The sequence below is a fragment of the Tenrec ecaudatus genome, chromosome 12 (genome assembly GCF_050624435.1).
Source record: "Tenrec ecaudatus isolate mTenEca1 chromosome 12, mTenEca1.hap1, whole genome shotgun sequence".
NCBI lineage: Eukaryota > Metazoa > Chordata > Mammalia > Afrosoricida > Tenrecidae > Tenrec > Tenrec ecaudatus.
In genome coordinates, this window is record NC_134541.1 from 37,017,163 (window position 1) to 37,290,652 (window position 273,490).

Sequence of the window (273,490 nt, forward strand, 5' to 3'; positions counted from 1 at the left end):
TAGGCAGAATTTCTTTTTCTTAAAAAAAAATCATTTTATTGGGGGCTCTTACAGCTTTTATAATATTCCATACATCAATTGTATCAAGGATATTTGTACATATGTTGCTATAATCATTTCCAAAATATTTTCTACCTGAGCCCTTGGTATAAGCACCTGTTGTGTCCCCTCCCTCCCCCACCCTCATGAATCTTGATCAATTATATATTGCTGTTATTATTTCATATCTTACAGTGTACGTTGTCTCCCTTCACCCACATTCCTGTTATTCAACACCTTTTTTTTGGGGGGGGGAGGCTATATATTCAACTTTGTGATGGATTCTCCCTTTCTCCCCCTTCCCCCTCCGCTGCCATCCCCTTACCCTTGTGATATCACTACTCCCACTACTGTTCGTGAGGGGTTTATCTGTCCAGGATTCCATGTGAGGAGAACTCTTATCTGTACCAATGTGTGTTCACTGTTGTAGCCAGATTTGTAAGGTAGAAGTGGGTTATGGCAGTGGGTGGGGGAGTGGCATTCAGGAACTAGAGTGATGTGTGACTTGTCAGCGCTATACTGCACCTTGGTTGAATCATCCCTTCCTTATATCCCTTCTGTAGGGGGATGTCCAATTGTCTACAGATGGGCTTTGGGTCTCCACTCCAACTCCCCTCATTTGCATCGATATAGTTGTCTGTTTTGGATCTTTTGATACCTGATACCTGATCCCATGGACACCTCATGATCACACAGGCTGGTGTGCTTCTTCCATGTGGGCTTATGTGCTCCCCTGAGGCACCATTTCTTGACTCAATAATTCTGAACCAGGGATGCCTGCTGAAACAGCCCACACCAGTGGTGGGCATGGCCCAGAAAGGCAGGCTGGGGAGCCCTTTTCTAACTCTACTCCTCTTAGACTAAGGATACGAAAAAGAAGCTCAAGGTCATCCTCCTTATAGAGAAGCACAGAGTAGAAGGGCTGATATCAAGGAGCTGCCAGGTGGTTGCCTAGCAAGAGAATGCCTCAACCAGAGAGGGGCCTGAGGCAGAGAAGCTTAAGGAGGCGGAGGGAGACATGACTGTCTGTGACCAAGACCGGGTCTTCAGTGGCAGAAAGGGTCCAGGTGAAGTGATGCCGCACTCACACACCATCTCAGTGGAGCCCACCACCCCTGAGGGTCACCCTAGCTGAGGCAGCCTGAGGCAGTTCTCCCAGGAGGTCAATCACAGAAGCAGGTCAGAGCCTCATCTCCTTCTGTGCACCAACAGCAAAGAACGAGCCTGGGAAGAGAAGAAGCAGGGAATTCTGGGACACAGATTCACAGCACAGTGGTTACACATTCATCTGCGATCCACACAACCAGCAGTTCCAAACCACCAGGCGCTCCGAGGGAGAAAGATGGCATTCTACTCCTATGATCCAGTTTTGGAAACTCACAGGGGAAGTTCGACCCTGTCCTACAGGGTCACTATGAGTCATCATTGATTCGATGGCAGTGAGTTTTGTGTTTGAGTGTGAAGAGATATATCTTTTTCGATCATCTTCTGTGTTCATCTGCTATTCTGGTGTTGATAGGTGCTGTTGGGTTGATTTGTCAACACAGAGCTAGTGCATGCATTACTGCCCATGTGGGTTCATACCCTGGAACAGTAGAGCCAATTCACTAACTCCAAGTTAGGGGGCAGGGGGATGGGTGGGGGTGGGGCGGGGATGGTTTACTGGAAGGTTTACTAGAATTAGCACTTTGGGGAGTCGCATACAGATTAACTCAGGTTTCAGGAGAACCAGCAGAAACAATTGTAGATCCTGGAAAAGCAAACAGATTAAGGTTCTGTGAAACTTCACCCGCATCTCAGGATGTCTCTGTTAACTGACCTGATAGCAGGACCTGGTTTTTCAATCACTAACAGACAAATAAGAGAAGACTCTCAGAGTTCTCTGACCCTTCCAATGGACATCTGCATCCAGCCTGTTTGCCTCTGAGCAATGTAGGGAGTTATAAACTTCCCACAGAGACTGCTTCAGTAACTGAGGCTAAATGCATGAAGTCTCTTGGGCGACACGGGTGACAGGGTAGAACTGTCCCATGGGGTTTTCTAGGTTGGAATCTTTACAGATTCAGATCACCATGTAGAGCGGTTGGGTGGGTTCAAATAGACACCATTTCAAAGCTCAACAGCCAAATGCTTCGCCAGAGCTCCTTCATAGCTTGCTAGTATGCAACACATTATTTAAGCTGGTTTGAGCGAATAGAGGGGCTTTATTATACTTCTGTGAGCCCTGCGAATTATGCCAACACAGGCGTAATACAACCAAGAAGAGAGGAGGTATGACACAGGAGCCCAGGAAGCCATCTCTCAACTCTGCTTCTCTTTGCCCAGAGTCCCATCTTGGCTGCTTCTCCTGTCCACATGGCACACTCTGACCCTGCAGAGCTCCTCCCCCGTGAGAGCTGTTTCCTGCAGACATTGACCCACAGCCTTACTGCTCCAAGAGGTCATCCTGTTGGGAGAGAGTCTGGTTGGCAGACACAATTGGGGTTCAGTGCCAAGTCTGAGTCCTGTCAGGAAGGACCAGATGCTAGTAATGGCATAAGCTGACCAGAAGACAAACGTACGAATGGAAGTAGTTATTTGAAACATGATCGCAGGCAGCTCCAGTAGCGGGCAAGGGAGAGAGCAAGGAGGGAAGAAAGGCAAATGTCTATGTTAGTGAAGAGTGGATTCCTGGGGCCCCCTCCCACTGGGGACCTGTGGGGGAGTGTCAGAGAGGGAACCCCAGTTGTTATCCACCAGCTCCCACCTGTCATTGGTTGATATGGTAATTTCCCAGCACTTCCCAGAGCTAAAGAGTCCTGGTGGTGTGTGTGTGTGTGTGTGTGTGTGTGTGTGTGTGTGTGTGTGGCGTTACACACAGGGTTGCTAACAACAAAGTTAGTGATTCAAACCCACCAGCTGCTCTGAGGGAGAAGGGTTAGGCAGTTCTGCTTTCATACAAATTTAAGGCTCAAACACACTAAGGGACAGTCTGCTCTGTCCTCGAGGGTCCCAACGAGTCAGACTCAACTTGTCAGCAGAGAGTTCCATCTGATTATTTTGGGTTCTCTGAGTTAGCCCAGCTCTAGGTCACATGTACTTTTATCAAGAAGCAGTCGTGTGAATGATCAGAGCCATAGGACTAGGGTCCAGGACGGTTAGCATCTGCTACAGATATCATGAAGGGAGGGTGGAAAGAAGGACTTCTACCCCTCTGGCTTAAATCTCCACTAAGTTAGCCACTTACAGAAATTAAATGTGGCATCTGGAGAGAGGACACGGGTGTAGACAGAAAGGAATCCAGGCCTGCTGTCATTGAAGCGCTAAATACACCAGTGAAATTTAAGAGCAGGAAATCTGCTCTGGGAGTGATCGGAGGTGAAGGGGGAGGAAATGGAATTGGGGAGTGATCCGAGGTGAGGGGGAGGAAATGGAATTGGGGAGTGATCGGAGGTGAGGGGGGGAAATGGAATTGCTTTTGTAGTTACACCCTTTTGGTAGTTACGTAATCTGGCGTCAACTTTCAAAGGGGTGGAGTTGAGCCTGTCAATCAGGTGTCAGCTTGATGACTTCATTTGGAGGTGCCAAGGAGATAAATAGCTCACTGGAGGCCAGATACACACAGACTCTCTCTGCTTTGTCTTTCTGCTGACAAGACATATAGATAAATGGAACTATGATAGAGCCCTGGAGCTGGAGGAGCCATGTGGAGACCCCTGCCAGTGCTGAGATGCTTCCCTGCCACTGGATCCACAAGACTTTCTACCCACTGGCCTGTTATCTTCCTATATTTGACATCACTGCGTGTGTTGTGTGAATCTGAAATGGAATTTAGACTGGTATCAGACAGATGGACTAATATCTGACTTATGGACTTGAACTGGACTGGGATGCTTTCTTAATATACAAGTAGTCTTTGATATAAAGTTCTCTCTTACACATGCATGTCAATGAATTTGTTTCTCTAGTCCACCCAGACTAACACAATACTACTTTTGTTAGAAAGCATTAAAAATGTGAAAACCGGTGGTTTGGAGCAATAAAGATTTTTTCTTTCTTTCTGACAACATTGTCACAGAGATGTTTATGCTGTAATTGGACTTGAGAATGGCTTCCCCACCCCCACCCCATATGTCCGTGTCTTTTGCTTCAGTGGTTTCAGTCATACAGTTCTCAAGCAACCCCAGGAGCTCAGTTAGTGTGGCGTCCCCTTTGAACACAATGGAAACTTTGTGCTCAGTGCCTGGAGCGGGACAACACAACAAATGAGACCCGTGAGAATTCAGGGATCTGGCAAAGTTCCAGATGACATTTGAGGCTTAAGTGCTCCAGCAGGGCCTGTGACAGAGGAAGGGGTGGGGGTGGGGGGCGGGTGGTGAGCCCAGGGTCTGAGCTACCCATTTATAACATGAGGAGCAAGCAGAAATGTATGTGGGTGAAGGAGTCTGGTGGGAGCAAAGGCATCTGCAGACAAATGGGCCCACTTATGCTCCTCTGGGCCTTCTCCTCACCTCCAAATGGACATAGATTCTACCAATTGCTTGGAAATGACTTTGACATGGATTGAATTGTGTGTGGAAATGACTTTGACATGGATTGAATTGTGTGTGGTTATCCTCCATTTATGATTGGATATAATTACCTTCCATTTTATATTTTACCTCTTAACCACTATATGGTAATGAGGAGGAAGGGTTTAGAGTACAGTTTGCATCACCACCTTACAAGAAAGCATGAATGAAGTCCTACTCTTACTCCAATCTCAGCCTTCTTTAAGTCATGTTTAATCTTACAAAAGACAAAAGGAGAGAGAAGGAGGCAGAGAGGACAAGGTCCACACGACTTCCAAGAAAGAAGAGCTGGTGGTGGAGTGTGTCCTTTGATCCCCAGGTGCCCGTGGGGGAAACCTCCCTGAGCTAGGGGAAGATGGGTGCCAAAATAGACGGAGATCTCTGAGGAACACTGGCCCTACAGGTGAATGGCAGCAGACAAGGACATTCCCTGAGCCAGCACTCTGAATTTGAACTTCCAGTCTCCTAAATTGCAAGAGAATAAGTTTTTTTGTTGTTAAAGTCTTTCACTCGGGATACTTCTGTGATAGAAGCACCAGAGGGCTAAGACAATCGCCTTTACCCTTCCACAGCCTCGATTGGTAAGGACTCCGAGCTCTCACTGGTTCTACATATATTCATTACTGGACACTCCCGAGTGTCCTAGAGAATTTCACCAAACACGATAAGATGGTTTCAAAAGTGGAGAGTGAGAAAAACTCAGCCCAAGAAGCTAACAATGGAAACTGCTGAATATGTATTTATTAAAATCAAATGCTTCTTAAGTCAAAAGATGCCAACAACAAATTTAAAAGATGAGCAGCAGTCTGAGGAAGAATATTTACCATATGTAGCAGGAAAATAATTTTAATGATGTGTTTGTTCTACAAATAAATAAGAAAAAGACAAGCCAATTTCTCTCTTTTTCACTGCCATTGAGTTGATGCCAGCTCATCGTGACCCCATGGGACAGGGTAAAATTGCCCCATGAGTTTCTGAGACTGTATTTTTTTATGGGAATACAAAGTCAAGTCTTCCTTCCACGGAGGAGCTGGTGGTTTTGAACAGTTGACCTTATGGTTAGTAGCCCAACTCGTAACCCTATGCAATGAGGGCTCCTCAACAATCCAATATAAAGATAATAATACCATGTTAAAGTAGAAAATAAGATGTCTTATAAACATATAAGATCTGAATCTTAGCAAAAACCAAGCAAATAGAGGTTACAACCACTAATGAAATATTATCCTTTGTCTATTAGTAAGAAACGTTTTAAATATTGGAAAGACCCAGAGTGTAGGAGGGTGTATATGTGATTTATGACTTTTTAGGCTGATAGTTGAGTTGGCAGAGCCCTTTCTGGAAAGAATCTAGAGCTCTAGGTCAGCAGTTTAAGCATGTATACCCCTTTGACCCAGTTTTTCCAACTTTAGCTATCTATTTTAGAGAACTAGCTACCCATGTGTATCAAGGGTCACGCACAAGAAGGGGCCATGAATCACAAAACAGAAGCAGCACAAATGATTAAGTAAACCATGATCACTCGGTTCTGCTGGAAACCAGGCAGCACCTACAGATGCAGGAAGATCTATATGAGATGACAAGAGCCCTGGTGGCACTGTGGGATAGACCTGAGCTGCTCACCACATGGTCAGAAGCCCAAACCCACCGTCCTTGCCTTAGGACAGAGTGGAGGCTGGCTGCTCCTATCTGGACTGACAGTCTGAAAAACCCTATATAGGGTCTTTATAAGTAGAAATTGACTTGATGGCGGTGAAGATTTCTTTTGGTGTACACACACCCACACAGTAACAGAATCCATGGGTGGTACAGATGGTTCCCTGGCTTGATGAATAGAAATGATGGCTGGGGGTTCATGGTCACATCGAGGTACCACAGAAAAAAGGCCTGGTGAACCAGTCCTGAAAAACCAGCCACAGAAAACCCTATGGATCCCAATTCTATGTTGACATACATGGAGCCACCATGAGTTTTACTCATTCCGTGGCAACATCTTTTCTTTACTTTCTTTCTCTTTCTCTTCCTCCTCCTCCTCCTCCTCCTCCTCCTCTTCTCCTCTTTAACTGCAGTGACATGGGAAGATCTGGAATGTCAGGGCTCCACAAATAGAGGTAACTAGTGAAGGTCCTGCCCCTTCCAGGCTCAGGGATGCCATGCAATCTCTCTGTGCTTCAGTTACCCCGTCTGTAGGCTGGGAGAAATAATACTAAGAGCCTCCCTGTTGTTGTTTTTATTTTTTTATGAGAATGAACTGCATCAATACATGTAAAGCAGGTTGAATTTTACCTATCTCATAGAAAGTGAGTTATGAATATTGTGTTCATCTGGGTACATTAGAGAAACAAATCCACAGAAACTCATATGTATAAGAGAGAGTTTTATATAAAGAGTAAGCGCACATCAAGAAAACATTCCAACCCAGTGCTGCCCAAGCCCCCAAGTCCAACATTAACCCATATGTCTGACGCCAATCCACAAAGTCTTCTTCCATCTCACAAAACACACACTATGATGCCGCCTGCAGGAGGAAAGCTGAATCAGTGAATGCGTAAGCAGCACTGGCCGGGGTCTCCACACAGCTGCTCCAGCACCCAGGGCTGCATCGGGGTAGGTCCATGCAGCTTCTCCTTCATGGGATGTCTTGCAGGAAGTGAGCCTTGCCAGCTGAAGCAGGGAACTGGCTCAGGCAGCTGCACCCTGGTCCGACCATCACAAAGCAAGAGACCGGAGAGCTAGAAAGGTGAGACTCACCAAGCCATTTATCTCTCCACCCTTCAATTAACCCCACATGTGTTATTGGCCAGGTTGGCATAATAAACTTCTTTTAACTAACTCAAATATCAACTCTTATGATCTTGTTCTTATGTGGGGTGGGGGGTGGGGGTGGAGGGTGGGAGCAAGTTAGATACCAAGCATGGTATCATAATTTTAATGTTAAATAGGTATGTGCAGACTAAGACAGCGTAGAGGTAAAGGCCTGGGGAGCTATGTCCGAAAATGGTCCAGTGAAAACCTCGTGAATCACTGCAAATGAACCCTCAAGATTGGAAGGTACTCCAAATACAAAGTGGTTAAGAATGGTCGTGAACATGGACGATGCTTTGTTCTGCTGTGCACAGAGGCTCAATCAATGCAACTAACAAACAACAACAGATGAGGAGGGTAAGTCTACACGCATTGCTATAAGTCATATAAATCTTTATTAAACAAAAATACCAAAATGTGAAGCCATTATTTCCTGACATATCCTCCACCCAGGTCTGTACTCTTTTAAAGGCAGTGTTTCCATCTCTTTAACCCTTTGCAAATGAATTTTGTGCTTAAGATTGTGGTGATGATTGTACAACTCTTTCTTTTTCTTTTTCAGCTTTTTAATATGATTGAAAGATTCAATTGTATAATATCTGGGCTCTGTGCCAATAAATCTGCTTTTTAAAGAAATAACTTTTTGCTCTTTGATTTTGCACAATGTCAAAATGGCAGTTGTCATCTTTGAGAAAATCAACTTTTATTTTTAAGATTCTTCGAGTTTACAGAAGTAAGAGAAGTCTGAAGGGTCAAGGTCAGGGCTGTAGCGTAGAGGGTGCAAGGTTTTTGAACCAAGTTCTCAAAGAACAAGCCTCGCTGCCCTCAAAGAATGAGCACAGCCATGCATTATCCTGATGGGGAAAGTCCTTAGTGCAACTGTCCTGACCCTTCCCAATGTTCTGAAAACTCCTTCATAGCAAGCTTCTCCAATTATTCTTAGTCCTTTGGCAACTAAAAAAAATCAAGATTGTTGTTGCTAGGTGTCATTGAGATGGTTCTGACCCATGGAGACTTTGTGCACAACAGAACAAAACACTCCCCGATCCTGTACCAGCTTCACAATTGTTCCTTTGCTCGAGTCCATTGTTACTGCCATGGTGTCAATCCATCCTCTTGAGAGTCTTCCTCCATTCCAATGCCCTTCGACTTCACCAAACATGATGTCCTTTTCCAGGGACTGCTCTCTCCTGGCATGTCCAAATATGTAAGAGGCAGTCTCACCATCCTTGCCTCTAAGAAGCACTCTGGCCCTCCTTCTTCTAAGACAGATCAGTTTGTCTTTTTGTCCATATTACTTTTAATATTCTTCACTTAAAACATAATTCAAATGCATTGATTTGTCTTCGATTTTCTTTATTCAATGTCCAACTTTCACTTGCATGTGAGGCTACTGAAAGTACCATGGCCTGGGTCAGGTGCATCTTAGTTCTCAAAGTAACATCCTTGCTTTTCAAGAGTCTAAAGAGGTCTTCGAAGCAGATTTACCTAATGCAACAAATCTTTTGATATTTTCCCTGCTGTTTCCATGAGCATTGATTGTAAGCAAAATCCTTGACAACGGAATCTTTTCTCATATATCATGAGGATTTTGGTTTTCTTTTCATTGAATTTTAATACACACCGAAGACTGTGATCCTTGAGCTACACCAGCAGGTGCTTCAAACCGTCACTTTCAGCAAGCGAAGTTGTGTCATCTGCATATTGTGTGTTGTTAATAAGCTTTCCTCCCATCTTGATGCCACATTCTTCTTCATGAAATGCTCTAGAATTCCCATTCTTTTAAAAAAATTCCCATTCTTCTCAAGGCTATCTATAGTTTGTCATGATCTCTGCAGCTGAATACCTTGGCATAGTCAATAAAACAAAAGTAAATGTCTGTGGTAGTTAGAAATTTTATGTCTACTAGGCCCTCCTGTCTACATATGGAGTCCGACCTATCAATCAGGTCATGGCCTGATGGTGCTTCCTTAGGGGTGTGGCTCTCTCATAAGGAGGAACCCTTTCTCTCTTTCCCCCTGCACCTTTCTGCTTGATGGTAACCTTGAGACCCTCCAGAGCCCTGCCATTCTTCCACTGGCCTTGGCTCCATAAGACTCTGTGCCGACCAGGCTGTGGTCCCCCTTCACTTTGGATCATTACATGTGGCTGTGTGAGTCTGCAGAGAGACTTATGACTTCGTATTTGACTTATGGATTTGAGTTGGACTAGGCTAGGATGCTTTCTTGATATACAATTACTTGTTGATATAAAGGTCTTTCTTGTACATATATGAGTGTCGCTGGATTTGTATCCCTAGCCAACCTGGTCTAATACAACATCTTTCTCATGTTCTCTGATTTCAGGCAAGAGCCATGTAAACATCAACAATGATCTCCCTTGTTCTATGTCATTACTCTTTGGAATTCCCCCAAAGAGCTACCATAACCCTCTGAGTTGACCTTTGTGCCTTAAATTGAACTGGCCCAGCAGATCCCATCAGAAACTACTGATTTTATTTTATTTTTTTGGTGACATCCTAATGAGACTAAGACAAGTCTATGCTGAGAGCATTTCTCTGCAGCCACCCACTGATCGCAGACACATGTTTCAACACATTTTGTTTGGACTAAATCTGTGCACGTATTCACTAGAACACGAACAGCAATACTTCTTGACTTACCCTGACATATGTTTACAGAATGATTCAGAACACCCATCTCAGGGTGTAATTCCGATGCTTTTTTGTGTCTGTTTTGGCTTCACAGGCAACTTCCTAGCAACATGGAAACAATTGAGTTCAAACTTGGGTTAACAAGAAGAATTTGTAGAAACAGGAACTACAGATCAAGTGTCGATGTCTTCCAGAATTGGTGAGGGAAATTTTTGTTTCTTTCCCAAAGGTGTCCCCATCGAAATTGCAGCTCTGCACTTGCCCACAACTTTCAAACAAAGATGGTGGAACTATCTCTCCCAGTTGTGTTGAATTGTTCTCATGTCTTTGGAACAAATATTGGAGCACAAGGAGTCTGGAGTGAAGGTGAATTTTTCCTAAAAGTCAATTTACCCGGGGTTTCCCTTGACCGCCTTAAGCTATCCTGAATGGTAGCTTGATACATTAGTGCCTGAAACCAAAAGGCATTTGCTCTGGGCAGTCTGTGGCCTGCAGTTACAAGCCTCACTCCAAACGTTAGCTTGGATACTTTCCACACATTCTCAGCACTGAAACTCAAAGGTGATCAGGACAAATTCCAGGGAGACAGGGTGAAGGAGTGGTCCTGATCAATATTCCTGATAAATTCAAGATGGCAGGATGAGGTAGTTTGCCCAGGGGAAAGATGGATGGGCGGATTGGAGTAGATACCCAAAGAAGTAAGGAGTTTGCTCTAAGTGTGTCCTCCTCAGAACTAAACTGAACTCATTCCCATTGAGTCGAACCTGACTCATAGTCACTTTATAGGACAGGGCAGAGCTACCCCAGTGGATTTCTGAGATTGTAACTCTGTACTGGAGTAGGAAGTCCTGCCTCTACATCCCCCGCAAGGAGCAGCTGGTAGTTTTGAAGTTCTGACCTTGTGGTCAGAAGACCAACTTGTAGCTATTGTGCCACCAGGCTCCTCAGGCATGTGGAGACAGAGCAAGGGTCAGTTCTGTTATTCTCCTCCATCCTGGCCTTTTGGGTGAATTTTTAAAAACATCCTGACTGTCATTATCATAAAAGCCATATCAATGATTTTCAGAAAAACAATTCTTAGTACCTCGCTTATCTATAGATTCAAATTTCCTTCTATATGCCGTTGGTCTTGTATTGTGCTTCTCACAGGGCAGACATAGCTTTGACGGCTCGTCAGTTCATTTCCAACCTCAGGTTTGCTCTTTCCTGCATAGACCAAATAAAATGTGCCTTCCTCACTGTTATAACTTGGTGATACTTTCCCCCTAGGACAGTGGGGAAACATTTCACCTTCTCAAACTCATTATTAACAATAGTTCTTTCACATAGTCTGACCTGTCTCCTGAACACAGGTGATCATGAGCAAGCTCAGGGGGATCTTTCCCCACATAAACATGTGCACCAGTCAGAACCTGGGAAGCACATTCAAATGCAGGTGAACGAGGGCAGTGTCATTAAGGTTCTATTTGCAACCATGCAGGCTGGGAGAGGGGAACTCAGCAAAGAACAATGAGGTACCTTGGAGCAATTACCATCCCTATTTTGGGAGAGGCAAGAGGAGGCAGAAGCTAGGGACCCCAGAAAAACCTGCAACCCTGGGAGTGGGCTATCTAGCCAGTCAACAGGGCAGCTCTAGCAAGGTAGGGAGTGGGGAAGGAGTTGATTCCTGACCTCAGTCTTCAGATCTTGCTGGTGCTACTTATTGCATGAACCCCAGGAAAGCCAAGAGACGGGAGCTCATTGATGAGTCCATGGAACGTCCTAGACCAAAGCAGGGTAGATGAGCTTGGGGGAATGGGAAATGTTACTGTTGTTCACTGCCCATCAAATCATCCTCCTTGGCCCCTCTCCCCATTCATGGAGATCTCATATACAATGGACCCAAACCATGTGCTCTACGAGGTTTCTATCAACTGATTTGGGGGAGTAGATTGCCAGGCCTTTCTCTCTAGTCCATCTTATTCTGGAAGTTCCATTCTAACTTGCACAGCCTCATAGCTTCATGCCTTCACTGATAGGCCCTCTCTAACTATGAGGGTCCTGCCTCCCTCCTGTAAGGATCTTTGTGAATACTTTGGACCTACACAGATAATAGAGAATAATCTCTCCATCTCAAGGCCCTTCATTGAATCTCATTTGAAAAATACCTGTTGTTATATAAAGAAACATAGCCCCAGGTTCCAGAGAACAGGAGGTGGACAGCTTCTCAGGGCCCATTATTTTGTCTACCGCAAAAGGTTACTGTATTTTACGTGGACTTTTGAAAGTTGGTCTTCTAATCCGCCATGATGTTTGGTGATAGTTATCCAGACTGGGAAATGTAGCACTGATTCATTCAGTCCTTTTGACTGTAATTTACTAGTAGTATTTCTCTGTTTGCAGAGCTCTTCGTTGATCCATTTTGTTGCTGATGGGCATTTAGGTTGAGTCCCACTTTCACTCTCCACAAAGCTGCAGGGAACAGAGCTGACCACACATGCAAGGACTTTGCTTAGATATGCCCCTAGAAGTGTGTCCCAGATGAGATTATGTACACACCAACTTTACAAAGCATTGCAACATTGCTCCCTACTAAAATTATTCCAATGTAAGATGGCCTGATTTCTGATTCCATGCCATTCCCGCATTTGCATTGAAAACATTTGCCAATCCTGTGACTACAAAATGTACTTCATTGTTGTTTTAATTTGCATGTATTTCCCTGCTCAGATGTACCCTATCCTTCCCTATGGCTTATAATCTCCAACCAAACCAAAAGCCAAACTCACTGCCATTCAGCCTATTCTGACCCAGGAGCCCTAGTGGTTACCCACTGGGCTGCTGACTTCAAGATTCCCCCAGTCGAAAATCACCAGCCATTCCGCAGGAGAAAGACTTCTACTGCTGTAGACAGTTACCGTCTTGGAAACTCAGGGGCAGTTTTACCCTGTCCTATATGGTCACTGTGATGATAATCTCCAACAGGGGCATTGGAATCACGACAAACCAATTTTCATCACAAAACCCATTGTGTTAGACAGGGTTCTCTAGAGAAACACAACAGGACACTTATAATTTCACACACACACACACACACACACACACACACACACACACCACGAAGGAATATAACAGCTAACATCTAATTAGTCACAGTTCATGTACTAGAAGTCCTTCAACTCACAAGGGCTGGTGGGTCCAAGGTCAAGGGAGCAGACATCTGAGTCTTCATAGAGCAATGCAGGCAGTCCGACCACAGGCAGCAAACAGCAGGGTAGGTCACCAACAGTCAGCCAGCGGCAAGATCCGACAGTCCCAAGCTCAAGTAATGTATGCACTAGCAGCATGGTGAAGCAGGTCTTGAAGGAACCTCAAGTTCTAGCGCCATGATCCATGGGTTGGGTGTCCCATGGGTAGAGGAACTCACAAGTTAAGGCAGAGAACTAGCTAAGGCAACTGCATGCTGGTGCAATCACCAGAGAGCAAGAGAGAGAGGTGGGGCTTGCAGATCCATCTATCTCTTTGCCCTCCGATCAAACTGTAAACCCACATAAACCTACCTATCACACCCATGGTAATGCTACTGATGTTCAGGGCTTTAGCCTTAAAGGATGGACCTCCAGCTCATTTCTCACACCTGTGCTCTTCTAAGGTTGTGTGTAAAGATGCCTCCAAGGAAACAGCTGTGGCTTGGTTCAAACCCTTTACTAATGGCAGGTCGTAGTCCCACCCTAATCCTGTCCATTGCTATAGTAGAGAACTCCTTTCACAATGAAATTATAGCCACAAGCATATAGAATCCAGAATAGAACCCAAACCAAACCAACATCAATGTTGGTCAACTCACAAAGACCCTATAAGACAAGGTAGACCTGCCCCCTGTGAGTTTCCGAGACTGTAACTCTTTATGGGACTAGAAAGCCCCATGTTTCTCATGGTGGTTTCAACCTGCTGACCTTGTTGTTACAGAACATTAATGGCTTATGGCTCATATCCAAGGCTTCAAATTGGTTGAAAGTGGTCCAGTCATGGCTGACAAGTGAAACTGGAACATACCACAATTTTAAAAATTTGAGTGAAATGGAACAATAATCAAGATGAGAAAAATTCCAGGTCAGAGCCCTGGAATGGGAGACTTGAAAACCATGTAGTGAGCCCTCTCAAGAGCTTGATGTAGGACTTCACACTGGCAGGGCTGTGGAGATGGATACACATCTAATAAAGTTTGGTCACTGGCCATCTTTTGAGTGAGCCACTTACTTCAGACGGTGTTGATCAAGAGCTCTGGTTGCCATATAACAGCTAGACTACCCTGATTTTTGAGATGGAGATTAAGTTGCTTGCAGGGCCTCAATCGGTCATTTTCTCTGTTCTTATTGTCCTGGCTGGCCCTCATTTTACAAAGTTGAATCCATTCCAACATGACTGTACTGGAAAGAGCTGGTTCAAAACCTGGTTTGATCAAACAACCTGGCACCCTAGCCTAGCAAACCTGACATAAAATGAACAATCCCAGGTGTTTTTGTGCAAATTCTCTGAAAAAGTACCACCATCTGAGTGGACCAATGACAAAATTTACACTCACTTTGGATGGATGAATGGTAAAAAGTGTGTACTGCCCTTCCTATTTATACCCGGAATTAAGATCACATGTGTTGGCACTGAATTGAACTGAGGTTTCTCAGTTGCGACCAAAGAATCCGGCTCAACATCATGTGCTGCTTGTTACAAATGTTTTCCTGGAAATAATCCATTAACATGAACAAGGCTTTCTAAAGCCATCAACTGGGACTTCATAACCCTACTGCTTGAGGTTTGCGGTAGTTCAAAACATGCCAGTCCTCCATGTTCACAAGTTAGGTCTCTCCTGATCCTTCATACCTGGACCAAGCACGATGGTTGTCTCCCACAGTTCCACTCACCCCAGGCCTTCTCCTGATGCCAGAGCCAACTTCACCCAAACATGTGAGAGGCTAGACTGCTTCGGAATGACCCCCACCCTGGGAGTTTGTTGGTGTTGTTGGGTACCATCGAGTTGGTTCCAACCCATAGGGAACAAATCCCTGCCCGCCCTGCGCATCCACACAACTGTTCCTATGCCTGAGTCCATTGCTGCAGCCGGGGCGTCAATCCATCTTGCTGAGGGCCGTCCCCTCTTTGCTGGCCCTCTACTTTACCCAGCATGATGTCCTTCTTCAGGGACTGGTCTCTCCTGACAACATGTCCAAAGCATGTAAGATGAAGGCTCTCCATTCTTGTCCCGAAGGATCATTCCAGGCATACTTCTTCCAAGACAGACCTGTTTATCCTTGGAGCAGTCCATGGGTACTTTCAGTCTTCTTCGCCAGCATCACAGTTCAGGTGCATCAGTTCTGCTTCAGCCTTTCTTAGTTGATATCCAACTTCCATATGTCTATGAAGTAATGGAAAATACCATGGCTTGGGCCAGGTGTACCTTAGTTCTCAAAGTTACATGGTGGCTCCCTCTCTCCTCTGGGAAGGTGGGGACCCTTGGATGTGCATTCTATACTGGCTCCCAGAACTCCTGGCAGGACAAGCCTCCATTCTCTCACTGGTAATTCCTTTGACAACATACCTTGCTCGGCTGCCTTCACTTTCCTGACGGATGATTCTCCTCACCTATTAGTGTCTCCTGGGATCACCTGCCTCACAAACTACTTGCACTTGAGTCCTTGCTTCAGAGTCTGCTCCTTGGACAAGATACATGAAGGCGAGACGTGAGCATATGGCCATGCCACGGAGTACCTTGTCTCAGGCTAACCACTCTGGACTTCAGTGTCTGTCTCGAAAGGGGGGATGGTCAGTTTGCCTAAAGAACTTTTTACCCTTGATAGAATGTTGGAGAAACTGAGTGGGTAACGTGATTATTATAAAGTTTTGGAAAATACCAAAAAAGGACAGAAGATTTCAAATATCAAAATGATGTAAAATCCAGAGACTCAGAGATACTTCCTTTGAAAGCAGATGGTGAATTGTGGTCTCTCAACCCCTAACCTCCTCTGCCTCGACCCTGGCTGTGCAGGACCGTGACGAGGACTTCTGCAAGGATTCGGTTGCTATGTAGAAGCAGCTCAATTGTTTGCTAAATTGTTTGTACCACACAAAGAGGAAATGTGACCACTGGACACTTATGTAACAGAATGTGATTGGATACTCAATGTAAACAGAGCGGTCTTTACCAAGAAGCGGAAATTGGTTGCCAATTAGTGCAAGTTCAAGTTTGGGGGTTTGGGGAAACTTAAGAAGTTACAGAATTCGTAGAGGAAATTAGGAAATGAAAATCTACAGCCTCAGCATGAAGTTTCTCTCGATGACTGGGTTGTTTTTCTTGAGCTGTTAGGAAGTGAGGGGCCTGCACAGGATGAATCCAATGAAAAAGATTGGTTTCTGATTAATCGGAGGACCTGGACTGTGAAGCTGAGGTTGGAGCTGGGCTTTTGCTGTTGGCCTTACTTTTTCTTTAGTGTCCTTTGGGTGAAAGTGGAGAGAGCGGATTAGTCAACAATCCATATACATTTTCTTTTTTACTTTGGCTGCAGCCCCTCAACGTAGCAGCACTCTTTCTACTTCCTCCTGGGTTTTGTTTCCATCCTCCTTCCCTGTCCCCTCCTGCCGGCTGAGCTCTGTTTTGGGGCAAATGCTGCCCTTTTTGTTTCAGGTGGTAATTGTGCTGAGGAAGAGTTTCTCCCTGAAACGATTATTATTTACTATCTGTTAGGTGCCAGCGAGTTCACACCACCCAGTCCCGTGTCATCCTCAGAATTGTTATTTTGGAGTGCATTCTAGCATCTGCTGTGTCCATCCAGCTTGTTGAGGGTCTTCTTGCGGACCTTTCCCAAGTATGAAATCCTTTCCCAGGGACTGGTCTCTCCTGCTAACATGCCTGAAGTGTGGGACACGAAATCTCCTCATCCTGATTCTCAGGAGCATTCCAGCTGCATTTCCTTCAAGACCAATTTGTTTGTTTATCTTGTAGTCTACAATATTTTCTTTCTTTAAAAAAAATAGTTTAAATGTACTGAAAGGGTTATGTAAACTTTTCATCAGTTTAGGATATTTTCTTTTTTTTTTTAAATTAACTTCATTATATTTCGGTATAGCACATAGTCACAGCAAGCATCTATTTGTCCTTATATCCCCAAAGCTGCTTATTTTCCAACTTCAGAATTTTAAATGTAACTTTAATTAGTATTTTATTGTTGACATTTGTTCCTCATTCCACGTCATCTTCAGCCAAGCTCTGAGCACTTACAATTCTCTGACTAATTGTTGGGAGCTTAGTCAGCAGCATCTGGAAAACGGGTGGCGGAAGAGTTTGCTGCAACACCTGTAGTAACTGCTGTGACTGCCCACACACAGCAATTGCATTTGTCAGATGGTCCACACCCTTCTCGTAATCACCTTGAGCTAGTAACTCTCCACCAAGCTGAATCTCTTAAAGGAAGAATTTCTGAACAGCTTCAGCATCTTTAAGATCTGGTAACTTGGAAAGCCCAGCTCTCTCCTTGGCAAGCTTCTGTTTCTTTCTTCGCTCTCGCAGCCTGTTCTTGAAATTGGGGTCACTCCGTCTCTTGCGGTCGAAGTAAATGCAGTACCCGATGAAAAGGGCCCCGCATACACCGGCGACGATGGCGCTGTTCCGCCCCACCATGTTTCTCCTTAGCTTGGGAGTGTTGCCTGCGGGGGAGTAGCGGGGAATAGGAGGCCTGAAGGAGCCATGGAGCGGGGAAACCTTCGCTCAAACGGATCCAGCTCAAACCCTGCTCCCGGCCGGTGAGGGACAGCACCCAGTTTAGGATATTTTCATTACTCTTATACCCATTATTACTAGCTCCCCATTACCCCCCCAGCCTCCCTTGCCATAACCCTCAGGAACTATTAATCCAGTTACTGTCTCTATAGATTTACTTATCTTAAATTTCATATAATGAAAATCATACCCAAAATTCCAGCAACAACAAAATAAAACTGAAAAATCTCAATCCAAGTGAAAGCAGAAGGTAATAACAACTGGAATAATTTTCAAAGGGGTCAAAGGGAAAACAAATGATATGTTAAATTTTAACCTAATAGTATCTGCAATAATCCACTTTTCAGTGCACTCTGCGGGCAAGGCTATTTAATCCCTAGTCGATGCTTTGAGGAGTTCGACAGGGGTTTAATCCAAGTAGGAGCTCTGCAAATGGATTTTACTCTTTCCCTGCCATCCAGACTTCTGCAAAGTGAGAGCTCAGAATTTAAGATCTAATACAATTCCTCCTCTGATCTTGGATTATATTACTTACGCTCTTTGAATCAAATGAGCTAGTGTTTTCCTTCTCAGTGGATTTAAGCTCACATGTCACCAGATGATGACTGCCGCCATACTTTCAATATTGTTCTCCAACACCATAATTCAAATGCATCAGTTCTTCTCCAGTTTTCTTACACAGTGTCCAGTTTTCAGATGCATAGGAATTGGTGAATTAAAAAAAATTGCTATGTAAACTTTAAAAATGTAATACAAATTTATATTTATAGTGTTGGAGCAGGACAGGACACTCTGATACACAAAATCCACATTCTTCTCTTTAGGGCCTCAGAGGTGGATGTGGCTGATTGAATTTGGGCTGGCCTTATGACTTGCTGTCACTGAAAATATGAGGGAAGAAGTGATGCTATGACAGGGCTGAGTCTAGACTCAGAAGTCCTCGCAGCTTCTGCCTTCTGCCTCTTGACATATGCCTTATATTGTGGAAGGAAACATGACCAGACCATCGAGTGATGAGAGACAACAGAGAAGGCTAGAGGTCCACCAAGAGCCAGTTAGACCAGCCTCTAATATTCATGGGGGTCTGTAGGGACAATTGTACGGTTATGATATACAAAGATCATAGTAAAGTCATGGAAGATAGGAGAGTAAAATAAAGGAGTCAAATACATCTATGGTACCATGCTCACCTCTGGGATGGCCATGATCCCTCAGCATCCAGGTCCCCGCAGAGAGCCGGAGGACTGGGAGGGAGGAGAGAGTGCCTCCTCTTTTATTTCTGACCAAGGCTTATATATCCTTAGGGGTGTGATATATAGGCTTTGGTCTGTATATCTTTTATTTCTGACCAAAGCCTATATATCGTTAGGGGAATGATATATAGGCGGTAAGCACATACATCACAGAAAGGCGGCACAATAGACATATGAGTGACAGGAAGGGGATGAGTTAGAGGTGTACATGTAATAGGACAGGGAGGGACTAGGGATACATACACATGTGACAAGATGGCTAGACCTTAGACTCAAGATGCCAGCCTAACCTTGGTCATCCTTGAGTGGGCTCAACCTTGTCTCTAGGCTCTCCTTCAAGGAAACAATCCACAACCCTTATCAGAAGGGAGTGGGCCCTACTTATGGTGGTACAGACTTTACAGTCTGATTGCTCTAGATGACTGATAACCTTTAGGAAGGATAACCTCTAAGCAGCTTGCATTGACCTCCAAGTGTACAGTCATTTACCATGTGTAGCAAGCAGTGTCTTAGGTTTGGCATACATTTGGGGGAGACAACCTGGGGAGAAATCTTATTGTAACCCACAAGCCAGCATCAAGGTTCTACTTGAAAATAAGGGGTTTCTTTTGCTACATCTATGGATGCTATCCCAGGGTAGGGAGAGTCTTCAGTCTACTCAGTTAGGAGTTACAAAATGAACAGAATAGACACAGACATGGGTGGGGGAAGGGGGGCAGACACTAGGGAGCCCCCAGGAACTCGTGGTACTGCTAATAACGGACCTACTCACCACAGTCACACTCTGGATTTCTAGCCTCTTGAAATGGGAGGCAAGAAATGTCTGTTCTTTAAAGGCATCCACCGCTGGCGCTTCTGTGATGGCAGCATGCACTGACAAAGGCGGGAGGAAGAGCCAGGTGAGCTGAAGAGATTGGGGGAGGCTTCCCAGAGGAGGTCCTTGAGTCTGGTGTTGAAGGAGCTATGTGTTAGGCCAGGTTCCCACTGGGACAGACCCTGCGACAAGGTTTCCAGTGCAGGTCGTTGTTCTGAGGGGTGCTCACTGGAACCAGCAGTAGGGAAATGGGAAAGCGAGGCAGGGAAAGGAAAGGCATCAATAAAATGAATCAAGCAATGTATCTTTGTAGACCACTGGAGATTGATCCTTCTCGAGATCCTGACAAACATCAAAGAACCTGACTCCAAGCTGCCGTAATTGAGGGACAAGGGAGCCAAGAGTCCTTATGCCCCGACTCTAATCATAATTGGGTGAGAAGTTCTGCTAGGGACATTAATTCTGTGGTGCTTGTGGCCCACTGCGTGTGTGCAGGGCAGGTGCCAACAGCTTCAGAAAGCGCTGCACCAAAAAGCGGCAGGTGCTGGCAGTTGGTCATCTGGCAGATGGGTACTGAACCAGTGAAGGTCAAAAGGACATGGGTGGATATACCTATCACACCTGCTACAAGAGGTGCGGATTTATCAGATAAAGACCAGAGAATGTGTTCCAGGAGAAGTCACAAAATAGTATGCAAAAGAATGGATGAAGAGGTTAGTGGGGTCAGACAAACCGGGGTTTGCTTCCTGCACACACCTACTCGATAGTTGCGTCTGTATGGGGAAGTGACCTGACTGCTCTGCGCCTTCTCTGTGCAATTACATATGGTACAGATGACACTGGGCTGTCACAAGGTTTTAATTAGGTGATGTTTCAAAAGGATGCACCGGGCCTGACCTCAATAGTGATAGATGCTCGTGTTGTGGTGGTGCTGCTGGTCAAACTAGCGCTGTACCCATCGCGCGGGTGGATGGGATTAGACCCAAACACAGTGCACGGAGGACAGAGGGCTAGCAACCAAGAAGGCACAGGAGACCAGAAAGGTGAGGAACAGCTCATGACGTACCTTTTTAGACTGTGTTTAAAATTTTGGACTCACTCTAAAAAGGAAATATCGAGGCCCATGGATCCCAAGGAATCTATGGATAAGAATAACATGGAAGAGACTTAGAAACTTGGATAGAAAAAGGATCATCTATTTCACTAACTTCTATCTGAAATTGAATTTTTCTTCAATGAGGAATCTGGATAATAAGCTACAATGATGTTTGCAAGACTTATGGTTTTCTTGCTAGTAAAAAAAAGTATCATACAAATGTATATCCAGATCGAGGCTCTCTCAAACATATCGTTTATACTCATGATATGTTGTTAGTTGCTGTTAGTTACCCTTGAATTAACCTTGAGCTCGTGGTAAAATTACATGCTACAAAGTTAATTTGCTCCAAAATCTTTTAGAGTGAAACCTTAATGGAAACCTTTTTTTACAGAGTCACCAGATGGTTTTGAACCAACGACCTAAAGGGTAATAGATGATTACAAACGGCATGCTTCACTAAGGCTCCTATTTGTATACAGCCCCAGACAGCCCACTGCCAGCAAGTGGATCTGGACTTATACAAACCCCAGATAGGCAACATTGTCCAGACTGTAGAGCTTTATCATGGGAGCTGATGGGCTCATCTTTCTCCTGCAAAATGGCTAGTGGGTTTGAACTGCCAACCTTGAGGTTAGCAGTCCAACGTTTGCAGGCCAGGGCTCACTTGTAGTTTAGTATCAAGTTTTTTAATCTGTTATATTTTGATATTTAATGAGTTAAAAAAGTATTTTTATGATATATCAAACATATGATTTAAAAAAATATTTTGACAAGTGCATTTCAACATCGTTGGTGCTTTTTTGGTTGTCGTTGGTACTGTGTTTATGAATTTAAGGCATAATTCTAAGAAAGAGGCTTAGGAACATCCCCAGACAACTAGCAGAGCCCATGGGAGAAAAAAGTTAACAAACTATAATCCTCTTTTACAGCTGCAGCTACAGTTGCAACTGTCGGAAACAGTTGTAGCCCTGGTCTGATTTACAGCACATGCACCTGAAGCTTACAATAGTTTCCACAGCTAACGTTTCTGAGCAGAGGAGTCACATGACCAGATTTGTGCAGTGGAGTGATAAGGATAAGTTCCCCTTCCACCCTACCCCCTGTCCACAGCTGTGGCTCCCTGGGCACTGAGACTTCCCGTGAGCAAGAGCCAGCCTTGCTTGGGCACAGGTCTAGCTATGTGGGGAGGAGTCCATGTGTGGGTGGGGAAAGCTCCCCAGGGGTTTCTGCTCCTGTTCCCGCCACCAGGCCCTTCTCGTGTCCTCAGGATTCAACACTGCCAAAGCAAAAACATCGACGCCCAGCGCTCTGGGTGGAGGAGCACGAAGGAAGTGCTCACTGAGAGCTCTTATTGACAAACAGGATGGAGCAGACCTTATTTCAATCAGGGATCATGTTCACCATGAGTCTGCTGACTCAAAGGTGAACGTAAGTTCCGGTGAGACTTACCCAGAGAGACTCCACATGCAAGCTTCAGAGGTAGACTTTGCTCGGCCATTCACAACGCTTCCTCCTGCAACCTGAAGGCCCCCTGTCACAGTCTACTTCGCAATGAGGCAAAGGCCCTGGAAATACAGGACTGTGAGGTAAATAACTCCCAGGCTCCAAAAATTAAAAAAAACCAAACTCACTACCATTGCATTGATGGCAACGCATAGTGACTCCATAGGACAGGGCAGAACCCTGCCCCTGTCGTTTTCTGAGATGGTAACTCTCTAAGGGAGTAGAAAGTCTCATTTTTCTCCCAAGAGCACTAGTAGATTCGAACGACCAACCTTGTGAATTGCAGCCCAACAAGTAACCATTACACCACCTTGCCTCCTACCCCCATGCTAGGCTTTTAAAAAAATCCCGCCCTCCAGGCTCATCCCTTCCGTTGCACAATTGATGGACCAATGTAATCAGAAGGTCACGAAAGGACCCAAAGGGTCCTCCCTAGGTCATGTGCCCATTCTTGAATGAATCACTAAGGACCAGGTGATGAAATCCTGAGTCACATTTCTACCCTTGAGGGTAAAGGTGTGGCCTAAACAGCCTCATCAAATCACATGGAGTGCATTAGTTTAGTAGCACTGCTATAAAAATTCACCACAAACTTAGTGAAACAAGAGATCTTTGTTATCTTACAGTCCTGCAATCAGAAGTCTGAAACGGGTCCCACTGGGCCAAAATCAAAGTGTCTGCTGGGCTGCATTTCAGAAACGTCTCTCTGGAGGAGCCATTTCCTTGTCTTTTTTAACTTCTAGAGAGCACTTGTATTTCTCAGCTTGTGAACTTCTTCCGTCTTCACAACCTGCGGTGCTGTCCTGAGTCGCTCCCATCTTGCCCTCTCCCTCCTTCTCCTTCTTCCCACCCCTTCTCCCATGTATCAGGACCCTGGTGATTTCACGGGGCCTGTGCAGATAATCCAGGATAATCTCGCTATCTCACAGTCTATTAACCCTCTTAACGCCATTGGAAACCTCAGGTCCCCTTTGCCGTGTAATCTAACATATTCATAGGTCCCAGGGATTAGGAACATGGATATCTTTGGGGTACCATCACTCTGCCTACAAGATAGAGCACACATGACTTCAATGACATGGGAGAAAAGTGGCTGCCCAAAGGAAGAAATGCAAGACCAAAGGGATGCCCATGACCATCGCCCAAGATTTGAGGGTATGTGCAGCCCATCTAGGTTCCCCTCATCTATAGGTCATCTTAAGCATTTGCAGCAAAGCTTTGGGATATGTCATGCTACATCCCTCAATCCACTTGGCTTCAGTGTGCCTTTGGCAGAGGGTGCTGTGCACTTGGCTAGCATCCCACACAACGAAAACGTCATTCTATTGTGCTTGCTATAAGACAGTGGAAGGTTGCTTAATGAAACACAGGTGCAACCTGAAAGTGCACCGAAGTGAACAGCCCCAGAGTGATCTTTTTTTTGTTTGTTTTCATTCATTTTTTTTATTATCACAGTTGGACCTTTTAAGAAACATATACCAATAGATATACCATTATTGAGTAAAAATCTATCCTAGTTTTTGTGATGCATACATGTGAGAAACTATTTTGCTTCTAGTCTCCAAGACTTTAACTACGAGTTTATCAAAAAGGTAGCTCTGATCTCTGGGATCCTGAGCCTTGAGGTTTTGAATGTTTTGATTATAAAACAATTTTAAGTGGACCAACTTAGTTCCCAGCTGTTTTCCCTCCAGGAGTGGGCTAATCATTTTGAAGTTACTGACTCTGTTACAAGAATATCCCAGTCCTTTAGGTTTGAGATATACTTTGTCTTTGGAAAACTTGGTTAAAAAAAAGTATATATATTTTTTTACAATAAAGAGACATTGGGGAATGGGGTGGGGCATGGAAAAAAAGGATACATTGACTGGCACATACTCAATATTACTTATAACAGAGTATAATGTCTATCTGCGTGCTGTGTTCACTGTCTTGTATCTAGTCACTATTCTAAATACGGACACAGGTGCCACTTCTGGATCAATCCCATCCAAGTACAGTCAAAGACTACAATCGACTCCTTAACACGACTCTTGGTATCTGAGATTTTGATTAAAAGTAAAAAAAGGTGCGTGAACAAATACACACACTCAAACATGGTTACAATTTCCAGAAGTAAACTGCAGAGGGGGCTTTGAGAAGATGTTTAAAGCTATGGCTTTGGTGAGCACCCGAGTGGTCACAAGAAGGCAGTTGCAAGAGGAGCTTCTGCAGCTTCGAAGGAGAATTCTCTGAAGGGGGGGGGGGTGCGTTTTCTCGACTAAGCTAAATAAACCCCCCAAGGTTTTCAGCAGCTGAGTGCAGGAACCCAACCCCGAGAACAGCTCCATCTTCACATCCGCTTGAGAAGGGTGACCGCGCCAGTAGGCCCACGGTGCTAAACGCTCTCAAAGCCTTTGGTGGTATGATACTGGTAAGAAGAAAATCAATGCACAAACCACATAACACCATTAAAATTGGGACACTAAAAAAAGCATCGTTTCCTTAACACAAGGTGTTGGAAACACAGAACCAGGCAACCTTTATTCTTTTTTCTCATCTTCAGGTACGGGCTCTGTTGGGGGCTCCTCCACGGTCACGCTGTTGCTCTCCGAGCCGGTGTTACTGTCACTGGTCCCCTCCTCTGCCAGGCTGTCAACGCCCTCCTGCCAGCTCTCCTTGTCCTCGGGCCACGAGCCTGCCTCCCCATTCTGCTGGCCTTCTGGGGGCTCCCCAGAGTGATCTTTAATTCATGTGGGAAATAGTCTTAAGTGTGTTCCTCCATCAGAATACACTTCCTGGCCGCCCACAGTGCCTCTCTCTCCTCATTAACAAACCTTTGCACTTGCCTCACTCTCTGACTCCTGCTTCGTAGAATCTGCCCCCAAATAAATTCCACGTCCTTCTCTCACGCTTTGCTTTTGACAGAGCCCAACTAAGCCACTGCTGTGTTGTGCAGTGAGTGATGTTGTTCTCTGCAGAGTAGACTCCGGTCAGGACAAACCAGTACAGCTTGTTTACAGCTTCTGTTCCAGTGGGTTGGCACACATTAGATTGCCTGGTGCATTTGCTACATAGGTCATCTCCCTCTCCAGCTAAGGAGGTTTATCAATTTTATGTCATAACTGACCTTCCCTGACATTTCCTTCTTGGCTGGCCAGAAAGTTCTAGCTCCACACATGTGGATAGAAATATAAATATGTTGATCCTAGTGGCCCTGTGCCCAAAGGTCTGTTTTCCTAAAAAGGAGAGAAAAGATTGTCTGAGGTCATCTTAGTTTTTCAGCTTAAGGTCATCTTTTCCCACCCTTTCAGTTCATTCAAGATTGCATCCTGGTTAGCTAGTATTTTTGATAGCAAAAACACCATCTGTGAACTTAGAGACTGCCTTATGCATCGTCACTGGATTCCACACAGCATTGCTTCACATCCAGGGACTCACTTAACAGCAAGTAAACTGGACAAATAGGCTCATGGAATTCACTGGTCTTCTTATGTTCCCCATCACCCTAAAGCAAACAGAATCAACACGCCAGCTCAGCGGCCAGGCTGTGCAGGGCTGGGCAATACTCTGCAGGAGATTGGATATGCTCTAAGCTTGCATTCAATATATGGTGCTGTTTCACCCAGAGCCAGAATTCCTGGGGCCAGGAACCAAGGGGTATAAATAGGAATAGCAGCGGTAATTATTAACTCAAACGATTCATTCACAAAATGTTTGCTTCCTATTCATTGACCTGATGCTCTTAGAGTCTAGAGGTCTAAGTTCCAAAGAGAGGAATGCTTCCACCTAGAGAAACAACATAGGTGCCATGAACCTGGAAGAGACGTGTGCCACCTGACATCAATATACTCTCAAGCATAACTGAAATATATGCAGCAGAAGACACACTAGATGATTCAGATCTCCTAAAAAATTAGAGACTTATGTGCCTCAAAAGACTTTATCACGAGAGCACAAAGGGCACCCAGAGATGGGAAAAAATGGAAGCGACATATTGGATAAGGGAGTAATCTTAGAACTTATAGAAAATGTAAACATCTCAACACACATAAAAGACAAAAAATCCAATTAAAAAACAGGCAGAGGATATGGACAGATGCTTCACTATAGAAGACATGCAGGCAACCGATGAACACATGATGAAAACTTGTGATCATTAGCCATTCAAGAGATGGACATCAAAACAACAATGAGATGTGGCCGCACCCAACATGAATAGCAAACTTAGTGAACAAACAAGCAGTGGCAAATGCCATCAAGGTTTCAAAGAGAAGTGGATGCTTCATACCTTGTTGGTGGGGCTGTCAGATGGTACGACCAATGTGGAAAGCTCTTCCTCCAAAATTTGGGAAGAGAAATATCCCAGGACCCAGGAACCCTCTCCTTGGTATAGACCCTAAAGAAACAAGAGCCACAAGGACAACAATAAAATAGATATAGGCACACCCACCTTCATTGCAGCACTATTCACAAGAGCAAAAAGGTGGAAACAACCTAAATGCTCACCAATAAAAGTAGCTACATACATTTTGAGATACATACACAATGGGATACTAAGCAACGTGAAAGAATCACAGTGAATCTGTCAGACATCTCATAATATGGATGAACGTGGGGCACATTATGTTGAATGAAATTAGTCAACCACACAAGGACAAGTCTTGGATGGGATCACTATCATAAAACGTCAAGAAAAGGTTTTCACACTAAAAGAAAAATGCTTCATTGGTTATCAGGGATGAGAAGAGACATCACTGGCTAGAGGTTAGATGTGTGTCCTTTTTCTGAAAGGGGAAGGCAATATATAAGAAGAAGGAGCCTGGCAAAAAATGATGGAAGCAGGGGAAGCCACTGAGAGGTTGTAAGAGTTAAGAAGACCCGCACACTGAGGCAAGTACTGTTATGCACACAATCCTGTAAGAGTGATCATCAACCAGTAAATGTGTGGGTACATACTCAGGCTGAACAGGTGTGGGAGGGATAGGGAGTACAACCACTGTGGGGGGGCGGGGAGAGAGAGAGAGAGAGAGAGAGAGAGAGAGAGAGAGAGAGAGAGAGAGAGGTTTGACAGAGCATATTTGTGTGTGTGTATTCTTTTTCTGCAAATATAGCCATGCTTTTTTGTAGAAGCAACTTAGAACCTTTTTTGTTGTGTGTCTTCAAGTCAATTCCAACTCATAGCAACACTGAAGGACAGTGTAGACCTGCCCCAGAGGGTTTGGAAGGCTGCAGTATTTATGGCTCACCCCTCGTCTGTCAGTTTATCATACTGTGGTGGCTTTCATGTTGCGGTGGTGCTAGGAGCCATGTCATTGGTGTTTTCAATACCAGCGGAGTTACTCACAGTGAACAGGTCTCAGCTGAGCTTCCAGACTACGCAAAGGCTATTAAGAAGGAATAGAATGCTCACTCCTGAGGATTTAGCCATTGAAAACCATGAATAGCAAGAGAACATTGTCAGATATAGTGCCAGAAGATGAGCCCCTCTGGTCAGAAGGCACACAACATATGACTGAGGAAGAGCTGCCTCCTCAAACTAGACTCGACCATAAAGACACGGATGGAGTAAAGCCCTGGGGCACCTTCATTTGCTGCTGGGGCACAATTTTAAATGAGAAGGGAAAGCTGCAAACATCTAGTAATGATTGAAACTTGGAATATACTAAGTGTGAATCTAGGAAAATTGGAAGTGGACTGGCTAAAGGTTAGTATCACAGGCATTAGTGAGCTGAAATGGACTAGTGTGGGTCATTTTGAATCAGACAGTGATATGGATTACTACGCCAGATTGAAAAAGTAAAGATGAATGGCTTTACATTCATTGTCAAAAAGAATATTTTAAGATTGATCTTGAAGTACAATGCCATCTGTGATAGGATAATGCCTATCAGCATACAAAGAAATCCTGTGGATACAACTATTAAAGCTAGTGATGAAGAAATGAAAGAATTTTACCAATGTCTTCATTCTGAAATTGATTAAACATTCAATCAAGATGCACAGATAATGCTTAGCCATTGGAATGCAAAAGTTTAAGAGAAAGATGAAGGAACAGTATTTGGAAATACGGCCTTAGTGATAGAAACAAAAATGTAGACCTCATGACTGAATTTTGAAAGACTGTCTTACAAAAATACCTTTTGCAACAGCACAAAAGGCTTTCAAAACACACGTATACTCCTCCATATGGAATACACAGAAATCAAACTGACTGCATCAGTGGGAAGATAGAATGGAGAAGCTCAATATTGGCAGCTAAAACAAGGTGAAAGTTCCACGGTAGAATGGCCGTCAATTGCACATATGTAACTCCAGGCTGACGCTGAGGAAAACTTTTAAAAAAGCATGTTACAACAAGTTCACAGGAGTCTAAATCCAATCTTGAGCATATCCCACCTGCATTTTTAGACACTCACATGAACAGATTTGACGCATGGAACATTAATGATTGAAGATCTGATAAATTGTGGGATATGATCAAGAACATCATACATGACGAAAGCAACAGGTCATCCAACAGACAGGGTAGAAGGAAAAGATCAAAGCAGGTGTCAAAAGAGACTACTCTTAACCCTAGAGTGGCCAAGGCAAATGAGAGAGAGGATGAGGTGAAAGAGCTGAGCGGGACGCTTCAAAGGCAGCTGGAGCAGACAAAGCATGAGAAAGAAATGTGCAAAGACCTAGATTTAGAAAATCAAAAAGGGAGAACATTCTCCCAAGAGAATCCACAAAATAAGCATCTCAAACTAAAAGAGCTCAAGAAAAATTCAAACCTCAAGTTGCAATATTGAAACATTGTATGAGTAAACTATTGAACAATGTACCACAGAAGCATGAAAAGAAGATCGAAAGAATGCACAGTCACGGTACCAAAAAGCACAAGTTTACATTGCATCATCTTAAGAGGTAGCATATGAGCAAGAACCAATGAGACTGGAGGAAGAATTCCAAGTTGAACTAAAGGCATTAGCCAAAAACAAGGTTCCAGGAATTGATAAAATCAATCGAAATGTTGTAACAAGCAGAGAAAACACAGGAAGCACTCACTCATCTATGCCAAAATTTTTGAAAGACAGTGAATTGGCCAATTGATCGGATGAGATCCATATTTGTACACATTCCAAACAAAGGTAACCCAACAGAAGCACAAATTATCATTGCAGCCTTCAGTATGGATTGCAATTCAATGTAAAAAAGAACAAAATCCTCACAACTGGACCGATAGGTAACAACATTCAAAAATGGTTGAAGTTATCAAGGATTTTGTCTTGCTTGGATCCAAGACAGATTTTTTTCTCCTTATAGCAGTCCATGAGATAATCCAAACACATCAATTCCTCAGTCTTCCTTATTCAACGTCTAACTTTTTTTTTCTTTTGAAAATACTTTTACTGAGAGCTCTTACATCTCTTATCACATTCCATATATTCATCCAGTGTGTCAAACCTTTGCACATATGTCCCCATCATCATTTTCAAAGCATTCTCTTCCCACTTGAGCCCCTGATATCAGTTCCCCATTTCTTCCCCCATCCTCCCCTGCCTACCTGTCCTCACTAACCCTTGATAAGTTATAGATTATTATTTTCATATCTTACATTATCCTTCACTCTTACCCTATTTTCTGCTATTCATTCTCCTGGGAGGGGATTATATTTTGATCCTTGTGATTGATTCCCCCTTGCTCCCTCAACTGTCCCCTAATCCTCCTGGTATCTCTACTCTCCTTGTTGTCCCCGAGGAGCTTATCTATCCTGGATTCCCTGTGTTGCGGACTCTTACCTGTCACAGTGTGCATGTTCTGGTCCAATCAACTTGTAAGGCAGAATTGAGATCATGACAGTGAGGGGAAGGAAGCACCAAAGAGCTAGAGAAAAGTTGTGTGTTTTATTGGTGCTATATTACACCCTGACTGGCTCATCTCTTTCCTGTAACCCCTCTGTGAGGGATGTCCAATTGTCTACAGAGACCATTGGGTCTCCACTCAATGCCCCATCCCCCTATTCACACTGGGTATGGTTTTGTTCTGGCTCTTAGATGCCTGATACCTATCCCTTCGACACCTCATGACCACACAGGCTGATGTGCTTCTTCCATGTGGGTTTTGTTGTTTCTGAGCTAAATGGCTGCTTGTTTACCTTCAAGCCTTTAAGACCTGAGATGCTATATCTTTTGATAGCCAGGCACCATCAGCTCTCTTCACCACAATTGCTTATGTACCCATTTTGTCTTCAGCAATCGTGTCAGGAAGGTGAGCATCACAGAATGCCAGATTGTTAGAACAAAGTGTTCTTGTGTTGAAGGAGTACTTGAGTCAGGCCCACTGTTCATCTGCAACCTTAATTTTTAACATATAGATATAAGTACCTAGTTCTATTCCCCTATATTATATATATATTTACATATGTACATGCCTGTATTTAGACCTCTATAAATGTCCTTTGCCTCCTGGTTCTTTCCTCTATTTCCTTTTATTTTCCTCTTGTCCCACTATCATGTTCGGCCTTCATTCAGGTTTTGTAATTCCTTGCTGCTACATTGCCCTTGAGTAAGCCCCACTAGGCATCCTATGACCTTCTTTCCATTGATTTTAGTTCACTTATTGATCCCTTGTCCCTGGGTTGGTTTCCCACTACCCACCCTCCTTTCTCCCACCTCCCCTACTCCCGTATCCCCCAAGAACCATTGGTCCCATTCTTTTCATCTCTGAATTATTTATCCCACCTATCTTATCTCGATAGATATGCAGATACATTAATAAGTGCAAAAACCAGGCAAAGTCAAATAAAACAACAAAGGAAGTCAAAACCAGCAAAACAGTAACAACAAAAACCAAAATAACAATAACAAAAAGAAAGCCACTGACAAAAATGAAATGCCTATAAATAGTTCAAGGTCTGCTTGTTGGTCTTTATGAGCGTTTTCCAGTCAAGTCTGATGGGGTGGTACATTGTGTCTCCAAAATCTTCAATGTCTAACTTTCGTATGCACGTGAGGCAGTTGAAAATATCATGACTTGGGTCTGGTGCACCTTATTCCTCAAAATAATAGCCTGGCTTTTTAACCCTCCAAAGAGGTCTTGTGCAGCAGATTTACCCATTGCAACTCATCTTTTGATCTCTTGACTGCTGCTTCCATGAACATTGATTGTGATTCCAAGCAAGACAAAATCCTTGAGAAATTCAGTCTTTTCTCCATTGATCATGATGCTACCTATTGAACTATTGGACCAGTTGTGAGGAGTTTGGTCTCTTTTACATTGAGTCATAATCCATAGTAATGGCTGCAATCCTTGATAATGAGCAAATGTTTCAAGTCTTTCTCACTTTTCACAGCATTGTTTCCTTATGTTTTTTTAAATTTCAAGATAATCCCTGACATAGTAATATTTTCTCATCCTCACTCACCCTCATTCCACTGTTCCTAAGTCCCATGCGTTCATGGGCCTGTTTGTTTTGTTGTTGTTGTTGGTTCTGTTCTCCTCTCCTAAGTGTTTTAGAGTGTGTTGTCACTGCCTGAGCATGTTTTGCCTGTGAAATGGACCAGAACATAATGGCAATGCCATTGGACTGTGGGAGGTGACTTATTTTGTGCAGGTTATAGTAGGTAAAGACATTGCCATGCTCACTTTGGCAGCACATATACTAAAATTGGAACGATACAGAGAAGATTAGCATGGCCCCTATGCAAGGATGACACGCAAATTCGTGAAGTGTTCCATATTTAAAAAAAAAGAAGACATTGCCATATTTTCTCCAGGTATGCAACCGTGCGCAAGAAATGCATATTGAAGTGTTCGGTGATGACAAAGCACATGGGTGGTGGAGTGGTTTTAGGAGGGCTGTCTGGGCCACAGAGTCCTGGGAAAAGAGGGAGAATATGACATAAGTGGGCTAGCCTTTCACAGCTTTGCCTAAATTTGTACTCAGAAGTGATTGCTGAGCTCATTTGGCCTCTTTGCTGGGCTCTCAACTACAACCTGGAGTCATTGAACACTGATGAGCTATAGATTTTATGTATTTTTGTGACAATCAACTGTCATCCATCCCTATGTGTCCAATGCCTCCTGTGTCTGGAACTGCCTGGGATTTGGAGAAGCCAAGGCAACTAAGACAAGAGGCTTGCCCTGAAGGAGTGTTGCAGTCTGAAAGGGAAGATTGGTAAAGAGACAGTCAACTGATGCAAACTTCAAGAGCCCAGGACCAAGAGACAAACCTTTCTCTCCCTCTGCGTATCACTGATCATCTAACCCCCAAAGTCTTGGCTAAACAACTTTCCGGTAAATAAATAATCTTTCTTTCTTTGGTAAAATGTAACCCCATTTGCCTCTTTCCTCTTATGTTTAGCACTCATCAGAAATAACTAGAAGACAAAGAGGGAAAGATAGAGAACCCGGGGAAAAGATGAACCAGCCAGGGTGCAGTGTAGCAATGATGAAACATATAACTTTCCTCTACTTCTTAAATACTCCCTCTCCCCCCACCCCCACTATCATGATCCCAATTCTACCTTACAAATCTGGCTAGACCAGAGGATGTACACTGGTACAGATAGGAACTGGAAACACAGGGAATTCAGGGCAGATGACCCCTTCAGGACCAGTGGTGAGAGTGGCAATAACTGGAGGGTGAAGGGAAGGTGGGGAAGAGACGGGGAACCGATTACAAGGATCGACATATAACCTCCTCCCTGAGGGACGAACAACAGAAAAGTAGGTGAAGGGAAACGTTGGACAATGGAAGTTATGACAAAATAATAATAATTTATAAATGATTAAGGGTTCATGAGGGAGAGGGGCGGGGAGGCAAGGGAAAAGTGAGGAGCTGATAATAAGGACTCAAGTAGAAAGCAAATGTTTTCAGAATGATGATGGCAACAAATGGACAAAAGTCCTTGACACAATGGATGGGTGGATGGATTGTGATAAGAATTGTACAAGCTCCCAATAAAATTATTTTTTTAAAAGACAGAGAGCCATGATAGCGCACTGATCTATAATTTTGTTGAGATTCGTTCTGCAAACTCTTAGACTTTTCCATGAAAAGAAAAACCCTCCTTGTGATAGTCACGGCATTTGTACAAGGACATTCACGTCAGCACAGCCACGAGCCTGGAGTATCGGGAGACCTGTCCTGCTGCAGCCGCCTTCAGGAATGGAGAGCTTCCTGCTCTGGCAACCCAAAGCCTGAGCGTGGTCACCTTAGTAGAACTAAGATGAGGGATTCCAGGAATGCGGCACCACTGGAGTTTTGTTATTTCAAGCTGGAAACTTTATCCCTAGGACTCATGGGAGTAGGATTTTCGCCTAGGCTGCAACGTTGACAGGGAAAATGCCCCAGAGGCTTCCTCAGGAGGGGTAAGTGGCTGTACTCAGCCAGAGCAAACAACAAGGATAAAAAGTATCCATTTGTCATCATAAGAATGAAAGAGGCGAAAGTCATTTTGTGCTCCATCTGTTTCACGTGGAACTTCATTGTTTCTTTGTCAGAAAGAGGAAACTTCTGCCACCAGATGCTTTTCTAGAAAACTGCTGGTTGTTCACATTAGAAAGCTGGGATGATAGGACTAAATCCAAGCATGGTCTCCGTTAGTGAAAAAGGATTCCTGGTGGCACAGTGGGTTTCACATTGGTCTGCTAACTTTAAAGTTAGCCGTTCTAATCTCCCAAGTACGCCGAGGGAGAGAGATTGCTCCATAAATATTACAGCTTCCTGCCCCCAGGAGAATTCACTTCAGAGGACAGCACTGAATCTGCAGCTCTGGGAGAGGGACATGTCTGATTGGAGCACATGGGAGCGAATGAAGGGAGAGGAAGAGAGAGTGGAGCGCATCCTGGCCCACCAAGCCTTGAGGAGCATATCCCTGCTCAGAGCAGCCAATCCACAGAGAAGACCATATGGCCGGCCCCACTATGAGACATGACATCCCTCACTGACCCATAGCCCTACAGGGGACAACACTGGAGACACAGTGTGGGAATTCCGCCTGATCTGATCCCGCCACGCAGAGGCAAAACACTAAGGGCATGGAACACAACAGCAAGGGGAACAGAGCAACAAAGTCCCCAGGGAATACCAAAAATAGACTTTGGGACCAGGGCTTAGTGCCCCATCAGACTTGACCAGTAAACAAGCAGTCCTTGAACTAACTGCAAGCTTTTTTTTCCTGTTGTTGTGTTTTGTTTTGTGCTTTTTTTCCATTGGCTTGTTAGTGTTGTTCTTTTGTTGTTTGGTTTTGCTCTGTTTTGTTTTTGTGCATGTTATTATCTCCACAGCTCTGTCTAAATAAGATAGGCTGGTTGAACAATCTGGAGGAGAAAACAACGGGACCAACAGTTCCAGGGTGACATGGGAGAGGAGAAAGTGGGGGTAAAGAAAGTGGTGTTAACAAACCCAGGGACAAGGGAACAACAAGTTATCCACTTCGGTGGTAAGGAGGGTGTAGGAGGCCTGGTAGGGCGTGACTGAGGGTAATGTAACTGAGAGGAATTACTGAAACCCAAATGAAGGTGGAGCATGCTAGTGGGACAAGAGGAAAGTAAAAGGAAATAGAGCAACGAGCTAGGAGGCAAAGGGCATTTATAGAGGTCTAAATAAAGGCATGTCCATATGTAAATATATTTATATGCAAGGATGTGGAAATAGATCTATCTGCATATATGTATACATTTAGTATTAAGGTAGCAGATGGAGATTGGGCCTCCACTCAAGTACTCCCTCAATGCAAGAATACTTTGTTCTATTAAACTATCATTTCATGATACTCACCTTCCCAACACAATCGCTGAAAACACAGCAGGTACATAAGCAAATGTGGTGAAGAAAGCTGATGGTGCCCAGCTATCAAAAGATATAGCATCTGGGGTCTTAAAGGCTTGACGGTAAACGAGTGACCATGTAGCTCAGAAGCAACAAAGCCCACATGGAAGAACACACTAGCCTGTGTGATCATGAGGTGTTGAAGGGATCAGGTATCAGGCATCATCAGAACAAAAAATCATATCATTGTGAATAAGGGGAAGTGCAGAGTGGAGACCCAAAGCCCATTTGTAGGCCACTGGAAATCCCCTTACAAAAGAGTTGCGGGAAGGAGACAAACCAGTCAGTGCAGTGTAGCAATGATGAAACATACAACTTTCCTCTAGTTCCTAAATGCTTCTTTCCCGCCCCCGCCCCCCCACCCGCACCACTATCATGATCCCAATTTTACCTTACAAATCTGGCTATACCAGAGGATGTACACTGATACAGATAGGAACTGGAAACTTTACAAATCTGGCTATACCAGAGGATGTACACTGATACAGATAGGAACTGGAAACGCAGGGAATCCAGGGTGGATGATACCTTCAGCACCAGTGGTGAGAGTGGTGATACCAGGAGGGTGGAGGGAGGGTGGGGTGGAAAGGGGGAATCTATTATAAGGATCTACATATAACCTCCTCCCTGGGGGACGGACAACAGAAAAGTGGGTGAAGGGAGATGTCAGACAGTGTAAGATATGACAAAATAAAAATTTATAAATTATCAAGGGCTCATGAGGGAGGGGGAGCGGGGAGGCATGGAGAGCAAATGTTATGAGAATGATAAAGGCAATGAAAGTGCAAATGTGCTTTACACAATTGATGTATGTATGGATTGTGATCAGAGTTGTATGAGCTCCCAATAAAATGATTTTAAAAGAAAGAAAGAAATGCATAAACTAAATATTTACAGCCACAGAAAGTCAAGGGTGTAGTTCTACTCTGTTGATTGGGTCCCTCTGAGTCAGAATTAACTCCATGGTGAGCTTGAGCTATCTTTAAGTGATAGAAGTCATTCAATGTAACAAAACAGGTTCAATTCATGCAGTAGCTATAATTGTTGTAATGATTAAAAGGTTTACCTTGCTTAGGGTTGGTCTCAGAGAAATAGAATATGTGTTGCTGGTTTCAGGTGTTACCAGAGCAAGCTGCCAATGGAAGGTTCTTTCCTTGCACAGTAAGAATAGAAAGCACGGAGCCAAGCTCACCATGCAAGCAAAAAGCTTTATGAGAGAGCCGTACCTTGTAAGGGGGGATGTGGAAAAGGTTCATTGGACCAAGAAGCATCTTTCAAGGAAAGACATGGAGGGACCTAAGGCAGACCATGTCTCAATGAACAAGGGAAAAAGAGAAATTTTATGGGAGTTTTAAAATTATGTTTATTCATGAAAAGAGGTGGAGAATTCCAGGAACAGAGCCCATTCATGTGGGGATGTGGTAACTGGGTACATGTGCATCAGGCGTTCAAAAGGGAATTGTGTAACAAAGACTTCTGGTGGAGTATCATCACTTTTTATGGTAGCATGCACCAGGTAGCCAGTTGACATCCATCTGATGTCAGATGAATCTACCAGAAAGATGTTTACTTGTGTTTAATATGGTTTGGGGTTCAGTTTATATGCCTTCTCTGAACAGTCCTCAATAAATGACTGTTACACACTCCAATTTCCTCACCCTGTAGTTTGAAAAACTCTTGATTGTGTATTTATACAATTTCCCTGGAGAAATTAAATAACATGCCCAATAACTCCACAACTAGTAAGGGCAGAGTCAGGACTTGAACCGAGATCTGACTAGAAAGCTCATGCTCTTTTAATAGCTCTTGGCTATTTCTCTTAGTTAGCCTGCTGTTCATTACTCCTGGAGGAGACTATTGGCTCAAGATGTTGTCAAGATAGAACCTGCCTGCTTTCAAGCTCCAGATTTATAACAAGAGAGAATCCCCAAAAGGTAGTTGGAAGCTATAATTTAGTCTTCTGGGATGCACTCTGACAGTGTGAAGTAGCCTAGAAGCATTGTGAATTTCAGTGGCCATAGCCTATTGAAGCTCACTGTGCCACCTTTGGTACCACAGGCTCATGGGGCAGGTGGAAGTGGTTGGATTTCTGTCATTTTATATTCACTTCCAATTTAGTTATCAGACATGGCAACAAGGGATGCCCTTGCAAAGTGATGTACACACCAAAAACTCGCAGACACACCCTTTATTGATACAAATGGATGGGGTCTATGGAAATGTTTTAAATGCTTGGCTGCTATCTGAAGGTTGCAGCTTTGACTCCACCCAGATGAGCCTACAAAGAAAGACTTGGTGATCCATATTTGAAAACCTACGGAACATGGCCACAGGTGGGTTACCAGGAGTTGGAATCATCTCAACAACAACTGGTGCTGAGGGTAGGATACATTAGGATACCAGTCCACAACCAAGGCAGGCTGTAGGAGGTGCTTCCCCTAGAGTGTGGCTCTGCTAGAATGTGGTTTGCAACCCATAAAGTAAAAGTACCTACACTATTGAAGAAGGAGGAGAATTTTTGATGGTTTCTGTCCCTTTGTGACTCTTTTTACTCTTGTATAGGAACTCTGGCGGGGTAGCAGCTGTGCATCGACTGGCTAACCACAAGGTCTGTAGTTAGAAACCGCCAGATGCTCTGCAGGAGAAAGATGGAGCTTTCTTCTCCAATGAAGAGAGATATCTCAGCAAGGGAACAATAAGAGATCTAAAATTGATGGCGAGGAGAGCGTAGAATGCCTGGTGGGGTATGATCAAGCACAATGCAGCTAAGAGAAAGTATTGAGTGCTGAATGAACATAATAGTGGGATAGTGGGACAGGAGGAGAGTATAACAAAATAGAGGAAAGAACCAGAAGGCAAAAGACATTTATAGAGGTATAAATATAGGCATCCACATATGTAAAAATATTTATAACTATAGGAATAGAGGTTTATGTACATACACTGAATTGTTTAGTATTGGGCTAGCATATGGGCACTGGTTCTCTACTAAATTACTCCCTAAATTCAAGAACATTTTGTTCTGTTAAGCTAGCATTCTGTGAAGCTCACCTTCCTGCCACGACCGCTGAAGTCAAATGGGTGCATGAGTAAGAGTGGTGAAGAAAACTGATGGCGCCAGGCTATTAAAAGATATAGCATCTGGGGTCTTAAAGGCTTAAAGGTAAACAAGCGGCCATCTAGCACGGAAGCAGCAAAGCCCACTTGGAAGAAGCACACCAGCCTGTGTAATCATGAGGTGTCAGTGGGATCAGGTATCAGGCAGCAGAAGAACCAGAACAAATAAATATATTGATGCAAATGAGGGGGGTTGGAGTGGAAACCCAAAGCCCATCTGTAGACAATTGGACATTCCCTCACAGAAGGGTCACAGGGAAGGGATGAGTCAGCCAGGGTGCTGATGAAACATACAACATTCCTCTAGTTCTTTAATGCCCCCTCACCCCGATCATGACCGCAACTCAACCTTATAAATGAGGCTAGACTAGAGCATGTACACTGGAGCTCTCAGCACACAGAATCCAGGATAGATAACTCCCTCAGGAACACTGGAGGGAGGATCAATACCATGAGGGTAGGGGGAAGGCAGTGGGGAGGGTGGGGGAGGACAGAAACAGGGAAATGACTACAATGAGTATGTCCCTACCCACCCACCCAGGGGGATGAGCAACTGAAAGGTGGGTGAAGGGAGACAGCAGATGGTGCAAGATATGAAAATAATTTATGATTTATCAAGGGTTCATGAGGGTGGGGGGGGGAGCAAAACAAGAGGAGATATTACTATGGGCTCAAGCAGAAAGAAAATGTTTTGAAAATGATGGCAACATATGTACAAATGTGATTGATGCATGAATTGTTATAAGAGCTATAAGAGCCCCCAAATAAATGATTTATTAATTTTTAAAAGAGAGAGAGAGACATAGTCTTGGAAACTTACAGCGGCAGTTCTATACTGTCCTATAGGGTCGCTCTGAGTCGGCATTGACTCGATGGCAGTGACTTTGGGTTTTTTTGTTTTGTTTTCTCGGAGCACTGAGTTTGCTAAAGGTTAGCGAGAGCCCATCATCCATTTTGAATCTCCAGTGGGTTACATCTCCTTTGAATTGTTTCTGACCATCACCCAGCAGTGTGAATACCTTTGCCCTCATGCAGAGTATTAGACAGTAGATTATGACCACTGCCCTCAACAGCCAGCAAGGGTCAGTCTTTCCCTCAGAGACTTATTTAAGGAGATCCTTGGGGGAACTTCAGGATACTAGAGTCTCACATAGATATGGGGCACATCTTGAATGCCTTGATCAGAAGACCCTGAACCAACCTTGGGAGCTCTTCCGCCTAACATAACCCATCCATGGTCCTCCTCCCACTTCTACAGTCCCACCTGTACCTGTGACGTGTTGTTCTGCAACCAGTCATGCCTCTGTGGCACTTTCCTTTGCCCTCCTATGTCTTATTCAAGCCATCAGTTTCTTGTCAACTTTTGGATGCCATCATGACCACCTGCTAATGGTCTCCCTCTTCCAAATGATGCCTCTTTGTCTTGTCATTGTACTGTTTAAGACTTAATAAACTTTTTCCATAACTTAAATATTAGTTTTAGGGACACTTTTGTTCCTTATAACACTCTTAAAACTTTTTTTCAAGAAAGAAAAGCTTGTTAGTTAGTTCAAGGATCATTTGTTGGCCTTTAGGAGTGTTTTCCAGTCCAGTCTGTTAAGGCATCACACCCTGGCCCCAAAGTCCACCTTCACCATTCCCTGGGGACCTTGCCGCTCCATTCCCTTGCTGTTCCACTGCACTCCCCCAGTGCTTTGCCTCGGTGTGGTGGGATCAGGTCAGGCGCAATTCCCACACTGTGTCTCCGGTGCTGTTGCCCGCAGCGCCATGGGTCAGTGAGGGGCATCATGTCTCATAGTGGGGCTGGCCATGTGGTCCTCTCTGTGGACTGGTTGCTCTAATTGGGATCATCGTCCTCAAGGCCTGGTGGGCCAGGATGTGCTCCACTCTCTCCAACTCCCCCTTCATCTGCTCCCGTGTGCTCCGATCAGATATGTCCCTCTCCCGGAGCTGCAGAATCTATGTCGTCCTTTGAAACAAATTCTTCTGGGGGGCCTTCTAACACTCTTTAGGACTGGTTTTTCCTCTGTTGTCCTTTATTATTATTATGCATGATAAATAGATAATGTATTTATATGTAACAAAATGTTAGGTATTACAGTGTTCTTCCCACCCACCCCAATATTCTTTATATGTACAGTTGAATGACATCATCCTGTTACACCTCCTCCTTACCCATTCCCCAATTTTTCTATCACCCTTTTGGGCTAATATCGTCATTTGAAATTGATTTTATCTCAAATAGTTACACGATCAGCAAAATCCCTTACCTTGTAGAGTTTATGTGTTTATTCTGTATTCAAACCAGTTAGTCTCTGGAGAAATCAAACACCCTGAGAAATAGAGTGCTACATTAGCATTCAGAAAACATGAATAAGAGAGAAACAATGGTCATGTCCAGAATGCCAAACACCTGCCAGTTCATAGAAGTGTACCTGGCACACCCTTCGAGGCCCTGGCAGCCTCATGGATGCCACTCAGTTGGAATCCTGGCTTGTTGCTGAGTCTGGTGTCAAACCTTAGGTGATCTGCTTAACTTCTCTCTGGATCGGTTACCTTATCAGTGAAACAATGATGAGATTACAGTACTCTGTCTGTGCCCCTGCTGGGAGCCTGCACAAGGGACCACAGAGGGGCATTCTTTGGTTAGTTCCCAGCTAGTACTGAACTATCTTGAGAAGCCTAAACTACAGCAGGACTTCAGATGTGAATGCATATTGGCTGTTCTCATGTTGTCAGGTTGTCATCCTTAAATTCTGTGTCTTCTATTATTGACTTAGGACTCACAGACTCTAAATAATCCACAATAATTTGATAATATATTGTATTATGTGGGGCAGGGTGGATCAAAGGAAGAAAACATGCCTTCCATGTAGAAGACTTCGGATTGATTCCTAGTTAATGTAGCATACACAGTCAGTGGAGATTGGCTGAGTAGGTTTCAGTGAAGCTTCCAGACTAAGATGGACTAGGAAGAAAGGCTTATTGGTCTACTTCCAAAAAGCAACCATTAAGAACCATACGAATCTGCAACAAGTCACAGGGATGGAGCCAGACTGGGTAGCATTTCATTCCATTATGCATGGAGTCTCTGATTGGATGGTGGTAGTTAACAACAGTGCATACTGCTATGTTTGCACAGAATTTGTTACAAAGTTGTGATTTGGACACATCTGATTTAGAGTATGGTAGAATCCGTTTCCTTGTTGACAGTCTGCCCAATTACTGGAGAAGTAAAGCAATTGTCTGTGTTAACAGACAAACCCAAGTCATCCAAGGTTAACCTAAAATAGAACAGCCAAGTAAAGTGATCAGCATGGAACAAAGACTGCCTCAGAGAGGGGAGGACACAGAAAATGATACCTCTGGCGGATAACCTTGCAGAGACTTCCAGGAATGAGCAGGCTCAGAAGTGCCACTGATAGCTGGGGTGTCTGCTCGCCCCGCAGGCCCTGCTCCTCCTCGGTTCTCTCCTGCTGTTATGGGTCACTAAAGATAGAATCTGTTATAGCATTTAATCCCTTTAATGAATTAGAGAGAACAATCTACAGACTATAGAATGTGGCCTCAATAAAGAATTGGCAGATGGAGACAAGGAATCTGATCTCAGAGTAGGTACCCACGGTCACTTTGTCCTGGGGGATGAACTCCTTTCTTGGTGTTTTATCAGCGGTTTATCACTGATGATACCTTCCCCCCTGAACTTCTGTTTAATTTAGGGTTTTTTTTAATCCTATATTTTCTTCCTATTGGTTGTGGTGTTAGGTGCCACCAAGTTGGGCCCAACTCATGGAGAGCCTATGCACAATAGAGCTCAATGCCTACTAGTCTTTCAGCATCTCCACACTCACCTGTGATTGGCATTGTTATTATCCACAGGGTATTCATCGGGTGGTTTTCAGAAGTAGACCACCAGGGCTTTCTTTATTGTGCATCTTAGTCTGGAAGCTTCTACTGAAAGTGGACAAGCAATACAATTCTCCTCTGACAGTGTGTGAGTTGCATTAGCTGGGCATCAAACTTGGGTGTCCCGCATGGAAGGTGAGAATTCTACCACGGAGCCACAAATGCCACCTACTATGCTAATCAGAATGTTAAAGTTGACCAGAGAAATATAGCAGTCTGTGTTCAAGACCCACTGCTCGTCTCTCAGTGTGTGGTACTGTGGATGGACACATGGCTTTAACAATGGGCTGCAATGCGACACCAACTGTAAGGATGTTTCCTTCCGTTGTGCCGAGAAGCCCTGTGAGTCGCTACTGGCTCCACAGCACCTAGCAAGGAAACTCACATGTTAGAGACGGGGCCTTCACTTTTGGAAAAATGCCTAAGGGTATCAAACATTGAAATTTCCTTTTTGATTTGTCTACATGTTCTCTATTTTATTCCCCTGGGTTCTAATATCCATGGCATTGATAACACAGAACTCACAGGCAGAACTCATGGTTGAAGGGCTTATTTTATTTAAAATAATTTAAAAATCATTTTATTTGGGGCTCATACAACTCTTATAAAATCCATCCATCCATCCATTGTGTAAAGCACATTTGTACATTTGTTGCCATCATAATTCTCAAAACATTTTCTTTCTACTTGAGCCTTTGGTATCAGCTTCTCATTTTTCCTCTCCCTGCCCTCCCTCCCTCATGAACCCTTGATAATTTATAAATTATTATTACTTTGTCATATCTTACACTGTCCAATGTCTCCCTTCACCCATTTTTCTGTTGTCCATCCCCCAGGGAGAGGGTTATATGTTGATCCTTGTGATCAGCTTCCCCTTTCTCCCCCCACCTTCCCCTTCCCCTCCTGGTGTCGCTACTCCCATTATTAGTCCTGAGGGGTCTGTCTGTCCTGGATTCCCTGTGTTTCCAGTTCTTATCTGTACCAGTGTACAACTTCTGATCTAGCTAGATTTGTAAGGTAGAATTGGGATCACATTAGTGGGGGATAGGGGGAAGAAGCATTTAAGAACTAGAGGAAAGTTGTATGTTTCATCATTGCTATACTGCACCCTGACTGGCTCATCTCCTCCCTTCGACCCTTCTGTAAGGGGATGTCCAGTTGCCTAGAGATGGGCTTTGGGTCTTTACTCCATACTGTCACTCATTTACATTGATATGATTTTTTGTTTTGGGTTTTTGACACCTAATAACTAATCCCATAGACACCTCATGATCACACAGGCCAGTGTGCTTTTTCCATGTGGGCTTTGTTGCTTCTTAGCTAGATGACCTCTTGTTTATCTTCAAGCCTTTAAGACTCCAGATCCTATAGCTTTTGATAGCTGGGCACCATCAGCTTTCTTCACCATATTTGCTTATGTACCCGATTTGTCTGGTTGAAGAGTTTAGTAGGGAAGTGAACACGTTGCAAGGCCAGTGGGAAATGGTCAGGGTTGAGGTGCTTATCCAGATGTGACACACATTCTTCCCGGGCTGCTAATAAATTCCTAAAGAGGCATATCACCCCTCTGTTAGGTATTTCAGCTGAAGCTCTAGAGGATCAACAAGTGCAGCTCCCTGCATTAAGTGCCCAGAGGCACCCCACTCCAGTAACCCTCAGCCAGTAGGCATGCAGATCCACTTCCATGGGTCAACCAGCCCAACTTCCCCATCTAAGTGCCCAAAGGGACCCCACTTGGCAAGCCAGCCTCCTGCACAAAAACATCAGCTTTACTGGCTCTGTGGGTTTCAAAGTCCGTCATTCTGTTCCCTGCTCTGGCTCCTGGCTCTGCTGCTGTTCCTCTGATGCTATAACTGTCTTCTGGATCTGGAAGGTTCATTGTGCAAGGATCATGGGTCCAGAAGGCACGATCACACACACACACACACACACACACACATCTGATTCATTTGTGATGGAAAGTTGGGTTGTTTCTACCATTTTGCTCTTATAAATTAGGCTAGATTGAACCTAGGTGCACATCTATCTGTTCGAGCCCCTGCTTTCAGTCTTTTGGATATAGACCATGAGCCCAGGGTACTTTCTGATGCAGCATCAGTAACTACAAAAACATCCGAAAGCAAAATCTGAGACATATAGTTGGAAATTCATTCTTTTTTTCTTAGTTCCAACCCCACTCCCATCTAGTCAATTCCAACCCATAATGAGTCTATAGGACAGGGTAGAACTGCCACTTCAGGTTTCAGGGATTTTAAATCTTTACTGGGATAGACAGCTTCATCTTTCTCCAACAGAGTGGGCTGGTGGATTCAAACCACTGACCTTGTGATTAGCAGCCAAGTGCATTGCCCACTATGCCACCAGAGCGCCTTTCTTACATCACTCTTAATGCCTATAAGTCTGCCAGAAAAGCACCTGATGATTTGGTTATCTATAAAAACAAGTGCGAGGAACTTTGACAAACATTACATCATATATATATGTCCCCAGAGATAACCAAGGGCCAAGGATCAGCCAAAGAGTCATTCCTGGCAGAGCTTCAGCAAATTGTGTGCCAGTAGGCAGGTGCCCTGAGTTCAGCCCTGAACAAAGGGTCAGGGAAGGATGAGCCATTCAAGGACATTGCGTCACAATTCAGCAAGAAATGTTCTTTGGTCCCTGCCAAGCTTTCAGTCGCATAAAAGTACTTGGAAAAAAGGAAGGATCTAGTTTTGATTAATCCCAAGCAAGGCCTTCCTGGACTGTTGAAATGTGGTGGTGGGTGGGATGGGAGGGAAGGGCAATTGCCTGTTTGGGGCAACTCAAAATGGTCATTATCCACAGACATGGAAATATCATGCTGTAGAGGGAATTATTTCTTAGTGGTATTTCTTTTTTTTTTTTCTTAGTGGTATTTCTTAGCTTAGGTCTTCCTGAATTTTTAATCCATGAATGGCTCCCTGGTAGCACAGCTGTTAAAGCACTAACACAGTTGCTAACTAAAAAGTTGATGGTTCATAACCTGCCAGTCACTCTGCATAAGAAAGATGCGACAGCCAGCTTCCGGAAAGAGATACAGTGTTGGGGACCCTCTGGGGACAGTTCTGCTCAATCCTGTGACCTTGCAGAGTACCAATCAACTTGAAGTCAGTGGGTTTGCTTTGTTTTTAATAATCTTTTTATTGTAAATTAGGTCGGGCTTTACATTTCAGATCATCAACTTTGCATTCAAAAATCCAAACCACTAATCAAACCCTCCAGTAGACCACCCCCATCCCACTCCCTGAACCCCTCTCCCCTCCCATGGACCTTCATCCTCCATTTCACTCAAGTCAATGCCCATGACAATTGGGACCATTTTTCTCTTCCTTCTTCCCCCTTTGTTTAGTTTAGTTTGAATCAATAAATATTACATACCGTAAAGCTGAAATGTTTTTATAATCTGTGAAATTTATATATATAAATTATATATATATATATATATATATATATATATATATATATATATATATATATATATATATATATATATATATATATATATATATATAACTCCCCCCTTCTTACTATCAGGAAGCAGAGTCTAATTTCCCTGTTCCAGAAACTGGAATGCTCATGTGCTTACTTGACCCTCAGGAATGCAATGGAAATGATAAACCATAGTTTCCAAGGCTGGACACAAAGAGCTTTAATATGCCTGGGAGCCCAGATTCACCATGAAGTAGCCAAGCTATGCTGCTGGAGAGAAAGGCTCAGTAGAGAGAACTTGGAGTATGAACTGCCATGGGAAGAGAAAGGGAAATTGATACCAGAAACCTGGTATCAATTCCCTGCGTTAGAGGATCTCAGAAGATTTCCACCATCCATGATTTTTCCGTTGTGTTTTGTTTCTTAATCATTTTATTGGGGGCTCCACAGCTCTTATAATATTCTATACATTGATTGTATCGAGCATATTTGTACATATATTGCCATCATCATTTTCTAAATATTTACTTTCTATCAGTTGTGTTTTCAAATGAAGTCAAGTATTAATAAAAGTTTATGAAAACCAATCAGTCATCATCAAGCAACACATACAAGCTAGACTTGGCTTTCTTAAGCTAGCCATAAAAAAGGAAACCATGCCCATTGCCATCATGTCAATTCAGACTAATCACAACCGTATATGAAAGAGTAGAACTGCTCCCAGTGGGTTTTCTAAGGCAACTTATCTGGATAGAGGAAGACTGACACATTGTTCGCCTGCATGATGGCTCAAGGGCTCAAACCATAGACCTTTTCGTTAGCAGCCGAGCACGTCACTACTATGCCACCAGGCTTCCTCATAAATAGGATAAACACCTTATACACAAAAATAAACATTCACGAGGCATGAGTAAGTAAGTTCTCTGCTTCACATTCCTTGAAAGAATTTCAAAGAACACAGGTCAAGTTAAATATTTACACAAAAGAATGAGCAAAGTCCTTTATGACAGCAGGTGGAGTACTTAATTAATAACACATCACTTAGTTTATTTTTAGGTAGATTAAATCTGTCTCTCCCCTAATGCCCAGCTCATTCATCATCCCTCCTTATCATCCCTTCCATGCAGAAAACCCACACAAATATTTGTTGAATGAATGAATAACTAACTCCCTTCATCCTAGCACGTACTTGACAACGAAACAATTCCATGAAATCTAAGTACATAGGTATTTTTTAAGGGTGGGCCAAGGGTCCAAGGAGGATTTGAATTAGCAAAATAGATTGGAAACCATCTCTGATGGGTGGGGAAACCTCAGAGAAGCAAAGTGGATGATACATCCTCCCCCCATGGTCTGGCATTGCAACCTCCCCTGAGGTCTTGTCTGGTTCTGCCCACCCTCCATCCATGTCACCTCCTGAGAAGGGGGTTGTTGTCCTGCTTCATTAGCCATATTTTACAAAAAGAAGTATAATAAAACTATGCTTTTAACTTGGATTTGTGAAGACATTTCTGGGTTCTTTGAGGTTTCCTAAAACCAATAGAGCATTGAGCTCCGGCTGCATGAATGGGATGGAAAAAGTGAGTCTCATTAAAGAAAGGCCAACCCTGGATTAGATTAATGAGGATGAGACCTTTGTTCATCTTAAGAAACAATCTGGGGGAAAGTGGCCAGATTCAATGCTTCTGTCAGGATTGCTGTGTTTAGAGGCCATAATATCTGCATTCTTTCAACAGTGATACATAACTTTACATATGTCATTCTTATCCTTGAAAACAACCACTCTAAACCTAGAGGCATTAAACAATAACCACTTTTATTATGATCTGGGTCAGAGATAAGAAAGGCAGTGGGCACAGTTTGCTCTGGGCCTCAGCCGAGAAGACTCAAACCAAAGACTTGACAGTTTAGGACTGAAATCATCTGTAGAATTGCTTACATGAGGCAGTTGGCTGAGGACCCAGCTTGACTCTTGGCTGAGACAATGACATATGGCCTCTCCATACGGTTGCTACTGACATATGGTCTCTCCATGTGGCTGCGTAAGACTCTTACCATCAAAATGACTGGGTTCCCAGAATGAATAACCTAAAAGAATTCAGAGAACTGTTATATGCAATGATCTAACGTTGGAAGTCACATACATCCAACCTAGTCACAAACTCACCCAGTTTCTAGGGATGGGAGCTTAGAGTGTCAAAGTCACATCATATGAAGAGAGGTCTACACTCCCTTCCTTGACTGGGTGAGTTTGTGACTATGTTGGACGTATGTGACTTCCAAGGTTAAGTCATAGTATATAACACGGTTCTCTGCATGTAGGGTTACTATAGGAACAGACTCGATGGTAGTGGAGTATACATATTTTGTGATCCCGGAGTTGAGAAGATCATTTGCCTTTGACAATTAACCTCACAATTGTGAGGACCAGGAGGTGCTCTGTTCTGTGGTATATAGGTTTACCAACTCGGCCCTCAACAACGACAACCACAACTAACCTAAAGGTTGGCAGTTTGAACCACCAGGGACACCACCAAAGAAGACCTGGTGATCTGCTTTCATAAGTCATACAGTCAGAGAAAAACCTTAGGAAGCATAGTTCTACTCAGGAACATCGGATGTTGTTGACTCTATGGCACTCGTTTAGGGTTATTTTGTTGTTGCTTATACATACTTTGAAGAGAATGGGTCCTCCTTGAACCTTGAGAACATATGGAATCTTGATCACATAAATAGTAGTCTGGAGTAAAACTAAAATCGACCAAACCAAGTATCAATGAAGCACGAAGTCCTTCTAAACCAGGCGTCCTCAAACTATGGCCTGCGGGCCACATGCGGCCCACCAAGGACAGTTATCTGGCTTGCCAGGTGTTTTTGCCCCATTTGTTTTTTTACTTCAAAATAAGATGTGTGCAGTGTGCATAGGAATTTTTTCATAGTTTTTTTAAAACTATACTCCAGTGAACTGGTCCCCTGTTTAAAAAGTTTGAGGATCCCTGTTCTAGACTGTAACAACCCTAAATAACAAGGGAATCCTTGAGTGTATGTAGCTAATTCTTAGTATCCATTTTTACCTCCCAGGCCTTTTTTAAAAGGTGTTTTTAATTGTGATAAGAGCTGTAAGAGCCCTCAATAAAATGATGAAACATTTAAACTATTTAGAATCACTCTTATCAGTTAGTCCAAAGAGGTCTCTATTTCAACGGTTTTTTTTGCAGTGGCACCTAACTCTGTCCACATCCAAGGTCAATCTCCCAAAGTCAAGAATCTCGGGAGAATTGCTGGGAGCTGTTGCTCTTCTACCCCACTGCCAGTGGTAGAGCTTAGATCCTTCCTTGAACACTATGGGGGCATCATGGGTGCAGTAGGGTAGTGTTCCTACCCTAGAATAATAGAGACCCTCTTTATTATTTAGTTTGTGATGCTCATAAATTATGGTGTCATGGGAGTACCCTAAGAACAAGGTGGTAGACAGACCAATGACCTCACCCAAATAATCCATGTGCTTATCCCCAGAACCGTACACAGAAAAGGGGACTTTGCAGTTGATAATCAAGTAGAAGATCCTGAGGTGGGGAAGTTATCCTGAATTATTGGGGTGAGGCAAATGTAATGACAAAAGTCTTTAAAAGAGATTAGCAAGCAGGCCAGAGCTAGAGAAGAGAAATGATGACAGTGCTGGTTGAAAGGGAGAGAAGGTTGAAAGAGCACCAAAGCATGCAGAGGGCCTCTCAATGCTGGAGTCTCCTAGATGGCTGCTGATGGATCCCGGCCCTGCCAACCTAATTTAGACTTCTGGCCTCCAGAATTTTAAGATAATAAATTGATGTTGTTTTGATGCTAAGTTTGTGGTAATCTGTTAGAGCAACAACAAAAAAATACTTACATATAAACAATTTATTTCTTGTTATTTGTTGCAGAATTTATATGAGCCTTTTGGTGGAAGCAATGTGGGAAGAATGATTTCTACAAATCTGTAGGTGGAGACTGGATCAATGTGATAGGGCTTTCACTTAAGTCCTAGACAGTGACTTCTGGAGGCAGCACAAGGAGATAGGAAGAAGAGCAAGAGTGAAGATCACTGTTCCAATTTCAGTTTTCCTGATGACTCATATAAAGGACCCTTGATGAGGAGTGGATTCAATACTGGGCTGCTAACGGCAAGGTTAGCAGTTCAAACCTGTCAGGGGAATCAGCCCTTAACAAATCATCAAGGGTCCAGTAGGCGCAATTGTACAGCGATAATAAGTAAAGATTATAGAAAAGTCAAAGAGAACAAGAGAGATAGGAGAGAGAGTAAAGTAAAATGAAGGAGTCAGATACATTTCATAGTAGCCTGCTCACCACAGCTCCTCTTGGTGGTACACATGGAGATGGGAGACAAGAGGGCAGGAGAGAGAGCAATTTATTGCTAGACAAGGCTTATATATCTTTAGGGGCGTGCATGTCCCCTAATTACAGGTAAAGACGTACATCACAGGAAGGGGTTGTACAATAGGCAGTACAAGCAGTAGGAGGGGGATATACAATGGGCATAAGCGTAACAGGAAGGGGATGAGCTAGGGGTGTACACATGACAGGAAGGGGAGGGATCAGGGGTATACATGTGACAATAAAGGCAGACCGCAGATTCATGGTGGTGGTGACCTAACCTTGGTCCCCCTTAAGTGGCCTTGACCTCCCTGGGGTTTCCTTCAGGGAAACAGCCTACTACTATCCTTATTAGAGGGGAGTGAGCCATAGTTAGGGTGGGACAGACTGTACAGTCAGATTGCTCTAGATGGCTGATAGTCCTTCGGGAGAATAATTTCTGACTTACTTTTGTTGACCTCCAAGTGTATAGTCATTCGCCATGTGTATCAAGTAGCTAAGTTTAGCATATATTTGGGGGAAACAACTTGGGAGAAATCTTTCTGTTTCCCTCAAAATCCACGAGGAGTAAGGTAAGTCTGTCTGCTTCCATAAAGATTTACAGTCTTGGATGTCCTAAGGCACAGTTCCACTTAGTCCCATAGGATCACTAATTCAGAATCAACTTGACCACCATGTGGCTAATTACTCACACAGGGTGTAGCTCTTCGTGTAGGGCATGGTCACGTTCGTGCGGCGTAACATAAACATTCCGCATCCAATGCTTGAGCTGTCATGTTTCTTATGGCAGCCTGGATCCAGTTTATGCAAATCTCAACGTGCCAGTCATTTGCCCAAGACTTTGTTGATATTTCTGACCTCTGGCTGCATAAGTAACAGATTGGTCAAGTCTTGTGAATAACGATTTTGAAACTGGGCATGCCTCAATGCTGTCACACTTACAACAACAACAAAAATGGCATGCCCCCTCCCCCGCCGCAATCTTTGTTAGTGTCTGTAAATAACACGGTTCCACTGAGAAATCCGTGAGTCACGCCTTCCTTTTGCTCCTTTACAATTGTCTCAGAGCGTAAACGCTGAGCGCCAGCTGTGCAGGAGGCCGTGGTTTTCAGTGAGAGCCCTAAAGCCACTTTGAGTCTCCACATAGATTCAACCTCTACGCCTGGGGGTGCCCTTGGGAAAATAAGGACACTGTGGCCCCTTGGTCATGATTCATACCCTGATCAAGTTGGTCAGAGGGCCCTGAACCTATCCTGTAAACTTTTCTAATCTGCAGCGATATGTATGTATGCATGCATGTATGCATAGGTATATATATATATAATTCCAGCAACTGTGATGAATTGATCTACCGCCAATCATGATTTTGTGACACTTTCCTTGGTTCCCCGTGTCCTATTTCAGTAGCCACATGCCTGTGAATCCATAGACGCGATTATGTCCTCAGGTTGATAATCTGCCTCTCTTGGAGGAGTCACCTTGGTTCTGTTCAGCATTTAATAAATGGTTCTCTGTAGAACATGTGTGGATTAGGGGTTTCCTTTGCCCCTAAAACAAGACTCGCTCACTGCTCTTCCCTATTCTACTTGGTCTCCTGGAAGACTGACCTAATAAGAATTCACTCAGCTCCCTTGGCCTCTGGCTTGACAACTGGGCAAATAGAAAGCATCAGAGAGGGTGAGGTGGGTGCTCATATTTTTGATTCTCACTTTGCTCCTAGGGGAACTCAATCGGAGACAGCCCCGTATCTGGGAACTCTCCAGACTGCACGGTCTCTTTCAGGTTGCTTGTATGATGCACTGCAGACTAAACCAAACCTGACCTGACCCAAGCGGCGTCTGTCAGAGTCAATCTCCCTGAAATCACCTCCTGGGACAGAGAAGATGTAAGTCTCTTCTTGCTGGCTATGGGATCTCATAGGTGAGGAGTTTCGGTGTGTAGTTAGTTTGTGCCATGTGGGAGGAGAGGCAGAAAGTCAGTCTGGGGAGAAAAAAGGAGAGGAAGAAGAAGAGATGAGAATGGAGGGGGGATGGGTAAATACTAGTGATAAAGAATGGCTTCCTATTCCAGAGCCCCACACTTCCTGAAGTCCTGCATCCCCCTCCTGGTCTGTGAAATATGAAAAACAAAACAAAACAAAAGCACTTCATTGGTATATTAAATGCCCCCTTTTCTCTCATTAACTGGAAGGACTTCTAATACAGACTTATAAAGAGTCCATTAGTCCAGAAGGGCTTCATAAAAATGTCACTCATGTTCAGGGAGCCGCTGAGTTCTGCTCCATAACACTCTTCCGAGGACTTCCGCCTCACAGCCCTGACATGTGAAGAGAAATTACCTCCCCACAGGTGAATGAGCAAGACCTCAACTTCTCTCTGACGTCACAGAACCTGTTCTGAAGACCTGGCTGGCACAAGGTAATTGTGGTCCAAGACGACTTGATATGGGACCATTTATTCCCTAATTACCACAGCGGGAGCCCTGTAAGCTCACCAACTGCTTTAGATTTAGAGATATGGCAGGAGAAGTAGGAGGGAGTTGGGGAAATTGAAATCACAAGCTCAGGAATACAGTGTGATGCCAACTCTGTAAGCTCTCTGACTCCTGCTTGCTGCTGGCCAGCCTTCTGAAATCCTCAGTCGCCCCATCTTTGTTCCTGGGCCACCTGAAAGCGCGGGTGTAAAAGACATCGTGATGCCAGTCTGCGGAATAGCATTTTCAAAAATATCTTCTTTTGACCACCCTGCAGCAGTTTGTGCACATCATTATTGAGCTAGTTGTTCCTTTGGTTAAGGTATTATTTCCCAGAACATTGCTGCTAAACGCATAAAATATTAAATCTCTTACTGTTGAGTCAGAACTGCAATCGACTCAGTGGCAACCCTGTTTGATACAGATTCGAATAGCTTCATAAAGCTTTCTAGGTTCTATGCTTCTTTACAGAAGCCAAACACCAGGACTGTCTTCCACGGTGCCACTGAACCCAAACCCACTGCCATCCAGTCAGTTCTGAATTAAGGAGACCGTAATGACTCAAGACTACAAATCTTAACAGGAGCAGACAGCCCCATCTTTCTCCATGGAGTGACTGGTGAGTTTCAACTGTCAAGCTTTCAGTGTGCTGTGCAACCCTCACCAGACAAGGCCACCAGGGCTCCGCACAGGCGGGGGTGGAGCTATGGGGAGTCAAACCACCAACCTTTAGGTTAGCAGCTGATGGAAAACCAATGGACTCACCAGGGACGACTCAAAGCACAATTGTATGACTGTTGTTTGGGGTCATCGGGTCCCAACAGAAGGAAACACCACCTGGTCTGTAACAGTGCACACAATCATTTCTGTCCTTGAGCCCATTGTTGCAGCCACGGTGTCAATCCATCTCGTTGAGGGCCTTCCCTGCCTTTGCTGGTCCCTCTGTTTTCCCAAACATGATGTCCTTCCTCAGGGACTGGTCTCTCCTGACAACATGTCCAAAGAATGTAAGATGAAGTCTCACCATCCTTGCCTCTAAGGAACATTTTTAGATGTACTTCTTCCAAGACACGCCAGTTTGTCCTTTTAGCAATCCATGGTACTTTCAAAATTCTTCTCCAGCATTACAATTCATACGCATCTCTTCTTCTTTGGTCTTCTTTATGCAGTGTCCAACTTTCACATACATTGAAGCCATTGAAAACACTATGGCTTGGGTCAGATGGACTTTAACCCTCAAACGAACATCCTTGTTTTTCAATACTCTAAAGAGGTTTTGTGTAGCAGATATACTGAAATGCAGCTTGTCTTTTAATCTCTTGACTGCTGTTTCCATGAGCATGGATGTGAATCCAATCAAGACAGAATCCTTGACACGTTAAATTTTTATTTCTCCATTTATCATGATGTTGCCTATTGATCCAGTTGTGAGGCTCTGGTCTTCCTTGTATTGAGTTGTAATTCACATTGAAGGCTGCAATCCTTGATCTTCATTAGCAGGTGACTCAAGCCTTCTTCACTTTCAGCAAGCAAGCTTGTGTCATCTGCATATCGCAGATCGTTAATAAGCCTTCCTTCAATTCTGATGCCACATGTGCTCTGCCCAAACCAACATTCAAACAGAATGTATGCTACCGAAACCAGATCAAAATCACAAACCTCACTGCTGTGGAGCTGATTCCTCTCATAGTGCCCCTCTAGCACAAAGTAGAACTGTCCCTGTGGGTTTCTGAGACTGTAACTCTTTACAGGCCCAGAAAGCCTCATTTTCCTCTGAAGGAGTGGGTGATTGTTTCGATATGTAATCCACCACACCACCAGGTCTATAGGAAAACAAAAGAGAAACGAGAAGCAAAGTTCAATTTATTGACCTCTGCCCCTCGGGGGCGTAGGGAGAAGGCGTGGAACAGCTCAGTGACTCTAGGCTCCCTCCCGTAGACTCTCACAGTTGCTTCCAACCTACATGGATATCCATCCACATAGACCTTTTCCGCCGAGGTCCTATCACCTCCCAAAGGTTCTTTTATGGACTGGGCCAGGGATCTACCACCTCTTCTTAGTAGGAAGGTAGTGGTGGTTGGAGTGGGGAAATCAAAGCTCATCTCTACCTTATGTTGAAAAAATAAGATTGTCCTTTCTGGAATAATGTGCTATAACCCCCCCCCACCCCCGATGGACGAGCCCTTCTAAACAAAAAGCCTCCACTTGTTTGCCCCACCCTAGAATGCAGACTGGATGCCTTGAATTTATGCAACTTTTTTGGATCATGGGAGAGAAGGCATGCACTGCAAATGGCAGAGGAACAATATGGAAAGTGTCTCTAGTCCAGATGACATGGAGCCAGTATATCAGTCCTGAACCAGCTGCCACTGGACTTTGTGCCCATGAAGAGAATTTTTGTTTTGTTTTGTTAAAGCAAATTTTATGTCATATACCCATTGCCATTGAATCAATTCTGACTTATCTCAATTCTATAGGACAGAGTAGAACTGATCCATGGGGTTTCTGAGACTCCTTGTAGGAGCGGACAGCCTCATCTTTCTATCACAGAGCAGTTAGTGGGTTTTAACTAGTGATCTTACAGTGAGCAGTCCAACATTTAACCCCCTGTTCCATCAGTGTACCTTGTGCTGTCTACAGCTGAAGCTGGTTCTTAATCAATACTCCTTGCTCTCTTACAGAGCCCCACTTACATGGCATATTCTGTCAATTCTCGATGGCTATGCTTCAACTTCCTGGTTTAGATTCCTCTGAGGCATTTTTGTGGGAAAGAATAGGCTTTCTACTCCCATAAAGAGTGGCAGAAACCGATGTAGCATTTCAACGCTGTCATGCAGGGTCACTATAAGCCAAAACTGACTCAGTGACGGGAGAGAGAAAGTTTCATTAGGAATTTTATATATATATATATATATGCCTGATCTTGTGTCAGCTTGACTTAGTCAAATCTCTGATGAAAGACTTATTATATTTCACCTTCAAGCCATGTCTACATGTTTTATTTTGGATTAAATTACAGTGGTTGTTGATTTTTTTGTCATTGAATTGATTCTGACTCATGATGTCATGTGTGCAGAATCATGTGTTCATAAATGGTCATTTCCCCAAATCTCTGTCAATTAATTTAGTATCGCTTTGCTTTCCCAGTGCTAATAATATCCATTATATAGCATACTATTGGTGATTCATTTCTTGATTATTGATTGAATACCTTCTATGGGCTTTAAAGTCATAGACACCAGACTACTACTCACTGCCAACAAGCTGGTTTCAACTCATTCTGACCCTCTAGAGAGAAAAACCAGTGAGGCCTGCCACCCTCCATCAAGAACTCGACAGTCAGTGAAAGAGAGAGATAAGAAAGCACCTACCAAAATGAAAATATGAAAGAAGCAGCTACTTTAAGAAAAATTATTTTATTAGGGGCTCATACAACTCTTATCACAATCCATACATACATCAATTGCGTAAAGCACATTTATACATTCATTGCCCTCATCATTCTCAAAACATTTGCTCTCCACTTAAGTCCCTGGCATCAGCTCCTCGTTTTTCTCTTCCCTCCCCACTGCCCCTCCCTCATGACCCCTGATAATTTATAAATTATTATTTTGTCATATCTTACACTGTCTGACGTCTCTCTTCACCCACTTTCCTGTTGTCCATCCTCCAGGCAGGAGGTTATATATAGATGCTTGTAATTGGTTTCCCATTTCTACTCCACCTTCATTCTACCCTCCTGGTATCGCCACTCTCACCACTGGTCCTGAAGGGTTCATCTGTCCTGGATTCCCTGTGTTTCCAGTTCCTATCTGTACCAGTGTACATCCTCTGGTCCAGCCAGATTTGTAAGGTAGAATTGGGATCACGATAGTGGGTGGAGGGAGCATTTAGGAACTAGAGAAAGTTGTATGTTTCATGGTTGCTACACTGTACCCTGTGTGGCTCATCTTCTCCCCGCAACCCTTCTGTAAGGGGATGTCCAGTTGCCTACAGATGGGCTTTTCTCCACTCCCCACTCCCCCTCATTCCCAATGATATGATTTTTTTTGTTCTGAGGAGAGGCAGCTACAATCTTGACATTAGAGGGAAACCAATAGCATTTAAAATCTCATTCTTAACTCATCACTGTGGTCCATAAAGAAGCGGGGGACACAGAGGGCCACTGTGCAACACAAGGGTCACCTTAAGCACTCAATGGCAATGGGCTTATGGATTGCTAGATGCTGAGTGAAGAGTGAAATGCAGCGGGTAGAGTTGAGAGTGAGAAGCATGGGAGCGATCAGTTGGCCACGTCAAGATGGTGTAGGGAATTAGGTACCCCTCCTACCTACAGTCTGTATAACTTCCACTGAAATGACTGAATGGAACTGTGTAAATGAGGCATTTTTGTCCCCCCCCCATGGGTATGGAATATGTTGATAATAATTTAAATAAGATACATGGCCCCCTTGTAGTGCTGTATGGAACTTGGATGTGCAGCTTAATTGGTTTTGCCATCCTGCCAGGCTTGAAACAAGCCATTTTAGAGACTGAAAGGGAGACGTCTGAGCCATCAAGAAGAAGAGATGGGAATAGAATGTGTCTTTTGGGTCCAGGATCCCTCATCCTAGATCCAGGAGACACAGAGAGAGTTGTAACGCCAAAGACAGGAGACGATGAGAAGAGGCATTGCAGAAATGGTTATGGGAGACCTAGGAGACATAGCAGGAGATGGTATGGTGGACAGGATGTTCCTGGCCTACAGAGCTAGAAAACTGTGTGCTTTCACACAGAAGTTTCCCTAGCAGAGTGGGGTGCTTTCAAGCACTCAATGGAGATCATTTTGCTGATCCGAAGAGGTAGAGCTGAGTGCCTTCAGGCCAAGACTTGCTGATAGAATGGAGTGTTTCTGGGGAATTATCAAGAGAGCTAAAAGAGCTTTGTAACAATTGTCTGAGTGGGGAAAAGGCATGACTGAGATGCTGCAGGGCTTAGAGCCAGAGAGAGGCCTGCCTATGGTCACAGCTGAGAAGAAAATGTACTTACAGAAGAACTGTATCCTGAGTTGTTTGTGATCCTGAATTGTAACTTGTTACTTCTCTAATAAATCCCATATTCATTGAGTATTATCTGTGAGTTCTTTGTGGCCATAGCAGTGAATCACCAGATTTAGCAGAGAATTACAGGGTGCCGTGGAAAGGCTGGTTGGTGTGAGACTTGGTAAAGGCTGGAGAGAAGAAGTATAGTTGACCTCCTTCTCATAGGAATCACCTGATGCTTATTGTGATTCTTTCTCCTCGTTGTGAAGTTAGAGAAGGCCAGATAATGCCCCTGCAGTGTTACTTTTACAGTCAGAAATCCAGCCATGAGTTGTGAGGCTGGAAAGAAGCAGACTGATAGGAGTCTTTAGGGCCTGATAAATGGTTCAGTCTTGAGATATGAGGAAGGAGATATATCAAAGATGACACTCTGGTTTCTTGCGTTCTTCACTTGAGAGACAATGGTATATTTCCATGAAACAGGAAGACCAGCTAAATTTAGAAGTAGGGAAATAGGTCTTTCACAAATCTAGTTTTGGATGTCTTACATTTGAGATGTCTTTGGAATATCCAAATGGCAATGCCATAAAGAGGATTTGATAGATGGGTCCTGATTCACTGAGAAATAAAGGCTGAGTGGGAGATGTGTATCTGTGAGTTTTTGTGCATTGATTAGACCTTAAGCTGCAGACTAGAATGAGATTACCTAGAAAGGGTTTGTAGAGAGGGCTTAGGATCACCAATGCTGATTAATGAGGTCGAATACTAGGAGCCTGCAGAGGAAGGTGGGAAAGGAAGAGGAAAGGAGGAGATGGTAGCCAACCAGGAGAAGATTTCAAACCAAGACTGTTCAACAAAGTCAGATAAATCAAAAACCAAACTCACTGCCATTGAGTCAATGTTGACTCACAGCGACCCTATAGGACAAGGTCGAACTATTCCTTGTGTGTTTCTTTCTTTCTTTTTTAAAAAAATTATTTTATTGGGGGCTCATACTGCTCAGCACAACCATCCATCCATCCATTGTATCAAGCACATTTGTACATTTGTTGCCACTATCATTCTCAAAACATTTTCTACTTGAGCTCTTGATATCAGCTCCTCATTTCCCATCTCCCTTCCCACTCCCCCTTCCTCATGAACCCTTGATAATTTATAAATTTTTATTTTGTTATATCTTACACTGTCCGACGTCTCCCTTCACCCACTTTTCTGTTGTCCATCCCCCAGGGAGGAGGTTATATGTAGATCCTTATAATCAGTTCCCCCTTTCCACCCCACCCTCCCTCCACCCTCCTGGTAATGCCTCTTTCACCACTGGTCTTGAAGGGATCATCCGCCCTGGATTCCCTGTGTTTCTAGTTCCTATCTGTACCAGTGTACAACCTCTGGTCTAGCCAGATTTGTAAGGTAGAATTGGGATCATGATAGTTGGGGGGAGGAAGCATTTAAGAACTAGAGATGTACAGATGTGCTTTACACAATTGATGTATGTATGGATTGTGATAAGAGTTGTATGAGCCCCTAATAAAATGTTAAAAAAATAACTAGAGGAAAGCTGTATGTTTCATCGTTGCTACCTACGATCCTTCTGTAAGGGGATATCAGAAGATAACCCCATCTATCTCCCACTGAGCTGGTGGCCTGTGACTTAGAACTGCTGAGCTTGGATATTGCAGCCCAAGTAATAACTAGTGTGCCACCAGGGCTCCTCATTACAGGACATAGAAATCCCTGCCTTTCTCCTACAGAGCAGCTGGTGGTTTCCGACTGCTGACCTTGAGGTTAGCAGTCCAGAGCGTAACCACTGTGCCACCAGAGCGCCTAACAAAGTCAGATACTAATGGCTAGTCAAGTAAGAGAAGGATTGAAAACCGCCATGGAGTTGGTGGTGAATTGACGGAGGAATCATTGTGTCCCATGAGTGACTTTTCTCTGGCAATCTCAGAGAACTCCTTGATTTGACTTTTCATTTTCTTCTCAGAGAAACCCGTTCTTTCTAATTTGACGCTATCATCATGGGAACTATTTTTCCTACAGGCCCAAATGGAGGGAGGAAAGGAAGGAGTGGCCAAAAAATGTAACTGGAAATATTATGCTTACTCGATTAATTTCATCAAGTGAACCAGGGATGGGCAAAGTCAGATAGAAAGGCAGAGAAATTCAGGAAGTTTGGAGCAGTCTGAGGGAACGCTGCGAAGAACTTGCTCGTCAGTGTGATTCGGAGCAGTGCGCTTTCACGGCTCAGGGTAATAAGCTGGGTGAGCTCAAAGGCATCTCTGACGCCCACTGACCATGGGCACAGTAGATGCAGAAAAGTTTCGCAATTTGCTAGTTTTTTTCCCTCTCATAAATAACCCAAAGTAATTAAAGTGTGTAGTGCTTATTTGAGCAGCTAATCAATATTCAAGCAAGGAGAGTTGTACCAGAAAAAAAGGGAAGGAAATCAAGTGAATGAACAATTGTCTGGTTTTCACATGAAGGATTGAAAGCTATGTTCCTTTTTGGAGATAAGTGAACATCAGGTTACTGGGTGGTCTCTTTGCCTGGCCACTTAACAATCATGTTCATAAATACATGTCATTTGGAAGTTTTAAAATATATCCCCTCGTCACTAATTAATGTGGCTAGCCAGATCATTAGGCAAAAATGAATGTTATGGTTACTTGGAGGCAGACCACATCAACTTATCAAATGGAGGATGACTACATTGCTACATTAAAGAACTGCCAAATTTCATCATCACATAACTTCAAAACCACTGAGAATCATGGCCCTGCCAAATAAACACATAACCTTCAGCATCACTGCCAGTGTTTCTCTTGTGAAGCAAGGCCTACAAGGTCAAGGTGAAAAATAATCAGATAGACTTTTTGCTACTTTTGTGAAGTGTCAGTGTGAAATGTCAGATTACAAGATAGTTGATACATGAGGAGTAGATATAATGAAAACACCTTAATTACGCAGGAAATTCTAAAGGTTTGGAGTTATCTCTGTCTGTCGAGAAGCAAGGGAAATCATTTAATGTTAAATTGTCTGCATAAGATATATTTTAAACAAGCTTATGATCAACAAGAGTATTTGCTGGGTGGCACATGTGGTTAAACCCTTGACTAATAGCCAAAAGGTTAGAGGTTCAAACCCCTCAAAAGCACCTTAGGAGATGGGCCAGATGATCTGCGTGGGCAACTAGCAACAAGTGGTCTAGATGCCGTTGCCACAAAGGGGGCTCCATGTGGCCTGGTGGTCACTATGTCTCTATGTTGTTCTTTTTTCTATGCTTGGGTGCCTTTCACAGGGCGCAGCGACCTTTGCGAATGCCCCTATGTTAAGTTGCCTTTTTCTGAACAGCCCTTCATTTCCTCCCTCCATTTGAATCCATAGAAAAATAGTCCCCATGATGATAGAGTCAAATTAAAAAGAACTGCTTTCTCTGAAAAAACAGTCAAAAGTCAAATCAATGAGTTCTCAGAGCCATTTATCAAGTTCTGCTCCTCAGTTCTTCTCTTGGAACGCCTTCTTTGCCTGTTTGATCCAAGGATTATGAACAATACAATCCAAATCTGAAGTAGGGAATAGTATCATAGCTTAAATTGTGAACCCCCACTGTGCAGAAGGCTATGAATGACAGTGGAAAGCCACCATCCATTTGCAGAGTCCAAACATGGATTAAACCTTCATGGAATTCCCTCTGACCATAGACTAGGTGTGATAGTCTGGGTAGACTAGAGACACAAAACCATAGACACTCATATGTATATAAGAAAGAGTTTTATATATAAGAGCAATTGAATATTGAAAAAACATTCTAGCCCAGTGTAGGTCAAGTCTATAAGTCCGATATTAAAAAGAAAGTCCGATATTAGCCCATATGTCTGATACCAATCTTTAAATTCCTCTTCAGACTCACAAAACACAGGCAATGATGCTAAATGCAGGAAGCTCAAAGGCCAGTGGATAGAAAGTCTTGTGGATCCAGTGGCAGTAGAAAGATCTCAGCAGTGGCAGGGGTCTCCCCACGCCTCTTTCTGCTCCAGGGCTCAAGCACAGTTCCATGTGTCTCCAGAAATGTCTCACAGGGAGTGAGCATGTGTCCCACCTCCAGTGAGCTATTTATCTCCTTAGGACCTCCAACTGAAGTCATCAAGCTACGAACTGATTGACAGGCTAAACTCCACCCCATTCACTCGTAAGTCTCAAATTCACAACAGATTATGTAACTACCACACCAGGGATGTGAATAACCTTGTTATCATGCAGAGTGCAGCGGGAAGCAGATTATTGCAGATGCAATTAGGTTAAAAATTAACACTTTGCCAAGTGATCTCCCCTTTGAACCATTATTTAATTTGGTCTAGTTTTCAATATTTTTCTGCTTTTATATTGAAGTCTTACTCTCTTTTACTTTAGCAATGTTGTTTTTTTTCCCTATGGTTTTCTGTATATGAAATCCAGGATAAGGAGAGCTATAGAGACAGTGACTGTATTGATCATTTCTTAGGGGAAATGGGAAACCGATAACAATGAGTATAAGAAAGAGGAAATGTGCTAACATTGATTGTGGAGGTGACTGTACAACTCTTTAATATGATTGAACTGACTCCGAGGAATCCCCCCAAAGAGATTCCAGATTCAGAGGACAGGGCTTGGCACCTCATCAGACTCAATCAACAAACATACATAAGGGTCAGCAGACAGACCTGGAACTATTTATAGGCTCTTTGCTTCTTCATTTTCATGTCTATTTATATAAGATAAGCAATGTAAACAATCCTGAGGAGAAAACAACTAGACAGACAGTTCCCGGGGGACAGTGGAAAGTGGGAGGTGGGGGAAAGGGAGGTGAGAGCCAACAAATCCTGGGACAAGGGAACAACAAGAGATCTAAAATCCATGGTGAGGAGGGTGTAGAATGTCTGGTGGGGTTCGATCAAGGGCAATGTAGTCTAGAATAATTATTGAGAGCTGAATGAAGGTCAACATGATAGTGGGACAGGAGGAAAGTAAAAGGAAATACAGGAAAGAATTGGAGGCAAAAGACAGTTATATAGGTATAAATATAGGTATGTAAATATGTAAATATATTAATACATAATGATAGGGATAGAGGCCTATGTACATTTATTTAGATGTTAAGTATTAAAGTAGCAGACAAACATTGGAACTCTACTCAAGTCCTCCCTCCATGCAAGAACACATTGTTCTAATAACCTGGCATTCTTTGATGCTTACCTTCCTGACACAATTGCTGAAGACAAAATGAGTGCATAAGCAAATATGGTGATGAAAGCTGATGGTGCCCAGCTATTAAAAGATATAGCATCTGGGGTCTTAAATGCTTGAAGTTAAACAAGCAGCCATCTAGCAAGGAAGCAATAAAGCCCACATGGAAGAAGCACATCAGCCTGTGTGATCATGAGGCGGCAATAGGATCAGTTCCCAAGCAGCAGAAAACCCAAAGCAATCATACCAACGTGAACAAATGGGGTTGGAGTAGAGACCTAAAGCCCATCTGTAGACAATGGGACATCTCTCACAGAAAGGTCACAAGGAAGGGAAAAGTCAGTCAGAGTGCAGTATAGCACAGATGAAACACACACTGCTCTAACACTGCCATCACTATCATAGCTGCTCTGGGGGTGGGAGGGGGCTATTTGTGTGTGTGTGTGTGTGTGTGTGTGTGTGTGTAACTGTCCTGGATTCCATGTGTCGAGAGCTCTTACCCACATGATAATGAATGTGAGGATGATGCAGGGTCAGGCAGTGTCTCCTTCTGTGGTGCACGTGGTGTCTGTGAGCCAGAGCGGATTCAATGACATCTAACAACAGCAGCAAAGGCAGTGCAGTTCTCATCTCTCCAAACAAGAAAAAGGGAGAGGTTCTTAAGGGAACTTAGGCAGGAATCACAATATGTTTATTCATGAAATGCGGGGGGAAATCCGGGAATTGAGCCTACGCAGGTGGGGTTGTGGTAATTGTGTGTGCACACAACTTGGGTACTGCAACAAAGATTTCTGGGTGGGGTACCATCACTTATTATGGGTGCTGTGCTTGTACCAGGCAGCTGGCTTCTCAGGTTTCAGTCCTCTGTCCCAGTGTTCTTTGTTCTTGGGCTCAACTTGAGGGCACCTGTGTTTGGTATACACTTGCTCCTGTGTCCAGTCTGAGTTGGTCAAATGCTTGAGTGCGGCAGGGAAGGGAGTAGATCTAAAAAACACACTATTTTGGCAAGAAGGGATGAAATTGATAATGATATAGAGCTATTATAATATGTCCCAAGTTTAAATTTAATTTGGTGCAGAGTGTGATTGAATCCACAGGTGCAGTTCTGGGAAAATCCTTCAAAATTATCCCAACTTGGCATGTAGGGGTTGATGAACCCAATCTCTTTCCTACCTCATCTCATTAAGTAGTAGCCCCCCACCCACCCACTTCAACTTATGTGAGAGGCTGGCTGTGCCCTTTGGAATATGAAAAACATGGGACTCATTAGCTGGTCCTGGGAAGTTTGTTAATTTCAGTTCAGCTGGAAGGACTCTTTGATAATATTTATAACCGAATGGTATCAGCGGACATTTAGGTAAGCACTTTTATCTTTCAGCGAAAAGGGAGTGAACAATATCAATCACTTTGATAACCACAGGACAGTACGTTCACACATTGCTCCCTGCCTTTTGGTGCTTGGCAAGGGGTTTTATTGGCTCCTTTATTATAGACACAGAAACTGCAGGAGACAGCCTGGCCTCTGCTGCTGACTCTGGACATGTTACCACAAATATAATGTTCACTCTGTCTCCCAGACCATCCACAACAAAGATGGGGCCAATTTAAGATAATAATCCCAATGCTGGGGAGGTCCTCTCACTTTCCACATCAATCAGTTTGTGGCATTTGAGCTTTATAATTACGCATTTCGTTTGATTTATGCTTTGTCAGTGAGTTGACTTGTCTCAGCCATGTCAAAGGGAGGAAATTAATAATAGACATCTTTACTTTGATATTGAGGTGTTCCTCCCGGCATCACCAAACAATTATGGTAAAGAAATTCCTGGCAAAAAATGCATCCCAATGTCAGCTTTTCTTTCACCCACAGTTGCAAGTCCTTTCGCTCCTGTTAGAACCTAGACTTACTAAGTTTTAGTTTCAAAGGATGGTTGCCTCGAGGTCCAGAGGCCACCTACCAGTTGATCTCAGGTCCAGGTTAAAGCAATCAAGTTAAGATTAGCAAAGGAGAAAATAAAATAAGATAAGCAAATGGTTGCTCTTCCATGCTTCTCCCTCTGTATCATTATAAATGCACCCTAGTGGCATAGTGATTACCTGTTGGGCTGCTAACTGCAAGTTCAGCAACTAGAAACCACCAGCCACTCTGAGGGAGAAGAGAATGTCAAGGCATTCTAACTCCCAATAAAGAGCTAGTCTCAGAAACTCACAGCCACAGTGAGTCAGCATCAACCAGATGCAGTGAGTTTGAGAGCTCAGATCTTTTTATATAGGAGCCCTGGTGGCACCGTAGGCAGGTGTTGGGCTACTAACTGCAATGTCAGCAGTTTGAAACTACCAGCTGCTCTGCAGTGACCTGTAAAGAGTCACATTATGGAAAGCTCACTAGGGCCGTGGTTCTCAACCTGTGGGTCGAGACCCCTTTGGGGGTTGAACGACCCTTTCACAGGGCTTGCCTGATTCATAACAGTAGCAAAATGACAGTGATGAACTCACCAGCCACTCCTCAGAGAAAGCAGAGACTGTCTCCTCCCAGAAAGATTTCACTCTAGGTAACTGTGGCTGGGTTGACAAGAGAAACCACTTTAGTGACACTCAGACATGTGTAAGAAAGATCTTTATATCAAGAAGTAAGTATCTCAAGAAAACATCCCAGCCCAATCCAGCCCAGTCCAACTCAAGTCCACAAGTCCGATACTAATCCAGAAGTCCCTTTTCAGACTCATGCAGTCACATGCAATGATGCAGAATGCAGGGAGATCACAGGCCGGTGATTGCAAAGTCGTGTGGATCCAAGGTCAGTGGAAACATGGCAAGGCTTTGGCAGCTCTCAGGATTGCCAGCAAGCAGGAAAGTCAAGGCAGAGAGGGGGTGGGGATGGGGAGAGAGGTTCCCTGAACCCTCCTTATGAGAAGGTCATGCCCACAAGGAGGTCCCATCAGGCTGTGACCTGATTGACAGGCTGGATACAGTGTTAGTCCCTTTATGTGTGTGGCAAAGTAGAGCCTGTTTGTTATTTTAAGCCTTTGTTAGCTGGGATTTTCACACAATAGCCTCATCAGGATTCCTTCATCACTTTGAGTGCTAAATTGGATATTATATTCTGAGGATGCCTTTATTTTATGTTTTATGGTGAGAGCAGTTTGCTGAGTGATCTATCAAGTTAACTACTCAGAATTTTCCTCAAACAACTTATTAAGTAAATCAATACTGTGTGGTAGCTAGCTTCCTGATTGACCCTGCACGAGCTTCCCCTCCTGTGTAGCCGCCCTGAGGCCCTCCATCCAGCTTGCTGCGAACAGAGCAGAGGAAGCAATAGTGTGTGACTTGGCAGCTTCCTTCTAGCTGACTTAGATGGCTGATTCTAGGGGGCGGGGAGGGGTGCCAGAGCCAGGCCACTGCTTGTTATCATATGGCCTATGAGCAAAGAATTAAAAAAATATTTTTAATAACTGGTAAAAAGAAAGAGGGGGCGAGACAGGAAGAATATGTTAGAGAGACTAGATGTGGCCCACATGATCTCAATCATGTACTCTCTGTCCCTTCAAAGAAAAACTGTCTGAGCCACTGAGGGGAATGAGGGGCCCAGTCCGTTTGCTGTGAGGCATGAAACAGACCTGTGGAGAGGCCCCTATCAGAGGACCAAGACCCCCTTCTGAGACTCCGCGCCAATGCACCAGCCAGCAGTGAGCCACCTTGGAAGCAGTCTCCAAAAGCAGCCAGCCTTCAGAGCGTTTCACCCTCAGCCACCTTTTTTGAGAGACTCTGAGCCATAACTGCTTAGCCAGGCCACTCCCAAATAACTAAAACACAGAGCCCATGAAGAGGTAGATAGTCAGTGTATATTGCTTTAAGTCTCTAAGTTTGAGGTCATTTGGTATGTTGCCATAGTAAATGTTCCCGAGTAAAATATTCATCTCCTTCCTGTAATACAGGAGCCCTGTTGGTGCAGTGGGGACGTGTTGGGCAGCAGTTCAAAGACACCATAGGCCCAAGGGAGAAAGACGGGGCTTTCTGCACCCATAAACAGTCACAGTCTCGGAAACCCACAGAAGGTTGCTCTGAGTCAGCATCGACTCGATGGCAGTGAGCTTGGGTTTTGTGAGTCTCCTTTCCTATGCTTTGGAGGTAGGCAACCTATGAGCACATTCAAATCTTCATTATGACATTGAACCTGTGGATTTCTTCACTTCCCGGTTGAGCACCCTGTGTTGGAGGACTTCCCTGAAGTCTCAAGATAGTACATTCCGAAGGATGTGCTAAGAATCTGATTATTTAGTATTCAGCAGTAAAACACATTCCTTGGGCTGAAGCTTCCCTAAATTGTATTTACTCTCTGCTCACACACGCTTCCATTGTATCTGGCATTGTTCAAATCATCCATTTGGGAGGCGTGTGTATTCCTCCATCAAAGAGAGAGAGAGAGAGAGAGAGAGAGAGAGAGAGAGAGAGAGAGAGAGAGAGAGTGGGTGTGGTGTCACCAGCCTTTACTATTTCCCTACCATTGTGCTAGTACTGATTTTTAAACCATAAAATCCAAGCTTATGTTAATTATGAGAGATTGAAATTATAACCAATCATGACGACTGACATATAACCGCACCTGAACACCCCACCACCACCACCACCCCTTCCAGGGGGGGATGAACAATAGAAACCATGGGAAAGGGAAACAGTGGTCAGTGTGTAAGATATGAAAATAATAATAATTTATAATTTACCAAGGGGCCACGAGGGGTGAGGGGAGAGAGGGGACGAAGAAAGAGGAGTTGACACCAAGGGCTCAATAGAAGATATTGATATAGAAGATATAGAAAATAAGGATGGCAATATATGTACAAATGTGCTTGATATAATTGATGTATGGATTGTTACAAAAACTGCAAGAGCCTCAATAAAATGTTTAAAAATAAATAAATAAAAGTTTGTTGAAAAAAAAACTTAAGAGAGAACCTGTGTTCAAGTGATGAATATTCTGGCAAATACAGTACACTTCCCCCTTTCTCCCCACCTTGTGGATCAGTCTAGTGCTGGGAATTTACAGTTGACCTGATATTTACTCTTCATTATCAACTCATTGGTTAATTCTGGCCTTAAAATACTGTATGAAGAAAAGCAATAAGATAGCTTGATGCTCATTAGTTACTTAACCTTTGAGCTTTCATTAACTTTTTCTTTTATTTTTCTTAAAGCCAAATCTCTAGAGTGGAGATTAATTAGATCAGGTTTCAGAATGACAGAGAGAGAAGGTAATTGCAAATTTTAGCATCCCCCTTTGAAAGAGTTATTTTGGTCTTTCACCTAAGTTGACTTCTTTCAGCTGCAAGAGATTAGGCTGAAGTCTCAGTCTTAGATAATAACAAAAAAGTTAACCACCAAGTAGAACAGCCTCATTAAATTATGACATAGCACAAGTCATATAGTCATTATATAACCAAAGGCCAAATAGTAGAGAATGTAAGGGAATTCATGCTTCAATTTGAGAATGCACCAAATGCTTTATTTTGCTGGGACACCGATATGTAGATCTCAATTATTTACTGTTTTGTCTTGATGATGAATATGTTTTCAATTAGTTTCATTTTGTTTACCAAGCAACTAAATGTGGCAAGAAAGGATAGTCAGATGTATGCTATATGGCCAGGAAAATTAGTCTAAGTTGTAAAAATTTGTTTCAATGTCTAGAAGCGAACCATAGAAAGGCAACAGAAAATGAAAGAGTCTGTATCAAAACTTGTTTTTCAAGCAAGGGCTGCTGATTGTAAAAGATTCAGAGGGCTGTTTTACTGATAATAGGTCACAAGTGAGTCAAAATTTTGAGACATCTTGGAGGATATATGGGTGTGTGGGGTGGAGGTGAAGGATGACGGAATCTAGGGAGAGATAACTGTACTCTGCGATGAACTTTGGAATACAGGGATGAAAAACAATCGATGTGATCCTTTCTCTTAAAGCACACCGTCTAGTTAGGAAAAAGAACAGGGCATATTAACTTAGAACCAGGTCCTGAAATGGCTGATGTTCAAGCCATTCTTTTTGGTACAGTGATTCTGTATAGTCCTTTCATCTTCTTGCTATGCATCCTCCATCAGCCAGCATTTTGCCCATGAAGTCATTCAATATTGTAACCCAAAGCCTGCATCTTCTCCTTAGCATTTTCCGTTTGAGAAATGTCAAGTCTGCCCTTCCCCTTTGCTTTTGTAAGCCCAGGTTGTATAGCACTTGACCGTCTTCTCAAGCCACCCTTTAAAGTTTTCTGTTCCGCTCTTCAGCATCATTTCTCCCTCTAGCTTTAGCCATTCTACATTTAAGAGAAATGTTTCAGTCTCTTCTTACATCCATCCTCCACCCCCACCCACCCCCAACCTTTTTTTTTTTTAATTTCCTGGTCCTGGCATTTACTTTTTTCATGCATGATGTCTGACATAATTCCACAACTCATCTAGTCTTTTGTCATTAGCATTCAGTACACCCAAACTATTCTTGGGACGGCCTCTAAATTCATGTGGGAATCACTCAAGACTGAAGTTTGCCTCTTGTGGACTTATATATGAAGAATTTCAGCTTCTCTTTGTACTTGTATATGAAGAATTGACATTCTATTTTGTAGTCAGCCTTTGACTTTATTCTACCTGATAATATTGAGCTTCTCCGCTGCTTCTTTATACAGATAGAATTGGTGATAGTTACATAATCTGGTGTCAACTTGAGACTATTAAGAGTGAAGGGGTAGGGTTTAGTCTGTCAATCAGGTCGCAGCTTGATGACTTCATTTTGGAGGCGCAACAGAGAAAAATAGCTCACTGGAAGCCATACGCTCTCTCTGTGAGGCATTCCTGTTGGCAAGCCAGATGAAGCTACGCTGATGCAGCCAGAGGCCTGGAGCTGGAGGAGCCACGTGGAGATCCACAGTAGTGCTGAGATGCTTCCCTCACCACTAGACCCACAAGACTTTCCACCCACGGGCCTGTGATCTTCCTGCATTCAGTGGTGTAGGTGTTGCACGAGTCTAAAGAGGAATTTATAGACTGATATTGGACATATTGGATCTATGGACTTGACCTGGACTGGGCTGGGATATGTTCTTAATATACAATTGCTCCTTGATGTAAAGTTCTCTTTTACATACATATGAGTGTCCCTGGATTCGTTTCTCTAGTCAACTTGGACTAACAAAGAATCAATTTGATTCCTTGTATTCCATGTAGTAAGTTCTGTATGTATAGTCTTCATTGATGCTATTTCAAAAGGATAGCTACAATGAATAAATCCTGGTGTTTGCGAAGTCTATCATGTGATCTCCCGCATAATTTCTATTACCAAATGATACGTTTCACTTAACAATCTTTTTTTATTCTCACATTCCAATCACCAGCAATTATCAAGCATATTGATAGATGAAGGAGAAAGATGGAGTTTTCTATTTCTGTAGAGAATTACAGTTCTGTCCTGCCCCATGAGTCTTAATAGACCCAGGGGTTGTGAGTGAGAGCATTATTGATTGTACATTTGATTGAACATGGAAGAATTCCAAGATGCACTGAAGGCATTTTGGAAAACACTATAGGAATTAAGGAAATACCAGTTGACTCAAGGCACCTAACAACAATAACCATCAGTAACTAAAGGAATATGAACATTCCTTAGAAGGGCAACCAATTCCTATTTTAAAAATCAGAGAAAGTTACCTAGAGGGCAAATTCATTACAGGGAAAACTGAAGGACAATCATGACCCAAGAAGAAAAGAAAGGATTGTCTATTGTGAATGGAAAGGAGTCCTGTTGGCATCGCGCTTATGCATTGGGCTACTAACCCTAAGGTCAGCAATTCAAAACCACCAGTCACTCTGTGGAAGAAAGGTGTGGCTTTCTACTCCTGTTAACAGTTATAGTTTTGGAAACCCACAAGGCAGTTCTAGCCTGTCTAATAGGGTCACTAAAGGTCAAAATCAGCTCAATGGTAGCGAGAATTTGAGTGAATTGTGAGTGGAGGAAACTGTATAGGAAAAGCAGAGGTAAGAGAGAATAAGCATAGAGTATTTTTTATGAAAAATAATTGTCAATGTGGAGGTTAGGGGATAGTGATGAGGGATGTTTTAGGAACCCTCTAACAAGTTTGAGTTTCAGTTCGAAGGCAAAGGGGTGGTGTGATCAAATGTTCAGTTTTTCAAAGATCACTTTGGTTGGAAGGGAGATGGGTGGGCAATTGACAAGCTGTTGTCATCCAGGTGGCAGATATTGGTGGGCTGTGGGAAGTGGCAGCGAGGATGAAGCTACAGAGTAGTCACTAGAAGTTTAAGAGAGAGGAGCAAACGGAGAGGATAGGATGGACATTGTAGATGGGAGCAAGGGGTTTGTTCTTTTGGCTTTGAACATTTGGCTTTAACGAGTAAATGTACCAACTTCCTTTGACAGGAAACAATGGAGTAGCACAAGGCTGGTTGGGAGGTAGGAGAAGATGCTTAGTGCCATTTAGGGGCAGGTTGAGTTCAAGGTGTCTGAAGGATATGTTGATGGGATCTCAGGAGAGGTCTTGGCACAGAGGTTTGGGAACCTCTAGTTCAGATCCAAAACCAAACTCACTGCCATGGAGTCAATGCTGACTCATAGCAATGACACCCCCCCCGCCCCCGCCCCCACCTGTGGGTTTCTGAGACTGTAACTGTTTATAGGAGTAGAAAGCCCAGTCTCTCTCTCCCATTAGTGTAGCAGTAGTGCCAACCGTGGATTTGAGACCGAACCTAATAGCCCCCCACACAGAAGGGAAAGAAGAGAAATAGGATTCTGCATCAGTTGTCAGAGAGAAAAGAGGAAAACGGGGAGACCGTAGCATGGGAATCAAAGGAGAGAGATTTCAGAGCGAAGGCGTGATCAACAACGTTGAATCCCGTTAAAGTCGGTGAAAGCACAGACACTCAAAGTGAGGGGCATCCTACCTGACTTCATCTCTTAACACAGGCCAACATGAAGAACAAAGAATGACTCAACATGGTTCCAGATTAAATGCGACTAATGGGACAAAACAGCTGGAGATGGGATTTTCTTTTGCTATAAATTTTATCATTTTAAAAGTTGCATAACAATTCAAAAAATTATTTTAGTGAGTTTGTCACGTTCCCATAAACAATATTAAGGAATATAACTTAATGTCATTCAGGTCTTACATAATTACAATTGATTATGTAAGTTATGGAAGAGTGAGATGGGTTGCTGGTTTTGTTCGCTGCTTTCAGTTCCATTCTAATTTCCAGCAAGCTTATGTACAATAGAATGCAATGCTGCCTGGGCCTGTACCGTGCTCAGATCCTGCCTGTCTGTGTTTGAGCCCACTGTTACAGCCAGGGTGAGACTCTGCCTTGTCTCTCTGTCTCTTTCTCCCCCAATCTTCTACCTTGCCAGCATAACATTTTCCTCCAGGAACTGGTCCCTCTTACTAAAATGCCGAAAGTATGAGGTGAGTCTTCCCAAACTTCTTCCTTAGGAGCAATCTGGTTGTACTTCTTCCAAGACAGATTTGTTCATTACTTGGATAGTCTGTGGTCTATTAATGAGCTATACTAAATTCTTAAGGGCCCTGGTGGTGCAGTGGGTTTCTCACTGGTCTGCTCTCTGGATGAACCCACAGGCCTCTCTGTGTTAGAAGGACAAGGCTTCTGCTCCTGTAAAGATTTATACCCTTCAACCCCCTCGGGGCAGTTCTGATATACTTGATGGCAGTGATTTTTTTAGTATAATAGATTTCTCTCTCTCTCTCTCTCTCTCTCTTTCTCTCTCTCCCTTTCTCTTTCTCTCTCTCCCCTTGAATCCATGCTGACTCATAGTGACCCTGTAGGACAGGGTAGGTAGAACTGCCCTTGTGATACCGGAATAGAAAGTTCCTTCTTTCTTCCAACAAATTAATAAACTATTGTAAATGAAAATATGTTAAAAGCCAAAACTATGTCTTTTATTAATGCTATCCTAACAGAAACATCTCAAGTGGCTGGCTTTAACAAACTGAAATCTATTTTCTCACAGTTTAGGAGCCTAGAAGTCTGAGTTCAGAGCTCTAAGGGAAACCATTCTCCTTTGTCAGATCTGGAAGAAGACCCTTGAGTCCTCAGCTTCTGCGTCCTGGTTCTCTGGAGATCTCCATATGGAGTGGTATCTGTTTGCATCTTTTTCAGGAGCCCTGGTGATGCTACGGGTTAAGCATTTTGAGGCTAACCACCACCACCAGCAGCTACTCGACAGGAGACTGATGAGGCTGTTTGTTACCGTGTAGATCTACAGTCTCAGAAACCCTAAAGGGCAGTTCTTCTCCATCCTAAGAGTAGGAATTGACTGGATGTGAATATTTTTCTCTCTCTGATTAACTGCTTTGCTAATCTCTTTTTTATATCTCAATAGCGATTGCTCAAACTACCTGGTACACTACTCCTGCTTCATTAACATAGCAAAGACAGCCTACTTCCAAATGGGATTATAATAACAGGCATAGATGTTAGGATTTACAACACATTTTTTGGGGGGGTGGAGTGGGGGATAACTCAAACCCTAACAATTACCAGTGCTACAAACTGCAAAAGGAAATTTACCGTTGCTGTGCCAAGTTTGCCTGAAGGTGAAGGAACATGCTTCACTTCTAATTTTATTTTTAAATTTGTTTTCATAAGGTCACAGAATCTCCCGTGTGGTCTTAAACTCACAGACGCTGACATGGTAAACCAAATCTCAGTGGATTCCGACTCACAGTGGCTCTGCAGGTCATGGTAGAGTTGCCCCTTGGGGAGTGGCTGGTAGGTTCAAACCGCGGACCCTTTGGTTAACAGCTCAGCACTCTAGCCACTGCACCACCAGGGCTCCTTATCTCAAGTGCAGCTGTCCTAATCTTTAGGACATTTTGAGTGTTTTAATATGCAGACATTTTAATTTTTCACATTTTCAATATTTTTAGTGTTCCCATAGCATTGATCAATCACACACACATCAGCAAACTGCCTCAAGAACAGAGGTTCTCAACCTGTGGGTGGCGACCCCCGTGGAGGTGGAACAACCCTGTCACAGGAGTTGCCGAAGACCATCAGAAAACACATAAATATTTCACAATAAATAATTGCATGCCGTTTTGTGATTAATCACTAAGTTTTGTTTAATTTGTAACAATGAAAATAAACATCCTTCATATGTATTTACATGACGATTCATAACAGTAGCAAAATTACAGTGATGTAGTAGCAACGAAAATAATTTTATGGCTGGGGGGTCACCACCACATGAGGAACTGTATGAAAGGGTCGCGGCATCGGGAAGGTGGAGAACCACGGCTCTAGAAACAATGCCCTCAGTCAAGATGGCGGCGGCAGCCTTCCACTGCCCTACGTGCCCTTAGCAAAGATGGTTCCAGTGACTTCCCTGCACACCTGACGTTTCCCAGAGCAAAGACCACGCCATCACTTCCGGCTTCCGGGCCGCTGCTGCTACCGGTGGTGAGTGCAAATGGGGCAGGTCTACACCTTTCTCCGCCAGATTTTCCGCTCGACCCAGTAGCACCGGGGACAAGGCGGGGCTGTGGGTCGTTCCAGGGCGTCCCGTCATTCTTTGACAACGTGGAGGTTTGGGCGGCTTGCCCTGACACCCCCTGTCATTCTTATCCCTCAAACCGTGGTCTTGGCAGCCTGTTTGGGGCAATGTTTGCAGGCCTGGGGACTGGATGGACTACAACTCCTGTTTTAAAAATAGCTTTCCCAAAAGATATTTACATAGCATATAATTAACCATGTAAAGTGTATAATTCAGTGACATTCATCATCCATGACCATTAATACTGTGCAGTCACTCCCTTAACCCCACTAGCACCCGCTCCTCCCTCAACTCCCTGGCAACCAGTAGTCCGCCTCCATGGGATGGCTTTCCTTGGACCTTTTATACAAATGGTAGCCCACGACGCTGGGCTGTTAATCCAACGATGTTCATGGGGAAAAGATGCGTCACTGCCATTGAGTAGAAATAGGGGCAGAGCTGCCCGGAGGGGTTCTGAGACTGACTCTTTACAAGAGTAGAAAGCCTCCTCTTCGTTCTGGGGAGTGGCCGGTGGTTTCCAACCGCTGACCTTGCAGTTAGCAAGCAGCCCAAGGCATAACCACTATGCTGCCAGGGCTCCTCCTTGGAAAATGCCGTGAGCAGCTCATATAAGATGATCAACTAGATGGCAACAGGTTTCTTTAACTTAGCATTTTTCTATTGTAGTATATATAAATTTATTTGTCCATTTACTAGTACATTTTTTGGTTATTGAGAAAGATTCCATTTTACAGAGATGCCATGTTTTATGTATCGGTCGATGGGCATTTGGATTTTTTCTGCTTGTGGCTAGTATAAATGATGCTGCTGTGAACACTCTGGTTCAACTTTTGTCTGTTCATAATATTTGCTTCTTTGAGGTGCAGAAGTAAAATTGCTAGATCATGTGGGAATTCTGTGTTTTGCATTTTGAGGAGCTGTCAGCTTGCTCCCACAGTGACTGCACCACCAGCAGAAATGGGTGGGGATTCCAGTTTTCCCACACCCTCATCTAAGGTTGTTACTGTCTTTGCTTTTGGTGATGGCCATGCTAGTGGTAATGAAGTGTTACCTTATTGTGATTTCCTTAACAACTAACACTGCTAAGTGTCTTTTCATGTACTTGTTGAACATTTGTGTTTCTTTTTTGGAGAACTGTCTACTTAGATACTTTACATTTTAAAATTATGTTATTTTTCTTTATTAATAAGTTCTAATAGTTCTTTATTTTTTATTCTGTATACAGGTCATTTATCAGTCATATGATTTGCAAATATTTTCTCTCAGCCTGTAGCTCTTTTCACTGTTTGGTGGTATTATTTATAACACAGAAGTTTTTATTTTTGATGAATCCACTTTATTTTGTTGTTGTTGCATGTGCTTTTTCTGTTGTACCCAAGAAGTCATTGCCAAACCCATGCTACTAAGTTTTATCACTATATTTTCTTTGAAGACTTTTATGATTTTAGTTCTTAAACTCATATATTTGACCCATTTTGACTTAATTTTTGTTTATCATATGAGATGAGGGTCCAACTTTACTCTTCTGATTGAGATATTCAATCATTTTCAGACCACTTGTTAAAAGGACTACTCTTGCCCCATGGAATGTTTTGACACCTTTGTGGAAAATTAACCAACCATGAACATGAGGGCTTATTTCTCAACTCTTAATTCTATTCCAATTAAGACTGCTAAAAGTAAAACTAATCCGTCTTGAGAGAAGTATGGCCTAAGTGTCCCTTAAAGGCTAGGATGCTGAGACTTCATTTTACATACTTTGGACATGTTGTCAGGAGAAACCCGTTCCTGGGGAAGGATACCGTGTTTGGTAAAGCAGACGGGTAGCAAAGGAGAGGAAGACCCTTTAGGAGATGGATGGTTGAAACAATAGGAACAATTGTGAGGTTGGCACCAGACCAGCTTGTGTTTCCTTCTGCTGTTCATAAGGTTGCTGTGGTCAGAAATGACTCAATGGCATCTAACAACAACAACATCTATTGCTCCTTATGTTTGTGCCACATAGTCCTGGTTATTGTAGCTTGATAATAAGTTTTGAAATTGGGATGTGTGAGTCCTTCAACTTTGTTATTTTTCAAAAATGTTTTGCCTATTCTGGGCCCCTTGCATTTCCTTAAGATTAAAAAAAATCAATTTTATAATATCCATAAAAAAGGCAACTGGAATTTTGCTAAGAATCGCCTTGATCTGTAGATCAAGTTCATGCATATTAATAATTTTAAATCTTCCATCTATGAGCAGGAGCTATTTTTGTATTTATTTAGGGCCTCTTTAATTTCTTTTAGTAGTGTTATATAGTTTGCAAAACATAAATCTTGTACTTATTTTGTTAAATTTATTTCCAAGCATTTTATTCTTTTTGATACAATTCTGTAAGAAATTGGTTTCTTAATTTTATTTTCAGATGGTCCATTACTGTGTGTATATATAAATATATTTGATCTTAAAAATATAAAATTGGGGAGGGAGGGGGGAAATGAGGAGCTGATACCAAGGGCTCAAGTAGAAAGCAAATGTTTTGAGAATGATGGTGGCAACAAATGTGCTTGACACAATGGATGTATGTATGGATTGTGATAAAGAGTTGTACAAGCCCCAAATAAAATTATTAAATTAAAATATATATAATTGATTTTATATTCTGCAACCTTGCTGAATTCATTTATTGGTTCTAGTCTTTTTTGTGGTACTGAATTCTTCAAATATTTCAGATTCTCAGAGTATTTACTTATTATTCTCAGATTCTTCACCAAATACAAGTGTCAAAAAGATACAACCTTGATACATACGTTTTCTTGTTTTAAACCATGCATATTCCCTTGTGGTTGAATGTCTGTCTCTTGGATTATGGTACAGGATTGTGCAGTGTTTTGTTTTGTGGTACATCGGGTTGCTTATGCATTGGCACTGACTACACAGCACCTAACATCCACAACAATCTGGATTATGAACAGTTCTTCATGAGCTCTCACTCATGCTCACTGCCATCAAGTCAATGCCAACTCATAATGAGACCCTATAGGACAGGGTAGAACTGCCCCCGTAAGTTTCTGAGACTGTAACTCTTCACAGAAGTAGAAAGCTTCCTCTTTCTCCTGAAGAGCAGCTGGTGGTTTCAAACAGCTGACCTTGTAGTTAGCAAGCCAACACATAGCTACTACACAACCAGGGCTCATCTCTATATGAGCAAGTGTTCTGAAATTCCCTATATATTTTTTAATGTTATCAATATTTGTTATGATTCATACAGTAGAGTGCCATTGCATAGTTAATGAAACACCCGGAACCATCGTTCTGGAATTCTCTGCTTTTAGCTAAGATCCAGCTAGCATCAACAAGGCTATCCCTTTGCCCATATCCTTTACTTTATTTGCGTGTGAGATTAACTATATTGTTTGATAATTTCCACATTCAGGTGGATTGATTCTTTGACATGGGTGATCTCAGACATGGATCTCTTCAGTTAACTCGACCATATAACTGTTTCCCAAAGTTCTTTGGACCGGTGAATGCTTCCAGCTTTGTAACTGTTTACTGAAACATCGGAATTGGCATCTATCAATTCCTAGAGATTTTTTTGTTTTTACCTTCGGTGCACTTTGGCTTGGCTCCAGTATCATTAGTTCTCGATCATACGCTGTCGTGTGAAATGATTGAATGTCCTCCAATTCTTTTTGATACAGTGATTGCATGATCCTACCATATTCTTTTGATATTTCCTGTGGTGCTCAATATTTTGTCCATAGAACCATTCATTATTTTAGCCCAGGACTTGCATTCCCCGCCCCCCCTAGTTCTTACAGCTTGAGAAATACCTTTTGGTTTTGTAACTCCAGTATTATTTTTACAATAATATTCTACTTTGTCTTCCTAAGCTACTCCTTGTAAACTTCTCATCTCTTTTACTTCAGCATTTCTTCCTTTAACTTTATCAAATCTATATTTCATTATCAAGATTTAGAGTTTCTTCTAACATACTTTTTTTCTTCTCCCCCCTTTTCTGTGCCCTGGCAGCGTGGTGGGTTATGTGTTGGACTCCTCACCACAAGGTCAGCTGTTCAAACCACCAGCTACTCTGAGGGGAAAAGATGCTTCTTGCTCCCATAAAGATTTACATTCTCAGAAACCCACAGGGGCAGTTCCACTCTGTTCTTTAGAGTCCATAAGTGTTTGAAGAGACTGATGGCCATGAGGGTTTTTTTGTTTGCTTGGTCTTTTAAATGTATTTTTGCTTTCTTCATGTATGATGTACTTGATGACATCCTTCGACTCATCTGATTTGGGGTCATTAGTGCTCAATGTGTCCAATCTATTCTTGGGATGGTCTCTGAATTCAAGTAGGATGTACTCAAGTTTGTACTCTATCTCTTGTGGACTTATAACTTTCTTCAACTTCAACTTGAACTTCAACATGAGCAATTGATGTTCTTTAAGCAGCATACAGACTGGATGATGACACAACTTTGTATGCTGAAAGTGAAGAGGACTTGAGAAGCACTTACTGATGAAGATAAAAGACTGCCTTCACTGTGGATTACAACTTAACATTTAAAAAAAAGAGTCCTCAACTAGACTATAAATAATCTCATGCTAAATGGGGAAAATATTGAAATTGTCAATTATTTCATTTTACTTGGATGCATAATAACTGTTATAGAAACAGTCAAGAAATCAGATAATGTATTGTGCTGGGCAAATCTGTTGCACCGACTTCTTTAAAGTGTTAAAATGCAAAGATGTCACCTTGTGGTTAAGGTCCTCCTGACCCAAGCTATGGAATTTCATTAGTCTCAGAGGCATGTGATGCTAGACAGTAAATAAAGAAGATATATTTCAATCGTAGTGCAGAATATTGAATATACTGTGGGCTGCAAAACAACAAGCAAGTCTGTCTCAGAGGAAGTACAGCTAGAAGGTTCCTTAGAAGTCAGCATGGCAACACTTCATGTCACATACCTTGGACCCATCAGGAAAAGGTAGTCCAGTCCCGGGAAAAGAACATCCTGCTTGATAGAGAGTCAGTGAAAAAGAGGAAGATTCTCAAAGGGATGAATTGACACCATGGCTGCAACAAGGGCAGGCACACAGCCCTGGCTGTGAGGATGGCATCACATTGGTCTGTGTTTCAGCCCTGGTACACAGTGTTGTTATGAGTTAGGGCCAACTTGATGTTACCCAACAACAATGGTGCTTTCAGTGGGTTATGTAGAATGTTCTATGTTCCAGATTAATGTCATCTACAAATAGAAATCGTTCTACATTTTTTTTCTAATCCAGGTGCCTTTGATTTTCTTGCCTAATTTCCCTGCCTAGGAGTCTTGCATGGCATAGTGAGTAGTTGAGTTGCTATCTATAAGATCAGCAATTTGAAAACAAATCGCCCTTTGAGAAAACAATGAAGCTTTCCACTCCCCTAAAGACTTATAGTTCTACAACAATGAGTAAGAGAAGAAAATGTTCTGAAACAGATTGTGGTAATGATTGCACAAATATTTTTTAATCATTTTATTGAGGGCGCATACAGCTCTTATCACAATCCATCCATCCATCCATTGGGTCAAGCACATTTGTTGCCATCATCATTCTCAAAACATTTGCTTTCTACATGAGGCCTTGGTGTCAGCTCCTCATTTTCCACCTCCCTCCCTGTTCCCTCCAACAAATCTTAATAGGAGAGAACAATTAAATTGTATGATGTGTGAAGTGTGTGCCAATAAAACCATTGAGGAAAAAAAGAGATTTGTGATTCTAGAACCCACAATTGGTAGTGGTACTCTACCCTGTAGGGTCATTGTGAGCTGGAATTGACTGGATGGCCGTGAAGTGGGGTTTTGTTGTGTTTTCAATTTCCCTGTCGAAAGTCTCCAGTACAATGATCAACGGTAGTGGTGACAGTGAATGTCCTTATCTTAGTTCTGAGTTTAGGAAACATTCGGTGATTTATCACTATGTGACCATGGCTGTAAGTTTTGTGTAATGCTTTCTGAGGTTGAGGAAGTTCCCTTCCTTTTCTGGTTTGTTGAGTGTTTTGATCCTGGAAGTGCTTAACTTTGTCAAATGCTCCGCTCCCTCTCACCACACCCCCGCCCAATTTATCATGGCTTTTTGCCTTTAGTCTATTAATGTAATGTGTATCAGATCATGTAGTTTTGGTCTTTAATCTGTTAATGTAATGCCTATGGGTTAGGCAAAAAGCATTGCTACAGAAATCACAGAAACCTTGATTAAGCAAAACCCTCATAGTGCGAAGCTAGTGTTTTCTTTGCATATCCTCCTATACACTTCTGAAGATTGCGTTTCGGTCTCTCTGTTCACCAGAGAATTATGTACTCTTTGATTTACACCACATCCAAATTATCTTTGAGGGACTTCATTTGTTCCTTTTAAATGTGCTTTGAGTTCGGAGGGCAAAAAAGAAGTCTAAAGGGCTCAGAGCAAAGCTATAGGGGGATAGGGTTGTGGGTTGTATTTCCCAACAGAACTCTTATAGCACCATCCTGGTACTTTCAAAGAATGAGCAGGTGCACTGTCATAATGGAAAGGGGCAGGAGCCTGGCTGTGCTGTGATGGATCCTTTCTATATGACCTTTTCACCATGGTCTTGTCATTCCCATCAAATTGGGATTATGCAAACAAGGTGCTTGTAGCCTATCAGAGGGAGTAGATAGCATGCTAATAAGGGATATGGCACCCTTTGGGGGTGGCATCATTGCCAATAAAGTGTATGGAACCCTAAGGAAGGGGTTGCTCAGTTTTGACATCATACTAGGCAAAAAGTGAGCCGCCTCAAAGATTTAATGAGACACTTCACCAGCACCACCAAGAAGAGATGGGAACTGAGTGTGTCCTTTGGATTCAGGGCCCCTTCACTAAAAAGTACTTAAACCAGAAACAGATAGAAATATGATATGGAGAAATCAAGAGATGAAACAATGGCAGGAGAGGCAGCACAACCAGAGGACCCATACGAGACAGCGTAGTGGGCTTTCTGACCTAAGGAGAGAGAAGCCTGGGTGTCTTTACACAGGAAGCTTATTGGCAGAATGTAGCATCTCGGGGCACTTGGTGAAGGTTTGTTTACTAATCCACGGAGCTACAGAGCTGAGTGCCTTCAGGCTGAGCTCATGGATGGAATGGGGTTCCTTTGAGCAGGTAACCTACAGGCCTAAAGAACATTGTAACAGTTGCCCAACAGGATAGAAGCTGGATCAGCCCCAGAGGACCAAGGAAAGGGCTGTATATGGGTTTGACTAAGAAGCTGTCCTGACCAAAGAACTGTGTCCCAATCCTGAATTGTAACCTGTTACTTCCAGTGTTAGCCTGTGTTCTCTAGAGAAGCAAACCAGAGATACATGCCCATACATATGAAGAAAGAAATTTGTATCAAGAAAGGAGCTTACACAGTTGTAGAAGTGGGTAAGTTTAGTTGAGTTCAAGTCCAAAGGTCAGATATGAATTGAAGGTTTTTCCTGGCTCTCCTAGTTGCCAGGACTGCCAAACCAGGAAGTAAGAAGATAAACCAAGAAGCAGGAAGACCATGGATGGCAGATCCAGAGGCGAATGAGGCCAAGATCGGCAGATCAAATGACATGTTCTGATGACGTCTAGGATCGGCAGGCAATATGGCAGGCCATTGATTCAAGTCCAACGAACCAGAGGGTGAAGTGCCAGGTATAGTGTACAAACCAGCAAAAAATGAAGAAGCTCTCCACAGCACCTACTTATGTGTGAAGTAGGCCAGAGCCCTGAGGAAACATTGACAGGACTGTGACTTGAGTCAAGGGTTACTCCCCACCCTAATCTCCCCTCAACTGCTTGACTGCTCAAAGCAGACTCCATCATGGAGTTGCTTACATTATATTGGATCGCAGCATGGGGAAGACCACACCTGCCAAACTACTGAGAATCCTGATGCCACCAAGATGACACAACACCTAACCATCACACTTCCCTAATAAACCCCAAGATGGTGAGTATTGTGTGTGAGCTCTGTGTGGCCATGGCAACTAACTGTTTAACCCAGTTGGGAGGGCCAGTGGGTGTCAGAAATGGGTGTCAAGAGGTATGCTTGATCATCTCTTCATAAGAATCAGCCTTGGGCTGAGGCTGATGGCAATTCTTCCTCACCCTTCCTGTGATTAGAGGAGGACGGATACCACCGTGCTATTTTCACAGAGACTCGGGCGCACTTTGCTAGATAAAGCGACAGCTGCCCTGTTGTGAGGAGCACAGAGGGTGTGGTCCTTACGTGTTGGGCTGAGAGCCACAAAGTTGGCAGTTCGAGACCACCAGCCTCTCTGAAGGAGAAAGATGGAGAGGGAACTTGTAATCCCAGGACATCTTATATTCTCCAGTATGGAAAAAGAATGGCCAGGCTGGGTAGGAAAAGCCATTTCAACCACAGAGCGGAAAGGACTGGCACTTTTCCAGACAGATGAAAGAACTGCCTTTGGCTTGCCAGTACCAGTGTCGCAGACCTCAAGGAAGGATCTCCTTGGCCCCATTGCTTGTCTTCTTCACACCGCGCTCACTGGAACCTGAATAGTCTGTCTTGTACACACAGATAGGAACCTGTCTTCTCTTCCGGGCTCTTTCTGGCCCTGTGCCCAGCCTGGAACTTATCTGGCATTTAACATAAGTGATTCGGAAAGAATAGATGGATCTTGCATCAGTGTGCTTCTGTTTTCAGAAGGGGCTCTTTCTGTGGCCCTAACTAGTGACATCCTCCGCTGGCTTCGAGCCTCCCCTGCCTTGTCACTCACTGGTAGGTAACCTGAGGTGAGGAGGCGGTGGCGTGGGCGCTCGAGGTGTTTGCTGAAATGTCAGGCTTGGTTGGCTAATGTAGTGCCTGCGAAAGACAGGATGTTCTTGCTTCTCGGGGAACCTTGGACACTGCAGTCCTCTCAAGAGCAATCAGCTGCTATCTTGGCACACTCACTGCCCGAGGGAATGTCCACCGCAGCATGTGACATGGTGTCCTTAAGCAACAAGGGTCTCACTGGGTTCATGGCTGAAGTGTTGTCATACGCTCCCCTCTGTGCCTGAGCGGGTGGTCGATTTCTCTGCAGCCTTGATGCTGTACACACTCGGAAGGCTGGGGGCCTGGCGGGCCTGGGAGTTTGGCTCCCCCCTCGATGGGCTGCTCTCTAGCTCGGCTACCTTGGGTGAGTGAGTCTCTTTCTCCGGGAGTCGGTGCCTGCCTGAAATGAGGACCATAACAGGATTACGTGCGTTCCGGGTGATTGCCCACAAGCTCTTAGCACAGAGTCTCCCATCCAGCAAGCACTCAGAGAAATGTCCACTGCTCTTCGTGTGGGTTCAGTGGTAGATTTGGCCCCTGCTGTGTGGGAGACGTAGGTTGGATTCCCAGCCAGTGGGCCTCCAGTGCCGGAAGCAGCCATCTCCGGGTGGAGGCTTGGGTGTTTGTATGTATCATGCAGACCGGGTTTCAGTGGAACTTCTAAGGCTAGGAATTAATCTCAAATCTGCAGTCGAAAACCTTTTGGTGTGTGGCCATATGAGTCACAGTGGTTGGATTTGCATCCAATCATGGAGGTGGCAGAGGAACGGGCAGCATTTTGTCCCAGTGGATGCGGGGCCAGCGTGGGTCAGGGGCCGACTCGTGACAGCTCTTGACAACGCTGACTGCTGTTCTCTTTGCGGTCCTCTGAACTCTTTCACTTGCGTCTGGCTTGGGATCTTTCACGTGCTGACTGGTATTTTAACAGCGGCATCCCATGCTGCTGGGTCAATTCCTGCTCACAGTGACCTTACAGAGGGCTTTCTGTAAGGGACTCCCTAAAGGCCCATAGGAGTTCCCTCCATAGGGGCTCCCAAGTATCTTGACAGCCTCACAAGGTAGTGAATATTCATGGAAGCCAAGAGCCTCAACTTCCTCCCGAGGAATGCCTCTGGGTTTGAACTGCCAATTTGGGGGCCTAGGAGTGCAGTGCTTACCCCAAAATAGGATTGGATAGTGTGGAATCCTGCTCTCTCCCCAAGCCCGCCCCTTCTTCAGTTTGGCTGTTAGCACAGACCGGCCACTGAAGCTAGAGGCCTACCTCAGTGGCTCTCAGCTTCTCTTTAATCCCCGTATCCATGAAGTTCTGCTCATGTTAGTTCCTAAACAGGTTTGTCATCTGTCCCTTACTCTTGATTCTTAATGTCCTGCTGTAGTTTACTCGAATGCCAATCATTCTTCGGACTATCTGCTGCCAGACGGCTCCCAACAAACCCACGACCACACAGTAACCCCGTTCATGCAGTCGCACTGGACTTTATAGGGTTTTCATTACTGGGACCCTTCAGAAACCAACCAACAGGCCTTTCATTCTAGATGGCTTGAAACTGCCTACTTTTAAACTAGCAGGCGAATGCTTAACTGTCTGTAATACCTAAGGACTCCTGTTGCCAGGCTTAGGCTCTGCCAACCCACCTGCCCTTCACAGGCTAAATCCGAACATGTAGCTCCTCTGTGTGGTGCCTGGTAGCATGGTATTCAAGATGCTTAGTGAGGGCTACATGGCTTAATGATGATGACCACTTCTGGGGCGGCATCTCCCCAGCCCATCGTTATCTCTTAGAGAGACCTGGGTGCCCCGCGCAGAGGCTCCTATAGATGTGCACGGGCCCAGGAAGTATGCAGACACTGGGCCCTAGAAGCTGTTGTGGAGGTCTCTAGGGCTCAGCTTTCAGGACCCCGGGTGGAGTAGTGAGTTTGTATTGGGCTACTAACCACAAAATCAGCATTTTGAAATCACTAGCCACTCCTCCGGAGACAGACTGAGCTTTCCAGGGCCGTGAACAGTTACAGTCTTGGGTTTATATAATCTTGGGTACACAAGCCAAGGTAAGCACATATGTAACAGGAAGGGGACAGGACAGGGATGAACTAGGGGTATGCATGCAATAGGAAGGGGAGCTGTTAGAGGCATACATGTAACAGGACGGTACAGGCGTAACAAGAAGAGTGGGCTTTAGAGTCAATATGGCAGCCTAACCTTGTTCATCCCTGAGCTGGCTTGACCTTAGGTGTCTTTGAACTCTTCTCCAGGGAAATAATCTATGCTCCTTCTCAGAGGGGGTGGGCCATACTTCGGGTGGGACAGACAATAGGGTCTGGTTGCTTTTGATGGCAGACCACCATCAGGCAGACAGCCTTCAAGCCATTGACCTCCAAGTGTATAGTAAGCGACCCTGTTTTCAAGCAGCACCTTAAATTGGCTTTATTATTGGGGGGGGGGCATTGAGGGGAATGGATTTTACTTAAAAGAATGTGACTTGAACACATGTCCAACTTATGGAAGGGAAGGTTCCCTCCATGGGAACCCCATCCTTCCAGACCCCTTAATGTATGAATGTTGAGTTTGTCCACATACTCTCTCTTCCCGGGACTGTACCCACAAGTGAGTTTGCTTATTTGTTTGTGTTTTGCTTTGGGGCTCAGCTTAGAAGTTGAGGCTCCATGTTGTTGACAGAAGTCAGGTCTTGCTGTCCTTCCCAGAAAAGTTCTGAAGGAGACGCGGTGACTGTGAAACCAACCAGCCAACACCCTCCTCCAGTTACTCACGGCACAAGCTCACACTTCAAACTCCTGACACGCTGTGCCAACAGGTATATATCCAAGCTGGTTTCTTCTGGGCTCCTGCTGACCTCGAGCCTGCCCTGTCCTGTGCCTGGGGTAGTCTCCTCCAGAAAGCTTGCCTAGGCCTACCCACCACCCCTTTTGGGCTCCCCTCTGTTTTGACTCATTGTATTAAGTGAAATGTCCCTGTGTTTGATCCCTCCCAAATGGTGTGCTTCTTAAGAGAAGGCACACGTGTGTGTGCACCAGGCCAGGCTGGATAAATCGATGACTGAAAGCATGTATGAATAGCTCAGAAAGAAGGTGGAAATCACTTGTGATCTCACTACCTACCTATCAAAACACTCAGTACCATTAAGTCTGTGCCGACTTGTAAACACCCCCCCACCCACCCCCACCCCACCCCCATAGAGCAGGGTCGACTGCTCCTGTCTCCCAAGGGGGAACCGTTTACAGGAACAGAAAGCCTGCAGCCAGAGAAAATGATTTGGGGTCTATAAAGGGGCTTCCAAAAGTTCATGGAAAAATGGAATTGAAAGATAATGGAATTTCCCCGTGAACTTGACGAGGCCCTCTCACCCCTTCCAGACTTTCCCCTGCTAAGTTTATATATTTTCACAGTAGAAAATCTAGATCAACTGGACCTATAATTAAAATAAAAAAGTACTTTGTTGTGTTTGGGGTGAGAGCTTGCACAGTAAATTAGGTCCCCATTGAACAATTTCTACACAGATTATTCAGTGATATTATTTACATTTTTCACAATGGGTCATCATTCTCATTCATTCCATTCTGACTGTATCATATCTAGGACTTTAGCTTACCTGCCACTTACTTTAAATAATTTCGGACTACTTGGTCCTCCTACATTAATTTATTTGTTGTGGCTAAATGAGTTCGTTAGTCATGAGTGGCAGTCTTACTTTTATGATCCAATCTGTTATTGGGCTAACCGGTGACCTGAAGAGATCATTTTAGTTTAAGTTTTAAAGATTATCTCTGAGTGGTAGCTTCAAGGAGTCCTCTAACTGGTTCAGTAAGTGTGGATTTTTTCTCTCTCTCTGATTCAATGAGGATCCATCTACTATGGTCCCAGTCAGATTAGTTAGTAGTGGTAGTTGGGCACCAGGTAGTTCTTCTGGGCGTCTGGTAGATAAGGGCATGGTGCCTGTCAACTACTGGTCTTGGAGATGCTTTCTTTTTCTGAGTCTTTGGTTTCTTTTTTTCTCTGTGTTCCAGATAAGTCGAGTCAAATGTTGTAGATGGCGGCTCGCAAGCTGCTAGGACACTATTGATTACACTGGGATGTAGAACGTATGCTCTGGGAACTCTAGTATGGCAGCAGAGTTGTCCCATGAGTCTGTCTTCAAACACGCCTCCACCCAACCAATATTGTTTGAATATGTCTAAGAAAGATCCGTACCCTCTCTGTGGTATATTATATGCATGGATACACACACATATCTGTATTTAAATATGACAGTAGCTGTTTCTATGGATACATCGTTCCCACATGTTCAGATTCATGTACTTAGGTGCCCACATGCACATTTACTTCACCACACCCTTTTGGGGGGTAGTTGTTTCCAAATTGCATTTGTTATATCCTTTACCAAGACACCTTTTCCTCGTGCGCACGTCATAGGAACTTGAGTCATCTTGATCATGCTGTATGATGATCACCCGTCACCGGAACTAACTAGTGTCTACTCTCTTGAGAGTGCTTCCTGCTCCACCCTCCCCACACCTCTGGTAATGACCCATCGGCATTGGTCTCGGAATACGTATGTCCTCTTAGAAACGTGTGCTCAGACAGTATTGCAGTTGACATATTTCTCTTGCGCGAATGTTCTCCAGATTCATCCACCTTGTCTGATGCCTCAAAGACTCACCGTTATTCTTTATGGTGACACGACACAGGCTTCCGGTGTGTGTGTGTGCCACACTGTGTTCAGCCATTCACCTGTTGACAGGCACTTCGATGGCTCACAGGTGTGTACATGTCTATTCCTGTCACTGCAATTGGATTTCTAGGCTGGCTACCTAGAGGTGGGACTGCTGGATCACAAGGTATTCCGAGCCTTGGGAGGCAGCGCCATACTCTTCTGCACAGTGGCTGTGCCATTCCTGGAGAAGGGGTCCAACCTCCTGGCATTCACGCCCATGCTTGTTTTCTATTTGTTTGTTTGTTTACTTGCTTGCTCACCAGAACCCCTTTTTCAGGGTGAGGGAGTGTTTCACTAGAGTTGTGATTTGCATCGCCGTCATAGCTAATGATTGTGAGCCTCTTTTCAGGTGGTTCTGGGCCGAGTGTCCTATGTGGTGAAGTGCTCGTTTGTGTCCTCTGCCCGTTTTAAATTTGGTTGCTTGCCTTTTTTGTTCAGCTCTTGCTTTAAGACAGTGGTTCTCAACCTTCCTGAGGCCGCGACCCTTTCATACGGTTCCTCATGGTGTGATGACCCAACCAGAACATTATTTTCGTTGCTATTTCATAACTGTCATGTTGCTACTGTTACGAATCGGGGGACCCCTGTGAAAGGGTCATTCGGCCCCTAAAGGGGTCATGACCCGCAGGTTGAGAACCGCTGTTTTAAGACATTTTTGCATTTACAACATCACGAGCATTTTCTCCTCAAACCCGTCCCTCTTGATTAGGTAGAGTGTGGCACACGGGTCTGTGTTGCCCTTGCCCCCTTTTCCTCAGGCAGGCAGCCAGGTGTCTTTCTGTAGCAAGAAGGGGTGATAAACAAATACGACATCGAGAGTAAAGACAAGAGACCACTCATCCTCATCATGGGGGGAAGTGGATTACTCAGCGTTGACCATCATTTGAAATGCAGGGTGCGTGTGAGGACATCAACCCTGGCAGCCTGGCTCTCTGGAGGTCCCTGTGACACAGTGCCTTTTGTTCTAAATGGTGTTCTCTCTTGCTGCGACAGGACTATGGCAGACCAGGAAGCCACTCAGAGCGGCTCTCTGAACCTGCCTTCAGCTTGTGACCTGCGAGACATCTTCCTGCAGACACCCAGCCAGGAGGCCAGCAGCGCGGCTTTCAGTTCTCTGGAAGCCTTTTCTTCGCCTAGTTCCTCTGATGTGGATCCAGGTAAGCAGCCGCGTTTAAAACAAACGGACAGATGCACGGGTAGGGATGCCAAGGTTTGCTTTTCTCTTGTCAAACAGCAGTTTTCTGAGGATGAATTGATTGTCTTGGGTAGGAAAACACCTTACCTCAGCAAAGCTGTGGGCAGAGACTTCAAAGGAAATCTCCCTGGTGTGACATCCACTAGGGGCGGCTTCCTGGTGGCCCTCTTTTTTTTTTTTTTTTTGTCTTGGGTCCCTTTGGGATCTCTGGCAAAACTTCCAGCCACTGGGTACTTTTGGTTCAATCAGGAGAATGTGCAGCTACTTTCTTCTGGTCTTTTAAAATGTCACCAGAAAATGTCAGCATGGGCTCATTATGTGTTACACCCTCAAAACTCACTGCCATCGAGTCGATTCCGACTCATGGCCACCCTACAGGACCCAATGGAACTGCCCCTTTGGGTTTCTGAGACGAAATCTTCACAGGGGTACGAAGCCTACAGGTAATCCATCATATTGGGTCATGAGATTTCCTTTTGTGGATGATTCCCAGGATTTAAGTGACACTTTTCCTAATCTCCATTCCTGTGGTTATGTTAAGGAGACTGAGTGAATGCGGAATGTGTCTTAAATCGATCTCTTTTGAGATATAGAAGGGATTAAAGCGGTGAGCAAAGACATAAGGATATCTTCCCAGAGCCAGCGAGCAGAAGCTGAGGAGAAATGGGCCCTGGCCTAGAGCCATCAAAGAGAAAGTGCTTTCCTCTAGACTAGAGCCGATGCCCTGTACCTGAGCTCTCCGCCTCCTCAGTCTGCGTGAAAATACATGTATGTTTGTTAAAGTGACCACATGTGGGACTTCTGCTCTAGCAACACTGGGCACCTAAGAGGCCATGTTTGGTTGTAATGCTCACCCACCCCTGCCCTGTTCATTACCCAGTCTGCTCCCAGAGGGCACAAGCTGTGAGGCGTGGGGCATGGGTTTGAACCTCTCACCTACAAAATGGCACTAAGAATGCTCTCTGCGTGGAAGGCTCAGCCAGTGAGCCATCGCTATTCCTGTTACCTTCACTGTTGCCGTTATGAAAGAGACCTGGTGGGGTGGTAGACGGTCGGTCACACGCTTCACTGCTAACCCCCCGCCCCCAGTCAATCCTCAATAAAAAGACGAAGCTGTTTGCTCCCCTAAAGATTTGTAGCCTCAGAAATACAAAGGGACAGTTCTCTGTCCTATAGGTTGCTATCAGTCAAAACAGACTCTATGGCCTTGGGTTTGGTTTCAGTATTACGGCTATTGTTATCATGATACATATATATGTAAGTATCATTATAATAGCAAATACATATATACCCAACCCATGGCCATCCTGCCCTTTCTGACACATAGTTACCCTGTATAGGGGTTCTGAGGCGAAGTCTTTATGGGAACAGACAGCTCCGTGTTTAAGGACCGTGCTGTGAACTAAAATATTGGCTGTTCAAACCCGCTCTGTGGGAGGAAGATGTGGTGATCAGTTCCTGTATCGATTACAGCCTGGAGAACCCCGAGAGGCCGTTCTCCATGGGGTTCTCTCTGAGTCAAAATGGATCCGAGAGCACCTGACGGCAGCAGCCATGATAAGGAACCCAGTGGTGGCAGTCGGCATGATGTCTGCTTTTCAGTGTCTTCAAGGAGTCTCGGGGTGAGGGGTAGAAACCAGAAAAAAAATGCTCATTATTTATTTAGTTTAATTTAAGGAGAACCTTTATTAAGGCTTAAAAGAGACAAAGACACAGGCACATCGTCTGGATGAGGGAGGCCATTAGCAGGAAGTTAAAATGGTGTTCCAGGGCTCCTTGAGATACGGAGCTTTTAAAAAAGGCATGGGGCAGGGCCAGGGGGGCAAAGGAGCATGATCACAAAAGCATGATCCCTGGCGGATCAATCCGTCACAGTCACAGGTGGGGCTACAGAAGCAGGAAAGCGATGACATTGTCGTTTACAAGGTTGGTCCAGGGCCTGCCGACCAAGGCAGTCAGGGCGAGACTGGTAAGGTGCGACTCCTGACCTCCTCTACTGTCCCCAGTGCGGTGATCTCCATCAGGGACCCACCCAGGCAAGTCCCAAAGAGAGAGACTCCCGCTCTGGCTGCCTCTGGAGAGGTGGAGATAACCTACTTGCCAAGGCAGTCTGCTTGATTATCCACATCATCGATTAATGGTCGGAAAGAATGTAATGGAGGCTTAATCTCTCTGGGGACTCTGCCAATGGATTGGGGCAACCACTGCCATCCGTAGTCCTTTCTGACATTAGGGCTCTGATTAAGTGGGAGCTCAAAATCCATTTATAGTTAAGGTTTATATAGCTCTGCAGTCTACAGTAAGGAGCCCCTGTGGCATAGTGGTTACATGTTGAACTGCTACCTGCAAGGTCAGCCGTTTGAAACCACCAGTTGCTTCAGGGGAGAAAGATGAGCTTTCTACTCCCATAAAGAGTTACAATCTAAAAAAAAATAGAAAGAAAAAAAGAGAGAGGTACAGTCTTGGAACCCCCCAGGGGCAGTTTTACTCTGTCCTGTGGGGGTGGCCGTGAGTCATTATTGACTTGCTGGCAGTGAGTTTGAGTCATGATGGTCGACTTTAGAGGCCACCCCATTAGCCCCTTGAGAAGCAATGTAAAGAAACTCCATGGGACATGTGGTAATTCCAAGGTTAATATCATTAATCTAGCCCAGGGGTCAGCAAACTTCTGAGATGGGCGAGCCAATCCTGTTCCTCATAGCAATTAAAAAATTATTTGAGAGCCATAAATATATTTTTACAAACAAATGAAATTACATAATCAGAATAATATCCTTTTAAAATGTTCGGGTTTACTTCAGAGCCACATGTACATACTGAAAGAGCCACATATGGAAAGAGAGCCACAGCTTACAGACTCCTGATGTCGCCAATGGCATCGAATTGAAAATACTAGTATAAAAAGAGGGGGTGGTGGTTTATATAGTCAAGCCTTTTAGACGAAGGTGGATAGACTAGTCACATATACAGATTAAAACAAGTGACGGAACACTGTTTAAGAAAGCAATATGGGTTAGACGCAAGGCAACAATTTCAATAACACTCACTTACCAATGCAAAACTATGGCCCTGCAGAATCAAGACACATCACAAAAAGCAAAGAAAATGTGAAAATAGCAATCATGTAGTGGTCTCACATGATCAATTATTAGGCAACCCCAAAGCCATTAATTAGAGATTCAAAATCCATGACCTTGGGATAGCAGCCTTCTGCTTCTTCTCGCATTAGGGAATTTCAGGTTTAAGTCCAAAGGCGTATTTCAATACCTTTATCTACAACCAATGTCTAAGGTTGAGTCATGTTCACTTAGTAGTGTTTCCAAATGGGGTCCTTCTGATGGGACTTCTGAAGAATGCAGTGAACTTCGAAATGACAAAATCCACAATCCAGGATCTCCAGACTGAAAACCGACTGTATCAAAAATACATAAGCATGCAGGGTGGTTCTATTTCATTAGGGCTCTATACTAGTCATGTTAGGCATTTCTCCAAGGACAGGCTGCCATTCTCTACCCACAAACAGAAGTGAAATCACCCTCTTAAAGAGGGATTTACCCACGCCCGACTGACCACGAACCTTCATTGAAAAAACCACTGAGCACCATTGTCGGAGTGTCTGTGCAATTAGGGTGACTGTGGAGCAACGCTGTATCACAGGAACTAGTTAGTCTTCCCCCTCTCTCCCCCCAAAGGAAAAATTCACCCTAGCTAATGTGAGACCTCTTCTTAAAAATTGATTTTTAAGATGCACAACTAAAAAAGCGATGAAGATTATGAGCATGAGACAGACACATCATAACATGGCTTGGGAGACCAGATTAAATGGTCACGTAATCAGCCTTAAACCCAAATGACTAGACTGTCCTTGTTTTTTTTTTCCTTTGTTAGAGTTTGTTCCCTTAAACAGACGGAATTCTCCAACAGGGCACAATGCTCTGAGTGAAATGGTCCGCTGGTCTTTCTGGCTTTAAGCCCTTTAAAAGACAACGACCCCATTGCTGCTTTAGTAGAGAGTATTATCATTATGTCACATCTTATGGAAGATTTGAAAGTGCAAATTATAAACTACATACCGCAGATAGGCTCTGGTCTTCAAGGTGTAGACCTGCCCACGTTGGCTAAAGTCTGATTCACGTGTTGAGGCGTCTTCATAAGCTAACTACCCTCTGACCTTTCAAGATGCAAATACCCTTGATCTAGAAAAAAAACAGGTCCACCAGCTTTTTTCTATCCTAAGAGCAAATCTGCTAGGTTTCTGGAGTGTTTTGCTTAGGTTCTTGCTTCGCACTGCTGAAAGAATTCACGCAGCAGAAGCACGTTTGTAAATCCAAGTAACTTTTACGAGGGAAAGGGAAGTTTCAAGTATTCACAGGGCATCCCAGGAGCCAAGAGTAGGAATACCCAATAGAGTGCCCTGAGAGGGAGGGCCTGGGAAGCTTGTGTGCAAAAAACGCACCCAAACAAGAGAGGAGGCAACGAGGAATCAAAGTGACTGACGTGGCTTTCCTGTGGCAGGCTCTGATCTCCTCCAGCTGAGAGGCTGGTTGAAATTAATGACCAACCACATTGGCTGAGTTTAAGTGCATCTGGGTGATGTCATGTGGCTGGGCCTAGTCTGTGCACCCAGGTAGACCTCCTACCTGGGCCTAGGGGGCTTGTGTCTGAGCATGCTCAGCTTGGACCTTTCCATAGGTGTCTAATTAATGTGCCTGATTTTATCCCCCCACCCCCAGCTCCTTTGTTGTGGCCCTATGCAAGCACTGGGGAGACCACATCCCTTAATCCCTATTCTGGCTAGCCTAACAAATACACCCAAATATGTCCAATGTCATAAAGGTTTTAAAAATATGTTGCATTGTTTTAAATAGCCCCACACGCAAGCAAAGTCCACTAATGTCACAGAGAAAATTAATACTAGGAATATAACGGGATTTAAGATTTAGTTGGTTAAAAATCTAAAATGCACCAGTCTCCTCCCTTACAGTAAAAATTCCATTTAAGCTTAATCAGCAGGGATGTTCCAATTCAGGAAGGAGGCTAACAAGGTCTGCAACTGCCATGGTGTCTGGATGATTTGGCCTTCATTTCTGCAGGGGCCATTAGACTTCCATGCCCTGACCCACCCTTGTTTAGCTACACTGGGAGGATGTTTGTGTCTGGCTGCTTATCTGAATGACCTTATTCGTTTGAGATCTCCTACTGACAATTGCAAAACTTGCTTTTTTAGGATATCATTTGTATCCTGTGACATTGTAAAAACTTGCTAATCTCATTGTCTAATCATTGTAAGAACAAACAAACAAAAACCCCTGTTTTTTGTTTATTAACTTTTGGGGTCATGGCTGAACTCTGAAACATCTCAGAGGAGAAACTTGGTTGATTTCCTTCTCCAAGCACTTCCAGGAATAAAGTTGGGATTTATAAAATCAACCTGGTGTCTGTTTTTCGCTACGGTAACAGCTCACCCAGAACTCTTGCGGTCTGACAACACCTCCATTGAAATCTTCTACAGCTTACTATATACCCTCAAGTCAAATGTTAGTATCTATCACATTCTGGTGCAGCCAGCCACTCTGCTATAAGACAAAACAGCTTTTTTTCTCTCTCTAAAAAACAAAACAATATACAAAAGCTTATTATCCATCTTCTTTCTAGCCTTTCAGCACATGTTGAAACTTTTAATTCAGTTCTGAAGGTGATGTTCATCTAGAAGCCCAGAATAGACTGAGTTCTTTCACATAGGCTCCCAATTAAAATGCTGTATCTTATTAATTGAATGTGGTGCACACTTTTAAATCAAGGAAGGCCCACACTAATTTGAAAAGGCATCAGGTTAAGAAGGTAAATCTGAAGCCTGTAGGTAAACAAATAGACTTAAAGGAAACAAGCCAGAAAACAGTGAAGATATCTGATTTAGCAAAGTTGAGCATCAAAGATATAAGTATCTACCCAAACCGTCAGCTGAAATGACAAGAGTAACATTTACGGAAGCTTGAACAATCTCCTTGAATGTTTTAGTTGCCCTAGGAGTAGAAAAGGCTTAGATGACCCTACAGGCCAAACTATCGGGTCGCCATGTCAGTTCTAGAGCAGCACACAACACACAGGTCTAGGAATGTTGTAATGAGGAACAAAACAGACGTGACGAACTACAAAGTAGGAAGTGAGTGTAGGTTGCATGACTTCCCATGAAGCTTTGATGTTTCAGTCATGATCTGAGAAATGCCGGAACCTCATCCAATCTACCCTGACTTATAAGCCATTCATTCAAAAGCATGAATCGGATTTTCAAACTAGTAATAAAAGATTTTTTTCTTCTTTCAAAATGGCGAAGAAAGAGCCAATTCTTTGCTAATACTATATAATATTAATATGTCTTATAATTTATAACACTTCGAAATTAGGAAAAATGAACAAAATAGAGGAAAAATAAACACAGTATTTATCAGACTTGAATATCACAATCAATCTTTCCCCCAAATATTAACTTCTAATATAACAAACATCCATTAACTCAATGTTAATATCAGTAAATTGCTTAAAATATTTTAAATATAAGATAAATAAGTGGCCATCTAGCTGAGAAGCATCAAAGCCCACATGGAAGAAGCACACCAGCCTGTCTGACCACAAGGTGTAGAAGGGACCAGTTATCAGACAGCAAAGAATTAAAAATCCTATCAGTGGGTGCCCACCTTCCTGATATGATCACTGAAGATAAACGTGTGCATAAGCAAATGTGGTGCCCAGCTATCAAAGGAGATAGTGTCTGGGGTCTTAAAGGCTTGAAGATAAACAAGTGGCCATCTAGTTCAAAAGCAAAAAAGCCCACATGGAAGAAGCACACCAGCCTGTGTGATCACGAGCTGTCGAAGGGATCAGGCATCAAGCATCAAAGAACAAAAAAATCATATCATTGTAAAAGTGGGTGAGTGCAGAGTGGAGACTCAAAGCCCATCGGTAGGCAACCGGACACCCCCTTACTGAAGGGTTGTGGGGAGGAGATGCAGGGTGCAGGGTAGCAACGATGGAACATACAACTTTTCTCTAGTTCTTAAATGCTTCCTCGCCCCCACTATCCTGATCCCAATTCTACCTTACAAATCTGGCTAGACCAGAGGATGTACATAGGTACAGATAGCAACCGAAAACACAGGGAATCCAGGACAGATGACTCCTTCAGGACCAGTGGTGAGAGTGGTGATGCCTGGAGAGTGGAGGGAATGTGGGGTAGAAAGGGGGAAGCAATTACAAGAATCTATGTATAGCCTCCTCCCTGGGGATGGACAGCAGAGAAGAAGGCAGGGGAAGACATTGGACAGTGTAACATATGACAAAATAATAATAATTTATGAATGATGAAGGGTTCGTGAGGTAGGGGGGAGTGGGTAAGGAGGGGGAAAATGAGCAACATATATTAAGGGCTCAAGTAGAAGGCAAATGTATTGAGAATGATGGCAACAAATGTACATATGTGCTGACACAATGGATGGATGTATGGATTATGATAAGAATTGTACAAGCTCCCAAAAAATGATTTTAAAAATATTTTCAATTTTCTATGGACCAGAAGGTAATACTGAAATAGTTTAATTATGTTCAAGTTTCTTCTTTCTTAAGTTTTGCCTTCTTAGATTCTTTAAAATGTCTACATTGACTAAAAAACACACAAACCCCTGATTATTAAGTCAATCCTGGCTTATAATAACCTCCTAGGATACAGCAGAACCCGCGGGGCAGGGTTTCTGGGATAGAAATAGGCAATGGCAGTTGAGTGGCTGATGTTTTTGGAAGCCACCATGTTTGCTCAAACTGCCACGCTCTGGTCGGAGCCCAGTGCTGGATTTACTGCATCCCCTGGCCTTTTCTACCTAGAATTAACATTCGTGTTTGCATATCTGAATCAGCTCAGGGTGAACAGAGTGGATAAACTGTTTTTTCCTCTAAAATCCCCTCTTTGGAGAAACAGCATTCTGTAAGTCACAAAAAAGCTTTTACATTCTTTTGTGATTCTGGTCAGATTTTTCAGGACCAAGACTTATCAGGCGTGCTCAACTTCCTGACCAAGAATTAGATGATTCCTTATTCTTTTCTTTAGGCTTACCTTTTAGATGCTCCAACTTTCCCCTTCCCAGCCTTGAAGCTGACTCTCCCCGTCCACCCTGAGGATCAGCAGCATTTCCTGGAGTGAGTGAGCACACACAGTCACACAACTTTGGAAACTGGTCTGTTGAAATCCTTCAGGGAAATGGCTCCCTTGTAGGGAAGTCAGTGTGGACTTCGCTTCATTTGTTACTGACTCTTGGGCGGATAATCCGTAGAAAAGCAACTGTCAGGCATTCGAATTTGGCCAAGGGTTCTAAGAAGCATGTTAACATATTTACACTGAAGTGCTGGTTGAAATATTTATATCAACTTCATGCAAAAAAAGGGGTTCTTTGAGAACCCCTTATAAAGGTGAAACTCAGGCAGGAACATGCTAATGTGAGGACAACTGTTTTACGAAGTCTTGGTGGTGATGTTGTCTTTCTACTGATGTCTCCCACAAACACCAGGACTCCTTACCAGAGGTACAGGACATAGGACACACCACGCTTATTTAGGGGTGGCTGTACCCAATTCCACCCACAACATTCCACGTTGCCCTCAAAATCAGGTCCTTCCACGTGCAAAACACATTCACCCTATCACGCTACTCCAAAAGTCTTAACGACAACTCTAAGCGCAAAATCTCACTTAAACTTGTGGACAAATATAGCATTCTCACATTAATTAGCATGTGCAAATGATCTGTACTTAGTCAGTGGGATGATTGCTGTAAAATCCGTGCCGAGACAGAAGACGGGAAACCTGTACCACCACCACAGGTACATAGCATACACTCCACACACAGGTGACTCATGGCATGCCTGGGCCCTTCGGAGCCTTGATTTTTCTCACTTCTCCCCTTTACAATGCTGAGAAAACTTGTCGGTGGGTTAATGCTGACTCATGAAGACCCCATGCAGGTGGGAGTAGGAGCGTACTCCACGGGACCTTCAGTGGCTGATTTTTCTCAAGGAGATCGCTGGGCCTTTTTTCCAAGGCACCTCTGATGGACTCGAACTTCCAGCCTTTGGTTGGCAGGCGAGTACGTTAACTGTTTGCATCAGCCAGGGTTACAACACTCTTAGGTTTTGTGCTTTTGTTGTTAAAAAAGGACCAAATCACTCAGAGCTTGAGAACTAAGCGGAGTTCTTTCAGCCATGGAAATCAGAAGGATTAATTAAGCTTGAATCCAAGGGTTGGCTACCCTTGTACATTGTGATTTTTCACCTTGTAATCCATCTTCATTCTGGGCATAGGGTCTCCACCTTCATCAGTCCCTGGACCAAAACTGCCCTGCTCACATCCTCGCTGTCTTGCCCAGGAGCCAAAACTAGTAGGCACGTCTCTACCCAGACCTTTTATACCCAATTGCCATAGCATGCCCTGGCTGAGGATATTTAGGGGTCAGGAGACACGAGGCTTTAAATCAGTTACCAAGACTCTTTTAGGTTGAGAGGAATCTTAGATATAAGAAAAACCTCAAACATCTCGGGCATTTCAATCTGGATCTACCAAAGGACTGAGGACATTGGTGAGTTCAGTGGGAAACTTCTCTTCCTCCAGGCAGGAGAACTGAGTGGCACCTCCTGTGCTGCCACCACCTGCCTGTCACTGGAGGCTTATGTGTCCTGGTGACACTGAACAGGCCTCAGTGGAGCTTCCAGGTGAAGTCCGATTAGAAAGATAGGCTCAGTGATCCCCTTCTGAGTATCCCCCTGTGGTCACAATCCAGTGGTGCATCGGGGTCACCTGAGTCAGGGATAACTCAAACAGTGTTGCCAAGAAACGTGAGACTGGACTCTATGTTCTTTGTGCCAAAGTGACCAGCCAGTCAGCTCTGCCTAAAGTGCTGGTGGGGTAAACAGCAGCTCTCACCCACGCCCTGCAGGCACAAGATATTGAAACTCCTTTGTCCCTGCCCTTCCTGGTGAGATAAAGCAGAGCCCAGACTGCAACTGAAAAGAGAGCTTCCTGAAACACGGCCTCTGCCCTGTTGTTCCTCTGCTTAACTTCCTGCGAGCTGTGGTTGCGACTTCCTCTTACTTGCCAACTCTGAGTCCTCATTTTGAAGGCTCCGTGCAAGAATCCGGTTGTCTGGATACTTCTTGGAAGTGCTGAACAACCCATAGAGCAGATTGGCAGTGTTTCAACAGCTAGTTAGGTGGTCCTGGTACACACAGGCTGTATGTTGGCCCCTGCTAGTGTCCGACTACCATTGCCATAGACTGCTGCTACTCCTCCTGCCTCGACCTAAGCCTTAGAGCTTTATATGCTCCCTCCTTCCCAGCCTCCAGAGACTGTTGAGTGAAATGCTTCACTTCATCTAGCAGACTGATCGGCCTTGATGGACTTGAACTCCCGTCCTCTTATGATCTCTTGCCATCAAGCAGAGTCTGACACATGGTGACTTCATGTGCATCAGAACAGAACTGTGTTCCATAGAGTTTTCAAGGGCCGGAGGCAGGTCCACAGGTCTGTCCTCCACGGTTCCTCTGGGTAGACTTGAATGTCCAGCCTTCCAGTTAGCAGCCAAGTGTGTTAGCCATGCACGCCACCCACGCGTGGCTTCTTGGGTCCTTGTTTTCCTTTTCGCCTTCGCTCCAAGGCTCAAAGGAAGCACGAAGTACTTGGAAGAGTCAAGCAGCAAATCATCTCGAATCAACCTCTCAGCAGCGAGCTCACGGAAGCTTCTTGGAGGGCATTCCTGTGTGTGCTCCTTCCAGTACTGAGTGGACAAGCATTGGGTGGTGCTTGTGGCAGAACCCGCGAAGACACTCTGAAACCTTTATCGTGGAGAGGACCCAAGATACAATCTCATTCTGGTCCAGGAGTTTCTCTGAAGTTGTTGGCTAAAGATTTCAATCTGGTCATGGGAAATCTCAGCCATTTCCTCACACTTGAACTCCTGGCTCCGAGCAGCCCTTGGGGAACTCAGTTGAATGTACACAGTGTCAAACACAGGAAGTCTTTGATGATTAAAGGTCCTAGCTGGCACCAGCGCCGACTTTAAGGTACATAGTGTTTCAATGCTCCCCTCATCTTTTAGATCTGTTAACATCCCAATCTACAAAGAACATTTCACTGACCTGCAGATTTAGGCAGTTCACCCAAGGAATTTAATATCTAAGATTAGATTCATATGCTTGTTTTTTCCCCTTTCTTTAATTCAGATGGTATCTGTTTAGAATTCCATACAATTGTGTTTCCATAGGAAAACAAGGATATGTTCTTGAACCTGGAAACTCACAGTAGAGGTTATGTATGATCCCTGTAGAGTTCTAGATGTTTGTGTATCTTAAAAAAAACAACAACAAATAAATAGCAATCAGTTTTCAAAAGCATGCTCCAAGGAGCCCTTTGGAAGACTATGGGGCTGGGCTTGGGGGGCAGTGAGCTTGTGGAGACCATGGACGCTCCATGCTTGCTCTTGCAGGGGAGCTACACAATTTCCTCTGTTGGCTTCCTAGGCATAATCATGGAGGGAAGGGAGGCTGGAGTTGGGGGGCCAGAGCCAGCAGGCGTGGGAAAGCCACCACATTGGCCTGCTCCTCTCCTCCTGTGGGAACTTGAGTCTGGGGATAATGAGGAAAATCACCCAAGGTCACTGAACAATGTCACCCAAGATCACTATGTCTTGTGTGATTCCCCTCAGCAGATTACATTTAACTGTGACATTTCCATCCCTTAAAAAATTAAAATAGAGGTCTTTATGAAACAACAGCAGCAGCAACAACAACTGTGCTCATTTCTAAATAGCATTAAACAGCCATGACAGGTGCTCACCATTTCAAGAGAATATTTTTTTCCTAATGCTATTTGCCATCGGTGGCACTGGCTGTCAGAGAAGAGACTTGTTTCCTTTGCTGCAGTTTGTGGCAGCTCCCGTTGTAGCTGAGAAACAGGCCATTTCCAGCGGTGACCCGCACCTCAGGACAAGGACTTATCTGCTCAGTCCAGGCGCATAGCCTTGACCCCTTGGTCTGACCTGATAGCGCCCGCCAAGCGCTCCTCTAAGTGCACACTTGTTTGTGACTCAGCGATGTCTGCCTGAGTGTGAAGAAAACAGCCGGATTAAAATAGTGAGACCTCGCCCTCCCTGGCATCGTGCCTTGTTAAGTTTCCAGGAAAGAGACTGTTCTCTGTTCAAGGGAAGACAGAAGGAGGAATAGGTCCTTGCTTCCTGCACCCCTGTGCTCCGGGGCGCCATGCTATGCATTCTGTTCAAATTGTTCCCTTTGATTCTCCAAACCACCCCAAGAAGTGACCACCATCATGAGCCTCCTCACATAAAGTTTTCCCACCAGGAAGGATCCAACCTCGGATGATGGTTAAAAACCCAGGGAAGAAAACTCAGCAAGTGTAAGTCTGCTAGAATGAATGAAACCCTAGGGAACTTTTTCAACCCAGGATAAACTTTCTCATCTGGCTCCAGAACTCCCGTGGGTCTTGGTTGTTTGCCTTTGGAAGTTATAGGCCATGCCTTTTGTCCACCGAGTGGCTGCCCCTCACCGGCCCTCAGCCTCCCTGCAGTTGTTGATAGTGCTGGGCTTGACTAACACAATTGACATGACAAAAATGGAGTGTTTGGGAACATAACTTTAAAATCGCTTTGATTGACATACATGTCATCCGTGTATGACATAATCCAGTGGTCTGAGTGTATTTTAAAAGGCGGTACAGTCATCACCATGATTAATTTTAGATCATTTTGTTCATTCTTGTATTTATTATCATTCCCATCCATGCCCTCTCCCCCTCCCCCTCCCCCGACCTCCTCAGTCACAACACTAAGGCTCTATTAATCTAGTTACTGTCTCTATAAATTTACCTATATTGGATTTCATAAAGGAGCCTGGTGGTATAGGGTAATGAATTCAGCTGAGATCATCAAGGTCCACAGTTTGAAAACAAAAACGACTGGCTGCTCCAAGAAAGAAAGACGAGGCTTTCTGTTCCTGTAAGCAGTTACAGTCTCAGAAATGCATAGGACAGTTCCACCCTGTCTTATGTGATCATTATGCGTAAGTATTGGTTTGATGGCAGCGAGGATTTCATATACAGAAAATCATGCCCCCCAACCCATTAGCAGCAACAAACTAAAACATAGAAACACCTCAATCCAAAAGAAAGCAGAAAAATAATAAAAACTAGAACAAGTTAAAATGGGTCAATAGGGAAAACCAATGGCAAGATGCTAAGTTTTAAGCTGTAACTCTATCTGCAATAATCTACTTTCTAGCGCACTCTGAGCACAGGCTATTCATATCCCTAGCGAGTGGTCTGGGGGAGTTCAGTGGAGACTCTGCTAATGAATTTCAGGATTTCACTGCGAGACATCGCCTCTGCAAGCAGGAGGCTCAGAATTAAAATACAATTCCCTCTTGGATTTTATTATTTATAATCCTGTGATCACTGTGCTTCAGGGGCAGGGTCTAATCATTCAGTGCCTGCAGCTCCCTTCTTAACCTGATGTGTGTGTGTGTGTATACACACACTCCTATACATACACCCATATACCTATATATATGTATAACCTGATGTGTATATGTATATATGTAGAAAATAAGGACAAATGACTGACACAGTAAGCGCTTAGTAAATGTTTGTTGCATGAATAAGTGAAACAAAACAAAAGCACATGTAAGTGGAACTTGGTTAAAGTCTTCAAAACATATATGAGGAGGCATCAGAAAGTTTATGTGAACACTGAATGTCAGAATCATGGAATTTTTCCACGAAGTTTTGGAAGCTCCCTTGCTTTTATCACAGTGCCTTTTTAAAAAAAAAAACGAATATGTAATTTTATCATGAAATATAAGTTCATTTCAAAACCACCAACTTCTCCTTGGGAGAAAGACCAGGCCTTTAACTCCCAGGAAGAGTGACAGTCTCAGAAACTAAGGGACAGTCCTGCCCTGCCCTATAGGGGCCCTGTGAGTCAGAATGGACTCTGTAGCAGCCAGCTTGTTTTTCGATGTAATGTGTAGGCAGGTTGAGCAAACTGCTATTCTCAGCCACTCAGATTTGCTTGCCTCTTATCAGATTTACTCATCTCTTATCCGTAACCCTGATGCGTTTTCCTTGATTGGAAAACAGCAGGGAGAGGAACAGGTGTGAGGAGGTGTATGGCTACAAAGGCTATAGCCCTGAATTTTTTCCACCCTGTTTCTTTCCGTGTTCATGCAGCAAATATTTCTCTAATGACTGCATGGGATGTTTTTTTTTTTTAAAGTTCTGGTTAGTTTTATTTTTCAACATTTTATTAGGGGCTCATACAACTCTTATCACAATCCATACATATACATACATCAATTGTATAAAGCACATCCGTACATTCTTTGCCCTCATCATTTTCAAAGCATTTGCTCTCCACTTAAGCCCTTTGCATCAGGTCCTCTTTTTTTCCCCTCCTTCCCCGCTCCCCCCTCCCTCATGAGCCCTTGATAATTTATAGATTATTATTTTGTCATATTTTGCCCTAATCGGCATCTCCCTTCACCCCCTTTTCTGTTGTCTGTCCCCCAGGGAGGTGGTCACATGTAGATCCTTGTAATCGGTTCCCCCTTTCCAAACCACTCACCCTCTACTCTCCCAGTATCGCCACTCATACCCCTGGTCCTGAAGGTATCATCCACCCTGGATTCCCTGTGCCTCCAGCTCCTATCTCCACCAGTATACATACTCTGCTCTATCCAGACTTGCAAGGTAGAATTCGGATCATGGTAGTGGGGGGAGGGAGGAAGCATTTAGGAACTGGAGGAAAGCTGTACTCTTTATCGGTGCTACATCGCACCCTGACTGACTCATCTCCTCCTCTAGACCCCTTGTGAGGGGATCTCCAGTGGCCGACAAATGGACTTTGGGTCTCCACTCTGTACTTCCCCCTTCATTCACTATGGTAAGATTTTTTTTTTTGATGATGCCTTATCCCTGATCCCTTCGACACCTCGTGATCGCACAGGTGGGTGTGCTTCTTCCATGTGGGCTTTGTTGCTTCTGAGCTAGATGGCCACTTGTTCGACTGCATGGGATTTAAGATACACCTCAAGATTACTTAGCTGTCACCTTAAGAAAACTGTATCCCCTCAAATTGTATAGCGCTGTAAGTTATTTGCCCCTTGTTTACAAAGTAATGCAACTGAGTCAGAAATATGAATAAATTCTAGTACCCAGGGGTGTTTGTTTGTTTTTTAAACAAAGAGCCCTTGGAAAATACTAGGAGTTGTTAGGTACAGTACAATTAAAAAGATGAGAAACACCATCTTGGAAGTACAGTTTGGGGAAGAATGGGTTAAAATAATCTCTTATTTTCAGCCTACCAAAGCTGCCTGTGCTTGTGGTTAGCACTGGACAATGTCTGGTGTCTGCTGCCCTCTAGTGACCGCCTTTATAATTCCCGATCCTTTCTGAGCGAAGAATGGGGGTTCGGCGCAGTGATAACCCATGACTGCACCAAGGGACCTTCAAAGCGTTTGTGGGAAAATGGAGGAAGTCCAAGCGGCACTACAGATGGAAACAAGACTCCAGGAGTTGATGGAACCAATTGAGATGTCCTCATAAATGGACTGACCCATTTACCTGTTCACTTGTCTCTGCCAGAAATTTGGAAAACAGCCTCTGGTCAGCAGACTGGAAAATCCATTTTCATGCCCATTCCAAAGAAAAGTGATCCAATAGAATGCAGAGATGATCCAACAATCTTATTAAGATCACAGACAAATAAAACTTGACTCGAGAGCTGGAAAACAGCTGCAGTCAGACCTTGACTGTGGACTGCCAGGAATCCAAGCTGGATTCAGAAGAGGAAGAGCGTCCACACTGAGGGCTCTCATTGCCAATGGCTCGTGGATCTTAGCAAAAAGCCGAGACTACCACAAAGAGGTTCATGCGTGTTTTGCTGAGCAAAGGCATTTGACTGTGTGGATCATTACATATGATGGATTACATCGCGAAGGATACGGACTACAGAACGTTGTCCATGCTCATATGGAACCTGAACACAGGCCATAGGCCAAGAAGCAGTCATTCTGACAGAACGAGGGAATCTGAAAACCAACAGAGTCTCTGCCATTAAGTGGATTCTGACTCACAGTGACACCTAGGCTATTCGTCGGAATAGGAGCAGGAAGCCTCATCTTTCTCCTGAGCAGCAGCTGGTGGCTTTCAACTGCTGACCTTGTGGTTAGTAGCCCAACATGTAATCCATTACACTACTGGGGCTCCTTCGGGAAACCCTGTGGGGCAGTTCTGTTCTGTCCTAGAGAGTCTCATGAGTTGGAATTGACTCATTGGCAACAGGTTCCATTTGGGTTTAACGGGTGCTAGGTCTGTGAGAACCTATTGTGTTTTAGTTATCTTGTCAACCAGATGAAATAAGTGTTCCAATTGCCTTTGTAGTGAAATTAAATTGTTGGTGTGGATCTTCTGTTTATGAAAAACTGTCGCTCAGTGCTTGGGTGGGACCATGTAAAGAGGGTGTGTGAATCACCAACAGAGGACACTGGTCCATTTTGCCATTCAGAGGTGAACCATCACAGAAGCAAGAATGGAACTCTCCCGTGAATGTCCAGAAAGGAGAGCCACCAGCACAACACGTGCAAGATCCATGTCTGAAGTCAAGAGGAGGCAGCAGAGGTACCAGAGGCTATACCGACTAGATCATGAGACAGAGCAGAGGAACAGCACCAGGACCATGAAAGAGGGGGGGTGGGTTTCCTAGCCAACAGAGTGAGTAAAGCTGAGTGCTAGGGCAGGAGGCTGACTTGCAGGGTGGGGCGCCCTCTGGACACATATCGGCACTGAAGGGGTTGTGTGAGAGGGGTGCCTAGTAGGTTACACATTGGGCTGCTAACCACAAGGCCAGCAATTCAACCCCATCAGCCATTCCAAGGGGAAAAGATGAGACTTTCAGCCCCTGTCAAGATTCGTAGCCTTGGAAACCTCAAGGTGCAGTTCTGCTCTGTCCTCCCAGGATGCTGAGTTGGAAGTGATTTGCAGGCAGTGAGTTTGGTCTGGTTTTGCATAGGGGCTTTGTAGCAGAGCAGAGGCCAAGGGACCAGGTGGTTGAGAGGCTGAGAACCAGAATGACACACAGCTGCCAGCCTGGATGAGAAGAGGTGCTGTGAGCAAAATAATCATATCCTTAATATTTTCCTTAACCTACTAACTTTTATTCTTTTTTTAACATTTTATTAGGGGCTCATACAACTCTTATCACAATCCATATATATACATACATCAGTTGTATAAAGCACATCCGTACAATCTTTGCCCTAATCATTTTAAAAGCATTTGCTCTCCACTTAAGCCCTTTGCATCAGGTCCTCTATTTTTTCCCCTCCCTCCCCACTCCCCCCTCCCTCATGAGCCCTTGATAATTTATAGATTGTTATTTTGTCATATCTTGCCCTGTCCGGCGTCTCCCTTCACCCCCTTCTCTGTTGTCCATCCCCCAGGGAGGAGGTCACATGTAGATCCTTGTAATCGGTTCCCCCTTTCCAAACCACTCACCCTCTACTCTCCCAGTATCGCCCCTCACCCACTGGTTCTGAAGGTGTCATCCACCCTGGATTCCCTGTGCCTCCAGCTCTTATATGCACCAGTGTACAGCCTCTGCTCTATCCAGACTTGCAAGGTAGAATTCGGATCATGGTAGTTGGGGGGGGAGGAAGCATCCAGGATCTGGGAGAAAGCTGTATTCTTCATCGGTACTACATCGCACCCTGACTGACTCATCTCCTCTCCTAGACCCCTCTGTGAGTGGGTCTCCAGTGGCCGACAATGGGCTTTGGGTCTCCACTCTGCACTTCCCCCTTCATTCACTATGGTAAGATTTTTTTGTTGTTGATGATGCCTTATCCCTGATCCCTTCGGCACCTCGTGATCTCACAGGCTGGTGTGCTTCTTCCATGTGGGCTTTGTTGCTTCTGAGCAAGATGGCCGCTTGTTCACCTTCAAGCCTTTAAGATACCAGGCACTATCTCTTTTGATAGCCGGGCACCATCAGCTTTCTTCGCCACATTTGCTTATGTACCCGTTTGTCCTCGGCAATCATATCATGGAGGTGTGTAGCCAATGATATGATTTTTTGTTCTTTGATGCCTGATAACTGATCCCTTCAGGACCACGTGATCACACAGGCTGGTGTGTTTTTCCATGTGGGCTTTGTTGCTTCTGAGCTAGATGGCCACTTGCTTATTTTCAAGCCTTTACGACCCCAGACACTATCTCTTTTGATAGCCGGGCACCATCAGCTTTCTTCACCACATTTACTTGTTCACCCGCTTTGGCTTAAGCAGTTGTGTCAAGAGGGTGAGCATCATAGAATGCCAATTTAATAGAAGAAAGTATTCATGCGTTGAGGGAGTGCTTGAGTCGAGGCCCAAGGTCCTTCTGCCACCTTAATACTAAACCTATAAATATAGACACATAGATCTATTTTCCCATCCTCATATATATATATATGCATGTACATGTCTTTGTCTAGACCTCTATAAATGCCCTTTGCCTCCTAGCTCTTTCCTCCATCTCCTTTGACTTTCCTCCTGCCCCACTATTATTCTCCGTCCCCACCTGGGTTACAGCTGTTACCTCTTCTTTACGTAGCCTTACCCTTAATCATTCTCTATCAGGCCTGCTACTACCCCCTCACCACCAATTTGCATCCCATGTTGTTCCCTTGTCTCTGGGTTTGTTAACACTACTTCCTTCCCCCCCCAACTCCCCCTGCCCCAAGTCCCCCCGAACTGTCAGTCCCGTTGTTTTTCCTCCAGTTAGTTCATCCAGCCTGTCTTATTTAGACAGACCTGTGGAGATAATAACATGCACAAAACCAAGACAGAGGAAAACAAAGCAACAGTGTACAATCAGACAACAAAACAGCAACAACAAACCACTGACAAAGAACAAAACAAAACACATCAAGAAAGAAAAGCTTGTAGATAGTTCAAGGATCCTTTGTTGGCCTTTAGGAGTGTTTTCCAGTCCAGTCTGTTGGGGCACCACGTCCTTGCCCCAAAGTCCACTTTCAGCATTCCCTGGGGACCTTGCCGTTCCATTCCCTTGATCCTACTAAATTTTCTGTTGAACCCCTACAATCACGAGTGTTGTCTGTGAATTCTGTGTGGCCAACGCAAGTGGTTATTGAACCCAGCGGAGGACCAGAGTGCAGAGGGAAGAGATGGGCGGGGCCAGAATAGGGTAATGAAGGTGGAAGGTGGGGGCATATCTGCCTTCTGCCTCCCAGGAATTACACTTGAGGTGGAGGCGGATTCTTCTTCTTTGTGTCGCCAGAGGTGATTGTGCATGGCCTCCACACCACTTGCTCAGACTTCTTTTCAACCAGCTCCATGGACTTTGTCAAGAATGACAGAACAGACGGAAACACATGATTCTTGTCCTCAAGTGGTTGATAGTCAGTCTGAGAAAACAAAATGTGCAAACTTAAAATAAGGGGACCAAGCAGGCAGTAGACATTTTATATCTGCATAAATACAAGGAACGAATTCATTAAAGGGAAGATGCTTTTGTTTGTTTGATTATTTTTGAGGAAAGAGCAAGTATCTACTTAATTTCCCACATTGGAAGCTTGATGAAAAGATGAACTGTTGAAGTGATTTTCTGGGTGAAACTACAAATATTGTGTATGGAGTAGAAATGTGCATGTGCTTTCACATTCTCTTCGCAGAGGGAGAATAGTGTAACTTGACTCAGATTTCACAGGGACATTTTTGTAACTTTTTCTCACACTCCACAGTTTCCTTATTGTGAACACTCAAAAAATTACCCGTGATTTTTCTGAATGGTTCTGTAGAGAAAGGAGGGACAAATCATGACATAAGGTGGCTCCTTTTGAGTCCTTGCTGTCATGGTTCCCGGCATTTTCCCTAAATATCCGTTTGAGTTACTCTGCTCAGTCAGACGAGATGGTCGAGCTTGGTAACCACATCTGTGCGTCTATGAATTCTTCGTTCCAACAACGGGTTGACTGATATGCGCTCTCGCAAACTTGGTTATCATGAATATGGGTTATGTGATGACCCTGTACGATCATCCCAAGACAATAGCAGCCTGAGCAAAGGACTTCGTGTGATGCAGAAATCAGCAAAAGTAATTTTAGGACTGGCTACACAGGGGTACACCGACCTAAATGTTGTGTGGTCGGGAAAGAGGGACGATCTTACTTTGCTTATTTTCTAAAGCAACGTGCTATTTATCTCTTGCTTTTTGTTCATCCAGGACACGTTGTCTTCAAGGCTGGGCTTGGAGCCATCCTCTAGAACAGTGGGGTCAGGGAACTGTTTGTCCACCCCAAGATTGTGGTCATGAGTCTTCCCATATTCCCAGTGGTTTGTGGTCCAGGGGAGATTGCTCCGGTGATTCCTGTGTGCTCTGTTCCCAAAGCTCATCTACGAAGGAGGCGGCATGGCATTCAGTCACATGGCGGGGACTCTGTAGACACTTGCAGGGTGACTTAGAGCGTGCGAGGTGAGTGGAAGGGGATTTGATCTCTCTCAATTTCAGGCTGTAAGTCTGTGGATCACATCGTAAACATCAATTAAATCTTCATCAGGCATGAGTTGAAGCTGTTTTTAACTAGTCAAGAAAATAAAGAGTATTCCAACTGTCTTTCGGTTTGTGAAGGACAATTGGGGAGGAAACCAAAAATCAGCCCTGGGTTCTAGCCTTTGCTCAAAGTAAAGACAGGAAACTTTCTTTCATGAAACAATCAGGTGTGGCTGATGAGAGAAAGGAATGAGGGAAGGAGCAGAGGAGGGGGCAAGGGAAAGACAAAAGGTAAAAAGGGAGGGAGGAAGGTTGAAGGGAAAAAATGGAAAGAGGAGGGAAAAAAGAAGAGGAGGATGGACAACAGAAAAGTGGGTGAAAGGAGACATCGGTCAGTGTAAGACATGAAAAAATAATAATAATGTATAAATTATCTAGGGTTCATGAGGGAGGGAGGGGGGAAATGAGGAGCTTATACCAGGGATCAACTAGAAAGAAAATGTTTTGAGAATGATGGTGGAAACAAATGTACAAACCTGCTTGACACAATGGATGGATGGATGGATTGTGATAAGAGTTGTACGAGCCCCAAATAAAATGATTTATTTTAAAAGAAGAAGAGTGGGTTTATCACCTGCATGTCCTGGATGAATAAATAACAATATGAAACCTTGCTTTAGAAAATAAGCAAAGATCATCTCTCTTTCCCGACCTCGCAACATTTGTCAATGTATTCCCAAACTGCTCCCTGTGTAGCTAATTCTAAAATTACTTCTGCTAAGTCTGAGTCGAATTCAGTCCTTTTGCTGAGACTGCTAATGTCTTGGGATGATTGTAATGGGTCATCCCATAACCTGAGCTCCCCCCATCCTCCGGTTCATGTGTGGCACATTGGTCAGTGTTCAGTCAGGAAGCCATTGCAGTATTTTCAGGGATTGCAACGACTGGGAAGGATTGTAGGAACAAAAGTGAGAAAAGAGCATTACCTGGAGTTCAGGAAGCTGCTGCTTCCCCTGGGCTGGAAACCAGGCTTTACTTGCTGCTCAGCTCGGGGTGGTGGCTAGGCCTGCAGTTTCCTGCCACAGTCGCTGCAGGAGCCAGCACCAGGGAAAATGTCTCTGAATCTCCCTTCTCAGTCTACACCAGACGGGGAGAGCATGTACAAAAGATAGCCTTTCATGGCCAGTGGGGATGGAGCTAAGGACCAAGTCCATGGGACAATATCTGCAGCCTCTGGTTTGAGGGAAGAGGCTTAGGTGAAGGATGTAACAGCAGGTAATGGATGTTACAGCATCACGGGGATGTTCCTAAGACCTTCCAGCATCCAGATATAATCCCGAGTGCGTGGTGCGAGGTAAAAAGTGGATAAATATAGAAATTCAGTTGTTCTTGTTTTTCAATCCTTTAAGACTGACTAGCACCAAGAGGGTTGATATGCTTACTTACTGCCTTAGTTAGCATCAGACATCTCCTAAGAAAAAGAGCGTAGTCTTTGGAATCAGACTTGAATTCAAACCTCAGGTTTATCCGGTACAACTTGGGGACCTAGAAAATGTTCTGGGTCTTCCGTTTCCGCCTCTGTGAAATCGAGATAATTATGCCCATGTCCCCTGACTGATGTGAGGCATAGGGTGCTGTTGTTAGGGGTCATCGAGTTGTTGCTGACTCACAAGAGAGTGACACACTGCCCATCCTGCGCCGCCCTCATCATTGTTGTTAGGGGGGAGCCCGTTGTTGCAGCCACTGTGTCAGCCCACTCCCTTGGCGGTCTTCTTTTACACTGACCTCCTACTTTGTATAAAGTGTCCAGCCCAGGAACTCACATTGAGAGACAGCTGCGCTGATGGTAATGTAAACTGCTACGTTGTAGATAATAAGAATGGACAGAAGCCATGTCTCAGTTTTGTCTCATAAGCCATAGGATTAAGATTTGACCACCCGTGAACATCACTGATGTCTCTGGGGTGTTTGTTCAGTTCGGTCTTTGCGCCTGGCATTGCGAATCGGGGCTGTGCTCTTGTCCCAGAGCCCTGCCCACTGCGGGGATGCATGCTCATTGCACACGTACACACGATCTGGTTTCTGTCACAGCAGATGTATCTAAGGCTGGGCTTTCATCACCTATTAACATCTAACCAGCTATTCTGAAGCTTAATGGCTTGAAGCAACAGCCATTGCATCCTCTCGGACAACTTTATGGGTTGCTTTGCTTTGGTTAAGCTGGGGGGTTCTTATATGATCCATGGGCTATTGCCTGGGGCTGCAACCACCTGGATGTTTGAATGAACTGGCATGTTCACAATGGCTCAGTCACATGGCCAGCCATTGATTCCAGCCATCTGTTGGATGCTTCCCTGAACTATCAATGAGAACGTCTGTTTATGATCTCTTCTTGTCACGTGGTCTTTGCAATAAGGCAGATGAGTTCCAAGAGGGAGCAGAACTTACTAGGTCCTGATAGAAGTGCAGAAAGGGCTAGTCCTGAAAACTAGCCTTCTGATGTGATCGATTGGTTAGAGCAGTCACAGGGCAGCTCAGATTCAAGGAGGTAAAGGAATCCACCCCACCTCTTTATTGGGGAGCATCGTGTGCATCAAGGGAAGGAAGGAATTGAGGGGTGGCCAGCTTATGTTGAACTCCGAATACTTGATGGTGTTACAGAACATCTAACGACCACACTTCTTTCCGTTTGCCTTTCCCCAATTGAAATCTTTTGAAAGAACATTCAACCTCAAGCTTCTTGCCCCAGAAATAATTCTGGAAAAGGTAGTGAGGTGTCTGTCATTAGCCTAAACATCAGAACCTACGATGGTTTGTCTTGGATCCAGTTGGGTGGTGCAACACCTGGCTCAGTGCAGAGATAACATCTCAAATCTCTTGTGAAAAAAAAAATTTATCCAGTGTCTGTGGAAGCAGGTTGAGAAGTCTTTGAAGTTTTAATTATTTTTATTACTATAGCTTATGCAGTGGTTGTCAGCTGAAGGCAGTGTGACCCCCCCACCCAAGGGATAGATACTGGTGGTGCTGTTAGACTACTAACCACAAGGCCGGTGGTTCAAACGCACCACCTGCTCCACAGGAGAAAGATGAAGCTGCCTGTTCTTGAAAAGAACAGCCTCAGAAACCTTCTTTCATGTCGTTGTGGGTTGGAATCGACTCCCTGGCAATGGGTTTGGCTGTAACTTAGGGTGAAAGGTGAGAGTTGCTCCTGGCATCTAGTGGGTAGAGGCCAGAGGTGCTGCTGGACGCCCTGTCCACAGCCAGGAATCTTCTGGCTCTAAATGTCAATAGTGCCGAGGGTGAGAAACTCTAAGCTAGAGGAAAGATTCTTCCCATGTTGTCTTATACATTCATATAGACAGCATTGCTTTTTATGCTCCCAAGCTTCCTTGCTGCCTGTCATCTTATAGATAAGTTCTTTATTTACATATATTTGGATTTAAATTGCAAGCTTGCTCCAAGGACTCTTAAAATGGCAACATCTATTTACTTTTGTACATAAATAAGTTACATATAGAGATTGGGCCAAGGTAGCTGCTAGGACATAGATTTCAGCCTCCTCTTCCCACCTTAAACTCTTGGAAATGACACAATTATATATATATATATATATATATATATATATATATATATATATATATCACATTGCCATCAAGTTGATCCTGACACATGGCCACCCCACATGTCAGAAGTAGAACAGTGCTCCCCAGGGCTCTCAGGCCTATGACCTTTGGGCAGTCGATTACTAGGCCTGTCTTCAAAAGAACCTCTGGATTTGAACCTCCAGCCCTTCAGTTGGTTGCCCATTTTTTAACCCTGTGCAGCACCTAGGAGCTCCTATCTCTCCCTATATCTGTATCTCCTGGGAAGGTAGAAGAGATGCTTGCTGTGGAGCAGGGATCCTGAACCCCCTGGAAAGGCTGTGTCCCTCAGCAGAGCCCAAGTCATGCAAGCTCACCTAAAGCTCCTGCTGCATGTCTGTGTGGGGTTATTAGAGGACTGGTCACCCAGGGACTCCAGCTGGCAGAGTAGCCACCATCTCAAGTGTTGCTCTGGGCCGTGTAGAAGGAAGAAAGGCTTTGGAGGGCTTCCCAGGTAGGGTTACATTTTCCGCCCTGGAAGTGACTCTCATCACTGGTACTTGCAGTTTTATTTTATCCCGTCTTCTGAAGGTCTGTGGGTCCCTGTAAGCTACTCTCAGTCCTTGGCTGGCTAAGGTATAATGAAGCAAGCATATAACTAAATTAAAGAGTTGTCGCGCAAACACTGGGACAAAGCGCCAGACACTGACAAGAGTTGTACCCAGGATGTGTGACCCAGGGCCCAGGCAAGAAGATCCAACTTGACATTCTGTCTCTTGAGCTCAGGTCTCACAGACTCCAGTTAAGGCCACCAGGAAATAGAAGCTCAGACAAATCACGAAGGAGATCAACTTGTGGTACACCTTTGAAGGGACACGTGCTAAACCAAGAATATGTTTTAAAAACACGTGACCAAAAGTTCTGAATGGAAGAATTAATGTAAAGATCAGAAAGCATTCAGCATCAGGGAATGCTTACTGGAGTGGACACACACACACACACACACACACAAGTATTACAGAAAGGTCTAAAGGCATCAACAGCTGGTAATAGCGAAAGCTGTGTTTGTTGACTGTTGCCGGGGTATGAGCCTGGGCACTCTTGCAGTAAGCAAAGGAAGAGGCGCTGCTTACCTCCCCAGGGTATTTTGAGAGAACTGAGGCCCAGTCAGGTGGTTGAACCAAAGTGACACAGGACATGGTGGCACCTGAAGGCCTCATTTCCAAGCTTCACCAATGACCACCATGCAATACTGCCCTTTAACCACGTGGACCCCTTCAAACCCTCCCCCCTCATAATGCCTGATGCTTCTCGGTGGTGACACTGCACACTTCCCTGTCTGCCACACACAATTGCAGGACCGGGGCCAAGGTGTGGAGTGGGTTACATTTGCCTCTGGCTTGGTTATCAGCCCTGGAATTCCCTTCCTGCTGACGGGGGCTTACTCCCTGAGCAGACAGTCACTAAACCCTCAACACTGGCAACCGTGCAGGGGCTTGTCTGTGGATATAACATTCAGAACGGCCCAGGAGCTTGGAAGGCATCCCCTTTTCACTGTTTTCTTGCCAGTCCTTCTGAGGATTTGATAGAAGCAAAGCCCCCCCCCCGCAGGGAGTGGGTGCTAGGAATGGACTCCCAAGTTTGACATGTGGTTTCAGGGGTACCCCCAGACGCCTAAATCCCAGATGAAACATGGACAGGAACAAGATAGGACTAATCATAAGGCGCAGGCGGTGGCCCATAGGGCCAGTAAGAGTGGGAGTCAACTTGGCAGCAACACATTTGACCCCTTTTTGGGGGGTGGGGGGGGGCGGAGTGGGGTTTGGGGGTGGAGTGAGCTAGGGGTGGGGTCGGCTGGGGTAATAGTTATTTGGCACTTAGGGACTTGTTTCCTGCCTCCTGAAACAAGCTTGAGGGGACGCTGCCTGCTTCTATGTTTTGATCAATAAAATTAATTGATACTGAGTATAAAATAAATTTTCAGAAAACAAATGCACAGCCATCGAGTTGCCACTCTTAGTGATTCTATAGGACACTCATATGTCAATCTTAGTGATCCTATAGGACAGGATGGAAATGCTCCTACGGGCTTCCAAGACATTAGCTATTTATAGGAGTGGACAGTCTCATCTTTCTCCCTCAGAGCAGCTGGTGGTTTCGAACTGCTGATCTTTAGGTTGCAGCACAACACGAAGCCACTATGCCACCAGGGCTCCCCAAAACATTGGACAGGGAATCTAACTCACATTTCAGTCTCCTGCTTATTTATTTCTTTATTTTGCCTAGCCTTTAGGTTTTCTCCTCCTATAAAGAGTTACAATCTGGGAACCCACAGGGGCAAGTCCACAGTATCCTGTAGGGTTGCTATGAGTCGGAATTGACTTGATAGCAGTGAGTTTGGTTTTGTTTTTTAACTTACAGTCCTTGTGGAGTCTATCGGTGTTATAAATGGTTAGCGTATTGGGCTGCAAACCCCAAAGTTGCAGGTTCGAGTCCATCTAGAGGTGCTTCTGATGGTACTTCTGAAACACTAGCCCTTGGAAACCCTGTGGAGCCCAGTACTGCTCTGGAGGTATGGGATCCCCATGGATTGGAATGGACTCAGCAGCCAGTAGGTCCAATCCTTGCAGGCTGGGTGTATCTGTTCAGTCTGCCCCCAGCCTGTGGTCTCTCACTCTCTCAGAACACATCTGTGGCAACAGAAGAGTGCTTCAATTATGGATAGGCACCATGTGTAGCCCCCGGAGTCTGTGGGCCTGTCCTGGATGAAGGTGACCGGCAGCTATTTTGTCACCTCGTGTTGTATACGGTGTGGCTTTATGTTGTGGAAATGGTACAGAAACGCTTGTCCATACATCAACAGGATGCTGTATTTAGAAACAGGATCTTATTCAGTTTTGTATGAGGTATTTGTGATTGCCTTTGAGTTTGAAGGAGGGGGACACACAAACAAGAGATTGTATATAATCAGAGATTCACAGGCCATTGGTTTCCTGAAAGGAGAGCTATGTGCTCGGCATGTTGTCATTGAGGCGTGGCAGGGGGCGAGGGCAGCCATTTAGGCCGCAGGAACCCTACCTACCTAGCAAGTAGAGCTGATCAGCTGAGGGAAAAACAAAAAATTGACACGTACACCAAATGTGCTTTTTCCCTTAAAGAAGATAGTCTTGTTTTGACCTGTGGGAAAACACCCGGAAATGTAGTATAACCACCTAATTTTTTCTGAAAATATTTCTGATAATGATAGTTATCCCAGGTCTTCCAAGCAGTTCAGTAAGTTACAGAGTTCTGTTTCAATGGGATGTTCTCAATTTGGCAAGTCATGAAGACCAAACTTATGTTAACACTGTTGGGAAAGAGCCCCCTCGCTCCCCTTCCATCCCCCTTCCCCTTTCCTTTTTAAAGGCTATAGCCCTTCTTTGGTGAAACTCCGAATTCATACTCCCTGACCCCAAACCACTGTGGCTGAGTCCCTTCCAACTCAGAGCCACCATGTAGGACAGAGCAGAACGGCCCCTTGGGTTTCTGAGGCTGCAAATCCCTGTGGACGCAGAAGGCCTCATCTTCTCGGAGGCTCTGGAGGAGTTCAACTGCTGACCCTTTGATTAGAAGTCACGCTGCCACCAGGGCGCCCTGTATGCTCTTAAGAGAATGGGTGTTGCCGCACTTAGAGGACTCTGCTGCCAAGGGCACGGTTGGTTGGCAGTCTGAACTCTCCGTGGGAGAAGGATGTGGCGTCTGCTCCCACAAAGCTTTGTAGCCTTGGGAACCCCGTGGGTCAGTTCTACTCCCCAGGGTTGCTCTGGGGAGAAATCCCCTGGAGAGCAATGGGTTTGGGGGGGGGGTTGCTTGTTGGATTGCTTAGGAGCCCTGGTTGCAGCTCTGCTGCTCATCGAAAGCCTGCCAGTTGAACCCGCACAGTGGCTCTGTGGGAGACAGATCTGGGGGTCCGCTTCCACTGACAATGTAACCAAGAAAACTCTACTGGGCCATTCTACCTGGCCACTGGGGTCTGTGAGTCAGTGGACTTGATGGCACCCAACCACATGGCCGTTCATGATGTCAGGCAGTAAGGTTATCTAACCTAGGCCAGTAGATACAAAACAGACCATCTTAAAAACAAACAAAACAAACAAAAAAAACAGACCATCTTCTGGTAAGCTTGCTACTATTAATTGGTCTGTAGGAAGGGGCCTGCAGTTGGTATGTGTATGACATTAACAAGACTTGTGATGAAGGCATGAACTAGCCATCTTTTGCTAAAAAAGAAAAGTGTAAAAAAATAAATAATATAGAAGGATATGAACTGAAAGAAGTACCAAGTTCCCTGATGTCTCTCCCTAGGGGTAATCATGATAAATAAATTTAGCATATCCTCATAGCTATTTTTATGCAATTACATACACACAAAGGCTCATCAATACACACAGGCATGCCAATATTCACACACAAACAGCACATATAACCGTACATATATTTTTATATACCGTTTTACGTTTTGCTGTTTTTACTTAATGCCATATCAAGGCATCTTGTCATGTTAGTACCTGTAGATCTCTTGTATTTTGTTGTGTGGCTGGACCATAATTTATGTAATACAGTGCCCAATGATGGTGTTCAGATTGTACCCCCCTCACTATTTTCCTCTGACCGACAACCCTGCAGTAAATCTCTTCATATGTATCTGATGTACTTAACAAATGGACATTCTTCTTCATTGAGTCATATCTTTTTTTGAGAGTTTATTTGATTTTTTAAATTTTTTAATCATTTTATTGGGCGCTCTTACAGATATCATAACATTCCTTCGTTCAATCACATCAAGCACTGTTGTACAGTTACTGCCACAATCAGTTTCCAAACGTTTTCTTTGTTCTTCTTCTTTTTTTGTCTTTGTGTTTTAGAGTCATATCTTGAGACAGCCCGTCTTTCAGTTCGCAGCAGTGTGCTTAACTGCTTGTGCCCCAGCACCCTTGGACGTATTTATGCTAAAATAAATGTGACTAGCAACATGTTTCTCTTGAGGATCCATTGTAGGCACTCTTTACATATGAGTCTATGACTTAATAAGTGAAAATATTCAAGTACTTTAGAAATAAAAATCACAATTCAAGAGATCGCCAGGTGGTGTCATGCAGAGTCCAAGAAGGAGACAGAAACCACAGGAGTTGTTTGGAAATAGAAATTTTAATATTAAGAAATGCCTCCTATCCAAGCGGCCATCTAGCAGGCAAGCAACAAAGCCCACAGGGAAGAAGCACAGCAGCCTGTGTGATCACGAGGCATCGATGGGAAAAAGTGTCAGAAGTTCAAAAACAAGTCACCACATCCATGTGAAGGGGCGTGGATGCAGTGGAGACCCCAAACCCAACTGTAAGATAATTAGACAGTCTCTCTCAGAGGGGCGACATGGAAGGGATGATAAATCCAGGGTGCGGTATGGCCCTGATGAACCACACTATTCTCCCGTGGCTCTTTATTATTCCCTTTCCTTACTGTTAGGGTTTTTATTTGTTTTACTTCATCAATCATGTTAGATTTGCATATGTTCATTAGTATATTTAAGATCACTTGGTACATGAAAGCCAAGCTAGATAACCCTTCAGAAGCAGAAGTTATGGTTCCCTGCGGGTATGGGAAGCGAGAGGCAGGGAAAGGGAGGGAAAGGGAGCAGATGGCCTTGATGACGGTATACCCCATGGGATGGAGCAACAGAATGGTGTACAAATGGATATATTGGATTGTGTAAGATATGGCAAAAAAAACCCACCACTAACTATTACAGGGAAAGAATAAGGGTTCTTGGGAGGTAGGGTGGGGGAGGAAAGGAGGGGATCAAGGGGAACTGATATTAGAATGAGTTCAAGAAGAAAGAAAATGTTTTGAAACTGATTGTGGTAGCAACTGTACAACGCTGCTTCATGTGATTGAACGATGGAATGTTGTGATATCTGTAAGAGCTCCCAATAAAATGATTAAAATTTAAAAAGAGAAGTGGCACCTGTCATAAATGGTGCTAGCACTGTTGAATATTCCTATGAGAAAAACAAAACTTACAAAACATTGATTCATACTTTCTTACCCCATATAAAAATTAAAACAAAATGGATTATAGACCTAAAATGTTAATCCTGAAAATGAAAATTCTAAATGTGTTGAAAATGATGATGGCAACACATGTACAAATGTGCTTGATACAATTGATGTGTAAGAGCCCCCAATAGCATGATTTATCGAGGGCTGGTGCAGCTGCGTGGCGGCAGCGGCTGGAGTGGAAAAATAAAAGATTTATGAAAAACATTAAAATCCTAGAAGAAAATATTGATAACATTAGGGAAAGCTTTATATTCAAAAGCACGATTAATAGAACAAAGTTGATAAGTTGGATTTCTCCAAAATGAAAGGTTTTTGCTCTTCAAAAGATATTAAGAGACAGAACATTAAAAAAGCCATATGTGAAAATATTTGAAAGTCATATATGTCATAAAGGACTTGCATTTAGAATGTATGTCAAAATCCAAAACTCAAGAAAAGAAAAGCTACAAACCCGTTTTTTAAATGTGCAAAAGATTTGAACAATCACGAAAGAAGCACAGGAAGGCCAAACTTACTGTCATCGAGTCAGTGCCGACTCATAACAACCCTGCACGTGGCAAATAAACCCATAAAAAGGAAAATATGGAGGGTGATGGGTATGTTTATTATCTTGATTGCGGCGATGGTTTAATTTATCACTGGAGAAGTGCAAATTAAAACCCAAAATGAGAGATTGTCTAAAATTCACAAGACTAACTCTACTAAGTGTTCCTGAGGAAGCAAACTTAGAGCTCTCATACTCATTAGTGGAATCAATGGTGCAGCCACTTTGGGATACACAGATCTTTAAAAGAACTATACTGATGTATTTTAATTAGTAGTGATTCAGTAGGCTTTAACCTCAAATGTTTCAGTGATATCTTATGACTCAGTTACAGAAAATATCTCCTGGAAAATATTCAAGAAGTATATGCACAGATGGTAGAAGGGTTGTAGAAACCTGTCTCAAAATTTTAAAAATTCACTGATGTCATGTTGAATCTGACTCGTGGTGATCCTGTGGGAAAGGGTGGAACTGAGCTGTGTCTGTGGACTTCTGAGACTGCAGATCTTGGTAGGAATAGAAAGCCTCACCTCTCTTTGCAGAGCAGCTGAGGGTTTTGAACTGCTGACTTCACAGTTAGCAGCCCAATGCATAACCCACTGCTCCACCAGGGCTTCTCAGAAGCCCATCTAGCGAGGATCATTTTAATAAATATTTGCTAGGAATTAATTCACAATAGAAGATTTGTTTGAGAACATAAAATTAATATGCCCTGAAGAAAGGCAGGGGGCGGCACTCTTTGTGTGTGTTCTCACAGTGCCAGTTACAGAGCTGTGACACAGCATTAGAATGTTTTTCCAGAGGTGGAACTTAAAAAAGAATAAATTCTTATAAGAGGAGGTGAGAAATGTTGGGGGTGGATTCTTTATTTTCCCTTTCGAAAGCTGTGTTCAAAAGTGATTACTATGACAACGTTTTAAAAACATCATAAAGAACTAAATGTCTTTCTACCGAATAGTAGAAATCATCTGAACGTACGTGTTGGCACAGAAGTAGGCAACTCATTTTGATTCTACGAAATGAGTACTAACTGCTGTTTGGAGCAAATCTTGACATTAAAAGTGATACCCCAAAAAACCGCATCAAACCTATTGCTTGCCGTCAGGTTGATTCCAACTGTCCCGGCCCCTGTAGAGCGGAGGGCTGCCCCATGGAGTGTCCAAGGACCTCCTGCTCCCAGAAGCAGGCATCACATCGCCTCCCTCTGAGGAGCTGGTGGGTTCGAACCACGGACCTTTCATGGTAAAGCTCAGTATTTAACCACTCTGCCACCAGAGCTCCTATGAAAAGCTACGGGTCTCCTCAATGATTCTTAGAATTTGATTGCTAGTCTCTGAGCTCACAGTTAAATGCCCATTTCCCATATAGTCTGATTAGCTAGGTCCATCTAAGAAAAGCTGTCGCATATGAGGTGGGCCCCGAGTGCCAATGATTGAACTCCATTCTGAGAGCCTGCCACTCTACCATCAAGAATAACCCAGTATAGTCAGCCTCGTGCGTGTCCAGCTGCAGGTCAGGGATTATTACTTCTTCTAACTGCCCTTTCCCCTACATTTGTAACACCTGCACCCACTCTTTCATCTCAACCAGGGAGCACTGTGCTCTTCAGAGGCCATTTGGCCCTATCATTTGGACATTTGGGGTTGCCCCGGTAATGATGTGCTGCTGGCATTTAGTGGGGAGAAGCCAAGGATGCTACTAAACCTTCTTCAAGACACAAGTCAGCCTCCCACAACCAAGAATTGTCTAGCTCAGAAGGTCAAGAAGCGGAGGTTGTGAAACCCTGCTCTGTGTGTGCTGTCATATAATGACATCTCGTTATTTCAGTTCTGTGGCATATCTACTTTATCATGCACTGAACTTTTCTAAAAACTAGTACTGCTGAGAGGAAAAGAAAAAGCATTGCTAGTAATGGGCCACCTTACACGTATATTAACTGAGGGGCCAATTTGTGATGATATTAAGATTGGGCTAGTTGGCAATTAAGAGATATGGGGTTCAGTTGTATCATTATGTTTAATTAGTTGTGAGACCTTTGGAAAGCCCTTTGACTACTTTTTGTGAAACGAAAGCATTAGTCTACGTTATCTACAGAGTCTTCCCAAGCCTAAAAATGCCCTATCATTTTGCTATTGCAAAGATATAACTCCCATGGAAGCTGGAAAGCCAGAGCTTGAAGGACTGCCTTGTCTTGCCTGGCCTTACAAGTTTTGCATCTTTGATGGGGTGCAGCCTTAACATTTTTCTATTGCTCATTTTCCTTAGGAATATTTGAGGGTTTTTTCCTCCGACATGATTCCATCTTACACAGGTCTTATGCTGTGTGTATGCATATATCTAATATCTATATATAATCTCCTTGTGGTGAAAGCTATCTAACAAGGAGTCTGCCATCTCGCCCGTGTTTCAGTGTACACTTCAGTGCCATTATGGTGAACGACAATCCCCACTCTCCATTTCCAAGAGTCTTCTATCACTCCAAACAGAAAGGCATGGCTCTTTAGTGGCATCTCCCATTCTCTCCTCCCCGCCTCTGGTAACCACTAATATCTTAAAATTCACTGCCATCAAGTCGAGGCCAACTCATAGTGACCCTATAGGACAGAATTCTTCCTACAGGTAGAACTTCCCCCGGGAGTTGCTGAGACTGTAATTCTGTACAGGAATAGAAAGCCATGTCTTTTCCCCTCAGAGTGGCTGGTGGTTTTGAACTGTTGAATGTTGTAGTTAACAGCACAACACATAACCACTAAAACACCAAGTCTCCCACCACTAGTACATTAAATAAATGTTTTTATGGTGAGTTCGATGAAAATTCACAGAACAGATCAGTTTTCCATTCACTATTTCAGACCCATTTTGGTTCATCTCATTGATTGCAATTCCCACAATGTAACATCAGTCTGGAAGCTCTGCAGGGGCTCTTTCCTTTAGTGGGGAGCAGGGTTCTTCTTGCTTCATTGTCTGTCTCAGTCTGGAAGCTCCACTGAAACCTGTCCCCTTTGGGTGACCCTGCTGGCATGTGATAGCCCAGTGACATAGCTTCTAGAGTCACAGTAACACACAAGCCACCTCAGTATGACATGCTGACAGAAAAATGGACTCTGTCTTACATGCTTTGGACATGTTGTCAGGAGAGACCAGGTGCCAGAGAAGGACATCATGTTTGGTAAAGGAGAGGGGCAACAAAGGAGAAGAGGACCTTCAAGGGGATGGATTGACATCCTAGCTGCAAAAGGGCCTCAAACATAACAACTGTTCCGAGGTTGGTATAGGACTGGCCGGCATCTCACTCTGTTGTTCACAGGGTCACTATGAGTCGGAACTGACTCAAGGGCACTTACCAACAAAAGCAGCAATGACCTTGCGCTTCCTTTCATGTGCTTGTTGGTGATTTGTATATCGTCTTTGGTGAAATGTCTATTCAAACTCTTTGCCCATTTTTTGAATTGAGTTGTCCGTCTAATTGACTTGCAGAGTTCTTATGGTTCAAAAGTATTTTCTCACACTCTAGAGCAGGGGTTCTCAACCTTCCTGATGCCGTGACCCTTTCATACAGTTCCCCGTGTGGTGGTGACCCCCACAACCATCAAATGATTTTCGTTGCTACTTCATCACGGTCATTTTGCTACTGTTATGAATCATTATGTAAATATCTGATACGCAGGATGTATTTTCATTGTTACAAATTGAACATCATTAAGGCATAGCGATTCATCACAAAAACAATATGTAATTCTATATGGTAAAATATTTATTTCTAATGCCAATAAATGCAATTTTGCCTTGAAGTATGGTGTAGCATGGAGAACAGTTTTTACACCGGCTGCTTGTATGTGGGCGTATCTGCATGTGGGCGGACCCACCTGGAGAGGGATATAGGAGCCGTGTCTCGGTTCCTAAGACCATTGGAAATATGTGTTTTCCGACCGTCGTAGGCGACCCCTGTGAAAGGGTTGTTTGACCCTCCAAAGGGGTCAAAGCCACAAGTTAAGAATTGCTGCTCTAAATTGTCGTGCTTTCTTGATAAAGTCAAGATGCACAAAATTGTTTTTATTTTGTTGACATGCAATTGATCTACTTTTTTTTTTCCTTCGTTGCTTTTGGTTTCGTGTTGAAGCACTCATTAAGGAAAATAAGGGCTGGGTGTTTTCTCCTCTGTGTGACAGGTCTGCTGTTGTTGCTGGTTGTCATGCAGTAGAGGAGCAGTGGTTAAGTGGTCGCCTGCTAACTGAAAAGCCAGCGGTTTGAACCTACCGATTCTCTGAGGGAGAAAGATGTGTTGGTCTGCATCCACCAAGCTTTACAACCTTGGAACTTTTTTTAAATAAATGTTTTTATTGGGGCTCATACAACTCTTATCACAATCCATACATACATCAATTGAGTAAAGCACCCTTATACATTAATTGCCCTCATCATTCTCAAAATTTGACTTCCACTTGGGTTCCTGGAATCAGCTCATTTTCCTATTTATCCCCCCTCTCCCTCCCTCCCCGCTCCCCCCTCCCCAATGAACCCTTAATAGTTGTTTATAAATTATTATCTTATACCGCCCGGTGTCTCCCCTCACCCACCTTCCCGTTGCCCATCCCCCAGAGAGGAGGTTACATGTAGATCCCCGAGATCGGTTCTCCTTGGAACTTTCGTGGGGTAGCTCTGCTGGGTCCCATAAGGTCCCTGTGGGTGGGGATAGACTCGGCCACCAAGAGATTGATACGTTGAGTTGCTAAAGTCAAGTTCTTCCAGCTGCTCCCTTTCCTTAGAAATGGACTCTAGTGGAGAGCAAATGCCTTGAGAATGATTGGGGCAGGGAATGTACGGATGTGCTTTATACAATTGATGTATGTATATGTATGGAGGGTGATAAGAGTTGTATGAGTCCCTAATAAAATGTAAAAAAAGAAAAGAGGAGAAAAAAATGATTAGGGCAAAGACTGTACAGATGTGCTTTATACAATTGATGTATGTATATGTATGAACTGTGATAAGAATTGTATGAGCCCCAATAAATTGTTAAAAAAAAAAAAAAGAAATGGACTCTAGGGGGAACCGATCCCAGGATCCACACATAACCCCTCCCAGGGGGAGGGATAGCAGAATAGTGCGTGAAGGGAGACATCGGACAGTGTAAGACATGACAAAATAATCATAATTTATACATTATCAAGGGTTCGGGAGGATGGGGGGAGGGGGGAAATGAGGAGCTGATACCAAGGGCTCAAGTAGAAAGCAAATGTTTTGAGCATGATGATGATGGCAACAAATGTACAAATGTGCTTGACACAGTGGATGGATGGATGGATGGATTGTGATAAGAGCCCCATTAAAATGATTTTAAAAATAAAATAAAAAATTCAAGAAAGAAAGAAATGGACTCTAGGCTGCCCGGGGAGCCCAGCGTCCACTGGCCTAGCTCATGTCAAAGTCAGGAGGAAGATGAGTCTGTTTCGTCTGAGGCTCACCCATGCTACAGCAAACATCTTGCTGTTTATTTTCCCAAGAAATTGAAACACTAGAAAAAGAACATTTTACCCTCCAACTACCCGCTCCTGTCCCCATATGACCCGAGACTATTATAGTGGCTTAATTATCAGTGCCCTTATTTAAGACCTCCACTTATAAGCAAATCCCCATTTCCTCTCCCCTACTCATGGGCAGCACACCTGCAATGATCTCTTCTCTCCTGCCTATTGATGTCTCCCTCATGATGAGCTCATTCTTAGCAATATTCAGACATGCTGAGAGGCCTGCTCTGCACTTGACTCCCCAGGCCCCGCTTGCTCCTACTTCTCCTACATTACCAGCTGTTCTTTCCGAACCTTCTAGCTCAGTCCTCACAGTTCTTTTGACCGATCTGTAAATGCCGGAGAGTCTCAGGGCTCAGGCCTGTTGTCAGGCCTCTTCCCTTTGCCCTTGCCCTCTCGGTGAGCTCATCTCATCCCAGAATATTTACCTCAGGCCCCAACCCCTTCCCTGAATTCCAAGCCTGTGTAAGGAGCATTGGTGGTAGAGTGGGCTACACATTGAGCGGAATATGGGGCTTCCGACTCCTCCACACGTTGGAGCCTTGGACACCCACGAGGGTGGGTTTGTCCGCCCTATACAGGCCACTATAAGCCAGAATTGATTCGATGCAGATAGCTTTTGTGTGCTGGGTTATAGCCATCTGCTTCCTCAGCACAGCTGGGTGGACAGCTAGCACGGCCTCAAACAGATAACTCGACCTCCCTCCCTCTCTGAATCTGGTTTTTTTTAAAAAAGCTTTTTATTAAAAACTGAAACCACATTTTATTGTGTATTGGGTGCAGGTTTACCGAGCAGATCATCAGTTTTACATTGAATACTTGGTGCGCATTGTGTTTCCTCTCATTCGGATCCACCCCCACAAGGCGCCATTATGCATCGCTCTTCTTCCTGTCTTCCTATCCTTTCTAATGGATTTGACCCTTATCCTTGGGTAAATGCTGCCTTTTGATCTTCAAAGTTTGATTCTTCTGGTGTAGGGGTGCCTCCCCTTAGGGTTGTCTATAGTTTGGCTGAAAATTGAGCCTTGGGATGGGTTCACTTCCAGACCTGAGAGGCGAATAAAGACCATAGTCTTAAGGAGTCCTTCCGTCTCTCTCTAACCAGTGAGCCTGGTCTCTTTTCTGATTTTGAATTTTATTCCACATTTTTCTCCTACTTTATCCAGTACATTTTAATGTGATCCTTTTCAGGGCAGTTGGCAGTTCTTTCTTCACCCAGTTTCCAGTCCCCAAACGGATCCCCCTTTTCTCCTCATGTACCATATCCAATACAAGCATGTCCTATTGGTTCTCCGTCCCAAATGTGTGCCAAATCTGGCAATGGCTCACTGGCTCCACCTCTCCATCCACGCCCAGACCCCACCTCACACAAATTGCTGAAGTAACCTCCTGACTGGCTTCCATTCTCATTCGTTCCCTTCCCTTTTAATCTTTCAAAGACAGTCAGAGTGACCAGGAGTAGTACTTCTTGAGAGAAGACTGCTCAGTGGGCTGTATCCAATATGGCCTCCCATTCCCACCATTCTCCACCTCCTTCCTCTCCGTTGTCTGTCTTCCGTTTCCAGTTAAATCCTCAGCTTTGTTGTTTATTGTCTGTTGTGCCACCAGGAACAGACAGCCCGTGAGAACAAGCACTTTGTTTTTCTTTCCTTGTTCACTACCATATCATTGGCACATGGAATAATGCCAGGCACTTAGTAGCTGCTCAAGACATTTGTACTGAATGGCCAATGAATTAATTCTCCCTTCTGCTATAATTGAAAAGCTATATTTTAAAACAATATACAGTAGTTCAAGGATGAATTATTAGCCTATAAATATTCCCCTTGCTCTAGAGTATTATTTCCTAAATGAAAGACTAGAAACATAGGTTCTTCAAGATGTGAGGGGTCGCTCTGTCTACTCTCACTCTCACATGAAGAGAACTAGCGATGCTCTGCTCTCGATGGCGTCAATGAACCATGGTCTGAGGTTCACTGGAATATCAACATGAACTTCACGCATGGCCTTGGTCTGTGTGCACTGAGCCATTTTCTTCTTAGAAGAGGAACAGGGATACAAAGTCAAGTCAGAAGGTAACAGGGAGAGAAGTGCTACCCTTCACTGGATTGGTGAAAGTAAAAGAAATCAGAGTTAAATGTTTTTAAATAGATTAGAAATGTAAGAAATGTATTTGGTTAAAACTAGACGAATTGGTATATAAAGAGACTAAGTACAGCCATATATATATATATATATATATATATATATATACATACACATATATATATATATTCCCCAATTGGAAGTAATTTAAGTATCTTATATATGGGTATTTTATAGATAAATTGTATTTCCTCCCCCAAATAATAACAGTTATATAAATTATTTAGAACTCAGAGCACACTTTTCTCAATAAAAAAAAATCTTGACTGTGGTGTTTCTATTTTCAAGTAAGCCTACATTCAGGAGTAGATTATTGGTCAACTGAAGTCAACCAGTCATGGCAGGTGAATTTTCTTCTCCCTGGCTTTTCTCCATTTTAACTGCTTTATCTGTAACCAAGGCAACAATCCAGTCACAGCCCATTTCCTAAGAAATACATTCTATGGGGTTGGTAAATTCAGAACTGATGAGTTCGTCAACGTGTACACGTGGTACACAGCAGCTGAGTGTTTAGACAAACTCTAGAGAATAATAGGAAAATATATATGTCTGTAGTACCGTGATGCATTAATTTATCCTTTGCTTATTTGTTGTTGGAACTCAGATAATTCTGATGATAGCAAATCATTTCATATTCATTTGTTAACCTTTTTAGTTTTAAAAACATTTTTATTTGGAAGTTGGGGGTTTTAAATGTTAAGATATTTGAACCTTGCTTCAATGATGACAAAGAAAAAGATAAGCCACCATTATGCCAAAGAGTTTCACAGCTACGTGCAGACGGACTATTTGCTGCATGAACTGTGCCCACTGCATGCCCAGAGACAAGACCACTAAGAAGTTCATCATTTAAAACACAGTAGAGGTGGCAGCAACGTTTTCAAAGCAAGTCTCTTGGATGTATATGTGCTTGCCAGGCTATACATCAAACCACATCATTGCATTAGTTGTGCTGTGCACAGCAGGTGGTCAAGAGCCGTTCTTGTGAAGCCCAGAGGGGTGCACCTCATGGTGGTGCCGCTTAACCTAAGGGATAGGTGAGGGATAAAGTTCGTTCTATTACTAGATCAATGACACTCATAATTCTTTTAGGAATAGGATAGGTTTTGCCTCACGTTTTTGCTTAGCAAAACAAAAATTTATTTGTTGCTCCTGTAAAGCTTCTGGACAGGTAGTCAGGGCAACAAGGTGGCTTTCCTCCACCTTGGAAGCAGCCTTCCTGAGACCCAGGTTCCTTCCGTCTTGTAGCTCGTCATTATGCACATCCAGCCAGGCGTAGAGAAGAGCCTGGGGGGGGTGGAGAGAGTGGTGGTGGACTATGGGCCAAGCTGAGGAGGGACACACACTTGCATGCGAGGACTTAGTCCTGTGGCCACTCACAGCCTCAGGTGCGGGTGGACAGTGCATCCTAGCTGGCTGCACCGGGGTGGGAGGACCACAGTGCTACCCTGAGAAAGGCAGAGCTTCCTGTCCGCCACGAGCCCTCAGCCTTGGCTTTAGGAAATGAAAGGTGCAATTTCTAAACAGTTTTCTTGGCATGTGATTTACCTACCACACAATTCAGTAGTTCAGTCACAGCAAGAAGAGTTGTGTAGTCATCACCACAATCAATTTGAGCACATTCTGTTCATTCTTGTACTCAACGTTACTAGCTCCTCATTTCTCCCCAACCTCCCCTGCCAGGCCCCCAAGGAACCAATAATCTAGCTACTGTCTCTATAGACTTACCTACCCAGGATTTCATATATAGAAAAACATTAAAAACAACAACAGAAGAAAATAAAGTAACAACATTAACACAGTATGACAGATAAAATCTTGCACTGAAAAGAAAGCAGTCAATATTAAAGACTAGAACAAATTTAAATGGTATGTTTTAATTTCATTGTTATTTTTATTATTAATTGGAAGTTAATACATATATAATTTTAATGGAAAAATATTATCCATAGAACAATTATATCACAAAGGCTCTCATTTTCTGAAATGTACACTGAAATTCCTACCATCTCGATTTTATTTGGAACCTCTGCGTAGTGCAGATGGCAAAGGCGATCAGTACTAAGTAAAAAGGTTGGAGGTTTAAGTCCCTCCAGAGGTACCTCGAGGGAAAGGCCTGCCAATCTACTTCCAAAAGGCAGCCCCCGGGACCCTGTGGAGCACAGGTCTATGGTGGCGCCCACGAGGTGCCAGGAGTTAGGAGTTACTCAGTGCAAAGTGGCTTAGAGTTTCCATTTCTTCTTCTAAATCATAACATTATTTTACACTTTTCAGTCTTACCATGGATCTCTGTTTGTTGTCTATATCTACACTTACTTCTCACTTGTCAACTCTCATTAACCAACATTTTTGACCATAGTAAAAAAATCTAGTATTTGCCTATTTTTCACAGTGACGATGTACGTCTGAGATCTGAGTGCCAAAGTGCAAGGTGAGATGTTTCAGCTTAATGTCACCTTGGCTGGGCCATGATTCTCAGTGATTCATCAGCGATGGAATGATGTAATTTGGCACTTACATAAGCATGTGGTCACCCTCAGTTTTGTGACTTCATTTCAGCCTTCATTTTCACAAAAATGTCCATTTTTACATAATGACCTGCTCTTTGGAGCCTGTTGTGTTGGTAAGTGAGCAGTGGAAGTATACCTTGACCTCTGTAATCACCAGAGGCCTGGGTTTCCCTTTCAGAACCCAAGAATAGCTTAATTAACCCGTGTCCTTGCTAAAGCCCAGGTTTGTAGAATCTTTATTTAGGCTAACCCCCCAAAGGAGGGTGTGCGCCTTTAAAACAAATGAGCCATTTGAACCAGAAAAGATAAATATTCACAATAGCTTCGGGTTTACTTAGATCCTGTTCATATGAATCTGTGGAACGTTCCTGATTAGCAGGTGTCACCTGCCAGCTGCCCTGTCCTGCATGAAAAAGGAACAGAGTGAGCGTGTAATCGCAGCAACCTGCGTGTGATTGACCGCAGAGTGGACCCAGCTGCCGAAGAGGACCGTTCTTGCTGTTGCTGCTGGGGGATCCAGCAGGACAGTGTGCAGAAAGTGCAGAGTAAGGCGGGGGCTAGTCGAGACAGCTATTATCAGACCCCTACCGTACGCCTGCACGTTCCTAGGCGACGTTTCCAAGAGCCTGTTATTGGATTTCTCATTACCATCTTGGCCGAGTTGGCATGCCTGGCAGCCGAGGGTGCGAATGAAAAAGATATGTTCTGACGTGGAAGCGCTTTCCCTTCCTCTCTGTCTCCTTCAGGAAAGCAAAGGGATTGCCGGGGGAGTTATTTCTGATTCTGATTGAGTCACATTGGCGTGGCTCTGCTGGCCAAAAGAAAATAGCCGGAGCTGAAACAGTGAGATTAAAATTCAGCCACAGGATGTGCCCTGCTGCGCTTCCACGTATCTATAGCGCTCCTCATTATCTAGGGCAATTTCCATGATCTGCTGCAAGCGAGCTTGCACAGACATTAGCAATACCTCACTTACAGGGTGCGCTTTCATTCTGTTATGCAGCCAGTTACTTGGGGGCAATGGTTTGCATTTTCTGAACCACGAGTGGTGACATGAGCACCGGGAGGAAGCAGGGTTCCACCGTGTAGTCGGAGTGGCAGGGTGCCAGCTGCCAACCTGGCTTTTCCTTATTGTCAGTGGGTCTCACCTCAGCGGCACGTTCTTTGTCTGGGCTGTTCAGGTTTGTTGCTTTATGATCAAGCCATTTATTATTTTTTCATGGGAACAAAATATAATTAAAGTCTTTATTGCTATAGTTTTTGCCGGGGGTGGCGATATATATATTATCTTCATCAAGTCTCCCTACCACTATCTTCTTTATTATGGCTTTTTAGCAGAAATGTCCAGAATGTGTTTGGGTGGGTCACTGGTCAGGCAATGCCGCCATTCTGAAGCCTGTCCAAGGGTGTGCTTTGCCATTGAGGTAGTTTGCCTAGAGCGGGAGATTTCCTTCCAGTGGGTTTACAGTAGCAACTCCCACAGAGGCCTACCTTGAGGGCTGTCCCTACCCAGGGCCTGGCCTCCTCTACACTCTTCCATGCTGCCCTCCCCTTCTTCTTTGTCCCAACAAAAGCCATCCATTTGATGCAGGGCCCCCAGCTGTGGGTCTAAACTCACTAGCTGGGGACCTTTGAGCAAGTCTTCAGTGGCTCTGTGTTAAGTGGGGTGCCGCAGCAGGCCGCTGTAAGGGCCGAGCGAGTGAGAGCGGAGAACGTTGTAGGAGAGCGCCTGCCCATCCCCTCTCTCTTCTTCCACAGGCATCTATCACCCTTTCTCAATTGCCTCCAGTGGCTTCATTGAACCAAAAAACCCAAAGCAACTGCCATCAAGTCAGTTCTGACTCAGAGCAACCCTATAGACAGAGTCCCTATAGGCTGATCCCCATGGTTTCCAAGGCTGTATGTCTTTATGGGCGGAGACAGCCCAGTGTTTTTCCCTCAGAAAAAAACATTAGGTTGAGCTCCTAAACCCCAATGCTTCACCTGCTGCACCACCAGGAATCCTCTGCCTTCATGAGCCACCATTCCCAACCCCAGTTCCCAGTTCTCAGTTCATGCATGATTCTCTCAGTTCAAGTCCAGGTGGGAAGCACTTAATGCTGTCCAGGTGCTTTGAGGCAAGCTTAATCAAGAGATTATGTGTACTGGTGGGAGCACGTGTGGGGAGGCCGCAAGAGGAAGCACAGAACTTCAGGCTAGAAATGCTAGAGAGCATGCTCCTGATGGGCAGTGAACTTGGTAGCAGATGTAACAGCCCACGACAGCTGCTCTAGGAGGGAGCCGGTGAAGTAAATAGCCCAGTCACAGCTTTCCCCCTCCTTCTATCTCCCACCAGGCCTCTCCTTGCTTCTCCACTCAAAGAAAGGGGACAAGGGGGCTCATAGAAGTCTGCTTCCCACCACAGAGCAGAAAGGAGCCAGGAACAAAGAGAGGGGATCTAGACCAAACAGATGGGCGTTATCTGTCCAGAGTGTCAAGACACACCCTGGCCCAGGGCCCCCACTCATCCTTGGCTCAGGATCCCTTGTACTCTGGCCTGTACCCACCTTTCTACCCATAGCCCTCTCCTCTGGCCTCATGGCCACACCTCTGGTTTCCCCTGCCATTCTCCAGGCTTCTCTTCAAACATACCATGACCTTTGCACCTCTTTTCAAATGTTCTTGTCAACTCCCTATGCCAGGAGTGGCCTTCCTCTTAGGTCTGGAGGAAGACCCAGGCATGCACAGGACCCAGGCCCAATGCCCTACGGCTCTCAGCAATCTCCCTCTGCCTGTCCTGCTCCCCGACAGCTCGCTGTGTGTGCACTGACAATGCAATGGTCCAATGCAGTGCCGCTTCTAACACTCATTGTCCACTCTTTGAGGGCAGAGACCACACCCAAGTCATGTTTGCATTCCTTTTTTTTTTTTTTTACATTTTATTACGGGCTCATACAACTCTTATTATAATCCATACATATACATCCATCAATTGTATAAAGCACATCCGTAACATTCTTTGCCCTAATCATTTTCAAAGCATTTGCTCTCCACTTAAGCCCTTTGCATCAGGTCCTCTTTTTTTTGCATTCCTTTATCCCTCCAAGGGCTTGAAATGTGAGTGCCAAAAAATGTGTTGCACTGCAAGGACTAATGGGAAAATGTGATATAAATATCGCTTTATTTATATTCATTTATTAATATTGATTGCATTCAAGATGTCTGGCACTGATTAACTACGTTTTATACATAATTTAATCATTTCCCACATTCAGACTTGGTTGCTCGGTCGTTTGTTCTGTGGGCACTCACTCCATCGCTCATTAGACTTTATTATTTATTTTGTGTTTCATCTCATCCTCTAGATCTGGAGGTGCCCAGGGACAGGGACTATGTCTGTGTTGAAGCATTGCTCAGTCCTGGGCCATCTTCCCAATTGTTGTTATGCCCGAGCCCATTGTTACAGCTACCATGTGGGCCCTTCTCAGAGTTTCCCTTATCTTTCTTGGTCCACCATTTTACCAAGCATACCGTCCTTCTGCAGGAATTGGTCCTCCTTGGTGACATGTCTAAAGTACGCATGACAACACCTCACCATCTTCACTTTGAAATGGTATAAATAGGCTCTCCATAGACATTTGTTGAGAGTATATGCACATTAAACCATGATATATCAAAACCATAGAAGGTCATCAGAGTGGGAATTCAGGGTACCGGAGAAGGGCCCTTGAAGTTCCCTCCAATGCCTCTCAAATTATCTTTGATGCTTGAAGGGGGCATATCTTTAAGACCCCACAATCCAACATTACCCCTCTTCCTGTCTCCATTCTAAGGAAGCTCAGGTAAAATACCAAGAAGAAACTCCCTTTCCTTTACTCATAGAGCGTAACGGGACTTTCTTTCTCAAGAATCACGGTACTCTTTTAAAAAAATTTCTCTTTGTTAATTGCCTTATTTTGGGTGGGGGAGGGTTGTAGTTTCTTTATTTGAGAATAGAAAGTCACATCGCCAAGTGAAATATACTTGGCTGTAATTTGGATCACCTTGGCTCTATTTGATAATTTTGATAATGTGTAATTGACATTATCAGGCCTTACTACTAAAAATTGACATAATTCTATATTATTTTTTCTATGAGGGGTCTAATCAGGTTAACTAATGGCTTCAAGGAGATCTTTTTAAAGGTCAAGAGTAATATTTAATAACCTGAAAAAGATTACTTTTTGGAAGCAGGAAGTAACAGCACAGCCTGGAAGCCTTGATTCATTTAAGTCTTATCATTGCCCAATAATCTTTCATCTGACATTTTTCTGAAATTTAATATTCTGAAAAACATGTTTTAGAAAGGAAATTAAACTTGTGCTTTGAAATGACAGAGCTCTTAAAAAACTTATATGCTTGAGGTATTAGAAAAAGATATTGATCAGAGCAGTGCAAAAAATAGATTCATTTAGAGGGACAGTCTAAAGAGTGAAAACTTGAGAAAGATCGGGCAGATGGTCTTCATAAACTTGAGAAATATTAAGATGGATCCTTGTCATAATAGTCTCTTCCTGACACATGTGTTGCAAACTAATTGCCTCTTTTCTGCCTGATAACCTGAGTTTAAATTTGGGAGTTTTGCAATAGAAGCAATTAAAAACTCAACACTGTCATGGTCCTCATTAATTTACCAGTAAGTACATAATTTGATTTATTTTAAAGTTCATTGTAATTACAAATTGTTCCTTGCTAGACAGCGTGTCCTTTTTAATATAATTTCCCTCATAACTACCAGTCCCTGGAGAAGGACATCATGTCTCATAAAGTAGAGGGTGGGTCAGTGACAAAAAAAGGAGAACCCTCAACAAGATGGATTAGCACAGTGGTTGAAACCCTGGGCTCAAGCATAACAACTGTGAGGGGGGCACAGAACTGGGCAGTATTGTGTTCTGTTGTACATCGGGCACCTACGAGTCAGAGCCAACTCAAAGACAACAAACAACCATCTAATTTCTTCCAATGTTCTTGGTTAACAACTTCTTTAGGAAATAATAATGAGCATAAAAAGTATCTGCAAAAATAATAGTTTTAATGACAATAGAATGGTTTGGAGACTCTCAGTCGTGGATCATATAAGATCAATTGCGGTATATGGCACAGGCCTGCCATAGGATGCCATTCTAAGAGATGTTCTTTGGGGCCCTCAAGTCAGTTGCAGCCCATAGTGTCCCTGTGCACAACAGAACAGAACACTGCCCTGGGCCATCCTCACAATTGTTCCTATGCCTAAGCCCACTGTTGCAGCCACTTTGTCAATCCATTACATTAGGAGCCTTCCTCTTTTGTGTCGTTCCTCTACTTTACCACACACAATGTCCTCTTCTAGGGACTGGCCTCTCCTGACAACCTGTCCAATGGATGTAAGACAAAGCTTTGCCATCCTTCCCTCTAAAAAGCACTTTAACCATACTTCTTTTGTCCTGTTAGCAGATCATGACGTTTTCAATATTCTTCACCAACACAGTTCAAGTGCATCAGTTCATCTATGGTCTTCCTTATTCAATGTCTAACTCTCGAATGCATATGAGGCAATTGAAAATACCATGGCTTGAGTCAGGTGCACCTTAGTCCCCAAAGTAGCATCCTTGCTTTTCAATACTCTAAAGAGGTCTTGTACAGCATATTTACCTAATACAACACATCTTTTGATCTCTAATCTGCTACTTCCATGAGCATTGATTGTGGATCCAAGCAAGAAAAAAAATCCTTGACAGCTTAAACCCTATCTCCATTTATCATGAAGTTACCTAGTTGTGAGAATTTGAGTCTTCATTGAGTGGTAGTCCATACTGAAGGCTCCTTCAAGTCCTAGGAGCCAGGAGGAGGAAAATGAACACTGGACTCTTAATCTCTCAGATATTCACAAGCTGTTATACCTATTACAGGAGCCCTAGTGGTGTAGTAGTTACCCATTGGGCTGTGATCTGTATGGTTGGCAGTTCAAAACCACCAGCAGCTCCCCAGGACAGAGATGGGACTTTCTTCTCCCATTAAGAGTTACAGTCTTGGAAACCCACAGGGGGTCACTATGAATCAGCATTGACTTGATGGCAGTGAGTATACCTATTTATAATATCTCTGAAAAGTGAGCATTTTCATTTCCAAAGGGTGGCAAACCCTTGAGGTTGAAAAGCCAATCCTGTTCCTCACAACAATTTAAAAATTACTCGAGAGGTATAAATATATTTTTACAAACAAATGAAATCATTATTACTTGAATGTTATCCTATAAATTATTTTTCCGTTTTACTTCAGAGCCACATGCATGTACTGAAAGAGCCACATATGGCTAAGAACTGCGGTTAGCTGAGCTTTGTTCATATCCTACAACATAGTTTCTGCTCCTGGGTACATGCTAATGGAAATGCACTCAAATGCTCACAGAATGCTGTGCACCGAAGTACTCACAACCACACTCATTATAAGAGAGCCTTAAACTGGAAACTAGAAACCACGATGTCAGTTTACTGATGACTAAGGCTTACCTGACCCAAGTCAGATCTTTTCAATGGCCTCCTGTGCATGCAAGTCAGGCGATGAAGAAAGAATCGATGGATTTGAATTGGTGAAGAACATTGAATAGACCATGGACTGCCAGAAGAATGACAAATCAGTCATGGAAGAAATCCAAGTGGATTGTTTCTTAAGAGGTGAGCTGATGAAATTGCTTGAATTGCCATAGATATGTTATTGAGATGGACCAATTCTTAACAAGGATATCATATTTGGTAAAGTAGTCAGAGAAAATGAGAGAAACCCTCACTGAGGTGAATTAACACAATTAAAACACAACAATCATCTCAGATATCTCAAAGGTCATGAAGATGGTGCAGCACCAGGCAGCATTTCCTTCTGTTCTACATCAGTTTGCCATATGTTGGAGCCAACTCAACAAAACTGGGTTAGTCTGGGTAGACTAGAGAAACAAATCCAGGGAGACTCATATGTGAATAAGAAGGATCTCTATATCAAAGAGTAATAGTATTTTAAGGAAACGTCCTGGCCCAGTCCAGATCAAGTCCTTAAGTTTGATATTAGGCCATAAGTCAGATATTAGCCCATATGCCTGATAATAGTCCAGAAATTCTTCTACAGACTCACACAGTACATACAATGACGTTGAATGCAGGATGATCATAGGCCAGTGGGTTGAAAGTCTTTCGGATCTAGCGGCAGTGGAAGCATCTCATCGCTGGCAGGGGTCTCCACGTGGCTCCTTCAGCTCCAGGGCTCTAGAGTAGCTCCATGTATCTCAACAGGAATGTCTCACAGGGAGTGTCTGTGTGTTCCACCTCCACAAGCTATTTATCTCCTTAGCGCCTCCAAATGATGTCATCAAGCTCTGACCTGATTGACAGGTTAAACTCCACCCCTTTACTCTTAAGTCTCAAGCTGGCAACCGATTATGTAACTACCACAGCGTTCATCAACAGCAAAATGGATAAATAGATGGTGTTATGATCCCAACATGGAAACGGTGTGAACTGGTCCTCTCTACCACAACCTGGATGGGTCTCTCAGACAAAGGAGGGCAAATGCATTCACATACAAAAGAGTTCATGCTGTGTGGTTGCATTGACTGACAAAAGTATCAAACAGCTTGCAATGCAGTCTAGGTGTGAAAAGTCAAAATAGCCTTAACTCCTGGGAGGGTAGTCAATAAGAAGGGCTTTGGGGTTCTGGTTCTGCACATTGTTTGCAGAGCCATGGGCACTCTTCCCCACACTCACGTGACGAGGGTCTAGTCATGACCTGGCCCTCCCTGCTGCCCTGCTCCTGTCTAGGCACATCATATCATCTCTGAACTCTTGCTTTTCCCTCCAAAACATCTTTCCCTCCTTCTTGACTTTCTTCGGTTTCTCTTCAGGCCCCTGGAGAATTTAAGTGAAGGAGACTGTTCATTGGTAAGAAGTAGTAGCACTCCTGCATTACTGACAGATGGTCTTCCCCTTGACTCTTAAAGCACCTCAGTGAGATATCGGCTTCTTTGTTTGCTCATCGCTTAGCTCTGGTTGGGGACAATGTGACATTTGCTTTACTTCTAAGCTTCTGCTTACCTGTGTTATAAATTGTTGCCTATCCTGAACAGGTCCATGTAAATGAGTATGCTGTTCTGTGAGTGAGAGAGTGAGTGATTGGGTGGATGAGTGGTATCGAGAGAGAGAAGAGAGAGTAAAAGAAAGGCATATAGTTTGGGTTTGCATCCTTATCGTTTTGTCTAACCCTGAGTTTTCCGTCATTTAATCTTCTCTTCTGGAACCGTGTTCATCAAAATTGCTCTTGCTGACCTTGGCATTGAGAGAAAAAGACTTCGTGTGACATTTACATTTGATTCTCTGGTCCTGTGAGAGTCACTTCAACTTGGTGATCCAGATATCTGCATCCTGAAGGGTATCTTCCAGTGTGATATGTCTGTCCTGCTGGGTATCTTGTGATGCTCAACTACAACTGAAAGGTTGCTGGAGGAGTCCACCAGAGGCCCCATGAAAGGAAGGCCTGGCCATCTGCTTCTGAAAATCCACCATTGAGAACCCCATGGAGCACCCATGGACTTGCTGGGAGTCGGAATCAACTTAACTGCAACTAGCTATCCGAAAGTCAGTGATCAGCGATTTGGGAAATGCTGATTGGGAGCTGGTGTGTAGGATCACAATCGGTAGTCAGATTTGTCGTGCATGAACCCATTTCATCTATTGCAAGACAGTCACGGCAAGGCAGACAAGTAAGACCTCTCAACATTCATCCTGAATGGAGAATCAGAATGAACCATTAAAAATGTTTGCTCAAGGATCAGTGTCCAAATCATTAGATTTTTTAACCTTAAACTCAGTGGTAGTCCTTCAAATATGGTGCCCAAGGCCAGCTCTTCCTTTCTCAGTGAGTGAGCAGAAATTGGAGGTTTATATATGAATTCTTCACCTTGGCCCTACACAATGAAGGGCAATGTGGCATCAAAGAGTCGTATGTTACATGTGTTCTCTGTGACGCGACAGCAACTAAACGATGCATCTTCTCTTCAAGGTTAGAGGTTGCTTCAAACAAAAACAACCAAACTCACTGCCATCAGTCAATTCTCACTCATGGTGACCCTGTGTAGCACAGGGTAGAATTGCTCCTGGGAGTTCTGAGACTGTCACTCCTCATGGAAGTGAAAGCCTCATCTTGGTTTCGAACTACTGACCTACTAGTTAGCAGCCAAATGCATAACTCACTATACCGCGAGGGGTCCTGCAGGGAGGTTTCTTAGATTGTTGTGATGTAGTGTTCCAGGATTGGCAGGCCAGTGCTAACTTACATGCTGTTTATGTTCTTTATGTCCTTCAGATGCTTCTATGTTTCTTTGCCTAAGTTCAGAAATTAGTAAACAAAACAAAAAAACTCTCTTATGCCTCACAAGTTCCAAATCACATAAAATTAATGTTAGCGAGCTTCACAAAAGTGAACCAATTTGCATTTATGAGTTCATATTCATGGTTCATACTCTGAGTACTTATTGCATGTACTTTGAAAACATAGTAATGACCTTAAGGGGTGTTACCTTGAGATCTAAGGGGCACCTGGCCCAAGCCGTGGCATCCTCCATTGCCTCATATGCATGTCAAAGTTGGGCATTGAATAAGGAAGCTTGAAGAAGAAGTTGAATTTTGCTGGAGAAGAATATTGAAAGGAGCATGGATGCCTAAAAGGACAAACAGACCTGTCTTGAAAAAAGAGTGACCAGAGTGCTCCTTAGAGGCAACCATGGCGGTGAGACTTGATCTTACAGCTTTGGTCATGTTGTCAGGAGAAACCAGCCCCTGGAGAAGGCCATCATGCTTGGGAGAGGGGCAGCGAAAAACAGGAAGGCCCTGGAGGAGCTGGGTGGACACAGTGGCTGCAACAATGGGCTCAGGAATAAGAACAAGTGTGAGGAAGGTGCCAGACTGGGCGGAGCTTCTTCTGTTATGCACAGGGTCACTATAGGTCAGAAGCAACGTGGTGGCACCAGTAACAACTGCTGAGGATCTGAGAGAGGCACACAGAGCACAGGAGCTGCCGTCCATGCCCCTGCTTCCCTGGAGGCCGCAGTGCCCTGGGGGATTGCAGGATTCAGAGCTGCCTTCCAGGAGCAAGGCTTACTCTGACTCTGGCTTCCGTCCTCCGGGCTCTAGATCTTCTGTTCTATGGACCCTTTCTTCAGATACAACTTTGTGAAGTCTTAGTATTTCTTTCTGTTTTGTTTTTAAGGGAGAAATGAACACTATATAACATTTATGCTAAGGAAGAACTAGGAAAGGGATAGCCTATATTATTACAGGGGGAAAAAATACTACCAATTCACCCAGCTGGGTTACATTTGAATTTGGCTTTGAATTTGGCTCACTTTTTCTCTGAGTAAAGTCTCTCTCTCTCTCTCTCTCTCTCTCTCTCTCTCTCTCTCTCTCTCTCTCTCTCTCTCTCTCTCATCCAAGGTCATCTATGGCCAAATGTAACACAAAACTCAAAATCATGAAAAAGGCCAGGGCTTACTGGTCAGATAGAGACTGGTGGAACCCCCAAGACTTAGTCGCTCCTTAGAGTTGCCTCAGTTTTCTTGTTGATGAACCTGATAGCTTTGGGTTTTACATTTAGGTCTTTGATCCACCTTGAGTTTGTTTTTTTGTGAATGGGGTGAAGTATGGGTCTCATTTCACTCTTCTGCAAGTGGACATCCAGCTTTTCCAGCATCATTTATTAGAAAGGGCAGCCCCTTCCCAAGGAATGCTTATTGGTCCAGGCACCTCTGGGTAAGCTGGAGAAGGCTTCACCAAGGGGCAGCAGGGCCACAGAGTCTCTAAGTCGACATGGAATCTGCCAGGTGGAAAGACAGGGAGGGCGGAAATGGAAAGCACACTTGGCAGCATGTGGCGGCAAGGCTTTTAGCGAGGTGGCTGGTGGAGGACCGCAGATGGCGTCAGTACCAGCTCTGAGTCACTCTGTGAAATTAGCAAAATCCAAGAAGGATTTAGAAAGCCTCCTGAAAGTTATTTGACCTTCTGGTTTCTCAATAAGCATTTGTTATCTAATTAATACATGAAAGTCCTTTGCAGCAGTGTATGCTACAGGAAGGGCTACAGGATGGTTTTTAAATAAATAAAAGAGTTACGCACGTCAGCCTGTAAACTACACGCTTCACGCTCACTCCCTTTGGGGGCTTTTTACCAGCCAGTTGTTCCACTGCTTAGTTTTGCCACAGGGACGGGTGCTTTGGGATAGGAAGGGGTAGGGGGGTGGGATGTCTTCATTCCTGCCCCAGGTACTCAACGGACTAATTCAAGGTTACATAAAACTCCAAAAGCAGGTCCAGCATAAGCTCAGCTTCTGAATGTGGCAGCACATGAGATGGAAGCTGTATTTCCTAATCGGGGTGTTGGGGTTGTTTTTGGTTGCCTTGACAACTGGTTCATTTCCTTAAGGCAGAGGGTGGGGGGAAGCTTTTGATTTTTCTCAACCATACAAATTCCCTCCTTTGATTTAGAGCAGATGTGTCTGAACAGGTTTCCATCTTAGCCCCTGCAGAAGTATAGCTTGTTTGTTTTCAGAATCTTCTTAAGTTTGAACGAGGGTAAATGATTTCTGTTAACCTGCCTGAGAAACGAAAAGCAGGCAAAGGGTTAGTGATTTACTCTGTCGGATGCCAAAAACTATACAAGTGAGTGAGCTTCCAGAGCAGTGGGCTTCCTGGCCCACAGAAGGAGTAAGGCTGAGTGTGTTCTGGCCGGAAGCTGGATTGCAGAGCGGGACAACCTTTGGGTGTTTTCCAGCACTGAAAGAGCTTTGTGACCCTTACCAGGGCAAGGCAGAGGTCAAGGGGCCACTTGGCGGAGAGGTCAGGGTCAGAGAGAGACATGCCTTCTGGCAATGGCTGAGAAGAGGGACTGCTGCAGATGAAAGAACTGTATCCTTAATGTTTTCTTATCCTGACTTGTGGTAACCTATTAACTACCCTAATAACCTCCCATAATTATGGGGGGGGGTGAGTGATTACTAAATATTTTAATACTTGACTTTTTAACATCCTTAACAAAGACTATGTGAACATTGACCCCATAAAATACAATGCACATTAAAAAAGGTGGTTTTCCTCTTGTTTTCCCCTAATTCCTCTGCTCTAGTCTCTGAGGCCTCCTGGCTGCTCCTCATCATTGCCAAGCCTGTTTCTATCTCAGGACCTTTGCATTAGCTTTCCTGTTATCTGGACCCTGCGTGCCCCAGATCCTCACATGGCCTTAACCCATATCGCATCGGAGGACTCTCCGGACTGTCTTACCTGAAACTCCATCTTCACCCAGGAAGTTCGGGCCCTTTTGTTTCTCTTCAGATCACTTATCTCCAGCTAATAATGTATTTGCATTTATTTGTTTGTTTATTGTCCATCTTCATGTATCCGAATACCAGGTTCACGAGGTTTGGGGTGATAGCTCCTTTGTTATGTGTATCAGTTAGAAATGAGTTAGATGGTAAGTAACAAAAAGTCTGACTGTCGGTGACTTCAGCCAATCATGGTTCCCTTGTACTCATCCGGGGTAGATTGTTGTGGTCATTGGTGAGGAGTTCGGAGATGACCAGGTCAAGGTTCCTGCCATCCCCTTGGCATTTCCCACATGGCTGCTGTGTGGCAGCCATCATATACAAGAGAGTACACCCACCCAAAATGGACTTTTTTTTCAAAGCTATGTATTTAAGCTTTTTTTTTTTTTTAACAAAACAACCTATCACCTTCAAAGTACTCTCCATTATACTTAATACATTTGTCAAATCTGCAATTCCATTCTTGGAAACATTTTTTTCAAACTCATCTGTTTGGATGGCTGACAGCACAGCACCTCTCTCATTTGTTTTTTCTTCACCTCTTCTACATCATCAAACCACTGTCCTTTCATGTCCCTCTTCATTTGCAGAAACAAAAAGAAGTTGCACAGAGGGAGGTCAGGTGAGATAGGTGTGTCAGGCAAGAGAGGCATGCTGGTTTTTGCCCCCCCCACACACACACACAAATGGCACACTGAGCTGGCTGCGTGAGCAGGGGCATTGTTGTGGTGCAGAACCAGTTCTCCATCTGGCACAAATCAGGTCTTTTTTTGTCGCATGCTGTTACACAATCTTTTCAGAACCTCTCAATAGAAAGCATGACTAACAGTATGACCTGGTGGAGTGAATTCTAAATGCACTATCCCTGTCACATGACAAAAAAAAGGGATGAGCATTCTCTTGATCTTTTATTTCACTTGCTGAGCTTTTTTTAGGTGATGTGATGAGGGCATCTTCCACTGGCTTGATTAGTGTTTGCTTTCGGGGTTGTAAGAATAGCACCATGTTTCATCACCAGTAATGACCTTGGAAAAAAGTCTAGGTCACTTTGGAGCTGTTCTTTCGAAGTGTGGCATGTTTCCATTTAGTTAGTCAGGACCCAAGGCACAAATTTCACAAGGATCCTTCTCATTCCCAAACCTTCTATTAAAATTCACTGAACCAAGTTCCAAAGTAGTCCAGATAACTTTCCCATCTCTTCAATGTCCATCATCGGTCTTCATCCGTTCGGGAAGTTGATGGATATCCAGAATAAGGTTTGTCATCAATCGACATTTCACTTTTTTTTTGGACTGAGAAAACACTTGTACACTTGAGTTTTTCCCATAGTGCTGTACTGGTAAGCTGTGTTCCACATCACCATTTCTGCAGCATTTTCCCTGAGCAGCAAACACAGTTTCACAGCCACACGCTGTTCTCTTAAATAGGCCTTTACCAAAAAAATGAGGTTTTAGTGAAACTTCTTTTACAAAAAAATTCACTGTGACCAGAGAGAACCTTCCCAGGCGATACCACTGAGTGCACTAACTCAGAGTGAGTTGCTTGATTCTTGCCTAGTCGGAAAAATGTGTACTACAAAAGCTCCGCATAGCAGTGTTTTTCCCATTTGTTTTTTTTTTTTGGGGGGGTAGCCCCTCATATGTAGCCAAGGAAGAAACAAAAGAAAGTGACCCAGCCCTGTTCCTCCCTTTATCAGGACAATCAAAATTTTCCAAGAATACCAATGAGATTTTTACTTATGCCTTAACAACTCTATGGCAGTGAGTTGAGTGTTTGAGTGTGAAAAGTTTAGAGGGACATTGAGAAAGCAGGAAACTCCCAGGGAGTAGCATAATTAGGTGCATATCATGATAGGCAAAACTGTTAAGAATATGGAGCTTGAGAGCAGCTCAGAGATACTGACAGCGGCCTTGGAAAAAGATGATTATGGAACTTTATTTTAAAGAAAATAAAAATGGGTTATAATAACTACCAGGAATAATCCTGGATTTTTAAAAGACCATACATTTCATTTAACATCTGTTACCCCCAAAACTGTTATATACTGAAATGGAAAAGAGATTTCTCATCTTAGAAGAAGGTAAAACCAAATGTCTGATGACTAGAACAGCAGAGAGAAACAAAGCAGTTCCCCAGGTGGAACTTAGGAAAGGCCCTGCTGTTGGATGTGTGTCAGATACAATGGAAGTGACAAAGGTGATGATAGAAGAGTCCATGGTGTTGGAGGTGGGTTTGGTGATGGGATTAGAGACTAAACTGAAGAAGGTAGGGATAATGATGGGGTGCTTCCAACACACCCTCGGAATACATGGCCCAGCTAAGAGATGAGAGGATCTATCTTTAGAGAAAAATGAATGACCCCAGAGATCACGTTGAAATGATGTTCACGTTCAAAGCAGGCCCAGAATATGCTTAGCTTCTGAATGTGGTGATCGTATTTGAGCTGAAACTGTATTAAGCAGCCCTAAGTCCTACCCCTTTTGCGGAGTAAGATACGTCTAACCCAAACCATGGTATTTGCGGTCATCTCCTATGCTTGCAAAAGCTGGGCAACGAATAGAGAAGACCTCAGAAGAAAAGATGCATTTGAGTTGTGGTGTTGGTGAGGAAGTGCCATGGACTGCAGAAGAACAAACAAATCTGCCTGGAAAGAACACAGTTGTGAGTGAGCTAGACTGCTCCTTGGATACAAAGGCAGGCTACTTCAGATCCATGAACTTGCCTGGACATGTATTATCCTCTGTGTTAGTCTGGGTACATTAGAGAAACAAATCCACAGAAACTCATATGTATAACAGAGCATTTTATATAAAGGGTAAGTGCACATCAAGAAAACATTCCAACCCAATGCTGCCCAAGCCCACAAGTCCAACATTAGCCCATATGTCCGACACCAATCCACAAAGTTCTTCTGCATCTCACAAAACACACACAATGATGCCGACTGCAGGAGGAAAGCCAAATCAGTAAATGTGTAAGCATCTCAGCGCTGGCAGGGGTCTCCACATGGGTGCTCCAGCACCCAGGGCTGCATCGGGGTAGGTCTATGTGTCTTCTCCTCAGGGATATCTTTCAGGAAGTGAGCCTTGCCAGCTGAAGCAGGGAACTGGCTAAGGCAGCTGCACACTGGTCCGACCATCAGAAAGCAAGAGACCCGAGAACAAGCAAGGTGAGGCTCGCCAAGCCGTTTAGCTCTCCGCCCTTCAATTAACCTCACATGTGTTTAACTATCTCAGCCTCTAATATGCTTTATTATTGCATACAGCCTGGTCTTTGGAGTTAGACTTTTGAGTTTGATTGCTAGTCCTGCCGTTTGCTAACAGCATGTCTTAGGACAAGTCCCCTCATTTCCATACTTGTTCCATCCATTATCTGTGCTCTATACATTAGCTTACTCAATACCTATTCTAACCCTCCTGATAGCATGATTTCTTTTATTACAAGAGAGTGGAAACCTTAAATTCCGTTTTCAGACTCCCTTGCAGCTAAGATTCTGGATGTAATATTGGGTCTGCCAACCAAACACTTTCATATAAGACTTTGAATTCTATACAGCAAGAGAGAGAAGATGTAGGGCATTTATTTTCAGCTTATGTAGAAAATGGTGTAGGCAGCAAGGGTCTGGAGGCATGAGCATGGTTCTGGAGGCAGCCTCGGTAAGATTAGCTTCCTGTTTTAGCAAATAGATCCCGATTCGGAAGCTTCCAGATCAGACATTGGATTGGAAGCAGTATTTCTAGCAGCAGCTCCCTAATTCTGCAGGGTGCTCGTCATGGTACAAGCAGCAGCCCCAGGGCTGTTCAGTTCTGTGAGGGAGTAGTTCCTGAAAGCTCAGCAACATTGATGGAAATTATACTGTAATTTTAATGCATCTTTTTCTGCTTCAAGTAGCCACACTTATTTATGGTGGCTGCAGAAAAAAACAATCCAGGCCAGTCAACTTATCTCATAGAGTTGTTATGAGGGTTAATAAAATAAGGCATTTAAAATGTTTAGAACACTGTCTGGAAGTTTTTAATGTTTTATGTGACCTTAGACAATGATATGCTTAAAACTTTAAGTAGCATAGATATTTATTAGTTTGCTGTTTCATTCACTCATTCATTGAAATAAGTATTTACCGAATGTCTACTCAAATCAGTAAATATTCCAGTTGCCTGGAGATTTTAGTTACCAAGCCTATTTCAATATGAGAATCATCTGGGAGTGTGTGTATATATATATACATATATAATAGAAAAATTTATATTTGTGACTAATTAAAGATAGAGAATATGTATGTAGCTTTTAAAAATACTTTTAATGGGGTCTCTTACTTCTCTTATCACAATCCATACATTACTTCGATCTGTCAAACACATTTATACATATGCCGGCATCATCATTTTCAAACCATTCTCTTCCCACTTGAGCCCCTGATATCAGCTCCACTTCTTCCCCCTCCCTCCCCCACCTGCCCTGCCTCACAAGCTATAGATTATTTTAGATGATAAGTTATAGATTATTTTTTCCATATCTTATATCATCCTCCGTTGCCCCTCACCCACTTTTCCATTATTCATCCCCCTGGGAAGGGATTATATGTTAATCCTGGTGATCCATTGCCCCTTTCTCCCCTCATCCTCTCCCAATCCTCCTGATATCTCTACTCTCCTTGTTGGCCTTAAGGGGTTTATCTATCCTGGATTCCCTGCTTGCAAGCTCTTATCTGTAGCAGTGTGCATACTCTGGTGTAATCCGATTTGTAAGGTAGAATTGAGGTCATGATAGTGGGGTGAAGGAAGCACAAAGGAAACTTATGTGTTTCATCAGTGCTATTCTGCACCCTGTCTGGCTCATCTCTTCCCTGTGACCCCTTTGTGAGAGGATATCCAATTGTCTACAAATGGGCATTGGGTCTCCACTCCATGCCGCCCCTCCCCCAATTCGCCTTGGGTATGGTTTTATTCTGGATCTTAGATGCCTGACACCATACCTGATCTCATTGACACCTCATGATCACACAGGCTGGTATGCTTCTTCCACATGGGCGTTGTTGTTTCTGAGCTAGATGAGTGCTTGTTTATCTTCAAACTTTTAAGACCCCAGATGCTATATCTTTTGATAGCCAGGTATCATCAGCTTTCTTCATCACATTTGCTTATGCTCCCACTCATCTTCAGCGATCATGTCAGAATGTGACACAAGGAAGGTGAGCATCACAGAATGCTGGATTGGTAGAACAAAGTGTTCTGGTATTAAGGGAGTACTTGAGTTGAGGCCCAATGTCTACTGCAACCCTAATTCTTAACATATAGATATAGATACCTAGTTCTATTCCCCTTTTGATATATACATTATATACATTTACATATGTACATGCCTGTATTTAGACCTTATATATGTCCTCTGCCTCCTGGTTCTTTCCTCTATTTCCTTTTTACTTCCCTCTTGCCCCACCATCATGTTCTGCCTTCATTCCGGTTTGTAATTCCTCACTACTATTTTGCCCTTGATTGAGCCCCATTAGGTATCCTATGACCTTCCTTCCATTGGTTTTAGTTCACTTGTTGTTCCCTTATCCCTGGGTTGGTCCCCACACCCTTCCTTTTTCCCATTTCCTCTTCTCCCATATCTCCCCGGAACCATTGATCCCATTCTTTTCATCTCCGAATTATTTATCCCACCTATCCTATCTAGATAAACATGCAGATATATTAATAAGTGCAAAATCCAGGCAAAGCCAAATAAAACAACAAAGGAAGGCAAAACCAACAAAGCAATAACAACCGCAGAAAACAAGAACAAAATAGCAACAATAAAAAGAAAAGCACTAACAAAAAATGGAAAAGCCTATAAATAGTTCAAGGTCTGTTTGTTGACCTTTCCGAGTGTTTTCCAGTCCACCCTGATGGGGTGCCACACTCTGGTCTCCAAAGTCTAATTTTGGTATTCGCTCTACTCCCCCTGCTGCTCTGCTGCGTGCCCTCAGTGCCTCGACCCAGCGTGACGGGGCCAGGCTGTGCACTGTTCCCGCACTGTGTCTCCAGTGCTGTCCCCTGCAGTGTCAAGGCTCGGTGAGGGACGCTGTCCTGGGGTGGGGCCAGCCCCGTGCATTGTCTGCTCCAAGCAGGAACATAGTCCTTGGGGGTTGGTGGGCGAGGATGTCCTCTCCTCCCTCTCCATCCCTTTGCATTTTTCCCATGTGCTCTAATCCGATGTACCCCCTCCCCCCCAAGCTGTAGCCCCAGAGCTGTCCTCTGAAGTTCATTCTTCTGAGGTTGGGGGTGGGGTTGTCCACATAATCGGGATTGGGGCCAGCCCCTCTGACCTCTCTATTGGTTCCCTGGTACATGCCGGAGTGTTGTATTCACGTCTTGGTGCATTGGGTTGAAGCCTGATCTCTCTCTCCCTCTCCTGTGGAGATACAAACAATTCCCTCCCCTTGGGTGGCTTAGTGCCCTGATGCCCCCCTACCCATGTCTTTTTTTCTCTCTCTTTCTTCCCCTCTCTTATTTAGTGGTCTGCCATATGTCTCCCTGGATTGGGTTTGGCCCCTGCCATAATTGCTGGACTTCACTCCAGGGATGTGTGTGTGTGTGTGTGTGTGTGTGTGTGTGTGTGTGTGTGTATATATATATTTGGGGAAAGCTACTATATATATGTATATATATACACACACACAGACATACATACATTATATATATAGTAGCTTTTCCCCTATTATGTGGACCTTGAACTATTTATTGTGAACATGGGTTGGGGGCGGGAGGGGATTCTTTTTAGAAACCAGATTTTCCAGGGCAATTTAATTTTTGCCACATAGAGACCAAAGAAATTTAGTCATTTGGAATAGATAATACTAGTAGGTCATATTTCTCTCTCTCTCTCTTTTTTCTTCATAATCCTCTTCCCATTTATATTCTGTTCTATGTTTGTGCAAAAAAGCCATTTCATTTATATGTGAGATAAAGTGAATTTAAAGAGAACCTTAGGTAACAGAACATTCTAAAACTCCTTTAGGGCAGTAAGTGCCACCCAGTAATAACTGCATGACTCAAACCTTTGACTCTCTCTGTCTTTTTATGATTGATATAGTTGATGGGCTAGAAGAACATCTAACTACTTTTTGAAAACTAAGTTATGCAGTTTCTTTCATGTGGTCTCTTCAAAGAGAGGGAATATCATGAGCAGTGAAAGTGATTATTTTTTGCTTTTCTCTAATAGCGTGTTTGGAGCAGATATCTTGCTTGGTCCGTGGCCCCAGGCAGCACCATTATTAGGACTGCAGGGCTGAGGCCAGTGGAGTACAGATGCGAGCTGAGTTAGGAAGATAAAGGTGGTCATTATTTGAAAAGTGAGCAGGAAAAGCCGATTATAGAGAGGGAAAATGCCATCTGCAAAGCATTAAGAGATGCCACGCGTTTGAAAATCAATCTAGAACAACTTTGAACTTGATGATTTTTGCAGAACTAGCTTTTGATGGAGTGAAATTTGCAGACACAAAGTGTAGAGTGGACATGAAATATACCTTCAAGCTGGTCACATGTGACTTGGGATTAAAGCCTAGCCCAGGAGTATTGCTTCAGGGTTGGCTGACTGGAATCAAGGAATGGAAAATCTTAAAATTTTACATGTCTCATTTTTCTGCCTTTGGGGAAAATCTCCCTAAGCCAACATAGGCCAATGTGAGTTATGTCCATTTTAAGAAATCTTAGAGGATGAATTTTGGATATGGTATATATGGACCATGATGTATCATGGTAACAGGATGTATCATGTTGTTGGTATAGACAGTTAAGAGGCTGTTGTACCACTTTCTCACTATTTCCTGAATGGCTCTAGGTTGTCAGCTGTTTTCTCCTAGACATTTGAAAGGGCTGTTAGTACCTTCTTACTTCTATTATTGTTGATGATAATCAACTTAATTTTCATCAATCATAAATCATCTTTTTTTGTTGGCTTTAGAATTTTTTAATTTTGCCTTTAATAGTCTGATGCCTAATCATGGATTTTCTGTTTATCCTGCTTGCAAGTCATGGTGATTACAAAATCTGAGAATCCACATTTTTCATGAGTTCTATGAAATTTTCACTCATTTACTCGTTCTGTATTGCTCTTACCTCGCTTTCTCAATGTTCTCTTGTGGCATTTCAATTACATGTGTATTAGACTATCTCATTTTAATTTCTCTCCCTCCACTCTTTATTCTCCTTCAATCTCTTGACCTCTCTGTGCTACATTCTTGCTCCCTGAGGACTTTCGGAACCAACTCTCCTTAACTCCGATTTCCATTTTCTAATTCTCTTCCCAGCTGTGTCTAATCTTCTGGTTGTTTTTTTTTTTAACCTATCTACTAAAGCATAAATACCTATTATTTTAAGTTCTTTATTTTTTCTAATTTTCCAGTTCATATTTTTGTCCCTTACACTTTCAATTCTCGATTGGCTTTCTTTGATGCATTAAGCATATTTGCTGTATATTATGTCAATTAACTCCAATATGTAATGTTTCCTTGGGTCTCATTCTGATGCTGCCTCCTTTTGCCCACTCTCTTTCATTAAAAGCACCTTGTTTCAGTGTGTTTTGTATTATTTTTATTGTGAGCTCTTGTTTAATCAAACTCTATTTGTAAAGTTTTTGGTTCAGAATGCATTGCTCTTCTTTAAAAAATTTTTATTTATTTATTTGCTCTTCTAAAGAGGTTTTTTGCATTTTACTTTTTTATAGAGGGCACGTCAACCTGGAAGCATGGTCAGCCTGGCTTGGAGATTTCTAGAGTACAAACAACAATCTTCATTCAGGCTATGAGCATAAGTGAGCTCTGACCTGCGGTTATTAAGTGCCAGGGAAGACGGTTCTTCTTTGACTCTACTCAGAACTAAGGCTGAAACAAATTTATCACCGTGACCCCCTGCAGAGCTCTTGGATATTTTCCCAGTTCACCTTTTGTCTGAGGTCCTAGCATGAGGGCCCTCCCCTTTATGCAACTATCTGCTTTCAAGTTCCCATCTCTCCATGACCCTGGACTTGGGGCCCGAATCCTGAGGGACCTGAAAGCGGGCAGGCCAGATCACCACCAGGTCGCACTCACCTCTGGGGCCTTCTGCTTTCATATGGCATCTGACCTCTCAGGGCTTCCCGACCAACTCAATCATGCATTCAAATCATTTTCAAAACAGTAGTTTATCCAGTGTATTGAGATGTCTGACAGCAGGGTTTAGACTACAACATAGCGGTGGAGTGCCATTTTGTCGTTCCCCCCGCCCAAAGTAAGGTTGCTGCTTATCTATCCCTGTCTGCTAGTTTCTTGTAGCAGCAGTCCAGGGACGCTTGGTCTCACACATATTGAAGAACAACAACAACAACAAAGATGTTTGAGGACAGGGGTTTTAGACTATTGTCCGCCATATTGCTCTGTCAAAAATATGTAATAATTTCTGCAGCCCTGCCCCAAACCAAGCTCACTGCCATCGCGTGGATTCCCTCACAGTGACCCCACACGACAGGGCAGAACTGCCTGTGTGGCTTTCCAAGGCTGCAGCTCTCTACGGGAGTAGAAAGCCTTGCCTCTCTCCCAACGAAGGGTCTCCTTAACATGGTGGAATTTCATATCGGCACCCAGTTCTGTTGTGGGTGTAATAACCCAGCTATTGAGGCTGTGCTGTCCACGCCGACCCACGGCAACCCTGTGCGTCCGAGCAGAACTGTAAGTTGTTTAAAAGCTGGCATTTTGGAGGTTGACCACCAGGTCTCTCTGCTCGGGTGCCTCTGGGTAGATCCGAACCACCAACCTTTCCTTTAGCGCATTAACCATTGCACCGCTGTGGGAATCCAGCCCCCGTTGTAGTCCTACATAATCCATGTAACAGCCCTTCTTTTCGACACAGATCCATCCCAAATCCCCCAGTCCGCATTTGTGTTCTTCTGTTCTCCTCGGCTTTTAGTTGTCTGGAGGCCGGTACGCATTTTCTGCGTAGGCCCTGTTGGTGTTGCTGGGTACCATGAAGTCAGTACCCGGTCACCGGGGCCCTGTGCCCCACAGAAGGACGCACTGCCCACTCCTGCGCCACCCTCACAAGCTCCGCTGCGTTTGAGCCCGGTGTTGCAGCCACTGTGTTGACCCATCTCATGGAGGCCCACCCTCTTTTCTGGCCCCTCCACCAGGCAGGATGCCCTTCTGCAGGAACCGGACCCTTCTGAGAAGATGGCCAAAGTGGGAGAGTGTCTGCAGCCTCGTTTCTGAGGAACATTCTGGCTGTCCGTCTTCCGAGGCCCGTTTGCTTGTTCTCAGGCTAGCCCGTGGGAGATTATGAAAGGACTTCCTTTGGTAAATGAAACCTCTCTCGCTCTCTCTGAGGTCCGGGTGTTCTCTGACATTATGGGCGTTAGAAGAGAAGGCTCTGCTCAGGTTCAAGTGCAAATGGGAAGGGGGTTGCCCATCATCTCCTGTGACTGCTCTCTCTGATTGCACTTGCCCCTCTTCCGTGCCTTTCACTATTTCACTCTGCACCCACCCTTCTGACTCAGCCAGCAGTCATTCTCTGAGCCCCGAATCCCAAAACGTGTGTCTGGTTTTGCGTTGTTTTGTCTTAAGCCAGCCAGTCTCTCCCTGAAGATTGATCTGTTTACTCCCCTACACTTTTCCTCGGGGCTCTTCCCCTGGCATCTCGTTGCCATCCACTTTCAAGACGCCCCACCATCTCCCAGCTCCCTGAAGGTTGAGTCATTTCAGTGCCTCCCACGACGGGGTGCTGATCCCCCTCTGGGGAACGTGGCGGAGACAGCTGGAGGGCCCCACCAGCCTGGGCTTCGGAGCTTGACACTCCCACACACTGAGGCACATGCTGTTTCCGCCCACACTGCGATGGTGTTTGCTTTGCCCAGAGTGCACTGGGGACCTCCCTCCAGTCCTCGTTCTGTGCTGCTGGGAGATGGCTCATGTGGACTGTGAGTCATCCCTTCAACTTGAGCTTCCAGGAGAAAGTAGTAACTAGTAACCGTGGGACAGCCCTGCCGGTCACACCAATGTTTACCCTGGACTCACCGCCTGCTATGCCCTGTAGATTGACAGGCATGTTTACGAGTCATTTTTAAATGTTCAGATGTGTGGCACTGTGGGCCAGGTATGGGGCTGCTAACCAGCCAGTCCCTCGACTCCTCAAGCTGTCTGTTCCTGAAAGACTGAATCTGGGAAACTCACATAGGGTTTCAAGAGTGGGAATCATCTTGGTGGCAGTCTCAAACTCTGATAGCAGTAGGGAAGGTTTAAAAAAAATAAGTCAAATGCCTTAATATGTCACTCTGGTAATGGTTATAAAAGTTATAAAGCAATGTTGTTGTTAGCGGCCATTGAGTCAGCCCTGGGCCATGCACAAGAGAATTAGGCCATTGGGATCCACACGGAAGGTCGATTTGGGGGGCAGTAGATCGCTAGGCCTTTCTTCCCAGTCTGACTTGATCTGGAAGCCAAGCTGAAACCTGACCAACATGCTAGCCATATCCAAGCCTGCACTGTCAGATGCGTGTCAGCTGTAGCCGAGGGGCTATCGCTGGGAGTTGAACCCAGTCACTCCCATGAGAGTCCTCATTCTACACCGAACAAGACGTTGGGAAGGTTGTTTGTTTGTTGGTTTATTTTGAATTTGCTATTGAGAATACACACAGTGAAGCAGATGCTAGTTTAACTGTTTATACGTGTACACTTCAGTGACATTGATTCCTTCTTCAAGGTATGCAATCTTTTTATCTTCCTTTTCTACATTGTTCTTCCTTTATTAATATAAGCTCAAATCCCCTAAGGTTCTTCTGGGATCTTTTGAGTTGCTATAGTCAATTTGAACCCATATAGAAAACCCAAACTCACTGCCACCAAGTCAGTTCTGACTCATAGGGCCCCTATAGAACCTGTGGGTTTCCAAGACCATAACTCTCTCTCTTTTTTTTTAATGGTCAATGTTATTCATATATTTTTCTTTCTTTTAAAAAAAACATTTTATTAAGGGCTCATACAACTCTTATCACAACCCATACATTATTTATATATTTTTCAACAGTTTTATTGGCAAGTACTTTACATATCGTATAATTCAATAGTTCAATTATTTAATCATATCAAGGAGAACTGTACCCCACTGTACTCTTTTCTGGAGTAGAAGGCCTCGTCTTTCTCCCAAGGAGCAGCTGGTGGTTTTGAACTGCTGACCTTGAAGGAAGAAGTCCAGCAAATAATCACTATAATACCAAGGCTCTATATTGATAACCTTAAAAGAACATGTTGTTCAATTAGACCTTAGGTAGGCCAAACTACTGCTTAGTTTTGAGAAGAATTCAGGGAATATTTTCAATTTAAGGTTTAAAGCTTGTCTCAGGGCAATAGCTTCACTGGCTCCAAAAGTCTAAAGCCCATGGGAATGTAGATTTCTGTTACACGTTTTCTTCATTTTGACCCAGATTCTTCTATGGAATCTTTGATCAAGTGTTCACTTATGGTGCCTGGGAGTCACCCAGTTCTGGTCTGGAAAAGGAGGGAGGTTTTTAGGAAGGGAATTACCAGTACTTTCCATATTCTCCTCCTAGTCCTCACTCTCCCTTATTGTTCTAGCAGTAGTATAAAGACCAGGCGTTCTACCCGAGACAGCCTCTCAGTCGCCTTTAAGACACCAGACACTCTGTAGTGAACTAGGAGGTAGAACAGAAACACTAAACACAGTATGATGCCAATTGAAAGAAGTAATATTTATTGGTTGAGTGCTTACTATGTGCTAAGGAGCCCTGGGGGTACTGCCAGGTAAGTGTTGGACTGCTACTATGAGGTCAGTAGTTCAACTCTACCAGCTGCTCCATAGGAGGGAAACGAGGCTGTCTGCACCCATGAAGATTTACAGAATGTTAGAAACTCTAAACAGGGTCTCTATGAGTGAGAATTGACTTAATGGCAGCGCCTTCGTTTCAGTCTGTTACTATGTGCTTTGCTCTGTGCTAATAAATGACAGTAATACGAAGGAGAATTATTAATATCCCCATTTTATAGATGACGACACCAAGACTGAGAGGTGTTTTAAATAACTTGCCAATCTCACCTAGCAGCGTAGGGATGCTCACTGACTTGCCCAAATGAAAGCCCATGCTCTCAAGCACCTCTCCTGGCAGGATGGAAGCATGAAACGTACCATCTCTGGCTGTGAGCTTCAACAAAGGCCAGAACTTAGCTCTGCCCTTCGATGGGACAAACTTGAGGAGACCTATTCTTTGAAACCCTGCTGCCTGCCACTGTGAGCTGTACTTTCAGAACCAGACTGTGAAGCAGAAGAAAATCAATGTCACATTGTAGTTAAATGTTCTAGGAGCCCTGGTAGGGTAGTGGTTATGAGTTGGGTTGCAATCCTCATGCTTGGCAGTTCAAAACCACCAGCTAGCTGCTCCCCAGGAGAAAGACTGGGCTTTCTACTCCCATAAATAGTTACAGTCTTGGAAACCCACAGGGGCCACTATGAGTCAGCATGGACTCATAGCTGTGAGTTTGGGGCTTGGGAGCTAAACATTATTTTTCATGTTTCTTCACCCCATGGCTCCTAGTCCTTGATCACCTACCTATGCCGTGGTTCTCAACCTTCCTAATGCCATGACCCTTTCATACAGTTCCTCATGTTGTGGTGATCCCTCAACCATAACATTATTTTTGTTGCTACTTCATAACTATAATTTTGCTACTGTTATGAATCGGGAGACCCCTGTCAAAGGGTTGTTCAACCCCCAAAAGGGTCACGACCCACAGATTGAGAACCATTGATCTACATGATACCTTGAACTATTTATTGGCTTTTCTTTTTGGTCATTTTTTTGTGGTTGTTGCTTTGTTTTATTTTGTTGCTTTCTTTTGCTCTGTCTTGTTTTTGTGTATATTATTATTTATGCATTTATATAGGTGGGAAAAACAATCTGGAGGAGAAAACAATGGGACTGATGGTTTCGAGGGTGGACATTGGAGAAGAGAAGGCGGGGGAAAAGGAAGTGGGTGTTAACAAGTCCAGGGACAAGGGAACAACAAGTGATCTAAAATTGATGGCAAGGAGGGTATCGGAGGCCTGGTAGGGCTTGATGAAGGGCAATGTAACCAAGAGGAATTACTGAAACCCAAATGAAGGCTGAACATGACAGTGGGACAAGAGGAAAGTAAAAGGAATAGAGGAAAGAACTAGGAGGCAAAGGGCATTTATAGAGGTCTAAATACAGGCATGTACATATTTAAATATAGTTATACATGAGGATGTGGAAATAGATCTATGTACATATATGTACAGGTTTAGTATTAAGGTAGCAGATGGACATTGGGCCTCTACTCAAGTACTCCCTCAACCCAAGAACACTTTGTTCGATTAACCTGGTATTCCATAATGCTCACCTTCGTGACACCATCACTGAAGACAAAATGGGTGCATAAGCAAATGTGGTGAAGGAAGCTGATGGTACCTGGCTATCAAAAGATACAGCATCTGGAGTCTTAAAGGCATGAAGATGAACAAGTGGCCATCTAGCTCAGAAGCAACAAAGCCCACATGGATGAAGCACACCAGCCTGTGTGATGATGAGGTGTCAATGGGATCAGGTATCAGGCATCAAAGACCTAGAACAAAAAATCATATCCATGTGAATTAGGGGGAGTATGGAGTAGAGACCCAAAGCCCATCTGTAAGCAAGTAGACATCCCCTTACAGAAGGGTCTTGGGGAGGAGAGAGGCCAGTCAGCATGCAGCATAGCACCATTGAAACATACACAACTTTCCTCTAGTTCTTAAATGCTTCCTCCCCAACATTATCATGATCCCAAGTCTACCTTACAAATCTGGCTAGACCAGAGCATGCACACAGGTACAGATAAGAGCTGGAAACACAGGGAAACCAAGACAGATAAACCCCTCAGGACCAATATGGAGAGCAGCGATACCAGGAGGAGAAAGGGAAGGTGGGGGGAGAAAGGTGGAACTGATCACAATGATCTACCTATAACCCTGTCCTAGGGGGATGGACAACAGAAAAGTGGGTAAAGGGAGACATCAGTCAGTATAAGACATGAAAAAATAATAATTTATAAATTATCAAGGTTTCATTAGGGAGGGAGGGTAGGGAAGGGAGTGGGAGAAATGAGAAGGTGATACCAAGGGCTCAAGTAGAAAGCAAATGTTTTGAGAATGATGATGGCAACCAGTGTACAAATGTGTTTGACACAATGAATGTATGTATAGATTGTGATAAGAGTTGTATGAATCCCCAATAAAATGATTAAAAATATAAAGAAAAAAAAAGAAAGTCCTAAGGCCTTTTGTCGGCTTCCTAAACCATAATTCCATTTGCTGAGGATGGGGGTTTGCTACCATGGCCTCCAAGTTATACGGACCTTCAGAAGAAGAGTCCAGGTGTTGATGAAGGCACTTCCTAAAGAGATGCCACAGATGTTTAGCCAGCATCTTAAACATTATTGCTAGGCCCCCACTGATTACTTTGGTGGGGCAGCATGCATCTGTCAGTTTACATGCTGGTGTATTTGTTTGCCGCTCAGTATGCCACTTCATGGATTCACTTGACATTGCTTTACTATGCAATGAAATCTGCTTACAAAGCAGAAATCCTGCTGCAAATAGAGAAGCGTCCGAATGCCTTGTCTGTCTTGGAGATTTCCCTCTCTTTCAGGGCCCTGTTGCTGGCGCCAACCATCCAAAACACCAAACTCGACTGCCATCGAGTCCACAGAGGAACAAGTTGGGCTGTTAATCTCAAGATCATTGGTTCGAAACCACGAGTTGCTCCCTGGGAGAAAGATGAGGCTTTCTACTCCTGTAAAGATTTACAGTGTTGGAAACCCACGGGGGCATCTCTATCTTGTCCTAGAGGATCATTATGCCAACCCTAGGACTCACTCTATTTTGACAGAAGTTCTTTTCTGTTCCCCTTCAAATCACAACATTGCCAGCTGTGGACTTGTTGATTTGGACAGTTTATGGGAGATGCTCATTGCTCTTCAAGAGAGCGCGATCAGGTGTGTGCCAACAGGAGTGATCTCTGTTTGTCCCACTAAATATGAGGGGGGGTTCAAAAAATCCTGGAGAAAAAGGATGAAAAGAGACTGGAATTTTTCCATGAAATTTTTGAAGCCCCTCATACGTAGTATAGCGTTGTCCTCCCTTACCCCCAGCCCACCCAGCCCCCTTGCAGTTAAGGATGAAATGCCAAGCATCATCTTAATCAGCTGCTTACGTTAACTTTACTGAAGTAAACAGCCGTAATCAAAATAGCAACGTTGCCATAGCAACCAAGATCCAATTCATTTGGTTGTTTTCCCCGGTTCACAAGCGCTTTTTATTGCTCAGGCCAGGACATGAAGCAAATCAAGGGAAACCTGCAATGTAAGATGGAAATTCGAAAAACATCTGGAGACAGAGGCATTCTTAACATGATTCCTTTAATGTTACGGCCCGGCGCCTTAATTGCCGATGGTTCTTAAAAGGAGACTGTCCCTGGGATGCCCTCCTGACTCCATCAGAGCGCCCCAGGTGGGCCAATTGCAGAGAGCAGCAGGGTCGGGGGCATGCTGCTTGTTGCAGATCGAGCTATAAGGTCCTGGCCCCAAGAATAGGAGAGCTGAACTAGATAACTCCCCTCGCTTTGCTGATGGGGCAAACAGTTAATGCACTAGCCTGCTAACCAAAAGGCTGGTGGTTCGTGTCCACTCAGAGGTGCTGTGGAAGAAAGGTCTACTTCCCAGAAATCAGGAAATCAGCCTTCGAAAGCCCTGTGAAATGAAACATCCACAGTATGGAAATTATGAAATGGGGACTTGCGGTGTAAAATTTCACCCAAACCACAAGAAAATAGTATTTAAAAAAGAAGAAGACAATTCTTGGGAGCCAGCAAGTCGTCCAGTTCTCCTGGGACTCCCATGTAGCTGTCCCCAAGTTTAAATGGTCTCCACAGAAGCTGGTAGGTTCTAGCTGCGAAGGGACCCGGCCGTGATCCTAATGGATAAAACGAGGCAGTTGCAGATGGAGCCTTAAAATCAGCCTCAGTCTTTCAGCAAAGGCCATTGTTGAAGCATGCTTTTGACCCATGCCAGTCAACCCCAACCATTCTGATCTGAGTCTGAACTGCCTGGAAGGGCTTTGACCTTCTCTCTCTGACCCAACATATACTGCCATCAAAATCGTGGCAACTGATAAGCACGTGAAGACCTTTTTAATTAAGGAAATCAATGAGCAAATTAGCCTTGTCTGTGCACTAAGTCACCAACCTTTTCATCATCAAGAGATCCTGGCAGGAGCAGCTTTGATCCTTGTCGGGAAAATAAGACGCAGTAGAGCCGGATGTTTACGAACAGTTTTACTAAAAGCAGCTGAAACACTCTTTTACCTTTGGGGAGTGAGAAGCCGACCCTATGAAGGATGTTTTACGTGGGAAGACCTGCCTTTGAAGCAAAAATGCACAGACTACAATAATCCAGGAATGACACTAATTTAAAGAGCAAGTCAGGCCCCCATGGAAGTAACACACCAGCCTGTGTGGCCACGAGCTGTCGAAGGGATCAGGTATCAAGCATCGAGGAACAAAAAATCCTATCATTGTAAATGTGGGTGAGTGCAGAGTGGAGACTCAAAGCCCATTGGTAGCCAATTGGACACCCCCTTACTGAAGGGTTGTGGGGAGGAGATGAACCAGTCAGGTTGCAGGGTAGCAACGATGAAACATATAACTTTCTTCTAGTTCTTAAATGCTTCCTCCCCCCCCCACTATCCTGATCCCAATTCTACCTTATAAATCTGGCTAGACCAGAGGATGTACACAGGTACAGATAGCAACTGGAAACAGCGAATCCAGGACAGATGACCCCTTCAGGACCAGTGATGAGAGTGGAGATGCCTGGAGGGTGGAGAGAATGTGGGGTAGAAAGGGGGAACTGATTACAAGAATCTATGTATAGCCTCCTCCCTGGGGATGGACAGCAGAGAAGAAGGCAGGGGAAGACATTGGACAGTGTAACATATGACAAAATAATAATAATTTATGAATGATGAAGGTTTCATGAGGTGGGGGGAGTGGGGAGTGAGGGGGAAATGAGCATCAGATATTAAGGGCTCAAGTAGAAAGCAAATGTTTTGAGAATGTTGATGGCAACAAATGTACATATGTTCTTGACACAATGGATGTATGTATGGATTGTGATAAGAATTGTATGAGCCCCCAATAAAATGATTAAAAAATAAAGAGCAAGTCAGAAAAGGGTATTGTTTGCCTTCTAATTTATTCTCTACGCCATTAAAAAGGAAGTAAGAAAGTGACCCCAAAAAAGCCCCAATAGAAAAAAGGGGAAGAATATCAATAAGCAATTCATAGGAAACCCAAATGACAGATAAAACCCAGCTCAGCCTTACTGGTAATCATTGAAATGCAAAGTAAAACAAGGAGACACGGTTTTAAATGTCTGGCAATATCATGGCCTGGCCAGGATGTGGAAAAAGAGGAAAATCTAAGATTCTGCTGGTGGGAGTATAATGACTGCAACCATTTAGGGAGAAATTTGGCAGGATCTAGCAAAATTTGCAAATGCGCAGTTCCTTCAGCTCAGTGCTTCTGGGTGTATTTCCCAGGATACTGAACGATGTGCACAGGGAACAGTACACCAGCAGGCTCAATGAAGCCTTGCTCGTGATGACAAAAATCTAGACACAGTGCATATGTCCATCCAAGGGAACCCTAGTGGCACAGTGGTTAGGCACTCAGCCGCTAACCACTAGGTCAACAGTTCAAAGCCACTATCTGCTCCATAGCAGAAAGATGTGGCAGCCTGCTTCTGTAAAGATTTGCAGCCTGGGAAACCACATCCGGGCAGTTCTACTCTGTCCTATATAGAAGTTCACTGTGGGTTGGAATTGACCGGCCTTGATGGCAGTGGGTTCAGGTTTGTTTTGCATATGGCCATCAACATGTTTGTCATTAGGAGGAAGGGTGACAGCAGATGCTAATTTTGATTCAAATATTGATACCCACATATCCCCCTTTAAAAAATCATTTTATTGGGGGCTCATACTGCTCTTATCACAATCCATACATACATCCATTGTATGAAGCATATTTGTACATTTGTTGCCATCATCATTCTCAAAACATTTGCTCTCTGCTTGAGCCCTTGATATCAGCTTCTAATTTCCTTCCCACTCCCCATTTCCTCATGAACTCTTGATAATTTATAAATTATTGTTATTATGATTTTGTCATATCGTACACTGTCCAACATCTCCTTTCACCCACTTTTCTGTTGTCCATCCCCCAGGGAGGAGGTTATATGTAGATCCTTGTAATCAGTTCCCCCTTTCTACCCCACCGTCCTTCCACCCTCCTGGTATCACCACTTTCACCACTGGTCCTGAAGGAATCATCTGTCCTGGATTCCCTCTGTTTCCAGTTCCTATCTGTACCAGTGTACATCCTCTGGTCTAGCCAGATTTATAAGGTAGAATTGGGATCATGATAGTGTGTGGGTAGGAAGCATTTAAAAACTAGAGGAAAGTTGTATGTTTCATCGTTGCTACCTTACACCCTGACTGGCTCAACTCCTCCCCACAACCATTTCCTAAGGTGATGTTCAGTTGCCTACAGATGAGCTTTGGGTCCCCACTCCGCACTCCCCCTCATTCACAATGATATGATTTTTATCCTGATGGTGCCTGATACCTGATCCCTTCGACACCTCGTGGTCACCCAGGCTGGTGTGCTTCTTCCATGCGTGCTTTGTTGCTTCCGAGCTAGATGGCCATTTGTTTACCTTCAAGCCTTTAAGACCCCCAAACGCTATATCTTTTGATAGCCGGGTAGCATCAGCTTTCTTCACCACATTTGCTTATGCATCCATTTGTCTTCAGTGATCATATGGGGAAGGTGGGCACACACTGATATGATTTTTTGTTTTTGATGCCTGATACCTGGTCCTTTCTAGACCTTGTGGTCACATAGGCTGGTCACACATCCCCTTTTGTGAGTATGTAAGCTTTACCATTTCAAGAGGAGCCCTGGTGGCATAGTTATGCGTGGGATTGTTAACTGCAGGGCCAGCAGTTGGAAACCACCAGCCCTCCTCAAGAGAAAGACAGCACTTTCTGTTCCCGTAAAAAGTTACATCTTGGAAACCCACAAGGGCAGTTCTACTCCCCGTCTACAGGGTTGCTATGAGTCAGAATCAATTCAGTGGCAGTGAATTTGGATGTGGTTCAGTAAAACTTTCAAGAAATTGTTGTAAACCCTAAAATGTATAAACCATCTATAGAGGGGTTGCCACCAAACAATAGGAGGCTTATGCTTACTTACTGATTTTTTTTTTACTTTTGCATTGATTTATGCTCTTAGTAAGATAGGAAATGCAGTGCCTTAGGACTCCCATGCTGATCATGTCATCGAGTCCAGGAAAGCCAAGCAAAACCAGAAAGAAGAATCAAAGTGATTGCTGGTGGGGTGGAGTGAATGGAGGCCCTTGCCTAACACAAATCCTTCTTGGGAAACCAAGGGTAGAGGAAAATGCCAATTGTGGAAAAGAGACCATGTATCAAGTAATCTGTTTGAGAGCGAAACAAGAAAACTCACTGCCATCACGGCGTGGCTGACCCATAGCAACACTACAGGACAGAATAGAACTGCCCCTGTGGGTTTCCATGACTGTAACTCTTTGTGGGAGCAGAAAGCCTAGTCTTTGTCTTATGGAACGCCTGGTGGGTTGGAACTGCTGACCTACAGTTGGCAGCCCAACAAGTATCCACCACACCACCAGGGCTCCTCTTGAGAGTGCAAGAGAATACTATTTAACAATTAACTGAGACAACAGGTAGAGCTAACCACAAGGTCCATGGTTCAAACTCACTAGCCACTCCTGAAGAGAAAGATGAGGCTCTCCCCTCCTGTAAAGATTTACAGGCTTGGAAACTCTATGTAGGGTCACTATGAGTCACAATAGGTTTGGTTTTGGACTCTGTAATAGTCCATTTTTCACAGTGGGATAATGTCTGAGGCTAGATGGTTAGCAGAATGCTTACTTGTCCTCTTCATCAGGTATCTGAGTCCCTCCACAAACTAGCTCTAGTTCCCTCTGTTGGAAGATTCTTCTTCCCTTGCTTCTAGGCTTCCTGCTGCCTGGCACAGTTACCTTCCTCTGCCTCATTTGTCTAAAGGTGACTCATCTGGTGAGTCCCAGCATCACCCACTCATCTCAGCTGAGCAGGGCTTTTCCTCCTGGATCCTGGCCATCCATTATTCAATGGCCATCCACGTAAGCCCATCCTTTGAATAATAATCTGTAAATATTGACTGAGCCCAAAAGGTAGAGATAAATTAGACCACTTTAGAAGGCTGGCCCTTGCTTCTTTGTAGGCCTGGTCTCACGGGGCTGCTGGCAGAGACAGGACAGTACAACCCTGACAAGCTGAGTGTTAGAGATCTTGTGCTTCTCGAATCAATGTGGGACATCACACCACAGCAGAGTTTCATCCTGGATGCCTGCAGGATGCCCTTTGCCCTCCAGGAGCTCAAACATAATCCTTAGGAAGGAAAACTGTGGAGCCAAAGCTTTCCTAAATCCAAGCTATAAAGATGATCTCATCCAGTGCTGTCTAAAAGAAATATTATTAAACCACATGTGTAATTTTATATTTTCTAATATCTACATTAAAAGTGAATTATTCATTTCAATAATATATTTTCTTTCAGTATATAATTATTTTTATAATATTATGAGTGTTTTCAAGGGACACCGAGATCAATTGGCATATCATAGTTCCCAAAGATAATGTTCTACATTCTACTGGGATCTTAAAATGTGCAGACATCTAAGTGGCAACAATCGCTCCCTGTCCAAAGGAAAGAAAATTGATGAAAATATAAAGATCCGTGGACTGATGGGCCACAATAACATCAGTTTCCACAACCCTGAGACTAGAAGAACTAGATGGTGCCCAGCTACCACTAAATATGAAACAGACCACATTAGAAGGTTCTCCATAGAGTGGGGGGAAAATCCAGAACAGAACTCAAAATCATAGAGACCAGGCTCTGCAGTCAGATGGAGACAGGTGGCACCTCTAACACTACGGCTCTTACGCTTCAGGTCTAGAACTAAACTCACCTCTGCATAAGGATTCTCAGTCATTTAGGATCCACTGGGCAGCATTTCCCCAAGGATCAGGTCGGAGGGCTGGGAAAGAAAGAGGAATGGAAACAGAAACACAGGGAGGCAGTGGGATACGTGAGACACAGTGAGGGATGCCACTGGGTTCACGGAAGCAGGATTATTTGATTTGTTGACTGTAAAACTGTAACCTGCTCTGAAAACTTCCCCCTGATTCACAGTAGAAAGGTGATATATATATATATAGATAGAGAGAGAAAGAGAGAGTCTTATTTCACCTCCTCCTTCCACCCCCACCAACCCTTCAACCTCTAGTGTGAGTTTGCACTCGTTTGACAAGCAACATTTCAAGTGCTTAATGTCACAAAGCAAGTGGCTACCAGGCTGTACAACACAGATTGAGCAGTATGATTATGCTATTCAGATCACCTTTTATCTGATTCCGTGGGGTTTCTTGTTTTTTCTTGCTGTGATGGTTTCTAAAATTTCCCCCAAACTCTGTCATTGGGAAATATCCTTGAATGGCATGTACATTGGGAGAGTGGACAGTCTGGCTACCCATACTTTTGTTGTGTACATGGCTCATTAAGAAGTATGCTATAGATCTGTACATATGTAAATACATTAATCCATAAAAATAGAGGTATTGGCCTATGTACATATACTTATGTGGCAGTTCACTGAGGTAGTGAACGGACTTTGGGCCTCTGCTCATACCCTCCCTCAACACAAGAACACTTTGTTCTAACAAGCTGGCATTCTGTGATGCTCACCCTCCCAGAACAATTGCTGAAGACAAACTGGGTGCATAAGCAAATGTGGTGAAGAAAGTGGATGGTACCCAGCTATCAGAAGATATAGCACCAGGGGTCTTTAAGGCTTGAAGCTAAACAAGCAGCCATCCAGCAGAGAAACAACAAGCCCACATGGAAGAAGCACACCAGCTGGTGCAATCAGAAGGTGTCACTGGGACTGGGTAACAGGCATCCGAAGACCCGTAACAAACAAACAAACAAAAGGATATCATTGAGAATGATGGGGATCAGAGCAGAGACCCAAAGCCCATCTTTAGACAATAGAACACCCCCACACAGAGGGGGCACAGAGTAGGGATGAGTCAACCAGGGTGCAGTAAAGCACTGATGAAACGCACAGTATTCCTTGAGGCTTCCTCACCCCGCCCCCACCACTGTCATGACCCAGTGCTGCTTCTCACTTCGAACTAGATGGCAGCCTGCACACAGGGAGAGATAAGAGATGAGAGCACACTTCACACGGAATCCAGGAACAGGAGTGGGAAAAGTGATACCAGAAGGGTAGGGGGAAATCAGGGAGAGGAGGGGAGGAAGGGGGAACCGATCAAAATGATAGACATATAACCACCCACCTACCCCTCCAGGGGGAAGAACAACATAAACCATGGGGGAAGGGAGACGGTGATTGGCGTGAGATATGAAAATAATAATTTATAATCCATCAAGGGGTCATGAGGGTGGTGGAAGTGAGGGAAGAAAGAGGAGCTGATCCCAAGGGCTCGATAAAAAGTAGACATCTAGAAAACAATGATGGCAACATGTGTACCAACATGTCTGATACAATTGATGTATAGATTACAATAAGAACCCTCAATAAAATGATCTCTTAATGTACACTTCTAAATAAATAAATAAAAGAAGTATGCTAGCTTGCTTTCCCTTATTGACCCCTCCCTCAAATGGACTGACTGTATGGCCTTACATAGCGTACAACAATGAAGGACTTTGTATATTAAGCATTTATGACTCCTATGAATAGAAATTATATGCATATATATGTGTGTGTGTGTGCGTGTGTGCGTGTGTATGTGTATGTTATCAGGAGGGACAAGTCCCTGGAGAAGGGTCAGCAAAAGCATGATGGATTGACCCAGTGGCTGCAAGAAGGGGCCCAAGCATCGTACTGATTGTGCGGCTGGCCCAGGACCGGGCAGGGTTTTGTTCTGTTGAACATAGGGTTGCTATAAGTCCGAACTAACATGATGGTACCTAACAGCATCAACTCTCAACATGAAACTCTTCAAATAAATAAAACTCTCCAAATGAAACTCTTCAAATGAACCAAACATCAAGGTTGTGGAAAGGCACTGCGTGTGCGAGATGCTGTTTTAGGGAGCCGAGCACGCACGCGCAAGGGTCGTCATTACCCTGTGCTGTGGCCACAGAAGCACCTCAGGTCTGGGGTGTCATAAACAGAAATTTACTTTCTCACCGTTCCAGAGGCAGAAGTCTGCATTCAGGTGGCCTGTTCTTGGGGGAGGGTTTCTCTGCCTGTTGAAAAGTCCTTGTCTCTTCTCAGCTTCTGGTTCTTGGTGTCTCAAAGATCGTGTGCAGTGTGGCATCCGTCTTCCCCCTCTGCTTGCTTGCTTAGTTTGCTGTTAAGCCTTAAACACAGTGAAATTCCAACAAAAGGGAGATGGGAGAATATGGGGGGTACAGGGCAAGTAATAGAAGGGTTGATACATTATGAAAGGTGTTGAATACAAAAGCACTCATCTCATCTATAAACTCCCACTTAATTCACAATAAAAAGGTTTTGGGTTTTTGTTTGTTTGTTTGTTTGTTTTAAAGAAAGTGATTTGCCTATTCTGAATGTCTGATCTAATTGAGAATCAAACAAGATTTAGCCATTGTATCGGATTTATTATATTTTAGTCTTTATTATGTTACAGTATTTTCAAGGTTCATCTATGTCCTGGCATTTATGAGAACTTCATCTTTTCATTACTGAATAATGTTGCATTTATGAATATAGTGCATTTTGTTTAGTAAAAAGCTTAAGATGAGAGAGATTGGCTTAAGATACATTCTGTATTAATCCTGCCTAATGAATATAACAGTGAAACCACAGGCTTAGCTTATGATCATGAATATAAAGGGTAGGGTTCACAGTGCTTTGGGGGAAAACATAATTTTCTCTCAGACAAAGAGAGGCAAAAATCCCTGTCATCTTTGAGTAGAAGATAAATGCAAAAAATATTGATATCTGCATATACCCTTGTGAGATGGTATTAAGTTTATATAGAAATACAAGACTGGATAGATGCAAGGGATAGCCAGGACCTGGAGGAGACATTCTGCATTTTTTAATAATGTGCTCAGGGAAGATATGCTAGAGTGAAGTATTGTTCATCAGTAATGTTCTTGGCTCCTCCCTACAGTAGGATTAATGATCATCATCCTTTTGCAATTAAGCTTTCCCCAATGACTTATTGTTAGCCAAGAGGTGAGCATCAGGGAAAGGATGACACAGACCTGCTAATAGTGTGGGACAGAGCTACGTGTAGTGAGAAGCGCAAACCTTTATTGTCTCATTCCACTGAGAAAGGGAGCTCGCTTGGTACGCAACATGATGTTGCTGATCCTGACTGGTGCAGAAGGCCGCACTCAGAAGCTAACATCTGAGCAGAGGACTGAAAGAGGCGAAGGAACCCACTTTGCAGACATGTGGAAGAAGGTATACCCAATGCAGAGTAACAAGTGCAAAAGGTCTTAAGGGGGAGTTTGCTGGATTTCGTCGAGGGTCCACAGTGAAGCCATTCAGAATTCCGTGCAGCCTGTGGGGCTGGAGGTATGACGCACCATGTTCACCTGGTTCTGCTTTTGCTTCTGCTTAATGCCACCGACTTTTACGTGGAATGGCAGGAGGGAAGGCAAAGAGCAGATGGAGAGAGAAGGAAGTCCGAAGCTGGGACAGCTGGAAAGCCACTTAGCAGAGGGTTCCATATCCGCGGGCTCTGGCCCCTTCTGTGAATACCTGGTGGTGCAAATAGTTAGTGCTCAAAAGGTTGTTGGTTCAAATTCACCCAGAAGCACCTCAGTAGAAAGGCCTGGCAGTTTCCTTCCAAAAGAGCACCACCATTGAAAGAAACCTCGGTGGAGCACAGTTGTACTCTGAGACTGCGCTCCAGGGTACAGCGAGGGCTAGAAAGTCTGACTCCTGTCACAAAGGAGAGAAAGTGGTGCCAGAAAAATGTGGTCATCAATGGCCATTGGTGGCCAGGGCAGGCCCTCTTCCCCCATCCACCTTGTTCTTCTCATGCCCCTGATTCTTCCCCTTCCAGAACCAGGCAGAGCCTGGGGTGCACCCAACAGGAAACACCTAGGCAGTAGGCTTAGGGGGGAGAGACAGAGAGAGAGAGAGAGCTCGCTTTCTGCCTGAGCAGCAGAGGAGACCATACTGGCAGCATCCGCTTCTGTCCTTAAATGCTGATCACTATTCATATTCTTTTATTACGTCTTAGATGCCTTTGCTTCTGTCCACCCTTGAAACCACAGATGGCCCTAATTAGCCGTGGGCAGTAAAAGACACTCTGGACAAATAAGAGAGAGTGGGAAGCTATTAATGCCGATGCATGAAGAAAACAGCATTCTAATATCAAATCCATTTAGAGGCAATGTTCTAAAGTTGACGGCTCCAACAATTCACGGAGATAAAATCTCCTCTGTGCGTATCAAGTCTGGAAGCAGCTGTTGGAAGGCTTTCTGGAAGAATCCCCCATTGGACAACTGGGTTTCGAAAGGCCAATGTCAACTCTCATAGGTCACAAACACTCATCTCAAACGCTTCGTGTTAATTGATTACTGTGGATTACTGGATTCCCAATTAGCATTGCTAACTCCTAAAGATTTGAAAGAACTTCAAGTTCCTAAGAATACGAACATCTCTCTCTCTTCTTTATCTTGTTGTTGAGAATATGTGCCGCAAGATACGTAAGAATTCAACTCTTTGGACTTGCACATGTATAATTCAGCGATGTTGACTCCATTCTTCAGGCTGTATAGCCATTCTCGTCCTCCTGTTGTCTACCTCGTGAGCCAAAAGAAAATGCCATAAATAGATGGCTTGAGCAGATATCTTCACTTGAAACACTGCACCCCAAAGTGTCAGGACTGCTAACCCTGTTCTCCTTTCCTCCTGTACATTTCGAAAGGAACTCTACTCGTGACGGGAAGCATATTGAAAGAAAAGAGATGTCCCGCCTGGTTTTGGATTGTCCTGGTTTGGGTCATGCTAGAATCATTAGAACCTGGGCCCGTCTGAGCCAGAAATATCATCTGGAAGACTGGGAAGGGGAAAATGCAGCAGATGGCCTGGGAGGGGCAATGCTCTGGGATTGGATTAATATTAAAAGTGCCCTGGGAGCTCAAGGCAAGTAAGTACATGCAAGGCCGTCCAGTCTTCACTTCCCTCTCCTTCCCAAGCCTATCCTAGGGGTGTTTCTCTTGGGGTGGAACCACTATTGGCATTTTCGGGGTGTTGTTCCTTATTGTATGGGACTCTCTCCTGCGTGGGAAAAGGTGTGACATTCTTGACCCCATTCACTAAATATAAGTGGAACTCTAGTTACTGGCAGAAACGCCTTCGCAAACTGTCCCTAGAGTGGGCATTCCTGCCCTCTTGAGAGCCTTACAAGGCTCAGTTATATCAACAGGTAGCATGAGGCGGGACTTGAACTAGCTGTGCGGTCACGCCACTAAGCAGGACCCAGCGGTCTCACATGTGAGGGCATCAGGAAAGGAGTGGAGATCAGCTAGCATCCGTTGCTGTCAAAGAACGTGATCTCCCAAAGGCCGCGATGGCTAGATCGTTGGAGGGATGGCTCTACCGTTGGTCCTAAAGCACACTGTAAAAGGAAATCACAGGCAGAAATGGATTGGAGGCACCGTGCAGAAGAACTGGCGTGATAGCTGACTCAACCCATATTGTCGCCATTCTTCTGAAAGGGGGACGGTTGTTCTTTGAAGAGGAGTTGTAGCCTGCTTGACTATTTGCATGGAAAATAGAGGAGACAGGCTGAGTTGGTTTTTTTTAACATTTTATTAGGGGCTCATACAACACAATCCATACATATACATACATCAATTGTATAAAGCACATCCGTACATTCTTTGCCCTAATCATTTTCTTTTTTTTTTAACAATTTATTTGGGCTCATACAATTCTTATCACAGTTCATACATATACATACATCAATTGTATAAAGCACATCTGTACAGTCTTTGCCCTAATCATTTTTTTCTCCTCTTTTCTTTTTTTACATTTTATTAGGGACTCATACAACTCTTATCACCATCCATACATATACATACATCAATTGTATAAAGCACATCCATACATTCCCTGCCCCAATCATTCTCAAAGCATTTGCTCTCCACTTAAGCCCCTTGCATCAGGTCCTCTTTTTTTTCCCCTCCCTCCCCTTTCCCCCCTCCCTCATGTGCCCTTGGTAATTTATACATCGCTATTTTGTCATATCTTGCCCTATCCGGAGTCTCCCTTCCCCCCTTCTCTGCTGTCCCTCTCCCAGGGAAGAGGTCACATGTGGATCCTTGTAATCAGTTCCCCCTTTCCAACCCACTCACCCTCCACTCTCCCAGCATCGTCTCTCACAACCTTGGTCCTGAAGGTATCATCCAACCTGGATTCCCTGTACCTCCAGCCCTCATATGTACCAGTGTACAACCTCTGTCCTATCCAGCCCTGCAAGGTAGAATTCGGATCATGGTAGTTGGGGGGAGGAAGCATCCAGGATCTGGGGGAAAGCTGTGTTCTTCATCGATACTACCTCACACCCTAATTAACCCATCTCCTCTCCTAAACCCCTCTATGAGGGGATCTCCATTGGCCGACACTTGGGCCTTGGGTCTCCACTCTGCACTTCCCCCTTCATTTAATATGGTATATATATACATATATACATATACATATATACATATACACATACATACACACACTTATATATATATATTTTTGCATGATGCCTTATACCTAGTCCCTTGGCACCTCGTGATCGCACTGGCCGGTGTGCTTCTTCCATGTGGGCTTATTTGCTTCTGAGCTAGATGGCCGCTTGTTCACCTTCAAGCCTTTAAGACCCCAGACACTATCTCTTTTGATAGCCGGGCACCATCAGCTTTCTTCACCACATTTGCTTATGCACCCATTTGTCTTCAGCGATCCTATCATGGAGGTGTGCAGTCAATGATATGATTTTTTGTTCTTTGATGCCTGGTAACTGATCCCCCTGGGACCACTCGATCACACAGGCTGGTGTGTTCTTCCATGTGGACTTTGTTGCTTCTGAGCTAGATGGCCGCTTGTTTATCTTCAACAGGCTGAGTTTTTAAAGATCTTTTGTGGACAGTGAATTTGAAAGATCAAAAGAAATTTAAATAAGGATGTTGTAATCCAAATATCAAAATGTAAACTAGACCTCACTGCCATGAGTCAAGTCTGACTCATCGTGAACCTGTACAGCAGCAAAAAACAACCCCTGTGGGCTTCGAGACTATGAATCTTTCCGAGAGTAGAAAGCCTCATCTTTCTCCCTGGAATATCGTAGTATACCAGCCAGCTGTTTCCTAAGTCCACGCACGATATGCCACTTGGAAGCATCTTGGATGAATGACTGCCTCTCCTCAGTGTTGCAGCTGATCCTCTGCTCTCTGCCAACCTCTCCCATTGGCCCTTTTTTGGGTTTCTGTGGTTTGTTTTCCCTACCTCCACCAAGGAGCTGGTGTTGGGAGCAGGTTATTAGGGGACACTCAGGAGACCTAGGCAGAAGCTCTGAACACAGTAGGGTCGAGGGAAGGTTCCTTTGTTTTCTTTTGATAGTTCAAGGATCTGTGACATAGCTTTATTTGGGAGACTGTTGTCGTGGAAACACTATTCCTGCTACTGAATTCTGTCAGCATGGTCTGGTTGGTGACATAAGAAGAGCAGCCTCTCTGAGCCCTCCGCTTCCTCTTTCCTCGGCCCCCAGCTTCAGTCCCAGTCTGCTGAAGGCAGCGCCAGCTAACAAGGAGGGTAACGGTTCTAGCCAGGGAAGAGTTCTGTTTCTACTTCTGCCATTGGGCCTTTGCTCATTGACTCTCTTCCTTTCTATGTCCAACAGTAATTGTTTAATAAGCCTTAAGGGACTCTTCCAAAGAGAGACCTTTCACTGATTCTGCTAGGGGCTGAATCTTCCCTTATACAGCACTTGTGTTTTGAATCCATCCCGCCATCCATAATCCATAACGAATCGATATTATCATGTGTCTTTGCATTTACGTATAACCTGGGACCACTTCTCTTTTACTTGGTCTCTATAGGTATTTCTCCTCTTCCTAGTTCCGTTCCAAGTTACCTCAGTGTGACATATTTCATGTCAACTTGAATTCGTATGAAAGTGAAGGCATAGAGTCCAACATCTTCATCAAGTCTGTTTTTAAGGAAGAGCCTGGGAGCTTCTTTTCTCTCTGCCACTTTGCCTTCCTGCCTCCAGTGGTGGCCCCAAGTGAGCTGCCTCATCCTGAGAGCTATTGGCGCCCTGCCACATTTCCACTCATCTTGGATCCATGTGACCCGGTGCCCACCTGCCCTTGATGCCCCTGCTTCCTGCTTCCCCTTCCAGTGTCATCAGCCTGCAGCTATGTGACTGACGAGGGCCCTGGCTAGCGTTCACACACACCTATATACGGACTTGAGTTGTGCTAGGCTGTGGCATTTCTCGAAGTAAAATTGCTTCCTGATCTAAAGTTCTCTCTTGTACATGGGTGAGTGTCAGTGGTGTGTTTCTCTAGACAACCCGGCCCAACACAGTCAGGCTACGGAGATAGTCCTCTGCATCCTCTTATGTGTCTTGCAGCAACTCATGTTGAATTGCACTTGTTATCAGCTTCTTACAAATGTGTTGATTCTCTGTAGGCCTGGTCACACAATGTGTGGTCCCCGTCCTTCTCCCTCAGAGCACCTGCTGGGTTCAAACCGCTGACCTTGCAGTTAGCAGCCCAGCACTTAACCCACTCTGCTACCAGGGCTCCCTGAGGTAAATCTTTAAAGTTTGAACAAAAAAAATCTCCTGAAGTTTTCGTAAAACCAAATGATAGCTTATATTAACTCATAAAAATTATCTGCCTCGGGCATTATGCCCTTTAAGGACTATCTACATAGGACCATGGCTTAAAATCAGGAAAGATGCGCACGCACCAGGGCTGAATCCCCTCACCTTTATTATTCAGTCTGCATGCTGAGCAAGTCATCAAAGATGCTGAATTATATGAAGATGAATGCGGCATCAGGATTGAAGGGGGGCTTATTTACAACCTGCAGTCTGCAGGTGACACAACCTTGCTTGCCGAAAGTGAGGAGGACGTGAAGCCCTAGCTGACGAAGTCCAAGGGGTGCAGCCTGCAGTGTGGACTCCAGCTGGATCGATGGGCAGCATCAGGATAAATGGAGAAAAGATTGAAGTTGGCAAGGATTTCGTCTTGCTTGCATCCATAGTTCATGCCCATGGGAGCAGCAGCCAAGAGATCAAACAACACATCGCTTTCGGTCAGTCAACTGCACAAGACCTCTTTAAAGGAAGAGCAAAGATAACACCTTGAGAACAAAGGTCTGCCTCGCTCAAGTCGGGTGTTTGGGATTTTCTTTCTTTTTAAACATTTTATTAGGGGCTCATACAACTCTTATCACAATCTACACATATATATATATATACATCAATTGTATAAAGCACATCTGTACATTATTTGCCCTAATCACTTTTTTAAACAATTTATTGGGGCTCATACAATTCTTATCACAGTTCATACATATACATACATCAATTGTATAAAGCACATCTGTACAGTCTTTGCCCTAATCATTTTTTTCTCCTCTTTTCTTTTTTTACAATTTATTAGGGACTCATACAACTCTTATCACAATCCATACATATACATACATCAATTGTATAAAGCACATCCATACATTCCCTGCCCCGATCATTCTCAAGGCATTTGCTCTCCACTTAAGCCTCTTGCATCAGGTCCTCTTTTTTTTCCCCTCCCTCCCCTTTCCCCCCTCCCTCATGTGCCCTTGGTAATTTATACATCGTTATTTTGTCATATCTTGCCCTATCCGGAGTCTCCCTTCCCCCCTTCTCTGCTGTCCCTCTCCCAGGGAAGAGGTCACATGTGGATCATTGTAATCAGTTCCCTCTTTCCAACCCACTTACCCTCCACTCTCCCAGCATCGTCCCTCACATCCTTGGTCCTGAAGGTATCATCCACCCTGGATTCCCTGTACTTCCAGCCCTCATATGTACCAGTGTACAGCCTCTGTCCTATCCAGGCCTGCAAGGTAGAATTTGGATCATGGTAGTTGGGGGGAGGAAGCATCCAGGATCTGGGGGAAAGCTGGTGTTTGGGATTTTCAATCACCTTCTGCGCATGTGAAAGGTGAACAATGAATAAGGAGACCAGGAGAAGCATCGGTGTATTTGGATTCAGGTGTTGGCAGAGAATGTTGAATGGACCACACACTTCTAAAAGAATACAGAAGTCAGTCTTGGAAGACGTCCAACCAGAATGATCCTTTGAGGCAAGGATTGCAAGACTTTGTCGCACGTACTTTGGACCTGATGTCAGGAGAGATCAGTCCCTGGGAAAGGACCTCATGAGCAGTACTTGATAAGCTGGATTGACCCAACAACGGGCTCCCACATAAGCACATGTGTGCAGATGACACCGCCCTTCCTTCTGGGGGTCAGAACCAACCCTGAGGCCCCTAAAAACAACAAACCAACATATGAGATCACATTGGCCACAGGACTCCCGGAGATTCAAGGGCAGCAAGTGTCGGTTAATGAAGGCAGAACAATTTAGAAAAGGAAGATGCGAATACTTTTACAACTCGAAGGCCACTAAGTTGTACACATAGAACATATTGACTTGGTGCTGTTTGTTTTGCTGTATCTATTCTCACCAACAACAAAATAAGAAAAAACATACTTAAAAGCAGGAAATGCCATGCTGAGTGAAATTGAGTCAGGGGTGAAAGCATCAATAGTATACGCTCTCACCTGTATGAAGTGTTGTTCTTGTTAGGAAACACTGCCCGGTCCTGAGCCAGCCTCACAATTATTCTCATGTTTGAGCCCATTGTTGCAGCCACGGTGGCCATCTGCCTCATTGAGCGCCTTTCTTGTTTCCATTGCCCTCCACCTTACCAGGCAGGATGTCCTTCTCCAGGGACTGGTCTCTCCAGATAACATGTCCAAAGTACACGAGATGATGTCACACCAGTCTCTGAAATGTATTTCTTCCTAGACAGATCTGCTTGTTCTTTTGGCTGTCTGTGGTACTGTCAGTATACTACTTTGCCAACACCATAATCCAAACACAGTGATTCTTCTTTGGGCTTACCTTATTCAGTGTCCAACTTTCACATGTATACGAGGAGATTGTGAGCACCATGACCTGGGTCAGGCACACCGTACTCCTCAAAGTAATGTTCTTGCTTTGCAACACTTGAACGAGGTCTTATTAAATAAGCAAAGCAAATAAATGAATGACTGAATGCCAGAGATTGGTTGGCAGAGTGGGAGGGAGGTGGAAAGAGGTAGGTTTTGCTGAGGGGATATTAGGCTTGTCTTAATGGTGGCGGAAGACCTGAGAAAAGAGGGCAAGAATAGTGTACAACTTGAAGAATGTAATCAGTGCCACTTAACTGTACATAGGGAAATCATTGAGCTTAGATATGTTTTCTTATGTATCTTTCATTATTAGAAAAAACACTTTTTAAAGAGGATGAAGCACTGATACGTGGAAGTAAGATGTTCCTTTTTGTGTGAACAAGCAAGTGGCAGGACCCCAGGCTGGTTGTGCAGTGTGTCGATGTGGCTGGTCACCACCTAATGGGGGGAGGCCCGTTGCAGGTTACCCCGGAGCGGTGTGTTAACATGAAAAGAAGCGCCACCTGCCCTTGGCTCGTGGGTGTTTCAGACTGTGTGATCCATGACTGGATTGGGTTTTGTCTTGCAGGCACCAGTAACCCAAACACGGAACAAGAGGATTCCCAGACCTCTGAGAACTTCTGGCTTGACCCTTCTTTGAAGAATCAACCAGAAAGCCAGCAGGAAGATGATGAACTTCGGAAATCCCTGGATAGATTCTATGAAACGTTTGGCCACCCACAGCAGGCCTCTGGAAACCCACTGTCTGCATCGGTCTTCCAGTGCCTGTCTCAGAAAATTGCTGAACTGAAGGGCCAGGAGAGGCAGAATTATGCCCTCCGCAGTTTGCAAATGGCCCGGGTCATCTTCGGCCGGGATGGCTGCTCCGCCTTACAGAGGCATTCCAGGGCCATCTCCTTCTACCCACTGGAGGAAGGACACGTTTCTCTGGAAGGGGAAAAGCCAACCCCGGGACTTTCCAAAGATATCATTCAGTTCCTCTTGCAGCAGAATGTGATGAAAGACACCTAACTTGGGGAGGTCTGGGGTCATGTTGGAAGGGTTGCTCTTGGTAGACGCCCCCCCCCCCCCAACCCTCTGGGCATCACTTACCCGCTCCATGTGCTTGTCTGCCAGCGTCTGGGTGCCTTACAGTTCAGGAAGGGTCTGTGACCTGGCACTGGAGCCAGGGCGGCCCATATGCAGAGTCAGTGGTTTCTGGGAGCTTGGAGTTCCCATGAGCACCCTCCCTCTGACCCTCTCCCCCGCCCCGTCCCCCGCCCAGCTTTCTTTGGTCTGAGCCCTGTAACTGGCGGCTTTGGAAGCCCAACAGCCCAGCTCCTTAAGAAGGACATTTTCTGAGGAGGAATATGTGCCCCAACGTCCCCCTCAGGAGCACGTTGAAAGACGGACTTCACTGGAACCCTATACCCTTTCTCGACTCCTCTCCTCCCCTGCCCTCTCCTCCCATTCACTTACTGGTGTCACCTGAGAGCGCTTCCTTCCTAAATCTCAAGCCTTGACCCCGGGGCTACTTCTGACTTACGGAAACAGGCTTCCCCTGGATGCGTTTTTAGAAATGTGTAAAGCCGTGTGATGCATCCAGTAGGAAGGGCTACACCAAGTGACATGGAGGCCACGTGATGGAGAAAGTTCATCCTCAAATAAACAGATCTATGCCCAGTTCCCCAAACGGTGTCACATCTAAATCATACCCTGGCCTCTTCTCAAAAGCTGGGATTTGCTATTGAATAATACTAACCAGGGAGGAGGGAACATTTGGGGACCTAAAATCCACACTTAAAAAAAAGTGTCTTTTGATTTCTATCCCACTGCAAATGTGAAAAGTGAGAAGAAAACAAATGTGGACATTCCCATCCCCCCCAATCCCCACCGTGCCCCCCCCCCCAAATATGTGTGAGCATCCTTATGCTGCGCTCTGCTGTCGTGATGCAGGCTTCTGGAGCTGGGAATGAAAGAAAAAGTCATTCGCTCAAGGGGTGCCCTCCCTTCTCTGTGTAGGTTTGCCCCTGCGAGCCTCTGCCAGCGCCCACTGTCCTCCTCTTAATGGTTAGCCCCTCAGCCTGCCTATCCTAGCTTCTGACACCCTGAGCTCCATCTGCAAACGCTGCCTCCGCCCCTGCCCTGCCTCCGGGCCTCAGCCCTGCAGAGCTGCCTGAAATAGCAGTTCAGGTTGGCGCTGACAGATGCTCTGCACTGCAGGTCATGTCCTGTACCCCAGTGAGTCTCAGCTGGTAGAATTACGTCACCTGGCACCAAGCGCTCTAGAACTGCAATTGGAAGCTTCAGACTAATCCCTACCTCGACACTTCTTCAGAGAGGGTTATGTCATTGGTGGGGGGAAGAGGGGGCAGAGAGCAGTGGAAAAGAAGCTGGCAATAGTATGCAATTAAATTTGGAAAATACTTGCCGTGGGATTTAATTGGCAAAAGGGTCCAAGAGCTTTCCAGAAGGCTGATTATACAAAATGGACCAACCTCCAAGTGTACGTTAAAATGGAGCGCTCTGTCTCAGGGCCGCCCTTGGACGGAGAGAGCTGCCTTTTTGAAAAAGGTCAGTCATGACATGCATAGTCCTGGGAAGACTGGAGGTAAGAGAAAGCATTCTGGATTGAATGGAGGGCACTCTTGGAAGGAGTTTTAAAGAACAGAACACAGGATGTGAATAGGTGTGGGAGAGACAGTTGAGAAGACAGGCTCCCAGGTTTTCCTCTGACAGCAGCTATCTGCATCATTCTCCAGGGCTGTCTCGTAGGCAATTGACCCCCAAAGAGTTGTGAACCCTGTGGGGGCTTATCTTGAAAATCTACAGGTTAAGTGTCAATATCGCCAGTTTCTTTCTCGTAAATGTGTGACGCAAATTAATGTCTACCCTAGAAGAACGCTGTCATTTTGGGTACCAGTCAGTCACTAAAATAGCTGAGATTGGTTTCCATGACTACCAACAGAAAGAAGCTGGATTATTTAATACTGAAGTTCAAGGACAAATGGTACATGCTACGTGCGCCGCTCCCCCGCCACCCCACCCCCCACCCCCCTGTTGGGAAGGATTGTAGCAGAAGGACTCTGGTAACCTTTGTCCCTGCTGGTGCTGAGGGGACTCAGCAAGAGGTGGCTCTGAAAACAGAAAAGCCAGGCATCTAAAAGCCAGAATCACCTGAGGGTGAAAAAAAGGTGTGGCATGTGTTTACTTGCATCTGCGTAAGTGCTTGTGACAGGCCAGTACATCCTATTCGATTCCCTGTAATCTTGCCCCTTAATTGGATCTTCACAAGGTTAGGATGGCATTTTCCATTTAGCTCTGTGAACCTTTAATAAAGGCTAGGAGATAGAGATCTTGAGCTCTGGCCCATGGGCTTATTGTCTAATTCTGTCCTACAGATGTGTTCACCAACATCTTCTCTCCCTAATAAACACTGTGACAGGCTTCAGATATTATCTGTGTCCCTGTCCAGCTCCACTGAGGGGTTAGTGACATAGATCGAGGCAGGAACATCAGAACCCAAGAGAACAGCTACCAGTGTCTTAAGTAGTGTAACCAGTCCTCGTTTCATTAGTCTTCACGTGGCCTAAGTAAGTACACAGGCGACAGATCACTTCATCAGCCATAAACATAAAACAATACAGCAATACTTGTCCAACTTGAAAAAAAAATATCATCACTCAGAAAAAAGTGCACACATTCTAAGTGGACATCTTGATGGTCACAAGCTAGACCCAGCTACAACAAACAGAGCCAGAACACTGTCCATCCATCCAGGCACCTTTCCTTGTTTGACCTCAAGGTCTCCCAAGCAGTTCCTTGCTACCTAACTTCAACCTCTGGTCTGTCACTTGGGCCCAATTTTGAGCCTTAGTCAATCCAAATGAAATCACCATTTGTGTTGGTGAAAATAGCCAAGCATCAGCAGTTTCATAGAACTCCATATATGCTGTTCCTTTAGACTCTCAGAACTTCAGGAATGACCTTCAATGATGTCACTGTTTGGCACGCTCAGAACTTCACCCATCACCTATACGAAAACTTTCATTTCTTTACTGAGCTCCTGCCCTGGAGCACTAATTTCTCATGGGACATGCTGCTTTCCTTGTCCCCTTAAAGATTATATACCTATCTATAGAATGCATATTATATATATTGCATTGAAATATATATTTATTTTAAAGCTCTTAACAGGCCAACACTCCCATTTGACGTCTCTGGATCCATCTTAAGGATCCGATGGCACAAAAAGTTTGCACTCAGCTACTAACCAAAAAGTCCATGGTCCAGAGCCACCCAGGGGTGCTACAGGAGCTCAAGCAAGCTGTGGCTTGCCGTGAGTTGGGGTTGATTCTTCAGCAAGAGGTGTTTGGCTTTTAACCCATCATTGGCTGGGTTATTTTAGCTCCTCAGGCCTGATCAAATGTGGCCTCCTTGAGACTTTGGCTTCTAAACATCCCATGATAGCATGTCCTGGTTGGAGCAGTGGCTCAGCACAGACTCCCAGGAGCACCCCCCACCTCCTGCCCATCCACCCCCAACCCCCAGAACTCTTGGCTTGTTACCATTATTGTGCCTCAGCTTCCTTATCTGTAAAATGGTTTCAAATACTAATTCAGGAGGCTCAAATGGCTTCGGCTTTCCATAGTCGTGCTTAGCACCAAACACATTGTACTTTTAAATTATTTAGCTATCTTCAAAACAAAACTGTGTTCTGAAATGAGGGAGGGGGAGACACCAAATTCAAATATATCTTATAAATATATTTATAAATCTTAAGCAGGACAAAGACAAAAATAATTCAGGCGGATATGGGAGACCGTCAGCGCAAGGCCATAATGGTGTCGGAAGGGCTCCCTGCGACGCGATTAAGGAACCGTATGACAGCGTGGCTGTAAATCATAGGAGGCACAACTACAGAAGTGGAAAGGAGCCGTGATTCAGACACGAACACAATTGCAGAATCACGGGGCTGGTCCTGGGGCCCTCTGACCACCTTGCTTGGGGAATGACTCACAGCCCAGCAGCTGTGGTGGCCCACCAGCCACTAAGAGGGTCCCCAGGCTAGTGCCCAAGGGTGAGACTGGCTCCCTGAGCTAGGTAGGGGACTGTAGTCATGCACTTTCAAACGCAGTTGGCCTGAGGGTAAAAGCACTGTTCCACTTTGAGCTCATGGTCAGAAATAACTCAATGGAAGCGGAATTTATATCAAGACTCAAAATGGATTTAGGAGCCCACTCTAACCTTCCACAAACCCAAGTGTTCACCCTTTAAGCTCTAATACGTTTCTTTCTATTGACCTCATGTTCTTCAAGGTTTTATCTCCCCAAGACTGTCTAGTCTCCACGGTACTGGTTCCCCTTTTCTCAGACTCTCCCTCAAGATATTACCCTCTTCTTAAATCGCTGCCTGAATCCCATCCCACTCCCTCAAAGAACTCCCAACTTCCTTAGCACCAAAAGGATGAGGTATAGTCCAGGCACACTGTCTTCTGGTGATCTCTAGGACTTTATGCCCAATCTATGTGAGCCCCTGGAACATACTCCCTCCCTTCCCCACTTCCCACAATTCTCCTCTTCACACTGTCAATCCTGCACAGCAGAACCGTGCTTAAACTATTCACATGTGTACATCCCCCCTCCACCAATAGACTGGAAATCCCTGAAAGCCGGAAGGCTTATTTTACTAAGGGCTGGCTTAGACCTAAGGTGCCCTGGTGGCACAGTTGTTAAAGTGCTCAACAGCCAATGGAAGGTCAGTGGTTAAAACCCAGGACCCAGCCCCACTCTGTGAGAGAAAGATGGGGGAGTCTACTTCCATAAAACCTTACCAACTAAACAACTCATTGTCCTTACATCAATTCTGCTTCAACCATCCTATAAGGCAGGGTAGCACTGGCCTCTTTGGGTTTCCAAGACTGTGAATCTTTATAGAAATAAAAAGCTTCATCTTTCTCCCACAGAGTGGCAGGTGGGTTTGACCAGCTGAGCTCACAGACAGGAGCAATGCCACTGGGCTCCTTGGAAGCCCCAGTGTGCTGGTTCTGCTCTGTCCGACTGGGTAGTTGTGAGTCAGTATCAACTCAGTGGCCATGATTTTGCGCGTAGCTTGGACCGATGTGAGATAGTACTCATTGTGGAAAGGATTTGTTCGGCTCCCAACACCTCTTCAGATTGCTGGCAAAGCCAGCTGGACACATTCTCTTTCATACAACGGAAATGATATGATTTCAAAACCTCTAGCAATGGTCCGTGAACTACATCTGTACCTTCTGAGAGCCGCGATTGAAGAAGAAATGTCCAATTGCAGGCATCAGAGGCAATAACGCTGCCATGAATCAGTGGAATGTCCGGACTGGCTCGTAGAACTCATCCCGATCTCATTTCCCCGACTGCACTCTGAGGACTTGAGTAAGGCCCCATGCCCCTCGTTGACTCCAGCACTCAGTGACAAATCTCTGCCAGGGTGGATTCAGGAAATGGACTTTCAGATGGATGAGCAACCTGGAGTGATTGCATGGTGCATTAGATTGCTGCTCAGAACAATTCATTTCCTATATTTAGCCTATCATCCAATGTTTATTAAGCAGCATTTACTCTGCAGTCCCCTGGGTTGGAGGCCGTGGAGAGACACAGACGGGATATCTCAAAGAATGCTTGGCCTTGAGGGGTTTATTATATAATCAGAGTTTATTATATAACCAAAGATCACCAAGTACATGATCAAGCAATTACAATCTATTTGGTTTTTCTCTGGCTCCTTTTCTAACATAGCATTTTACTTGAACCATCACATATAATCCCCATATGTGTGATGTGTTATATATGTCATGTTCGTGTTATTTTCTTTGAAACTTATAGTTAAATAAGTTATATCAAGGTACACATTTTAAATATATTTAAAATATCTCAAAGGATTTTCCCCCTTAACTTACCCAATGATACAGTTGTCCAGATCAGTCACAAAAGTATACTGTGGAGCCCACAAGCCCATGACCTGGCTTCAACAGTTAGCAGCTTTCTGTTATTCCACACACCCCCTACCCACGCCCATCCGTTACCCCCTTTCCTGGGTGTTCTAAACCAGGGATTTCTAAGATGTCAGTTGTGAAGGATCCTTTTGTTTATTTTTTATTGTCATGGACCAATTCTAGCATACAGCTCGGTCATGCCTCTGCCCCAGTCTATTTTTTATTTTGCTCCAAGGAGGCATTCAGCATTCTATGTTGTTTATTTAATACCCCTAGATCTCTAATAGGTCCTTTGTGGACAGCTGCTGTGTGTACTAACTGCTGTCAAATAACAACATCCTATACAGTGTTAGTCCTTCAGTAGGTGACCAGTTCTCAACCAGAGAGAAGGGACCTGCATCTAGAACTCGTTTTGTCTCCCACAGTTCCATGCTCAGCATAGGAACTTACTCTGCCTTTGCTAAAATCACAGAATGTCCGTTTAAGTGCCCTTTCCAGTGATTGTTGCCTGGCTGGTTGTGCATGATTCGTTGATTCAACAATGCACAGTGAGCAGCTTCTATGAGCCAGACAGAGAGCTGGGAACAGAGTACAGAATGAACAACAAACAAACCCCACTGCTTCACGAAGCATCCATTCTAGTGGTGGAAGAAGACAACTAGTGAAAAGTGCTTTGGAGAGAAATAAACCCAAGAAATTGTAGGGAATGCTGGGAATGAGATAGGGAATGGGGTCTGGGAAAACCTTGCTAAGAAGGTACCTTTGAAGCAAAGCCCTGAGGGAGGATCAAGGTGAACCATGTAGATGTCTGCAAAGGACTTGAGGAACAACGTGCCTGGCTCATCTTAGGAGAAGACTAGAGGCTTGTATGACTGGATTAGAGTCCCTGAGTGTGAGAAGTCAGAGGGATTAAAGAAAGACAAGGGACGAAAGCAAAATCAGGAAAATCATTGAGGAGACCACTTATTTCTGTGAAGGTAGATGGTGAATTGGGGCAGTACTATAATACTGAAAGTAGGAACCAGCAGTTCCTACTATATCTATAAAGATAATTGATGAAAAAATAGGGACTAACTTAGGGGTCTTAAAATATGGCATTAATACACTACCCAAAATAGCCTAAACACACACAAATGGCAGAAGACAAAAGATTATTGGGACCTCATTAAAAACTAGGTCCTTCGTGGGCCTCCACTCAAGCACCCCCTCAACCCATGAATACTTTCTTCTATTAAACTGGCATTCTATGATGCTCACCCTCCCGACACAACCGCTGAAGCCAAAGTGGGTAAACAAGCAAATGTGGTGAAGAAAGCTGATGGTGCCCGGCTTTCAAAAGAGATAGTGTCTGGGCTCTTAAAGGCTTGAAGGTAAACAAGCAGCCATCTAGCTCAGAAGCAACAAAGCCCACATGGAAGAAGCACACCGCCTGTGCAATCACGAGGTATCGAAGGGATCAAGTATAAGGCATCATCAGAAAAAAAAATCTTACCATAGTGAATGAAGGGGGAAGTGCAGAGTGGAGACCTAAAGTCCATATGTCGGCCACTGGAGATCCCCTTGCAGAGGGGTCTAGGGGAAGAGATGAGTCAGTCAGGTGCGATGTAGCACTAATGAAGAATACAGCTTTCCTCCAGTTCCTAAGTGCTTCCTCCCCCCAACTACCACGATCCGAATTTTACCTTGCAAGTTTGGATAGAGCAGAGGATGTACACTGGTGCATATAAGAGCTGGAGGCACAGGGAATCCAGGGCAGATGATACCTTCAGGACCAGGGGTGTGAGGGGTGATACTGGGAGGGTAGAGGGTGAGTGGGTTGGAAAGAGGGAACCAATTATAAGGATCTACATGTGACCTCCTCCCTGGGGGATGGACAACAGAAAAGTGGATGAAGGGAGGTGTCAGACAGCATAAGCATGACAAAATAATAATAATTTATAAATTATCAAGGGTTCATGAGGGAGAGGGCGGGGAGGGAGGCGGGGAAATGAGGAGCTGATACCAAGGGCTAAAGCAGAAAGAAAATGTTTAGAGAATGATGATGGCAACAAATGTACAAATGTGCTTGACACGATGGATGGATTGTGATGAGAGTTGTACGAGCCCCCAATAAAATGATTTTTAAAATGTACTAGGCTTCTCAAATAAATTTTAAATTGTTTTCAGGGACAGGATGGGCTCTTCCATCTCAAAAGTCTGCCGACCCCTGGGCTGGAGCGTAGATACGGGTTAACTGGGGTCCAGAGGAAGGCAGAATACGAAACGTGGGAAGTCAGCCAAGAATGGCAGAGAAGAGTGGAAGGAGCAGAAGAGGAAGACAAGAGAAGTAAACACCGTTACATACACAATCCTGCAAGAGCAGTGATCTGTGAAGACATGCTCGGGTAGATGCAGGCTGAAAGGGGGAGAAAAGTGCAACTATATGCACAGATATATTTAGAGGATATGATACATGATAGAGGATATTTGTACCTGGGTACCTTTGCAAGGAGCTCTGGTAGTGTAGTGGTTATGCTTTGGGCTGTTAACCATACAGTCAGCAGTTTGAAACCACCAGCCACTTTGCAGAAAGAGAAAGAGGAGGCTTTCCACTCCCATAAAGAGGGATAGTTTCAGAAACCCACAGCAGCAGTTCTATTCTGTCCTATCAGGTCGCTATGAGTTGGCACGACTCAATGGCAGTGAGTTTGGTTTGGTATTTACCTTTGCTACAAACATATCCATGAATGTGGTGAGGCATTCTAGTGGTCGTTAGGAAAACTTCTTAGATTGAGGCAAACACTTGAAGGTATGAGCTGCTGCTCCTGGGGCTCTGGGGCCAGCGTCCATGATGTAACAGTCCATGAAAACATGCTCTGTGTCCTATTTTCATGAGTAGTGCATGGAGCCATAATAGCTTATGAGTTGTCCAATTAGTGGAAATGATTGGTTTCTTCCCCTCTAAAGCAAAGGCAAAGAATACAAGACGCTGTTTCACCTACTTTGGACATATTGTCAGGAGAGATCAGTCCCTGGAGAAGGAAGGACATCGTGCTTGGTAAAGTAGATGGGCAGCAAAAAAGAGGAAGACTCTTGACAAGTTAGATCGACACAGTGGCTGCAACAATGGGCCGAGAGTTAACAATTATGAGAATGGTGCAGGACTGGGCAGTGTTTCCTTCTCCTGTCCGTAGGGTCACTATGAGCCAGAACCAACTCTGACACCTAACAACACTAACAGGGCAAAGAAGAGTGAACAAAATGGGAAATGCATGAAAACAATTTGTGCAATGGACTAATGGACCACCAACCCTCAATCTCAATGACCCTGAGACCAGAAGAACTAGATGGTGCCTGTTTGCCACTGCTCCGGGGGGGATCACAGGAGAAAGTTCTGGATAACGTGGGAGAAAAAAGGTGAAATACAAGTCAAATTATAAAAGAGGCAGGCTTGTTGTTCAGAGGGAGACTGGTGGAAGTCTCAAGATGATGGCTGTTAGTCACCCTTGAGGTCTAGAAATGAATTCATCCTCAAGGCGGAATGTTCAGTCAAACAGTCGACAGGTTTATAAAGGGAAAAAATAACAGTAGGGAGATAGGCACACTTTAACTATTTCAGATCCAAAGGGTAGCATTTACCCACAAACAGAGTTTAAAAGGGTGAGGGGAAAAGGAGGGAAGAGAAACAAGAAAGATGGGGAGGGACGGGGGGGGGGGGGCGGGGAAAGAGGACCTGATGCAAAGGGCTTAAGTGGAGAGCAAATGCTTTGAGAATGATTTGGGCAGGGAATGTGTGGATGTGCTTTATACAATTGATGTATGTATATGTATGGATTGTGGTAAGAGTTGTATGAGTCCCTAATAAAATGTAAAAAAAGAAAAGAGGAGAAAAAAAAAAGAAACAAGAAAGACAGGGAGGAAGTGGGATAATGGTTGCTTTCTGATGGCTTCTCCAGAGACGCAAACCCAATGAAGCTTTTGTAAGTTTATATACAGAAAGGTTTAGAGCAAGGAAAGGGCTCACAGAGTTGTAAAGTCAGATGCAAGTCTGGAGGCTTCTCCTGCTTCACATAACTGACGTGTAGGGATGAACACAAGACGATCACTCCTGTGGTCAGCAAGAAATAGAGCAGGCCACTGGCTGATTTCCAAAGAGCCAGCGATTGGATGATGAGTCACCTGCAGGATCCAGACCCAGCAAAAAGCAAGCAAGCTTTTACACAATGTCCACTTCGATTGGAAACAGACCACACCCCTAAGGACTGTCTTCTGTTAGATCTCATCAGAAGGGACAGGGATTTCCGTGTCCTAACTACCAAACCACTGAAAATCCAGGCCCAGCCAAGTTGACGAAACCTTAACGGTCACAGTCCACCCCGTGCTAACATGGCACCTGCACACACCTCTTTAAACCATACTTATTCACTAAACAGAGACAATTATAAGTCAAACGCTCTCCTAACAGGATACAACTACTACGTGTAAAACTGAATCTATCCAAATATATGTTCCTCACACACCTTGTCACACTTCCTTCCCTGACCTTCCAGCCAAACCATTGGCCACAGCTCATGATTCAGTATATAGTTGCCCATCTGACCATTACCCCATCCAACAAATTAAGGTGTACTGCTTGAAGTTCTGTCCACTGGGAGGATTTCCTTTCACCATGGTCCTTGGTTGGTGTGTGTGTGGGGGGGGGGGGGTCTCAGTAATGCTGCTGCTGTTCAGTTTCCAGTGGCACTGGCAATAACCTACTGAGGCATATGTCAACCCAGTACCCGTTTTCTTCAATCAACTAATCAAAAAGAACTTCTCATGAGGCCATAAGGGTCCAATGGAAGAGGGAAGGGAAGGTGATCAGACTAGAGTCACATCCTCATGCAGCTTATCTTTTACCTTCAAGTCTTGCTTTGAGCATGCTCGTCTATGTACCACTTCCATTTAATGACAGAGTGCTGCTGTGCACATCCAACTGTATCATTCTGTGAATCACACAACACGCACATTGTGATGAACAGCTCAGGCCACATCACTTGGTGGTCCGTGGTTAGACATTTAGTCTCTCCTAAGGCCTACTAGCAAATCGCAAGCTGTTTCACAAAAGGAGAGTAATTCACATAGGCAGGGTGATGGTACTCTGCTCCCATCTTAGCAGGAAGCGCTAAAAAAGAAGAGATCTCCGCCCCTGATCCTATAAAGAATTATACGTATGAAATCTCTTTGGGGGAAATTATATATGCCAAGGGACTGAAGGTGGAGATGTGGACAGAGCATGCTCAGAAACCATGACAATATCTTGGGACTATAGTTCCCTTTACCCCTTGCTACCCCATAGATGCTCCTGCGACTCTTGTGCGCCCTTCCAGTCCTTGGTGGTGGCTCGGATCTCTGCAGTTCCTTCAGGAACATGATATTGCATTTAGTTGACTATTTTCTTAGGTAATGGCAGTCCTTAAGAGCCTTATTCTACATAGGAGTCCAAAAATGGAGGTTTTGTCAGCTGCTGACTATGTCTACTCCAATTATCCATAATTCAGGATGAGTTTGGGAACCCACTGAGCCCACCGTAAGATGGGCATGAGCTAAGATTTCATAGATAACTTGACCTCCACACAGTGGGCTATGTTTCGGTCTGCTGGAATTAGTGTCTGGAATCTTCCGGAATAGTGTCAATGAAGAGCCAGTGCCCAGGAATCCCCCATAGGACTGGTCCTTTCCTTTCCCCAGTGAACCGTCACTCCAAAGATTGTAGCTCTCTCTGGGCATCCCTTTCCTCAAAGAATGACAAATAGTATAAAGGTTTGGTTGTGTCGTGAGGTCCTTCCTCAAGGGGGCTGTGTTAGTCTGGGTAGACTAGAGAAACAAATTCATAGACACGAATATGTGTATAATAAAGAGCTTTATATACAAGAACATTCGAATATTGAGAAAACATCCCAGCCCAATCCAGATCAAGTCCATAAATCTGATACTAGCCCATATGTTTGATACCAATCTAGAAAGTCTTCATCAGACTCACGAAACACATGCAATGATGCCAAATGCAGGAAGATCACAGGCCAGTGGGTTGGAAGTCTTGTGGATCCAGTGGCGTTGTAAGCATCTCAGTGCTGGCAGGGGCCTCCATATGGTTCCTTCAGCTCGGAAACTCTGGCTGCCTCAGGGTAGCTTCATGTGGCTTCTCCTCAGAAATGTCTTGAAGGGAGAGAGCCAAAAGAGAGAGAGAGAGAGAGAGAGAGAGAGAGAGAGAGTCTACTGCCTCCAACGAGGGAATACAGGAGTTCCCAGAATCCTCAGGAGAAGGCTATGCTCACACAGAGGACTCATTGACTATACAATGATTGACAGGCCAGACTCCACCCCTACACTCTTAATCCTGAAATTAACGGCAGATTATGTAACTACCCCAGGGGCCAAGCGCCTCCTTCATTCAAGGGGTTGTGGGCCAACCAAGTGGTTCAAGTTTGGAAATTTCTTCAGGGGCTGTGACTCTCTATTCTGGTCATTCAAGTTGGTCTCCACTCATTTGACCTAGAATCCTTCCTCTTGGACAGATCGAGTAAATACTTAGTAGGTTCCCCACCTATTTCACTCCGAGGAGCACCCTCCCTAGTCAGACATTTCAGAATCTGACTCTATCATACCCACCTTGTCCTTGTCAATTAGGTGCTGTCACTTGATCCCTACCACCACAGAGCCCAGTCAGATGGTTTGTTGTCCTAATTCATTTAGGACCATTCCCATGGTAACATCTGTCTTTTTTTTTTTTTTTTTCCGTGATCCAAATGAATTTAATGAGAGTTAAAAGAAGCTTCAGGTTTTACACTGCACCCATAGGATTCCTTTGACCATGCGGCCTGGCAGAGACTGCTCACGGTCACGCAAAGATCTCTCTCCCAAGTTTCCTCCCACGAAGACGACCAGGCAAGACCCCTCTCCCTCCAAGTCCCTGCCTTTTCAAGGGTTCCCGGGGGAGGCATGGTGAACGACCCCAGGTTGCTCCCATTGGCTGAATTGCAATCACCTGGCCCAGCTGGGCTGCTCCAGGTGTAACATCTGTCTTACATAAAAGAACAGTCACAGCAGTCTTTGAGGCTGATGTGGTACCATTCATAAGTTTTCTCTTCAGAATTGTGGTGAAGGGTGTGTCTTCTGATATTGGGATCTATGAATCTAGCATGATAAGTCTACTCTATAATATGCTAATTTCCCTAAATATTTTTGTTTATTTTTAACAGCTTCACAGACATACAAATGATAGATCATGCTTTCCAGTAGCTCAATCGCAATCATCACCACAATCAATTCCAGGACATTTCTTCCTCCTTGCACTTGTTAGCTCTCCCTTTCCTGCAGAAAATCCTACAAAATCAAGACTGAATACAAATCGCCCAACAACCATGGCACACCGAAACAAAGAAAGCCTCAATCGATAACAAAGAAGAAAATATTAATAAACTGCAGCAGCTATACACTGGGCCAAGAGGGAAATCGCTGCCAAGGTGTTGCGTGGTAACCGATCTACATTTGCAGTCACCCACACTGTAAGGTAACTCTGTCTGGTAACGAGCCTTTCCCGGATCTGGTCCATAGTGAGAAGGATTCACCAGAGGCTTAGTCCAAATGGGAGACCCTGAAAATCAGCTTTGGACTTTCACTGTCATCCACAGCCCTTCTTTGAACTGAGTGTTCAGATTTTAAGCTTTGATACCATTCCTTCCTCCAGAGTGGGATTTTATTATTTGTAATTCTTTGGACACACTGCTGGTGTGCTTCTTCCACGTGGACTTAGCCAACACCTCAATTAGATGTCTATTTGTTTTAATTCCTTCCCTGTGTTTGGGTACCTTTTACAGTATGCCAAGGCATGTCTGTATTTCTACTTGATTTATTGTCAGTCACCATGAAACCTATGCTTCAGTAAACCAATAAAATAAACTAATAGACTGTGTTAGTCTGGGTAGAACAAGAGAAACAAATCCAGGGAGACTCGTATGTGTATAAGAAAGAACTTTATATACAAGAGCACTATAATACTAAGAAAACATCCCAGCCCAGTCCATAAGTCCAATATTAGCTCATATGTCCAACACCAGTCTATAAATTCCTCTTCAGACTCATGAAACACATGCAATGACACGGAATGCAGACGATCCCAGGCCAGTGGATGGAAAGTCGTGTGGATCCAGTGGTGGTAGAGGCATCTCAGCACAGACACGGTTCTCCAAGTGACTCCTTCAGCTCCAGGACTCTAGCATAGCTCCATGTGTCTTGTCAGCAAGCATGTCTCTCAGGGAGTGAGACAGTGTCCTTCCTCCAGTGCGCTATTTATCTCCTTAGTAGCTCCAAATGAGGTTATTAAGCTGCGACCTAATGGACAGGCTAAACTCCACCCCTTCACTCTTCGTACTCAAATTGACAACAGATTATGTAACTACCACATAGACCCTTTCCTAACATCTTAATCTGAAACATTAATTTAAGAATCTGTGATAAGTGGGCTTATTTCAGTGAATGTAGATTGATCCAATGCTATGTCCCTTGCGCCATTCTCCCACCCCCTTAATTGCCATTCCCAGACATATTCTCCCGGTTTCTGTACGTGCACGTTAGAAAAAGCAGGGAGTTCTTTTACAGTGCGAGTGTGCTGCACCTCTTTGTGGGTCTCCATTTTTACTTCACGTTTTTGGACCTCACTGAGACGTAAGTCTAATTATAGGTCTAGAAGCAGTGGTGGGTCTCTTGTAAGAATCTGCCTCAGTCCATAGCCCAGACGATGCCCTGGGTGGCATAGCAGGAGGAACAGTAGGTTAGTCTCACCATATGTGAACAGAAAGGATAATAGATAAGCAGACAAAGAAGGTGGGATACTTTCAGAGTGGAGAGGTGATGCTGTTGGTTGGAGGGATTCAATGGCCTTTAGGTTCCAGTATCCCCCTCTCCCTGATTATCTTCCCATATGTTCCCATCCCAAGGTTTAGGGCCCATTTCTCCCAAATCAATGCTCTCACTTTAATTCAGATATCCTTTGAGATTGAGAATTCAGTTGGCATTGTAGTTCAGCCATTAATAAGACTTGGTTCTTACAATAAGACTTGGTTTAGTTTTTGGCATTATCAGTTCTGTTACTATGAGAAATAAGGCTTTTCACAGACCAAGTGGGAACTTTGAGATCTGTTATGTGGTTGCTTGAGCTGTAATGCCTAAATCTTAAGCTTATCCCTTCCCTGTATCACTTTATAGTTTAAGAAGAGCCAACCAACCGGCTTCTCAGTACTTCTCATCCAGACAAAATACCAGAAAGGTATCCAACACATCATCATCGAAAGCCTTACTTCTCACTGATACGTATTCTGTTGGTGGTGATATTTTCAGTATTAATATTGCCATCTCAGACCACTGATTAGTAGCAAAGTTATCTGGAGGGTGCCTTTAAAGCAATCAGACCTGTGAACCAATTTAGAAAACTCATTCTTACTGTTTTCCCTTGAGCCATTCTTGATACCACATGTTTTCGGCTGGTTTCTCTGTTGTCGTTAGGTACCATTAAGTTGGTTCCGACTCTTAGCAACACAGTGGACAACAAAGCAAAACGCTGCTCCGTCCTGCACCATCCTCACAATTGTTGTTATAGGTGAGTCCGTTGTTACGTTCACTGTGTCAATCCATCTTGTCAAGGGTCGTCTTCTTTTTCACTGCCACTCTACCAAGCATGGTATCCTTTTCCAGGGACTGGTCTCTCCAGATAACACGTCCAGAGTGCATGAGCCAAAGTCTTGGGATCCTGGCTTCCAAGGAGCATTCTGGTTGTTCTTCCAAAATTTGTTTCATCTTTTGGTAGTCCATGGTACTTTCAATATTCTTTACCAGTGAAGCAAAACTAGTGAAACTAGTACATATACAGAGAGCTTTACATTATGGAAATGGCTCATATAATTGTAGAGGCTGGCAAGTTCCAAGTCCTTGGGTCTGATGTCAGGGTAGAAGCTTTTCTTGACTCGGGTAGCTGCAGAGGGTGATGAACCCCAAATTGGCAGGTTTGATGGTAGGCTTCTGGCTGCAGAGGCAAATAAGTATACATCTGGAAGGTAAGATATTAGGCTATTGCCAACTCCCAGGACCAGCAGGCAATACAGCTGCTAGCTTAAGTCCAATTAACCACAGGTAACATGATGAGCCAGATGCAGGAGCTAGACCCAGGGGAAAAAAAAGCAAGCAAGCTTGTCCACAGCATCCACATGTACTGGAAGCAGCCCCACACCTCTAATAAGAGTTGCCTTATATTAGATTTAATCATGGAGGGATTACCACATCTTAATCACCAAATCACTGAGAACCCTGATATAGCCAAGTTGGCAGAAAACCTTAAGTATTACAATGATATTATATTGTGGGGATTGTAATCACTGACATGAAACAAAATGTGTTTTTCTTCTGCTTCCGGACATAGAGACACCCCAAAACTCTCCCAATCATTTGCATTAATACTATCCTGGGGTTATAATTTTTCTCCTTCATTTTGAACACACCTGCTTCTAGCCTTTGGGTATTTAATAACTTTCCCACAACCATTCACCTGGTAAGTGAGCTAAATAGATTTCTTTTTGATCCACAAACTCTAACCATAGATTGTATAATGTTGGACAGCGTAGATGGCTGGTGACAGGCTAGAGATGAATCCAAGACGAGACTACTTACAGGAACTCATACTCCAGATCAGGGTAAACTACCTACATATGTCACCTGATGCTAATTCTAGAATGTTGGATTGGGTTGTACATTTTTCTTAACTGAGACCAGGGGGAGTCCTGAGACTTAGGCAGGGCTCAGCCTGCAAGTACAGGGTAAGGCATGGTAATTGTGGACAGACAAGAACTGCGGCGGCATCCTTACCTGGCAGGGGAGAGACCATGATCACCAAGGTGGCTTTCCCAGGGTGAGGCTGATCCATTGCACTCTGGATGTGCTGACCTCTGCCATTTCCCAAAATGTGGGAAACTCAACTGAATAGTTTGTGGTAGTGGGGGGACTGAGTTCATGCTCTCCCCTTAAAAAAAAAAAGAATTGCGGAGGCAGTAAAGTGAAACCTCTCCCTCAGCACAAAGTTGAGAGCACCTGGTCTACAGATCCATAGTGATGTCAGATGAGATGCTGTCAAAAGCCAGAGAGCAACAAGACAGAGGCTCTCCTCCTACAGTTCTAGAACCCCCCAGCCACCACTCGTTCTTCGGTGTTGGTCAACATGTTCACATCAGTGAGCTTTCCCACCCCTCAGAGGTTATCGTGAGAACTCAATGGTTTCCAGGTGGGGCAGGTGGTCCATGGAGGGAACCACAATCCCACAGATTATTAACTGGGCAATCCTGACAAGGTTCTTAACAAACCTGAGGAGTCACTCTGCTGTGTCTGAAATTCCACCACGGACTCTCTCCTCTTGGGTGTTTTCAGAGACAAACTTTTCTGAAAGTGCTGGGGAGTCCTGCTTGCTTGGAGTCTCCAGCATTCTTTAGCACTTTGTAATAGCACATGATATTCTTCCTGCAAATTATCTCCTCACCTGTAAATTTGGGTCCACGGGATGATAATCAGGAGGTTCAGAGGCAGGCCAGGTACTTAAACTGGGCCATTGGGATGCTTAAGGTACAGCAGAATGATCAGGAGTCTGAAGATGGTCCCGGAGTGACTGCCTCCTCATCCGACAAAGTTGTCTTAGTGTGTACCTGTCCCCAGGCCCGGCTCACTGGCAGAATGGTATCTATCCATCTCATGGAAATTCTGGACGAATTCAGGGAGTGGGTGTGGTACTTCTATGACCTGTTGTCAATTTGAGAGGATTGCGAGTGCAAGAGTGGAGTAGACTCACTCCCTGCGAGACTCTCTACTGACAAGACACATGGAACTATACTAGTGCCCAGAGCTGTAGAAGCCACGTGGAGATCCCTACCAGCGGTGAGATGCTTACACCATTACTGGATCTACAAGACTTTCCACCAACTGGCCTGTGATCGTCCTGCATTTGGCATCATTGCATGTGTTTTGTGAGTCTGAAAGGACTTTATAGATTGGTATTGGATATATGGGCTGATATCAGACTTATGGACTTGATCTGGACTGGGCTGGAATGTTTTCTCAATATTAAATTGCTCTTTTATATAAAGTTCTTTCTGATAGACATATGAGTGTCTATGTATTTGTTTCTCTAGCCTAACCAGACCAACACACTGAGGAATTCAGGTTCACTTTTTGGTGATTAAACCATTGCCCTGAAGGCAACTCCCACACTTTGCATTGTTCTGATATTTCTTCCCACTCTCCTTGCAGTATGAATTGGCTGGGGCTGTTGAATTTCCCTTTATTACTTTTGTTCGGGCTCAGAACTGCTCATGTTCCAGAAGGTCTGACTCAGTCTTGTTTTAGTTATATAGTGCTGCAATACGAGAAATACCAGGAGTATATGGCTTTAACAAACAAATTTATTCTCTGTTTAAAAGTCTAGAAATCTAAAATCAGGATACAAACTCTAAGGGAAGGCTTTCTCTTTTGGCTCTGGGGGAAGGTCCTTGTTTCTTTTTGACATCTGTGAGCCCGGTGTTCTTTGGAGATCAACGCCTGTCCAGGTATCAAATTTCCCGAGTCTAGGAGGTTCTCAGCACAGAGACCCCAAAGGATGTGGCTCACTTCTGGCATTTCTCTCTTGACAATAGTAAGGACACTCCTTATCTGTTTGCTCCTCTCTCCCTTTATCTCTTATAACATCAACTATTTTGCAGGCCACATCCCAGAGAAATTCCCCTTGGAGCATGGATGTGACCTGAGTAAGGGTGTTGGACCCACTGTAATCCCCTTATAGCCAAATGGCTGATCACATCAGACAAAATCAAGGATATGATTATATAACAGCCAAATTGCCTCATTATATACCATCTCTGCTACCCACTGGGAATCATATGCCAGCAAATTTGACACAGCTGGGAGGGACCCGATTCAATCCACGACCAGTATGATGAACGCTGAGGCTTTGGGTTCAGCCTGTACAGCCTGTGGTAGCTCCTGCTGCATGGCCCACGTGCCTGCAAATTTCCTTCTGCTTTCCAAAGTTACCTGTGACTTCTGCTTCAATGGTACTTCCTGAGGAAAGGATCAGATTGAGTAAGCCTTCCAATATTTGTTTTCTTACGAAGAAAACACGCCTTCCAACAGACAAAAAGACTAGGTGGAGGCTGGCTCACCTTTCAGTGATTTGCCCTTTCAGAAGGTTCCGTGTGTAGTTGGAAATGCATGGAGCAGTATTTGGTGGTCTTTTATGAACTTTGTGAGGGAATGGAAAAGAAAGGAAAGGCAACTGCGAGGGAGAAAGAAGAGTCCTTTCATAAAATTTATGGAAAGTGTTCTACTCTGCATGTAAGTCTTTGTTACCCAGAGCAAAAATATGTGCAATAACAGCTTGGGAGACATATTCGCTCAATGGTAATGGCTCCTAGAGGGCTATTATGAGTTATTGGGAATATTCATAGATACAGAACTCAAATTAACCTACATAAAGTTCTTCTGAACTTTGCATCTCCTGGATACAGTTTTGTTGAGGAGAGCCTGGCCTGGGAGTTGGTATGCTCTAATATTCACCATAAATAATTAAAAATTCAGCATCAACAGCAGAGTGCCTCCTCTCAGAGCAAAGGAGCCTTATTAAGTCTGCCAGATATCTCAGAATTACAAAGGCAGGACCAGTTTACATTGCTGACTCCTCAGCCGGAGTATGGAGAGAACAGCCCAGGAAATTTAGCAGGCAGAGTATAAGAGGGAAGCGTGAACAACAACCAGCACCGGGCCACTTCTGGGTTCTACATGTCAGCCATGTTGACTGAAAACAAGAGGTGTGTCTTCAGGTTCATGGTCATGGTTACTGGCTGGAAATCCCACAAGTAAAAAGGCTTTTTTTTTTTTGAATGAGCTTAATCTTCAGAAATGTCCAAGAGGAGTAGAACTTAGAGAAAGTCTTTTCAAATGAAGAGGAGAAAGAGGCTGGGCACCAACGGCCACCAGCGATGGAGAGAAGTTGCTATTTAGCCATCCAAAGGACCCCAAAGAACAGGGTGTGGAGTCTGACACCTCTACTACCCACTGCTTGACTTGGGTTTGGAAGGAAAAGAGGGTCAACACACCTGGCTGTTTCTCTCAGGTACCCTGCTCCCCCAACTCATAAATAGTTACCCTCAGTTATCTTCTCCTTTGGGGCCTGGAGGAACCTCCAACTCTCCTGGACTATTTTCCATTAGTCCTGTCCTAAGGGCTGTGATTTTTTTGTCTTCATTTTGAACCCATCTACTTTTATATTTTGGGGATTCTTTATGATTTCTGGTCCAAATCAGAACACTTCTTATCTTGAAGCATTATATGTAAACAATGTGTTAACACATTTCAATCCTTAATTGTACACATTCCACTTTGAACAAACTGCATTTGGAAGGTGTGTTAGTCTGTGTTGACTAGAGAAACAAATTCATAGACACTCATATATGTAAAATAAAGAGCTTTATATAAAGAGCACTATGTATTAAGAAAATCTCCCAGCCCAGTCCAGATCAAGCCCATAAGTCCTATATTAGCCCATATGTCCTATACCAGTCTATACATTCTTCTTCAGACTCATGCAATGACATCAAATGCAGGAAGATCACAGGCCAGTGGCTGGAAAGTCTTGTGGATCCAGTGGTGGTGGAAGCATTTCAGAGTTGGTGTGGGTCTCCACATGGCTACTCCAGCTCCAGGGCTCTGTCTCCATCAGCATAACTCCAAGTGTCTTGTCAGCAGGAATGTGAATCAGAGAGCATGGATCTGGCCTCCAGTGAGCTATTTATCTCTTTAGTGCTTCCAAATGAGGTCATCAGGCTGTGACCTGATTGACAGGCTAGATTCCACCCCCTCACTCTTAATAGTCTTAAATTGACACCAGATATGTAACTACCACAGAAGGTATACTCAGAATACAGTGTTGCTTCCTCAGACAGGGATCTTTCAGGATGGCTTGAGACCAGTGACACTGTACGTAGTCCATTTGGCCTCGGGAAAATTCTGGATATGCAGGTACTCTCCCTACACCAAGTCACTGCTAGCTGCTACCAGTCAGCCTCCTCACTACCTTTTCCTTCTTCATCTAAGTCCATGAGCTCTTGAGAATATATAATAAATTGCCCTCTGATCTCAACCCGACCCTTCTCTGGTATTATGGGAAGGGAGTCTATGGACTTCATCCCCGACTCCTCCAACGCTTTTTCATATGTGGTGTCTTTCATACTGCTGTGATGCTGGAAGCTTTGTCACCAGTTGTGTTAGACCAGGTTGACTAGAAAAACAAATTCTTTGACACTCAAATATGTTGAAGAAAGAGCTTTATGTCAAAGCTTGTGTTCCCAGAGAAGGTTCTGGTTTCTCTGCTGTACAAGGTATTTTTGTGTGGCTTTTTTTTCTTTCTCTCAGCTGCTCATTGTTATTTTAGGTGCCATCGGATCGGCTCCGACCCATATCAGCCTTATGCACAGCATAATGAAACACTGTACAGTCCTGTGCCAACTCACAATTGTTCCGATGCCCAAACCCATTGATGTAACCTTTGTGTCCGTCCAGAGGAAATCCATGTCACGAATATTCTAGAAATTGTGTTCACCTTCTTTTAGCATGTAATAAATACTCTTCGACCTCAAACGACCTCAAGTTTAAAGCAAGAAGAGATGCACCAGGCTGGTAGGAGCTTAATAGTTCTTACAAGCACGTTCATTCCCCACAGCAAGAAAATATCAGGACGGCCAGTGTCATTACCAGTCCTTGAGACTGGTTGTAAAAGAAAGAAAAAAAAAGGCCAAAGTTAACAACCTAAATAATGCCTGTCAGAAAGGGGATTGGTTAAACAGATTCTGATGCACTCATTCAAGATGATTCGACGCAGCCATTGAGAAAGTACAGCTACATGGGAGAATGTGTCACAAAAATAAATTAAGACAAAGCAACAGAGTCGTCAAGTCTTGTTGGCTCTGCAAAGAGGAATTGGAGGGGCTGGGGGTGGAAAGGAGCCTTTGTGCTCTTCGATGTAAATATACTCGTATGTTGAACCATGGGGATGTGTTGTGGATTCCCAGTCAAGGCAAATGGATAAACAGAAAAAGTCATGGGTAGGCAGATACATCGCAAAACCACAAATTTGAAGGAAAACCGGGTCCTCTGGTCCCTGGCTGCACCTTTTCTATTGGAAGCCAGCACCACTCACCAACCATGTAGCCTCCCCGACCCTTAGCGCACTCTTTTCTTCGGGAGTGATGGAGATCCCAAAGAGAATTAGCCATATTTTCAGCAGATCGGTACATGGCCTTAAGCAGGTTTTGTTTTTTGTGTTTAATTTGGAGGCGTGGGGTGGGGGAGGGAAGTTTGGGTCCAGCCAAGAGGGACCCCCTTTCCGGCCCCGCCTTTGCTCCCCGCTTAGATCTAAACTACCTCCCCTCAACCTTTCCGTTTCCCTGACCGCCTTCCTACGCACCCTGGCTCCAGACCCCGCGCTCCCGGGCCACTGGACTGGCGTAAATTTCCGCCTGCTTGCGCCACCGCCCCCGGGGCCTCCTCGTGACGTCAAAGCTGAGCTCGGGGCCTCCGCCTCCTGGCTGCCCGCCGTACGGCCCCCACCCGCTCTTTATAAGAGCGGGGTCTGCGCCAAGCGCGCCACACCACACCGCGGGGACCACGACGCACGCCTAGCTTTCCGGAGCCTCTCCATCTTGCTTCCCATTTCGCCCCACCGGTGCGCCTCCACCTTCTGTCCGCGCGCAGGTGCGGCCGAGCCGGGCCATGCAGCCGCCGGTGCTTCTCGGCCTCCTGGGAGCCGCGGTGCTGGCCGGTGAGTGGGCGCGGCGGGCCCTTCAGCACCGCGGACAGCGCCAGCCGCCCAGCGTCTCGGAGGGCAGATAAGCTTGGGGAGGGAGGGAGGGAGGGACAGAGGGAAGGATGAAAGAGGGATTCCCCCTAGTTTGGGGTAATTCATTTAGTTTCTTCTTAGGTGTCCACCCATCAAACTCCCTCTCCACGCCCCTCCTTGACCCGGAAAAAGCCGAAGGGTTTTCCAGCCCAGCCAGGACTTTTCCTCTCGAAATTTTCCTGTAAAACAGAAAGGGACCCTCGCCTCTGAGGAAAGTCCACATTTTGTGCTCTCTTCTAAGATGTCATACCCTCTCTACGCGTCTAGGCAGACACTGTTATAGCCTGATTCTGTATCTGTAATGCAGGATGGCAGAGACGGTGTGCCTGCAATATTAGAAGACTGGCAGTGGTATACGTTTTCATTATTCCTATTATATCCAAATATGAGGAGATAAAAGTAAATCCAGTAGGCAAATAGGATAATTTTTCCTAACATGGCCATACAGAATATGTGTTCTGTATATGCAAGTTTAGTATATTGTTTGTCTGTTTTGTATTTCCATCTCCAGCAAGAGAATCTCTAACGTGAATCCTTTTCTTCCCTTTTGAGTTATGAATGAAAAATATACTAGGCATTTTGACTTTTATGTTCCATGAAAGTAACTAGAATATAAACTAGCTATAAAAGTATTCATGGAGAAAGTTTTAGTCCATTGGGGAGGATTAAAATTTAAGCAGTAGATGTTTTCCCTCTTTGTGTGTGGAAGATTGTGGAGTTAAATCTTTTAAGATTACTTTCTATCCCAAAGATATGATCTCTGGGGAGATGAAACGTGTGTGTGTGTGTGTGTGTGTGTGTATTCTAAAATGAATAAAATCATTATGAGTACTGAGAAATAAGTATAACATTAGAATAAACTGGAAGGGATTTTTTGGTGGTTGTTTTTGCCATGTTTTATGGCTTCATAGAAAAATGTTCTTAACTGAAATTGACAGTCCTAACTAGAATTGGGATATTGTCATCTATAACACAAAGCTCTCATGGACAGCCATTTCTGGATCAAAATTATGAAGATGTAAAATGAAATTCCATTGTAAGTTTTATTTTATTGCAAGCTACACACTTTGTAATTTTCTAAAATTCTCATTAGTCTTACACGTCTCCTAGAAATAACTTAATTTTAATTAAAGAAAACGAGGTGAATAATTAGTTCTTTGTGGTTAAAACACTTCACAGAAATGAATTGTTTAAGAAGCTGAAGCCATGCTATACATTGGGCTGGAGACCAGGAAATCAGTGACATTTGTGGGACTTATTTAACTGTACTACTAAACTACCTGTGAATCTCTTATGCAAGGGAAACTTTTAAGGAGGCTTCATATTTCACTAGCAGCTAAAATGGAGAATCATATCCTTTTTTAAAAATTAGATATAATTTACATATCATAAAAGTCACGCTTTACAATGTAAAATTCCATGGTTTTTGTATATTCATAGATAGTCCACAATCACTGGATCCCTAGTGATATAGTGGGTTATGTGTTGGGCTACTAAGTTCAAGGTCATCTATTCAAACCCACCAGCTCAGCATTTGAAATCTACCAGCCATTCGGAGGGACTAAGATGAGGCTGTCTCCTTGTCACATAAATCATAGGTAGCAGTTCTACTCTGAGGATAGGATCACTGTGAGTTGGAATTGATTTGATGGGAGGGGTGTGTGTGTGTGTGTGTGTGTGTGTGTGTGTGTGTGTGTGTTATTTGCAACCATCACGACTATCAAATTTCAGAATGTCTATTATTTCACAAAGAAACTCTACCCCTTAGTAGCCATTCTCCATCTACTCTTCTCTCCTGAGCCCTGTCAATGAGACATGATATTCCTCAAGCAGAGTTTATTATTTAGCAAAATCACAGGGCTGGAGGGAGCCTCAGGGAACCATCTGGTTCATTTCCTACTTGAAAGGCATCTGGATATAGAGCCACAACCATCCACCATAGCTATTGTGTGCTCTAAATATTCTTACGAGTGAAGTAACCATGTGATCACGCCATTAAACTAGGTAAGATGGTTTCTGCTTCCACAGAAGCTAATTTCAGTTATCTTAAAGCTACATTTCAATGTTATTTGACTTAGTTTATGAGTCATTAATACTTTAGAAGTTATTCTTAGATTTATCACAAGGCACTACTTCTAAATTGTCCTGCTATTGAGGACTTCACTTTCAAAGGAACCATGAGGTTTTATTTTAAGCCCCCTGATTGTCACTTCCTATAAAAAGACAGTAAACTGCTTTAGTGGTAACTAACGTGCCTTCGGTTCTTAAATTACCATCACAGATTCTGTTGGAGGGGACATGCAGCATTTAGATGTCTCACAAGATGCATAGTGATCTTTCACAAGCAAAGTCTAATCGTGTTTGACCAAAAAAGGGGTGAGAAGCCTCAATCTGAGAAACAGAAATAGAACTGTTCTCTGCTAAGAAACATGAGCTATTGGCTTTTTAGAGTTTGAAAACAATTTCTCTCCTGCTAAATCTGATCATTGTTGTTAATCTTTCAATCCCAATAATTAATAAAAACAACTAAGTGATAGCTATTTTACATTTGGGGGAGGGGCAAAAAGCATTAGCAAGAAGCTGCACTACCAAACAAGGTTTGGTAAAACCGGGTTTTGTTTTTTAAGTGTACCACCTTGTTCATGAGGGGAGTAATTGTCTAATTGTTATTGTTTCCCAGAGGATTTTCCAAATTTCAGCTGGACCGAGCAAGTTCCGATGTAAGAATCTTCCCAAATAATATTCGTATGGTGGGATCAAAGAACAGGCCGGCACACTGGGCCCCAGAGGTCAAAGGGGGCCATCTGGAGGTTGTCTGAACTGCATTTCAGGAAGAACACTCAGGTCTTCCTAGCTTGTCAGCCACTTCTCAGATTTTACACATCAATCAACAGATGTGGCAACGTTGGGCCTCTAGAAACAATTGATCCTAGCTCAAGCTTTAAGAAGGAAAATTGAGTACGATGAATAAATGAAGTAGGTATTTCTAGGTTTAACCCTATGCTATGTCAATTAATTAGTGAGAGCGAGGAGCAGAGACTTAGAGAGAAAGCATTTTGGAATGAAAATATCTGTCCACTAGTCATAAATCAACTGCATTTGCGTAGCTTCCATCTCTGACAGCCGGGGACTTTGCTCTTGGTCTGGCTAGCTCTTCTCATGTCTCCAGGACCTAGAATACTTGTCTACACTGGGCTTCTCAAAATCCTAATTATCATCATCTGGCCCAGGGAATGCTAGCAGAATGGAGGACATGGGCTTATACGTAAGTGCGTTGAACTTCACTACTGGCAAATATCAAATATAACAAGGTAAAAATGGGGATGGGAAATAAAGCAGTCTTAATAGGAAAAAATGACACTGGAAAATTATAATCTCTTAAAGCATTTCCTAAGAAGACAAAAGCAGTTCAACTGTTCATTGAACATAGAAAGAATCTCATAAAATGTAAATAAATTTAAAATTAGCCTGTGACATATATCATCATAAGCCAGTTTTTTCATAAACTGTTGTTAAATGTCTAGCATCATATTATGGACTTGATGGTGCCTTAGGAGAATTCAATGCCTCCCTTGTTCTTTATACAGTTTTAGACAACATGGGGCAAAGGAAATGCAACATTGGCACAGATTCATAAGTCAGCTCATCCGGGAAAAGTCTTGTGGACAAAAATGGAGAAACTTGATTTTGATGGTGTTTCAAAAAGTTTGTGGAAAAACTTCACTATCTTTCCAATTAATTTTTCCACTAACTTTTTGAATCACCCTCATTTTCATAACCATGTTTTCATAGAGAAATGAATTGGGGAGAGCAGTAGGCCGAAAGCGTCACAGATCTTTGTTCATTTGGGGTGGCTAGGGAAGACAGCTCGGGGTGGGTACCCTGATTCTATTTAGACTTGGCTTATTTTCAACTTCTCATTGAAGTACAATAGACATATAGAAAATTGTGTGGATCAGAATTGTGCAGCTTAATACAATTTTCACAAATGGAACACACCCATGTAACCAACTCCCAGCTCAAAAACCAGAGCCTCAGTAGTACTCAGGTGCTCATGCCTAGATTTGATTTCAAATGGACTGAAGACAGCGTTGGTTCATTGTCAAATTAGGCTGAAGTCATTGCTAGAGAAGATTAGCAGTGTGTGTGTGGTGTGTGTACACAAACATATATTCAAACATTTCCACACACTTCTGCCCTGGGGTCGGGGTATCATCAAGTCATTTCCCGGCTTTTCAACAACACTGGTAGACTTCATGCATCACTGCATGTTGGTTCCAGCAGCATTTTGTTATTTCCTCAACTCATTTCGATTTACTTTCAGATCCCGTAATATAGTATGTCATACTCTATTTCAACTTAAATTTGCATTTTAAGGATCTTTACATTATTAATTAGAGCTTCCGATAGCTATTTTCCCATAGAACTAACCGTAGAACAACTTCTTTGTAATTCTAGTACTTTCCTTGATACCTACGCCCCACAAGTAGTAAGTATCACCTCAAATTACTCATAAACAGCTAGATGGGACTGAAGATTCCAAACAACTTCTTCTCTCAAGTAATAAATTACTATGAAAATGTCCCATGTCTAATCACAAATGGGCTGTATCATGTATGCGGTTGTCCTATTTAGCAACAATTTAACATTTGGTTCATTTTGCCTCAGACTTGTGATTTTTGCCCAATTGTTGTCTATCATGCAGGTTAAGGTGGTCCCAATCTGAATGATGTAATTTTCTCTTTTAAGTTAGGTGTTTCATAAGGAACATTCATCCCTTTAGAAAATGCCTAAGATCTTCAGTTGCCCAAAGTCTTGAAATATTTACACTATGTCTTTATAACTTAATGATTTGATTTAATTTCTGTAAGGCCCTAAATATAGAATTCCTAAAGTACTGCAGTTTACAAAGTTGTCAGCCAAGTGACTTTAAGTAATTATAATGGTGTATCTGGAAGAGGGGGGAATGTAAGTATGTATGAATGTACAAATATTATAGACATATGCCTAAATTTTATTCTTAGTAATACCTATAGAGCTGCGAAATTTTATCCCCCTCTAAATAAAACTGAACATACAATTGATCAAAGAGCTGGAGCAGAGAGGGAAGGATGTGTTGACACTAAAAGAGAATGAGCTAGATCCTTTCTTTGGAGAGCATTGGAATGTTGAAATGGGGCTGCCGTCTAAATTCTTTTAAATTTAAATACAATGTTCATTCTCATAGTAGAATGCTATGCATTTTGATCTGTATCACCAATACCTCAGTCAAGAACATGGCCACTATTCCAAAGATTCTTGTATCTGGGAATTAAATATATATATATATATTCAATTTATATAATATATAATTGAATATATATATTCAATACACACACAGAGCGCATTTTCCTTAATACGAAGTTCGTTTTTCCCTTCTGTTCCAGTGCGCGTACACACACACACACACACACACACACACCTCTCTCTGAGTCACTGCTCAGTTGGTTGGGCCAGCACGCCAGTCTTCTCCAACTGTCTTTACTCTCCTCAGCTCCAACTCTGCCTCTCTGAACAGGTAATGTGTGGATTGTTTCGATTCACATTGTTTGCAAAACTAAGCTCAAGGCATCTCTAATTTCTTCTCTCTCTCAAAGCTGTCGGTTCTATGCCAGTGGATAACAGGAACCACAATGAAGAAATGGTAAGCTGAATTATAAGTCTAGAATCTCGACACTAGATTCTTCTACCCCTGACCAGCTAACCAATCAACCAAACTCATAACAATAGGCTTTGAGGGTGAGGAGTGTCCTTACTGCCCGTTAGTCCCACATCCCCCCTTGGATGTTTTCGTGTCCTGGAAGACAGTTGTGTCATTGCAACCTTTTCTTTCCAACCTGTTCCTAAGTGGGTATTTATGTCCCTCCTCAAAGTAACATCGAACCGATGTTGTCTTGCATTGTAGAAGCTGCCCCTGTTGGTCTACATTGATTGGGCTGCTTCACTGTCATCCTGGGCATCTGTATCCATGCTTTACGGATTCTACACCAGTTCAGGCCATAGACTTGACTCTTTGGACAGCAGTTCTGCGTCCCAGTGACCACAGCTGTTGCCAACTACTTTCTGGTTCCCCCCACCCCTCCCAGGTGACCCGCTGCATCATTGAGGTCCTCTCCAATGCTCTGTTGAAGTCCAATGCTCCACCCATCACCGCCGAGTGCCGCCAAGTCCTGAAGAAGAGTAAGAATCCCCATTGCAGGCATAACTGTGTCCCTGCACTGATTTTTGCCCTTGCTCCTTTCGCTCCACCTTCCATTTTGCTTTCAAATGGATTCGGGGGGTCATATTTCAGTAGGATGAGTATTGATCAGACTATGAAATAAAAGATATGGCTTCTAGTCCCTGCTGCGCTCTGATAAAGAACTCTTGCCTCTCGGGGTCTATTTCCTCAAAGTAAAATAAGGGATGAGTTCAACGGCACTTCAAAGGACACATGTCTACAAGGATTCTAGGGACAGTCTACTGAGAGAATGTTGAGATGAGGAGGGTTTCAAGGTTCCTCCAAGGTTACAGACTCAAATGCCAAGCAGGGCCTGACAGAGAACATAAAGGAGAGAGGAAAGACAGGAAGTGAACGTCCCTCTTCTGAGAGGGATCAGAAACTTCTCAGCTCTAACTGAGTGTCAAGTTTTCTAGTGGATCTTTAAGCCTTCACAGTTAACAGTTGACAAAATGTTAGCTGCATAGCTCCTTCCACGGGCTTCCCTGAATGAAGAGAAGATCCAGTAAAGGAACTATTAACCTGTGGAAAGGGGGCAGGAAGAAAGATATTTAATTAAAATATCACTTGTGACCTCTTCTGCTGACTCAAGAAACACAAAGATGCCTCAGAATGCTGAAAGGCATACTTTCCCCTCAGCACCTGGGTGACTAGAACCTGAGTGAAGGAAGGAAGATGTCTTCCCTCTCTTGTGTCATTTTCTCAGAGAAGAAATTTCGACCATTCTTAGGATGTCCATTTACTAATGGCCATTGTCACTCACTACTAGATTGACTCTACACAGTCGATTAGATAACTTTAAAAATGGATAAAATGGTCATGAAAAAATTTAAGCCACAATGGATCCTGATAGTTTCCATTTGGGCTAGCTAGTGAAATCTTTTCAGCTGGATTATATTAACTAATTACTTCTCTCTCTCTTTTTTAGGGTTCTCTTTTCTTCTTATTATTATTATTTAGAGCCAGTCACACTAGCTAACTTTTGACGCACTCCTTGGAGTAAACATGGAAAGAATGACCCAGAAGTATACCTCTTTGAACCTTACTTCCCTTATCTGCCAACAGAGGAGGTTGAACTGAAAACATTCTAAGGTTTCCTCTGTTTCAAAATTGTAGTATTTCATAAATCCACTTCCGGATTTCTCTTTGATCCTTGATAGTACCAACAAAAGCTGCTGGTTGGCTATTATGAAAACATTGAAGCCAAAAGAATTTATGATTAGATTTAAACACAGCCAGAAGCTTTCATACGGTTGACTTTTCAAAGGAATCTAAGCCTAGTCTTCATTAACTTAACAATTCACCCAAGCCATTTTTCAGTGTCCTGAGGATTTGTAGTGATTAGCTGGGCTGATACGGGTTGAACCACAACATTTGTGGTTCTACTTACTCTTTTCTATTTTCCTCATAGGTGAAAAAGAGGCCAAAGATGAAGAAAAAAGTGAAAATGAAAACCAAAAATTTGAAGTCAGATTGTTAAGAGACTCAACGGATGCCTTAGAAGCCCATACACCCTCCAGCAGGGAGGAAGTAGGAAGCCCAGGGGAAGAAGACGCCAAAGAACCTGCAAAGGAAGTCCAAGAGAAGTGGGCACAGGGAGGTGGGCACAGCAGAGAAGCAGTGAGTGAGCCCCAAGGGAGTCTCTATCCCTCTGCCAGCCAGGACTCCGTAGAAGCAAAGACACACCATTTGGGGAAGAGCGAGGACAATGATAGGGAAGAAGAAGAAAGAGGACAAGATCAGAAAGGGCAGCGCGGAGGAGAGGTCAAGGACAAGGAGAAACACCTTGGAGAGTCAGGCGAGACACAGAATGCCCTTCTCAACAAGAGAAACCCAGCGACGGTCAACAACAAAGAGCTGCTGATGGCCGCCCATGACAAGCAGCCTGCAAGGCCATCCGAGGAGGAGACCCACAGCCGGGAGGAGACCCACAGCCGGGAGCAGAGCAGTCCAGAGAGTGAAGAGGAGGTGGGAAGGGGCCACGAGAAAGAACCCCAAGAGGGGAAGATCCCACCTGGGAGCCAGGAAGAGTCTGAGGAAGACGCCACTTTTGAGGAACCTGACCGACGCTGGAGGCCGAAACACCACCACGGACGGAGCAGGCCCGACAGGCTGTCTCCCGAAGGGCAGCCTCCCTCTGAGGGCTCGCAGCCCCCAAATGTGCACCTGGCAAGGTTAGGGGAAAAGAGGGACCGCCATCCAACCCATTCCAGGGCGTCAGAAGAAGAACCCGAATACAGGGAAGAAGTAGGGAATCTCCCACGTGCCTTGACTCCTGAGGACCTGGAAGGGGCAATGTATGGGGACAGAGGCAGCGAGGAGGAACTGGCACCCAGGCCTCATGGGGAGGAGAGCCAGGAGGAGGCCCACAGAGGTCAGCCTGGCGTCCAGCTGGACAACGGGCCACCCAGAGGGAGGGGTGGAAGGGACGAAGCAGGAGGCTCTGAAGAGGGAAAGAGGTCCCATCACAGAGGCGGGGGCAGGGAGCCTGGTGCCTATTCTGCTCTGGACACCGGGGAAGAAGCAAGGGCCTTGGGAGAAGGATCCCGCCGTGGGCAGGGGAGCCAGCTGCAGCAAGCACGGAGAAGTCCACAGGGTGAATGGAGCGAGCAGGGCCTGACCGACTTCAGATACGGTGACGAAGGCCTCCCAGGCCAGTGGCAGCACCAGGAGGACCCGCAGGCCCTCAAAGAGAGCAGAGAAGAAGGCAGGCTTCAAGACCAGCAATCTGCGCCCCACCATGCTGCTGCCAAGAGGAAGCGACTGGGGGAGCTGTCCAATCCCTACTACGAGCCCACTCAGTGGAAGAGCAGCCGCTCCGAGAGAAAGGGCAACACCGATGCCAACTTTCTGGAGGGAGAAGAGGAGAATGGGCTGGCTTGGAACGAGAAAAATGTCTTCCCGGAGTACAGCTATGACTGGTGGGAGAAAAACCCCTTTGCGGAGGATGTGAACTGGGGATACGAGAAGAGAAGGTTCCCCCGGCCCCCCCAGGCGGATGTGAAAAGGCAGTATGACAAGGTGGCTGAGCTGGACCAGCTCCTGCACTACAGGAAGAAGGCAGCCGAATATCCAGACTTCTATGATTCCGAGGAGCCGCTGGGCACCGTGGAAGTGACAGGGCATGGAAAGGATGACCGGAGAGTTCTGACGGAGGAAGAGGTACCGTTTCGAGCTTCTGTAAAATGGTTGATATGGATATTTGATGCCCCAGATGATCTGATCTGAATGGGGAAGTTGGTGGGGAGAATCGGGCCGCCATGAGAACACACCCCAAGAGCAGAGTGAAGATGGCCTCTGGGGTTGGTTTTCAGTCACTGCCCTCAGACCTGCCCACCTCCTGCTAGCCCCCAGAATCTAGGGCACCAGCTCAAAATCCTGGCTTCACACCGGAATCCCTTGTGCTCACCAACCAAACAGAAACTGGTGCCCGGTCCCCAGCCCCAGAGATGGGTCTTGTTTGGGACTGAGTGCTGCCTTGGCACTCAGAGTTTTAATGCTTCCAGGTGATTCGAGATGTTAGTCAAGCTTGGCAAACATTGTTTTGGAGGTTTCTTGGCGGTAGAATAGGGAATGGTATTTTCCACTTTCTTTAATGAAAAATACCTGCCTGGTGGCACAGTGGTTCAGTTAGTGTTCAATTGCTAACCGAAGGGTTGGGTGTTCAAACTCACTAGTAGCTCCCTGGGAGAATGAGGCGGCAGTCTACTTCAAAAGAGACCTGCAGGCTTGGAGAGAGTATGGGGCCGTTCTACTCTGTTCTATAGGAGCCTTGTCGTCAGAAGTCACTTGACGGCAGTGGATTTCATTTGCTTTTGAGTTCTGTCTTTATTTGCTCTTAGAAGGTTTGAGGAAAGGGACTCACCATGCACTAGGAAAATCAGAACTTCAAATCTAGGAGAGGTAACAACTTCAGTTCCTGCCTAAGCAATTTCCCCCTTAGTAAGGATTGTGTAGGTCAGTGGTTCTCAAACTTGAATGAGCCTTCGACTCCTGCGGAATTGTAAACACAAAGATGCCTAGGTTCCAGAATTGCTCCTTCAGATGGGCACTGGGTGGGCCCAGGCCCCTGCATTTCTAACCCGTGCTGAACTAAAATCCCCCTTTCTTGCTACATTTCCTCAAACTAGAAGCAAAAGAAATTGATTCATGCCTCCTTTCTCTGTGTTTTCCAGGAAAGAGAACTTGAAAACTTGGCTGCGATGGATTTGGAACTGCAGAAAATAGCTGAGAAGTTTAGTGGGAACCGAAGGGGGTGACGGTCGGTGGAGCGGAGGAAATTTTATGAAGAAGCCTTCACATTGTTTTCTACCACTTTACTGAAAGGACCCATTTATTTACCCAGAGGCAGAAAGTCGAATATGCTACTCATTACACATTTGACCCAACTGAAAATGTTAATTTCTGTCAGAATGCTGTTGAAATGGCTAGCATGACTTGTAGCATATACCTTCTTGCAAAGTAGACACATTCACATGCTTGTGACCATGCCTGTAATACTGTCCTTGAGAGAACAAAAATCCTCTCCGTTTAAAATGAAATTAAATAAAAAGGTTCACCTGAACTCAACAGCTTCATTGTCCTCACTTCCTTTGGGGCTAATGGGAGGAGGGCGATTTTCAAATCCATCCTTTAAAGTCAATGCTGAAAGGTGGCACTAGCATTTGCTGGTCTTTCGGACGCTGGATAAGAAAAATAGATAAATAGCAAACCTCCGGAAGTAAAAGACGGTTCAGGAAGCGGAAATAAGGAAAGCATCTAAGGTGGTGACCCAGGAAGTGAGGAGAAATAGTTGAACCCTGGGTCTGTTATAGAGGTGGAGCTGACAGGTAGGGTGGATGGATTGGGTGTGGTCTGAGGGGAAGGGAAGAGAGAAGTCAACAAGGTGATCAGTTTGTGGCCTGAGCAACTAGATCAGAGAAGGGAAAGCTTGTGGGAACCTCTGGCTTTGGGAAGTGACAGTCAGGGTCTCTGGCTTGGGCTTGGTGCATTTGAGGTGTTCAGCTGAGTATGTAGGCCTAGAAAGCAAAGAAAAGGTGTGTGCAGAAGGAGTAATGTGGGGGTGGGGAAGCTACATCATCAGAGAAGCTATTTAAAGCCTCGAGTCTGGGTGAGATCATCTAGGGAGCAGTGTGAACAGAGAGGAGCGGTGAGGATTGAGCCCAGGAGCCGCCAATGTTGAGAAGGCTCAGTGGCAAAGAAGTACCAGCAAAAGAAATGGAGAGAGGCCAGAAAGGCAAGGGGGAGACCAGGAGAGTGGGGTCCTAGAAGCCAAGTGAGGTACAGTGTTGCAGGGAGAGATGTGCACTCTGTCATCGGGAGGCTGAGGGGCTCTGGATTTCACTGCTGTTTCTTGCTGCTCACTGGCTGTTGCACTGTGCTGCCCTCCTGTTCATTCTTGCAGGTTCCCAGAGTTTCAATTAAATCAGTGAGTCAGTAAACACTTTCTTTTTTTCCCCCTTGTTTTTAAACGTTTTATTAGGGACTCATACAGCTCTTATAACAATTGATGTATGGATGGATTGTGGTAAGAGTAAATGCTTTCTTAACAGGCCAGAGAGCAAATATTTTAGGTTTGGTGTGGGGGCTACATGGGCTATCACAGGTATTCTACATTGCCTGCTAGCACAAAAGAGACCACAAACCTGTAAACAGGCTATATTCTTTTTTAAAAAACGTTTTATTAGGGGCTCATACAACTCATCACAATCCATACATACATCAATTCTGTAAAGCACGTCTGTACATTCATTGCCCTCATCATTTTCGAAACATTTGCTCTCCACTTAAACCCTTGGCATCAGGTCCTCTTTTTTTCCCCCCTCATTCCCCGCTCCCCCTTCACTTGTGAGCCCTTGATAATTTATAAATTATTGCTGTCATATCTTGCCCTGTCCGACATCTCCCTTCACCCCTTTTTCTGCTGTCTGTCCCCCAGGGAGGAGGTCACATGTAGATCCTTATAATCGGTTCCCTCTTTCCAACCCACTTTCCCTCTACCCTCCCAGTATCGCCACTCACACCCCTGGCCCTGAAGGTATCATTTGCCCTGGATTCCCTGTGTTTCCAGTTCCTATCTGTACCAGTGTACATCCTCTGGTCTAGCCAGACTCGCAAGGTAGAATTCGGATCATGATAGTGGGTGGGGGACGGGGAAGCATTTAGGAACTAGAGGAAAGTTGTATTTTTCATCGGTGCTACATCACACCTTGACTGACTCATCTCCTCCCCTAGACCCGTCTGCAAGGGGATCTCCCGTGGCCGACAAATGGGCTTTGGTTCTCCGCTCTGCACTCCCCCTCGTTCACTATGGTAAGATTTTTTTGTTCTGATGATGCCTTATACCCAATCCCTTCGATACTTCGTGATCACACAGGCTGGTGTGCTTCTTCCATGTGGGCTTTGTTGCTTCTGAGCTAGATGGCCACTTGTTTACCTTCAAGCCTTTAAGACCCCAGACGCTATAACTTTTGATAGCCGGGCACCATCAGCTTCCTTCGACACATTTGCTTATGCACCCATTTGTCCTCAGCGATCGTATCATGGAGCTGTGCACCCAATGATATGATTTTTTTGTTCTTTGATGCCTGATAACTGATCCTTTCAGAACCTCGTGATCACACAGGCTGGTGTTTTCTTCCATGTTGGCTTTGTTGCTTGTGAGCTAGATGGCCGCTTGTTTATCTTCAAGCCTTTAAGAGCCCAGACACTATCTCTTTTGAAAGCCGGGCACCATCAGCTTTCTTTACCACATTTACTTATTCACTCGCTTTGTCTTCAGCAGTGTGTCAGGAAGGTGAGCATCACAGAATTCTAATTTAATAGAAGAAAGTATTCTTGTACTGAGGGATTACTTGAATGGAGGCCAATGTTCTTCTGCTACCTTAATACTAAACCAATAAATATAGGCACATAGATCTATTTCCCCATCCTCATATATAAATATATTTGCATATGTACATGTCTTTATCCAGACCTCTATAAATGCCCTTTAAATAGGCTATATTCTGATAAAATTTCATTCATGGTCATTGAAATTTCCTGTCACAAAATTATCCTTTTGGCATTTAAAAATGTAAATGGCTCTCCCCAGGCCTAGAAATGAACTCCCCCACTCCCCACCTCTCCCCGTGGTTCATTTTTTCATGAAGCATTGCCAGATCTAGTAGGGGAAGTGAGACTAGGGAGGTACACCCACCTGAGAATAATCAACCACCTGGTATTAAAGGGCAGCATTCGCTCAGGACACAGTTCACAGGGCAGGCAGGGATTCCGAAGAATGAGGAAGTGGAATAAGTGATGTTACGTGGTGGGTGCGGTAAACAAGATGAAACAAAAGGCACGGAGATTGAGTGGAAGTGGATGCCTGCAAACCTTCACCCAGTTCAGAGTTTTAGAGTGCAAATGGTTCTTGGCTTGCATTTTGTAGGCAGCTAAGAGGTGGAAAAACCTAGAGCTCCATCACCAGTTGAATGGATAATAATAATAATAATAATAATAATATAGGAATAAACAGAATGGGATCTCATTCAGCCACAAATAGAAGTCCTGATACATAAACAACATAGAGGAACCTTAAAAACATGAGGCTAAGGGACGCTAGTCTGTCACAACGGGACAAATATTGCATCATCCTACCTGCATAAAATAGGCAAACATATAAAGACGAAAGCTGGTTGGTGATTGGCAGAGGTGGAAAAGTGAGAGAGAGTGGGAGCCATTGCTTTGGGGTCTCTGAGCTGGTTAATGATAGTGCAATAATTTAGAAAATTGTGGTAATGGTTGCACAACACAATGAACAGGATCCATGTACCTAAACTGTACACATTAACAATTGTGGGTGTGGAAAATGTCTTGTTACATACATTTGTACCACAAACACGGGCCGTGGATTGGACTTTCCTGTGGGCTGCAGCTGGCTGACCTCTGACCGAAGCCACTGTTGCTGTTAGTTCTGCCCTTTTTCCCTCCAATCCGTTGACTAGGGCCTGGGGCGCGTATTACATGCCGCCGTTAGCCTGTGCCAGCTCACAGAGGATGGAAACAAACGAACTGTCAAGCCTCCTCTGCCACATTTCCCGCTTGAGCCTTAGATTGGAAAAGCACTCCCACAAGGCCGGGCCGGTGCTGCCATCATTTTCCCAGCCTCTGGAGTAACTTCTCCACTTCCTCTTTTGTTCATTTGTTGGTTTGGAACGATACACTAAGCCGACCAAACACCCAGGCCAATGAACTCCACATTTTGGAAAAAGGAAAATAAATAAATAAAATTAGCACCTGTGTAACCCGTCAATGTGAAAATGTCAAAATTGTCCCACTTGTGTGTTGAGATAACAGATGGCAACTCTTGACTCATTTCTAGGTACTCACTCCTATGAGGTGGATGCATGATAAACATGTTTCCATTGTCTTGCTGTACATTCAAATGAAATTCCCACAAATGCCAGCTGAAAATCTGTACAATGAGGAAGGTAACTATGGCAAACATTATTGAGACTCCAATGGACTACCAGGCATTATTGTAGATATGTCACACACGTTGCCACACTTAGCCTTCAACCCTGAAGAGCTTAGGTATTTTATGTGGTGAAAATGTGTAAAACATATGCCAATTCAACAATTGCGATATGTTCGATTCATTGGCAATGATTACATTCTCCAAGTTACAGAACTGTCTTTTATCCTTGTCAAAATATTCCACCATGAACTCAATGGCTATTAGGCAAAGACTCCTCCGATCCCCTTGTCTCCCACCCCCAGTAGGTAACCATTAACTATCTTTGGTTTCTCTATATTTGCTTATTTCATAAAGGGTGAGCCTATACTTGTTCTCTTGAGTCTTACTTTGTTCAGCATGGCATTTCTAAAGTTTACCCATGTGGTGGCATCTATTGTGCACGACGCACACACGTGCACACACACACACACCATCTTTCATATATTCATTCACCTATTGAACATTTAGGTTGTATCCATGTTCTGGCTACTGTGAGAAGTTCTACAAAGAACATTGGTGTACAAATGTTGTTTTAATGACATCTTGATTCTGTGCCCAAAGTTGCAGGTATTAGTGGAACTTTAAAAAAGAACCCTCCACTCCCTCGACCCTACCCCCACCCCCACCCAAAGGTGATGGCAATTCCCTAAGCTTCAAAGCTCCTGCCCTTCTTCATAAAGGGTAACAAAAGCTGGGTGCCTAGTGAAGGTTAATGGCACAGTTAAGTTTATCAGCTGCCACTTAAAGAGCCATTCCCAAGCTCACACATCTCTTGCCGACTGACATGTGCTTTGTAGTTCAAACCAAGAAAAGCTGTTAACTCTCTTTTACAAACATTAACACAACTAACCTAGAGGTAACTTTTACTTTTCATTTATAGGTAGATACGTATCTTTTCCTGCACTACACTGAATGCATTCCAAAAACAGGAACATTTAGAGCAACATGAACCTTAATGACTCAATGACATTTTTGGGGAGGTGGACAGGGGCATTGCTCTTGCAATAGTTACAACCAATCCTTTTAAGACAAAATACAAATAGCCTAGTATTTTTTAAAAAAAACAACTATTTACCAAGGAAAAATGGCACTATTTTTAGCCTTTCAGTTTACAACCAGTACACGGTTGCCCAGTAAGTTTTGCTTCATATTACTTTAGAGTATTTTTAAGTTAAAATAAAATCCTTTAAGGAGCATCATTGTATACTTCCAAGTACCCAAATCCAAGTAGTAGGACGGATGCTGTCAAACAACCTCCTGGCTACTCATTAAGGTGTGACTTCAGGTAGCCATCCCTCCTGTTTTACATAAGGCCACTGTGGATTATAATGGACTTTAAGGCGCCCAACAACAATATCAACAACAGAAGGGAAGCAATAACAGTAGGGAGGTATGAACATCTTAGCATAACCAACCATTTCGAATGAAAAAGGCATTTACCCAAGGATAGAGTTTAGAAGGCTCAGGAAATAAGGAAGAATGGAAACAGGAAACAAAGGGAGGCAGTTAGGGAAGTGGGGATTGCAATTAATGACATGAAACAAAATGTGGATATGTTGTTGAATGGGAAAGTGATATTCTGTACACCTTCATTGAATTCACTGTAAAAGAGTAAAACAAAATAAAGTGCTACTTCATTAACTCTTCTGATAGCAGGGTGTCCAGAAGTCACCTCACTATTCACTCTGCTCCAAAGGTGGGACGGTCATCGTACAAACAAGACAAGAACATCTCATTTCGCTATGCCCACGGAATAGGTGCACACACGGTGGTTCAAAAGGCCGTCCCTTTAGACTGCGGTGCCAAAAGCACTTGGGAAGCTGTGAGAAATGCAAATTCTCAGCCCCGCCCTACCTTGTGTCAGAAACTCAGCAATCGGGTTCATCCTGCATTGAACAGGTCTGGGGGGCCTGGTGCATGGTACATTGGAGAAACACAGAATGAAATCCTTAGTACTCCTGGACAAAATGCATCCACACACTATCTCTAGGGGCAGTGAGATGGGCACCCCAGGGCCTTGGCAGTTGAGGCTTGCCCAAACCCCTCCTTATGATGGTGGCTCTGATGAGTCATCAATGGAGACTGAGTAATGGACTCAGTTTATGCACAAAGTACTGTATTCGTGACCCAACCTGACTGGCTGTATGCAGGTGACTGCCGTTTGCAATGACATGTTCAGGGAAGTGCCGATCGAGGTATATTCTTAACCACAGACCATGTGTCACAGTCAGTTGAAGGCCAGTCGATGGGGCATCGCCGATCACATTAATGCTCAGTCACACTTATCAGAGTAGGAAACACTTTTATTCTTCAAAGCAATTCAGAAAGAGAGAGAAAACCTGTACTTATTGGTAATCATACTGGCCAGGATCAGAAGCACACATGCGAGGAGGAGAGACACGTTTTCCTCTGTGACACTCCACAGGAGGGGTGACGGCTGCTCAAAGACGCGACAGTCCACACGACGCGCCCGTGCTAGTGAGCAAGATCCCATCTGGGAAACGGGGCTTTTTTTGCTGCAGCAGATGACTCTTTAAATATATATATATACACATACATACACATATTTAGAGAAAAATATATAGAAAAGCTAATCCCCTAATCATGCTAGAGCTTAACAGACCAGCAAAAAGGCACTTTAAAATACGTTTGACAAGGAGTGACCGGAATACAATGAGAATGCTGAAGTCTCGCACAAGACCGTCACAGTTAATGTGTATTAATGTATGCTGTTTTCATATGTATACGCACATATGCCTATGTGTATATGCACGAAAGGGGTCAACAAGCCCGTGGAAAAATTCCATTAGCTTTCAACCCCCGTTTTCCACAAATTTCTTGAAGACCCTGCAGATATTATCTCTATATATGTATATATACATATGTAATTGCTATAAATCCCAGGGGGTAGGGGAGAGGAGAGAATACAAACAAGCCATTTCTATTCTTTTAACTGAAAACTACACGGAAATCCTAGTCACTTTATTTGGAACAAAGAGAGAGAGGACTGGTATATTAATGCAAAATGAAAAAAACACTACACCCACCAGTCCATGCACACCCATAAAAAGCAGTAAAATAAATACGCCAAACTGTCCCAGGCGGTCACTGTGAAAATGACCAAACAAGCATCACAAAGGAACACATTCCACTGCGGGGAGCCGGGCGGCAGTTTTTGGTAGTTCATCTCACACATTCACGTACCCATATTGCTTGCGTTCAAAAGAACAGAATGCAGAGGAGAGTTCTTGCACATGCGCTTCCTGTCAGGACCCACCAAGGGTTAGCTGTGCTGGGTCGTTCTAAACTCTTGCACAAGGAAGAGTTTCAGGATGCCTGAGCTTTCCGCATCTGCATGGAGCACTGGGAGGGTTCTCGGCGCCAGAAACCTGGTGGGCCCACTGACTGCACACCCCCAGGTGGGGCACCTGGGCTCAAGGCTACGACAGTTGGAACCATCTGTGTCAGAGATGGGCAAACAGCTTTCTCTTCCTTCCCAAGAATGGATGTGTGACATTCTTATTCTCAGGGTAGGAAGAAAATCAATCGCCCATGGCATTTCCATTTTAATTACTAACTGTACAATGCCTGAGAACCAAAAATCAAATCAGTTTGAGATTATGAGTCAGACACTGGGCATTTCCGTTTCTTGGCCGCTGGCTCCTCAGTCTTCAACGCTGAAGCGCTCGCCGGGGGTGTGAGGCTGGCGTCTGCCTTGAGGTTGTCCATGGCAACAGTGAAACCCGAGAGGAGGCAGCCGCCACCCCCGCTCATCAGCAGTTTGGGATGACTTCGATCTGGCAAAACCTAAGCAACACAGAGAGACTTGATGTACTTTCCAGACAGAAAAAGTGCATAGGAACACCACACCTGCTGAAACTTGAATTTAAATGACCTAAACTCTCTTGAACCTTAAAAGATCTGATTTCTAATGAGCTTTGTCCCTAGTGTGACAGGTGAGAGAAGTAAAAAAAAATGGCTGAAGTGATTTTCTTCTGAAAAGTAAAACGGAAGCCCAGGTTCTCTTCAACTGGAACCAATTCCAGGGAGAGAAAAGGTACATCAATGGTTTCAGCACAGCTTTAAACCAATCTCAGCTTCTTGGCTCTGGGAAGACTGATTCAGGGCCACCGACAGAGCTGGGCTCTCTGGAGAGAGAAGGAGCTGGTGGGCAGGTCTATACACAGAGCCTTCATTCTCTGCTCATTATGACTACAACTCTTTTACCCATTGCCACAGCCAAGGCAGAAGATCCCCAGGAAGGGACGGTTTACCGAGGCTCCAGAGAGCCCTACAGCGTGGTCACTACGAGGGTTGGCAAACCACGGCAGAGCTCCTTTCGTGGAGAACTGGCCACCGGGAGAGCAGGCAGCCGCAAGCACCTCTGGGAACTGACGTCGGAGTCACATCGAGGGAGCCCATGGGCGGCTCCCAGGCGGTATGTGAGCGCGAGTCCCCGGACTGACCATCTCTGCCTGACTACACTTTCTGCTCTGGGGCTCCAATCTGCCTGACAAGCACTGCAGGCTCACCCTGCCCGTCCTCCTCCTCCACAGGCCTGCCTCCAGGTCTGAGGGCTCTCCCCGCTGCTCTTGCTCCTTCTCCCCTGTCACTAAGGCACTTCTCCCCAGAAATCTTACACGTCTAGTTTTATCCTGGCACACGCCTCCTGGAGGACAACGACACGCATGGAGCCCAACAGTAAACCCTGACAACATGCCACAGACTTCCTAGGGTCACTTCTTGTCTGCCTGGAGATTTTGCTGTTACCAATGACTCCTTCCTCAGTGAGAGTGAGGTCTTGATGAAATACAAACTCTTAACAGTTTGCATCTCCCCTCGCTCTGGGCTAGAATTATACAGTAATACATTCGCAGGGCAGTATTTCCTTTGTTACAGGCAGGGGCAGGTTCCAGCTTACTACAAGGAACCCTGGTGGCTTAGAGGATGAAGAGTCTGGCAGCTAACCAGGAGGTCAATGGTTCAAAGGGAACAGTTCTGCCCTGTCCCATCAGGTGCAGGTTTATAGTCTTAGAATCCCCCTGGAGCAGAACTACTCTGTCCTGTAGGATCTCTGTAAGTCTGAATCAACCTGAAGGTAGTGAGCTCAGTTTTCAATAGAGTTTACTACAAAGAACCAAGAACCCAAGAGAGCTCCCGGTGGAATTGGTGGGAAGAACACATACCTGGTAATTTCTGAGCCAGGTTTCAGAGAGCCTGAGGTTGATGACCCCTCCCCTTTCCCGTAGTTTTGTGTAGCATTCCAACAGAGGCTGAGGACAGAAACAATGCTCAGTTAAGAATCACTCCTTGGGAAACCATTTGAGAATCTGCGTTCAGTTACAAGTTGAAGCCATCCCCTGCCAGGATTACCTCCTTATACTGGCAGTAGACCACGAAGGGCCGCGAGGGGGCCACGAAGTCGAGCAAAGACATCAGCAGTGGGATGGGATGGAAGCGGCTTGCTACAATGAGACTGAAGAGAAAATGTCAAGATGAATTATTTCTCTGCTCCTTCAAAGTGAAGTCCCAGTTCTTACACGTGTTTAAAATAATCATGTATTTCTGTGCATGACTCACTTGGAGATCTAGAGAGCATTCTCGAAACTAGGGGAAAACAGAAGAAAACCCCATAATCCAAGAGCTACTACTTTCTAGGAGATACAGGCTGGGTGAGAAACACAGCAACTCAAAGTACCATTTGGTGACATTCTTCATGAAACGAACCACCAGACACAACCCTTATACAGCACAGTGGTAGAAGTGTTCTGGGGGTTCCCATTAGCCCGTGTCCCTCAGTCACCATCACGGCATTTTGAATGCCAACCAAATGCACCTAGTGGGACTACATTTGCCCATCCAATATACCGTCATTGGAGAAGTTTCAAATTTCATCGAAAATCCTGAAATCAACCATCTCCCACCTTCATCAGATCCAGCATCCTTCCCACAAGCACCAACAAGCACCCCCAACCAACTGCATGTCCACAACGCACCCATCAGCGTTTCGCTCCTGCAGCAGAGCAGCAGCTTCCAGATGCCGTTTCCTCTGCTCGTCTTGTCTCCTCTGCTTTTCCTGAATCTTCAAGGAGAAAAATAAGAAACTCAAGGACTGAGCTCATTCTATTTGCGTTCTGGAAATGCTGCTCTGCCCAAAGTTTCGACAGTGTTAATTTACCTGCAGCAGTGTGTATCTACTTGGAAAGCTAAACACATGAGTGCAGTCTACGTATTATAGAGCACCATGAAGCCACCTATAGAGTACTTCTGTGTCCTGACTCTCCATTCCAAAGTTTACAACTCGTTCACTCCCTCTCCAAGTTTCAGTATTTCTCATCTTAGAGGAGGAACCTCCAAGGACAAACCAACCCCCATTCCTTCAATGAAGGGAATGGAGGACCTGACCTATGCAGACAGGGTAGCAAGAAACTCTGGACATGCTTACGTAATCCCGTTTGCTTCCCTTCTCCTTAGCTCCCTTATCTTCTGGATCTTCGAGAGCAATTTCCATGCTTTCTGGTTCTTCGGGGAGGGTGCTCTCTGGGGCCTCGGCCACACTGTCTTCATTCTCCGGCTCTGGAGCCTGGTTCTCCTCAACACCATTCCTTTCCTCCACCGTGGTGCTCTCCTTGGGCTCTGGAGACAACATCTCCGATGAAAATGTCCCATTTAGAAGACTGTCCACTTTGTTAAGGGGAAATTCATAAAGACCACTGAGGAACGACTTGGGAAATCCAAAACATGCTGTTGCTGCCCGAACAGGTCCCCCTCCAGGGTACAGCTGAATAATGGAGCCAAAACCTGATGGGGAACAGAAACACTTATCTGCATGACACAGGCGAGCTCAGACATCAAATTTTCTCATGATGTCACGGCCCAATCACAGCATTACATAACCACCGAACCACTGAGAACTAACCTAACCACTGCAAACCTAACCATCAGATGCAGTTACCATCACACACAGTTACTCTCGGTTGGCACCTGGGTATGTAAGACTGCCGGGCATACAACATTCACGCACAGCACAGTCATAGAGATTTGTAACTACGGTTGTACATGTGCAATGTTGGATAAGATGAGTGAGGAGTAGGTGAACTGTAGAACCTGATCATGTTTATGTTCTCTGGGGTCACAGGGAAGGAGAGGGCAGGCAACCCCTTTCCATAATATATCCTAGTACTCTATCTGCCCAATCCCTCAATCCAGGCCAATAAGACAGGCCTCAGAGATCCAGATAATTCCTGACATCACTGTCCTGGGAGTCCGAGACAGTTCCAAGGTCCAGAAGCATCCCCATGGATACCGAAACTGCAGAGGAAGACAACTAACACGTGTTGCAGGTTGTGCAGAGGCCTCTGGGGGCAGAAGCCATGGAGGTTCACCAAGGTCTTTTCATCAACCTTGCAGCAAGCAACTCAACACTTTTTTCCCCAACACTTCTTTTCATGAGTTTAATTTCTTTGGACTCTCCAGTCACATCACGGTGGGGCAGTCCTAAATTTGAAAATGTTAAATCTCACCTCCCATTCGCTCCATCATCGCACCCAGCACCAAACCCGCACAGGTCTCCATGACAATCATTTTATTGCCGGCGCGGATATTCCCCAACGTCAACATCTGGGCTAGGGTATCATACCTCATGTGGCTGAGAGACAAAAGAAGGGCATGCTTAGTTTGGGCTAAGGAAGGCCTGCTGCGTTTACCACCATGCATTCAAGTTGGCACACATTATGGCGATAGGCTACTGATGGCGTTGGAGGGGGCGAGAACTTAGGATTTATCAGATAGGAGGGCATTCCCTCCACCCCCAAGAAGGGCATTTTTTGAAAGTAATGTTTTCATTTTATTTAAAATCAGGACTTTCTTAAAGGTAGGTTCTGCACGCCCCCATATGTGTTTGGAAGGAAGCCGCGCGTACTTGATCTTTCCAGGCTCTCGTGCGTAATACATCACGGAAAGAATCCGGGTGGAGGGTTTCACCACAGTGACCACGGCCTCATATCTAGGGGAAGGACAGACAGACAGCAATTCTAAGAAGCTGCATCACAGAAACACCTGGGAGTGGTCTTCATTCTTTTCAAACAAAAGCCACTTACTTCTTTTTCTTCTTTTTTATATACTTATCTTGAGAAAATTCTGTCTTGTCTCGGAAGGTGGTACTATTTTCAATTAACTGCTGGACTATTTCCTACAAGCAAAGCAGAGAGTGGGCTTTTGGAAGCTACTTTCACACAACAACAAAGTGCAAAGGTTTCGGCCCCCGGGTGTATCCAGAGTGGATCCTCGAATCCACTTCCCACAGAAATCCACATAGATGGACTTGTACTTTCATTCTCTACCTAGAATTTGTGTGAAACCAAGCTAATAGAACAGTGGAAGGCAGACCAAGGGAAAGGAAACAGTCGATCCTGAAGACAGTCGAGAAGCACAGTACTGAAAGTCAACGGTAAGCAAAGGTGCACCAAGCCGGTGCATGCCTTATGAATAACACTATCAGTATTATCATTCACTTACTCCCCAACGCATAGCAAAAAACCTTTGACAGACTTAATTGCACTGTTTATTTTACGTTAACTAAATCCTGCTGTAAAAACCACATCATTTTCTTACTGTATAAACAAGATGTCCTTTAAATATTACCTCTCCTTTAATGCCTTTGTCCTTCAAAGCTTTTATGTCATCTTGGGTTAATTTCTGAGATTTTCCATCATCAACTATGTTTCGATTGTCAACACCTGCTTCTTTAGTCTCTGGGGGAAGAAAGGGGCTCTGTGACATGGGTGAGCTGAATGATTTCAATGTTCTCTCTTGCTGCGTCCATAGCCACAAGTGGCCCTTCAAGCACACTGACGGCATCTTCCGGCCCCACCTGGGCTCACTGGGCTTTCTCGACACCAGCACTTTCTCATTCATTGCCAGCAACTCAATTCTGACTCACAGCAACTACCACTCTCCCATTTTCCTGTCCCACTCACATGCCCCCTTACCATACACCAGGGAACAACCTTTATCTAAATGCAAACCTGCTCATCCTACTCTATGCTCAAGCCCACAGTGGATTCATTGAGAATATATTCCACACACAACCTGCAAGGTTGCATGTGATCTGGTCACAGTCTCCCTTGCCTGGCCGTATTGATTGACCGCTAGGGTCCGGGCATATGGTTCTTGTCTCCGGAACACACCACGCCTGGCCCCACCGTGGAGCTCTGGCACTTGCTGCTTGCTGTATGGAACATCAGAGTGACTGGATCCTTTCACGCCTTCAGGGCTAAACCCCCTCCCCCTCAGCAAAGGCTCATGCAGCCAGTCAGGACCCAGGGCACCCTCAGCAAGTATCGCCATCTAGAATTCCCCTCTTTGCTTGTCTACCTGATAATTTTCAGTCTTCCCCACTGGTTACGCAAATTTTATGAAATCTCCTTGTGTATGAACTGCTACAATCCCAGTGCTTAATCATGCCGAGCACATATATGGTATTAGAATTCTGAACATTAGAAAAACATAAGACCAGATAGTGAAATACAGACCAAAACCTTAAAAATATTTTAATTAAAAAATTGTAACTACAATTTTGAGACCCTTATCTGGGGCTCTCTACTTCTATACACTGTTACTGTCCCGGTACCTCATAGGGGCAGTTCTACCCGTTCCTATAGAATCACTGTGAGTCAGCATGGACTTGATGGCAGTGAGTTTGGTTTCTCTTTTTTGGGAGCTGAAGGGAGGTTTGTGGTAGCCATGCCAGGTGAGAAGCCCGAGTGGGCCCATGAGTTAGGCACTGGGTGGCTAACCACAAGATTGGCAGTTAAAACCCACCAGCTGCTAGTTCAGAGGAAGAGGCTTTCTACTCCTGTAAAGATTTACTTTCTCAGAAACCCTACAGAGGGACTGCTGAGAGCCAAAATCTACTCAACAGTCGTGGGCCTGGTTTGGGTTTTATGTGTGTCAGGCACTGCAAAGAGCCTTGTATGGGCTGTATCACTGAACAAACACTTGCTGTCAATAAGGTATGAAGTCACGTATGGCCTCATTCTATAGATGAGGCTGTAAGATGTAGAAAAACCATATTACTTGCTCAAGGTCACACGCAAGTGACTAAGCATTTAATCCAACTGGTCGTATTCAGAGCCAAACCGCTTAATCTTTACAGCCTAACGGCTTTGCAGCTATGACTGCACCTCTGGACTACAAGGGCACTGAACAATTCTTGTAGTGATGACGTAACCAGGAGACAGAGGTCAGGAGCCAGGTAATGGTGTGCTGGGATCAATCACCTGGTCTCGCAATGCCCAATGTCCAAGCACTTGATCAAACTATATTAAGGTTAGTCTTTTTGAAGGTGGGGGGATGAAAAGAGGAACCAATCACAATGATCTATATATCCCCTCACAGGAGAATGGACAACAGAAAGGTAGGTGAAGGGAGACAGCGGTTGGTGTAAGATATGAAAAAAAAAATTGTAAATTATCAAGGGCTCATGAGGGAGGGAGTGTGGGGGAGAGGAAAATGAGCTGATACCAAGGGCTCAAGTAGAAAGAAAATGTTTTGAAAATGATGATGGCAATATATGTACAAATGTGCTTAACACAATGGATGTATGTATGGATTGTGATAAGAGTGTAATAGCCCCCAACAAAATGATTTAAAACAACAACAACGACAATAAATATCCTTAAATTTGAAACAAACAAAGATCTGCCTCTTGGGGGAGGGTGGGGAAGATATCCTAAACTACAAGCCATTAGCACACTGCCACTGAGTTGACTCTGATTCATGTGGGCTCCACAGAGCAGAGAAAGTTGTTTCCTAGGCTTCCGAGACGGAAATCGTTACAGGAGCAGAAGCCTCATCTTCTTCCTGCAGAACCACTGGTGGATTCAAAATGCAGACCAGTGCTCATCCCACAGCAGCACCATGTGACATCCTTCTGTCTAGCTGGTCTGAGACCATCTACTTCCTTGGCCTAGAGCAGCGCACCTGAGGTGAGCTCTTCCTTCTTCTTCTTGGGCTGAAGGCTTCCTCCACCAGCCACTTCAAACGTGGTTCCGTAACTGTGGCCAATGACATTATCCAGATAGAACCACTGTTTCTCAAAAGTGATTTTTCTGGGGAAGGAAAAAAATAAGCAATCTCATTTGCATTCTGTAGAGAAAAGACATGCCCATTCTGATGATTTCCCCCTCCCCTCCTGAAAAACCATGCCACCACCCAAATCTTCACAAAGGTTAATTAGCAGCAGTTTTGAACACAAACTAGCTGGTAAGCCAGATAACTGAATTGGGGCACAGACATAAAATCAATAAATGAGTCACAAAAACACCAAATTCTGGGCAAAGGACATACGGGAGGAAAGCGTGCTTCTGGGGACATTTGTCCGACCCTACTCTGTGACAGGATGCCCAAGCTCCCAGGCGCTACAATTTCTTGAATAGCAGACCAGGATTGCCCAGATAGCCAGGCCATCAAGAGGGCCAGGTAATCGGGCACAGCGTGGGAGATTTCTTGAAGCTTGCACAACAAACCTTCAAAATGGAACCATCCCTGGCATGAGGACGCCTCAGTCTCGTTGAGCACTTTAAGGAGGGTGGTGAGGAGGAATGAGGCAAATCATACTGACAAGCAAACACTGCTGACAACCTATACAGTATGAAATGGTGTCTTAACATGGAAAATGCTATCGTGGAGACTGACCACTTTAGGGCTCCCATTGTGCAGATTCTCACTTGGTTGAGGTTTAAGAGGGAAATCGCAAAAGCCTTCCTTTTCCAAAGAAGAGCAGCTCTGCTGAGCATCAAGTGGAGCGAGACAGTAAGTGCCAGCTACATTTCAGATGCTTTCATTTAATTTAGTCCTGCGGCTTACATCATCCTAAATGAGGCATCAGAGGCTTGGAGAAAAGGATCCTGCCCAAGAGTCACAATTACTCGAAAGCCTGGCTCTTCCCACTATCCCAAAGTACATCCATTGAAGCTAGCATGGCTCTAACTCAGCCCAGACTGGCTTGCACCCCCACCTCATCTTCTGAGCAGCACCTCAGTCTAAGCTGGGCGGGGCTGGCCTTTTGCTGGCCAATCTGAGGGGCAGGAGGCAGTAAGGTGTCACCCAAATTGGAAGGTGTGCCTGTAAGATGGCTGAGGAAGACACATGCTCGCTGGGGAGAACTGGGATTTGCAGTCTCCTCAGAATTGCTGCAACCTACCCAGACTGAGTGCAGCCCTGAGCGAGGGGTGATGGGAAGTCCTGGCCGGGTTTGGTGCAGCGATTTCCTGGATATGGTTCTCTTAGTCATAGTCTTTATAACTCCTATCAAACAACTGGATGGGACCAGGCAGTTTGGGTGTATTCCTCTTTCCTGATAGGTCTGGGTAGGGGAAGGTGAAAGAGGAAGCTGATAGAATTATGATTCAGTTATGAGTGGTTGTTAACAGCATTCATTTTGATTGTAAAAACTTGGAACTCTCACATGGGGACCGGTCGATTGGTCAAAGCTAACCAGTTGCTTTGTGGGAGAAAAATATGGCAGTCTGCTCCTGTGAAGATCTGTCTGGGAAACCGAAGGGGGCAGTTCTACTCTGTCCTAGGGGGTCACTATGAGCTGGAATCAACTCGATGTCACTGAGTTTCAGGAATTCTGCTGGATATAAAGTGAACTATTGCAGATGCAGGAAGGGTGAGATCTAGCTCACTACCACCAGGAAAGGTGAGCCAGGAGGGGAACGTGTCCTCTGGATCCCAATATCCTTGTGCAGTGAACTGTCTTAATCCAAGGGACACAGGACTGTAACACCAGAAGAAGAGAAACACAGAAACAAGAGCCAGCACAGGAGACAGAGCAGTGGCATTCTGGTCCACAGAATGAGTAAAGCTGGTGTCTTTGGGCAAAGGTTCACTAGAAAGTGGAGATGCTTCCAGCCACTTACGTGGGGGGTCGGAGGTAGGTTGCTAACTCACAAAGTTAGACGTGAATGCCTCCAGTCTGATGCTTATGATGGAGTGGCTTGTCCTTTGGGCATTTATTCACACTGCCATGGGGTCAATGCTGACCCATAGCCACCCTATAGGACAGGGAAGAACTGCCTCCCTGAGTTTCTGAGCCTGTAACTGTTTATGGGAGAAAGCCTGCCTTTCTCCTGAGGAGTGGCTGGTAGTTTCAAACTGCCCTCCGTGTGATCACAACCCAGTGTGTGACCACTGGGCAGTTATTAGCAGTGCTCAAAGAGCTTTGTAACGTTGCCTGAGCAGGGCAAATGTCAAGGGGTCACATGGCTGAGGTGGTCAAGGCCCAGAGAGAGGCCAGCCTGCAAGCATGGCTAGGAAGAGGTTGTCCTGAACAAAAAACCATGTCCTGAGCATTTCAGGTCCCGAACCGTAACTTGTTCGCTTCCCTAATAAAGCGCAGTTCTAACTAAGTACTGTCTGTGTTCTGTGAGGCCTTTGCAATGAGTTATCCACCCCAGCAGAGAAACAGTGCTATAGGAGCAACAGGTGGTGTCAAACTTAGTAGAGGCATGTCTGACCTTCAAACCACAGGAATCAGCCTTGGGTGAACGAGCTTGATTTTCTTCCTCCCTTATGACCTCAGAGGCCAGACACTGCCCCCGTGCCCTTCTTACACCTGAATTAGAGCTGAAGTCTAAATAAAACACTACTCTGGTTTCTGCAGAGAAAAGGAGCTGACGAAAGTACCTCCAAATGAATGTCTACAGAAAATAGGTGAGGAAACGTCTAAAGCAGCATACGATTAGGCCGCATACTCAACCATATCTCAAAAGTAAGGACGTCAAAGGGCGGTAAAGGAAAGAAAACCTAGAGTTGCAACGGGATCATTACACAGATGCAAAGCTTTTGAGATCATTCACCAAACTATACCTTTACAATCTAAGGGTTTCAATTCAAAGTTTTAATGTTGGTATCTTTCCAAGATGAATGTATGTGTAAGCAAGCACAAACAGATTACTAATTAAAAATTCTTAAGAGTAATAAAATGGGGGGGAGATCAAGGTACAGTTGTAACAAAATCTCTCTAATTTTGTTATAGATTGGATTGTGCCCTCTCATCCTGCCCCCCTCCCCCCAATATGTGTTATCAATCCTAACTCTGTATTTGAGAATGTAATCCCATTAGGAATAAAGTGTTCTTTATTAGGACAATGAGTTCATAATCAGAGATATAAATGGAACAGTAAGGCAGAGAAGCAGGCAGAGAAGGGAAAGATAGCTGCCAGGCCACACCAAAAACGACACGGATCAGAAGAACAGAAGGTGAAAAGGGACAAGGCCCTTCCCCCAGAACTGGCAGAGAAAGGTTTATACTAGAGCTGGCACCCTGAATTCAAGAGTTTTAGGCTCCTAAGCTGTGAGTAGTTAATTCCTGTTTGTTAAAGCCGTTGACTTATCATAGCAGGACTTGGCAGGCAAGGCACATTTCAACCACCAAAATGAAATCTTTTACCAATGGAAAATGTAAGCTTTTTACTTAAATGCTGGTACAGATATTTCTAGACTAAATGCTATACGACCCCCTAGTTCCTATGTTTTAATTTATTAACTAATATTTGTGCACACGAAAATACAACTTGTATATCACCAGCTTGGTGCTTTGGAAATTTTGACCCATTTTCTAATGATACCTATTTTTGCTTTAAATATCAGCCAACAGTCTGATCGCAGAGGGTTGAAATCGTTCACGATATGAACCTTTAACATAAATGGCAAATTTCAAAATGATCACTTTCTCAAGTCAGAACTGAAGCATTTGGATTATGGCACTGGCAAAGAATACTGAATGGACGACCAGAAGAACAAATAAATCTGCCTTTTGAAGAGGTACAGCCAGAGTGCTCCTTAGAGATGAATGAAGATGGTGAGGCTTCACCTTGTGTACTGTGGACATGTTATCAGGAGGGCCAGTCCCTGGAGAAGAATATCATGCTTAATAAAGTAGAGAAGGTCAGGGGCCAAAAGTAAGGCCTTCAAGAGGATGAACTGACATGGTGGCTGCAGCAATGGGCTCAAACACATCTGTTGCCATAAGGATGGCAGAGAACTGGGCAAAATTTTGCTCCAGGCCTTTCACAGGGTGGCTATGAGCCAGAACCAACAGCACCTAACAGTAGCAGACGCTTTCTGGCCTGCAGAGAGCTGCTCTCCTTACACTGCATCCAACTTATGTAGTGCGTCAAAAGTACTACAATCATCCAGCTCAAAAAAAACCTCATAGGTAAATGAACCCAAACAGCCACAATACATTTTCACTGTTAATAACAGGGTTGGGCTTTAACAACGTTGCTCCCGACCCTGTGGCAGAGTTAGCAAAATGTCCATTTTGTAGCACTCAAACCGGGCACAGGTTCACAAGCCAGGTATCTAATTTCCAGTCCTGAGATCCTGAGCAAGTTGCTTGACTTTTGCTGACCTCGCATCCCTTAGTGTAAAGTGAGGTGATTCCAAACGGATCCTACCCTCTATAGAAGGTTATCTCCGTTCAAGAGCAGGGGCAGGCGGCTGGGAAGCTAAAGACAAGGTGGAGGAAGAATTGGAAAGGAAGGTGGTCTACGGAAAAAGAGGGAAGGAGACTCAGAGGAAAGGGCGATGGGTGGGGCTGGTCTATGGCAATCTGGAGATGATCCTATGGGCCCAGGAAAAGAACCCCTGGCCAGAACAGCTGAGGGCCAAGACTGGGACTCTGGAGGCGGCACTCTGGAAAGTTCAGAGGGATGCTGAAGGCAGGGGTCCAAGAAGGAAACCCCAAAGAGGGCATCTGACGGTAGTCAGGAGGAGAAGGGTAGATGATAAGATGGGATCCTGAGGGGAATCGGCCTCCGTAGGAAGAATCGAGAGGCGATAAAGAAGGCGGAATGGAGACCCAGGGAACCAAACTTGGGCCCTTGGTGGGAGGGATCTGAATGGAGATGTGGAGAGAAGAGCTATCTCTCAAGTGGGGGTTTTAAAAAAAAACAACAAACCAACCCTCACAGGCTGCGAGCTGACTTACTTTTTCCGCTGGACCTGAACCGCTTTGAATACATCTTCGCGTTTGAGGACCACGAAGTCGCCGTCGCGGATGCAGTGGTCTCCGGGCTGCTGGGGTCCGGAGTCGGGCTGTTGGGGCTGCGGGTCTGGATGCTCCCCGGCGCCCTCCATGACGTCCCACCGGCTCTTTCACTCCGCGAGGTCCTGCCCACTTCTTCTGCGCGATGGTCCCCGCCACCAGTCCCCCACAACCACCGAGGACCCCGAGCTCTCCGGCCGGCACCGCCCCCACGTGCAGCGCGTTGCTTCCGCTTTCCGGCCCGCCTGCGGGAGCACTTCCGGGAGCCGCGCGCCTTCCGTTTGGTGGAGCGCCTTGATTGGCTGCCTTGCGTCCCGCCCATCCCCTCACGCCACTTCCTGGGCGGAAGCAGCGTCACAGAGGCGCCAAAAAAGAACTCGGAGGGAGCTTGGGCTTTAGGTTACTGGACTTTGTGGGAACGTGTGGAAAAGGGAAGTTCCTTTCTGGGAAAGTGTGGAAAAGTGGCAGGAAAAGGGAATTCCCCGAGCCGCTCTGCCAGGTGGGCCCCTGCCCCTCGCCGGGACGGCTGGAGAACAGCGGATGAGGAGAGCCGCTGGACGGGCGGGGATTGCCTGACGAGCGCCGACCTCTGCGTCCTTCCCCGGCGCTGACCCAGGAGCCGATCCCACCGTGAGCTCGGAGAGCTTTGGCTTGAATCTTTCTTGCAAGTGAGAAAGTAGACGTAAATAAAGTAGGCTATTGAACGGAGTACAGCTAGTTCACGCTCCAGTTCTGCTTCTTGCATTTGCGTTGGAACGCCGTGCTATCTCTGTTGAGAAAGATACCGGTGTAGTGTTGTTGACGGAGTGCAGTTTCTCTCTGTCTCTCCCGTCACCGAACGACGTTGAACCGGATCAGTTCATTTCTCTGGGCCTGGTGGCGGTGTTGTGGTTTTACGTTAGGCTGCTAACCTCAAAGTCAGCAGTTCAACACCACTAGCCGCTGCATGGGAGAATGGTGTGACTTTCTATTCTCGTACAGAGTTACAAGCCTCTGAAACCCTTAGGGGCAGTCCTATAGGGTCACTATGAATTGAATTCGATTCCATGGCGGTGAGTTTGGTTTGGGGTTAGTGCCTTAACGTGTAATGTGGTCTGGAATCTAGAATCATCTAGACTCTAGATGATTACTCAGCTCTTGTTTTGAATTTGTTTAGTTACTAACTCATTCATTAAATCTCTATAAGGTTTCCAGTAGGTTCTTGTAATGGATTGACTATAGTGTATGGGTATATATTTTTTGTCCTTAGAATTTGGCCTTTTTAAAAAACCTTTTTAAAAATGTGTGTATACCGTATATAAAAAAGTGCTTATATACAAAATGATTAGGGTTTCCTAGCAATCTTATGGCAGTCCATATTCAGTTGTATTAAGCACACTTGTACATATGTTGCCATCAACATTTCCAAAACATTTTTCTATTGAGTCCTTGGTATCAGCTCCTCTCTTTCCCCCTCTCTTCCTACCTCGTGAATCCTTGCTCAATTATGTATTATTGTTATTCATGTCTTACACTATCCATTGTCTCCCTTCACCCACATTTCTGTTATTCATCCCCCTGGGGTGTGGGCTATATAGCCAACCTTGTGATGGGTTCCCTTCACCACCACCATCCCCCCATCCTCATGACATCCCTGCTCCTACTGTTCTTGAGGGTAAAGCCCATTTTTGAAGGTCATTCATATTTTGTTTTATTGCTACTCTGGCATAGCTGTGAGTTCAATAAAAGCGAATTAGCCTCTATATACAAAATAGAATGAATAGAAACAAAAGGCAATTTTTATCATGTATTATCATATATAGATCTGCTTTTTAAAATGTTTCTTTAAAAAAAATTTAGTTAAAAGCTGCAAAAACTCTTCTGGCAAGATGGCGATCTAGGAAAACATGACTAAGAAACAAAGCCATGAGAGATACATGGATAAGAGTCTTGAAACCATGGACTTCAGGAAGAATAGGGAAGGGGCTTAAATAAATGCTAGAAGAAACAACAAGAGTGGAAATAGATGGGTGAATTGTTGGCTAGCAAATAAAACTAACCTCTGATTTCTCAGTACAAACCAGCAGGTATAAAAAGCAATAGTATGATGCATATGGAACTGGAAGAAAAAACTTAAACAAGCAGTAATCTTATACCCAGTGAATTGTCCCTCAAATATCACGCCAAAATTAGAACATTTCAAGATAAACCAATAAAAGGCATTTGCAAATATCAGACTGACCTTACAAGAAATACTACAGGAAGTTATTTGGATAGAGGACTGGCAAACAGCGTCCTGTGATTACCATGCATGACAATGCCTGGGAGAAAGCAACCCAGATATGGAAGCATCCAAAGTAAAGCAGATTTACTACACTGAAAATTGGCAACCAGCGATAGCAATTTTAGTGAAGGCCATTGCAAAGTAAAAAGAGGAAATAGTGTGGTTACAGAACTTGGAAATGGAGTGGAAGTCAAGTGGATTCCAAGAGCTTGGGTGAAGGGAAAGGCAGTTACAATAGAGAGATTGACCAAGAACGATGGAGGTGAGTGAGCACACTGGGAGGAGTGCAGGTTAGAGGCCATAGAGGTAACTACTGTTGGGAAAATGATGCAGAATGTGGCCTCCGGCTACACAAGGGAGAAGGATCCATCTCCACAGCAGCCCAAGCCCAATTGCCACAAGGCAGAGGTCAGACATGCCTTCCCTCTGTCTTTACCCTATCCTGACACCATTCTTCCCACGGCACTCTCCCTCTCTGCTGGGTTTGATAATCTGGTCATGGCCATACAGAACTCACAGACAGCATTCACAATCATGGGGAGTTATTAGGGAAGAAAACAGCATCGTAAAAATTGAAGATACAGTCTTTGGTGCACAGCAACAACTCTCCTTAGGTAGCATCCAAGTCTCTGGTCCTCAGCCATTTGATCCCTTGGCCTCGACTCCATGAGCGAGGAAGCCCACCTGTTGCTCTGTCTTCCAATCTCAGTCTCAGCGGTGTTCTTCTGCTCTGTCTCGTGATCTCCTTTCCTTGCTCTGGTCTTGGTGTGGGCTGGCCTCTATTGTCTCTGCCATTTCAAGCAGGGTAAGATCTCAAACATGCTCTACTAGTAGCTTTTCTTCTTTGGTAGTCCCAATAATTCTCTAGTCAGGTTTCAGGTATGCCTCTTTCTATGGCCTGGTGTGTGGTAAAACTGGCCTGTTCCCTGTCTTAGGTTGTCACACTCCCAGTTTGCATAGTCCACCCAGTCATTTGGTGGTTACAGAGACATGGATGGAAGAACCATAGTAAGAAATCTCATTTCACACACTTGTATGCACAATCCTGTAAAAATGAAAATCATAATTGTCCGTATGAGTAGAAATGTGGGTACACACGCGGACTTGGGTTGGGGGAAGAGTAGGAGTGAAGTCACGTGTGTAGATTTAACAGATACTTGATGTGGGTAATTAGCCTTTGCTAAATCTATCTCCATGGAGTGTGCATGGGTACAAACTTCTTGATGACGATCAGGCACCGAGGGGAATGTGCTGGGTCTGGGGCCTCAAATCCATACTCTTGGAACACTAAGGTCAGCTGGCTAAACATAGCCCAGAAACGCAACATCCAATTTGATGAGTAGTGCTTGGAATCTTAAAAGCTGCACAGCCAATAGCCTACAACTATTGGTCTCTGCCTATCCAGAGGAAAGAAGAGTAATGAAAATCAAAGACGCATGGAAACAATTAGTTCAATGTGTTAGTGGAACACACAAATATCAGTCTCCATTGCCCTGAGACCACAAGAACTAGGGGTGTCTGGCTACCACTGTCCTCTGTTCTATAAGGGTTATGTTAGGAACCCTGGGTAGAACAGGAGAAACATGGAACCAAACTCAAAACCATGAAGGGAACCAGGCTTGCTGGCTGGACAGAGACTCGGGGATCCCCTGAGATTATAGTTCTTGGTCACTCTTCAAGTCTGGAATGGAGCTCACTCCTGTGATTCAGTTTTCAGCCAAATAATAGACAAGCCTATAAGGGGAATAAAGCATTGTTGTTATTGAAATACTGGGCCATTTGAGACCAAGGGGGCAGCATGTACAATAGGATAGAGTTTAGAAGAAGGAACGGAGACAGAAAACAGGAGGAGGTGGTGGTGTGGAAGAGTGAAATTTCTTACTGTGGCTCTTACACTGAACTCTCTAGCTCCCACTAAATGACGGGGGGGGGGGGGAGCGATGATTGGGGGTGGGACTGTGCAAACAGGGTGTGCATACAATAAGAGGTGCTGCTCTTGGTCAGCTTTTCTCCCTCTGGCCTCATTTTCATTTGTACCATGAGAACTGCTAAAAATCAGTACTTTTTATCCTGTGAGTGTTTCGTGTACACGAGTAAGTCAAAAGTATTGCTACAAAATGTTAGGAACCCTTATTAAATCATATTATAAAAACACTGCCACGGAAGTAATGTTGACTCATAATGACCCTATGGGACAGGGTAGAACTACCCCTGTGATTTTCTGAGGTTATAACTGTTATGGGAATAGAAAGCCCTGTCTCCCTCCGAGTAGCTGGTGTTTGCAAACATCTGACCTTGCTGATCACAGCCCAATGAGTAACCACTATTCTACTAGGACCCCTTTATTAACAGAAATATCAAAACATGAAGCTATTGGTCCTTGACATACACTCCATTTTGTTTATTATTTTAATTTTTTATATAAATAATTTTATTGCGGGCTCTTACAGCTATTATCACAATTCGTACATCAATTGTAATCAAGCACATTTGTGAATATGTTGCCATCATTTTCAAAACATTTTCTTTTTACTTGAGCCCTTGGTATCAGCTTCTCTTTTTTTTCCCCCTCCCTCCTCCACCCTCTCACCATCGTGAACTCTTGATAAATTATTACTATTTTCCTACACCCTTCACTGTCTCCCTTCACCCATGTTTCTGTTGCTTGATCCCTCGGTGGTGGTGGGGGGTGGGGTGGGGATTATATGTTGATCATTGTGATCAGTTCCTCCTTTCTTCCTCCACCTTCCCCCTGTCTTCTTGGTATCCCCACTCGCATTACTATGCCTGAGGAGTTTGTTCTGGATTCTATGTGCCAAGAGCTCTTATCTGTACCAGTGTATATGCTCCAGTCTAGCTGGATTTTTAAGGTAGAGCTGGGGTCATGATAGTGGGGATGAGGAAGCATTAAGCATTAAAGAACTGGAGGAATGTTGTATGTTTCATCAGTGCTATACTGCACCCTGGCTGACTGTCCCTTCCTTGTGACCCTTCTGTGAGGGGATGTCCAATTGTCTACAGATGGGTTTTGGGTCTCCATTCTGACCCCCCTCATTTGCATCAATATGATTGTTCTGGGTCTTCTGTTACCTGATTCTGTTGACACCTCGTGATTACACAGGCTGGTGTGCTTCTTCCTTGTGGGCTTTGTTGCTTCCCTGCTAGATGGCCGCTTGTTTATCTTCAAGCCTTTAAGACCCCAGATGCTATATTTTTAATAGCCAGGCACCATCAGCTTTCTTCACCACATTTGCTTTTGCACCCATTTTGTCTTTGGTGATGGTGTCTGGAAGGTGAGTATCACAGCATGCCAGGTTCTGTGAGCAAAGTGTTCTTGTGTTGAGGGAGTACTTGAGTAGAGGCCAATGTCCGGCTGTTACCTTAATATTTAACACAAATATATATACATAGACCTACATCCCTATCATTATATAAATATATTTACATATGTACCTGCCTATATTTAGACCTATCAATGTCTTTTGCCTCCTAGTTCTTTTCTCTATTTTCTTTTACTTTTCTTCTGTCCCATTATCACGTCCCACCATCATTTGACTCAGTAATTCCTCTTGGCTACATTTCACTTAATCAAACTCCCCCAGACATTCAATTCCCTCCTTATTGGTTTTAGATCTCTTTTTGGCCCTTGTCCCTGGGTTTTTTGGCTCCCCTTCCTTTCCCCCACCTTCCCCTTTCCCATATTCTCTGGGTACCTTCGATCCCTTTGTTTTCTCCTCAGGATTGTTTATCCTGCCTATCTTACATAGATAGACATGAAAAAAAAAAAAGCCTATAAAGAGTTCTAGGTCTGCATTAGGTTTTTATACTTTTGAAGGCAGTGCTTCCATCTTTGTAACCCAACCCCCCCACCCAAATTCTGTGCTCTTCAATTTATACCAGAACAGCAATTTTGGCATCTCCACAGGACTCAAATCGTGCTTTTTCAATCTTCTTTGTTTTGGCCACAAAATAGTCTGAAGAGGAACATGAGGGCTGTAGGGTGGTTGTAGTAGATTTCCCAGTGAGATTCTGTAGGACAGCCCTTGCTCCCCTGGAAGAATGAGCAGGTATGTCGTTGTGACGGAGAAAAAAAATCCATTGTGCAACTTTCCTTGGAAATTATCGATTTTTCTTAAATATTATTCCTGGTAAGCCCCACGATCATCCTACATCCTTTAAGAACTCTATCATATGACCCCTTTGTTATCCCCAAAAGGAGTAGTCATAATCTGCTGACCTCTCTGCCTTCAATTTAACTTACTCAGTAGATCTTCTCTGGGACTACTGTTTTTATTGGCCATTGTTTTTACGCCCCCTAACAATAGTTGCCCTGCTAACTTCAAAGTCACCAATTCAAACCTACCAGCTGCTCCTTTGGAGAATGATGAGGCTGTCTTCTCCCAAATCAATTTACAGCCATGAAAAATCCTTTGGAGGAAAGGGTCGCATCCTATAAGGTCACTATAACCTGGAATCGACTAGAAGGCAGTAGATTTCGTTTTAGTGAATGAGACTTAATGAGACGAAGATGTTTCACCGAGACCTGTGTATATACACTGGCCACAGGGACAAGGTTAAACATGTTTTGTGTAGAATAAACCCATGCAAGTATGAACTGGAATCCTAGTAACAGTTTTTGACTTACCCTCAGACTTGATTCAACAGCAACATATTACTGCCTACCTTAAAAAGAGGTGGGGATTGGAGGAGTGATCCAGATTGGGGTTTGTGCCACAATGTCCAGCGTTGCAAATCTGTTTGCTAATGTCCAGCTTGACTATATTGGTTTTACTTATGTACTATGCTAATACACTTTAGGGGGGGGTCTTTCGGTGAAGACTTTCTTTTCCTTTTAAAAGGCATGAGTGGAGAGTACAGAGGCAGAGGATTTGCACGAGGAAGATTTCAAAGCTGGAAAAGAGGACGAGGTGGGAACTATCCAGGAAAGCGGAAAGAAAGAGAACACGGCGCTCACCTGGGCAAAGCCACAGGGAAGCCTGCTTCTGGTAGGTGAGGTTCAGCCCCGCGTGTCTCTCGTACAAGGCTGGCCACTCCAATGTCAGCCTCTTACTTGATACTGTACCTTAACTAGTATTTGAGTGGTAATATCTAAAATTCTTACTGAAACCTCTTATTCAGATATTTTATAAATGTCATACTGGACTCTCATTGTTGAACGGAGTGGCAGTGTGAAAAAGCAATTTTCTATTTGTACTAACTTAGTACTTTTTTTCCTCCCCCCAGAACACCCCCCACAGTCTTCGCTGCAACAGTCAGCATTGGATCGGTTCATACCATATAAAGGCTGGAAGCTTTATTTCTCTGAAGGTAGAGCAAAAAACTTGGAAAAAGACCATAAATTGTATTTTCTTGTTCATGGGATGCTATTAACTCATAGTATTGTAATTCATTGAGCTTACTGATAATATTATTCCCCTCTGTAGTCATGTTTCCCCCCTGTTGTCTTAATTCACCCAAACAATTAGGTGATGTTTAAGTTTCTAGAGCATTATATTTAGCTTTTGTTTCAATCAGGAGAACATAGACCATACAAAGCATTTCAAAATGGGAATTTAATTCAGGGAATCGGATGTAAAGATAGCAATTTGGACGAGTAGGATTTACCTTGCAAAGACTGATTGTTCTCAGCTCTCAGAATAAGAGTTCATGTGTTGGCTTTAACCTTATTATGATTTGTGATTTAAACTATCATGTATTCTCTTTGAATTAATATGCTGTATTGTCTGATTCAGGACAAAAAGATCCCTCCATGTTGGCACTTTCAAAAAGAGATACATTTCCTGCCTGAATTTCAAATTATACAAATATAAACTTGTTTTAGAATCTTAAATATACCTTTGACACGTTTTCTTCTCAATGTAATTGGAATACAAAGAAATTAGGGTGGGGGGACTGTCTATAATGTATGTGATATTTCTTTTGTCTCATGACCAATATGCTTGTATTGCCTCATGATGGTGCTAATACTCTATTGTTGGATTAGTTTACAGTGATAGCTCTCCATTGATTGAGAAGATCCAAGCATTTGAAAAGTTTTTCACAAAACACATTGATTTATACGATAAGGTAAGATTCCTGCACAGCAAAGGTGTTAGTCCACCTTTATGTGTCATCTTACTGAACCACGTATTTGAGGTGCTGCTGACTGTGATCAGACACACTGGAGTCAGACTGCCTTCGTTCAGGGCCAGCTCTGCCATTTACCTGCAATGTAAGCTTTGGTGGACAGATGCCTTATCTACTGCCTGGAGAGAGATGCTGGTTCTCTCCTGTTATAAACATTATAAATTAATGCTCACTTCATAGTGTCCTTAAGAAGTGTAAGTTAACATCTAACATTACATGCTTTCTCAAAGTAGGTAATTGAACACTTAGTGATGGTAGGTGACAGAAAATAATCAGTGATCATCTCCATATTTTGATATTTTATAGGATGAAATAGAAAGAAAGGGAAGTATTTTGGTTGATTTTAAAGAACTGACACAAGATGATGAAGTCACTAACTTGATACCGAATGTTTCAAATGAACTAAAGGACACACCTGAGAAAACCTTGGCCTGCATGGGTCTGGCAATACATCAGGTAAATATTTACTTCATGCAGAATTTCAAAGGGAGATTCGCAGTGGCAATACCTTATGCAAAAGATACTGAACTGCTACCACCAGATGTTGGCTAGAATTTAGGGAGAAGTTCTGACCTAAAAGATTCAGCGCTTATACAATTTACCTAAATACAGGCCGTCCCCAGAATACTGACAAGCGCCATTTCCAAGTATGTCATTAATTGAACTTAGACGTTGAAACAGGTGCATATGCTTCTTACTTAGTCTTGCTTTAGTGCAAGACAAGGCTTGAAGCCTTTGCAGTGTGCTGAGAAAGCGCTGCACTGCTACAAAGAAAGGTGATTGGGACAAAGAATTTGCTGCTAGTGGGCTGGTTATAGGGGCTCTGGTGACTTGCTGGTTAAAGCACTTAGCTGCCCACCGAGAAGCTGACCTCAACAGGTTCACGCATGCGGATTTACAGCCTCAAGCCCACGGGCACTTCCCGGGGTGTGTAAAGACTATGAGTTGGGATCAACTATATGACGGGGGGTGGGTTGGGTGTTAACCTTTTTTCAATCATGTCAAAGGATAGTCAAATGTATATAACTTTAAAGGGCAAGTGCAAGTTGTCTGTAAGCCAGGCTTTCGTACCCTGGCGAATTACTGTATCAGATTTATTTTTAACGTACTTGGATTAGTTTAATTAAAGACTGTGCAGAAATTAAATCTTGGCTTCAAGGACCTATGCACTCATAGAGAAGATAAGGGACCAAGGTTTATCAGTAATGAGCATGGAACAAAAAAGTCAACCCCGCATGTAGGTCCTATGGTATTTGGTCACGTAACCTCTCTGAGTGATCCAGATGAAAAAGGAAAATAATAGATGCACTATGGCTGCCTGAATTTTTCTTAGGACAAGATGATAACATATGTGAAAGCATTTTTTAAACCAGCAGGCAATCTCAGAAGAAGCACCCATAAAGTATTAGGTGATTCAGAGGCAAGTGACAAGATCCTTTATTTGTCAGGTGGCAAGAAGGTGCTATTTCTAAGACATCTTTATTTTCTCCATCTTGCTTAGTGAATATGGAGAAGCTAGATATTTATTTATTTATCCCCCCCCCCCACCAGCATTCATCTAACAGGTGTTGGCTTTGGGGTCTCATTTGGTCTTTTACTAGTATGTCTAATTGGGGCAGAAGGTATAGGGATACTAGGCAAAACATAACCCACTGTAGAACTGTTGTTAGTTGTCCAGTCAACTCTGACTCATGGTGAACAAAGCATTGCTTGGTCCCTAGCCAATGCCAGGATGTTTGATATGTTTAAGCCTATTGTTGGGATACTGGGGTGAATTGATCTCTGAAGGTGAGATCAGTTATATTACATACCAAATTTGAAGTTGTTCATATTGTACTTGAATTGTTTACAGCCATCACATTCAGTGAAGAAGTTCTGCACAGACTCTATTTTGGTTTCCAACTTTGAGTAAATATCCCTTTTAGATATTAACACAGGACCTTGAAAAACATGCAGCTGAATTGCAAGCCCAAGAAGGGTTGTCTAGCGACGGTGATACCATGGTCAATGTGCCGCACATTCACTCCAGGTGAGGGCTTTGCTTGTATTAAAGTGCTAGTTAGAGGAAGGCACTGAAGATTGATTCAGAATGAACGTCTCATTTTACAGAGCAAAAGAAATCAGGAAGAAGGAGATGAGTTGTTTCTTTGCTGTCATTGAGCATTATGCTAAAGTAAACCCTGACAGAAATGAGGCTCTTCTGCCTACATTGATATCCCAACTCGTGAAAATATCTGAACAGTTTTACTTACTTACCAAGACAGATGTGTACGTTTACTACCTATGTAATCCATTAACTGGTGTGTTTAGATTTTGTTATTATTAAGTTTCTGTAGACACAGGGAGCAAAGGCAATGGTAGCAGCTGATCTTTGTGAGTCTCAGGCACCACCTTACTGTGTCCCACCAACTCTGGGAGTCCAAACTGCCTGCTCTTTCATTTAGCCTTTGTGAGGCAGCAGCCAGTACCATCTTTTGAGGTGCTCAGTGAGCCTTGTTTCCCTCCTGGGGCTGCCTGGATAATAGCCTCTCCTCACCGAGCCTTCCAGCTCCAGGTTTCTCATTCCTCTCAGCGGTTCTGTCAGCAAGAGCTGCACCCGTGACTACATGGCAGGTTCTTTTCTTGGGCATTTTTCTGATTGACTCTTGTCCAGTCTCCTGTATCGGACAGTCCAATGTATCTGATGAGGCTTCCTCTTGGAAAAGAATGCCTACTTACATTTGCAGTATGAAGTTGGAAGGCCTTCCCTTGGGAAGTGCTCTCTCCAAGGATGGCCTCGGAGTTTGTCTGTAAGAGGTGAATAGAGGCTGCCATTAGGGTTTTGAGTTTCCTCTGCATTTTATAGAGGACACTTCATAAACGTTCTCTTTAAAAGCTAGACACCCAGACGATGTAGCACCTATAGGCTTCCCTTTTGGCAATATGGCTTCTTCTTTCCCCAGAGAACAGCCTGTGGGACACAGAAGTAAAGGGAAAGTTTAGAAATTATTAGTTTTAAATGATTTTATTGTGAGATTTCTGAGACATGTAGGAGTAATGGAGTTTGAATATCTTTTTTCCCCCCCAAAATTTAAATGGAACTTAATTTACATATCATACAACTGAGTAGTTCAATCATTGAATCATACCAAGGGGAATTGTACAGTCACCACCGCATCTGTCTTAGAGCCTTGCCCTCCCTCCCATGGTTAAATCACCTTCAATATGAGTTGTGCAGTCATGATCCGTTCTAGTGCTCCCCACCCCCGAATATCCTGTACTTGCTCCTAAAAGAAGCTTATGAAAAGATAGACAACTTTCTCTTCATTGTAAATTCATAGCTAAACGCATTCCTGTGTTTGTTTTTAGGGTGTACAACTATGAGCCCTTGACACAGCTCAAGAGTGTCCGAGCAAATTACTATGGGAAATACATTGCTCTTAGAGGAACAGTGGTCCGAGTCAGTAATATAAAGCCCCTTTGCACCAAGATGGCTTTTTTGTGTGCTGCATGTGGAGAAATTCAGAGCTTTTCTCTTACAGATGGAAAATATGCTCTTCCCACAAAGGTAATACCACGTTCTGTAAGTGTTTGCCTTAGGAAGCCCAGGTGGCGCTGTCAGGTATTGGAAGGACTGGTAGCTGCTACGCTGGTGGTTCAAGCCTACCAGCTGCTACTCCCCAGGAAATAAGTGATGCCGTCTACTCCCGTGTTTACTTAGGACTCTCATCCAACACACCTGGACAGGCTCATTGTGAGTTGCAGTTGACTGTGGCTTGGAAGATAGTTGCCTGAGGAAAGAAGGGAAATCGATTTACAGAGGGTGTTTCCTAATGGTTTAATACTGTCTCTTTTAATATATACATCATATCATTCCAGAGTTCAGTCACGTCAAGTAGAATTGTACAGTTGCTACCACAATCCGTTTCCAAAACGTTCTTTTTCTGCATGGACTCCTTGACGTAGGGTCTCCTCTTCACCTGCCCCGCCACCCCCGAAACCCTTATTCTACTTGCTGTCTTTATAGGCTCATCAATCCTGGTTTTCATGTATCGATGAACAGAAAAACATACCACAGAGCTTCAAGAGGGGGACCTCCAACTGCATGACACTTCTGAGATACCCCTAATATGATAATTGACGTCCTTTTTACTTCTTGCCCCTTCCATAATCACGACATCATTATCCTAGAATTAATGAGTGTCATTTTTATTCACACTTCTGTGCTTTTATTTCACCGGTGCATCCAACAAATCTTCTTTCCTTTACTGCTTCTGCTGTTTTGGATGTGGTATGTATTATGTTCTTAATTTCTTGCTTTGGTTTTTTTAAAACAATAAAATATAAAACTACAAAGTTACAGACAATACAACACTAAGTAGCAGTGATACAGCATAAAGAATGTACCTCCTTCCATTCTGAGTTGGCAAATTACTAATCTTGTAAGGTTGGAGCCTCATTGTTCCCTTTCCCACCTCTTCCCCAGAGGCCACCTCTGTGCTGAAAACAACACAGATTCCTCAGATCTTCACTTGTGTACTTGAGGAGTATAAGCTTAATAGATGTTTAATTACTGAAGTTCGAAGATAGCAAAGCCAACTCTGGAAAAGAATAAGAGGTCGGGAAGTCTTGACTCTGTGTAGCGTTCGTTTTGTTGTGTTGTTTATATAAATGGTGTACTGAATATAACATTCTGCGCTGCCCCTCCCGCCTGTTGATAGACATATTTTTCATGTTTACAGTACGCGCTAGCCCACTGAATGAGTAACCCTACTTATCCATTTTGTAGTGGCGACCATTCACGTGGGTAGTAGCTGTCTGCTGTTGTGAGTGGTGCTGTACAGATGATTGACTCTTCTTGTGCTTGTGTCCTTCCAGAGGGATTTTCCCCCCACACCATAAGCTTATCTGAACGCTTCTTTAGATCTTTCTTATTACTCTGCTGAATAGCGATTCGACCCCCTACAAGAAAGTGTTCACTATTGTCATTTCCCCATCCCTTCATTACACTTGGAGTTTTCAGGCTTTTTAATTTTTGCCAGTCTGATTGATGTGTTAAGATAGTTCATTTTTAATGTTGAACATCTTTTTTAAGGTTGAATATCTTTTCATGTCTTTACTGGCCATGAAGTTTCCTCCTTGTTGATTTTTCTGTGTCTAGCTGCTATTCTTTATGTATTCTAGATACTAATCATTGCTGGTTATATACATTACAGAAATCTCTTCTTGGACTATCTATGAACTTTATGTTTTTATTTTTGTGCTACAGTTTTGCCTTTTGACACATTGATCAGTCACTTGCCACATAACTTTCACATTTTATGGCCTTTCTCATTCAAGTGTTACAAACATATCTCTTCAGTTTTCTTCTAACACTTTTGTTTTTCACATTCAGATATTTAGCTCCTCTGGAATCTCGTGAATAGTGTAGAGCTAAAACCCACTGCCATGAGTCAATGCCAACTCATAGTGACCATGTAGGACAGAGCAGAACTGCTCCCTGGGGTTTCCATTGTAAATCTTTACTAAAGTAAACTGACTGTCTCAGGTCTCCCATGTGTAGTTGGTGGTTTTGAACTGTTGGCCTTTCAGTTAGCAGCCCAACGCTTAACCTACTGTGCCACACGGGCTCCTTGGTAAAAAAAAAAAAGCTAAGGATTTAATTTTATTATTCAGATGAAAAAGCAGTCTTCCTATCACCATTTATTAAATTTAACTGTGTTTCCATTGAAGAATAACTGTGCTCCTATAGACAGGTAAGTCTGTTTCATTTTGCTAGTCCTGTACCAGTTCTAGACTATTATATTGACATTGATCTTATTAAAAAAAATTATAACAGATACTTGCCCTCCCACTTATCCTTGAACTTCAGTGCATTTAACACTGACTTTTCACACATGCAAAGCTTTGACTCTTTAGTGAAGTAAATAATTTCTTGAAGAATTTTAAAAAGGCAACACATATTTATGTTTGACATTCCTAGGGTTTCTCTTACAGGACTAACAAGTGTGCTAGATTTAGATGTTAATTCTAAATCAGGATTGTTGATAAACCAATGCCTTCTATTAGTTCTCTCAACTTAGGGTTCAGGGCGCCACCTGTAGCCCAAAGGCCGGCATTTCAATCCTGCTCCTGCCTAGCAACTATTTGTTGGATGTATTTACATATCCTCTAATATAGTGAGTAGTAACATTGTTCATAATATGAGTGAGGTGTGGCGAGTTCCTATGTAAATACAAACGTCACTGAATTGAAGTAACCAAAAAGTTAACTAATTCTGGTAATCTCTGTTCTAGCCAATTGCTCTGCAACAGATCACCTAAAATGTGGTGGTTTGAAATAGCATGATTTCTCATGGTTCCTGTGGGTCAGCAGTGTGGAGGAACCACTCAGCTGGACAGACGGGACTCCAGGTCGCTCGGGGAAGTGTAGTTAGATGGTGGGTAGAACTAGAAGATTGAGGGCTAGGGGCTGGCTGGGTACCTCTGCCTCTCCCTGTAGCCTTTCTGTGGCTGCTTCTGGCCTTTCACACACAGTGTGGCCGCTCAGAGGACTCCAACTGCTCACATGGCTGTTGAACAGCTTCAGGAGTAGCGGCCCGGCTGACAGGCAGAAATGGCATTGCCTTTTATGAACTAGCCTCGGGAGTCGTGCAACATCGCTTCTGTTGTGTTCTTCTGGCTACACCGTGATTCACAAGCCCGCCCAGAACCCAGGAGAGAGGGTAGACTGCGTCTGTCGAAGGGGATGTGGCAAAAGATTGTGGGGAGATGTTACTGCAAGCATATATGGAAAATGCAATCTGTCACTCCCCTCCACCCACACCCCCCCCCCCCCCGCCTATGAATCTATGCGTTCATGTTGCGGTCCAAACAGCAATGTACTAAGGAAGAGTAGAACACAACTTGCTTCTATGTCAAGGATTGACTTTCTGGTACATTAAATTTTGCACAGACTGTGTAGGAGACGCTAGAAGGGAGAGGTGGGGATTGAGTAGACCTCGGAAAGGCATTTGAAAAGGAAGGGTCTCTGGACTTGGTGGGAGTGGGCATTCGAGGAGGAGGAGATTGCAAGGGCACAGGGAAGGAATAAGTGTTTGGAATGAGGCCAAGTAAGGCATTTCACAGGCCCACAGCTGAAAGAAGAAGAGTAAGAGAGGAAGCAGGTGGGACAATGTCCTGGAACTTGAGATATGGAATGACTGTAGACGGGAGTGGTGCAGTGCTCTGATACTGTTGTGAGGCCAGTTTTATAAAAACCGTACAAAGTGGAGCATTAGATACTGAATTTTCCCGAGACGTGATTGCTGTTGATCAAAATCTGAATGTGGGGCCATGTTGTTGCAGTGTCCCGTGCCGGCATGCCGAGGGAAGTCCTTTACTGCTCTCCGCAGCTCTCCTCTCACAGTTACGATGGACTGGCAGTTGATCAAGTAAGCAATCAGGCTGGTCCAGAGAGGCAGGGCTAGACCTCTCTCTCAGACTGCCAACGCATTCTAAATGCACGGTTTTAGATTTTTATCTGTATGTGATAGACTTTATTGAGAGGTTTATTTGATGAAGAGTTTCTGTATTGAGCTTACAATTGCCTCTGTTTGTCATTTGTTCTCTCTCAGATTCCAGAAATGCTTTTAATGTAGAAATGTGAATGTCCTATTTCTACTAAGAAGTAAATAATTTTTTAAAAATCATTTTATTGGGGGCTTGTACAACTCATCACAATCCATACATCCATCCATTGTGTCAAGCACATTTGTTGCTATCATCATTCTCAAAACATTTGCTTTCTACTTGAGCCCTCATTTTTCCCCTCCCTCGCTGCCCCCTTATGAACCCTTGATAATTTATAAATTATTATTATTTTGTCATGTCTTACACTGACCGATGCATCCCTTCACCCACTTTTTGTTAACACCCACTTCCTTTCCCTGCCTCCTTTCTCCCATGTCCCCAGGTTTTTTTAAAAACAGTGTTGGCTAACAAAGAATTGGAAGCAACCTAAACATGTTTTAATAAAAAGATTATAAGGATAACGATATAATGGATTATGTCAGTGCTGAAGATAATGTTGCAGGAGAGAATTTAATGTGCCATCCTGTAACACTCCAGATGTTTTTTGTTTTTAAAAGTTAAAAGGCAATAATAAGACACTGACCCATGTTGAGAGTATGCTGTCTGAGAGGTGAGAGTGGAGTCATTTTTATTTCATTCCTTCTGTTTAGCTCTGTGTTAAAACATTCCACGCTCTCTCTCTGCTCAGACCTGCTCCTGAAGTCACGACCGAGTAGACTGACTTCATTTTCTCCTAATGTGAGAAGATTCTGTCATCGGCCGCTGCCAACTCTGGGCTCCTAATCTTGCAAGCAACTCCACAGGCCTCCTGTTGGGTGTACCTGCTATCTGCTCTCAGGGTGCCTCAGTGTTTTGAAGGGGACCCGGGGTTATGAATAACCTGTGCCTGTGCAGGCGTACACTGTGGGGACCGCCCAGATCACCCCTTCCACTCGGAGGCACTCTTCCTCCGTGTGTGGTGCCCCTCCTAGAATTCCAATTGCCCCCAGCTGAAGGACATTTTCTCCGCCAAGGTTACAACCCTGGGGCAAGCTAGTCTAAAGACTGGCCAATGACTTGTCACCATGGTGTTATAGAGACCCAGCTGCTGTGCTTCAGTTGGAGATGACTCGAAGGCCCCTCCCAGTTCCCTGAGCCTCTTGGGTCAGTTTAGGGCTCAGCCCTGCTCCCTTCACTCTTTATAGTTGTTCCTAAGAACATTCTCCAAAGAACTGGCTTTGTACCCCATCTCTGAGACTGTTTTCCAGGGAACCTCACTGAAATCAAGGTGCAGCTTAAAATATTGTTATGAGGAAAAGCTGTCATAGTCACAAGTTACTAGAGTCTCCTTTTCAGGGAGAGAGCACCGGTCAGTGTGTGGAGAAGAATCGAGGCAACAGCCCCCACAGGTAGTGTAAACGGGCAAACGGAGCCTGTATCCCGCTAAAGGAAGTAACTGCCCCTTAGCTACACCCAGGTGATAACACGGAGATCTGCACGCCCAGCGTTAGCAAGTCTTCAAGAAAATTGGGAATGCCTGATTTTTATAAAACAGACCCATATTTTCTTCATCTTAATTTTGTTGTGAAATATATATAATAAAAAGTTTTCTATTTAAAAAATTCCTAACGCAGACACATGGAAATCTATACTCTTACAAGGACAGTCTAAAACCTAGTGCTCGACTCATCCGGCCAGCGTGGCGTGCTGTGTTATCTGGAGGCTTCTTTCCGCACTGCTGGTGTCAGAGCAGGCTTGGCGGGGCGGGGGCTGCAGGTTGGTGGATGCCCGTGCCGGAAAGGAAGGAGGAGGCTGATGCAGATGTCTGTTGAATTTATTCCAAACTTATTATTTTAGCATTCAGTGCTACAATAACTAAGCATTGCACTAAAGTTTTTATTTAAGTAATACATTTAAATGATTTTAAAAGTTCCATTCGTGTGGAAGGCCACAGTCGCAGCTTCCTGCTAGATCACTTGCTTGCATCTCTTGCTTCCTGCACTTCACCCTCAGGAGCTAGGACCTTGGCGCTTTGCTGTCAGTCCTCCCTTTTCCGCCTCCAGACTTCTCTCTCCTGTCACTTGTCTTTTAAATTCCCACAGTGCGCCTTCTAATTTTCTCACCAAGATTGCCTTTATGTTGCACAAGCATCTCATCTAACAAACATAATAAGCAGCATTTACATTTTTATGATTCGGCAAATGCTCAACCAAGAATTAAAGGTGATTAAGTGCCAAGAAAAAAGAAATACAAGTTCTGTCTCCTGGATTTGCTTTTGTCCTGGGGGTTGTTTACTTTCTTTCCCCCTGCCCCTTAAAGGAAAGTAATGTAAGCCTCAAAGTCAAATGAGCTGTCTGTCCTTACGGCGCTTTGGCGGTTCAGATGTTCCCATGTTTTAGTATGCTTTGTGTTTGGATTGCAAATTATTTATAGTGTTTGAATTTCCCTCTAAGGTTTCTAAACCTCTTAGAATATGTTTCCACCACATCACCACGATTTTCTGTTCTCTAATAAATACAGTGTATCGGCTAGGATTCACAGAATCCATCCTGAAAAACACAGAAACAGAAACCCTTCGGAGGCCTACTTGAGCCTGGCTGTGCTGTGCCGCAGCCTTGCTGCCACGCCAAGACTGGGCCTCATTGCACAGCTGGACTAGGCCAGCTTCCTCTGGAATCTCCTTTTCTGTCCTTGTCGATTCACTTATGGTTTTTCTAGAGAATCTTCCCAAGGAAATTTTGGAGAAGTAAAATTTTCTGGGACCTTTCAGATGTGGAGATAATTTTTTATTTCGTTCTTACCCTGGAGTAGGCATTTGCCTAGCTATAGAAGACCAGTGTACTGTAATTTTCCTTGCATTCTAAAAGATAATACACCCCTTGGTCCTTCTTGCAGTCTAAAAGATAATGCTCTCTTGTCCTTTGTGTCCGGTGATGTTGCTGAGGGTCTGCTGGTGGTCTGAATCTCATTCCTTTGAGAAGAGGGGGCTTTCCCCCTTTTCTGGAGCCTTTTTATCCACGATGCTCACAAACTTAATGAGCATGCAACTAGCTGTGTCATCGCCCTGCTTTTGTTCTAGAATTGTCTTCTAGAATGTTTACCTAGTTCCTCTTGTTTTTTTCTGTTCTCTCAGTTTGGCAAATGTCTGGTAAAGAATGGGAGCTTATTTGATAATGTTGAATAGGTTTCCTTTGCTGTTAGGTCAATGTAGGATTTTTTTTTCCTTCACAGAGCCTCACCCTAGAAGAAGGTCAGGGTTCTGACTGTTGATTTTGCCTTATGAATGAGGTTTGGAATTAGGGTTGAGCAGGTCAAATGCAGCGGGAAGAGGCTTTGCTTTTTTTCCTGGAGCTCTCAGATCCTCACCAGGCCCAGGCCTGCTCGTAGGGCGTGGGCGCCTGTTCCTGACAACAGTGCTCTGGATTTGCTGGGGCGAGTCACGACTTTGCTGAAGTGCCATCATTCTTCCTCAGCCACCTGTCCGCTTCTTTCTGAAAACATTCTCCGCAGCTGTTCCATGGTGCCTTCTTATGTTGATTGTCGTCTTTTTCTCCTTAGTCTCCAGCCCTGCTGACTCCAGGTTACAAGCCTTTCTCTGACTCTGCTGAGAGCATTGGCTCCTACTTCTCTTGTCACCTTTTTCTGTGTACATTCTGGATTTCATTTTATTTGACCCATTAATACATTTCCATTTACTGTCTCCTAAAATCTCATTCATATCTTTTAAGAAACTTATACATAACAAAGTACACCAATCTTCCCAAGTCTCTGTGTACAATTCAGTGACATTCTTCAAGTTGTGCAGCTTCTTCTGAGTAGGTCTGCCCCGTCACCTTGAACTCCCTGCCTAAGAAGGTTCCTACCCAACCATTCAAGTTGCTGTTGTTTGGATTCCATCTGAATCTTAAAGACCATAATGCACAAGACAGGTTAATGTCTTGTGCTTGCTGATGACTCTTCTGTCTGCTCCTCCAGCACCTATCTTCACTGTATCAGTGACTGTCATTTTGATGTGTTTTGGAGGGAGGAATGCAATTGGAAGCCACTAAAACAATCTTAGAAGCACTCTCTTCCCCCGGCCTGCTCTTTATCTAGCCTCATGCCACATGGACCCTGAATGGTTAGTATGCTGAAGGAATAACCCAAAGTCAGTAAGTATGCTAACTGAACATTGCTGAATTTTTTAGAATTCAGGAGCTAAGTTCTGATGATCACCGAGAAGCAGGCCGAATTCCCCGGACAATTGAATGTGAGCTTGTTCATGATCTTGTGGATAGCTGTGTCCCAGGAGACGTTGTGACTGTCACTGGAATTGTCAAAGTCTCTAATGCTGAAGAAGGTAGGCCATTACCGCCTCCCGTATTTTGATTGTCCTCAAGAATGATTTGTTTTTGAGATGGATTCTCCATCCACTTCAGGAATCCCTGGTTTTTATAAAGTTGATGAAAGCCTTCCTTATAATGAAGGTTTATTCATAGTCCACTGTGCCTTTTTCTTTCTGTTTGACCCAGGCTCCCGAAATAAGAATGACAAATGCATGTTCCTTTTGTACATTGAAGCAAATTCCATTAGCAATAGCAAAGGGCAGAAAACAAAGACGCCAGAGAGCGGGTCTAAGCATGAGACGTTGATGGAGTTCTCACTTAAAGACCTTTATGCCATCCAAGAGATTCAAGCGGAAGAAAATCTGTTTAAGCTCATTGTCAAGTATGTACGGAACTGTCTAAAGTTGTGTAAAATGTATACAATGTTGGGATGCTCTCCGTTACAATAAAACAAAGTAAATCAAAATGGTAACAAACTATACTCGTGGAAACAATCAAGACTCCCTCATGACCTGAAACTTCTGTTTCCGTATTTGTCAGTAAAGTGTTATTGGCAAGTAGCCATGCTGAGTGTTTGCATGTTGTCTGTGGATGCTGTGGTGCTGCGGTCGTTCAGTGGAGTCGTTATTGATAGAGAACATGTGGTCCGCAGGTACCGACAATTTTGTCATTGATGAAAGCGGTTGCCTACCTCCGGTTGAAATAGTAAGAAAAATTTACTGTCTTACGCAGAAGGTGGAAGATACTGGCAATATGACAATTAATATGACTGTACTTCTGTAAGGCACTCCTACCTGAGTCTCTTTGGCATTTTAAAATTAAACAAAAAGCCTCCCAGACCAACGGATTGAAATGGTTTAAAATTCACTGTCCTCTCATTGTTCTGCTAAGTGCCATCACTGTCTTAGACCTCCTGCTGGGTGTAATTACATTGTACTCCAATCCATTCTTCTGTGGTCTTATTTTGACTGAATGGAACTGGAAAAGTGAAATCCAATTACAAACATCCTGTACTCATTGTACGCTTTACTTCTCCTTTCAGTTGTGTTAGCTTGCTTCTAAAGATGTGTGTCCAGGAAAATAAGACTAAAGCCCTAGTCAGTGAAAGCCCTGCCTGTGACACTTTAAAAGCTCATTCTGAGAGAGTCAGAAGGTATATATTGGTTACTTAAAGGTGCTTTACAGTTATCCCGTGTCATTATACAGTTATACATTATACAGTTATCCTGTGTCACTATACAGGTCCAGTTTTTAAAGCATGCTTCCCTTTGTAGCGTAGCTAAGAATTCTGAGAAATGAGTTGTTAGAATAAACTTCCTTGAGTTTTTGAGGGGAGGTGTTTTTTCATTTTTGAAGCTAATTCAAGGTAATCGAATGGTAGGTATAAGGGATCAGTGATATTAGAAATGGAGGTTGATTTTTTAAAATTTTAATAAGTGACATTCTATTTTACAGCTCACTTTGCCCTGTCATCTTTGGTCACGAAGTAAGTACTTTTTGCATCTTTCCTCAAAAATAAAGTAAACAAAAGTGACATGTAGAATGTCATTAGTAGTTAATTCCTTCTGACCAATTATTCATTTTAATATAAATCTTTATTCTTCATAAATGAGCGACATGGGAGGCAAACCATAGCTCCTTATAGTACAAAAAGACCAAAAATCAGTCACTCCTGCATTATTTTTGACTTATAGAGACCTTGTGTGTCAGATTAGAGTTTGCCCCATAGGGATTTCAGGGAGTGAATTTGGGGAAGTAGATCAGTATGCCTTTTTGTCTTGGCTCCTCTGGGTGCATTTGAACCTCTCACCTTTCTGTTAGAGCCAATTGCATTAGCCCTTAGATCACCCAGAGACTCCTTCAGATGATGGGTGGGAACATCTGTCCATAAAGGCCCGGGAAGTCATGGATACCAGCCAACATCACATGCCTTCCCAAAGAGGTAGTTTGGTAGTTAATTACCGTATATACTCAAGTATGACCCAACCCGAGTATCAGCCGAGGCACCTACTTTTACCACAAAAACTGCGTGCTGAAAAACTTGGCTTATGCATGAGTATATACAGTAAATGGTTGACAGTCTAGCTTGTAAATGATGCTATAAATATCAAAATGACCCTTAGCAGATCTCATCCCTCCTTTAGATCCTCACACTTGTGGGAATGGCGCGGGGCCCTGCAGTGCTGTGTTCTATTGTAGATGGGCATCTGCATCAGAATCTAATGGCAACACTGCACTCCATTAGATAGCACTGGGCTTACTTGAGAGCAGTGGTTCTCAACCTGTGGGTCGTGACTCCTTTGGGGATCGAACAGCCCTTTCACAGGGGTTGCCCAATTCATAGCAGTAGCAAAATTACAGTTGTGAAGTAGCAATGAAAATAATTTTATGGTTGGGAGGGGGTCACCACGACATGAGGAACTGTATTAAAGGGTCGCGGCATTAGGAAGGTTGAGAACCACTGCTTTAGAGCAACTTGAGAACACTGCAAGTGTTAGACAAGCTAACAAATATTTCTCATTTTGCGGAGCGGATTCCTATCAGTCTCAATGCACTAACTTAAGTAATGCCACTTTGATTTTAATTTGCTTTCAGATTTTTTGTCTAATAATTGTTTACATTATAGAAGCTTATATTGTTATGATTTTTGAAAATGAGAAAATCAAAGCCCAAGTAAATCAGTTTTATAAACAGGAAGATACCCGCTTTTGAGTCATATTTGTATTTTTCACTTTTGTTTTTCCTGCTTTGTTTTCACACCCCAGCTTGTTAAAGCAGGTCTGGCATTGGCACTCTTTGGAGGAAGCCAGAAATACGCAGATGACAAGAACAGAATTCCCGTTCGAGGAGACCCCCACGTGCTTGTTGTTGGAGATCCCGGCTTGGGAAAGAGTCAGATGCTACAAGTAGGAAACCAGTCATTCCGTATTTGCCCTTTTGCTTATAAAACTCAGGACTGATTCACGTTGGAGAATTGTCTCCAAGCATGTGTGTAGTATGGGTGTAGCAGAATATAGTTTGTTCGGTGGTATGTATAAGTGAGTTGGGACTCTATAGAAGTACTATTGTATAATTTCTATCTGAACTTAATTTTAAATTGGGCTAGTCTGCCTGTCACCATACATATACTGGTATGTCAAGACAGCAACTATTGTGAAATCTGAATTATTTCCCTAACTCTACTTTTCTCCATTTCCAACCCCCACACATTTTGTTTTTAAATTTCGGCATCAGCATGCCTTTGCTAGCCTTTATCCTTACACCATGACCTCGTCCTTAACAGGATCGTTGGAGGCAGTGAAAGCCGAGTCTCCCCACACTCCCTCTCATGACTACACAAACACGGTGTTGGTCTTTACCAAAAAACCATCAGCAAAAAAACCTGACTGCCAACAAGCAGATTTCAACTCCTAGTGATGCTCTATGGGATTTCCAAAACCACATCTTTACGGAATCTCGCAGCCTCGTCTTTCTCTCACAGAGCAGCTTGGGGGTTTAAGCTGCCATTTTTGTGGTTAGCAATCCAGTGCTTACCTGACCCCAATAGGACTTAATGGACATCTGCCCTTCTCTGTCTTGGCTCCTTCTGCCTGAGTCTGAAGCAAGGCAATTTATGAGTTCTTGTTGATTCCCAAGAAAATGCTGCCTTTGCTGTTCATAGCTTGGTGGCTGTGGCTGCCTCCCTCCTAATCTTATGATGTCCCCAAAATGCTGCCTGTCAGAAGATAGTACTGTTTCTTCCAAGTAACAGTTCCTGGGTGACCAGCCTTGATGTCTGCGCTAAGAATAAACATTCTCCCAAGACCCGTTGTTGAGAAATCGCCACCCAGAGCCAGGGCTCCCTGGCCCTTGTTTCCTGCTGTCTGCTGAATCACTCTTCAGGAGTTAGGAACCTTGACTGCCCATCAAAATTTCGACGGTCTTTGAAAATATTGTGACTTGCCCTAGTATTAAAAGCATTAGGAGTCAACATTCATTGTGATGCTGGCACAACTCCTTTAAATATGTTTAAACCATCGGATTGCATATTGTAGGACTTATATGTCAATAAAACAAAAACATTTTCAAAATAAAGAGAGCTGAATTTTCACCATCCGCACTCAAATATCTATATTTTCTTATATATTGTACATAATCTATTCATATTTCTAGATAATATCTATAAATACAGATTTTTAAAATCTGGACTCCTAAATATATGTGTATATTATATGGAGTGCAGGTTAGGGCCTAGTGTCTGTAGCCATACGACCCTCCGCACTCCTGCTGCTGTAGAGCCAGGATGGAGAACGACTTGGGCTTTATGAATTATAAACCCCCTTTCCTCCATGCCAGACTCATCCCATATTCCTGTAGTTGAGTGTTGTCAGTCTCCATTTCAGTTCTGAATCTGGCATTTCAGCTGTGTGTTATTCTTGATCAGTGGGCCTCCTTTACTTTTAATATAAACTTCGCTAACTAAGCCCTTGTGAGCGGAGAGTACCTGAAATAGCGAGTACCCAGGTAGAGTATAAAAGTCGATGCAAATGAAAACTGGGTACTTAGCCAGAATTGGCCACAAAAATGCGGATGTGGGAATCTGAATTATGACAGCTTTCTTTTCTGGCTTTTGTAGGGGGTGGTGGTGATGGTGGCTGTGTAACTTGCATTAGTGTATTGCAAATGGAAGCCTAGTTTACTCCCAGTGTTTCTGATTATATTGTTGAGCCATTTTATTACGTGATGTTTAAGAAGCATCGGAGCTTTTGAAATGAAACAGGTGCTCACACTTCTCTGCTTGAACTCTCCGTGGGCTCATTTCCCACAGTGGTTAATAGGAATGAGGTAAAACCTTTGTTTCCATGGAGTAAGATGATACAGTAAAGCTCTTGGGATAATACCTGACCAGTAGCTGGCATTTGTGAACATCGACTAGTAGCTGTCATTTCCTTTTCCTACTGGATGATTCTTTTGAACTTTCCCCCCAGGCAGCATGCAATATTGCCCCACGTGGCATATTTGTTTGTGGTAACACCACCACCACCTCTGGACTGACGGTCACTCTTTCAAAAGATAGTTCCTCTGGAGATTTTACGTTGGAGGCTGGTGCCCTGGTACTTGGTGATCAAGGTGAGAGACCAAAGGAAATAGGAATACTAATCTGTGATTCTGAAGCTTTTGTTGGTGCTGTTTAAAGCTCTTTCCTTTTCAATTCACTTCTTTTTGTTTTTTTCAAGCACATTTGTGCATTTATTGCCATCATCATTCTCAAAACATTTGCTCTTTTTGAGCCCTTGGTGCTCAGTAACTTTTTTTTTTTTTTAATAAATCATTTTATTGGGGCTCATATAACTCTTATCACAATCCATACCTACATCAACAATTCACTTCTTAACATTTGGTTCCAGAAGCATTTGGACAACACTGCCCTAACCAGTGAATTGTCAGTGAATGTCAGTGGTTATACATTGGGCTGATATCCTTAAGGTCAGCAGTTCGATACCACCAGTCACTCCTTGGGAGAAAGATGAAGCTTTCTACTCCTCTAAGGAGTTGCAGTCTTGGAAACCCAGAGGGGCAGTTCTACCCTGTCCTGTATGATCACTGGGAGTCAGAATCCACTCAATGGCAGTGAGTGTTCATTTTTTGTTTTTATCAGAAATAACTAGAAAGAGACTACTGTCATTTATACTGCAAAAATTAAGACAAACTTTCACTTATTAACATATCCCTGTATCAGATAACATTATATACACAAATTGATTGGGTCAGAGTGGTATAAATCCTTACTCTTTCCATTTCATACCACTCAACATGTATGTGATCATTTGCTTCAATCAGCGGTTCTCAACCTGTGGGTTGTGACCCCTTTGGAGGTCAAATGACCCTTTCACAGCGTCACCTGATTCATAACAGTAGCAAAATTACAGTTATGAAGTAGCAACGAAAATAATGTTATGGTTGGGGGTCACCACCACCTGAGGAACCGTATGAAAGGGTCGGGGCATTAGGAAGGTGGAGAACCGCTGCTGTAAGGGTTTATGCTAAGCTCCCTGTATGGTGGGCTTTGTTTAGCTTGTTGGCTGCTCTGCTCCCATTGCCCAGTACATACCTTTTCAATGTTGTGCGAATATTGTGTATTACATGTTGGGTTGCTAACAGTTTGAACCCACCAGCTGCTCCACAGGAAAAGTTGAGGCTTTGTGCTTCTGCAAAAATGTGGACACCCAAAGGGGCAGTGCTGCACCCTACAGTGTCACTGTTAGTCAATCAACTCCATGGCAGTGAGCTGATGAGTATTTTGCTTAGAACAGTTCTAGATACCTTGGAACTGAAAAGAAAGTGAATGATACATTTGAAACATTTTTGCCGTTTAAGTTCAGAGGATTTTCAACTAGAGTTAAGAGTTGCAACCTTGGTAGGAGTTTCATAGTAGTTTATAATGAGTACTTCTGCTATATTTTTACCCATTTAAGATTGATTGATGATTTATAAGAAATCCAACTGGAGAGCTTAGCAAAAGGGATATGCAGTTGGGCTACGGTCACTCCCTGAGTTTCTCTCTCTGAAGCTTTACACCTGTTGTAAAAATATGCCCGTGTTAGGCAATGCCCAAAATCTAGTCACACAAAGGTCATTCATTCATTTTCCATCTGCAAGTGACTCCACTTCTCTACATGACAGTGTGTCACGCTCTTTCCCTCCCTGGTTTCCGGAACACCACTCCTGCCTCCTTCTCTGCTAACTTCGCTCACTAGATAACTTTATCCTTCTTGCTATTTATTGGTTCTTCATCTCTTTAGCCTTATAACCGGTTGGTGCCTCAGTGCGCATGGTTCTTGGACTTTAGTTTTCTTGGTCTTATGCTTTGTCAGTGGTCTTACTCAGTTTCCTGATGTTACCTACCTGTGTCGTCCAAATTCCAAGATTTGTCTCCCTAGTTTGTACCATATTTTGCTGTTTTACTTAATTTCATCATTTCTGTGCACTACATGTGTGTGCATATGTGGGCTTGTTACTGACATGGGTGGAAAAACCCTCCAAAACCAGTAACACATCTCTGGCCCAGCAGTTTGCCAAAAACAAACAAAAATGTAGAGCGCATGTGTTGTTTCCATGAAATATGGAACTTTTTCCATGAACTCCAGACACATTCCTCTCACTGCCTACATAGTATTTCTACTTACATATCTAATAATTTTTCTAACAACATATTTGGAACCAAAATTCTGATAGTCTTCGCAAACCTGTGGTTTTTGTAGTCTTCCTCAGCTCAGTAAATGACAGCTCCCTCTTTCAGTTTGCTCAGGTCACAAAACATGGCATTTTTCATACATCATACCCAGTCTGCAATAAGTCTTTGGCCCTATCTTCAAAATATATCCACTATCTAGACGCTTCTCCACATCTTTGATTGTGGTCTATAATTCTGATCTAAATAGCATGCCTATGACCATGATTTCCCCTCCCATCTGTTGTTAACACATCTGGGAATCTCATTTAAAATTTAAATTACATAGTTTTGCTTCAAAACCCTCCACTAGCTCAGAATGAAAGCCAAAGTCCTGATAAAGTCCAAAGCCACTTCTCTGCCAACATTTCATCTCGTCTCCTTTGCCTCATCTTGTACTCACTCACCGCCATCGAGTCGATGCCACGCAGTGACCCTAGATGTCTCCAGGACTGTAATCTTATATGGGCATAAAAAGCTCCTGTAGTGTTTGATATATATCTTGAATGTGTGTTTATCTTATTCCATCTCTTGAGGGTCACTATCTGATTCATTTTTATAACCATCACAATATAATCCAAGAAGAGCGATGTGTCTGCTTCCATGGGTGTTTCAGCCTTGGAAACCCTAGGGAGAAGTTCGACTTTGCCCTATGTATAGGTTTGCTCAATGGCAACTGGCTGACAAATGCTAAATGAATAAATACACTTATTCATGAAAATAAATACAATTTTTCATTAAAACTTATTTTTAATTTAAATTTCTGAGCAAAAAGGCCAGCTATTTTCTTACAAGCAGTAATTCAGATTAGCAGTTTCAATCCACCAATTGATTTACAGAAGAAATATGTGGCAGTCTTTTTTTGTAAGTGATTCAGCCTGGAAAACTGGGGCAGTTTGTGGGTTATGTATTGGGGATTACATAGTGGGTTACACGTGGGGCTGCTACAAACACAAAGTCAGCAGTTTAAAACTACCAGCCACTCAACTGAGAGAGATGACTTTCTACTCCTGTAAAGGTTTACATTCTCAAACCTACAGGGGCAGTTATTCCTGATCCTAGACGGTTGCTTTGGTTTGGAATTGGCTCTGTTTTATTTGTATAAAGTCACTCTGAGTTAAAATTCCCTCGGTGGCAATTGATTTGGTGTGACTTTGGCATTTTATCATTTCAACTGCTGGAGACAAATCAGAATAATTCCTTATTATGGAACCGTGTTCATTCTGCGAGCTTTTGTTTCTGTGCTGAACTGTGATTGTAGGTATCTGTGGGATCGATGAGTTTGATAAAATGGGGAGCCAGCATCAAGCCTTGTTGGAAGCCATGGAACAGCAGAGCATTAGTCTGGCTAAGGCTGGAGTGGTCTGCAGCCTTCCTGCACGGACTTCCATTATTGCCGCTGCGAACCCAGTCGGAGGGCACTACAATAAGGCCAAGACAGTTGCTGAGAATTTAAAGTAAGTCTCTTCTGTATTTACTTCTTTATTATAAATCAGTTAATAGAAGGTCACTGGGGACTACACTGGCAATTCATAAAAGTTACAAGTAGCCATGAAATGTATAAAAATGTGAATATACTTAAACACTACAAATTACAATAATAGGGTACCATTGATATCTATCAGACTAACATTTTAAATATTAATATTTAAACATTCTAAATATTAACTAACACTTTAAATATTAATATTCATTTATAAATAAACATTTATAAATCATTTATAAATAAACATGTTGAATATTAACTAACATTAACTAACATTTTAAATATTAATAATCACTGCTGGCAAAAGAATGGGCGGTGAGTTTTCACATAGATTGTCCAGGATTCCGATTGACAGTTTGGAATGTTTATCACAACTTTTAAGGGGCCCTAGTGGCACAGTAGTTAAGTGCTTTCCATTTTGTGGCTCTTTCTATTAGTAGGCTACCTAAAAGTAGAAATCTTCACAAAGCATTCACAGATACATGTACAGACCGGGCATTGCAGCATGAGTTCGTCGTCACAGTGCCATAGCAACATTCACCATAGTGGGTAGCTGCAAAGAACAGATTTTTTTTTTTTCAATCTTACAGCTTTGGAGGTTGGCTATAGTTCCAAAAAATGGATGTTAACTTGATTTAATTTTTTTGAGGATTGTATAAAATTAGGGAAAGTAACAGTTTACAAGTTTACAAGTCAGGATCGGAAGTGTTTAGGATACAGTTTTTTTTTTTTTTCATAATTTTTTTGTTTTGTTTTGTTTTCTTTCTTTTTTTCTTTTATTTATTTTAACAATTTATTGGGGCTGATACAATTCTTTTCACAGTTCATACATATACATACATCAGTTGTATAAAGCACATCTGTACAGTCTTTGCCCTAATCATTTTTTTCTCTTTTCTTCTTTTACATTTTATTAGGGACTCATACAACTCTTACCACAATCCATACATATACATACATCAATTGTATAAAGCACATCCATACATTCCCTGCCCCAATCATTCTCAAGGCATTTGCTCTCCACTTAAGCCCCTTGCATCAGGACCTCTTTTTTTCCCCCCTCCCTCCCCATTCCCCCCTCCCTCATATGCCCTTGGTAATTTATACATCGTTATTTTGTCATATCTTGCCCTATCCAGAGTCTCCCTTCCCCCCTTCTCTGCTGTCCCTCTCCCAGGGAAGAGGTCACATGTGGATCCTTGTAATCAGTTCCCCCTTTCCAACCCACTCACCCTCCACTCTCCCAGCATCGTCCCTCACACCCTTGGTCCTGAAGGTATCATCCACCCTGGATTCCCTGTACCTCCAACCCTCTTATGTACCAGTGTACAGCCTCTGTCCTATCCAGCCCTGCAAGGTAGAATTTGGATCATGGTAGTTGGGGGGAGGAAGCATCCAGGATCTGGGGGAAAGCTGTGTTCTTCATCGATACTACCTCACATCCTAATTAACCAATCTCCTCTCCTAAACCCCTCTATGAGGGGATCTCCATTGGCCGACACTTGGGCCTTGGGTCTCCACTCTGCACTTCCCCCTTCATTTAATATGATATATATACATATATACACATACATATACACATATATACACATACATAAACACACTTATATCTTTTTTTTTTTGCATGATGCCTTATACCTGGTCCCTTGGGCACCTCGTGATCGCACTGGCCGGTGTGCTTCTTCCATGTGGGCTTATTTGCTTCTGAGCTAGATGGCCGCTTGTTCACCAGGATACAGTTTTTTGTCAGGAAAACTTTCTCACAGTTCTTAGTTGCCTCTCAACCATGTGGCCCTTTATTTTCTACCCCAGTTTGGCAAGTGTTACAAATTTAGGTTTTGTTCTTTCAGCTGAGTGGGCCCCTGAACCTCTTCCCTGCTTGAGCAAATGAACCCTCTGTGGATTCAGTACCCACTTTGTCAGTAAACCTCAGTCCGCAGGTGCTCCGTCCTAGTGCTGTGGGTAAGCGACCTTGGCTCCCCGGAGTAAATGCCTGTACACAGCCCTCCCACCACCCAGTGTTCTTCTAGTTGCTAGCCCTTAGGTTCCCTTCAGGTCTGGACTGAGCCCTCCCACCACGAGATACTCCTCCAGCCAAACAACAGAGAAGCCTCTTCAGTGAGTAAAAACACCAGGGAGGACCGTATTCTCAATAACGTCAACCATATGTGATCACAAGGGCACCACTTGTCCAAAAACAAACCTCCGAAGACAGAGGAGGAGCAGGAAAAAGAGATGAGTGGAAATGGACAGCCCCAGGAGAGAGTGGGGACAGTGCTGTTGAGATGATTGCAGCCAATGTCATGAAGCAAAATGTGTATACATGATTGAATACGCATAGGCACTGAACTTTCACCCAAACTGCAGTCATAACAGCATAAATCATAAGTGTGTTAGGAGATGTTAGGTGTCTCTGTACCACCACTACTAAAATCAAATCTGTTGAGTTGTATTTTATTGGAAAATAACAAAGTGCTATAGGAAAGATCTGAAAAATCCTACTGAGCAGGCATCTCAGGGCTTAGACTCTGCGTTTACTGGTACTACTGTACTGACTGAGTAGAGTAATGGTTTCATCACAACGACTAGAAGACATACAGCTGTACTTGTAACAGATTTTTCTATGAAATGGGACACAGGTATTTTGAAGGCTTCATTGTTTTAGAGATAAAAGATACAAATAAAATTTTGAATGCTACGTGACCAATCTCTGATAGACCACTGAACACTTACTTAATCCCGGGTCATTGTCACGTGCTGGTAATAGAACATGACGCAGAATTCCATGGTGTTGTTGTGAGAAAGAGCCCTACACTCCTGCCTTTGCCAAAGGTGTGTGCACCCCTGGAAGGTGGTGTGGCTCAGCGTCTCTCTGGAATGGGTAGGTGTATTAAATCCAAAAGCTATTTTGTTTTTTAACCTAAAACTTGATTTCTTTAAAGTTCTACTGAAAACCTGAGTAGTGAACAAATACATAAATTTTTCTGTTGTATGTTTGATCCCAGTCATTGTTTGTTTCTTTTATGCTTCTTAGAATGGGGAGCGCTCTGTTGTCCAGATTCGACTTGGTCTTTATCCTGTTAGACACCCCAAATGAGGACCACGATCACTTACTCTCTGAGCACGTGATTGCAGTAAGAGCTGGCAAGCAGAAAGCTGTCAGCAGTGCCACGGTCGCCCGCGTGGCCAGTCAAGATTCAAATACTTCTGTACTTGAAGTGGTTTCTGATAAACCGCTGTCAGAAAGACTGAAGGTAATGTTTCCTCTTAATTGTTCAGTCCAGTTCTGTTTGAACGTCAAGAGTTCAGTGTGTTGCTTGTGGTGGAACAAAAAATATGTAAACTTTTAAGACCAAAACATTTATATTGTGGTACTAGGGTTCATGTAAATTAAAGACTGAAAGCTAAAATGGTAATGTCTGGTTTATTTGGCAGTTCTTTCTGAATTTCATGTTTGTATAAACTGCCATTTTAGCAGAGATGCCTTCTTTGGTAAATTTGCTTATTGAAGCAGCCTTGTAATCTGGGCCTTTTATCATGCTGTAGGTGATGCCTGGAGAAGCAATCGACCCCATTCCCCACCAGCTCTTGAGAAAATACATTGGCTACGCCCGGCAGTATGTCTATCCCAGGCTAGCCACAGACGCTGCCCAAGTTCTTCAGGACTTTTACCTGGAGCTTCGGAAACAGAGCCAGCGGTTAAATAGCTCACCAATAACAACCAGGCAGCTGGAATCTTTAATTCGTTTAACAGAGGTTTGTTTATTTTAAGTGTATATACTTTTTTAGCTTAAAAAAGGGGGAGAGGGCAGGGCAGGGGTTGTATTTTTTGAGTAGCGTTCTGCATAGTAGACGTGCTTTCTCTGTCTTCGTTGTATGCTATCGAGTTGGTTCTAGCTCATAGGGATTCCATGTGACAGTGTAGGGTTTGGGTTGCCTCATAGGGTCTCCCAATCTCCACAGAAGCAGGTCCTTGGGCCCTTTCCCCTGTGGAGCTGCTGGTGGCTTCAAATGGCTGACCTTTCTGCTAGCAGCCGAGTGCTTAACCAGTGTGCCACCATGGTCCATCTTCCTTCTAAAAGACGTCATTTGTCAGGCACTTATGTGGCACCTATGAGACTCCTGCGGTGTTAAAGAGTGCTTGGGTAAGCTAAAGATTCTGGATTCCAAATCAGATGTATAGGACCATGAATTCATAAAATACTTTGCCTATTTGATTTGATACAGCACGGGTCCATAAGAATAATGCCTTTTTTTTTTTAACCAGCAATGTAGTATCACAACGGTGGAATGCAAAGGGAACTTTGCTAGTTAAAATTGACTGGGTCCAGTTTGGAGCTTTCACTTCTTAATTCTGATGTGTCATTTAAAAAGATTGGTTTGTATGTGTTACTGAAAGTAAAAGGCAAGAAAAAAGATAATATATTTCATAATCAAGCTTTCTGAAGTCAACACTCACAGAAAGACATGTTAGTGGACAAAAATTGTACTTTAATACATATATTAATACGTGTTCATTTTCATATTAAAGTTTCAGACCATTCTGAATAACTTCTGATTACAAACTTCACCACCTGAGTAGTCAGTTTTTGTGTAAATTATATAAGAGAAATAATTATAAACATACATTCCTGTTCAACCAATGACAAATATATTTATCTTTTGTTACCCGCCATAACTAAAGATGCTGCTTTCCTTCAAAGGCACGAGCAAGGTTGGAATTGAGAGAGCAAGCAACCAAAGAAGATGCTGAGGATATAGTTGAAATTATGAAATATAGGTAAGATTCAATTTTAAAATACTACTTTGAATGAAGTAAGAATTATATTCCCTTCTTTAATTATGTATTTAATTAGGGAAGGAAAATCAATTTAATTAGTCCATTGGATCACTTTTCCCCCAATGATTACGAAACATTTATGTAAATAATCTTTACCCTTTTTACTTTTGGGGGGGTCTGGTTAATACATACACACTTACTCCCAACCTCTTTGGACCACTCTCCCTTCCTTCTTACCCACACTCCACCCTCCTTTCTGTGCCTTGTAGATCACTTACTGTGTGCACTGCTCTGTGCCTTTTTATAGGAGCGAGATGGTGCTTCCTACGCCCATGAAGAGTTACAGTCTCCCGAGACACACAGAGACACTCGACCCTGCCCTGTAGGGGTTGCTGAGTCAAAACTGACTTGATGGAAATATGTTTGAGTTTGGGTTGATACCTTTTTTAAATTGGGCAATCTGTCCAGAGATCTTTCCCTATTCAAACAGATTATTTTTTTATAGTTGCATAGTATTCTATTATGTAGATGTGCTGTAGTTTATTTAACAGTGGATTAAGCATTGGCTGCTAGAAATAACATTGCAAACAAATATGTAATATATGTCCTTTTGCCTCCTTTGTGGACAGGCAGTGGGTTTGGTCCACAGTATTCTATACCTTCCCCTTTTTACTTCAGTACACTGGGCTGTCTGTCTGTCCCTCTCAGCACCTACAGCAGCTCCTTTTCTTTACTACACCACAATGTGGATGCATCACAATTTAGAAGGTCACGGTATCTGCTAGCAGATTTCCAAGATTTTCCAAGGCCAAAAATGTACTGATTTAAAGATGAAATGTTTTTGTTATCTTATCCCGTTGATTTTTCCCCCCCCCATAGCTAAGAGATGGATTTTGAGTGATTTTGTTTGTTTTTGACTCCTGGAGTCTGAGGCTTGCTTGGGGTCAGTTCCTGTTTGACTCTCAGTAGAAGTGGTGCCCCTAGCTTGAAGAGCGGTCACTTTATCTACCTGCTCGGCCATCTGGCTTGAAGTCCTAACAAGCACCCAGGCTTTTGATTCAACCCGGAGCTACCACTCAGTTACGCTGTGGTTCTCAGTCACCCCTTGTAGATGACACACCACAAAGGACTGTGCTGAAACATCCTACAGTGATAGTACTGTGGCCTGACACATTTGTCTGCACTCGCCATGATCAATAGTGTTTGATGTTAGTAACGATGCTACTATGTGAACAGACACCCTTTTGCACTCACTCATAAGCCAAACTTGAAGGCTTCAGAAACTCCATCAAATCTCTGATCAGGAGCATCCACAATTACCCTCTACAACAGGACAATTACTAGCTCTAGTCCTGAGTGCTTTCCATTCTGAATTGCCCTCATGGAGAGAATCTTAACCCAGCTGTCTCTTCATCCCCAGGCTGTTACCAGCCTGTCCATGGAGACTTCTCTGTTCCCAATAGTTGCTTCTAGGCTGTACATTTCTCTCTGGTCAAGTGGCTGGTGGGTGGGAGCTACCAACCTTGTTTAGTTCTCAGCTGCATGTTTACTCACTGTCCTCCAGGGTCTCTCCCACAGTTGAGGCCACAGTGAATTTCTCAGTGGCCACTCAGTAAATACATGTTGAAGTCTGTGCTAATGAGCCTTCATGGCTACTTCCAGGTTTTTCTTCTTATAATCTGAACACAGACTACTCTAGGTGTATCACCTGGGTAACTTGTTTCTCCCTCCCCCCCTTTCCACCAAGCATGCTGGGAACTTATTCTGATGAATTTGGGAACTTAGATTTTGAGCGCTCACAGCATGGCTCTGGAATGAGCAACCGGTCTTCAGCAAAAAGATTTATTTCTGCTCTCAACAACATTGCTGAAAGAACTTATAATAATTTATTTCAATTTCATCAACTTCGACAGATTGCCAAAGAGCTAAACATTCAGGTACGATAAATTAAATATTAATAAATATACTAATAAATATTTTTTCTAGTAATTTCAGGAGTTCCTTAATACATAGTTGATCTTTGCAGAATTAATACCCTTTCAATATCAGTATGTTTAAAATAGAACAGTCTTCTTTTTTTCAGTCTTATTTTCTATGGGGTGTTGTATAATACTCATTAGTTAAAGCTATGAAATCAGCGGCTAAGGATCTTTTAAAACCAATTATTAGTTTAAAACTCATCTACCTTAGTTCTAAAAAGTTGTTCAGCATTCAGTTAAGGGGAAGCACTGTAGCAGAATTCAGTCTCCCGTAGTTTCTTCTAATCCCTTGTAGGCAAGTCATTTTAACACCTTTGCCCACATTGCCCGCTTAATTTAAGAAACTAGCTCAGTGGCTAAAGCTCTCCTCTGCTAAACAGAAAGTCTGTGATTTGAATCCACGTAGGAGCCCTGGTGGTGCAGTGGTTACGCGTTGGGTAGCGATCCACATGCTCGGCAGTTTGAAACCACCAGCAGCTCCGAGGGAAAAAGACTGGGCTTTCTGCTCCTGTACAGCGTTACAGCCTCTGAACCCACAGGGGTCGCAGTGAGTCAGCATTGACACCATGGCAGTGACTGGTGACTGGTGACATAGTAGGTTATGTGTTGGGCTGCTGATCTCAAGGTCTGAAGTTCAAAACTACCAGCCTCTCTGCTGTTACTCCCATAAAGAGTTACAATCTTGGGAAGCCACAGGGGCAGTTCTGTGCCCTGTCGGGTCACTATGAGTCCGAATTGATTCAATGACAGTGAATTTGGAGTTTGGGGAGGAAGAACTTGGGGGAAAGATGTGGCAGTCTGTTTCTGGGACTCTTTGTAGCCTTAGAAACCTGGTGGGGCAGTTCTACTCCGCTCTATATGGTGGCTAGGAGTCAGAATTGACTGGATGGTGATGGGGTTTATACTAGAGGGTTTGCTTTTCAGGGTAGACTCCAAAGCTCAAATATAGGCAATTTTCTCTAAAAGAAATGTAATGTTTTGTTACATCTGAGAGATTAACGTTTAAAATCGTATTCTGGCATATTACTTGTGGGCTAACTTTGATGTTTTCTTCCAGGTTGTTGATTTTGAAAACTTTGTTGGATCACTGAATGATCAGGGTTACCTCTTGAAGAAAGGCCCAAAGGTTTACCAGCTTCAAACGATGTAAAATATATCACCAAGTCGGGACCGCTTGGGTTTATTAGCCCATTAAGCCATTTCAACAGTAGGCCAAAAAAAAAATAGTTCTTTGAAAACAACACCCCAAACATAAAGCCATTGGCAGGGGGTGGGGGTGAGGGGGTGTTAGATATGGTGAAGCTATAGTAAGATATAGTTAGCTATAGTAAGATAAGTGATGAAGTCATGTTAATTTTGTAAAACTTTTCTAAAATGCTAAAAATAAATTATTTGCATTTTATCTAAATGATATAAATTATTTATAATTATGTTTTTGAATGGCCCTTTTTTGTACATAATTGATAGTTTTACATATCAAATGTCCATTTGAGTAAACTTTCCAAAGTTACATTTTAATGTATAGTGTTACAACATAAAATATGAATGAATAAAAAAAGAATGAATATCTTTCAGAAATAAATTGAAACCAACTTTCAATTATAAAAACATGGGAAGATTTTATATTGACATGTTTAACTTAACAACTGAGCTACTGAAAATTTTAACATCTTAAATGTAGAGACTGCTTATGCACTTAAAGTTATTTATATTACCAACGTGAAAACAAGCACCCGTTGGAATCATTGCACAGCTGTGTATGGCTTACACTAAAATCCAGCAGTCCCCAGTTTTCTGCTTAGTTCCAGCTGCTCTCATTTTCACCTTTTTCCCTGAAGAATTCACTAGTCCCGCTGAGTCTTGAATTCCCAATTGAAGCATTGTGTATTAACTTCCCACCATGGACACTGAGAATGATGTTCTCTTAAACCCTTCTACCTACTTATACTCACTGTTTCTTCCTAATGGAGTAGGTTAGAGATAATAATTTTTAATCATTTTATTTGTTTTCTTTAGAGTTAAAATTTGCTTTAATTTTTCTTACTTAGATTTCAGTGTATCTACCACTAATTTGACCTAGAAGCAGCATGGAAGGTATATCTCTGCCCTGAGAACCTGTAGGCACATTAAGTAGTGTTTCCTGGGATTCTCTGCCCTGCGTCAGGCTGAACTGCAGCTGTCTTCCTGGACTTCTCATATCTCTGCCTGCATTCCCGACTCCTGCTTTTTCCCCTTTCTGGATTTACTCCTTCCTTTTTTGTGGAACCCACTTCCAGCAGCATCTTAACAAAAGAAATCATGGGGCAAATTTTACATCCACCTCGAATTGATAGCTTAAGCATAGAATTTTAGTTTGAAAATAGTTTTCAGTCAGAATTTTACATCTTGTTCTATTGTTTTTTTTAATTTTCTGCTCCTGACGTTTAGAAATAGATCCAGATTCCATTGCTGGTATGTGACTTCTTTTTCTTGGAAAGCTGTAAGAATCATCCTCTTCTTAGGTGTTTGAGAACTTTACTGTATAATAATCCCATGTCCTCATTTCTCAAGCCAAAACATCGGAGTTATTTTTACCTTCTCCTTTTCTGACATCCACATCAATCCATCAACAACTCCTCTCAGCATTTTATATATATATAAAACAATCCATAATTCAATTAGACCAAGCATAATTGTACAATTGCTGCCATCATCCGTTTCAAAACAGCTCCCCTTTATCCCCTCCCTTCCACCTTGCCCCCCAGAAACCCTTATTCTATTTTATTATTTATTTATTTTTGCCATTTCCATCCAATGTATCCGTTCACCTACAATTCTGTTATATAGTCATCAGTGCCCCCTTAACAGCCTCTTTTTCCATCCTCTCAGGGAATCATTGCTCTTGCTACTGTTTCTTAATGGCTTATCTATCTTGGGTTTCATGCGTGGAATGATCTTAATTATACAAATGAACATACGCAGGTCTAACAAGATTAATGAGGTAAAACTAAGACCATAGTAGTGAGGGGAAGAAATAATCAACAACTAGGGGATAGTCATGGTCCGTCAGTGCTACACTGCACCCGGGCAAGATCTTCCCTTCCGTGTGGCCCTTCTGTGACGGACTGTCCAATTATCTTAAAGGTGGGTTTTGGCTCTCCACTTTGTCTACACTCCTTCATGTCAATTTGATTGCTTGTTTCTGAACTTCTGGTACCTATTCCTGTCGACCCAGCATGATCACACAGGCTGGTGTGCTTCTTCCATGTGTTCTTTTTGTTTCTTCCATGTGGCTTTTTTTGCTTCCCTTGCTAGATGGCTGCTTGTTTAAATTCAAGCCTTTAAGACCCCAGATGCCATCAGCTTTCTTCACCACATTTGCATTATGCACTCATTTTGTCTTCAGCGATCATGTTGGGAAGGTGACTGTCATACATTGCCACATTTAAACTATATTTTTAAAAATATTTGTCATGGAGGGGGGAAATAGAAGAGCTGATGTCAAGGGCTCAAGTAGAAAGCAGATGTTTTGAGAATGGTGATGGCAACAAATGTACAAATGTGCTTGACACAATGGATGTATGTATGGATTGTGATAAGAGTTATGCAAGCTCCCCAAAAAATAATTTTAAAAAATAAAAATAAATTTAAATAAAATCTATTTGTCATACTTCCAGGAAGCCCATATTGTTCGCGGCAGCGTCTCTTTATGCCCTGCGGCTGCCCTAGTGGAAAGCACAGAGTTTTGTCGTCTGTGCTTCCTGTGCTAGTCAGTGAGTGGCTTATGCCCAGTGACCCTGAAGACAAACCTGTGAGTGAATGGTGATTACCCCACATGGTGGATGGGGACTCGGTGGAAAATGACTTGCATAAGAACTCTGAAAAAGAACACGAGATCAAAATAAGGTTTTCCACTGAGAAGATAGAGGCATTCCCCTGACTTGTGAGTTACCTATAGGCAACAAGGAAAATGAGAAAATATATGGTCCATCTTGTGCGAACTAGAAAACAGCAGAAACCCCACCCACAGCACAGGAATAATTGCCAAAAGGTTGCTCATGATGGCACCAGCAGCCTAGGCTGAGAGCAGATGCTGTGGTGAAAGATCTCAGAAGGAGACAACGTAGTGTATTTCTCAGTATATACATTGCATACCTTTTGAAGCAAGAATTAGACCTTGGGTTTATACTTGTGTAAATATTGTGCACAGATTCGTTTGAATCCAAGAAGGAAAGGAGGAAAGTTGAACAAGAAGAGTCACACAGATGTAGGGGGCCATCAAGTCAGTTCCAGTTCACAAAGACCCTTTCCACCACAGGACAAAACACTGACCGGTCTTGCACCGTCCTCACATTTGTCAAGTTTGAGCCTCTTGTAGCCACTGTGTCTATCCATCTTATGGATGGTCTTCCTCTTTTCGTTGCCCTCCCAGTTCACCAAATATGATGTCTTTCTCCAAAGACTGGTCTCTCCTGATAGATAACCTGTTCAAAATGCATGAGCCAAAGTCTCACCATCCTTGCCTCTAAGGAGCATTCTGGCTGTACTTCTTCCAAGACAGGTTTGTATGTTCTTCTGGAAGTCCATGATACTTTCAGTGTTCGTTGCCGACACCATACTTCATATGCACTGATAACTTCTTCAGTCTCCCTTACTCGTGGTTCAACTTTCACATGCATGTAAGTGGGTTGGAAATACCGTGGCTGGAGTCGGGTAGACCTTAGTCTTCAAAGTGCATGCTTGCCCTTCCCTTTAAAGAGGCCTTGCACGGCAGATTTGCCTAATACACCTCTGATCTCTTTACAACTTCCGTGAGCACTGATTGTGGCTCCAAACAATATGAGCTCCTTGATAACCTCAGCCTTTTCTCTGTTGATCATGATGTTAACCTAGTCCAGTTGTGAGGATTTGGGCTTTCTTTACATTTAGTTCTAATCTGTACTGACGGCTGCAGTCATCCTTTTCATCTGTCCTCACTGTCAGCAAGCAAGGCTGTGTCATCTGCATATTAAAAGTTGTTAATAAGCCTTCTTCCAATCCTGATGCTGAGCTCTCCAGGGAGGCCAGCTTTTCAGCAAACAGACTGAGTAAGTGTGGGTGAAAGGATATAACCCTGACACACACTTTTCCTGGTTTTAACCTATACAGTGTCCCCTTGTCTGTTCAAATGACTGCCTCTTAGTCTATGTACAAGTTCCACATGAGCACAATGAAATGTCTGCAATGTCCGTTCTTAATGTTTTCCATCGTTTATTATGACCCACACAGTCAAATGACTTCCCGTAGTAGATAAATCTTAGTTTATATTTTATCAAAGTTAGGTATGTCTGTTATGGAATGTATGCTATTGTATGAAACGGCTGATGCTGAACATCAGCAGGTACTCTACTTTCCCAAACCTAGGCTCATTCTCGAGAGCAAACCCTTTATAATTCTGGTTTTCATCCTTCTCGTGGTTCTAACATCATAACTTTGAATAAAATAGTATGGATAAAGGCATATCGGTCAGTCTAGTTGTGGGAAACGCAAGCCATTCTAGCCACATGGAAAGGCAGGCATGCGAACCAGGGGCTTGGGTGTGAAATACTGTTGGCTCCAGACTGGATCTCCAGAAAGCACTGCAGGACTGGGTTGCTAGGGGCGCGTGGTACCTCACAATGACAAAGGTGGACATCATCCACTAGAGGTGCCTGTCTCCACCCCATGTGCCGATAGAAGGAAGCAAGACAGCTTCCTCGGCCCCACCTTGCAAAGCCCACCCAACTCTTAAATTAGGGGATCCATTCACAACCAGAACTCAAGCTGAAAAGGGAGTGAGTTCTTCGCTTTAGTTGGTCAGGGATCCGACTGCATTCTGCAGCTCTCTGGAAAATTGTGTCCCCCACCAAACCTTTTGCAAACCCTAACCTCTGTGCCTGTGCTTTTAATCCCACTTGGAAATGGTCCTTGTTAATGAAGCAGGATTTGTGTATGGTGTGTCTTGATGTAATCTCTTTTGGGCAACCTAGAAAGCAGAAAGGGGGAAGAGATACCAAGTCGCAAGTTCAGGCACGAGCAGGACTCAGAAGAGACCAGGGCCTTCTAGAAGCCGGAGGGATGGAGGAAGAGAGAGCGAGAGCAAGAGAGAATGAGGGAGAATTCTCTTGGAGCCAGCACCCTGTATTTGAACTTCTAGCCTCCTAAACTGAGGAAATAAAGTTCTGTTTGCTAGAACCACCCCTTTGGGGTATTTCTGCCACAGCAGCACTAGAAAACTAAGATCCCCCACATACTCTTGATCAGGGCTGCAACTGACAAGAGTCAGGTACTAGAATTTATGCCTTGGTAAATTAACACCTTTAAAAGTAAAGCTGTTATCTTCTCCAATATATATCAAATTTGGGGTACTGGAACCACAGACAAGCCTAGCAAACATGGTAAGGAGCCCCCACTATCTGAACACAGTTGTGAGTTAGTGCTGCCCACAGTGACTGGTAGGTGGATTCCTGGCCTACAAAATGTAGTCTGAAGAACGGTCAGCCCATGGGAGATGATTTTGATCTTTTAGGAGATGGAGCCCAGAGAACTTAACAATAGCTTAAGCTCCCTCAGGACCAATAATGAGAGCAGCAATAAGGAGAGCAATAAGGAGGGGAAGGAGAAGGGGGGTGGAGAAAAAGGGAGAACCAATCAAAATCTATATATAGCCCCCTCCCTGGGGACGGACAACGGAAAAGTGAGTGAAGTGAGTGAAAGGAAATATCGGACAGTGTTAAGACCTGAAAAAATAATTTATAAATTATCAAGGGTTTGTGAGGGAGAGGGGGAAAACGAGCTGATACGAAGGGCTCAAGCAGAAATAAAATGTTTTTAAAGTGATGACAACAAATATACAAATGTGATGGATGTATTGTGATAAGAGCTGTATGAGCCCCCAATAAAATGTATTTTAAAAAATAGCTTAAGCTACTTAAGAACAGGGGTAAGTCTAGTCTTTAGAATCTGGTACATGATTGTTATAAATATCGAGTAAGGAAAATTTAGTTCAGTTGGCTTCTCAGGGTGATGGGCAAAGCCAGCAAAGCCAAAAAAGGTGGCAGTAGTGTGAGAAGTAGTCTCATTAATCCATCACAAATGGATGCTACCCGAAATACATTGGTAATCACCTAATTTGATAAAATCTCAGATTCAATGTGCAGAAGTGAGTGAAAAATGATAAGGGATACAGACCTGTATTGCAATATCAAAAGGG

At 43.9% G+C, this 273,490-nt stretch overlaps 4 protein-coding genes, 3 non-coding genes and 1 pseudogene across 11 annotated transcripts; 6 read left to right on the top strand and 2 right to left on the bottom strand.

The window, feature by feature from the left end:
• Positions 1-17,125: 17,125 nt before the first annotated feature.
• Positions 17,126-17,828, bottom strand: LOC142422441 (mitochondrial import receptor subunit TOM20 homolog pseudogene; annotated as a pseudogene).
• A 14,239-nt stretch (positions 17,829-32,067) lies between these two features.
• LOC142423535 (U6 spliceosomal RNA) lies at positions 32,068-32,174 on the top strand. The gene has a single exon (XR_012779166.1). It is a non-coding gene; the product is annotated as a U6 spliceosomal RNA (small nuclear RNA).
• Positions 32,175-74,204: 42,030 nt separating this feature from the next.
• On the top strand, positions 74,205-177,526 carry SHLD1 (shieldin complex subunit 1). Of its 3 annotated transcripts, none has more exons than XM_075563975.1 (3): positions 74,205-74,290; positions 88,908-89,071; positions 176,423-177,526. In XM_075563975.1, the coding sequence occupies exons 2-3, from the start codon at positions 88,912-88,914 to the stop codon at positions 176,863-176,865; spliced, it is 603 nt and encodes a 200-aa protein (XP_075420090.1). In that variant the 5' UTR covers positions 74,205-74,290; positions 88,908-88,911; the 3' UTR covers positions 176,866-177,526. The 3 variants fall into 3 exon arrangements, with proteins under 3 accessions (XP_075420090.1, XP_075420091.1, XP_075420092.1); XM_075563976.1 differs by lacking the exon at positions 74,205-74,290 and adding an exon at positions 81,872-82,353; XM_075563977.1 differs by lacking the exon at positions 74,205-74,290 and adding an exon at positions 104,017-104,095 and having other exon boundaries at positions 88,922-89,071.
• Positions 151,647-151,782, top strand: LOC142423606 (small nucleolar RNA SNORA63). Its single transcript, XR_012779219.1, has one exon. It is a non-coding gene; the product is annotated as a small nucleolar RNA SNORA63 (small nucleolar RNA).
• Positions 177,527-193,673: 16,147 nt separating the features above from the next.
• On the top strand, positions 193,674-193,838 carry LOC142423743 (U1 spliceosomal RNA). The gene has a single exon (XR_012779341.1). It is a non-coding gene; the product is annotated as a U1 spliceosomal RNA (small nuclear RNA).
• Positions 193,839-205,388: 11,550 nt separating this feature from the next.
• Positions 205,389-210,513, top strand: CHGB (chromogranin B). Its single transcript, XM_075527825.1, has 4 exons — positions 205,389-205,431; positions 205,874-205,967; positions 207,419-209,169; positions 210,183-210,513. Exons 1-4 carry the CDS (start codon positions 205,396-205,398, stop codon positions 210,264-210,266), a joined length of 1,965 nt encoding a protein of 654 aa, XP_075383940.1. The 5' UTR covers positions 205,389-205,395; the 3' UTR covers positions 210,267-210,513.
• Positions 210,514-216,786: 6,273 nt separating this feature from the next.
• On the bottom strand, positions 216,787-230,793 carry TRMT6 (tRNA methyltransferase 6 non-catalytic subunit). Of its 2 annotated transcripts, none has more exons than XM_075563979.1 (11): positions 230,505-230,793; positions 225,488-225,615; positions 223,148-223,257; positions 222,604-222,695; positions 222,426-222,509; positions 222,028-222,152; positions 220,950-221,140; positions 220,501-220,586; positions 219,878-219,980; positions 219,691-219,777; positions 216,787-218,311 (listed from the first exon to the last, which is right to left on the bottom strand). In XM_075563979.1, exons 1-11 carry the CDS (start codon positions 230,651-230,653, stop codon positions 218,123-218,125), a joined length of 1,344 nt encoding a protein of 447 aa, XP_075420094.1. In that variant the 5' UTR covers positions 230,654-230,793; the 3' UTR covers positions 216,787-218,122. The 2 variants fall into 2 exon arrangements, with proteins under 2 accessions (XP_075420094.1, XP_075420093.1); XM_075563978.1 differs by having other exon boundaries at positions 220,950-221,305; positions 230,505-230,791.
• A 138-nt stretch (positions 230,794-230,931) lies between these two features.
• MCM8 (minichromosome maintenance 8 homologous recombination repair factor) lies at positions 230,932-267,720 on the top strand. Of its 2 annotated transcripts, none has more exons than XM_075563980.1 (19): positions 230,932-231,229; positions 237,684-237,830; positions 238,069-238,152; positions 238,829-238,911; positions 239,278-239,427; positions 240,897-241,000; positions 242,320-242,518; positions 246,297-246,382; positions 250,688-250,839; positions 251,012-251,207; positions 252,281-252,311; positions 253,591-253,731; positions 255,793-255,934; positions 259,297-259,492; positions 262,556-262,775; positions 263,068-263,277; positions 264,225-264,301; positions 266,049-266,238; positions 267,338-267,720. In XM_075563980.1, the coding sequence occupies exons 2-19, from the start codon at positions 237,686-237,688 to the stop codon at positions 267,428-267,430; spliced, it is 2,499 nt and encodes an 832-aa protein (XP_075420095.1). In that variant the 5' UTR covers positions 230,932-231,229; positions 237,684-237,685; the 3' UTR covers positions 267,431-267,720. The 2 variants fall into 2 exon arrangements, with proteins under 2 accessions (XP_075420095.1, XP_075420096.1); XM_075563981.1 differs by having other exon boundaries at positions 230,932-231,191.
• Positions 267,721-273,490: the final 5,770 nt, after the last annotated feature.

Bases quoted from the DNA above. Each gene is read 5' to 3' on its own strand.
- MCM8 (XM_075563980.1), top strand. From the start codon at position 237,686: ATGAGTGGAGAGTACAGAGGCAGAGGATTTGCACGAGGAAGATTTCAA. The intron at 238,912-239,277 runs GTAAGATTCCTG...GATATTTTATAG, and splicing joins ACATTGATTTATACGATAAG to GATGAAATAGAAAGAAAGGG. The intron at 239,428-240,896 runs GTAAATATTTAC...TATCCCTTTTAG, and splicing joins TGGGTCTGGCAATACATCAG to ATATTAACACAGGACCTTGA.
- TRMT6 (XM_075563978.1), bottom strand. From the start codon at position 230,653: ATGGAGGGCGCCGGGGAGCATCCAGACCCGCAGCCCCAACAGCCCGAC. The intron at 222,153-222,425 runs GTACGCGCGGCT...TTTGTCTCTCAG, and splicing joins CGAGAGCCTGGAAAGATCAA to CCACATGAGGTATGATACCC. The intron at 221,306-222,027 runs GTGAGATTTAAC...GTTCCCCATCAG, and splicing joins GATGATGGAGCGAATGGGAG to GTTTTGGCTCCATTATTCAG.
- CHGB (XM_075527825.1), top strand. From the start codon at position 205,396: ATGCCAGTGGATAACAGGAACCACAATGAAGAAATG. The intron at 205,968-207,418 runs GTAAGAATCCCC...TTTTCCTCATAG, and splicing joins CCGCCAAGTCCTGAAGAAGA to GTGAAAAAGAGGCCAAAGAT. The intron at 209,170-210,182 runs GTACCGTTTCGA...TGTGTTTTCCAG, and splicing joins GAGTTCTGACGGAGGAAGAG to GAAAGAGAACTTGAAAACTT.
- SHLD1 (XM_075563975.1), top strand. From the start codon at position 88,912: ATGGCAGACCAGGAAGCCACTCAGAGCGGCTCTCTGAACCTGCCTTCA. The intron at 89,072-176,422 runs GTAAGCAGCCGC...TTTGTCTTGCAG, and splicing joins TTCCTCTGATGTGGATCCAG to GCACCAGTAACCCAAACACG.